Genomic DNA, 283071 nt, shown 5'->3' on the forward strand with positions numbered 1-283071 from the left:
CTGGTGACTGTACCCAGTGGAATCTCGGAAGAAAGTACTGGTGACTTTACAAAGAGTTACCTCAGAAGGAAAGCCTAGTGACTGTACCCTGAGGTACCTCGGAAGGAAGGCCTGGTAAGTGTACCCAGATGTACCTCGGAAGGAATGGCTGGTGACAGTACCCAGAAGCAGCTCAGAAGGAAGGCCTGGTGACTGTACACAGAGGTACCGCCGAAGAAAGGGTAGGTGACTGTACCCAGATGTAACCCGGAAGGAAGGCCTGGTGACTGTTCCCAGAGTTATCTCGGAAGCAAGGCCTGGTGGCTTGACCTAGACGTACCTTGGAAAGAAGGCCCGGTTACTGTACTCAGAGGTACCTCGGAAGGAAGTCCTGGTGACTGTACCCAGAAGAACCTTAGAAGGAAGGTCTGGTGTCTCTAACCAGAGGTACCTCGAGAGGACAGTCTGGTGACTGTACCCAGAGTACTTCGGAAGGAAGGCATGGTGACTATACCCAGAGGTATCTAGGAAGGAAGGCCTGGTGACTGTACCCAGAGGTACCTCAAAAGAAAGGCCCGGTGACTGTACCCAGTGTTACCTCAGAAGGAAGGTCCGGTGAATGTAACCAGAGATACCTCTTAAGGAAGGCCTTGTACCTGTACCCAGTGGTACCTCGGAAGGAAGGACTGCTGAATGTCCCCAGAGGTACCTCGGAAGAAAGGCACGGTGACTGCACCCAGAGGTGCTTCGGAAGGAAGGCCTGGTGGCTGTTCACAGAGTTACTTTGGAAGAAAATCCTGTTGAGTGTACCCAGAGGTAACTTGGAAGGAATGGCTGGTGATTGTATCCAGAGATACCTCGGAACGAAGGCCTGGTGACGGCACACAGACGTACCTCAGAAGGAAGGCCTGCTGACTGTACCCAGAAGTAGCTTGGAAGGAAGACCTGGTGACTGTACCCAGAGGTACCTTGGAAGGAAGGCCTGTGATTTTACACAGAGTTACCTCGGAAGGAATTTCTGGTGACTGTACAGTAGGGTCCTCGGAAGGAAGGCCTGGTGACTTTACCCAGAGTGACCTCGGAAGGAATTTCTGGTGACTGTACCCACGGGTACCTCGGAAGGGAGGCCGGGTGACTGTACCCAGAGGTAGCTCGGAAGGAAGGCCTGGTGACTGTACCCAGAGGTACCTCGGAAGGAATGGCTGGTGGCAGTACCCAGAAGCATCTCGGAAGGAAGGCCTGGTGACTGTTCCCAGAGTTGCCTCAGAAGACAGGCCTGGTAACTGTACCCAGAGGTTCCTCGGAAGAAAGGCCTCGTGACTGTACCCAGAGGTACCTCAGAAGGAATGCCTGGTGACTGTACCCAGAGCTATATCAGAAGGAAGGAGTAGAGACAGTACCCAGAGGTACCTCGGAAGGAAGGCCCGGCAAGTGTACCCAGAGGTATCTCGTAAGGAATTCCGGGTGACTGTTCTCAGAGGCACCTCAGAAGGAAGTCCTGGTGCCTGTACCCAGAGGTACCTCGGAAGGAAGGCCTGGTGACTCTACCCAGAGGTACCTAGGAAGGAAGGCCTAGTGACTGTACCCAGAGGTAACTCAAAATTAAATCCTGGTGACTATACCCAGAGGTACCTCAGAAGGAAGGCCTGGTAAGTATAACCAGAGGTACCTCGGAAGGAAGGACTGGTGACTATACCCAGAGGTTCCTTGGAGGAAGGCCTGGTGACTGTACCCAGAGTTATCTCGGAAGGAAGGCTTGTTGGCTTTACCTAGAAGTACCTCCAAATGAAGGCCTGGTGACTCAACGCAGAGTTTCCTCGTAAGGAAGGCCCGGTGAGTGTTCTAAGAGGAACCTCAGAAGGAAGGCCTGGTGACTGTACCCAGAGGTACCTCGGAAGGATGGCTCGGTGACTATTCGCAGAGGTACCTGAGAAAAAAGGCCTGGTGACTGTACCCAGTGGAATCTCGGAAGAAAGTACTGGTGACTTTACAAAGAGTTACCTCAGAAGGAAAGCCTAGTGACTGTACCCTGAGGTACCTCGGAAGGAAGGCCTGGTAAGTGTACCCAGATGTACCTCGGAAGGAATGGCTGGTGACAGTACCCAGAAGCAGCTCAGAAGGAAGGCCTGGTGACTGTACCCAGAGGTACCGCTGAAGAAAGGGTAGGTGACTGTACCCAGATGTAACCCGGAAGGAAGGCCTGGTGACTGTTCCCAGAGTTGCCTCGGAAGACAGGCCGTGTAACTGTACCCAGAGGTTTCTCGGAAGGAAGGTCTCGTGACTGTACCCAGAGGTACCTCAGAAGGAAGGCCTGGTGACTGTACCCAGAGTTATCTCGGAAGCAAGGCCTGGTGGCTTGACCTAGACGTACCTTGGAAAGAAGGCCCGGTTACTGTACTCAGAGGTACCTCGGAAGGAAGTCCTGGTGACTGTACCCAGAAGAAACTTAGAAGGAAGGCCTGGTGTCTCTAACCAGAGGTACCTCGAGAGGACAGTCTGGTGACTGTACCCAGAGTACTTCGGAAGGAAGGCCTGGTGACTCTACCCAGAGGTACCTAGGAAGGAATGCCTAGTGACTGTACCCAGAGGTAACTCAAAATTAAATCCTGGTGACTATACCCAGAGGTACCTCAGAAGGAAGGCCTGGTAAGTATAACCAGAGGTACCTCGGAAGGAAGGACTGGTGACTATACCCAGAGGTTCCTTGGAGGAAGGCCTGGTGACTGTACCCAGAGTTATCTCGGAAGGAAGGCTTGTTGGCTTTACCTAGAAGTACCTCCAAATGAAGGCCTGGTGACTCAACGCAGAGTTTACTCGTAGGGAAGCCCCGGTGAGTGTTCTAAGAGGAACCTCAGAAGGAAGGTCTGGTGACTGTACCCAGAGGTACCTCGGAAGGATGGCTCGGTGACTATTCGCAGAGGTACCTGAGAAGAAAGGCCTGGTGACTGTACCCAGTGGAATCTCGGAAGAAAGTACTGGTGACTTTACAAAGAGCTACCTCAGAAGGAAGGCCTAGTGACTGTACCCTGAGGTACCTCGGAAGGAAGGCCTGCTGACTGTAGCCAGAGGTACCTTGGAAGGAAGGCCTGTGACTTTACCCAGAGTTACCTCGGAAGGAATTTCTGGTGACTGTACCCTAGGGACCTCGGAAGGAAGGCCTGGTGACTTTACCCAGAGTTAACTCGGAAGGCATTTCTGATGAGTGTACCCAGATTTACCTCGGAAGGAAGGCCTGGTGACTGTACCCACGGGTACCTCGGAAGGAAGGCCTGGTGACTGTACCCAGAGGTACCTCGGAAGGAAGGCCTGGTGACTATACCCAGAGGAACCTCGGAAGGAATGGCTGGTGACAGTACCCAGAAGCATCTCGGAAGGAAGGCCTGGTGACTGTTCCCAGAGATGCCTCAGAAGACAGGCCTGGTAACTGTACCCAGAGGTTCCTCGGAAGAAAGGCCTCGTGACTGTACCCAGAGGTACCTCAGAAGGAATGCCTGGTGACTGTACCCAGAGCTATATCAGAAGGAAGGAGTAGAGACAGTACCCAGAGGTACCTCGGAAGGAAGGCCCGGCAAGTGTACCCAGAGGTATCTCGTAAGGAATTCCGGGTGACTGTTCTCAGAGACACCTCAGAAGGAAGTCCTGGTGCCTGTACCCAGAGGTACCTCGGAAGGAAGGCCTGGTGACTCTACCCAGAGGTACCTAGGAAGGAAGGCCTAGTGACTGTACCCAGAGGTAACTCGAAATTAAATCCTGGTTACTATACCCAGAGGTACCTCAGAAGGAAGGCCTGGTAAGTATAACCAGAGGTACCTCGGAAGGAAGGACTGGTGACTATACCCAGAGGTTCCTTAGAGGAAGGCTGGTGACTGTACCCAGAGGTTTCTCGGAAGGAAGATCTCGTGACTGTACCCAGAGGTACCTCAGAAGGAAGGCCTGGTGACTGTACCCAGAGTTATCTCGGAAGCAAGGCCTGGTGGCTTGACCTAGACGTACCTTGGAAAGAAGGCCCGGTTACTGTACTCAGAGGTACCTCGGAAGGATGTCCTGGTGACTGTACCCAGAAGAAACTTAGAAGGAAGGCCTGGTGTCTCTAACCAGAGGTACCTCGAGAGGACAGTCTGGTGACTGTACCCAGAGTACTTCGGAAGGAAGGCATGGTGACTATACCCAGAGGTATCTAGGAAGGAAGGCCTGGTGACTGTACCCAGAGGTACCTCAAAAGAAAGGCCCGGTGACTGTACCCAGTGTTACCTCGGAAGGAAGGTCCGGTGAATGTAACCAGAGATACCTCTTAAGGAAGGCCTTGTACCTGTACCCAGTGGTACCTCGGAAGGAAGGACTGGTGAATGTCCCCAGAGGTACCTCGGAAGAAAGGCACGGTGACTGCACCCAGAGGTGCTTCGGAAGGAAGGCCTGGTGGCTGTTCACAGAGTTACTTTGGAAGAAAATCCTGTTGAGTGTACCCAGAGGTAACTTGGAAGGAATGGCTGGTGATTGTATCCAGAGATACCTCGGAACGAAGGCCTGGTGACGGCACAAAGACGTACCTCAGAAGGAAGGCCTGCTGACTGTACCGAGAAGTAGCTTGGAAGGTAGACCTGATGACTGTACCCAGAGGTACCTTGGAAGGAAGGCCTGTGACTTTACCCAGAGTTACCTCGGAAGGAATTTCTGGTGACTGTACCCACGGGTACCTCGGAAGGAAGGCCTGGTGACTGTACCCAGAAGTACCTCGGAAGGAAGGCCTGGTGACTGTACCCAGAGGTACCTCGGAAAGAATGGCTGGTGGCAGTACCCAGAAGCATCTCGGAAGGAAGGCCTGGTGACTGTTCCCAGAGTTGTCTCAGAAGACAGGCCTGGTAACTGTACCCAGAGGTTCCTCGGAAGAAAGGCCTCGTGACTGTACCGAGAGGTACCTCAGAAGGAATGCCTGGTGACTGTACCCAGAGCTATATCAGAAGGAAGGAGTAGAGACAGTACCCAGAGGTACCTCGGAAGGAAGGCCCGGCAAGTGTACCCAGAGGTATCTCGTAAGGAATTCCGGGTGACTGTTCTCAGAGGCACCTCAGAAGGAAGTCCTGGTGCCTGTACCCAGAGGTACCTCGGAAGGAAGGCCTGGTGACTCTACCCAGAGGTACCTAGGAAGGAAGGCCTAGTGACTGTACCCAGAGGTAACTCGAAATTAAATCCTGGTGACTATACCCAGAGGTACCTCAGAAGGAAGGCCTGGTAAGTATAACCAGAGGTACCTCGGAAGGAAGGACTGGTGACTATACCCAGAGGTTCCTTGGAGGAAGGCCTGGTGACTGTACCCAGAGTTATCTCGGAAGGAAGGCTTGTTGGCTTTACCTAGAAGTACCTCCAAATGAAGGCCTGGTGACTCAACGCAGAGTTTCCTCGTAAGGAAGGCCCGGTGAGTGTTCTAAGAGGAACCTCAGAAGGAAGGCCTGGTGACTGTACCCAGAGGTACCTCGGAAGGATGGCTCGGTGACTATTCGCAGAGGTACCTGAGAAAAAAGGCCTGGTGACTGTACCCAGTGGAATCTCGGAAGAAAGTACTGGTGACTTTACAAAGAGGTACCTCAGAAGGAAAGCCTAGTGACTGTACCCTGAGGTACCTCGGAAGGAAGGCCTGGTAAGTGTACCCAGATGTACCTCGGAAGGAATGGCTGGTGACAGTACCCAGAAGCAGCTCAGAAGGAAGGCCTGGTGACTGTACCCAGAGGTACCGCTGAAGAAAGGGTAGGTGACTGTACCCAGATGTAACCCGGAAGGAAGGCCTGGTGACTGTTCCCAGAGTTGCCTCGGAAGACAGGCCGTGTAACTGTACCCAGAGGTTTCTCGGAAGGAAGGTCTCGTGACTGTACCCAGAGGTACCTCAGAAGGAAGGCCTGGTGACTGTACCCAGAGTTATCTCGGAAGCAAGGCCTGGTGGCTTGACCTAGACGTACCTTGGAAAGAAGGCCCGGTTACTGTACTCAGAGGTACCTCGGAAGGAAGTCCTGGTGACTGTACCCAGAAGAAACTTAGAAGGAAGGCCTGGTGTCTCTAACCAGAGGTACCTCGAGAGGACAGTCTGGTGACTGTACCCAGAGTACTTCGGAAGGAAGGCCTGGTGACTCTACCCAGAGGTACCTAGGAAGGAAGGCCTAGTGACTGTACCCAGAGGTAACTCAAAATTAAATCCTGGTGACTATACCCAGAGGTACCTCAGAAGGAAGGCCTGGTAAGTATAACCAGAGGTACCTCGGAAGGAAGGACTGGTGACTATACCCAGAGGTTCCTTGGAGGAAGGCCTGGTGACTGTACCCAGAGTTATCTCGGAAGGAAGGCTTGTTGGCTTTACCTAGAAGTACCTCCAAATGAAGGCCTGGTGACTCAACGCAGAGTTTACTCGTAGGGAAGCCCCGGTGAGTGTTCTAAGAGGAACCTCAGAAGGAAGGCCTGGTGACTGTACCCAGAGGTACCTCGGAAGGATGGGTCGGTGACTATTCGCAGAGGTACCTGAGAAGAAAGGCCTGGTGACTGTACCCAGTGGAATCTCGGAAGAAAGTACTGGTGACTTTACAAAGAGCTACCTCAGAAGGAAGGCCTAGTGACTGTACCCTGAGGTACCTCGGAAGGAAGGCCTGCTGACTGTAGCCAGAGGTACCTTGGAAGGAAGGCCTGTGACTTTACCCAGAGTTACCTCGGAAGGAATTTCTGCTGACTGTACCCTAGGGACCTCGGAAGGAAGGCCTGGTGACTTTACCCAGAGTTAACTCGGAAGGCATTTCTGATGAGTGTACCCAGATTTACCTCGGAAGGAAGGCCTGGTGACTGTACCCACGGGTACCTCGGAAGGAAGGCCTGGTGACTGTACCCAGAGGTACCTCGGAAGGAAGGCCTGGTGACTGTACCCAGAGGTACCTCGGAAGGAATGGCTGGTGACAGTACCCAGAAGCATCTCGGAAGGAAGGCCTGGTGACTGTTCCCAGAGATGCCTCAGAAGACAGGCCTGGTAACTGTACCCAGAGGTTCCTCGGAAGAAAGGCCTCGTGACTGTACCCAGAGGTACCTCAGAAGGAATGCCTGGTGACTGTACCCAGAGCTATATCAGAAGGAAGGAGTAGAGACAGTACCCAGAGGTACCTCGGAAGGAAGGCCCGGCAAGTGTACCCAGAGGTATCTCGTAAGGAATTCCGGGTGACTGTTCTCAGAGACACCTCAGAAGGAAGTCCTGGTGCCTGTACCCAGAGGTACCTCGGAAGGAAGGCCTGGTGACTGTACCCAGAGGTACCTAGGAAGGAAGGCCTAGTGACTGTACCCAGAGGTAACTCGAAATTAAATCCTGGTTACTATACCCAGAGGTACCTCAGAAGGAAGGCCTGGTAAGTATAACCAGAGGTACCTCGGAAGGAAGGACTGGTGACTATACCCAGAGGTTCCTTAGAGGAAGGCTGGTGACTGTACCCAGAGGTTTCTCGGAAGGAAGGTCTCGTGACTGTACCCAGAGGTACCTCAGAAGGAAGGCCTGGTGACTGTACCCAGAGTTATCTCGGAAGCAAGGCCTGGTGGCTTGACCTAGACGTACCTTGGAAAGAAGGCCCGGTTACTGTACTCAGAGGTACCTCGGAAGGATGTCCTGGTGACTGTACCCAGAAGAAACTTAGAAGGAAGGCCTGGTGTCTCTAACCAGAGGTACCTCGAGAGGACAGCCTGGTGACTGTACCCAGAGTACTTCGGAAGGAAGGCATGGTACTATACCCAGAGGTACCTAGGAAGGAAGGCCTAGTGACTGTACCCAGAGGTACCTCAAAAGAAAGGCCCGGTGACTGTACCCAGTGTTACCTCGGAAGGAAGGTCCGGTGAATGTAACCAGAGATACGTCTTAAGGAAGGCCTTGTACCTGTACCCAGTGGTACCTCGGAAGGAAGGACTGGTGAATGTCCCCAGACGTACCTCGGAAGAAAGGCACGGTGACTGCACCCAGAGGTGCTTCGGAAGGAAGGCCTGGTGGCTGTTCACAGAGTTACTTTGGAAGAAAATCCTGTTGAGTGTACCCAGAGGTAACTTGGAAGGAATGGCTGGTGATTGTATCCAGAGATACCTCGGAACGAAGGCCTGGTGACGGCACACAGACGTACCTCAGAAGGAAGGCCTGCTGACTGTACCGAGAAGTAGCTTGGAAGGAAGACCTGATGACTGTACCCAGAGGTACCTTGGAAGGAAGGCCTGTGACTTTACCCAGAGTTACCTCGGAAGGAATTTCTGGTGACTGTACCCTAGGGTCCTCGGAAGGAAGGCCCGGTGACATTACCCAGAGTTACCTCGGAAGGAATTTCTGGTGACTGTACCCACGGGTACCTCGGAAGGAAGGCCTGGTGACTGTACCCAGAAGTACCTCGGAAGGAAGGCCTGGTGACTGTACCCAGAGGTACCTCGGAAAGAATGGCTGGTGGCAGTACCCAGAAGCATCTCGGAAGGAAGGCCTGGTGACTGTTCCCAGAGTTGCCTCAGAAGACAGGCCTGGTAACTGTACCCAGAGGTTCCTCGGAAGAAAGGCCTCGTGACTGTACCGAGAGGTACCTCAAAAGGAATGCCTGGTGACTGTACCCAGAGCTATATCAGAAGGAAGGAGTAGAGACAGTACCCAGAGGTACCTCGGAAGGAAGGCCCGGCAAGTGTACCCAGAGGTATCTCGTAAGGAATTCCGGGTGACTGTTCTCAGAGGCACCTCAGAAGGAAGTCCTGGTGCCTGTACCCAGAGGTACCTCGGAAGGAAGGCCTGGTGACTGTACCCAGAGGTACCTAGGAAGGAAGGCCTAGTGACTGTACCCAGAGGTAACTCGAAATTAAATCCTGGTGACTATACCCAGAGGTACCTCAGAAGGAAGGCCTGGTAAGTATAACCAGAGGTACCTCGGAAGAAAGGACTGGTGACTATACCCAGAGGTTCCTTGGAGGAAGGCCTGGTGACTGTACCCAGAGTTATCTCGGAAGGAAGGCTTGTTGGCTTTACCTAGAAGTACCTCCAAATGAAGGCCTGGTGACTCAACGCAGAGTTTCCTCGTAAGGAAGGCCCGGTGAGTGTTCTAAGAGGAACCTCAGAAGGAAGGCCTGGTGACTGTACCCAGAGGTACCTCGGAAGGATGGCTCGGTGACTATTCGCAGAGCTACCTGAGAAGAAAGGCCTGGTGACTGTACCCAGTGGAATCTCGGAAGAAAGTACTGGTGACTTTACAAAGAGGTACCTCAGCAGGAAGCCTAGTGACTGTACCCTGAGGTACCTCGGAAGGAAGGCCTGGTGAGTGTACCCAGATGTACCTCGGAAGGAATGGCTGGTGACAGTACCCAGAAGCAGCTCAGAAGGAAGGCCTGGTGACTGTACACAGAGGTACCGCCGAAGAAAGGGTAGGTGACTGTACCCAGATGTAACCCGGAAGGAAGGCCTGGTGACTGTTCCCAGAGTTGCCTCGGAAGACAGGCCGTGTAACTGTACCCAGAGGTTTCTCGGAAGGAAGGTCTCGTGACTGTACCCAGAGGTACCTCAGAAGGAAGGCCTGGTGACTGTACCCAGAGTTATCTCGGAAGCAAGGCCTGGTGGCTTGACCTAGACGTACCTTGGAAAGAAGGCCCGGTTACTGTACTCCGAGGTACCTCGGAAGGAAGTCCTGGTGACTGTACCCAGAAGAACCTTAGAAGGAAGGCCTGGTGTCTCTAACCAGAGGTACCTCGAGAGGACAGTCTGGTGACTGTACCCAGAGTACTTCGGAAGGAAGGCATGGTGACTATACCCAGAGGTATCTAGGAAGGAAGGCCTGGTGACTGTACCCAGAGGTACCTCAAAAGAAAGGCCCGGTGACTGTACCCAGTGTTACCTCGGAAGGAAGGTCCGGTGAATGTAACCAGAGATACCTCTTAAGGAAGGCCTTGTACCTGTACCCAGTGGTACCTCGGAAGGAAGGACTGGTGAATGTCCCCAGAGGTACCTCGGAAGAAAGGCACGGTGACTGCACCCAGAGGTGCTTCGGAAGGAAGGCCTGGTGGCTGTTCACAGAGTTACTTTGGAAGAAAATCCTGTTGAGTGTACCCAGAGGTACCTCGGAAGGAATGGCTGGTGGCAGTACCCAGAAGCATCTCGGAAGGAAGGCCTGGTGACTGTTCCCAGAGTTGCCTCAGAAGACAGGCCTGGTAACTGTACCCAGAGGTTCCTCGGAAGGAAGGCCTGGTGACTGTACCCAGAGGTACCTCGGAAGGAATGGCTGGTGACAGTACCCAGAAGCATCTCGGAAGGAAGGCCTGGTGGCTGTTCACAGAGTTACTTTGGAAGAAAATCCTGTTGAGAGTACCCAGAGGTAACTTGGAAGGAATGGCTGGTGATTGTATCCAGAGATACCTCGGAACGAAGGCCTGCTGACGGCACACAGACGTACCTCAGAAGGAAGGCCTGCTGACTGTACCCAGAAGTAGCTTGGAAGGAAGGCCCGGTGACTGTACCCAGAGGTACCTTGGAAGGAAGGCCTGTGACTTTACCCAGAGTTACCTCGGAAGGAATTTCTGGTGACTGTACCCTAGGGACCTCGGAAGGAAGGCCTAGTGACTGTACCCTGAGGTACCTCGGAAGGAAGGCCTGGTGAGTGTACCCAGATGTACCTCGGAAGGAATGGCTGGTGGCAGTACCCAGAAGCATCTCGGAAGGAAGACCTGGTGACTTTTCCCAGAGTTGCCTCAGAAGACAGGCCTGGTAACTGTACCCAGAGGTTCCTCGGAAGAAAGGCCTCGTGACTGTACCCAGAGGTACCTCAGAAGGAATGCCTGGTGACTGTACCCAGAGCTATATCAGAAGGAAGGAGTAGAGACAGTACCCAGAGGTACCTCGGAAGGAAGGCCCGGCAAGTGTACCCAGAGGTATCTCGTAAGGAATTCCGGGTGACTGTTCTCAGAGGCACCTCAGAAGGAAGTCCTGGTGCCTGTACCCAGAGGTACCTCGGAAGGAAGGCCTGGTGACTGTACCCAGAGGTACCTAGGAAGGAAGGCCTAGTGACTGTACCCAGAGGTAACTCGAAATTAAATCCTGGTGACTATACCCAGAGGTACCTCAGAAGGAAGGCCTGGTAAGTATAACCAGAGGTACCTCGGAAGAAAGGACTGGTGACTATACCCAGAGGTTCCTTGGAGGAAGGCCTGGTGACTGTACCCAGAGTTATCTCGGAAGGAAGGCTTGTTGGCTTTACCTAGAAGTACCTCCAAATGAAGGCCTGGTGACTCAACGCAGAGTTTCCTCGTAAGGAAGGCCCGGTGAGTGTTCTAAGAGGAACCTCAGAAGGAAGGCCTGGTGACTGTACCCAGAGGTACCTCGGAAGGATGGCTCGGTGACTATTCGCAGAGCTACCTGAGAAGAAAGGCCTGGTGACTGTACCCAGTGGAATCTCGGAAGAAAGTACTGGTGACTTTACAAAGAGGTACCTCAGCAGGAAGCCTAGTGACTGTACCCTGAGGTACCTCGGAAGGAAGGCCTGGTGAGTGTACCCAGATGTACCTCGGAAGGAATGGCTGGTGACAGTACCCAGAAGCAGCTCAGAAGGAAGGCCTGGTGACTGTACACAGAGGTACCGCCGAAGAAAGGGTAGGTGACTGTACCCAGATGTAACCCGGAAGGAAGGCCTGGTGACTGTTCCCAGAGTTGCCTCGGAAGACAGGCCGTGTAACTGTACCCAGAGGTTTCTCGGAAGGAAGGTCTCGTGACTGTACCCAGAGGTACCTCAGAAGGAAGGCCTGGTGACTGTACCCAGAGTTATCTCGGAAGCAAGGCCTGGTGGCTTGACCTAGACGTACCTTGGAAAGAAGGCCCGGTTACTGTACTCCGAGGTACCTCGGAAGGAAGTCCTGGTGACTGTACCCAGAAGAACCTTAGAAGGAAGGCCTGGTGTCTCTAACCAGAGGTACCTCGAGAGGACAGTCTGGTGACTGTACCCAGAGTACTTCGGAAGGAAGGCATGGTGACTATACCCAGAGGTATCTAGGAAGGAAGGCCTGGTGACTGTACCCAGAGGTACCTCAAAAGAAAGGCCCGGTGACTGTACCCAGTGTTACCTCGGAAGGAAGGTCCGGTGAATGTAACCAGAGATACCTCTTAAGGAAGGCCTTGTACCTGTACCCAGTGGTACCTCGGAAGGAAGGACTGGTGAATGTCCCCAGAGGTACCTCGGAAGAAAGGCACGGTGACTGCACCCAGAGGTGCTTCGGAAGGAAGGCCTGGTGGCTGTTCACAGAGTTACTTTGGAAGAAAATCCTGTTGAGTGTACCCAGAGGTACCTCGGAAGGAATGGCTGGTGGCAGTACCCAGAAGCATCTCGGAAGGAAGGCCTGGTGACTGTTCCCAGAGTTGCCTCAGAAGACAGGCCTGGTAACTGTACCCAGAGGTTCCTCGGAAGGAAGGCCTGGTGACTGTACCCAGAGGTACCTCGGAAGGAATGGCTGGTGACAGTACCCAGAAGCATCTCGGAAGGAAGGCCTGGTGGCTGTTCACAGAGTTACTTTGGAAGAAAATCCTGTTGAGAGTACCCAGAGGTAACTTGGAAGGAATGGCTGGTGATTGTATCCAGAGATACCTCGGAACGAAGGCCTGCTGACGGCACACAGACGTACCTCAGAAGGAAGGCCTGCTGACTGTACCCAGAAGTAGCTTGGAAGGAAGGCCCGGTGACTGTACCCAGAGGTACCTTGGAAGGAAGGCCTGTGACTTTACCCAGAGTTACCTCGGAAGGAATTTCTGGTGACTGTACCCTAGGGACCTCGGAAGGAAGGCCTAGTGACTGTACCCTGAGGTACCTCGGAAGGAAGGCCTGGTGAGTGTACCCAGATGTACCTCGGAAGGAATGGCTGGTGGCAGTACCCAGAAGCATCTCGGAAGGAAGACCTGGTGACTTTTCCCAGAGTTGCCTCAGAAGACAGGCCTGGTAACTGTACCCAGAGGTTCCTCGGAAGAAAGGCCTCGTGACTGTACCCAGAGGTACCTCAGAAGGAATGCCTGGTGACTGTACCCAGAGCTATATCAGAAGGAAGGAGTAGAGACAGTACCCAGAGGTACCTCGGAAGGAAGGCCCGGCAAGTGTACCCAGAGGTATCTCGTAAGGAATTCCGGGTGACTGTTCTCAGAGGCACCTCAGAAGGAAGTCCTGGTGCCTGTACCCAGAGGTACCTCGGAAGGAAGGCCTGGTGACTGTACCCAGAGGTACCTAGGAAGGAAGGCCTAGTGACTGTACCCAGAGGTAACTCGAAATTAAATCCTGGTGACTATACCCAGAGGTACCTCAGAAGGAAGGCCTGGTAAGTATAACCAGAGGTACCTCGGAAGGAAGGACTGGTGACTATACCCAGAGGTTCCTTGGAGGAAGGCCTGGTGACTGTACCCAGAGTTATTTCGGAAGGAAGGCTTGTTGGCTTTACCTAGAAGTACCTCCAAATGAAGGCCTGGTGACTCAACGCAGAGTTTCCTCGTAAGGAAGGCCCGGTGAGTGTTCTAAGAGGAACCTCAGAAGGAAGGCCTGGTGACTGTACCCAGAGGTACCTCGGAAGGATGGCTCGGTGACTATTCGCAGAGGCACCTGAGAAGAAAGGCCTGGTGAGTGTACCCAGTGGAATCTCGGAAGAAAGTACTGGTGACTTTACAAAGAGGTACCTCAGAAGGAAGGCCTAGTGACTGTACCCTGAGGTACCTCGGAAGGAAGGCCTGGTGAGTGTACCCAGATGTACCTCGGAAGGAATGGCTGGTGACAGTACCCAGAAGCAGCTCAGAAGGAAGGCCTGGTGACTGTACACAGAGGTACCGCCGAAGAAAGGGTAGGTGACTGTACCCAGATGTAACCCGGAAGGAAGGCCTGGTGACTGTTCCCAGAGTTGCCTCGGAAGACAGGCCGTGTAACTGTACCCAGAGGTTTCTCGGAAGGAAGGTCTCGTGACTGTACCCAGAGGTACCTCAGAAGGAAGGCCTGGTGACTGTACCCAGAGTTATCACGGAAGCAATGCCTGGTGGCTTGACCTAGACGTACCTTGGAAAGAAGGCCCGGTTACTGTACTCAGAGGTACCTCGGAAGGAAGTCCTGGTGTCTGTACCCAGAAGAAACTTAGAAGGAAGGCCTGGTGTCTCTAACCAGAGGTACCTCGAGAGGACAGTCTGGTGACTGTACCCAGAGTACTTCGGAAGGAAGGCCTGGTGACTCTACCCAGAGGTACCTCGGAAGGAAGGCCTGGTGACTCTACCCAGAGGTACCTAGGAAGGAAGGCCTAGTGACTGTCCCCAGAGGTAACTCGAAATTAAATCCTGGTGACTATACCCAGAGGTACCTCAGAAGGAAGGCCTGGTAAGTATAACCAGAGGTACCTCGGAAGGAAGGACTGGTGACTATACCCAGAGGTTCCTTGGAGGAAGGCTGGTGACTGTACCCAGAGTTATCTCGGAAGGAAGGCTTGTTGGCTTTACCTAGAAGTACCTCCAAATGAAGGCCTGGTGACTCAACGCAGAGTTTCCTCGTAAGGAAGGCCCGGTGAGTGTTCTAAGAGGAACCTCAGAAGGAAGGCCTGGTGACTGTACCCAGAGGTACCTCGGAAGGATGGCTCGGTGACTATTCGCAGAGGTACCTGAGAAGAAAGGCCTGGTGACTGTACCCAGTGGAATCTCGGAAGAAAGTACTGGTGACTTTACAAAGAGCTACCTCAGAAGGAAGGCCTAGTGACTGTACCCTGAGGTACCTCGGAAGGAAGGCCTGCTGACCGTACCCAGAGGTACCTTGGAAGGAAGGCCTGTGACTTTACCCAGAGTTACCTCGGAAGGAATTTCTGGTGACTGTACCCTAGGGACCTCGGAAGGAAGGCCTGGTGACTTTACCCAGAGTTACCTCGGAAGGTATTTCTGATGAGTGTACCCAGATTTACCTCGGAAGGAAGGCCTGGTGACTGTACCCAGAGGTACCTCGGAAGGAAGGCCTGGTGACTGTACCCAGAGGTACCTCGGAAGGAAGGCCTGGTGACTGTACCCAGAGGTACCTCGGAAGGAATGGCTGGTGACAGTACCCAGAAGCATCTCGGAAGGAAGGTCTGGTGACTGTTCCCAGAGATGCCTCAGAAGACAGGCCTGGTAACTGTACCCAGAGGTTCCTCGGAAGAAAAGCCTCGTGACTGTACCCAGAGGTACCTCAGAAGGAATGCCTGGTGACTGTACCCAGAGCTATATCAGAAGGAAGGAGTAGAGACAGTACCCAGAGGTACCTCGGAAGGAAGGCCCGGCAAGTGTACCCAGAGGTATCTCGTAAGGAATTCCGGGTGACTGTTCTCAGAGGCACCTCAGAAGGAAGTCCTGGTGCCTGTACCCAGAGGTACCTCGGAAGGAAGGCCTGGTGACTGTACCCAGAGGTACCTAGGAAGGAAGGCCTAGTGACTGTACCCAGAGGTAACTCGAAATTAAATCCTGGTGACTATACCCAGAGGTACCTCAGAAGGAAGGCCTGGTAAGTATAACCAGAGGTACCTCGGAAGGAAGGACTGGTGACTATACCCAGAGGTTCCTTGGAGGAAGGATGGTGACTGTACCCAGAGTTATCTCGGAAGGAAGGCTTGTTGGCTTTACCTAGAAGTACCTCCAAATGAAGGCCTGGTGACTCAACGCAGAGTTTCCTCGTAAGGAAGGCCCGGTGAGTGTTCTAAGAGGAACCTCAGAAGGAAGGCCTGGTGACTGTACCCAGAGGTACCTCGGAAGGATGGCTCGGTGACTATTCGCAGAGGTACCTGAGAAGAAAGGCCTGGTGACTGTACCCAGTGGAATCTCGGAAGAAAGTACTGGTGACTTTACAAAGAGGTACCTCAGAAGGAAGGCCTAGTGACTGTACCCTGAGGTACCTCGGAAGGAAGGCCTGGTGAGTGTACCCAGAGGTACCTCGGAAGGAATGGCTGGTGACAGTACCCAGAAGCAGCTCAGAAGGAAGGCCTGGTGACTGTTCCCAGAGTTGCCTCAGAAGACAGGCCTGGTAACTGTACCCAGTGGTTCCTCGGAAGAAAGGCCTCGTGACTGTACCCAGAGGTACCTCAGAAGGAATGCCTGGTGATTGTACCCAGAGATATATCAGAAGGAAGGAGTAGAGACAGTACCCAGAGGTACCTCGGAAGGAAGGCCCGGCAAGTGTACCCAGAGGTATCTCGTAAGGAATTCCGGGTGACTGTTCTCAGAGGCACCTCAGAAGGAAGTCCTGGTGCCTGTACCCAGAGTTACTTCGGAAGGAAGGCCTGGTGACTGTACCCAGAGGTAACTCGAAATTAAATCCTGGTGACTATACCCCGAGGTACCTCAGAAGGAAGGCCTGGTAAGTATAACCAGAGGTACCTCGGAAGGAAGGACTGGTGACTATACCCAGAGGTTCCTTGGAGGAAGGCCTGGTGACTGTACCCAGAGTTATCTCGGAAGGAAGGCTTGTTGGCTTTACCTAGAAGTACCTCCAAATGAAGGCCTGGTGACTCAACGCAGAGTTTCCTCGTAAGGAAGGCCCGGTGAGTGTTCTAAGAGGAACCTCAGAAGGAAGGCCTGGTGACTGTACCCAGAGGTACCTCGGAAGGATGGCTCGGTGACTATTCGCAGAGGTACCTGAGAAGAAAGGCCTGGTGACTGTACCCAGTGGAATCTCGGAAGAAAGTACTGGTGACTTTACAAAGAGCTACCTCAGAAGGAAGGCCTAGTGACTGTACCCTGAGGTAGCTCGGAAGGAAGGCCTGGTGAGTGTACCCAGATGTACCTCGGAAGGAATGGCTGGTGACAGTACCCAGAAGCAGCTCAGAAGGAAGGCCTGGTGACTGTTCCCAGAGTTGTCTCAGAAGACAGGCCTGGTAACTGTACCCAGTGTTTCCTCGGAAGAAAGGCCTCGTGACTGTACCCAGAGGTACCTCAGAAGGAATTCCTGGTGACTGTACCCAGAGCTATATCAGAAGGAAGGAGTAGAGACAGTACCCAGAGGTACCTCGGAAGGAAGGCCCGGCAAGTGTACCCAGAGGTATCTCGTAAGGAATTCCGGGTGACTGTTCTCAGAGGCACCTCAGAAGGAAGTCCTGGTGCCTGTACCCAGAGGTACTTCGGAAGGAAGGCCTGGTGACTGTACCCAGAGATAACTCGAAATTAAATCTTGGTGACTATACCCAGAGGTACCTCAGAAGGAAGGCCTGGTAAGTATAACCAGAGGTACCTCGGAAGGAAGGACTGGTGACTATACCCAGAGGTTCCTTGGAGGAAGGCCTGGTGACTGTACCCAGAGTTATCTCGGAAGGAAGGCTTGTTGGCTTTACCTAGAAGTACCTCCAAATGAAGGCCTGGTGACTCAACGCAGAGTTTCCTCGTAAGGAAGGCCCGGTGAATGTTCTAAGAGGAACCTCAGAAGGAAGGCCTGGTGACTGTACCCAGAGGTACCTCGGAAGGATGGCTCGGTGACTATTCGCAGAGGTACCTGAGAAGAAAGGCCTGGTGACTGTACCCAGTGGAATCTCGGAAGAAAGTACTGGTGACTTTACAAAGAGGTACCTCAGAAGGAAGGCCTAGTGACTGTACCCTGAGGTAGCTCGGAAGGAAGGCCTGGTGAGTGTACCCAGATGTACCTCGGAAGGAATGGCTGGTGACAGTACCCAGAAGCAGCTCAGAAGGAAGGCCTGGTGACTGTACACAGAGGTACCGCCGAAGAAAGGGTAGGTGACTGTACCCAGATGTAACCCGGAAGGAAGGCCTGGTGACTGTTCTCAGAGTTGACTCGGAAGACAGGCCGTGTAACTGTACCCAGAGGTTTCTCGGAAGGAAGGTCTCGTGACTGTACCCAGAGGTACCTCAGAAGGAAGGCCTGGTGACTGTACCCAGAGTTATCTCGGAAGCAAGGCCTGGTGGCTTGACCTAGACGTACCTTGGAAAGAAGGCCCGGTTACTGTACTCAGAGGTACCTCGGAAGGAAGTCCTGGTGACTGTACCCAGAAGAACCTTAGAAGGAAGGTCTGGTGTCTCTAACCAGAGGTACCTCGAGAGGACAGTCTGGTGACTGTACCCAGAGTACTTCGGAAGGAAGGCATGGTGACTATACCCAGAGGTATCTAGGAAGGAAGGCCTGGTGACTGTACCCAGAGGTACCTCAAAAGAAAGGCCCGGTGACTGTACCCAGTGTTACCTCAGAAGGAAGGTCCGGTGAATGTAACCAGAGATACCTCTTAAGGAAGGCCTTGTACCTGTACCCAGTGGTACCTCGTAAGGAAGGACTGGTGAATGTCCCCAGAGGTACCTCGGAAGAAAGGCACGGTGACTGCACCCAGAGGTGCTTCGGAAGGAAGGCCTGGTGGCTGTTCACAGAGTTACTTTGGAAGAAAATCCTGTTGAGTGTACCCAGAGGTAACTTGGAAGGAATGGCTGGTGATTGTATCCAGAGATACCTCGGAACGAAGGCCTGGTGACGGCACACAGACGTACCTCAGAAGGAAGGCCTGCTGACTGTACCCAGAAGTAGCTTGGAAGGAAGACCTGGTGACTGTACCCAGAGGTACCTTGGAAGGAAGGCCTGTGATTTTACACAGAGTTACCTCGGAAGGAATTTCTGGTGACTGTACAGTAGGGTCCTCGGAAGGAAGGCCTGGTGACTTTACCCAGAGTGACCTCGGAAGGAATTTCTGGTGACTGTACCCACGGGTACCTCGGAAGGGAGGCCGGGTGACTGTACCCAGAGGTAGCTCGGAAGGAAGGCCTGGTGACTGTACCCAGAGGTACCTCGGAAGGAATGGCTGGTGGCAGTACCCAGAAGCATCTCGGAAGGAAGGCCTGGTGACTGTTCCCAGAGTTGCCTCAGAAGACAGGCCTGGTAACTGTACCCAGAGGTTCCTCGGAAGAAAGGCCTCGTGACTGTACCCAGAGGTACCTCAGAAGGAATGCCTGGTGACTGTACCCAGAGCTATATCAGAAGGAAGGAGTAGAGACAGTACCCAGAGGTACCTCGGAAGGAAGGCCCGGCAAGTGTACCCAGAGGTATCTCGTAAGGAATTCCGGGTGACTGTTCTCAGAGGCACCTCAGAAGGAAGTCCTGGTGCCTGTACCCAGAGGTACCTCGGAAGGAAGGCCTGGTGACTCTACCCAGAGGTACCTAGGAAGGAAGGCCTAGTGACTGTACCCAGAGGTAACTCAAAATTAAATCCTGGTGACTATACCCAGAGGTACCTCAGAAGGAAGGCCTGGTAAGTATAACCAGAGGTACCTCGGAAGGAAGGACTGGTGACTATACCCAGAGGTTCCTTGGAGGAAGGCCTGGTGACTGTACCCAGAGTTATCTCGGAAGGAAGGCTTGTTGGCTTTACCTAGAAGTACCTCCAAATGAAGGCCTGGTGACTCAACGCAGAGTTTCCTCGTAAGGAAGGCCCGGTGAGTGTTCTAAGAGGAACCTCAGAAGGAAGGCCTGGTGACTGTACCCAGAGGTACCTCGGAAGGATGGCTCGGTGACTATTCGCAGAGGTACCTGAGAAAAAAGGCCTGGTGACTGTACCCAGTGGAATCTCGGAAGAAAGTACTGGTGACTTTACAAAGAGTTACCTCAGAAGGAAAGCCTAGTGACTGTACCCTGAGGTACCTCGGAAGGAAGGCCTGGTAAGTGTACCCAGATGTACCTCGGAAGGAATGGCTGGTGACAGTACCCAGAAGCAGCTCAGAAGGAAGGCCTGGTGACTGTACCCAGAGGTACCGCTGAAGAAAGGGTAGGTGACTGTACCCAGATGTAACCCGGAAGGAAGGCCTGGTGACTGTTCCCAGAGTTGCCTCGGAAGACAGGCCGTGTAACTGTACCCAGAGGTTTCTCGGAAGGAAGGTCTCGTGACTGTACCCAGAGGTACCTCAGAAGGAAGGCCTGGTGACTGTACCCAGAGTTATCTCGGAAGCAAGGCCTGGTGGCTTGACCTAGACGTACCTTGGAAAGAAGGCCCGGTTACTGTACTCAGAGGTACCTCGGAAGGAAGTCCTGGTGACTGTACCCAGAAGAAACTTAGAAGGAAGGCCTGGTGTCTCTAACCAGAGGTACCTCGAGAGGACAGTCTGGTGACTGTACCCAGAGTACTTCGGAAGGAAGACCTGGTGACTCTACCCAGAGGTACCTAGGAAGGAATGCCTAGTGACTGTACCCAGAGGTAACTCAAAATTAAATCCTGGTGACTATACCCAGAGGTACCTCAGAAGGAAGGCCTGGTAAGTATAACCAGAGGTACCTCGGAAGGAAGGACTGGTGACTATACCCAGAGGTTCCTTGGAGGAAGGCCTGGTGACTGTACCCAGAGTTATCTCGGAAGGAAGGCTTGTTGGCTTTACCTAGAAGTACCTCCAAATGAAGGCCTGGTGACTCAACGCAGAGTTTACTCGTAGGGAAGCCCCGGTGAGTGTTCTAAGAGGAACCTCAGAAGGAAGGTCTGGTGACTGTACCCAGAGGTACCTCGGAAGGATGGCTCGGTGACTATTCGCAGAGGTACCTGAGAAGAAAGGCCTGGTGACTGTACCCAGTGGAATCTCGGAAGAAAGTACTGGTGACTTTACAAAGAGCTACCTCAGAAGGAAGGCCTAGTGACTGTACCCTGAGGTACCTCGGAAGGAAGGCCTGCTGACTGTAGCCAGAGGTACCTTGGAAGGAAGGCCTGTGACTTTACCCAGAGTTACCTCGGAAGGAATTTCTGGTGACTGTACCCTAGGGACCTCGGAAGGAAGGCCTGGTGACTTTACCCAGAGTTAACTCGGAAGGCATTTCTGATGAGTGTACCCAGATTTACCTCGGAAGGAAGGCCTGGTGACTGTACCCACGGGTACCTCGGAAGGAAGGCCTGGTGACTGTACCCAGAGGTACCTCGGAAGGAAGGCCTGGTGACTATACCCAGAGGAACCTCGGAAGGAATGGCTGGTGACAGTACCCAGAAGCATCTCGGAAGGAAGGCCTGGTGACTGTTCCCAGAGATGCCTCAGAAGACAGGCCTGGTAACTGTACCCAGAGGTTCCTCGGAAGAAAGGCCTCGTGACTGTACCCAGAGGTACCTCAGAAGGAATGCCTGGTGACTGTACCCAGAGCTATATCAGAAGGAAGGAGTAGAGACAGTACCCAGAGGTACCTCGGAAGGAAGGCCCGGCAAGTGTACCCAGAGGTATCTCGTAAGGAATTCCGGGTGACTGTTCTCAGAGACACCTCAGAAGGAAGTCCTGGTGCCTGTACCCAGAGGTACCTCGGAAGGAAGGCCTGGTGACTCTACCCAGAGGTACCTAGGAAGGAAGGCCTAGTGACTGTACCCAGAGGTAACTCGAAATTAAATCCTGGTTACTATACCCAGAGGTACCTCAGAAGGAAGGCCTGGTAAGTATAACCAGAGGTACCTCGGAAGGAAGGACTGGTGACTATACCCAGAGGTTCCTTAGAGGAAGGCTGGTGACTGTACCCAGAGGTTTCTCGGAAGGAAGATCTCGTGACTGTACCCAGAGGTACCTCAGAAGGAAGGCCTGGTGACTGTACCCAGAGTTATCTCGGAAGCAAGGCCTGGTGGCTTGACCTAGACGTACCTTGGAAAGAAGGCCCGGTTACTGTACTCAGAGGTACCTCGGAAGGATGTCCTGGTGACTGTACCCAGAAGAAACTTAGAAGGAAGGCCTGGTGTCTCTAACCAGAGGTACCTCGAGAGGACAGTCTGGTGACTGTACCCAGAGTACTTCGGAAGGAAGGCATGGTGACTATACCCAGAGGTATCTAGGAAGGAAGGCCTGGTGACTGTACCCAGAGGTACCTCAAAAGAAAGGCCCGGTGACTGTACCCAGTGTTACCTCGGAAGGAAGGTCCGGTGAATGTAACCAGAGATACCTCTTAAGGAAGGCCTTGTACCTGTACCCAGTGGTACCTCGGAAGGAAGGACTGGTGAATGTCCCCAGAGGTACCTCGGAAGAAAGGCACGGTGACTGCACCCAGAGGTGCTTCGGAAGGAAGGCCTGGTGGCTGTTCACAGAGTTACTTTGGAAGAAAATCCTGTTGAGTGTACCCAGAGGTAACTTGGAAGGAATGGCTGGTGATTGTATCCAGAGATACCTCGGAACGAAGGCCTGGTGACGGCACAAAGACGTACCTCAGAAGGAAGGCCTGCTGACTGTACCGAGAAGTAGCTTGGAAGGTAGACCTGATGACTGTACCCAGAGGTACCTTGGAAGGAAGGCCTGTGACTTTACCCAGAGTTACCTCGGAAGGAATTTCTGGTGACTGTACCCACGGGTACCTCGGAAGGAAGGCCTGGTGACTGTACCCAGAAGTACCTCGGAAGGAAGGCCTGGTGACTGTACCCAGAGGTACCTCGGAAAGAATGGCTGGTGGCAGTACCCAGAAGCATCTCGGAAGGAAGGCCTGGTGACTGTTCCCAGAGTTGTCTCAGAAGACAGGCCTGGTAACTGTACCCAGAGGTTCCTCGGAAGAAAGGCCTCGTGACTGTACCGAGAGGTACCTCAGAAGGAATGCCTGGTGACTGTACCCAGAGCTATATCAGAAGGAAGGAGTAGAGACAGTACCCAGAGGTACCTCGGAAGGAAGGCCCGGCAAGTGTACCCAGAGGTATCTCGTAAGGAATTCCGGGTGACTGTTCTCAGAGGCACCTCAGAAGGAAGTCCTGGTGCCTGTACCCAGAGGTACCTCGGAAGGAAGGCCTGGTGACTCTACCCAGAGGTACCTAGGAAGGAAGGCCTAGTGACTGTACCCAGAGGTAACTCGAAATTAAATCCTGGTGACTATACCCAGAGGTACCTCAGAAGGAAGGCCTGGTAAGTATAACCAGAGGTACCTCGGAAGGAAGGACTGGTGACTATACCCAGAGGTTCCTTGGAGGAAGGCCTGGTGACTGTACCCAGAGTTATCTCGGAAGGAAGGCTTGTTGGCTTTACCTAGAAGTACCTCCAAATGAAGGCCTGGTGACTCAACGCAGAGTTTCCTCGTAAGGAAGGCCCGGTGAGTGTTCTAAGAGGAACCTCAGAAGGAAGGCCTGGTGACTGTACCCAGAGGTACCTCGGAAGGATGGCTCGGTGACTATTCGCAGAGGTACCTGAGAAAAAAGGCCTGGTGACTGTACCCAGTGGAATCTCGGAAGAAAGTACTGGTGACTTTACAAAGAGTTACCTCAGAAGGAAAGCCTAGTGACTGTACCCTGAGGTACCTCGGAAGGAAGGCCTGGTAAGTGTACCCAGATGTACCTCGGAAGGAATGGCTGGTGACAGTACCCAGAAGCAGCTCAGAAGGAAGGCCTGGTGACTGTACCCAGAGGTACCGCTGAAGAAAGGGTAGGTGACTGTACCCAGATGTAACCCGGAAGGAAGGCCTGGTGACTGTTCCCAGAGTTGCCTCGGAAGACAGGCCGTGTAACTGTACCCAGAGGTTTCTCGGAAGGAAGGTCTCGTGACTGTACCCAGAGGTACCTCAGAAGGAAGGCCTGGTGACTGTACCCAGAGTTATCTCGGAAGCAAGGCCTGGTGGCTTGACCTAGACGTACCTTGGAAAGAAGGCCCGGTTACTGTACTCAGAGGTACCTCGGAAGGAAGTCCTGGTGACTGTACCGAGAAGAACCTTAGAAGGAAGGCCTGGTGTCTCTAACCAGAGGTACCTCGAGAGGACAGTCTGGTGACTGTACCCAGAGTACTTCGGAAGGAAGGCCTGGTGACTCTACCCAGAGGTACCTAGGAAGGAAGGCCTAGTGACTGTACCCAGAGGTAACTCAAAATTAAATCCTGGTGACTATACCCAGAGGTACCTCAGAAGGAAGGCCTGGTAAGTATAACCAGAGGTACCTCGGAAGGAAGGACTGGTGACTATACCCAGAGGTTCCTTGGAGGAAGGCCTGGTGACTGTACCCAGAGTTATCTCGGAAGGAAGGCTTGTTGGCTTTACCTAGAAGTACCTCCAAATGAAGGCCTGGTGACTCAACGCAGAGTTTACTCGTAAGGAAGCCCCGGTGAGTGTTCTAAGAGGAACCTCAGAAGGAAGGCCTGGTGACTGTACCCAGAGGTACCTCGGAAGGATGGCTCGGTGACTATTCGCAGAGGTACCTGAGAAGAAAGGCCTGGTGACTGTACCCAGTGGAATCTCGGAAGAAAGTACTGGTGACTTTACAAAGAGCTACCTCAGAAGGAAGGCCTAGTGACTGTACCCTGAGGTACCTCGGAAGGAAGGCCTGCTGACTGTAGCCAGAGGTACCTTGGAAGGAAGGCCTGTGACTTTACCCAGAGTTACCTCGGAAGGAATTTCTGCTGACTGTACCCTAGGGACCTCGGAAGGAAGGCCTGGTGACTTTACCCAGAGTTAACTCGGAAGGCATTTCTGATGAGTGTACCCAGATTTACCTCGGAAGGAAGGCCTGGTGACTGTACCCACGGGTACCTCGGAAGGAAGGCCTGGTGACTGTACCCAGAGGTACCTCGGAAGGAAGGCCTGGTGACTGTACCCAGAGGTACCTCGGAAGGAATGGCTGGTGACAGTACCCAGAAGCATCTCGGAAGGAAGGCCTGGTGACTGTTCCCAGAGATGCCTCAGAAGACAGGCCTGGTAACTGTACCCAGAGGTTCCTCGGAAGAAAGGCCTCGTGACTGTACCCAGAGGTACCTCAGAAGGAATGCCTGGTGACTGTACCCAGAGCTATATCAGAAGGAAGGAGTAGAGACAGTACCCAGAGGTACCTCGGAAGGAAGGCCCGGCAAGTGTACCCAGAGGTATCTCGTAAGGAATTCCGGGTGACTGTTCTCAGAGACACCTCAGAAGGAAGTCCTGGTGCCTGTACCCAGAGGTACCTCGGAAGGAAGGCCTGGTGACTGTACCCAGAGGTACCTAGGAAGGAAGGCCTAGTGACTGTACCCAGAGGTAACTCGAAATTAAATCCTGGTTACTATACCCAGAGGTACCTCAGAAGGAAGGCATGGTAAGTATAACCAGAGGTACCTCGGAAGGAAGGACTGGTGACTATACCCAGAGGTTCCTTAGAGGAAGGCTGGTGACTGTACCCAGAGTTATCTCGGAAGGAAGGCTTGTTGGCTTTACCTAGAAGTACCTCCAAATGAAGGCCTGGTGACTCAACGCAGAGTTTCCTCGTAAGGAAGGCCCGGTGAGTGTTCTAAGAGGAACCTCAGAAGGAAGGCCTGGTGACTGTACCCAGAGGTACCTCGGAAGGATGGCTCGGTGACTATTCGCAGAGGTACCTGAGAAAAAAGGCCTGGTGACTGTACCCAGTGGAATCTCGGAAGAAAGTACTGGTGACTTTACAAAGAGTTACCTCAGAAGGAAAGCCTAGTGACTGTACCCTGAGGTACCTCGGAAGGAAGGCCTGGTAAGTGTACCCAGATGTACCTCGGAAGGAATGGCTGGTGACAGTACCCAGAAGCAGCTCAGAAGGAAGGCCTGGTGACTGTACCCAGAGGTACCGCTGAAGAAAGGGTAGGTGACTGTACCCAGATGTAACCCGGAAGGAAGGCCTGGTGACTGTTCCCAGAGTTGCCTCGGAAGACAGGCCGTGTAACTGTACCCAGAGGTTTCTCGGAAGGAAGGTCTCGTGACTGTACCCAGAGGTACCTCAGAAGGAAGGCCTGGTGACTGTACCCAGAGTTATCTCGGAAGCAAGGCCTGGTGGCTTGACCTAGACGTACCTTGGAAAGAAGGCCCGGTTACTGTACTCAGAGGTACCTCGGAAGGAAGTCCTGGTGACTGTACCCAGAAGAAACTTAGAAGGAAGGCCTGGTGTCTCTAACCAGAGGTACCTCGAGAGGACAGTCTGGTGACTGTACCCAGAGTACTTCGGAAGGAAGGCCTGGTGACTCTACCCAGAGGTACCTAGGAAGGAATGCCTAGTGACTGTACCCAGAGGTAACTCAAAATTAAATCCTGGTGACTATACCCAGAGGTACCTCAGAAGGAAGGCCTGGTAAGTATAACCAGAGGTACCTCGGAAGGAAGGACTGGTGACTATACCCAGAGGTTCCTTGGAGGAAGGCCTGGTGACTGTACCCAGAGTTATCTCGGAAGGAAGGCTTGTTGGCTTTACCTAGAAGTACCTCCAAATGAAGGCCTGGTGACTCAACGCAGAGTTTACTCGTAGGGAAGCCCCGGTGAGTGTTCTAAGAGGAACCTCAGAAGGAAGGTCTGGTGACTGTACCCAGAGGTACCTCGGAAGGATGGCTCGGTGACTATTCGCAGAGGTACCTGAGAAGAAAGGCCTGGTGACTGTACCCAGTGGAATCTCGGAAGAAAGTACTGGTGACTTTACAAAGAGCTACCTCAGAAGGAAGGCCTAGTGACTGTACCCTGAGGTACCTCGGAAGGAAGGCCTGCTGACTGTAGCCAGAGGTACCTTGGAAGGAAGGCCTGTGACTTTACCCAGAGTTACCTCGGAAGGAATTTCTGGTGACTGTACCCTAGGGACCTCGGAAGGAAGGCCTGGTGACTTTACCCAGAGTTAACTCGGAAGGCATTTCTGATGAGTGTACCCAGATTTACCTCGGAAGGAAGGCCTGGTGACTGTACCCACGGGTACCTCGGAAGGAAGGCCTGGTGACTGTACCCAGAGGTACCTCGGAAGGAAGGCCTGGTGACTATACCCAGAGGAACCTCGGAAGGAATGGCTGGTGACAGTACCCAGAAGCATCTCGGAAGGAAGGCCTGGTGACTGTTCCCAGAGATGCCTCAGAAGACAGGCCTGGTAACTGTACCCAGAGGTTCCTCGGAAGAAAGGCCTCGTGACTGTACCCAGAGGTACCTCAGAAGGAATGCCTGGTGACTGTACCCAGAGCTATATCAGAAGGAAGGAGTAGAGACAGTACCCAGAGGTACCTCGGAAGGAAGGCCCGGCAAGTGTACCCAGAGGTATCTCGTAAGGAATTCCGGGTGACTGTTCTCAGAGACACCTCAGAAGGAAGTCCTGGTGCCTGTACCCAGAGGTACCTCGGAAGGAAGGCCTGGTGACTCTACCCAGAGGTACCTAGGAAGGAAGGCCTAGTGACTGTACCCAGAGGTAACTCGAAATTAAATCCTGGTTACTATACCCAGAGGTACCTCAGAAGGAAGGCCTGGTAAGTATAACCAGAGGTACCTCGGAAGGAAGGACTGGTGACTATACCCAGAGGTTCCTTAGAGGAAGGCTGGTGACTGTACCCAGAGGTTTCTCGGAAGGAAGATCTCGTGACTGTACCCAGAGGTACCTCAGAAGGAAGGCCTGGTGACTGTACCCAGAGTTATCTCGGAAGCAAGGCCTGGTGGCTTGACCTAGACGTACCTTGGAAAGAAGGCCCGGTTACTGTACTCAGAGGTACCTCGGAAGGATGTCCTGGTGACTGTACCCAGAAGAAACTTAGAAGGAAGGCCTGGTGTCTCTAACCAGAGGTACCTCGAGAGGACAGTCTGGTGACTGTACCCAGAGTACTTCGGAAGGAAGGCATGGTGACTATACCCAGAGGTATCTAGGAAGGAAGGCCTGGTGACTGTACCCAGAGGTACCTCAAAAGAAAGGCCCGGTGACTGTACCCAGTGTTACCTCGGAAGGAAGGTCCGGTGAATGTAACCAGAGATACCTCTTAAGGAAGGCCTTGTACCTGTACCCAGTGGTACCTCGGAAGGAAGGACTGGTGAATGTCCCCAGAGGTACCTCGGAAGAAAGGCACGGTGACTGCACCCAGAGGTGCTTCGGAAGGAAGGCCTGGTGGCTGTTCACAGAGTTACTTTGGAAGAAAATCCTGTTGAGTGTACCCAGAGGTAACTTGGAAGGAATGGCTGGTGATTGTATCCAGAGATACCTCGGAACGAAGGCCTGGTGACGGCACAAAGACGTACCTCAGAAGGAAGGCCTGCTGACTGTACCGAGAAGTAGCTTGGAAGGTAGACCTGATGACTGTACCCAGAGGTACCTTGGAAGGAAGGCCTGTGACTTTACCCAGAGTTACCTCGGAAGGAATTTCTGGTGACTGTACCCACGGGTACCTCGGAAGGAAGGCCTGGTGACTGTACCCAGAAGTACCTCGGAAGGAAGGCCTGGTGACTGTACCCAGAGGTACCTCGGAAAGAATGGCTGGTGGCAGTACCCAGAAGCATCTCGGAAGGAAGGCCTGGTGACTGTTCCCAGAGTTGTCTCAGAAGACAGGCCTGGTAACTGTACCCAGAGGTTCCTCGGAAGAAAGGCCTCGTGACTGTACCGAGAGGTACCTCAGAAGGAATGCCTGGTGACTGTACCCAGAGCTATATCAGAAGGAAGGAGTAGAGACAGTACCCAGAGGTACCTCGGAAGGAAGGCCCGGCAAGTGTACCCAGAGGTATCTCGGAAGGAATTCCGGGTGACTGTTCTCAGAGGCACCTCAGAAGGAAGTCCTGGTGCCTGTACCCAGAGGTACCTCGGAAGGAAGGCCTGGTGACTCTACCCAGAGGTACCTAGGAAGGAAGGCCTAGTGACTGTACCCAGAGGTAACTCGAAATTAAATCCTGGTGACTATACCCAGAGGTACCTCAGAAGGAAGGCCTGGTAAGTATAACCAGAGGTACCTCGGAAGGAAGGACTGGTGACTATACCCAGAGGTTCCTTGGAGGAAGGCCTGGTGACTGTACCCAGAGTTATCTCGGAAGGAAGGCTTGTTGGCTTTACCTAGAAGTACCTCCAAATGAAGGCCTGGTGACTCAACGCAGAGTTTCCTCGTAAGGAAGGCCCGGTGAGTGTTCTAAGAGGAACCTCAGAAGGAAGGCCTGGTGACTGTACCCAGAGGTACCTCGGAAGGATGGCTCGGTGACTATTCGCAGAGGTACCTGAGAAAAAAGGCCTGGTGACTGTACCCAGTGGAATCTCGGAAGAAAGTACTGGTGACTTTACAAAGAGTTACCTCAGAAGGAAAGCCTAGTGACTGTACCCTGAGGTACCTCGGAAGGAAGGCCTGGTAAGTGTACCCAGATGTACCTCGGAAGGAATGGCTGGTGACAGTACCCAGAAGCAGCTCAGAAGGAAGGCCTGGTGACTGTACCCAGAGGTACCGCTGAAGAAAGGGTAGGTGACTGTACCCAGATGTAACCCGGAAGGAAGGCCTGGTGACTGTTCCCAGAGTTGCCTCGGAAGACAGGCCGTGTAACTGTACCCAGAGGTTTCTCGGAAGGAAGGTCTCGTGACTGTACCCAGAGGTACCTCAGAAGGAAGGCCTGGTGACTGTACCCAGAGTTATCTCGGAAGCAAGGCCTGGTGGCTTGACCTAGACGTACCTTGGAAAGAAGGCCCGGTTACTGTACTCAGAGGTACCTCGGAAGGAAGTCCTGGTGACTGTACCGAGAAGAACCTTAGAAGGAAGGCCTGGTGTCTCTAACCAGAGGTACCTCGAGAGGACAGTCTGGTGACTGTACCCAGAGTACTTCGGAAGGAAGGCCTGGTGACTCTACCCAGAGGTACCTAGGAAGGAAGGCCTAGTGACTGTACCCAGAGGTAACTCAAAATTAAATCCTGGTGACTATACCCAGAGGTACCTCAGAAGGAAGGCCTGGTAAGTATAACCAGAGGTACCTCGGAAGGAAGGACTGGTGACTATACCCAGAGGTTCCTTGGAGGAAGGCCTGGTGACTGTACCCAGAGTTATCTCGGAAGGAAGGCTTGTTGGCTTTACCTAGAAGTACCTCCAAATGAAGGCCTGGTGACTCAACGCAGAGTTTACTCGTAAGGAAGCCCCGGTGAGTGTTCTAAGAGGAACCTCAGAAGGAAGGCCTGGTGACTGTACCCAGAGGTACCTCGGAAGGATGGCTCGGTGACTATTCGCAGAGGTACCTGAGAAGAAAGGCCTGGTGACTGTACCCAGTGGAATCTCGGAAGAAAGTACTGGTGACTTTACAAAGAGCTACCTCAGAAGGAAGGCCTAGTGACTGTACCCTGAGGTACCTCGGAAGGAAGGCCTGCTGACTGTAGCCAGAGGTACCTTGGAAGGAAGGCCTGTGACTTTACCCAGAGTTACCTCGGAAGGAATTTCTGCTGACTGTACCCTAGGGACCTCGGAAGGAAGGCCTGGTGACTTTACCCAGAGTTAACTCGGAAGGCATTTCTGATGAGTGTACCCAGATTTACCTCGGAAGGAAGGCCTGGTGACTGTACCCACGGGTACCTCGGAAGGAAGGCCTGGTGACTGTACCCAGAAGTACCTCGGAAGGAAGGCCTGGTGACTGTACCCAGAGGTACCTCGGAAGGAATGGCTGGTGACAGTACCCAGAAGCATCTCGGAAGGAAGGCCTGGTGACTGTTCCCAGAGATGCCTCAGAAGACAGGCCTGGTAACTGTACCCAGAGGTTCCTCGGAAGAAAGGCCTCGTGACTGTACCCAGAGGTACCTCAGAAGGAATGCCTGGTGACTGTACCCAGAGCTATATCAGAAGGAAGGAGTAGAGACAGTACCCAGAGGTACCTCGGAAGGAAGGCCCGGCAAGTGTACCCAGAGGTATCTCGTAAGGAATTCCGGGTGACTGTTCTCAGAGACACCTCAGAAGGAAGTCCTGGTGCCTGTACCCAGAGGTACCTCGGAAGGAAGGCCTGGTGACTGTACCCAGAGGTACCTAGGAAGGAAGGCCTAGTGACTGTACCCAGAGGTAACTCGAAATTAAATCCTGGTTACTATACCCAGAAGTACCTCAGAAGGAAGGCCTGGTAAGTATAACCAGAGGTACCTCGGAAGGAAGGACTGGTGACTATACCCAGAGGTTCCTTAGAGGAAGGCTGGTGACTGTACCCAGAGGTTTCTCGGAAGGAAGGTCTCGTGACTGTACCCAGAGGTACCTCAGAAGGAAGGCCTGGTGACTGTACCCAGAGTTATCTCGGAAGCAAGGCCTGGTGGCTTGACCTAGACGTACCTTGGAAAGAAGGCCCGGTTACTGTACTCAGAGGTACCTCGGAAGGATGTCCTGGTGACTGTACCCAGAAGAAACTTAGAAGGAAGGCCTGGTGTCTCTAACCAGAGGTACCTCGAGAGGACAGCCTGGTGACTGTACCCAGAGTACTTCGGAAGGAAGGCATGGTACTATACCCAGAGGTATCTAGGAAGGAAGGCCTAGTGAGTGTACCCAGAGGTACCTCAAAAGAAAGGCCCGGTGACTGTACCCAGTGTTACCTCGGAAGGAAGGTCCGGTGAATGTAACCAGAGATACGTCTTAAGGAAGGCCTTGTACCTGTACCCAGTGGTACCTCGGAAGGAAGGACTGGTGAATGTCCCCAGACGTACCTCGGAAGAAAGGCACGGTGACTGCACCCAGAGGTGCTTCGGAAGGAAGGCCTGGTGGCTGTTCACAGAGTTACTTTGGAAGAAAATCCTGTTGAGTGTACCCAGAGGTAACTTGGAAGGAATGGCTGGTGATTGTATCCAGAGATACCTCGGAACGAAGGCCTGGTGACGGCACACAGACGTACCTCAGAAGGAAGGCCTGCTGACTGTACCGAGAAGTAGCTTGGAAGGAAGACCTGATGACTGTACCCAGAGGTACCTTGGAAGGAAGGCCTGTGACTTTACCCAGAGTTACCTCGGAAGGAATTTCTGGTGACTGTACCCTAGGGTCCTCGGAAGGAAGGCCCGGTGACATTACCCAGAGTTACCTCGGAAGGAATTTCTGGTGACTGTACCCACGGGTACCTCGGAAGGAAGGCCTGGTGACTGTACCCAGAAGTACCTCGGAAGGAAGGCCTGGTGACTGTACCCAGAGGTACCTCGGAAAGAATGGCTGGTGGCAGTACCCAGAAGCATCTCGGAAGGAAGGCCTGGTGACTGTTCCCAGAGTTGCCTCAGAAGACAGGCCTGGTAACTGTACCCAGAGGTTCCTCGGAAGAAAGGCCTCGTGACTGTACCGAGAGGTACCTCAAAAGGAATGCCTGGTGACTGTACCCAGAGCTATATCAGAAGGAAGGAGTAGAGACAGTACCCAGAGGTACCTCGGAAGGAAGGCCCGGCAAGTGTACCCAGAGGTATCTCGTAAGGAATTCCGGGTGACTGTTCTCAGAGGCACCTCAGAAGGAAGTCCTGGTGCCTGTACCCAGAGGTACCTCGGAAGGAAGGCCTGGTGACTGTACCCAGAGGTACCTAGGAAGGAAGGCCTAGTGACTGTACCCAGAGGTAACTCGAAATTAAATCCTGGTGACTATACCCAGAGGTACCTCAGAAGGAAGGCCTGGTAAGTATAACCAGAGGTACCTCGGAAGAAAGGACTGGTGACTATACCCAGAGGTTCCTTGGAGGAAGGCCTGGTGACTGTACCCAGAGTTATCTCGGAAGGAAGGCTTGTTGGCTTTACCTAGAAGTACCTCCAAATGAAGGCCTGGTGACTCAAGGCAGAGTTTCCTCGTAAGGAAGGCCCGGTGAGTGTTCTAAGAGGAACCTCAGAAGGAAGGCCTGGTGACTGTACCCAGAGGTACCTCGGAAGGATGGCTCGGTGACTATTCGCAGAGCTACCTGAGAAGAAAGGCCTGGTGACTGTACCCAGTGGAATCTCGGAAGAAAGTACTGGTGACTTTACAAAGAGGTACCTCAGCAGGAAGCCTAGTGACTGTACCCTGAGGTACCTCGGAAGGAAGGCCTGGTGAGTGTACCCAGATGTACCTCGGAAGGAATGGCTGGTGACAGTACCCAGAAGCAGCTCAGAAGGAAGGCCTGGTGACTGTACACAGAGGTACCGCCGAAGAAAGGGTAGGTGACTGTACCCAGATGTAACCCGGAAGGAAGGCCTGGTGACTGTTCCCAGAGTTGCCTCGGAAGACAGGCCGTGTAACTGTACCCAGAGGTTTCTCGGAAGGAAGGTCTCGTGACTGTACCCAGAGGTACCTCAGAAGGAAGGCCTGGTGACTGTACCCAGAGTTATCTCGGAAGCAAGGCCTGGTGGCTTGACCTAGACGTACCTTGGAAAGAAGGCCCGGTTACTGTACTCCGAGGTACCTCGGAAGGAAGTCCTGGTGACTGTACCCAGAAGAACCTTAGAAGGAAGGCCTGGTGTCTCTAACCAGAGGTACCTCGAGAGGACAGTCTGGTGACTGTACCCAGAGTACTTCGGAAGGAAGGCATGGTGACTATACCCAGAGGTATCTAGGAAGGAAGGCCTGGTGACTGTACCCAGAGGTACCTCAAAAGAAAGGCCCGGTGACTGTACCCAGTGTTACCTCGGAAGGAAGGTCCGGTGAATGTAACCAGAGATACCTCTTAAGGAAGGCCTTGTACCTGTACCCAGTGGTACCTCGGAAGGAAGGACTGGTGAATGTCCCCAGAGGTACCTCGGAAGAAAGGCACGGTGACTGCACCCAGAGGTGCTTCGGAAGGAAGGCCTGGTGGCTGTTCACAGAGTTACTTTGGAAGAAAATCCTGTTGAGTGTACCCAGAGGTACCTCGGAAGGAATGGCTGGTGGCAGTACCCAGAAGCATCTCGGAAGGAAGGCCTGGTGACTGTTCCCAGAGTTGCCTCAGAAGACAGGCCTGGTAACTGTACCCAGAGGTTCCTCGGAAGGAAGGCCTGGTGACTGTACCCAGAGGTACCTCGGAAGGAATGGCTGGTGACAGTACCCAGAAGCATCTCGGAAGGAAGGCCTGGTGGCTGTTCACAGAGTTACTTTGGAAGAAAATCCTGTTGAGAGTACCCAGAGGTAACTTGGAAGGAATGGCTGGTGATTGTATCCAGAGATACCTCGGAACGAAGGCCTGCTGACGGCACACAGACGTACCTCAGAAGGAAGGCCTGCTGACTGTACCCAGAAGTAGCTTGGAAGGAAGGCCCGGTGACTGTACCCAGAGGTACCTTGGAAGGAAGGCCTGTGACTTTACCCAGAGTTACCTCGGAAGGAATTTCTGGTGACTGTACCCTAGGGACCTCGGAAGGAAGGCCTAGTGACTGTACCCTGAGGTACCTCGGAAGGAAGGCCTGGTGAGTGTACCCAGATGTACCTCGGAAGGAATGGCTGGTGGCAGTACCCAGAAGCATCTCGGAAGGAAGACCTGGTGACTTTTCCCAGAGTTGCCTCAGAAGACAGGCCTGGTAACTGTACCCAGAGGTTCCTCGGAAGAAAGGCCTCGTGACTGTACCCAGAGGTACCTCAGAAGGAATGCCTGGTGACTGTACCCAGAGCTATATCAGAAGGAAGGAGTAGAGACAGTACCCAGAGGTACCTCGGAAGGAAGGCCCGGCAAGTGTACCCAGAGGTATCTCGTAAGGAATTCCGGGTGACTGTTCTCAGAGGCACCTCAGAAGGAAGTCCTGGTGCCTGTACCCAGAGGTACCTCGGAAGGAAGGCCTGGTGACTGTACCCAGAGGTACCTAGGAAGGAAGGCCTAGTGACTGTACCCAGAGGTAACTCGAAATTAAATCCTGGTGACTATACCCAGAGGTACCTCAGAAGGAAGGCCTGGTAAGTATAACCAGAGGTACCTCGGAAGGAAGGACTGGTGACTATACCCAGAGGTTCCTTGGAGGAAGGCCTGGTGACTGTACCCAGAGTTATTTCGGAAGGAAGGCTTGTTGGCTTTACCTAGAAGTACCTCCAAATGAAGGCCTGGTGACTAAACGCAGAGTTTCCTCGTAAGGAAGGCCCGGTGAGTGTTCTAAGAGGAACCTCAGAAGGAAGGCCTGGTGACTGTACCCAGAGGTACCTCGGAAGGATGGCTCGGTGACTATTCGCAGAGGCACCTGAGAAGAAAGGCCTGGTGAGTGTACCCAGTGGAATCTCGGAAGAAAGTACTGGTGACTTTACAAAGAGGTACCTCAGAAGGAAGGCCTAGTGACTGTACCCTGAGGTACCTCGGAAGGAAGGCCTGGTGAGTGTACCCAGATGTACCTCGGAAGGAATGGCTGGTGACAGTACCCAGAAGCAGCTCAGAAGGAAGGCCTGGTGACTGTACACAGAGGTACCGCCGAAGAAAGGGTAGGTGACTGTACCCAGATGTAACCCGGAAGGAAGGCCTGGTGACTGTTCCCAGAGTTGCCTCGGAAGACAGGCCGTGTAACTGTACCCAGAGGTTTCTCGGAAGGAAGGTCTCGTGACTGTACCCAGAGGTACCTCAGAAGGAAGGCCTGGTGACTGTACCCAGAGTTATCACGGAAGCAATGCCTGGTGGCTTGACCTAGACGTACCTTGGAAAGAAGGCCCGGTTACTGTACTCAGAGGTACCTCGGAAGGAAGTCCTGGTGTCTGTACCCAGAAGAAACTTAGAAGGAAGGCCTGGTGTCTCTAACCAGAGGTACCTCGAGAGGACAGTCTGGTGACTGTACCCAGAGTACTTCGGAAGGAAGGCCTGGTGACTCTACCCAGAGGTACCTCGGAAGGAAGGCCTGGTGACTCTACCCAGAGGTACCTAGGAAGGAAGGCCTAGTGACTGTCCCCAGAGGTAACTCGAAATTAAATCCTGGTGACTATACCCAGAGGTACCTCAGAAGGAAGGCCTGGTAAGTATAACCAGAGGTACCTCGGAAGGAAGGACTGGTGACTATACCCAGAGGTTCCTTGGAGGAAGGCTGGTGACTGTACCCAGAGTTATCTCGGAAGGAAGGCTTGTTGGCTTTACCTAGAAGTACCTCCAAATGAAGGCCTGGTGACTCAACGCAGAGTTTCCTCGTAAGGAAGGCCCGGTGAGTGTTCTAAGAGGAACCTCAGAAGGAAGGCCTGGTGACTGTACCCAGAGGTACCTCGGAAGGATGGCTCGGTGACTATTCGCAGAGGTACCTGAGAAGAAAGACCTGGTGACTGTACCCAGTGGAATCTCGGAAGAAAGTACTGGTGACTTTACAAAGAGGTACCTCAGAAGGAAGGCCTAGTGACTGTACCCTGAGGTAGCTCGGAAGGAAGGCCTGGTGAGTGTACCCAGATGTACCTCGGAAGGAATGGCTGGTGACAGTACCCAGAAGCAGCTCAGAAGGAAGGCCTGGTGACTGTTCCCAGAGTTGTCTCAGAAGACAGGCCTGGTAACTGTACCCAGTGTTTCCTCGGAAGAAAGGCCTCGTGACTGTACCCAGAGGTACCTCAGAAGGAATTCCTGGTGACTGTACCCAGAGCTATATCAGAAGGAAGGAGTAGAGACAGTACCCAGAGGTACCTCGGAAGGAAGGCCCGGCAAGTGTACCCAGAGGTATCTCGTAAGGAATTCCGGGTGACTGTTCTCAGAGGCACCTCAGAAGGAAGTCCTGGTGCCTGTACCCAGAGGTACCTCGGAAGGAATGGCTGGTGACAGTACCCAGAAGCATCTCGGAAGGAAGGTCTGGTGACTGTTCCCAGAGATGCCTCAGAAGACAGGCCTGGTAACTGTACCCAGAGGTTCCTCGGAAGAAAAGCCTCGTGACTGTACCCAGAGGTACCTCAGAAGGAATGCCTGGTGACTGTACCCAGAGCTATATCAGAAGGAAGGAGTAGAGACAGTACCCAGAGGTACCTCGGAAGGAAGGCCCGGCAAGTGTACCCAGAGGTATCTCGTAAGGAATTCCGGGTGACTGTTCTCAGAGGCACCTCAGAAGGAAGTCCTGGTGCCTGTACCCAGAGGTACCTCGGAAGGAAGGCCTGGTGACTGTACCCAGAGGTACCTAGGAAGGAAGGCCTAGTGACTGTACCCAGAGGTAACTCGAAATTAAATCCTGGTGACTATACCCAGAGGTACCTCAGAAGGAAGGCCTGGTAAGTATAACCAGAGGTACCTCGGAAGGAAGGACTGGTGACTATACCCAGAGGTTCCTTGGAGGAAGGATGGTGACTGTACCCAGAGTTATCTCGGAAGGAAGGCTTGTTGGCTTTACCTAGAAGTACCTCCAAATGAAGGCCTGGTGACTCAACGCAGAGTTTCCTCGTAAGGAAGGCCCGGTGAGTGTTCTAAGAGGAACCTCAGAAGGAAGGCCTGGTGACTGTACCCAGAGGTACCTCGGAAGGATGGCTCGGTGACTATTCGCAGAGGTACCTGAGAAGAAAGGCCTGGTGACTGTACCCAGTGGAATCTCGGAAGAAAGTACTGGTGACTTTACAAAGAGGTACCTCAGAAGGAAGGCCTAGTGACTGTACCCTGAGGTACCTCGGAAGGAAGGCCTGGTGAGTGTACCCAGAGGTACCTCGGAAGGAATGGCTGGTGACAGTACCCAGAAGCAGCTCAGAAGGAAGGCCTGGTGACTGTTCCCAGAGTTGCCTCAGAAGACAGGCCTGGTAACTGTACCCAGTGGTTCCTCGGAATAAAGGCCTCGTGACTGTACCCAGAGGTACCTCAGAAGGAATGCCTGGTGATTGTACCCAGAGATATATCAGAAGGAAGGAGTAGAGACAGTACCCAGAGGTACCTCGGAAGGAAGGCCCGGCAAGTGTACCCAGAGGTATCTCGTAAGGAATTCCGGGTGACTGTTCTCAGAGGCACCTCAGAAGGAAGTCCTGGTGCCTGTACCTAGAGTTACTTCGGAAGGAAGGCCTGGTGACTGTACCCAGAGGTAACTCGAAATTAAATCCTGGTGACTATACCCCGAGGTACCTCAGAAGGAAGGCCTGGTAAGTATAACCAGAGGTACCTCGGAAGGAAGGACTGGTGACTATACCCAGAGGTTCCTTGGAGGAAGGCCTGGTGACTGTACCCAGAGTTATCTCGGAAGGAAGGCTTGTTGGCTTTACCTAGAAGTACCTCCAAATGAAGGCCTGGTGACTCAACGCAGAGTTTCCTCGTAAGGAAGGCCCGGTGAGTGTTCTAAGAGGAACCTCAGAAGGAAGGCCTGGTGACTGTACCCAGAGGTACCTCGGAAGGATGGCTCGGTGACTATTCGCAGAGGTACCTGAGAAGAAAGACCTGGTGACTGTACCCAGTGGAATCTCGGAAGAAAGTACTGGTGACTTTACAAAGAGGTACCTCAGAAGGAAGGCCTAGTGACTGTACCCTGAGGTAGCTCGGAAGGAAGGCCTGGTGAGTGTACCCAGATGTACCTCGGAAGGAATGGCTGGTGACAGTACCCAGAAGCAGCTCAGAAGGAAGGCCTGGTGACTGTTCCCAGAGTTGTCTCAGAAGACAGGCCTGGTAACTGTACCCAGTGTTTCCTCGGAAGAAAGGCCTCGTGACTGTACCCAGAGGTACCTCAGAAGGAATTCCTGGTGACTGTACCCAGAGCTATATCAGAAGGAAGGAGTAGAGACAGTACCCAGAGGTACCTCGGAAGGAAGGCCCGGCAAGTGTACCCAGAGGTATCTCGTAAGGAATTCCGGGTGACTGTTCTCAGAGGCACCTCAGAAGGAAGTCCTGGTGCCTGTACCCAGAGGTACTTCGGAAGGAAGGCCTGGTGACTGTACCCAGAGATAACTCGAAATTAAATCTTGGTGACTATACCCAGAGGTACCTCAGAAGGAAGGCCTGGTAAGTATAACCAGAGGTACCTCGGAAGGAAGGACTGGTGACTATACCCAGAGGTTCCTTGGAGGAAGGCCTGGTGACTGTACCCAGAGTTATCTCGGAAGGAAGGCTTGTTGGCTTTACCTAGAAGTACCTCCAAATGAAGGCCTGGTGACTCAACGCAGAGTTTCCTCGTAAGGAAGGCCCGGTGAATGTTCTAAGAGGAACCTCAGAAGGAAGGCCTGGTGACTGTACCCAGAGGTACCTCGGAAGGATGGCTCGGTGACTATTCGCAGAGGTACCTGAGAAGAAAGGCCTGGTGACTGTACCCAGTGGAATCTCGGAAGAAAGTACTGGTGACTTTACAAAGAGGTACCTCAGAAGGAAGGCCTAGTGACTGTACCCTGAGGTAGTTCGGAAGGAAGGCCTGGTGAGTGTACCCAGATGTACCTCGGAAGGAATGGCTGGTGACAGTACCCAGAAGCAGCTCAGAAGGAAGGCCTGGTGACTGTACACAGAGGTACCGCCGAAGAAAGGGTAGGTGACTGTACCCAGATGTAACCCGGAAGGAAGGCCTGGTGACTGTTCTCAGTGTTGACTCGGAAGACAGGCCGTGTAACTGTACCCAGAGGTTTCTCGGAAGGAAGGTCTCGTGACTGTACCCAGAGGTACCTCAGAAGGAAGGCCTGGTGACTGTACCCAGAGTTATCTCGGAAGCAAGGCCTGGTGGCTTGACCTAGACGTACCTTGGAAAGAAGGCCCGGTTACTGTACTCAGAGGTACCTCGGAAGGAAGTCCTGGTGACTGTACCCAGAAGAACCTTAGAAGGAAGGTCTGGTGTCTCTAACCAGAGGTACCTCGAGAGGACAGTCTGGTGACTGTACCCAGAGTACTTCGGAAGGAAGGCATGGTGACTATACCCAGAGGTATCTAGGAAGGAAGGCCTGGTGACTGTACCCAGAGGTACCTCAAAAGAAAGGCCCGGTGACTGTACCCAGTGTTACCTCAGAAGGAAGGTCCGGTGAATGTAACCAGAGATACCTCTTAAGGAAGGCCTTGTACCTGTACCCAGTGGTACCTCGTAAGGAAGGACTGGTGAATGTCCCCAGAGGTACCTCGGAAGAAAGGCACGGTGACTGCACCCAGAGGTGCTTCGGAAGGAAGGCCTGGTGGCTGTTCACAGAGTTACTTTGGAAGAAAATCCTGTTGAGTGTACCCAGAGGTAACTTGGAAGGAATGGCTGGTGATTGTATCCAGAGATACCTCGGAACGAAGGCCTGGTGACGGCACACAGACGTACCTCAGAAGGAAGGCCTGCTGACTGTACCCAGAAGTAGCTTGGAAGGAAGACCTGGTGACTGTACCCAGAGGTACCTTGGAAGGAAGGCCTGTGATTTTACACAGAGTTACCTCGGAAGGAATTTCTGGTGACTGTACAGTAGGGTCCTCGGAAGGAAGGCCTGGTGACTTTACCCAGAGTGACCTCGGAAGGAATTTCTGGTGACTGTACCCACGGGTACCTCGGAAGGGAGGCCGGGTGACTGTACCCAGAGGTAGCTCGGAAGGAAGGCCTGGTGACTGTACCCAGAGGTACCTCGGAAGGAATGGCTGGTGGCAGTACCCAGAAGCATCTCGGAAGGAAGGCCTGGTGACTGTTCCCAGAGTTGCCTCAGAAGACAGGCCTGGTAACTGTACCCAGAGGTTCCTCGGAAGAAAGGCCTCGTGACTGTACCCAGAGGTACCTCAGAAGGAATGCCTGGTGACTGTACCCAGAGCTATATCAGAAGGAAGGAGTAGAGACAGTACCCAGAGGTACCTCGGAAGGAAGGCCCGGCAAGTGTACCCAGAGGTATCTCGTAAGGAATTCCGGGTGACTGTTCTCAGAGGCACCTCAGAAGGAAGTCCTGGTGCCTGTACCCAGAGGTACCTCGGAAGGAAGGCCTGGTGACTCTACCCAGAGGTACCTAGGAAGGAAGGCCTAGTGACTGTACCCAGAGGTAACTCGAAATTAAATCCTGGTGACTATACCCAGAGGTACCTCAGAAGGAAGGCCTGGTAAGTATAACCAGAGGTACCTCGGAAGGAAGGACTGGTGACTATACCCAGAGGTTCCTTGGAGGAAGGCCTGGTGACTGTACCCAGAGTTATCTCGGAAGGAAGGCTTGTTGGCTTTACCTAGAAGTACCTCCAAATGAAGGCCTGGTGACTCAACGCAGAGTTTCCTCGTAAGGAAGGCCCGGTGAGTGTTCTAAGAGGAACCTCAGAAGGAAGGCCTGGTGACTGTACCCAGAGGTACCTCGGAAGGATGGCTCGGTGACTATTCGCAGAGGTACCTGAGAAAAAAGGCCTGGTGACTGTACCCAGTGGAATCTCGGAAGAAAGTACTGGTGACTTTACAAAGAGTTACCTCAGAAGGAAAGCCTAGTGACTGTACCCTGAGGTACCTCGGAAGGAAGGCCTGGTAAGTGTACCCAGATGTACCTCGGAAGGAATGGCTGGTGACAGTACCCAGAAGCAGCTCAGAAGGAAGGCCTGGTGACTGTACCCAGAGGTACCGCTGAAGAAAGGGTAGGTGACTGTACCCAGATGTAACCCGGAAGGAAGGCCTGGTGACTCTTCCCAGAGTTGCCTCGGAAGACAGGCCGTGTAACTGTACCCAGAGGTTTCTCGGAAGGAAGGTCTCGTGACTGTACCCAGAGGTACCTCAGAAGGAAGGCCTGGTGACTGTACCCAGAGTTATCTCGGAAGCAAGGCCTGGTGGCTTGACCTAGACGTACCTTGGAAAGAAGGCCCGGTTACTGTACTCAGAGGTACCTCGGAAGGAAGTCCTGGTGACTGTACCCAGAAGAAACTTAGAAGGAAGGCCTGGTGTCTCTAACCAGAGGTACCTCGAGAGGACAGTCTGGTGACTGTACCCAGAGTACTTCGGAAGGAAGTCCTGGTGACTCTACCCAGAGGTACCTAGGAAGGAAGGCCTTGTGACTGTACCCAGAGGTAACTCAAAATTAAATCCTGGTGACTATACCCAGAGGTACCTCAGAAGGAAGGCCTGGTAAGTATAACCAGAGGTACCTCGGAAGGAAGGACTGGTGACTATACCCAGAGGTTCCTTGGAGGAAGGCCTGGTGACTGTACCCAGAGTTATCTCGGAAGGAAGGCTTGTTGGCTTTACCTAGAAGTACCTCCAAATGAAGGCCTGGTGACTCAACGCAGAGTTTACTCGTAGGGAAGCCCCGATGAGTGTTCTAAGTGGAACCTCAGAAGGAAGGCCTGGTGACTGTACACAGAGGTACCTCGGAAGGAAGGCCTGGTGACTGTTCTCAGAGACACCTCAGAAGGAAGTCCTGGTGCCTGTACCCAGAGGTACCTCGGAAGGAAGGCCTGGTGACTGTACCCAGAGGTACCTAGGAAGGAAGGCCTAGTGACTGTACCCAGAGGTAACTCGAAATTAAATCCTGGTTACTATACCCAGAGGTACCTCAGAAGGAAGGCCTGGTAAGTATAACCAGAGGTACCTCGTAAGGAAGGACTGGTGACTATACCCAGAGGTTCCTTAGAGGAAGGCTGGTGACTGTACCCAGAGGTTTCTCGGAAGGAAGGTCTCGTGACTGTACCCAGAGGTACCTCAGAAGGAAGGCCTGGTGACTGTACCCGGAGTTATCTCGGAAGCAAGGCCTGGTGGCTTGACCTAGACGTACCTTGGAAAGAAGGCCCGGTTACTGTACTCAGAGGTACCTCGGAAGGATGTCCTGGTGACTGTACCCAGAAGAAACTTAGAAGGAAGGCCTGGTGTCTCTAACCAGAGGTACCTCGAGAGGACAGTCTGGTGACTGTACCCAGAGTACTTCGGAAGGAAGGCATGGTGACTATACCCAGAGGTATCTAGGAAGGAAGGCCTGGTGACTGTACCCAGAGGTACCTCAAAAGAAAGGCCCGGTGACTGTACCCAGTGTTACCTCGGAAGGAAGGTCCGGTGAATGTAACCAGAGATACCTCTTAAGGAAGGCCTTGTACCTGTACCCAGTGGTACCTCGGAAGGAAGGACTGGTGAATGTCCCCAGAGGTACCTCGGAAGAAAGGCACGGTGACTGCACCCAGAGGTGCTTCGGAAGGAAGGCCTGGTGGCTGTTCACAGAGTTACTTTGGAAGAAAATCCTGTTGAGTGTACCCAGAGGTAACTTGGAAGGAATGGCTGGTGATTGTATCCAGAGATACCTCGGAACGAAGGCCTGGTGACGGCACAAAGACGTACCTCAGAAGGAAGGCCTGCTGACTGTACCGAGAAGTAGCTTGGAAGGTAGACCTGATGACTGTACCCAGAGGTACCTTGGAAGGAAGGCCTGTGACTTTACCCAGAGTTACCTCGGAAGGAATTTCTGGTGACTGTACCCTAGGGTCCTCGGAAGGAAGGCCCGGTGACATTACCCAGAGTTACCTCGGAAGGAATTTCTGGTGACTGTACCCACGGGTACCTCGGAAGGAAGGCCTGGTGACTGTACCCAGAGGTAGCTCGGAAGGAAGGCCTGGTGACTGTACCCAGAGGTACCTCGGAAGGAATGGCTGGTGGCAGTACCCAGAAGCATCTCGGAAGGAAGGCCTGGTGACTGTTCCCAGAGTTGCCTCAGAAGACAGGCCTGGTAACTGTACCCAGAGGTTCCTCGGAAGAAAGGCCTCGTGACTGTACCGAGAGGTACCTCAGAAGGAATGCCTGGTGACTGTACCCAGAGCTATATCAGAAGGAAGGAGTAGAGACAGTACCCAGAGGTACCTCGGAAGGAAGGCCCGGCAAGTGTACCCAGAGGTATCTCGTAAGGAATTCCGGGTGACTGTTCTCAGAGGCACCTCAGAAGGAAGTCCTGGTGCCTGTACCCAGAGGTACCTCGGAAGGAAGGCCTGGTGACTCTACCCAGAGGTACCTAGGAAGGAAGGCCTAGTGACTGTACCCAGAGGTAACTCGAAATTAAATCCTGGTGACTATACCCAGAGGTACCTCAGAAGGAAGGCCTGGTAAGTATAACCAGAGGTACCTCGGAAGGAAGGACTGGTGACTATACCCAGAGGTTCCTTGGAGGAAGGCCTGGTGACTGTACCCAGAGTTATCTCGGAAGGAAGGCTTGTTGGCTTTACCTAGAAGTACCTCCAAATGAAGGCCTGGTGACTCAACGCAGAGTTTCCTCGTAAGGAAGGCCCGGTGAGTGTTCTAAGAGGAACCTCAGAAGGAAGGCCTGGTGACTGTACCCAGAGGTACCTCGGAAGGATGGCTCGGTGACTATTCGCAGAGGTACCTGAGAAAAAAGGCCTGGTGACTGTACCCAGTGGAATCTCGGAAGAAAGTACTGGTGACTTTACAAAGAGGTACCTCAGAAGGAAGGCCTAGTGACTGTACCCTGAGGTACCTCGGAAGGAAGGCGTGGTGAGTGTACCCAGATGTACCTCGGAAGGAATGGCTGGTGACAGTACCCAGAAGCAGCTCAGAAGGAAGGCCTGGTGACTGTACCCAGAGGTACCGCTGAAGAAAGGGTAGGTGACTGTACCCAGATGTAACCCGGAAGGAAGGCCTGGTGACTGTTCCCAGAGTTGCCTCGGAAGACAGGCCGTGTAACTGTACCCAGAGGTTTCTCGGAAGGAAGGTCTCGTGACTGTACCCAGAGGTACCTCAGAAGGAAGGCCTGGTGACTGTACCCAGAGTTATCTCGGAAGCAAGGCCTGGTGGCTTGACCTAGACGTACCTTGGAAAGAAGGCCCGGTTACTGTACTCAGAGGTACCTCGGAAGGAAGTCCTGGTGACTGTACCCAGAAGAAACTTAGAAGGAAGGCCTGGTGTCTCTAACCAGAGGTACCTCGAGAGGACAGTCTGGTGACTGTACCCAGAGTACTTCGGAAGGAAGGCCTGGTGACTCTACCCAGAGGTACCTAGGAAGGAAGGCCTAGTGACTGTACCCAGAGGTAATTCAAAATTAAATCCTGGTGACTATACCCAGAGGTACCTCAGAAGGAAGGCCTGGTAAGTATAACCAGAGGTACCTCGGAAGGAAGGACTGGTGACTATACCCAGAGGTTCCTTAGAGGAAGGCTGGTGACTGTACCCAGAGGTTTCTCGGAAGGAAGTTCTCGTGACTGTACCCAGAGGTACCTCAGAAGGAAGGCCTGGTGACTGTACCCAGAGTTATCTCGGAAGCAAGGCCTGGTGGCTTGACCTAGACGTACCTTGGAAAGAAGGCCCGGTTACTGTACTCAGAGGTACCTCGGAAGGATGTCCTGGTGACTGTACCCAGAAGAAACTTAGAAGGAAGGCCTGGTGTCTCTAACCAGAGGTACCTCGAGAGGACAGTCTGGTGACTGTACCCAGAGTACTTCGGAAGGAAGGCATGGTGACTATACCCAGAGGTATCTAGGAAGGAAGGCCTGGTGACTGTACCCAGAGGTACCTCAAAAGAAAGGCCCGGTGACTGTACCCAGTGTTACCTCAGAAGGAAGGTCCGGTGAATGTAACCAGAGATACCTCTTAAGGAAGGCCTTGTACCTGTACCCAGTGGTACCTCGGAAGGAAGGACTGGTGAATGTCCCCAGAGGTACCTCGGAAGAAAGGCACGGTGACTGCACCCAGAGGTGCTTCGGAAGGAAGGCCTGGTGGCTGTTCACAGAGTTACTTTGGAAGAAAATCCTGTTGAGTGTACCCAGAGGTAACTTGGAAGGAATGGCTGGTGATTGTATCCAGAGATACCTCGGAACGAAGGCCTGGTGACGGCACACAGACGTACCTCAGAAGGAAGGCCTGCTGACTGTACCGAGAAGTAGCTTGGAAGGAAGACCTGATGACTGTACCCAGAGGTACCTTGGAAGGAAGGCCTGTGACTTTACCCAGAGTTACCTCGGAAGGAATTTCTGGTGACTGTACCCTAGGGTCCTCGGAAGGAAGGCCCGGTGACATTACCCAGAGTTACCTCGGAAGGAATTTCTGGTGACTGTACCCACGGGTACCTCGGAAGGAAGGCCTGGTGACTGTACCCAGAAGTACCTCGGAAGGAAGGCCTGGTGACTGTACCCAGAGGTACCTCGGAAAGAATGGCTGGTGGCAGTACCCAGAAGCATCTCGGAAGGAAGGCCTGGTGACTGTTCCCAGAGTTGCCTCAGAAGACAGGCCTGGTAACTGTACCCAGAGGTTCCTCGGAAGAAAGGCCTCGTGACTGTACCGAGAGGTACCTCAAAAGGAATGCCTGGTGACTGTACCCAGAGCTATATCAGAAGGAAGGAGTAGAGACAGTACCCAGAGGTACCTCGGAAGGAAGGCCCGGCAAGTGTACCCAGAGGTATCTCGTAAGGAATTCCGGGTGACTGTTCTCAGAGGCACCTCAGAAGGAAGTCCTGGTGCCTGTACCCAGAGGTACCTCGGAAGGAAGGCCTGGTGACTCTACCCAGAGGTACCTAGGAAGGAAGGCCTAGTGACTGTACCCAGAGGTAACTCGAAATTAAATCCTGGTGACTATACCCAGAGGTACCTCAGAAGGAAGGCCTGGTAAGTATAACCAGAGGTACCTCGGAAGGAAGGACTGGTGACTATACCCAGAGGTTCCTTGGAGGAAGGCCTGGTGACTGTACCCAGAGTTATCTCGGAAGGAAGGCTTGTTGGCTTTACCTAGAAGTACCTCCAAATGAAGGCCTGGTGACTCAACGCAGAGTTTCCTCGTAAGGAAGGCCCGGTGAGTGTTCTAAGAGGAACCTCAGAAGGAAGGCCTGGTGACTGTACCCAGAGGTACCTCGGAAGGATGGGTCGGTGACTATTCGCAGAGCTACCTGAGAAGAAAGGCCTGGTGACTGTACCCAGTGGAATCTCGGAAGAAAGTACTGGTGACTTTACAAAGAGGTACCTCAGAAGGAAGCCTAGTGACTGTACCCTGAGGTACCTCGGAAGGAAGGCCTGGTGAGTGTACCCAGATGTACCTCGGAAGGAATGGCTGGTGACAGTACCCAGAAGCAGCTCAGAAGGAAGGCCTGGTGACTGTACACAGAGGTACCGCCGAAGAAAGGGTAGGTGACTGTACCCAGATGTAACCCGGAAGGAAGGCCTGGTGACTGTTCCCAGAGTTGCCTCGGAAGACAGGCCGTGTAACTGTACCCAGAGGTTTCTCGGAAGGAAGGTCTCGTGACTGTACCCAGAGGTACCTCAGAAGGAAGGCCTGGTGACTGTACCCAGAGTTATCTCGGAAGCAAGGCCTGGTGGCTTGACCTAGACGTACCTTGGAAAGAAGGCCCGGTTACTGTACTCAGAGGTACCTCGGAAGGAAGTCCTGGTGACTGTACCCAGAAGAACCTTAGAAGGAAGGCCTGGTGTCTCTAACCAGAGGTACCTCGAGAGGACAGTCTGGTGACTGTACCCAGAGTACTTCGGAAAGAAGGCATGGTGACTATACCCAGAGGTATCTAGGAAGGAAGGCCTGGTGACTGTACCCAGAGGTACCTCAAAAGAAAGGCCCGGTGACTGTACCCAGTGTTACCTCGGAAGGAAGGTCCGGTGAATGTAACCAGAGATACCTCTTAAGGAAGGCCTTGTACCTGTACCCAGTGGTACCTCGGAAGGAAGGACTGGTGAATGTCCCCAGAGGTACCTCGGAAGAAAGGCACGGTGACTGCACCCAGAGGTGCTTCGGAAGGAAGGCCTGGTGGCTGTTCACAGAGTTACTTTGGAAGAAAATCCTGTTGAGTGTACCCAGAGGTAACTTGGAAGGAATGGCTGGTGATTGTATCCAGAGATACCTCGGAACGAAGGCCTGGTGACGGCACACAGACGTACCTCAGAAGGAAGGCCTGCTGACTGTACCCAGAAGTAGCTTGGAAGGAAGGCCCGGTGACTGTACCCAGAGGTACCTTGGAAGGAAGGCCTGTGACTTTACCCAGAGTTACCTCGGAAGGAATTTCTGGTGACTGTACCCTAGGGACCTCGGAAGGAAGGCCTGGTGACTGTACCCAGTGGAATCTCGGAAGAAAGTACTGGTGACTTTACAAAGAGGTACCTCAGAAGGAAGGCCTAGTGACTGTACCCTGAGGTACCTCGGAAGGAAGGCCTGGTGAGTGTACCCAGATGTACCTCGGAAGGAATGGCTGGTGACAGTACCCAGAAGCAGCTCAGAAGGAAGGCCTGGTGACTGTACACAGAGGTACCGCCGAAGAAAGGGTAGGTGACTGTACCCAGATGTAACCCGGAAGGAAGGCCTGGTGACTGTTCCCAGAGTTGCCTCAGAAGACAGGCCATGTAACTGTACCCAGAGGTACTCGGAAGGAAGGTCTCGTGACTGTACCCAGAGGTACCTCAGAAGGAAGGCCTGGTGACTGTACCCAGAGTTATTTCGAAAGCAAGGCCTGGTGGCTTGACCTAGACGTACCTTGGAAAGAAGGCCCGGTTACTGTACTCAGAGGTAACTCGGAACGAAGTCCTGGTGACTGTACCCAGAAGAAACTTAGAAGGAAGGCCTGGTGTCTCTAACCAGAGGTACCTCGAGAGGACAGTCTGGTGACTGTACCCAGAGTACTTCGGAAGGAAGGCCTGGTGACTCTACCCAGAGGTACCTAGGAAGGAAGGCCTAGTGACTGTACCCAGAGGTAACTCGAAATTAAATCCTGGTGACTATACCCAGAGGTACCTCAGAAGGAAGGCCTGGTAAGTATAACCAGAGGTACCTCGGAAGGAAGGACTGGTGACTATACCCAGAGGTTCCTTGGAGGAAGGCTGGTGACTGTACCCAGAGTTATCTCGGAAGGAAGGCTTGTTGGCTTTACCTAGAAGTACCTCCAAATGAAGGCCTGGTGACTCAACGCAGAGTTTCCTCGTAAGGAAGGCCCGGTGAGTGTTCTAAGAGGAACCTCAGAAGGAAGGCCTGGTGACTGTACCCAGAGGTACCTCGGAAGGATGGGTCGGTGACTATTCGCAGAGGTACCTGAGAAGAAAGGCCTGGTGACTGTACCCAGTGGAATCTCGGAAGAAAGTACTGGTGACTTTACAAAGAGGTACCTCAGAAGGAAGGCCTAGTGACTGTACCCTGAGGTACCTCGGAAGGAAGACCTGCTGACTGTACCCAGAGGTACCTTGGAAGGAAGGCCTGTGACTTTACCCAGAGTGACCTCGGAAGGAATTTCTGGTGACTGTACCCTAGGGACCTCGGAAGGAAGGCCTGGTGAATTTACCCAGAGTTACCTCGGAAGGCATTTCTGATGAGTGTACCCAGATTTACCTCGGAAGGAAGGCCTGGTGACTGTACCCACGGGTACCTCGGAAGGAAGGCCTGGTGACTGTACCCAGAGGTACCTCGGAAGGAAGGCCTGGTGACTGTACCCAGAGGTACCTCGGAAGGAATGGCTGATGACAGTACCCAGAAGCATCTCGGAAGGAAGACCTGGTGACTGTTCCCAGAGATACCTCAGAAGACAGGCCTGGTAACTGTACCCAGAGGTTCCTCGGAAGAAAGGCCTCGTGACTGTACCCAGAGGTACCTCAGAAGGAATGCCTGGTGACTGTACCCAGAGCTATATCAGAAGGAAGGAGTAGAGACAGTACCCAGAGGTACCTCGGAAGGAAGGCCCGGCAAGTGTACCCAGAGGTATCTCGTAAGGAATTCCGGGTGACTGTTCTCAGAGGCACCTCAGAAGGAAGTCCTGGTGCCTGTACCCAGAGGTACCTCGGAAGGAAGGCCTGGTGACTGTACCCAGAGGTACCTAGGAAGGAAGGCCTAGTGACTGTACCCAGAGGTAACTCGAAATTAAATCCTGGTGACTATACCCAGAGGTACCTCAGAAGGAAGGCCTGGTAAGTATAACCAGAGGTACCTCGGAAGGAAGGACTGGTGACTATACCCAGAGGTTCCTTGGAGGAAGGCCTGGTGACTGTACCCAGAGTTATCTCGGAAGGAAGGCTTGTTGGCTTTACCTAGAAGTACCTCCAAATGAAGGCCTGGTGACTCAACGCAGAGTTTCCTCGTAAGGAAGGCCCGGTGAGTGTTCTAAGAGGAACCTCAGAAGGAAGGCCTGGTGACTGTACCCAGAGGTACCTCGGAAGGATGGCTCGGTGACTATTCGCAGAGGTACCTGAGAAGAAAGGCCTGGTGACTGTACCCAGTGGAATCTCGGAAGAAAGTACTGGTGACCTTACAAAGAGGTACCTCAGAAGGAAAGCCTAGTGACTGTACCCTGAGGTACCTCGGAAGGAAGGCCTGGTGAGTGTACCCAGATGTACCTCGGAAGGAATGGCTGGTGACAGTACCCAGAAGCAGCTCAGAAGGAAGGCCTGGTGACTGTACACAGAGGTACCGCCGAAGAAAGGGTAGGTGACTGTACCCAGATGTAACCCGGAAGGAAGGCCTGGTGACTGTTCCCAGAGTTGCCTCGGAAGACAGGCCGTGTAACTGTACCCAGAGGTTTCTCGGAAGGAAGGTCTCGTGACTGTACCCAGAGGTACCTCAGAAGGAAGGCCTGGTGACTGTACCCAGAGTTATCTCGGAAGCAAGGCCTGGTGGCTTGACCTAGACGTACCTTGGAAAGAAGGCCCGGTTAGTGTACTCAGAGGTACCTCGGAAGGAAGTCCTGGTGACTGTACCCAGAAGAACCTTAGAAGGAAGGCCTGGTGTCTCTAACCAGAGGTACCTCGAGAGGACAGTCTGGTGACTGTACCCAGAGTACTTCGGAAGGAAGGCATGGTGACTATACCCAGAGGTATCTAGGAAGGAAGGCCTGGTGACTGTACCCAGAGGTACCTCAAAAGAAAGGCCCGGTAACTGTACCCAGTGTTACCTCGGAAGGAAGGTCCGGTGAATGTAACCAGAGATACCTCTTAAGGAAGGCCTTGTACCTGTACCCAGTGGTACCTCGGAAGGAAGGACTGGTGAATGTCCCCAGAGGTACCTTGGAAGAAAGGCACGGTGACTGCACCCAGAGGTGCTTCGGAAGGAAGGCCTGGTGACTGTTCACAGAGTTACTTTGGAAGAAAATCCTGTTGAGAGTACCCAGAGGTAACTTGGGAGGAATGGCTGGTGATTGTATCCAGAGATACCTCGGAACGAAGGCCTGCTGACGGCACACAGACGTACCTCAGAAGGAAGGCCTGCTGACTGTACCCAGAAGCAGCTTGGAAGGAAGGCCCGGTGACTGTACCCAGAGGTACCTTGGAAGGAAGGCCTGTGACTTTACCCAGAGTTACCTCGGAAGGAATTTCTGGTGACTGTACCCTAGGGACCTCGGAAGGAAGGCCTAGTGACTGTAACCTGAGGTACCTCGGAAGGAAGGCCTGGTGAGTGTACCCAGATGTACCTCGGAAGGAATGGCTGGTGGCAGTACCCAGAAGCATCTCGGAAGGAAGACCTGGTGACTGTTCCCAGAGTTGCCTCAGAAGACAGGCCTGGTAACTGTACCCAGAGGTTCCTCGGAAGAAAGGCCTCGTGACTGTACCCAGAGGTACCTCAGAAGGAATGCCTGGTGACTGTACCCAGAGCTATATCAGAAGGAAGGAGTAGAGACAGTACCCAGAGGTACCTCGGAAGGAAGGCCCGGCAAGTGTACCCAGAGGTATCTCGTAAGGAATTCCGGGTGACTGTTCTCAGAGGCACCTCAGAAGGAAGTCCTGGTGCCTGTACCCAGAGGTACCTCGGAAGGAAGGCCTGGTGACTGTACCCAGAGGTACCTAGGAAGGAAGGCCTAGTGACTGTACCCAGAGGTCACTCGAAATTAAATCCTGGTGACTATACCCAGAGGTACCTCAGAAGGAAGGCCTGGTAAGTATAACCAGAGGTACCTCGGAAGGAAGGACTGGTGACTATACCCAGAGGCTCCTTGGAGGAAGGCCTGGTGACTGTACCCAGAGTTATCTCGGAAGGAAGGCTTGTTGGCTTTACCTAGAAGTACCTCCAAATGAAGGCCTGGTGACTCAACGCAGAGTTTCCTCGTAAGGAAGGCCCGGTGAGTGTTCTAAGAGGAACCTGAGAAGGAAGGCCTGGTGACTGTACCCAGAGGTACCTCAGAAGGATGGCTCGGTGACTATTCGCAGAGACACCTGAGAAGAAAGGCCTGGTGACTGTACCCAGTGGAATCTCGGAAGAAAGTACTGGTGACTTTACAAAGAGGTACCTCAGAAGGAAGGCCTAGTGACTGTACCCTGAGGTACCTCGGAAGGAGGGCGTGGTGAGTGTACCCAGATGTACCTCGGAAGGAATGGCTGGTGACAGTACCCAGAAGCAGCTCAGAAGGAAGGCCTGGTGACTGTACACAGAAGAACCTTAGAAGGAAGGCCTGGTGTCTCTAACCAGAGGTACCTCGAGAGGACAGTCTGGTGACTGTACCCAGAGTACTTCGGAAGGAAGGCATGGTGACTATACCCAGAGGTATCTAGGAAGGAAGGCCTGGTGACTGTACCCAGAGGTACCTCAAAAGAAAGGCCCGGTGACTGTACCCAGTGTTACCTCGGAAGGAAGGTCCGGTGAATGTAACCAGAGATACCTCTTAAGGAAGGCCTTGTACCTGTACCCAGTGGTACCTCGGAAGGAAGGACTGGTGAATGTCCCCAGAGGTACCTCGGAAGAAAGGCACGGTGACTGCACCCAGAGGTGCTTCGGAAGGAAGGCCTGGTGGCTGTTCACAGAGTTACTTTGGAAGAAAATCCTGTTGAGTGTACCCAGAGGTAACTTGGAAGGAATGGCTGGTGATTGTATCCAGAGATACCTCGGAACGAAGGCCTGGTGAGGGCACACAGACGTACCTCAGAAGGAAGGCCTGCTGACTGTCCCCAGAAGTAGCTTGGAAGGAAGGCCTGGTGACTGTACCCAGAGGTACCTTGGAAGGAAGGCCTGTGACTTTACCCAGAGTTACCTCGGAAGGAATTTCTGGTGACTGTACCCTAGGGACCTCGGAAGGAAGGCCTGGTGAATTTACCCAGAGTTACCTCGGAAGGCATTTCTGATGAGTGTACCCAGATTTACCTCGGAAGGAAGGCCTGGTGACTGTACCCACGGGTACCTCGGAAGGAAGGCCTGGTGACTGTACCCAGAGGTACCTCGGAAGGAATGGCTGGTGACAGTACCCAGAAGCATCTCGGAAGGAAGGCCTGGTGACTGTTCCCAGAGTTGCCTCAGAAGACAGGCCTGGTAACTGTACCCAGAGGTTCCTCGGAAGAAAAGCCTCGTGACTGTACCCAGAGGTACCTCAGAAGGAAAGAGCAGAGACAGTACCCAGAGGTACCTCGGAAGGAAGGCCCGGCAAGTGTACCCAGAGGTATCTCGTAAGGAATTCCGGGTGACTGTTCTCAGAGGCACCTCAGAAGGAAGTCCTGGTGCCTGTACCCAGAGGTACCTCGGAAGGAAGGCCTGGTGACTCTACCCAGAGGTACCTAGGAAGGAAGGCCTAGTGACTGTACCCAGAGGTCACTCGAAATTAAATCCTGGTGACTATACCCAGAGGTACCTCAGAAGGAAGGCCTGGTAAGTATAACCAGAGGTACCTCGGAAGGAAGGACTGGTGACTATACCCAGAGGTTCCTTGGAGGAAGGCCTGGTGACTGTACCCAGAGTTATCTCGGAAGGAAGGCTTGTTGGCTTTACCTAGAAGTACCTCCAAATGAAGGCCTGGTGACTCAACGCAGAGTTTCCTCGTAAGGAAGGCCCGGTGAGTGTTCTAAGAGGAACCTCAGAAGGAAGGCCTGGTGACTGTACCCAGAGGTACCTCGGAAGGATGGCTCGGTGACTATTCGCAGAGGTACCTGAGAAGAAAGGCCTGGTGACTGTACCTAGTGGAATCTCGGAAGAAAGTACTGGTGACTTTACAAAGAGGTACCTCAGAAGGAAGGCCTAGTGACTGTACCCTGAGGTAGCTCGGAAGGAAGGCCTGGTGAGTGTACCCAGATGTACCTCGGAAGGAATGGCTGGTGACAGTACCCAGAAGCAGCTCATTAGGAAGGCCTGGTGACTGTACACAGAGGTACCGCCGAAGAAAGGGTAGGTGACTGTACCCAGATGTAACCCGGAAGGAAGGCCTGGTGACTGTTCCCAGAGTTGCCTCGGAAGACAGGCCGTGTAACTGTACCCAGAGGTTTCTCGGAAGGAAGGTCTCGTGACTGTACCCAGAGGTACCTCAGAAGGAAGGCCTGGTGACTGTACCCAGAGTTATCTCGGAAGCAAGGCCTGGTGGCTTGACCTAGACGTACCTTGGAAAGAAGGCCCGGTTACTGTACTCAGAGGTACCTCGGAAGGAAGTCCTGGTGACTGTACCCAGAAGAACCTTAGAAGGAAGGCCTGGTGTCTCTAACCAGAGGTACCTCGAGAGGACAGTCTGGTGACTGTACCCAGAGTACTTCGGAAGGAAGGCATGGTGACTATACCCAGAGGTATCTAGGAAGGAAGGCCTGGTGACTGTACCCAGAGGTACCTCAAAAGAAAGGCCCGGTGACTGTACCCAGTGTTACCTCGGAAGGAAGGTCCGGTGAATGTAACCAGAGATACCTCTTAAGGAAGGCCTTGTACCTGTACCCAGTGGTACCTCGGAAGGAAGGACTGGTGAATGTCCCCAGAGGTACCTCGGAAGAAAGGCACGGTGACTGCACCCAGAGGTGCTTCGGAAGGAAGGCCTGGTGGCTGTTCACAGAGTTACTTTGGAAGAAAATCCTGTTGAGTGTACCCAGAGGTAACTTGGAAGAAATGGCTGGTGATTGTATCCAGAGATACCTCGGAACGAAGGCCTGGTGACGGCACACAGACGTACCTCAGAAGGAAGGCCTGCTGACTGTACCCAGAAGTAGCTTGGAAGGAAGGCCCGGTGACTGTACCCAGAGGTACCTTGGAAGGAAGGCCTGTGACTTTTCCCAGAGTTACCTCGGAAGGAATTTCTGGTGACTGTACCCTAGCACCTCGGAAGGAAGGCCTGGTGACTGTACCCAGAGGTTCCTCGGAAGGATGGCTCGGTGACTATTCGCAGAGGTACCTCAGAAGAAAGGCCTGGTGACTGTACCCAGTGGAATCTCGGAAGAAAGTACTGGTGACTTTACAAAGAGGTACCTCAGAAGGAAGGCCTAGTGACTGTACCCTGAGGTACCTCGGAAGGAAGGCCTGGTGAGTGTACCCAGATGTACCTCGGAAGGAATGGCTGGTGGCAGTACCCAGAAGCATCTCGGAAGGAAGGCCTGGTGACTGTTCCCAGAGATGCCTCAGAAGACAGGCCTGGTAACTGTACCCAGAGGTTCCTCGGAAGAAAGGCCTCGTGACTGTACCCAGAGGTACCTCAGAAGGAATGCCTGGTGACTGTACCCAGAGCTATATCAGAAGGAAGGAGTAGAGACAGTACCCAGAGGTACCTCGGAAGGAAGGCCCGGCAAGTGTACCCAGAGGTATCTCGTAAGGAATTCCGGGTGACTGTTCTCAGAGGCACCTCAGAAGGAAGTCCTGGTGCCTGTACCCAGAGGTACCTCGGAAGGAAGGCCTGTTGACTCTACCCAGAGGTACCTAGGAAGGAAGGCCTAGTGACTGTACCCAGAGGTCACTCGAAATTAAATCCTGGTGACTATGCCCAGAGGTACCTCAGAAGGAAGGCCTGGTAAGTATAACCAGAGGTACCTCGGAAGGAAGGACTGGTGACTATACCCAGAGGTTCCTTGGAGGAAGGCCTGGTGACTGTACCCAGAGTTATCTCGGAAGGAAGGCTTGTTGGCTTTACCTAGAAGTACCTCCAAATGAAGGCCTGGTGACTCAACGCAGAGTTTCCTCGTAAGGAAGGCCCGGTGAGTGTTCTAAGAGGAACCTCAGAAGGAAGGCCTGGTGACTGTACCCAGAGGTACCTCGGAAGGATGGCTCGGTGACTATTCGCAGAGGTACCTGAGAAGAAATGCCTGGTGACTGTACCCAGTGGAATCTCGGAAGAAAGTACTGGTGACTTTACAAAGAGGTACCTCAGAAGGAAGGCCTAGTGACTGTACCCTGAGGTACCTCGGAAGGAAGACCTGCTGACTGTACCCAGAGGTACCTTGGAAGGAAGGCCTGTGACTTTACCCAGAGTTACCCCGGAAGGAATTTCTGGTGACTGTACCCTAGGGACCTCGGAAGGAAGGCCTGGTGAATTTACCCAGAGTTACCTCGGAAGGCATTTCTGATGAGTGTACCCAGATTTACCTCGGAAGGAAGGCCTGGTGACTGTACCCACGGGGACCTCGGAAGGAACGCCTGGTGACTGTACCCAGAGGTACCTCGGAAGGAAGGCCTGGTGACTGTACCCAGAGGTACCTCGGAAGGAATGGCTGGTGACAGTACCCAGAAGCATCTCGGAAGGAAGACCTGGTGACTGTTCCCAGAGATGCCTCAGAAGACAGGCCTGGTAACTGTACCCAGAGGTTCCTCGGAAGAAAGGCCTCGTGACTGTACCCAGAGGTACCTCAGAAGGAATGCCTGGTGACTGTACTCAGAGGTATATCAGAAGGAAGGAGTAGAGACAGTACCCAGAGGTACCTCGGAAGGAAGGCCCGGCAAGTGTACCCAGAGGTATCTCGTAAGGAATTCCGGGTGACTGTTCTCAGAGGCACCTCAGAAGGAAGTCCTGGTGCCTGTACCCAGAGGTACCTCGGAAGGAAGGCCTGGTGACTGTACCCAGAGGTACCTAGGAAGGAAGGCCTAGTGACTGTACCCAGAGGTAACTCGAAATTAAATCCTGGTGACTATACCCAGAGGTACCTCAGAAGGAAGGCCTGGTAAGTATAACCAGAGGTACCTCGGAAGGAAGGACTGGTGACTATACCCAGAGGTTCCTTGGAGGAAGGCCTGGTGACTGTACCCAGAGTTATCTCGGAAGGAAGGCTTGTTGGCTTTACCTAGAAGTACCTCCAAATGAAGGCCTGGTGACTCAACGCAGAGTTTCCTCGTAAGGAAGGCCCCGTGAGTGTTCTAAGAGGAACCTCAGAAGGAAGGCCTGGTGACTGTACCCAGAGGTACCTCGGAAGGATGGCTCGGTGACTATTCGCAGAGGTACCTGAGAAGAAAGGCCTGGTGACTGTACCCAGTGGAATCTCGGAAGAAAGTACTGGTGACCTTACAAAGAGGTACCTCAGAAGGAAAGCCTAGTGACTGTACCCTGAGGTACCTCGGAAGGAAGGCCTGGTGAGTGTACCCAGATGTACCTCGGAAGGAATGGCTGGTGACAGTACCCAGAAGCAGCTCAGAAGGAAGGCCTGGTGACTGTACACAGAGGTACCGCCGAAGAAAGGGTAGGTGACTGTACCCAGATGTAACCCGGAAGGAAGGCCTGGTGACTGTTCCCAGAGTTGCCTCGGAAGACAGGCCGTGTAACTGTACCCAGAGGTTTCTCGGAAGGAAGGTCTCGTGACTGTACCCAGAGGTACCTCAGAAGGAAGGCCTGGTGACTGTACCCAGAGTTATCTCGGAAGCAAGGCCTGGTGGCTTGACCTAGACGTACCTTGGAAAGAAGGCCCGGTTAGTGTACTCAGAGGTACCTCGGAAGGAAGTCCTGGTGACTGTACCCAGAAGAACCTTAGAAGGAAGGCCTGGTGTCTCTAACCAGAGGTACCTCGAGAGGACAGTCTGGTGACTGTACCCAGAGTACTTCGGAAGGAAGGCATGGTGACTATACCCAGAGGTATCTAAGAAGGAAGGCCTGGTGACTGTACCCAGAGGTACCTCAAAAGAAAGGCCCGGTAACTGTACCCAGTGTTACCTCGGAAGGAAGGTCCGGTGAATGTAACCAGAGATACCTCTTAAGGAAGGCCTTGTACCTGTACCCAGTGGTACCTCGGAAGGAAGGACTGGTGAATGTCCCCAGAGGTACCTTGGAAGAAAGGCACGGTGACTGCACCCAGAGGTGCTTCGGAAGGAAGGCCTGGTGACTGTTCACAGAGTTACTTTGGAAGAAAATCCTGTTGAGAGTACCCAGAGGTAACTTGGGAGGAATGGCTGGTGATTGTATCCAGAGATACCTCGGAACGAAGGCCTGCTGACGGCACACAGACGTACCTCAGAAGGAAGGCCTGCTGACTGTACCCAGAAGTAGCTTGGAAGGAAGGCCCGGTGACTGTACCCAGAGGTACCTTGGAAGGAAGGCCTGTGACTTTACCCAGAGTTACCTCGGAAGGAATTTCTGGTGACTGTACCCTAGGGACCTCGGAAGGAAGGCCTAGTGACTGTACCCTGAGGTACCTCGGAAGGAAGGCCTGGTGAGTGTACCCAGATGTACCTCGGAAGGAATGGCTGGTGGCAGTACCCAGAAGCATCTCGGAAGGAAGACCTGGTGACTGTTCCCAGAGTTGCCTCAGAAGACAGGCCTGGTAACTGTACCCAGAGGTTCCTCGGAAGAAAGGCCTCGTGACTGTACCCAGAGGTACCTCAGAAGGAATGCCTGGAGACTGTACCCAGAGCTATATCAGAAGGAAGGAGTAGAGACAGTACCCAGAGGTACCTCGGAAGGAAGGCCCGGCAAGTGTACCCAGAGGTATCTCGTAAGGAATTCCGGGTGACTGTTCTCAGAGGCACCTCAGAAGGAAGTCCTGGTGCCTGTAACCAGAGGTACCTCGGAAGGAAGGCCTGGTGACTCTACCCAGAGGTACCTAGGAAGGAAGGCCTAGTGACTGTACCCAGAGGTCACTCGAAATTAAATCCTGGTGACTATACCCAGAGGTACCTCAGAAGGAAGGCCTGGTAAGTATAACCAGAGGTACCTCGGAAGGAAGGACTGGTGACTATACCCAGAGGCTCCTTGGAGGAAGGCCTGGTGACTGTACCCAGAGTTATCTCGGAAGGAAGGCTTGTTGGCTTTACCTAGAAGTACCTCCAAATGAAGGCCTGGTGACTCAACGCAGAGTTTCCTCGTAAGGAAGGCCCGGTGAGTGTTCTAAGAGGAACCTCAGAAGGAAGGCCTGGTGACTGTACCCAGAGGTACCTTGGAAGGATGGCTCGGTGACTATTCGCAGAGGCACCTGAGAAGAAAGGCCTGGTGACTGTACCCAGTGGAATCTCGGAAGAAAGTACTGGTGACTTTACAAAGAGGTACCTCAGAAGGAAGGCCTAGTGACTGTACCCTGAGGTAGCTCGGAAGGAAGGCCTGGTGAGTGTACCCAGATGTACCTCGGAAGGAATGGCTGGTGACAGTACCCAGAAGCAGCTCAGAAGGAAGGCCTGGTGACTGTACACAGAGGTACCGCCGAAGAAAGGGTAGGTGACTGTACCCAGATGTAACCCGGAAGGAAGGCCTGGTGACTGTTCTCAGAGTTGCCTCGGAAGACAGGCCGTGTAACTGTACCCAGAGGTTTCTCGGAAGGAAGGTCTCGTGACTGTACCCAGAGGTACCTCAGAAGGAAGGCCTGGTGACTGTACCCAGAGTTATCTCGGAAGCAAGGCCTGGTGGCTTGACCTAGACGTACCTTGGAAAGAAGGCCCGGTTACTGTACTCAGAGGTACCTCGGAAGGAAGTCCTGGTGACTGTACCCAGAAGAACCTTAGAAGGAAGGTCTGGTGTCTCTAACCAGAGGTACCTCGAGAGGACAGTCTGGTGACTGTACCCAGAGTACTTCGGAAGGAAGGCATGGTGACTATACCCAGAGGTATCTAGGAAGGAAGGCCTGGTGACTGTACCCAGAGGTACCTCAAAAGAAAGGCCCGGTGACTGTACCCAGTGTTACCTCAGAAGGAAGGTCCGGTGAATGTAACCAGAGATACCTCTTAAGGAAGGCCTTGTACCTGTACCCAGTGGTACCTCGGGAGGAAGGACTGGTGAATGTCCCCAGAGGTACCTCGGAAGAAAGGCACGGTGACTGCACCCAGAGGTGCTTCGGAAGGAAGGCCTGGTGGCTGTTCACAGAGTTACTTTGGAAGAAAATCCTGTTGAGTGTACCCAGAGGTAACTTGGAAGGAATGGCTGGTGATTGTATCCAGAGATACCTCGGAACGAAGGCCTGGTGACGGCACACAGACGTACCTCAGAAGGAAGGCCAGCTGACTGTCCCCAGAAGTAGCTTGGAAGGAAGGCCTTGTGACTGTACCCAGAGGTACCTTGGAAGGAAGGCCTGTGACTTTACCCAGAGTTACCTCGGAAGGAATTTCTGGTGACTGTACCCTAGGGACCTCGGAAGGAAGGCCTGGTGACTGTACCCAGAGGTTCCTCGGAAGGATGGCTCGGTGACTATTCGCAGAGGTACCTCAGAAGAAAGGCCTGGTGACTGTACCCAGTGGAATCTCGGAAGAAAGTACTGGTGACTTTACAAAGAGGTACCTCAGAAGGAAGGCCTAGTGACTGTACCCTGAGGTACCTCGGAAGGAAGGCCTGGTGAGTGTACCCAGATGTACCTCGGAAGGAATGGCTGGTGGCAGTACCCAGAAGCATCTCGGAAGGAAGGCCTGGTGACTGTTCCCAGAGATGCCTCAGAAGACAGGCCTGGTAACTGTACCCAGAGGTTCCTCGGAAGAAAGGCCTCGTGACTGTACCCAGAGGTACCTCAGAAGGAATGCCTGGTGACTGTACCCAGAGCTATATCAGAAGGAAGGAGTAGAGACAGTACCCAGAGGTACCTCGGAAGGAAGGCCCGGCAAGTGTACCCAGAGGTATCTCGTAAGGAATTCCGGGTGACTGTTCTCAGAGGCACCTCAGAAGGAAGTCCTGGTGCCTGTACCCAGAGGTACCTCGGAAGGAAGGCCTGGTGACTGTACCCAGAGGTACCTAGGAAGGAAGGCCTAGTGACTGTACCCAGAGGTCACTCGAAATTAAATCCTGGTGACTATACCCAGAGGTACCTCAGAAGGAAGGCCTGGTAAGTATAACCAGAGGTACCTCGGAAGGAAGGACTGGTGACTATACCCAGAGGTTCCTTGGAGGAAGGCCTGGTGACTGTACCCAGAGTTATCTCGGAAGGAAGGCTTGTTGGCTTTACCTAGAAGTACCTCCAAATGAAGGCCTGGTGACTCAACGCAGAGTTTCCTCGTAAGGAAGGCCCGGTGAGTGTTCTAAGAGGAACCTCAGAAGGAAGGCCTGGTGACTGTACCCAGAGGTACCTCGGAAGGATGGCTCGGTGACTATTCGCAGAGGTACCTGAGAAGAAAGGCCTGGTGACTGTACCCAGTGGAATCTCGGAAGAAAGTACTGGTGACTTTACAAAGAGGTACCTCAGAAGGAAGACCTAGTGACTGTACCCTGAGGTACCTCGGAAGGAAGGCCTGGTGAGTGTACCCAGATGTACCTCGGAAGGAATGGCTGGTGACAGTACCCAGAAGCAGCTCAGAAGGAAGGCCTGGTGACTGTACACAGCGGTACCGCCGAAGAAAGGGTAGGTGACTGTACCCAGATGTAACCCGGAAGGAAGGCCTGGTGACTGTTCCCAGAGTTGCCTCGGAAGACAGGCCGTGTAACTGTACCCAGAGGTTTCTCGGAAGGAAGGTCTCGTGACTGTACCCAGAGGTACCTCAGAAGGAAGGCCTGGTGACTGTACCCAGAGTTATCTCGGAAGCAAGGCCTGGTGGCTTGACCTAGACGTACCTTGGAAAGAAGGCCCGGTTACTGTACTCAGAGGTACCTCGGAAGGAAGTCCTGGTGACTGTACCGAGAAGAACCTTAGAAGGAAGGCCTGGTGTCTCTAACCAGAGGTACCTCGAGAGGACAGTCTGGTGACTGTACCCAGAGTACTTGGAAGGAAGGCATGGTGACTATACCCAGAGGTATCTAGGAAGGAAGGCCTGGTGACTGTACCCAGAGGTACCTCAAAAGAAAGGCCCGGTGACTGTACCCAGTGTTACCTCGGAAGGAAGGTCCGGTGAATGTAACCAGAGATACCTCTTAAGGAAGGCCTTGTACCTGTACCCAGTGGTACCTCGGAAGGAAGGACTGGTGAATGTCCCCAGAGGTACCTCGGAAGAAAGGCACGGTGACTGCACCCAGAGGTGCTTCGGAAGGAAGGCCTGGTGGCTGTTCACAGAGTTACTTTGGAAGAAAATCCTGTTGAGTGTACCCAGAGGTAACTTGGAAGGAATGGCTGGTGATTGTATCCAGAGATACCTCGGAACGAAGGCCTGGTGACGGCACACAGACGTACCTCAGAAGGAAGGCCTGCTGACTGTACCCAGAAGTAGCTTGGAAGGAAGGCCCGGTGACTGTACCCAGAGGTACCTTGGAAGGAAGGCCTGTGACTTTACCCAGAGTTACCTCGGAAGGAATTTCTGGTGACTGTACCCTAGGGACCTCGGAAGGAAGGCCTGGTGACTGTACCCAGAGGTTCCTCGGAAGCATGGCTCGGTGACTATTCGCAGAGGTACCTCAGAAGAAAGGCCTGGTGACTGTACCCAGTGGAATCTCGGAAGAAAGTACTGGTGACTTTACAAAGAGGTACCTCAGAAGGAAGGCCTAGTGACTGTACCCTGAGGTACCTCGGAAGGAAGGCCTGGTGAGTGTACCCAGATGTACCTCGGAAGGAATGGCTGGTGGCAGTACCCAGAAGCATCTCGGAAGGAAGGCCTGGTGACTGTTCCCAGAGATGCCTCAGAAGACAGGCCTGGTAACTGTACCCAGAGGTTCCTCGGAAGAAAGGCCTCGTGACTGTACCCAGAGGTACCTCAGAAGGAATGCCTGGTGACTGTACCCAGAGCTATATCAGAAGGAAGGAGTAGAGACAGTACCCAGAGGTACCTCGGAAGGAAGGCCCGGCAAGTGTACCCAGAGGTATCTCGTAAGGAATTCCGGGTGACTGTTCTCAGAGGCACCTCAGAAGGAAGTCCTGGTGCCTGTACCCAGAGGTACCTCGGAAGGAAGGCCTGGTGACTCTACCCAGAGGTACCTAGGAAGGAAGGCCTAGTGACTGTACCCAGAGGTCACTCGAAATTAAATCCTGGTGACTATACCCAGAGGTACCTCAGAAGGAAGGCCTGGTAAGTATAACCAGAGGTACCTCGGAAGGAAGGACTGGTGACTATACCCAGAGGTTCCTTGGAGGAAGGCCTGGTGACTGTACCCAGAGTTATCTCGGAAGGAAGGCTTGTTGGCTTTACCCAGAAGTACCTCCAAATGAAGGCCTGGTGACTCAACGCAGAGTTTCCTCGTAAGAAAGGCCCGGTGAGTGTTCTAAGAGGAACCTCAGAAGGAAGGCCTGGTGACTGTACCCAGAGGTACCTCGGAAGGATGGCTCGGTGACTATTCGCAGAGGTACCTCAGAAGAAAGGCCTGGTGACTGTACCCAGTGGAATCTCGGAAGAAAGTACTGGTGACTTTACAAAGAGGTACCTCAGAAGGAAGGCCTAGTGACTGTACCCTGAGGTACCTCGGAAGGAAGGCCTGGTGAGTGTACCCAGATGTACCTCGGAAGGAATGGCTGGTGACAGTACCCAGAAGCAGCTCAGAAGGAAGGCCTGGTGACTGTACACAGAGGTACCGCCGAAGAAAGGGTAGGTGACTGTACCCAGATGTAACCCGGAAGGAAGGCCTGGTGACTGTTCCCAGAGTTGCCTCAGAAGACAGGCCGTGTAACTGTACCCAGAGGTACTCGGAAGGAAGGTCTCGTGACTGTACCCAGAGGTACCTCAGAAGGAAGGCCTGGTGACTGTACCCAGAGTTATCTCGAAAGCAAGGCCTGGTGGCTTGACCTAGACGTACCTTGGAAAGAAGGCCCGGTTACTGTACTCAGAGGTACCTCGGAAGGAAGTCCTGGTGACTGTACCCAGAAGAACCTTAGAAGGAAGACCTGGTGTCTCTAACCAGAGGTACCTCGAGAGGACAGTCTGGTGACTGTACCCAGAGTACTTCGGAAGGAAGGCATGGTGACTATACCCAGAGGTATCTAAGAAGGAAGGCCTGGTGACTGTACCCAGAGGTACCTCAAAAGAAAGGCCCGGTAACTGTACCCAGTGTTACCTCGGAAGGAAGGTCCGGTGAATGTAACCAGAGATACCTCTTAAGGAAGGCCTTGTACCTGTACCCAGTGGTACCTCGGAAGGAAGGACTGGTGAATGTCCCCAGAGGTACCTTGGAAGAAAGGCACGGTGACTGCACCCAGAGGTGCTTCGGAAGGAAGGCCTGGTGACTGTTCACAGAGTTACTTTGGAAGAAAATCCTGTTGAGAGTACCCAGAGGTAACTTGGGAGGAATGGCTGGTGATTGTATCCAGAGATACCTCGGAACGAAGGCCTGCTGACGGCACACAGACGTACCTCAGAAGGAAGGCCTGCTGACTGTACCCAGAAGTAGCTTGGAAGGAAGGCCCGGTGACTGTACCCAGAGGTACCTTGGAAGGAAGGCCTGTGACTTTACCCAGAGTTACCTCGGAAGGAATTTCTGGTGACTGTACCCTAGGGACCTCGGAAGGAAGGCCTAGTGACTGTACCCTGAGGTACCTCGGAAGGAAGGCCTGGTGAGTGTACCCAGATGTACCTCGGAAGGAATGGCTGGTGGCAGTACCCAGAAGCATCTCGGAAGGAAGACCTGGTGACTGTTCCCAGAGTTGCCTCAGAAGACAGGCCTGGTAACTGTACCCAGAGGTTCCTCGGAAGAAAGGCCTCGTGACTGTACCCAGAGGTACCTCAGAAGGAATGCCTGGAGACTGTACCCAGAGCTATATCAGAAGGAAGGAGTAGAGACAGTACCCAGAGGTACCTCGGAAGGAAGGCCCGGCAAGTGTACCCAGAGGTATCTCGTAAGGAATTCCGGGTGACTGTTCTCAGAGGCACCTCAGAAGGAAGTCCTGGTGCCTGTAACCAGAGGTACCTCGGAAGGAAGGCCTGGTGACTCTACCCAGAGGTACCTAGGAAGGAAGGCCTAGTGACTGTACCCAGAGGTCACTCGAAATTAAATCCTGGTGACTATACCCAGAGGTACCTCAGAAGGAAGGCCTGGTAAGTATAACCAGAGGTACCTCGGAAGGAAGGACTGGTGACTATACCCAGAGGCTCCTTGGAGGAAGGCCTGGTGACTGTACCCAGAGTTATCTCGGAAGGAAGGCTTGTTGGCTTTACCTAGAAGTACCTCCAAATGAAGGCCTGGTGACTCAACGCAGAGTTTCCTCGTAAGGAAGGCCCGGTGAGTGTTCTAAGAGGAACCTCAGAAGGAAGGCCTGGTGACTGTACCCAGAGGTACCTTGGAAGGATGGCTCGGTGACTATTCGCAGAGGCACCTGAGAAGAAAGGCCTGGTGACTGTACCCAGTGGAATCTCGGAAGAAAGTACTGGTGACTTTACAAAGAGGTACCTCAGAAGGAAGGCCTAGTGACTGTACCCTGAGGTAGCTCGGAAGGAAGGCCTGGTGAGTGTACCCAGATGTACCTCGGAAGGAATGGCTGGTGACAGTACCCAGAAGCAGCTCAGAAGGAAGGCCTGGTGACTGTACACAGAGGTACCGCCGAAGAAAGGGTAGGTGACTGTACCCAGATGTAACCCGGAAGGAAGGCCTGGTGACTGTTCTCAGAGTTGCCTCGGAAGACAGGCCGTGTAACTGTACCCAGAGGTTTCTCGGAAGGAAGGTCTCGTGACTGTACCCAGAGGTACCTCAGAAGGAAGGCCTGGTGACTGTACCCGGAGTTATCTCGGAAGCAAGGCCTGGTGGCTTGACCTAGACGTACCTTGGAAAGAAGGCCCGGTTACTGTACTCAGAGGTACCTCGGAAGGAAGTCCTGGTGACTGTACCCAGAAGAACCTTAGAAGGAAGGTCTGGTGTCTCTAACCAGAGGTACCTCGAGAGGACAGTCTGGTGACTGTACCCAGAGTACTTCGGAAGGAAGGCATGGTGACTATACCCAGAGGTATCTAGGAAGGAAGGCCTGGTGACTGTACCCAGAGGTACCTCAAAAGAAAGGCCCGGTGACTGTACCCAGTGTTACCTCAGAAGGAAGGTCCGGTGAATGTAACCAGAGATACCTCTTAAGGAAGGCCTTGTACCTGTACCCAGTGGTACCTCGGGAGGAAGGACTGGTGAATGTCCCCAGAGGTACCTCGGAAGAAAGGCACGGTGACTGCACCCAGAGGTGCTTCGGAAGGAAGGCCTGGTGGCTGTTCACAGAGTTACTTTGGAAGAAAATCCTGTTGAGTGTACCCAGAGGTAACTTGGAAGGAATGGCTGGTGATTGTATCCAGAGATACCTCGGAACGAAGGCCTGGTGACGGCACACAGACGTACCTCAGAAGGAAGGCCAGCTGACTGTCCCCAGAAGTAGCTTGGAAGGAAGGCCTTGTGACTGTACCCAGAGGTACCTTGGAAGGAAGGCCTGTGACTTTACCCAGAGTTACCTCGGAAGGAATTTCTGGTGACTGTACCCTAGGGACCTCGGAAGGAAGGCCTGGTGACTTTACCCAGAGTTACCTCGGAAGGCATTTCTGATGAGTGTACCCAGATTTACCTCGGAAGGAAGGCCTGGTGACTGTACCCACGGGTACCTCGGAAGGAAGGCCTGGTGACTGTTCCCAGAGTTGCCTCAGAAGACAGGCCTGGTAACTGTACCCAGAGGTTCCTCGGAAGGAATGCCTGGTGACTGTACCCAGAGCTATATCAGAAGGAAGGAGCAGAGACAGTACCCAGAGGTACCTCGGAAGGAAGGCCCGGCAAGTGTACCCAGAGGTATCTCGTAAGGAATTCCGGGTGACTGTTCTCAGAGGCACCTCAGAAGGAAGTCCTGGTGCCTGTACCCAGAGGTACCTCGGAAGGAAGGCCTGGTGACTGTACCCAGAGGTACCTAGGAAGGAAGGCCTAGTGACTGTACCCAGAGGTCACTCGAAATTAAATCCTGGTGACTATACCCAGAGGTACCTCAGAAGGAAGGCCTGGTAAGTATAACCAGAGGTACCTCGGAAGGAAGGACTGGTGACTATACCCAGAGGTTCCTTGGAGGAAGGCCTGGTGACTGTACCCAGAGTTATCTCGGAAGGAAGGCTTGTTGGCTTTACCTAGAAGTACCTCCAAATGAAGGCCTGGTGACTCAACGCAGAGTTTCCTCGTAAGGAAGGCCCGGTGAGTGTTCTAAGAGGAACCTCAGAAGGAAGGCCTGGTGACTGTACCCAGAGGTACCTCGGAAGGATGGCTCGGTGACTATTCGCAGAGGTACCTGAGAAGAAAGGCCTGGTGACTGTACCCAGTGGAATCTCGGAAGAAAGTACTGGTGACTTTACAAAGAGGTACCTCAGAAGGAAGGCCTAGTGACTGTACCCTGAGGTACCTCGGAAGGAAGGCGTGGTGAGTGTACCCAGATGTACCTCGGAAGGAATGGCTGGTGACAGTACCCAGAAGCAGCTCAGAAGGAAGGCCTGGTGACTGTACACAGAGGTACCGCCGAAGAAAGGGTAGGTGACTGTACCCAGATGTAACCCGGAAGGAAGGCCTGGTGACTGTTCCCAGAGTTGCCTCGGAAGACAGGCCGTGTAACTGTACCCAGAGGTTTCTCGGAAGGAAGGTCTCGTGACTGTACCCAGAGGTACCTCAGAAGGAAGGCCTAGTGACTGTACCCAGAGTTATCTCGGAAGCAAGGCCTGGTGGCTTGACCTAGACGTACCTTGGAAAGAAGGCCCGGTTAGTGTACTCAGAGGTACCTCGGAAGGAAGTCCTGGTGACTGTACCCAGAAGAACCTTAGAAGGAAGGCCTGGTGTCTCTAACCAGAGGTACCTCGAGAGGACAGTCTGGTGACTGTACCCAGAGTACTTCGGAAGGAAGGCATGGTGACTATACCCAGAGGTATCTAGGAAGGAAGGCCTGGTGACTGTACCCAGAGGTACCTCAAAAGAAAGGCCCGGTGACTGTACCCAGTGTTACCTCGGAAGGAAGGTCCGGTGAATGTAACCAGAGATACCTCTTAAGGAAGGCCTTTTACCTGTACCCAGTGGTACCTCGGAAGGAAGGACTGGTGAATGTCCCCAGAGGTACCTCGGAAGAAAGGCACGGTGACTGCACCCAGAGGTGCTTCGGAAGGAAGGCCTGGTGGCTGTTCACAGAGTTACTTTGGAAGAAAATCCTGTTGAGTGTACCCAGAGGTAACTTGGAAGGAATGGCTGGTGATTGTATCCAGAGATACCTCGGAACGAAGGCCTGGTGACGGCACACAGACGTACCTCAGAAGGAAGGCCTGCTGACTGTCCCCAGAAGTAGCTTGGAAGGAAGGCCCGGTGACTGTACCCAGAGGTACCTTGGAAGGAAGGCCTGTGACTTTACCCAGAGTTACCTCGGAAGGAATTTCTGGTGACTGTACCCTAGGGACCTCGGAAGGAAGGCCTGGTGACTGTACCCAGAGGTTCCTCGGAAGGATGGCTCGGTGACTATTCGCAGAGGTACCTCAGAAGAAAGGCCTGGTGACTGTACCCAGTGGAATCTCGGAAGAAAGTACTGGTGACTTTACAAAGAGGTACCTCAGAAGGAAGGCCTAGTGACTGTACCCTGAGGTACCTCGGAAGGAAGGCCTGGTGAGTGTACCCAGATGTACCTCGGAAGGAATGGCTGGTGGCAGTACCCAGAAGCATCTCGGAAGGAAGGCCTGGTGACTGTTCCCAGAGATGCCTCAGAAGACAGGCCTGGTAACTGTACCCAGAGGTTCCTCGGAAGAAAGGCCTCGTGACTGTACCCAGAGGTACCTCAGAAGGAATGCCTGGTGACTGTACCCAGAGCTATATCAGAAGGAAGGAGTAGAGACAGTACCCAGAGGTACCTCGGAAGGAAGGCCCGGCAAGTGTACCCAGAGGTATCTCGTAAGGAATTCCGGGTGACTGTTCTCAGAGGCACCTCAGAAGGAAGTCCTGGTGCCTGTACCCAGAGGTACCTCGGAAGGAAGGCCTGGTGACTGTACCCAGAGGTACCTAGGAAGGAAGGCCTAGTGACTGTACCCAGAGGTCACTCGAAATTAAATCCTGGTGACTATACCCAGAGGTACCTCAGAAGGAAGGCCTGGTAAGTATAACCAGAGGTACCTCGGAAGGAAGGACTGGTGACTATACCCAGAGGTTCCTTGGAGGAAGGCCTGGTGACTGTACCCAGAGTTATCTCGGAAGGAAGGCTTGTTGGCTTTACCTAGAAGTACCTCCAAATGAAGGCCTGGTGACTCAACGCAGAGTTTCCTCGTAAGGAAGGCCCGGTGAGTGTTCTAAGAGGAACCTCAGAAGGAAGGCCTGGTGACTGTACCCAGAGGTACCTCGGAAGGATGGCTCGGTGACTATTCGCAGAGGTACCTGAGAAGAAAGGCCTGGTGACTGTACCCAGTGGAATCTCGGAAGAAAGTACTGGTGACTTTACAAAGAGGTACCTCAGAAGGAAGACCTAGTGACTGTACCCTGAGGTACCTCGGAAGGAAGGCCTGGTGAGTGTACCCAGATGTACCTCGGAAGGAATGGCTGGTGACAGTACCCAGAAGCAGCTCAGAAGGAAGGCCTGGTGACTGTACACAGCGGTACCGCCGAAGAAAGGGTAGGTGACTGTACCCAGATGTAACCCGGAAGGAAGGCCTGGTGACTGTTCCCAGAGTTGCCTCGGAAGACAGGCCGTGTAACTGTACCCAGAGGTTTCTCGGAAGGAAGGTCTCGTGACTGTACCCAGAGGTACCTCAGAAGGAAGGCCTGGTGACTGTACCCAGAGTTATCTCGGAAGCAAGGCCTGGTGGCTTGACCTAGACGTACCTTGGAAAGAAGGCCCGGTTACTGTACTCAGAGGTACCTCGGAAGGAAGTCCTGGTGACTGTACCGAGAAGAACCTTAGAAGGAAGGCCTGGTGTCTCTAACCAGAGGTACCTCGAGAGGACAGTCTGGTGACTGTACCCAGAGTACTTGGAAGGAAGGCATGGTGACTATACCCAGAGGTATCTAGGAAGGAAGGCCTGGTGACTGTACCCAGAGGTACCTCAAAAGAAAGGCCCGGTGACTGTACCCAGTGTTACCTCGGAAGGAAGGTCCGGTGAATGTAACCAGAGATACCTCTTAAGGAAGGCCTTGTACCTGTACCCAGTGGTACCTCGGAAGGAAGGACTGGTGAATGTCCCCAGAGGTACCTCGGAAGAAAGGCACGGTGACTGCACCCAGAGGTGCTTCGGAAGGAAGGCCTGGTGGCTGTTCACAGAGTTACTTTGGAAGAAAATCCTGTTGAGTGTACCCAGAGGTAACTTGGAAGGAATGGCTGGTGATTGTATCCAGAGATACCTCGGAACGAAGGCCTGGTGACGGCACACAGACGTACCTCAGAAGGAAGGCCTGCTGACTGTACCCAGAAGTAGCTTGGAAGGAAGGCCCGGTGACTGTACCCAGAGGTACCTTGGAAGGAAGGCCTGTGACTTTACCCAGAGTTACCTCGGAAGGAATTTCTGGTGACTGTACCCTAGGGACCTCGGAAGGAAGGCCTGGTGACTGTACCCAGAGGTTCCTCGGAAGCATGGCTCGGTGACTATTCGCAGAGGTACCTCAGAAGAAAGGCCTGGTGACTGTACCCAGTGGAATCTCGGAAGAAAGTACTGGTGACTTTACAAAGAGGTACCTCAGAAGGAAGGCCTAGTGACTGTACCCTGAGGTACCTCGGAAGGAAGGCCTGGTGAGTGTACCCAGATGTACCTCGGAAGGAATGGCTGGTGCCAGTACCCAGAAGCATCTCGGAAGGAAGGCCTGGTGACTGTTCCCAGAGATGCCTCAGAAGACAGGCCTGGTAACTGTACCCAGAGGTTCCTCGGAAGAAAGGCCTCGTGACTGTACCCAGAGGTACCTCAGAAGGAATGCCTGGTGACTGTACCCAGAGCTATATCAGAAGGAAGGAGTAGAGACAGTACCCAGAGGTACCTCGGAAGGAAGGCCCGGCAAGTGTACCCAGAGGTATCTCGTAAGGAATTCCGGGTGACTGTTCTCAGAGGCACCTCAGAAGGAAGTCCTGGTGCCTGTACCCAGAGGTACCTCGGAAGGAAGGCCTGGTGACTCTACCCAGAGGTACCTAGGAAGGAAGGCCTAGTGACTGTACCCAGAGGTCACTCGAAATTAAATCCTGGTGACTATACCCAGAGGTACCTCAGAAGGAAGGCCTGGTAAGTATAACCAGAGGTACCTCGGAAGGAAGGACTGGTGACTATACCCAGAGGTTCCTTGGAGGAAGGCCTGGTGACTGTACCCAGAGTTATCTCGGAAGGAAGGCTTGTTGGCTTTACCCAGAAGTACCTCCAAATGAAGGCCTGGTGACTCAACGCAGAGTTTCCTCGTAAGAAAGGCCCGGTGAGTGTTCTAAGAGGAACCTCAGAAGGAAGGCCTGGTGACTGTACCCAGAGGTACCTCGGAAGGATGGCTCGGTGACTATTCGCAGAGGTACCTCAGAAGAAAGGCCTGGTGACTGTACCCAGTGGAATCTCGGAAGAAAGTACTGGTGACTTTACAAAGAGGTACCTCAGAAGGAAGGCCTAGTGACTGTACCCTGAGGTACCTCGGAAGGAAGGCCTGGTGAGTGTACCCAGATGTACCTCGGAAGGAATGGCTGGTGACAGTACCCAGAAGCAGCTCAGAAGGAAGGCCTGGTGACTGTACACAGAGGTACCGCCGAAGAAAGGGTAGGTGACTGTACCCAGATGTAACCCGGAAGGAAGGCCTGGTGACTGTTCCCAGAGTTGCCTCAGAAGACAGGCCGTGTAACTGTACCCAGAGGTACTCGGAAGGAAGGTCTCGTGACTGTACCCAGAGGTACCTCAGAAGGAAGGCCTGGTGACTGTACCCAGAGTTATCTCGAAAGCAAGGCCTGGTGGCTTGACCTAGACGTACCTTGGAAAGAAGGCCCGGTTACTGTACTCAGAGGTAACTCGGAAGGAAGTCCTGGTGACTGTACCCAGAAGAAACTTAGAAGGAAGGCCTGGTGTCTCTAACCAGAGGTACCTCGAGAGGACAGTCTGGTGACTGTACCCAGAGTACTTCGGAAGGAAGGCCTGGTGACTCTACCCAGAGGTACCTAGGAAGGAAGGCCTAGTGACTGTCCCCAGAGGTAACTCGAAATTAAATCCTGGTGACTATACCCAGAGGTACCTCAGAAGGAAGGCCTGGTAAGTATAACCAGAGGTACCTCGGAAGGAAGGACTGGTGACTATACCCAGAGGTTCCTTGGAGGAAGGCTGGTGACTGTACCCAGAGTTATCTCGGAAGGAAGGCTTGTTGGCTTTACCTAGAAGTACCTCCAAATGAAGGCCTGGTGACTCAACGCAGAGTTTCCTCGTAAGGAAGGCCCGGTGAGTGTTCTAAGAGGAACCTCAGAAGGAAGGCCTGGTGACTGTACCCAGAGGTACCTCGGAAGGATGGCTCGGTGACTATTCGCAGAGGTACCTAAGAAGAAAGGCCTGGTGACTGTACCCAGTGGAATCTCGGAAGAAAGTACTGGTGACTTTACAAAGAGCTACCTCAGAAGGAAGGCCTAGTGACTGTACCCTGAGGTACCTCGGAAGGAAGACCTGCTGGCTGTACCCAGAGGTACCTTGGAAGGAAGGCCTGTGACTTTACCCAGAGTTACCTCGGAAGGAATTTCTGGTGACTGTACCCTAGGGACCTCGGAAGGAAGGCCTGGTGAATTTACCCAGAGTTACCTCGGAAGGCATTTCTGATGAGTGTACCCAGATTTACCTCGGAAGGAAGGCCTGGTGACTGTACCCACGGGTACCTCGGAAGGAAGGCCTGGTGACTGTACACAGAGGTACCTCGGAAGGAAGGCCTGGTGACTGTACCCAGAGGTACCTCGGAAGGAATGGCTGGTGACAGTACCCAGAAGCATCTCGGAAGGAAGACCTGGTGACTGTTCCCAGAGTTGCCTCAGAAGACAGGCCTGGTAACTGTACCCAGAGGTTCCTCGGAAGAAAGGCCTCGTGACTGTACCCAGAGGTACCTCAGAAGGAATGCCTGGTGACTGTACCCAGAGCTATATCAGAAGGAAGGAGTAGAGACAGTACCCAGAGGTACCTCGGAAGGAAGGCCCGGCAAGTGTACCCAGAGGTATCTCGTAAGGAATTCCGGGTGACTGTTCTCAGAGGCACCTCAGAAGGAAGTCCTGGTGCCTGTACCCAGAGGTACATCGGAAGGAAGGCCTGGTGACTGTACCCAGAGGTACCTAGGAAGGAAGGCCTAGTGACTGTACCCAGAGGTAACTCGAAATTAAATCCTGGTGACTATACCCAGAGGTACCTCAGAAGGAAGGCCTGGTAAGTATAACCAGAGGTACCTCGGAAGGAAGGACTGGTGACTATACCCAGAGGTTCCTTGGAGGAAGGCCTGGTGACTGTACCCAGAGTTATCTCGGAAGGAAGGCTTGTTGGCTTTACCTAGAAGTACCTCCAAATGAAGGCCTGGTGACTCAACGCAGAGTTTCCTCGTAAGGAAGGCCCCGTGAGTGTTCTAAGAGGAACCTCAGAAGGAAGGCCTGGTGACTGTACCCAGAGGTACCTCGGAAGGATGGCTCGGTGACTATTCGCAGAGGTACCTGAGAAGAAAGGCCTGGTGACTGTACCCAGTGGAATCTCGGAAGAAAGTACTGGTGACCTTACAAAGAGGTACCTTAGAAGGAAAGCCTAGTGACTGTACACTGAGGTACCTCGGAAGGAAGGCCTGGTGAGTGTACCCAGATGTACCTCGGAAGGAATGGCTGGTGACAGTACCCAGAAGCAGCTCAGAAGGAAGGCCTGGTGACTGTACACAGAGGTACCGCCGAAGAAAGGGTAGGTGACTGTACCCAGATGTAACCCGGAAGGAAGGCCTGGTGACTGTTCCCAGAGTTGCCTCGGAAGACAGGCCGTGTAACTGTACCCAGAGGTTTCTCGGAAGGAAGGTCTCGTGACTGTACCCAGAGGTACCTCAGAAGGAAGGCCTGGTGACTGTACCCAGAGTTATCTCGGAAGCAAGGCCTGGTGGCTTGACCTAGACGTACCTTGGAAAGAAGGCCCGGTTAGTGTACTCAGAGGTACCTCGGAAGGAAGTCCTGGTGACTGTACCCAGAAGAACCTTAGAAGGAAGGCCTGGTGTCTCTAACCAGAGGTACCTCGAGAGGACAGTCTGGTGACTGTACCCAGAGTACTTCGGAAGGAAGGCATGGTGACTATACCCAGAGGTATCTAAGAAGGAAGGCCTGGTGACTGTACCCAGAGGTACCTCAAAAGAAAGGCCCGGAAACTGTACCCAGTGTTACCTCGGAAGGAAGGTCCGGTGAATGTAACCAGAGATACCTCTTAAGGAAGGCCTTGTACCTGTACCCAGTGGTACCTCGGAAGGAAGGACTGGTGAATGTCCCCAGAGGTACCTTGGAAGAAAGGCACGGTGACTGCACCCAGAGGTGCTTCGGAAGGAAGGCCTGGTGGCTGTTCACAGAGTTACTTTGGAAGAAAATCCTGTTGAGAGTACCCAGAGGTAACTTGGAAGGAATGGCTGGTGATTGTATCCAGAGATACCTCGGAACGAAGGCCTGCTGACGGCACACAGACGTACCTCAGAAGGAAGGCCTGCTGACTGTACCCAGAATTAGCTTGGAAGGAAGGCCCGGTGACTGTACCCAGAGGTACCTTGGAAGGAAGGCCTGTGACTTTACCCAGAGTGACCTCGGAAGGAATTTCTGGTGACTGTACCCTAGGGACCTCGGAAGGAAGGCCTAGTGACTGTACCCTGAGGTACCTCGGAAGGAAGGCCTGGTGAGTGTACCCAGATGTACCTCGGAAGGAATGGCTGGTGGCAGTACCCAGAAGCATCTCGGAAGGAAGACCTGGTGACTGTTCCCAGAGTTGCCTCAGAAGACAGGCCTGGTAACTGTACCCAGAGGTTCCTCGGAAGAAAGGCCTCGTGACTGTACCCAGAGGTACCTCAGAAGGAATGCCTGGTGACTGTACCCAGAGCTATATCAGAAGGAAGGAGTAGAGACAGTACCCAGAGGTACCTCGGAAGGAAGGCCCGGCAAGTGTACCCAGAGGTATCTCGTAAGGAATTCCGGGTGACTGTTCTCAGAGGCACCTCAGAAGGAAGTCCTGGTGCCTGTACCCAGAGGTACCTCGGAAGGAAGGCCTGGTGACTGTACCCAGAGGTACCTAGGAAGGAAGGCCTAGTGACTGTACCCAGAGGTCACTCGAAATTAAATCCTGGTGACTATACCCAGAGGTACCTCAGAAGGAAGGCCTGGTAAGTATAACCAGAGGTACCTCGGAAGGAAGGACTGGTGACTATACCCAGAGGTTCCTTGGAGGAAGGCCTGGTGACTGTACCCAGAGTTATCTCGGAAGGAAGGCTTGTTGGCTTTACCTAGAAGTACCTCCAAATGAAGGCCTGGTGACTCAACGCAGAGTTTCCTCGTAAGGAAGGCCCGGTGAGTGTTCTAAGAGGAACCTCAGAAGGAAGGCCTGGTGACTGTACCCAGAGGTACCCCGGAAGGATGGCTCGGTGACTATTCGCAGAGGCACCTGAGAAGAAAGGCCTGGTGACTGTACCCAGTGGAATCTCGGAAGAAAGTACTGGTGACTTTACAAAGAGGTACCTCAGAAGGAAGGCCTAGTGACTGTACCCTGAGGTACCTCGGAAGGAAGGCCTGGTGAGTGTACCCAGATGTACCTCGGAAGGAATGGCTGGTGACAGTACCCAGAAGCAGCTCAGAAGGAAGGCCTGGTGACTGTACACAGAAGAACCTTAGAAGGAAGGCCTGGTGTCTCTAACCAGAGGTACCTCGAGAGGACAGTCTGGTGACTGTACCCAGAGTACTTCGGAAGGAAGGCATGGTGACTATACCCAGAGGTATCTAGGAAGGAAGGCCTGGTGACTGTACCCAGAGGTACCTCAAAAGAAAGGCCCGGTGACTGTACCCAGTGTTACCTCGGAAGGAAGGTCCGGTGAATGTAACCAGAGATACCTCTTAAGGAAGGCCTTGTACCTGTACCCAGTGGTACCTCGGAAGGAAGGACTGGTGAATGTCCCCAGAGGTACCTCGGAAGAAAGGCACGGTGACTGCACCCAGAGGTGCTTCGGAAGGAAGGCCTGGTGGCTGTTCACAGAGTTACTTTGGAAGAAAATCCTGTTGAGTGTACCCAGAGGTAACTTGGAAGGAATGGCTGGTGATTGTATCCAGAGATACCTCGGAACGAAGGCCTGGTGACGGCACACAGACGTACCTCAGAAGGAAGGCCTGCTGACTGTCCCCAGAAGTAGCTTGGAAGGAAGGCCTGGTGACTGTACCCAGAGGTACCTTGGAAGGAAGGCCTGTGACTTTACCCAGAGTTACCTCGGAAGGAATTTCTGGTGACTGTACCCTAGGGACCTCGGAAGGAAGGCCTGGTGACTTTACCCAGAGTTACCTCGGAAGGCATTTCTGATGAGTGTACCCAGATTTACCTCGGAAGGAAGGCCTGGTGACTGTACCCACGGGTACCTCGGAAGGAAGGCCTGGTGACTGTACCCATAGGTACCTCGGAAGGAATGGCTGGTGACAGTACCCAGAAGCATCTCGGAAGGAAGGCCTGGTGACTGTTCCCAGAGTTGCCTCAGAAGACAGGCCTGGTAACTGTACCCAGAGGTTCCTCGGAAGGAATGCCTGGTGACTGTACCCAGAGCTATATCAGAAGGAAGGAGCAGAGACAGTACCCAGAGGTACCTCGGAAGGAAGGCCCGGCAAGTGTACCCAGAGGTATCTCGTAAGGAATTCCGGGTGACTGTTCTCAGAGGCACCTCAGAAGGAAGTCCTGGTGCCTGTACCCAGAGGTACCTCGGAAGGAAGGCCTGGTGACTGTACCCAGAGGTACCTAGGAAGGAAGGCCTAGTGACTGTACCCAGAGGTCACTCGAAATTAAATCCTGGTGACTATACCCAGAGGTACCTCAGAAGGAAGGCCTGGTAAGTATAACCAGAGGTACCTCGGAAGGAAGGACTGGTGACTATACCCAGAGGTTCCTTGGAGGAAGGCCTGGTGACTGTACCCAGAGTTATCTCGGAAGGAAGGCTTGTTGGCTTTACCTAGAGTACCTCAAAATGAAGGCCTGGTGACTCAACGCAGAGTTTCCTCGTAAGGAAGGCCCCGTGAGTGTTCTAAGAGGAACCTCAGAAGGAAGGCCTGGTGACTGTACCCAGAGGTACCTCGGAAGGATGGCTCGGTGACTATTCGCAGAGGTACCTGAGAAGAAAGGCCTGGTGACTGTACCCAGTGGAATCTCGGAAGAAAGTACTGGTGACCTTACAAAGAGGTACCTTAGAAGGAAAGCCTAGTGACTGTACCCTGAGGTACCTCGGAAGGAAGGCCTGGTGAGTGTACCCAGATGTACCTCGGAAGGAATGGCTGGTGACAGTACCCAGAAGCAGCTCAGAAGGAAGGCCTGGTGACTGTACACAGAGGTACCGCCGAAGAAAGGGTAGGTGACTGTACCCAGATGTAACCCGGAAGGAAGGCCTGGTGACTGTTCCCAGAGTTGCCTCGGAAGACAGGCCGTGTAACTGTACCCAGAGGTTTCTCGGAAGGAAGGTCTCGTGACTGTACCCAGAGGTACCTCAGAAGGAAGGCCTGGTGACTGTACCCAGAGTTATCTCGGAAGCAAGGCCTGGTGGCTTGACCTAGACGTACCTTGGAAAGAAGGCCCGGTTAGTGTACTCAGAGGTACCTCGGAAGGAAGTCCTGGTGACTGTACCCAGAAGAACCTTAGAAGGAAGGCCTGGTGTCTCTAACCAGAGGTACCTCGAGAGGACAGTCTGGTGACTGTACCCAGAGTACTTCGGAAGGAAGGCATGGTGACTATACCCAGAGGTATCTAAGAAGGAAGGCCTGGTGACTGTACCCAGAGGTACCTCAAAAGAAAGGCCCGGAAACTGTACCCAGTGTTACCTCGGAAGGAAGGTCCGGTGAATGTAACCAGAGATACCTCTTAAGGAAGGCCTTGTACCTGTACCCAGTGGTACCTCGGAAGGAAGGACTGGTGAATGTCCCCAGAGGTACCTTGGAAGAAAGGCACGGTGACTGCACCCAGAGGTGCTTCGGAAGGAAGGCCTGGTGGCTGTTCACAGAGTTACTTTGGAAGAAAATCCTGTTGAGAGTACCCAGAGGTAACTTGGAAGGAATGGCTGGTGATTGTATCCAGAGATACCTCGGAACGAAGGCCTGCTGACGGCACACAGACGTACCTCAGAAGGAAGGCCTGCTGACTGTACCCAGAAGTAGCTTGGAAGGAAGGCCCGGTGACTGTACCCAGAGGTACCTTGGAAGGAAGGCCTGTGACTTTACCCAGAGTTACCTCGGAAGGAATTTCTGGTGACTGTACCCTAGGGACCTCGGAAGGAAGGCCTAGTGACTGTACCCTGAGGTACCTCGGAAGGAAGGCCTGGTGAGTGTACCCAGATATACCTCGGAAGGAATGGCTGGTGGCAGTACCCAGAAGCATCTCGGAAGGAAGACCTGGTGACTGTTCCCAGAGTTGCCTCAGAAGACAGGCCTGGTAACTGTACCCAGAGGTTCCTCGGAAGAAAGGCCTCGTGACTGTACCCAGAGGTACCTCAGAAGGAATGCCTGGTGACTGTACCCAGAGCTATATCAGAAGGAAGGAGTAGAGACAGTACCCAGAGGTACCTCGGAAGGAAGGCCCGGCAAGTGTACCCAGAGGTATCTCGTAAGGAATTCCGGGTGACTGTTCTCAGAGGCACCTCAGAAGGAAGTCCTGGTGCCTGTACCCAGAGGTACCTCGGAAGGAAGGCCTGGTGACTGTACCCAGAGGTACCTAGGAAGGAAGGCCTAGTGACTGTACCCAGAGGTCACTCGAAATTAAATCCTGGTGACTATACCCAGAGGTACCTCAGAAGGAAGGCCTGGTAAGTATAACCAGAGGTACCTCGGAAGGAAGGACTGGTGACTATACCCAGAGGTTCCTTGGAGGAAGGCCTGGTGACTGTACCCAGAGTTATCTCGGAAGGAAGGCTTGTTGGCTTTACCTAGAAGTACCTCCAAATGAAGGCCTGGTGACTCAACGCAGAGTTTCCTCGTAAGGAAGGCCCGGTGAGTGTTCTAAGAGGAACCTCAGAAGGAAGGCCTGGTGACTGTACCCAGAGGTACCCCGGAAGGATGGCTCGGTGACTATTCGCAGAGGCACCTGAGAAGAAAGGCCTGGTGACTGTACCCAGTGGAATCTCGGAAGAAAGTACTGGTGACTTTACAAAGAGGTACCTCAGAAGGAAGGCCTAGTGACTGTACCCTGAGGTACCTCGGAAGGAAGGCCTGGTGAGTGTACCCAGATGTACCTCGGAAGGAATGGCTGGTGACAGTACCCAGAAGCAGCTCAGAAGGAAGGCCTGGTGACTGTACACAGAAGAACCTTAGAAGGAAGGCCTGGTGTCTCTAACCAGAGGTACCTCGAGAGGACAGTCTGGTGACTGTACCCAGAGTACTTCGGAAGGAAGGCATGGTGACTATACCCAGAGGTATCTAGGAAGGAAGGCCTGGTGACTGTACCCAGAGGTACCTCAAAAGAAAGGCCCGGTGACTGTACCCAGTGTTACCTCGGAAGGAAGGTCCGGTGAATGTAACCAGAGATACCTCTTAAGGAAGGCCTTGTACCTGTACCCAGTGGTACCTCGGAAGGAAGGACTGGTGAATGTCCCCAGAGGTACCTCGGAAGAAAGGCACGGTGACTGCACCCAGAGGTGCTTCGGAAGGAAGGCCTGGTGGCTGTTCACAGAGTTACTTTGGAAGAAAATCCTGTTGAGTGTACCCAGAGGTAACTTGGAAGGAATGGCTGGTGATTGTATCCAGAGATACCTCGGAACGAAGGCCTGGTGACGGCACACAGACGTACCTCAGAAGGAAGGCCTGCTGACTGTCCCCAGAAGTAGCTTGGAAGGAAGGCCTGGTGACTGTACCCAGAGGTACCTTGGAAGGAAGGCCTGTGACTTTACCCAGAGTTACCTCGGAAGGAATTTCTGGTGACTGTACCCTAGGGACCTCGGAAGGAAGGCCTGGTGACTTTACCCAGAGTTACCTCGGAAGGCATTTCTGATGAGTGTACCCAGATTTACCTCGGAAGGAAGGCCTGGTGACTGTACCCACGGGTACCTCGGAAGGAAGGCCTGGTGACTGTACCCATAGGTACCTCGGAAGGAATGGCTGGTGACAGTACCCAGAAGCATCTCGGAAGGAAGGCCTGGTGACTGTTCCCAGAGTTGCCTCAGAAGACAGGCCTGGTAACTGTACCCAGAGGTTCCTCGGAAGGAATGCCTGGTGACTGTACCCAGAGCTATATCAGAAGGAAGGAGCAGAGACAGTACCCAGAGGTACCTCGGAAGGAAGGCCCGGCAAGTGTACCCAGAGGTATCTCGTAAGGAATTCCGGGTGACTGTTCTCAGAGGCACCTCAGAAGGAAGTCCTGGTGCCTGTACCCAGAGGTACCTCGGAAGGAAGGCCTGGTGACTCTACCCAGAGGTACCTAGGAAGGAAGGCCTAGTGACTGTACCCAGAGGTCACTCGAAATTAAATCCTGGTGACTATACCCAGAGGTACCTCAGAAGGAAGGCCTGGTAAGTATAACCAGAGGTACCTCGGAAGGAAGGACTGGTGACTATACCCAGAGGTTCCTTGGAGGAAGGCCTGGTGACTGTACCCAGAGTTATCTCGGAAGGAAGGCTTGTTGGCTTTACCTAGAAGTACCTCCAAATGAAGGCCTGGTGACTCAAGGCAGAGTTTCCTCGTAAGGAAGGCCCGGTGAGTGTTCTAAGAGGAACCTCAGAAGGAAGGCCTGGTGACTGTACCCAGAGGTACCTCGGAAGGATGGCTCGGTGACTATTCGCAGAGGTACCTGAGAAAAAAGGCCTGGTGACTGTACCCAGTGGAATCTCGGAAGAAAGTACTGGTGACTTTACAAAGAGGTACCTCAGAAGGAAGGCCTAGTGACTGTACCCTGAGGTACCTCGGAAGGAAGGCCTGGTGAGTGTACCCAGATGTACCTCGGAAGGAATGGCTGGTGACAGTACCCAGAAGCAGCTCAGAAGGAAGGCCTGGTGACTGTACACAGAGGTACCGCCGAAGAAAGGGTAGGTGACTGTACCCAGATGTAACCCGGAAGGAAGGCCTGGTGACTGTTCCCAGAGTTGCCTCGGAAGACAGGCCGTGTAACTGTACCCAGAGGTTTCTCGGAAGGAAGGTCTCGTGACTGTACCCAGAGGTACCTCAGAAGGAAGGCCTGGTGACTGTACCCAGAGTTATCTCGGAAGCAAGGCCTGGTGGCTTGACCTAGACGTACCTTGGAAAGAAGGCCCGGTTACTGTACTCAGAGGTACCTCGGAAGGAAGTCCTGGTGACTGTACCCAGAAGAACCTTAGAAGGAAGGCCTGGTGTCTCTAACCAGAGGTACCTCGAGAGGACAGTCTGGTGACTGTACCCAGAGTACTTCGGAAGGAAGGCATGGTGACTATACCCAGAGGTATCTAGGAAGGAAGGCCTGGTGACTGTACCCAGAGGTACCTCAAAAGAAAGGCCCGGTGACTGTACCCAGTGTTACCTCGGAAGGAAGGTCCGGTGAATGTAACCAGAGATACCTCTTAAGGAAGGCCTTGTACCTGTACCCAGTGGTACCTCGGAAGGAAGGACTGGTGAATGTCCCCAGAGGTACCTCGGAAGAAAGGCACGGTGACTGCACCCAGAGGTGCTTCGGAAGGAAGGCCTGGTGGCTGTTCACAGAGTTACTTTGGAAGAAAATCCTGTTGAGTGTACCCAGAGGTAACTTGGAAGGAATGGCTGGTGATTGTATCCAGAGATACCTCGGAACGAAGGCCTGGTGACGGCACACAGACGTACCTCAGAAGGAAGGCCTGCTGACTGTACCCAGAAGTAGCTTGGAAGGAAGGCCCGGTGACTGTACCCAGAGGTACCTTGGAAGGAAGGCCTGTGACTTTACCCAGAGTTACCTCGGAAGGAATTTCTGGTGACTGTACCCTAGGTACCTCGGAAGGAAGGCCTGGTGACTGTACCCAGAGGTTCCTCGGAAGGATGGCTCGGTGACTATTCGCAGAGGTACCTCAGAAGAAAGGCCTGGTGACTGTACCCAGTGGAATCTCGGAAGAAAGTACTGGTGACTTTACAAAGAGGTACCTCTGAAGGAAGGCCTAGTGACTGTACCCTGAGGTACCTCAGAAGGAAGGCCTGGTGAGTGTACCCAGATGTACCTCGGAAGGAATGGCTGGTGGCAGTACCCAGAAGCATCTCGGAAGGAAGGCCTGGTGACTGTTCCCAGAGATGCCTCAGAAGACAGGCCTGGTAACTGTACCCAGAGGTTCCTCGGAAGAAAGGCCTCGTGACTGTACCCAGAGGTACCTCAGAAGGAATGCCTGGTGACTGTACCCAGAGCTATATCAGAAGGAAGGAGTAGAGACAGTACCCAGAGGTACCTCGGAAGGAAGGCCCGGCAAGTGTACCCAGAGGTATCTCGTAAGGAATTCCGGGTGACTGTTCTCAGAGGCACCTCAGAAGGAAGTCCTGGTGCCTGTACCCAGAGGTACCTCGGAAGGAAGGCCTGGTGACTCTACCCAGAGGTACCTAGGAAGGAAGGCCTAGTGACTGTACCCAGAGGTCACTCGAAATTAAATCCTGGTGACTATACCCAGAGGTACCTCAGAAGGAAGGCCTGGTAAGTATAACCAGAGGTACCTCGGAAGGAAGGACTGGTGACTATACCCAGAGGTTCCTTGGAGGAAGGCCTGGTGACTGTACCCAGAGTTATCTCGGAAGGAAGGCTTGTTGGCTTTACCTAGAAGTACCTCCAAATGAAGGCCTGGTGACTCAAGGCAGAGTTTCCTCGTAAGGAAGGCCCGGTGAGTGTTCTAAGAGGAACCTCAGAAGGAAGGCCTGGTGACTGTACCCAGAGGTACCTCGGAAGGATGGCTCGGTGACTATTCGCAGAGGTACCTGAGAAGAAAGGCCTGGTGACTGTACCCAGTGGAATCTCGGAAGAAAGTACTGGTGACTTTACAAAGAGGTACCTCAGAAGGAAGGCCTAGTGACTGTACCCTGAGGTACCTCGGAAGGAAGGCCTGGTGAGTGTACCCAGATGTACCTCGGAAGGAATGGCTGGTGACAGTACCCAGAAGCAGCTCAGAAGGAAGGCCTGGTGACTGTACACAGAGGTACCGCCGAAGAAAGGGTAGGTGACTGTACCCAGATGTAACCCGGAAGGAAGGCCTGGTGACTGTTCCCAGAGTTGCCTCGGAAGACAGGCCGTGTAACTGTACCCAGAGGTTTCTCGGAAGGAAGGTCTCGTGACTGTACCCAGAGGTACCTCAGAAGGAAGGCCTGGTGACTGTACCCAGAGTTATCTCGGAAGCAAGGCCTGGTGGCTTGACCTAGACGTACCTTGGAAAGAAGGCCCGGTTACTGTACTCAGAGGTACCTCGGAAGGAAGTCCTGGTGACTGTACCCAGAAGAACCTTAGAAGGAAGACCTGGTGTCTCTAACCAGAGGTACCTCGAGAGGACAGTCTGGTGACTGTACCCAGAGTACTTCGGAAGGAAGGCATGGTGACTATACCCAGAGGTATCTAAGAAGGAAGGCCTGGTGACTGTACCCAGAGGTACCTCAAAAGAAAGGCCCGGTAACTGTACCCAGTGTTACCTCGGAAGGAAGGTCCGGTGAATGTAACCAGAGATACCTCTTAAGGAAGGCCTTGTACCTGTACCCAGTGGTACCTCGGAAGGAAGGACTGGTGAATGTCCCCAGAGGTACCTTGGAAGAAAGGCACGGTGACTGCACCCAGAGGTGCTTCGGAAGGAAGGCCTGGTGGCTGTTCACAGAGTTACTTTGGAAGAAAATCCTGTTGAGAGTACCCAGAGGTAACTTGGAAGGAATGGCTGGTGATTGTATCCAGAGATACCTCGGAACGAAGGCCTGCTGACGGCACACAGACGTACCTCAGAAGGAAGGCCTGCTGACTGTACCCAGAAGTAGCTTGGAAGGAAGGCCCGGTGACTGTACCCAGAGGTACCTTGGAAGGAAGGCCTGTGACTTTACCCAGAGTGACCTCGGAAGGAATTTCTGGTGACTGTACCCTAGGGACCTCGGAAGGAAGGCCTAGTGACTGTACCCTGAGGTACCTCGGAAGGAAGGCCTGGTGAGTGTACCCAGATGTACCTCGGAAGGAATGGCTGGTGGCAGTACCCAGAAGCATCTCGGAAGGAAGACCTGGTGACTGTTCCCAGAGTTGCCTCAGAAGACAGGCCTGGTAACTGTACCCAGAGGTTCCTCGGAAGAAAGGCCTCGTGACTGTACCCAGAGGTACCTCAGAAGGAATGCCTGGTGACTGTACCCAGAGCTATATCAGAAGGGAGGAGTAGAGACAGTACCCAGAGGTACCTCGGAAGGAAGGCCCGGCAAGTGTACCCAGAGGTATCTCGTAAGGAATTCCGGGTGACTGTTCTCAGAGGCACCTCAGAAGGAAGGCCTGGTGACTGTACCCAGAGGTACCTAGGAAGGAAGGCCTAGTGACTGTACCCAGAGGTCACTCGAAATTAAATCCTGGTGACTATACCCAGAGGTACCTCAGAAGGAAGGCCTGGTAAGTATAACCAGAGGTACCTCGGAAGGAAGGACTGGTGACTATACCCAGAGGTTCCTTGGAGGAAGGCCTGGTGACTGTACCCAGAGTTATTTCGGAAGGAAGGCTTGTTGGCTTTACCTAGAAGTACCTCCAAATGAAGGCCTGGTGACTCAACGCAGAGTTTCCTCGTAAGGAAGGCCCGGTGAGTGTTCTAAGAGGAACCTCAGAAGGAAGGCCTGGTGACTGTACCCAGAGGTACCTCGGAAGGATGGCTCGGTGACTATTCGCAGAGGCACCTGAGAAGAAAGGCCTGGTGACTGTACCCAGTGGAATCTCGGAAGAAAGTACTGGTGACTTTATAAAGAGGTACCTCAGAAGGAAGGCCTAGTGACTGTACCCTTAGGTACCTCGGAAGGAAGGCCTGGTGAGTGTACCCAGATGTACCTCGGAAGGAATGGCTGGTGACAGTACCCAGAAGCAGCTCAGAAGGAAGGCCTGGTGACTGTACACAGAAGAACCTTAGAAGGAAGGCCTGGTGTCTCTAACCAGAGGTACCTCGAGAGGACAGTCTGGTGACTGTACCCAGAGTACTTCGGAAGGAAGGCATGGTGACTATACCCAGAGGTATCTAGGAAGGAAGGCCTGGTGACTGTACCCAGAGGTACCTCAAAAGAAAGGCCCGGTGACTGTACCCAGTGTTACCTCGGAAGGAAGGTCCGGTGAATGTAACCAGAGATACCTCTTAAGGAAGGCCTTGTACCTGTACCCAGTGGTACCTCGGAAGGAAGGACTGGTGAATGTCCCCAGAGGTACCTCGGAAGAAAGGCACGGTGACTGCACCCAGAGGTGCTTCGGAAGGAAGGCCTGGTGGCTGTTCACAGAGTTACTTTGGAAGAAAATCCTGTTGAGCGTACCCAGAGGTAACTTGGAAGGAATGGCTGCTGATTGTATCCAGAGATACCTCGGAACGAAGGCCTGGTGACGGCACACAGACGTACCTCAGAAGGAAGGCCTGCTGACTGTCCCCAGAAGTAGCTTGGAAGGAAGGCCTGGTGACTGTACCCAGTGGAATCTCGGACGAAAGTACTGGTGACTTTACAAAGAGCTACCTCAGAAGGAAGGCCTAGTGACTGTACCCTGAGGTACCTCGGAAGGAAGACCTGCTGACTGTACCCAGAGGTACCTTGGAAGGAAGGCCTGTGACTTTACCCAGAGTTACCTCGGAAGGAATTTCTGGTGACTGTACCCTAGGGACCTCGGAAGGAAGGCCTGGTGAATTTACCCAGAGTTACCTCGGAAGGCATTTCTGATGAGTGTACCCAGATTTACCTCGGAAGGAAGGCCTGGTGACTGTACCCACGGGTACCTCGGAAGGAAGGCCTGGTGACTGTACCCAGAGGTACCTCGGAAGGAAGGCCTGGTGACTGTACCCAGAGGTACCTCGGAAGGAATGGCTGGTGACAGTACCCAGAAGCATCTCGAAAGGAAGACCTGGTGACTGTTCCCAGAGATGCCTCAGAAGACAGGCCTGGTAACTGTACCCAGAGGTTCCTCGGAAGAAAGGCCTCGTGACTGTACCCAGAGGTACCTCAGAAGGAATGCCTGGTGACTGTACCCAGAGCTATATCAGAAGGAAGGAGTAGAGACAGTACCCAGAGGTACCTCGGAAGGAAGGCCCGGCAAGTGTACCCAGAGGTATCTCGTAAGGAATTCCGGGTGACTGTTCTCAGAGGCACCTCAGAAGGAAGTCCTGGTGCCTGTACCCAGAGGTACCTCGGAAGGAAGGCCTGGTGACTCTACACAGAGGTACCTAGGAAGGAAGGCCTAGTGACTGTACCCAGAGCTCACTCGAAATTAAATCCTGGTGACTATACCCAGAGGTACCTCAGAAGGAAGGCCTGGTAAGTATAACCAGAGGTACCTCGGAAGGAAGGACTGGTGACTATACCCAGAGGTTCCTTGGAGGAAGGCCTGGTGACTGTACCCAGAGTTATCTCGGAAGGAAGGCTTGTTGGCTTTACCTAGAAGTACCTCCAAATGAAGGCCTGGTGACTCAACGCAGAGTTTCCTCGTAAGGAAGGCCCGGTGAATGTTCTAAGAGGAACCTCAGAAGGAAGGCCTGGTGACTGTACCCAGAGGTACCTCGGAAGGATGGGTCGGTGACTATTCGCAGAGGTACCTGAGAAGAAAGGCCTGGTGACTGTACCCAGTGGAATCTCGGAAGAAAGTACTGGTGACTTTACAAAGAGGTACCTCAGAAGGAAGGCCTAGTGACTGTACCCTGAGGTACCTCGGAAGGAAGGCCTGGTAAGTGTACCCAGATGTACCTCGGAAGGAATGGCTGGTGACAGTACCCAGAAGCAGCTCAGAAGGAAGGCCTGGTGACTGTACACAGAGGTACCGCCGAAGAAAGGGTAGGTGACTGTACCCAGATGTAACCCGGAAGGAAGGCCTGGTGACTGTTCTCAGAGTTGCCTCGGAAGACAGGCCGTGTAACTGTACCCAGAGGTTTCTCGGAAGGAAGGTCTCGTGACTGTACCCAGAGGTACCTCAGAAGGAAGGCCTGGTGACTGTACCCAGAGTTATCTCGGAAGCAAGGCCTGGTGGCTTGACCTAGACGTACCTTGGAAAGAAGGCCCGGTTACTGTACTCAGAGGTACCTCGGAAGGAAGTCCTGGTGACTGTACCCAGAAGAACCTTAGAAGGAAGGTCTGGTGTCTCTAATCAGAGGTACCTCGAGAGGACAGTCTGGTGACTGTACCCAGAGTACTTCGGAAGGAAGGCATGGTGACTATACCCAGAGGTATCTAGGAAGGAAGGCCTGGTGACTGTACCCAGAGGTACCTCAAAAGAAAGGCCCGGTGACTGTACCCAGTGTTACCTCAGAAGGAAGGTCCGGTGAATGTAACCAGAGATACCTCTTAAGGAAGGCCTTGTACCTGTACCCAGTGGTACCTCGTAAGGAAGGACTGGTGAATGTCCCCAGAGGTACCTCGGAAGAAAGGCACGGTGACTGCACCCAGAGGTGCTTCGGAAGGAAGGCCTGGTGGCTGTTCACAGAGTTACTTTGGAAGAAAATCCTGTTGAGTGTACCCAGAGGTAACTTGGAAGGAATGGCTGGTGATTGTATCCAGAGATACCTCGGAACGAAGGACTGGTGACGGCACACAGACGTACCTCAGAAGGAAGGCCTGCTGACTGTACCCAGAAGTAGCTTGGAAGGAAGACCTGGTGACTGTACCCAGAGGTACCTTGGAAGGAAGGCCTGTGATTTTACACAGAGTTACCTCGGAAGGAATTTCTGGTGACTGTACAGTAGGGTCCTCGGAAGGAAGGCCTGGTGACTTTACCCAGAGTGACCTCGGAAGGAATTTCTGGTGACTGTACCCACGGGTACCTCGGAAGGGAGGCCGGGTGACTGTACCCAGAGGTAGCTCGGAAGGAAGGCCTGGTGACTGTACCCAGAGGTACCTCGGAAGGAATGGCTGGTGGCAGTACCCAGAAGCATCTCGGAAGGAAGGCCTGGTGACTGTTCCCAGAGTTGCCTCAGAAGACAGGCCTGGTAACTGTACCCAGAGGTTCCTCGGAAGAAAGGCCTCGTGACTGTACCGAGAGGTACCTCAGAAGGAATGCCTGGTGACTGTACCCAGAGCTATATCAGAAGGAAGGAGTAGAGACAGTACCCAGAGGTACCTCGGAAGGAAGGCCCGGCAAGTGTACCCAGAGGTATCTCGTAAGGAATTCCGGGTGACTGTTCTCAGAGGCACCTCAGAAGGAAGTCCTGGTGCCTGTACCCAGAGGTACCTCGGAAGGAAGGCCTGGTGACTGTACCCAGAGGTACCTAGGAAGGAAGGCCTAGTGACTGTACCCAGAGGTAACTCGAAATTAAATCCTGGTGACTATACCCAGAGGTACCTCAGAAGGAAGGCCTGGTAAGTATAACCAGAGGTACCTCGGAAGGAAGGACTGGTGACTATACCCAGAGGTTCCCTGGAGGAAGGCCTGGTGACTGTACCCAGAGTTATCTCGGAAGGAAGGCTTGTTGGCTTTACCTAGAAGTACCTCCAAATGAAGGCCTGGTGACTCAACGCAGAGTTTCCTCGTAAGGAAGGCCCGGTGAGTGTTCTAAGAGGAACCTCAGAAGGAAGGCCTGGTGACTGTACCCAGAGGTACCTCGGAAGGATGGCTCGGTGACTATTCGCAGAGGTACCTGAGAAAAAAGGCCTGGTGACTGTACCCAGTGGAATCTCGGAAGAAAGTACTGGTGACTTTACAAAGAGTTACCTCAGAAGGAAAGCCTAGTGACTGTACCCTGAGGTACCTCGGAAGGAAGGCCTGGTAAGTGTACCCAGATGTACCTCGGAAGGAATGGCTGGTGACAGTACCCAGAAGCAGCTCAGAAGGAAGGCCTGGTGACTGTACCCAGAGGTACCGCTGAAGAAAGGGTAGGTGACTGTACCCAGATGTAACCCGGAAGGAAGGCCTGGTGACTGTTCCCAGAGTTGCCTCGGAAGACAGGCCGTGTAACTGTACCCAGAGGTTTCTCGGAAGGAAGGTCTCGTGACTGTACCCAGAGGTACCTCAGAAGGAAGGCCTGGTGACTGTACCCAGAGTTATCTCGGAAGCAAGGCCTGGTGGCTTGACCTAGACGTACCTTGGAAAGAAGGCCCGGTTAGTGTACTCAGAGGTACCTCGGAAGGAAGTCCTGGTGACTGTACCCAGAAGAACCTTAGAAGGAAGGCCTGGTGTCTCTAACCAGAGGTACCTCGAGAGGACAGTCTGGTGACTGTACCCAGAGTACTTCGGAAGGAAGGCATGGTGACTATACCCAGAGGTATCTAGGAAGGAAGGCCTGGTGACTGTACCCAGAGGTACCTCAAAAGAAAGGCCCGGTGACTGTACCCAGTGTTACCTCGGAAGGAAGGTCCGGTGAATGTAACCAAAGATACCTCTTAAGGAAGGCCTTGTACCTGTACCCAGTGGTACCTCGGAAGGAAGGACTGGTGAATGTCCCCAGAGGTACCTCGGAAGAAAGGCACGGTGACTGCACCCAGAGGTGCTTCGGAAGGAAGGCCTGGTGGCTGTTCACAGAGTTACTTTGGAAGAAAATCCTGTTGAGTGTACCCAGAGGTAACTTGGAAGGAATGGCTGGTGATTGTATCCAGAGATACCTCGGAACGAAGGCCTGGTGACGGCACACAGACGTACCTCAGAAGGAAGGCCTGCTGACTGTACCCAGAAGTAGCTTGGAAGGAAGGCCCGGTGACTGTACCCAGAGGTACCTTGGAAGGAAGGCCTGTGACTTTACCCAGAGTTACCTCGGAAGGAATTTCTGGTGACTGTACCCTAGGGACCTCGGAAGGAAGGCCTGGTGACTGTACCCAGAGGTTCCTCGGAAGGATGGCTCGGTGACTATTCGCAGAGGTACCTCAGAAGAAAGGCCTGGTGACTGTACCCAGTGGAATCTCGGAAGAAAGTACTGGTGACTTTACAAAGAGGTACCTCAGAAGGAAGGCCTAGTGACTGTACCCTGAGGTACCTCGGAAGGAAGGCCTGGTGAGTGTACCCAGATGTACCTCGGAAGGAATGGCTGGTGGCAGTACCCAGAAGCATCTCGGAAGGAAGACCTGGTGACTGTTCCCAGAGTTGCCTCAGAAGACAGGCCTGGTAACTGTACCCAGAGGTTCCTCGGAAGAAAGGCCTCGTGACTGTACCCAGAGGTACCTCAGAAGGAATGCCTGCTGACTGTACCCAGAGCTATATCAGAAGGAAGGAGTAGAGACAGTACCCAGAGGTACCTCGGAAGGAAGGCCCGGCAAGTGTACCCAGAGGTATCTCGTAAGGAATTCCGGGTGACTGTTCTCAGAGGCACCTCAGAAGGAAGTCCTGGTGCCTGTACCCAGAGGTACCTCGGAAGGAAGGCCTGGTGACTCTACCCAGAGGTACCTAGGAAGGAAGGCCTAGTGACTGTACCCAGAGGTCACTCGAAATTAAATCCTGGTGACTATACCCAGAGGTACCTCAGAAGGAAGGCCTGGTAAGTATAACCAGAGGTACCTCGGAAGGAAGGACTGGTGACTATACCCAGAGGTTCCTTGGAGGAAGGCCTGGTGACTGTACCCAGAGTTATCTCGGAAGGAAGGCTTGTTGGCTTTACCTAGAAGTACCTCCAAATGAAGGCCTGGTGACTCAACGCAGAGTTTCCTCGTAAGGAAGGCCCGGTGAGTGTTCTAAGAGGAACCTCAGAAGGAAGGCCTGGTGACTGTACCCAGAGGTACCTCGGAAGGATGGGTCGGTGACTATTCGCAGAGGTACCTGAGAAGAAAGGCCTGGTGACTGTACCCAGTGGAATCTCGGAAGAAAGTACTGGTGACTTTACAAAGAGGTACCTCAGAAGGAAGGCCTAGTGACTGTACCCTGAGGTACCTCGGAAGGAAGGCGTGGTGAGTGTACCCAGATGTACCTCGGAAGGAATGGCTGGTGACAGTACCCAGAAGCAGCTCAGAAGGAAGGCCTGGTGACTGTACACAGAGGTACCGCCGAAGAAAGGGTAGGTGACTGTACCCAGATGTAACCCGGAAGGAAGGCCTGGTGACTGTTCCCAGAGTTGCCTCGGAAGACAGGCCGTGTAACTGTACCCAGAGGTTTCTCGGAAGGAAGGTCTCGTGACTGTACCCAGAGGTACCTCAGAAGGAAGGCCTGGTGACTGTACCCAGAGTTATCTCGGAAGCAAGGCCTGGTGGCTTGACCTAGACGTACCTTGGAAAGAAGGCCCGGTTACTGTACTCAGAGGTACCTCGGAAGGAAGTCCTGGTGACTGTACCCAGAAGAACCTTAGAAGGAAGACCTGGTGTCTCTAACCAGAGGTACCTCGAGAGGACAGTCTGGTGACTGTACCCAGAGTACTTCGGAAGGAAGGCATGGTGACTATACCCAGAGGTATCTAAGAAGGAAGGCCTGGTGACTGTACCCAGAGGTACCTCAAAAGAAAGGCCCGGTAACTGTACCCAGTGTTACCTCGGAAGGAAGGTCCGGTGAATGTAACCAGAGATACCTCTTAAGGAAGGCCTTGTACCTGTACCCAGTGGTACCTCGGAAGGAAGGACTGGTGAATGTCCCCAGAGGTACCTTGGAAGAAAGGCACGGTGACTGCACCCAGAGGTGCTTCGGAAGGAAGGCCTGGTGGCTGTTCACAGAGTTACTTTGGAAGAAAATCCTGTTGAGAGTACCCAGAGGTAACTTGGAAGGAATGGCTGGTGATTGTATCCAGAGATACCTCGGAACGAAGGCCTGCTGACGGCACACAGACGTACCTCAGAAGGAAGGCCTGCTGACTGTACCCAAAAGTAGCTTGGAAGGAAGGCCCGGTGACTGTACCCAGAGGTACCTTGGAAGGAAGGCCTGTGACTTTACCCAGAGTGACCTCGGAAGGAATTTCTGGTGACTGTACCCTAGGGACCTCGGAAGGAAGGCCTAGTGACTGTACCCTGAGGTACCTCGGAAGGAAGGCCTGGTGAGTGTACCCAGATGTACCTCGGAAGGAATGGCTGGTGGCAGTACCCAGAAGCATCTCGGAAGGAAGACCTGGTGACTGTTCCCAGAGTTGCCTCAGAAGACAGGCCTGGTAACTGTACCCAGAGGTTCCTCGGAAGAAAGGCCTCGTGACTGTACCCAGAGGTACCTCAGAAGGAATGCCTGGTGACTGTACCCAGAGCTATATCAGAAGGGAGGAGTAGAGACAGTACCCAGAGGTACCTCGGAAGGAAGGCCCGGCAAGTGTACCCAGAGGTATCTCGTAAGGAATTCCGGGTGACTGTTCTCAGAGGCACCTCAGAAGGAAGTCCTGGTGCCTGTACCCAGAGGTACCTCGGAAGGAAGGCCTGGTGACTCTACCCAGAGGTACCTAGGAAGGAAGGCCTAGTGACTGTACCCAGAGGTCACTCGAAATTAAATCCTGGTGACTATACCCAGAGGTACCCCAGAAGGAAGGCCTGGTAAGTATAACCAGAGGTACCTCGGAAGGAAGGACTGGTGACTATACCCAGAGGTTCCTTGGAGGAAGGCCTGGTGACTGTACCCAGAGTTATTTCGGAAGGAAGGCTTGTTTGCTTTACCTAGAAGTACCTCCAAATGAAGGCCTGGTGACTCAACGCAGAGTTTCCTCGTAAGGAAGGCCCGGTGAGTGTTCTAAGAGGAACCTCAGAAGGAAGGCCTGGTGACTGTACCCAGAGGTACCTCGGAAGGATGGCTCGGTGACTATTCGCAGAGGTACCTGAGAAGAAAGGCCTGGTGACTGTACCCAGTGGAATCTCGGAAGAAAGTACTGGTGACTTTATAAAGAGGTACCTCAGAAGGAAGGCCTAGTGACTGTACCCTTAGGTACCTCGGAAGGAAGGCGTGGTGAGTGTACCCAGATGTACCTCGGAAGGAATGGCTGGTGACAGTACCCAGAAGCAGCTCAGAAGGAAGGCCTGGTGACTGTACTCAGAAGAACCTTAGAAGGAAGGCCTGGTGTCTCTAACCAGAGGTACCTCGAGAGGACAGTCTGGTGACTGTACCCAGAGTACTTCGGAAGGAAGGCATGGTGACTATACCCAGAGGTATCTAGGATAGAAGGCCTGGTGACTGTACCCAGAGGTACCTCAAAAGAAAGGCCCGGTGACTGTACCCAGTGTTACCTCGGAAGGAAGGTCCGGTGAATGTAACCAGAGATACCTCTTAAGGAAGGCCTTGTACCTGTACCCAGTGGTACCTCGGAAGGAAGGACTGGTGAATGTCCCCAGAGGTACCTCGGAAGAAAGGCACGGTGACTGCACCCAGAGGTGCTTCGGAAGGAAGGCCTGGTGGCTGTTCACAGAGTTACTTTGGAAGAAAATCCTGTTGAGCGTACCCAGAGGTAACTTGGAAGGAATGGCTGCTGATTGTATCCAGAGATACCTCGGAACGAAGGCCTGGTGACGGCACACAGACGTACCTCAGAAGGAAGGCCTGCTGACTGTCCCCAGAAGTAGCTTGGAAGGAAGGCCTGGTGACTGTACCCAGTGGAATCTCGGACGAAAGTACTGGTGACTTTACAAAGAGCTACCTCAGAAGGAAGGCCTAGTGACTGTACCCTGAGGTACCTCGGAAGGAAGACCTGCTGACTGTACCCAGAGGTACCTTGGAAGGAAGGCCTGTGACTTTACCCAGAGTTACCTCGGAAGGAATTTCTGGTGACTGTACCCTAGGGACCTCGGAAGGAAGGCCTGGTGAATTTACCCAGAGTTAACTCGGAAGGCATTTCTGATGAGTGTACCCAGATTTACCTCGGAAGGAAGGCCTGGTGACTGTACCCACGGGTACCTCGGAAGGAAGGCCTGGTGACTGTACCCAGAGGTACCTCGGAAGGAAGGCCTGGTGACTGTACCCAGAGGTACCTCGTAAGGAATGGCTGGTGACAGTACCCAGAAGCATCTCGGAAGGAAGACCTGGTGACTGTTCCCAGAGATGCCTCAGAAGACAGGCCTGGTAACTGTACCCAGAGGTTCCTCGGAAGAAAGGCCTCGTGACTGTACCCAGAGGTACCTCAGAAGGAATGCCTGGTGACTGTACCCAGAGCTATATCAGAAGGAAGGAGTAGAGACAGTACCCAGAGGTACCTCGGAAGGAAGGCCCGGCAAGTGTACCCAGAGGTATCTCGTAAGGAATTCCGGGTGACTGTTCTCAGAGGCACCTCAGAAGGAAGTCCTGGTGCCTGTACCCAGAGGTACCTCGGAAGGAAGGCCTGGTGACTCTACCCAGAGGTACCTAGGAAGGAAGGCCTAGTGACTGTAGCCAGAGGTCACTCGAAATTAAATCCTGGTGACTATACCCAGAGGTACCTCAGAAGGAAGGCCTGGTAAGTATAACCAGAGGTACCTCGGAAGGAAGGACTGGTGACTATACCCAGAGGTTCCTTGGAGGAAGGCCTGGTGACTGTACCCAGAGTTATCTCGGAAGGAAGGCTTGTTGGCTTTACCTAGAAGTACCTCCAAATGAAGGCCTGGTGACTCAACGCAGAGTTTCCTCGTAAGGAAGGCCCGGTGAGTGTTCTAAGAGGAACCTCAGAAGGAAGGCCTGGTGACTGTACCCAGAGGTACCTCGGAAGGATGGGTCGGTGACTATTCGCAGAGGTACCTGAGAAGAAAGGCCTGGTGACTGTACCCAGTGGAATCTCGGAAGAAAGTACTGGTGACTTTACAAAGAGGTACCTCAGAAGGAAGGCCTAGTGACTGTACCCTGAGGTACCTCGGAAGGAAGGCGTGGTGAGTGTACCCAGATGTACCTCGGAAGGAATGGCTGGTGACAGTACCCAGAAGCAGCTCAGAAGGAAGGCCTGGTGACTGTACACAGAGGTACCGCCGAAGAAAGGGTAGGTGACTGTACCCAGATGTAACCCGGAAGGAAGGCCTGGTGACTGTTCCCAGAGTTGCCTCAGAAGACAGGCCGTGTAACTGTACCCAGAGGTTTCTCGGAAGGAAGGTCTCGTGACTGTACCCAGAGGTACCTCAGAAGGAAGGCCTGGTGACTGTACCCAGAGTTATCTCGGAAGCAAGGCCTGGTGGCTTGACCTAGACGTACCTTGGAAAGAAGGCCCGGTTACTGTACTCAGAGGTACCTCGGAAGGAAGTCCTGGTGACTGTACCCAGAAGAACCTTAGAAGGAAGACCTGGTGTCTCTAACCAGAGGTACCTCGAGAAGACAGTCTGGTGACTGTACCCAGAGTACTTCGGAAGGAAGGCATGGTGACTATACCCAGAGGTATCTAAGAAGGAAGGCCTGGTGACTGTACCCAGAGGTACCTCAAAAGAAAGGCCCGGTAACTGTACCCAGTGTTACCTCGGAAGGAAGGTCCGGTGAATGTAACCAGAGATACCTCTTAAGGAAGGCCTTGTACCTGTACCCAGTGGTACCTCGGAAGGAAGGACTGGTGAATGTCCCCAGAGGTACCTTGGAAGAAAGGCACGGTGACTGCACCCAGAGGTGCTTCGGAAGGAAGGCCTGGTGGCTGTTCACAGAGTTACTTTGGAAGAAAATCCTGTTGAGAGTACCCAGAGGTAACTTGGAAGGAATGGCTGGTGATTGTATCCAGAGATACCTCGGAACGAAGGCCTGCTGACGGCACACAGACGTACCTCAGAAGGAAGGCCTGCTGACTGTACCCAGAAGTAGCTTGGAAGGAAGGCCCGGTGAATGTACCCAGAGGTACCTTGGAAGGAAGGCCTGTGACTTTACCCAGAGTTACCTCGGAAGGAATTTCTGGTGACTGTACCCTAGGGACCTCGGAAGGAAGGCCTAGTGACTGTACCCTGAGGTACCTCGGAAGGAAGGCCTGGTGAGTGTACCCAGATGTACCTCGGAAGGAATGGCTGGTGGCAGTACCCAGAAGCATCTCGGAAGGAAGACCTGGTGACTGTTCCCAGAGTTGCCTCAGAAGACAGGCCTGGTAACTGTACCCAGAGGTTCCTCGGAAGAAAGGCCTCGTGACTGTACCCAGAGGTACCTCAGAAGGAATGCCTGGTGACTGTACCCAGAGCTATATCAGAAGGAAGGAGTAGAGACAGTACCCAGAGGTACCTCGGAAGGAAGGCCCGGCAAGTGTACCCAGAGGTATCTCGTAAGGAATTCCGGGTGACTGTTCTCAGAGGCACCTCAGAAGGAAGTCCTGGTGCCTGTACCCAGAGGTACCTCGGAAGGAAGGCCTGGTGACTCTACCCAGAGGTACCTAGGAAGGAAGGCCTAGTGACTGTACCCAGAGGTCACTCGAAATTAAATCCTGGTGACTATACCCAGAGGTACCTCAGAAGGAAGGCCTGGTAAGTATAACCAGAGGTACCTCGGAAGGAAGGACTGGTGACTATACCCAGAGGTTCCTTGGAGGAAGGCCTGGTGACTGTACCCAGCGTTATCTCGGAAGGAAGGCTTGTTGGCTTTACCTAGAAGTACCTCCAAATGAAGGCCTGGTGACTCAACGCAGAGTTTCCTCGTAAGGAAGGCCCGGTGAGTGTTCTAAGAGGAACCTCAGAAGGAAGGCCTGGTGACTGTACCCAGAGGTACCTCGGAAGGATGGCTCGGTGACTATTCGCAGAGGTACCTGAGAAGAAAGGCCTGGTGACTGTACCCAGTGGAATCTCGGAAGAAAGTACTGGTGACTTTACAAAGAGGTACCTCAGAAGGAAGGCCTAGTGACTGTACCCTGAGGTACCTCGGAAGGAAGGCGTGGTGAGTGTACCCAGATGTACCTCGGAAGGAATGGCTGGTGACAGTACCCAGAAGCAGCTCAGAAGGAAGGCCTGGTGACTGTACACAGAGGTACCGCCGAAGAAAGGGTAGGTGACTGTACCCAGATGTAACCCGGAAGGAAGGCCTGGTGACTGTTCCCAGAGTTGCCTCGGAAGACAGGCCGTGTAACTGTACCCAGAGGTTTCTCGGAAGGAAGGTCTCGTGACTGTACCCAGAGGTACCTCAGAAGGAAGGCCTGGTGACTGTACCCAGAGTTATCTCGGAAGCAAGGCCTGGTGGCTTGACCTAGACGTACCTTGGAAAGAAGGCCCGGTTACTGTACTCAGAGGTACCTCGGAAGGAAGTCCTGGTGACTGTACCCAGAAGAACCTTAGAAGGAAGACCTGGTGTCTCTAACCAGAGGTACCTCGAGAAGACAGTCTGGTGACTGTACCCAGAGTACTTCGGAAGGAAGGCATGGTGACTATACCCAGAGGTATCTAAGAAGGAAGGCCTGGTGACTGTACCCAGAGGTACCTCAAAAGAAAGGCCCGGTAACTGTACCCAGTGTTACCTCGGAAGGAAGGTCCGGTGAATGTAACCAGAGATACCTCTTAAGGAAGGCCTTGTACCTGTACCCAGTGGTACCTCGGAAGGAAGGACTGGTGAATGTCCCCAGAGGTACCTTGGAAGAAAGGCACGGTGACTGCACCCAGAGGTGCTTCGGAAGGAAGGCCTGGTGGCTGTTCACAGAGTTACTTTGGAAGAAAATCCTGTTGAGAGTACCCAGAGGTAACTTGGAAGGAATGGCTGGTGATTGTATCCAGAGATACCTCGGAACGAAGGCCTGCTGACGGCACACAGACGTACCTCAGAAGGAAGGCCTGCTGACTGTACCCAGAAGTAGCTTGGAAGGAAGGCCCGGTGAATGTACCCAGAGGTACCTTGGAAGGAAGGCCTGTGACTTTACCCAGAGTTACCTCGGAAGGAATTTCTGGTGACTGTACCCTAGGGACCTCGGAAGGAAGGCCTAGTGACTGTACCCTGAGGTACCTCGGAAGGAAGGCCTGGTGAGTGTACCCAGATGTACCTCGGAAGGAATGGCTGGTGGCAGTACCCAGAAGCATCTCGGAAGGAAGACCTGGTGACTGTTCCCAGAGTTGCCTCAGAAGACAGGCCTGGTAACTGTACCCAGAGGTTCCTCGGAAGAAAGGCCTCGTGACTGTACCCAGAGGTACCTCAGAAGGAATGCCTGGTGACTGTACCCAGAGCTATATCAGAAGGAAGGAGTAGAGACAGTACCCAGAGGTACCTCGGAAGGAAGGCCCGGCAAGTGTACCCAGAGGTATCTCGTAAGGAATTCCGGGTGACTGTTCTCAGAGGCACCTCAGAAGGAAGTCCTGGTGCCTGTACCCAGAGGTACCTCGGAAGGAAGGCCTGGTGACTCTACCCAGAGGTACCTAGGAAGGAAGGCCTAGTGACTGTACCCAGAGGTCACTCGAAATTAAATCCTGGTGACTATACCCAGAGGTACCTCAGAAGGAAGGCCTGGTAAGTATAACCAGAGGTACCTCGGAAGGAAGGACTGGTGACTATACCCAGAGGTTCCTTGGAGGAAGGCCTGGTGACTGTACCCAGAGTTATCTCGGAAGGAAGGCTTGTTGGCTTTACCTAGAAGTACCTCCAAATGAAGGCCTGGTGACTCAACGCAGAGTTTCCTCGTAAGGAAGGCCCGGTGAGTGTTCTAAGAGGAACCTCAGAAGGAAGGCCTGGTGACTGTACCCAGAGGTACCTCGGAAGGATGGGTCGGTGACTATTCGCAGAGGTACCTGAGAAGAAAGGCCTGGTGACTGTACCCAGTGGAATCTCGGAAGAAAGTACTGGTGACTTTACAAAGAGGTACCTCAGAAGGAAGGCCTAGTGACTGTACCCTGAGGTACCTCGGAAGGAAGGCGTGGTGAGTGTACCCAGATGTACCTCGGAAGGAATGGCTGGTGACAGTACCCAGAAGCAGCTCAGAAGGAAGGCCTGGTGACTGTACACAGAGGTACCGCCGAAGAAAGGGTAGGTGACTGTACCCAGATGTAACCCGGAAGGAAGGCCTGGTGACTGTTCCCAGAGTTGCCTCGGAAGACAGGCCGTGTAACTGTACCCAGAGGTTTCTCGGAAGGAAGGTCTCGTGACTGTACCCAGAGGTACCTCAGAAGGAAGGCCTGGTGACTGTACCCAGAGGTACCTCAAAAGAAAGGCCCGGTGACTGTACCCAGTGTTACCTCGGAAGGAAGGTCCGGTGAATGTAACCAGAGATACCTCTTAAGGAAGGCCTTGTACCTGTACCCAGTGGTACCTCGGAAGGAAGGACTGGTGAATGTCCCCAGAGGTACCTCGGAAGAAAGGCACGGTGACTGCACCCAGAGGTGCTTCGGAAGGAAGGCCTGGTGGCTGTTCACAGAGTTACTTTGGAAGAAAATCCTGTTGAGCGTACCCAGAGGTAACTTGGAAGGAATGGCTGCTGATTGTATCCAGAGATACCTCGGAACGAAGGCCTGGTGACGGCACACAGACGTACCTCAGAAGGAAGGCCTGCTGACTGTCCCCAGAAGTAGCTTGGAAGGAAGGCCTGGTGACTGTACCCAGTGGAATCTCGGACGAAAGTACTGGTGACTTTACAAAGAGCTACCTCAGAAGGAAGGCCTAGTGACTGTACCCTGAGGTACCTCGGAAGGAAGACCTGCTGACTGTACCCAGAGGTACCTTGGAAGGAAGGCCTGTGACTTTACCCAGAGTTACCTCGGAAGGAATTTCTGGTGACTGTACCCTAGGGACCTCGGAAGGAAGGCCTGGTGAATTTACCCAGAGTTAACTCGGAAGGCATTTCTGATGAGTGTACCCAGATTTACCTCGGAAGGAAGGCCTGGTGACTGTACCCACGGGTACCTCGGAAGGAAGGCCTGGTGACTGTACCCAGAGGTACCTCGGAAGGAAGGCCTGGTGACTGTACCCAGAGGTACCTCGTAAGGAATGGCTGGTGACAGTACCCAGAAGCATCTCGGAAGGAAGACCTGGTGACTGTTCCCAGAGATGCCTCAGAAGACAGGCCTGGTAACTGTACCCAGAGGTTCCTCGGAAGAAAGGCCTCGTGACTGTACCCAGAGGTACCTCAGAAGGAATGCCTGGTGACTGTACCCAGAGCTATATCAGAAGGAAGGAGTAGAGACAGTACCCAGAGGTACCTCGGAAGGAAGGCCCGGCAAGTGTACCCAGAGGTATCTCGTAAGGAATTCCGGGTGACTGTTCTCAGAGGCACCTCAGAAGGAAGTCCTGGTGCCTGTACCCAGAGGTACCTCGGAAGGAAGGCCTGGTGACTCTACCCAGAGGTACCTAGGAAGGAAGGCCTAGTGACTGTACCCAGAGGTCACTCGAAATTAAATCCTGGTGACTATACCCAGAGGTACCTCAGAAGGAAGGCCTGGTAAGTATAACCAGAGGTACCTCGGAAGGAAGGACTGGTGACTATACCCAGAGGTTCCTTGGAGGAAGGCCTGGTGACTGTACCCAGAGTTATCTCGGAAGGAAGGCTTGTTGGCTTTACCTAGAAGTACCTCCAAATGAAGGCCTGGTGACTCAACGCAGAGTTTCCTCGTAAGGAAGGCCCGGTGAGTGTTCTAAGAGGAACCTCAGAAGGAAGGCCTGGTGACTGTACCCAGAGGTACCTCGGAAGGATGGCTCGGTGACTATTCGCAGAGGTACCTGAGAAGAAAGGCCTGGTGACTGTACCCAGTGGAATCTCGGAAGAAAGTACTGGTGACTTTACAAAGAGGTACCTCAGAAGGAAGGCCTAGTGACTGTACCCTGAGGTACCTCGGAAGGAAGGCGTGGTGAGTGTACCCAGATGTACCTCGGAAGGAATGGCTGGTGACAGTACCCAGAAGCAGCTCAGAAGGAAGGCCTGGTGACTGTACACAGAGGTACCGCCGAAGAAAGGGTAGGTGACTGTACCCAGATGTAACCCGGAAGGAAGGCCTGGTGACTGTTCCCAGAGTTGCCTCAGAAGACAGGCCGTGTAACTGTACCCAGAGGTTTCTCGGAAGGAAGGTCTCGTGACTGTACCCAGAGGTACCTCAGAAGGAAGGCCTGGTGACTGTACCCAGAGTTATCTCGGAAGCAAGGCCTGGTGGCTTGACCTAGACGTACCTTGGAAAGAAGGCCCGGTTACTGTACTCAGAGGTACCTCGGAAGGAAGTCCTGGTGACTGTACCCAGAAGAACCTTAGAAGGAAGACCTGGTGTCTCTAACCAGAGGTACCTCGAGAAGACAGTCTGGTGACTGTACCCAGAGTACTTCGGAAGGAAGGCATGGTGACTATACCCAGAGGTATCTAAGAAGGAAGGCCTGGTGACTGTACCCAGAGGTACCTCAAAAGAAAGGCCCGGTAACTGTACCCAGTGTTACCTCGGAAGGAAGGTCCGGTGAATGTAACCAGAGATACCTCTTAAGGAAGGCCTTGTACCTGTACCCAGTGGTACCTCGGAAGGAAGGACTGGTGAATGTCCCCAGAGGTACCTTGGAAGAAAGGCACGGTGACTGCACCCAGAGGTGCTTCGGAAGGAAGGCCTGGTGGCTGTTCACAGAGTTACTTTGGAAGAAAATCCTGTTGAGAGTACCCAGAGGTAACTTGGAAGGAATGGCTGGTGATTGTATCCAGAGATACCTCGGAACGAAGGCCTGCTGACGGCACACAGACGTACCTCAGAAGGAAGGCCTGCTGACTGTACCCAGAAGTAGCTTGGAAGGAAGGCCCGGTGAATGTACCCAGAGGTACCTTGGAAGGAAGGCCTGTGACTTTACCCAGAGTTACCTCGGAAGGAATTTCTGGTGACTGTACCCTAGGGACCTCGGAAGGAAGGCCTAGTGACTGTACCCTGAGGTACCTCGGAAGGAAGGCCTGGTGAGTGTACCCAGATGTACCTCGGAAGGAATGGCTGGTGGCAGTACCCAGAAGCATCTCGGAAGGAAGACCTGGTGACTGTTCCCAGAGTTGCCTCAGAAGACAGGCCTGGTAACTGTACCCAGAGGTTCCTCGGAAGAAAGGCCTCGTGACTGTACCCAGAGGTACCTCAGAAGGAATGCCTGGTGACTGTACCCAGAGCTATATCAGAAGGAAGGAGTAGAGACAGTACCCAGAGGTACCTCGGAAGGAAGGCCCGGCAAGTGTACCCAGAGGTATCTCGTAAGGAATTCCGGGTGACTGTTCTCAGAGGCACCTCAGAAGGAAGTCCTGGTGCCTGTACCCAGAGGTACCTCGGAAGGAAGGCCTGGTGACTCTACCCAGAGGTACCTAGGAAGGAAGGCCTAGTGACTGTACCCAGAGGTCACTCGAAATTAAATCCTGGTGACTATACCCAGAGGTACCTCAGAAGGAAGGCCTGGTAAGTATAACCAGAGGTACCTCGGAAGGAAGGACTGGTGACTATACCCAGAGGTTCCTTGGAGGAAGGCCTGGTGACTGTACCCAGCGTTATCTCGGAAGGAAGGCTTGTTGGCTTTACCTAGAAGTACCTCCAAATGAAGGCCTGGTGACTCAACGCAGAGTTTCCTCGTAAGGAAGGCCCGGTGAGTGTTCTAAGAGGAACCTCAGAAGGAAGGCCTGGTGACTGTACCCAGAGGTACCTCGGAAGGATGGCTCGGTGACTATTCGCAGAGGTACCTGAGAAGAAAGGCCTGGTGACTGTACCCAGTGGAATCTCGGAAGAAAGTACTGGTGACTTTACAAAGAGGTACCTCAGAAGGAAGGCCTAGTGACTGTACCCTGAGGTACCTCGGAAGGAAGGCGTGGTGAGTGTACCCAGATGTACCTCGGAAGGAATGGCTGGTGACAGTACCCAGAAGCAGCTCAGAAGGAAGGCCTGGTGACTGTACACAGAGGTACCGCCGAAGAAAGGGTAGGTGACTGTACCCAGATGTAACCCGGAAGGAAGGCCTGGTGACTGTTCCCAGAGTTGCCTCGGAAGACAGGCCGTGTAACTGTACCCAGAGGTTTCTCGGAAGGAAGGTCTCGTGACTGTACCCAGAGGTACCTCAGAAGGAAGGCCTGGTGACTGTACCCAGAGTTATCTCGGAAGCAAGGCCTGGTGGCTTGACCTAGACGTACCTTGGAAAGAAGGCCCGGTTACTGTACTCAGAGGTACCTCGGAAGGAAGTCCTGGTGACTGTACCCAGAAGAACCTTAGAAGGAAGACCTGGTGTCTCTAACCAGAGGTACCTCGAGAAGACAGTCTGGTGACTGTACCCAGAGTACTTCGGAAGGAAGGCATGGTGACTATACCCAGAGGTATCTAAGAAGGAAGGCCTGGTGACTGTACCCAGAGGTACCTCAAAAGAAAGGCCCGGTAACTGTACCCAGTGTTACCTCGGAAGGAAGGTCCGGTGAATGTAACCAGAGATACCTCTTAAGGAAGGCCTTGTACCTGTACCCAGTGGTACCTCGGAAGGAAGGACTGGTGAATGTCCCCAGAGGTACCTTGGAAGAAAGGCACGGTGACTGCACCCAGAGGTGCTTCGGAAGGAAGGCCTGGTGGCTGTTCACAGAGTTACTTTGGAAGAAAATCCTGTTGAGAGTACCCAGAGGTAACTTGGAAGGAATGGCTGGTGATTGTATCCAGAGATACCTCGGAACGAAGGCCTGCTGACGGCACACAGACGTACCTCAGAAGGAAGGCCTGCTGACTGTACCCAGAAGTAGCTTGGAAGGAAGGCCCGGTGAATGTACCCAGAGGTACCTTGGAAGGAAGGCCTGTGACTTTACCCAGAGTTACCTCGGAAGGAATTTCTGGTGACTGTACCCTAGGGACCTCGGAAGGAAGGCCTAGTGACTGTACCCTGAGGTACCTCGGAAGGAAGGCCTGGTGAGTGTACCCAGATGTACCTCGGAAGGAATGGCTGGTGGCAGTACCCAGAAGCATCTCGGAAGGAAGACCTGGTGACTGTTCCCAGAGTTGCCTCAGAAGACAGGCCTGGTAACTGTACCCAGAGGTTCCTCGGAAGAAAGGCCTCGTGACTGTACCCAGAGGTACCTCAGAAGGAATGCCTGGTGACTGTACCCAGAGCTATATCAGAAGGAAGGAGTAGAGACAGTACCCAGAGGTACCTCGGAAGGAAGGCCCGGCAAGTGTACCCAGAGGTATCTCGTAAGGAATTCCGGGTGACTGTTCTCAGAGGCACCTCAGAAGGAAGTCCTGGTGCCTGTACCCAGAGGTACCTCGGAAGGAAGGCCTGGTGACTCTACCCAGAGGTACCTAGGAAGGAAGGCCTAGTGACTGTACCCAGAGGTCACTCGAAATTAAATCCTGGTGACTATACCCAGAGGTACCTCAGAAGGAAGGCCTGGTAAGTATAACCAGAGGTACCTCGGAAGGAAGGACTGGTGACTATACCCAGAGGTTCCTTGGAGGAAGGCCTGGTGACTGTACCCAGAGTTATCTCGGAAGGAAGGCTTGTTGGCTTTACCTAGAAGTACCTCCAAATGAAGGCCTGGTGACTCAACGCAGAGTTTCCTCGTAAGGAAGGCCCGGTGAGTGTTCTAAGAGGAACCTCAGAAGGAAGGCCTGGTGACTGTACCCAGAGGTACCTCGGAAGGATGGCTCGGTGACTATTCGCAGAGGTACCTGAGAAGAAAGGCCTGGTGACTGTACCCAGTGGAATCTCGGAAGAAAGTACTGGTGACTTTACAAAGAGGTACCTCAGAAGGAAGGCCTAGTGACTGTACCCTGAGGTACCTCGGAAGGAAGGCGTGGTGAGTGTACCCAGATGTACCTCGGAAGGAATGGCTGGTGACAGTACCCAGAAGCAGCTCAGAAGGAAGGCCTGGTGACTGTACACAGAGGTACCGCCGAAGAAAGGGTAGGTGACTGTACCCAGATGTAACCCGGAAGGAAGGCCTGGTGACTGTTCCCAGAGTTGCCTCGGAAGACAGGCCGTGTAACTGTACCCAGAGGTTTCTCGGAAGGAAGGTCTCGTGACTGTACCCAGAGGTACCTCAGAAGGAAGGCCTGGTGACTGTACCCAGAGTTATCTCGGAAGCAAGGCCTGGTGGCTTGACCTAGACGTACCTTGGAAAGAAGGCCCGGTTACTGTACTCAGAGGTACCTCGGAAGGAAGTCCTGGTGACTGTACCCAGAAGAACCTTAGAAGGAAGACCTGGTGTCTCTAACCAGAGGTACCTCGAGAGGACAGTCTGGTGACTGTACCCAGAGTACTTCGGAAGGAAGGCATGGTGACTATACCCAGAGGTATCTAAGAAGGAAGGCCTGGTGACTGTACCCAGAGGTACCTCAAAAGAAAGGCCCGGTAACTGTACCCAGTGTTACCTCGGAAGGAAGGTCCGGTGAATGTAACCAGAGATACCTCTTAAGGAAGGCCTTGTACCTGTACCCAGTGGTACCTCGGAAGGAAGGACTGGTGAATGTCCCCAGAGGTACCTTGGAAGAAAGGCACGGTGACTGCACCCAGAGGTGCTTCGGAAGGAAGGCCTGGTGGCTGTTCACAGAGTTACTTTGGAAGAAAATCCTGTTGAGAGTACCCAGAGGTAACTTGGAAGGAATGGCTGGTGATTGTATCCAGAGATACCTCGGAACGAAGGCCTGCTGACGGCACACAGACGTACCTCAGAAGGAAGGCCTGCTGACTGTACCCAGAAGTAGCTTGGAAGGAAGGCCCGGTGACTGTACCCAGAGGTACCTTGGAAGGAAGGCCTGTGACTTTACCCAGAGTGACCTCGGAAGGAATTTCTGGTGACTGTACCCTAGGGACCTCGGAAGGAAGGCCTAGTGACTGTACCCTGAGGTACCTCGGAAGGAAGGCCTGGTGAGTGTACCCAGATGTACCTCGGAAGGAATGGCTGGTGGCAGTACCCAGAAGCATCTCGGAAGGAAGACCTGGTGACTGTTCCCAGAGTTGCCTCAGAAGACAGGCCTGGTAACTGTACCCAGAGGTTCCTCGGAAGAAAGGCCTCGTGACTGTACCCAGAGGTACCTCAGAAGGAATGCCTGGTGACTGTACCCAGAGCTATATCAGAAGGGAGGAGTAGAGACAGTACCCAGAGGTACCTCGGAAGGAAGGCCCGGCAAGTGTACCCAGAGGTATCTCGTAAGGAATTCCGGGTGACTGTTCTCAGAGGCACCTCAGAAGGAAGTCCTGGTGCCTGTACCCAGAGGTACCTCGGAAGGAAGGCCTGGTGACTCTACCCAGAGGTACCTAGGAAGGAAGGCCTAGTGACTGTACCCAGAGGTCACTCGAAATTAAATCCTGGTGACTATACCCAGAGGTACCCCAGAAGGAAGGCCTGGTAAGTATAACCAGAGGTACCTCGGAAGGAAGGACTGGTGACTATACCCAGAGGTTCCTTGGAGGAAGGCCTGGTGACTGTACCCAGAGTTATTTCGGAAGGAAGGCTTGTTTGCTTTACCTAGAAGTACCTCCAAATGAAGGCCTGGTGACTCAACGCAGAGTTTCCTCGTAAGGAAGGCCCGGTGAGTGTTCTAAGAGGAACCTCAGAAGGAAGGCCTGGTGACTGTACCCAGAGGTACCTCGGAAGGATGGCTCGGTGACTATTCGCAGAGGTACCTGAGAAGAAAGGCCTGGTGACTGTACCCAGTGGAATCTCGGAAGAAAGTACTGGTGACTTTATAAAGAGGTACCTCAGAAGGAAGGCCTAGTGACTGTACCCTTAGGTACCTCGGAAGGAAGGCCTGGTGAGTGTACCCAGATGTACCTCGGAAGGAATGGCTGGTGACAGTACCCAGAAGCAGCTCAGAAGGAAGGCCTGGTGACTGTACTCAGAAGAACCTTAGAAGGAAGGCCTGGTGTCTCTAACCAGAGGTACCTCGAGAGGACAGTCTGGTGACTGTACCCAGAGTACTTCGGAAGGAAGGCATGGTGACTATACCCAGAGGTATCTAGGATAGAAGGCCTGGTGACTGTACCCAGAGGTACCTCAAAAGAAAGGCCCGGTGACTGTACCCAGTGTTACCTCGGAAGGAAGGTCCGGTGAATGTAACCAGAGATACCTCTTAAGGAAGGCCTTGTACCTGTACCCAGTGGTACCTCGGAAGGAAGGACTGGTGAATGTCCCCAGAGGTACCTCGGAAGAAAGGCACGGTGACTGCACCCAGAGGTGCTTCGGAAGGAAGGCCTGGTGGCTGTTCACAGAGTTACTTTGGAAGAAAATCCTGTTGAGCGTACCCAGAGGTAACTTGGAAGGAATGGCTGCTGATTGTATCCAGAGATACCTCGGAACGAAGGCCTGGTGACGGCACACAGACGTACCTCAGAAGGAAGGCCTGCTGACTGTCCCCAGAAGTAGCTTGGAAGGAAGGCCTGGTGACTGTACCCAGTGGAATCTCGGACGAAAGTACTGGTGACTTTACAAAGAGCTACCTCAGAAGGAAGGCCTAGTGACTGTACCCTGAGGTACCTCGGAAGGAAGACCTGCTGACTGTACCCAGAGGTACCTTGGAAGGAAGGCCTGTGACTTTACCCAGAGTTACCTCGGAAGGAATTTCTGGTGACTGTACCCTAGGGACCTCGGAAGGAAGGCCTGGTGAATTTACCCAGAGTTAACTCGGAAGGCATTTCTGATGAGTGTACCCAGATTTACCTCGGAAGGAAGGCCTGGTGACTGTACCCACGGGTACCTCGGAAGGAAGGCCTGGTGACTGTACCCAGAGGTACCTCGGAAGGAAGGCCTGGTGACTGTACCCAGAGGTACCTCGGAAGGAATGGCTGGTGACAGTACCCAGAAGCATCTCGGAAGGAAGACCTGGTGACTGTTCCCAGAGATGCCTCAGAAGACAGGCCTGGTAACTGTACCCAGAGGTTCCTCGGAAGAAAGGCCTCGTGACTGTACCCAGAGGTACCTCAGAAGGAATGCCTGGTGACTGTACCCAGAGCTATATCAGAAGGAAGGAGTAGAGACAGTACCCAGAGGTACCTCGGAAGGAAGGCCCGGCAAGTGTACCCAGAGGTATCTCGTAAGGAATTCCGGGTGACTGTTCTCAGAGGCACCTCAGAAGGAAGTCCTGGTGCCTGTACCCAGAGGTACCTCGGAAGGAAGGCCTGGTGACTCTACCCAGAGGTACCTAGGAAGGAAGGCCTAGTGACTGTAGCCAGAGGTCACTCGAAATTAAATCCTGGTGACTATACCCAGAGGTACCTCAGAAGGAAGGCCTGGTAAGTATAACCAGAGGTACCTCGGAAGGAAGGACTGGTGACTATACCCAGAGGTTCCTTGGAGGAAGGCCTGGTGACTGTACCCAGAGTTATCTCGGAAGGAAGGCTTGTTGGCTTTACCTAGAAGTACCTCCAAATGAAGGCCTGGTGACTCAACGCAGAGTTTCCTCGTAAGGAAGGCCCGGTGAGTGTTCTAAGAGGAACCTCAGAAGGAAGGCCTGGTGACTGTACCCAGAGGTACCTCGGAAGGATGGCTCGGTGACTATTCGCAGAGGTACCTGAGAAGAAAGGCCTGGTGACTGTACCCAGTGGAATCTCGGAAGAAAGTACTGGTGACTTTACAAAGAGGTACCTCAGAAGGAAGGCCTAGTGACTGTACCCTGAGGTACCTCGGAAGGAAGGCGTGGTGAGTGTACCCAGATGTACCTCGGAAGGAATGGCTGGTGACAGTACCCAGAAGCAGCTCAGAAGGAAGGCCTGGTGACTGTACACAGAGGTACCGCCGAAGAAAGGGTAGGTGACTGTACCCAGATGTAACCCGGAAGGAAGGCCTGGTGACTGTTCCCAGAGTTGCCTCGGAAGACAGGCCGTGTAACTGTACCCAGAGGTTTCTCGGAAGGAAGGTCTCGTGACTGTACCCAGAGGTACCTCAGAAGGAAGGCCTGGTGACTGTACCCAGAGTTATCTCGGAAGCAAGGCCTGGTGGCTTGACCTAGACGTACCTTGGAAAGAAGGCCCGGTTACTGTACTCAGAGGTACCTCGGAAGGAAGTCCTGGTGACTGTACCCAGAAGAACCTTAGAAGGAAGACCTGGTGTCTCTAACCAGAGGTACCTCGAGAAGACAGTCTGGTGACTGTACCCAGAGTACTTCGGAAGGAAGGCATGGTGACTATACCCAGAGGTATCTAAGAAGGAAGGCCTGGTGACTGTACCCAGAGGTACCTCAAAAGAAAGGCCCGGTAACTGTACCCAGTGTTACCTCGGAAGGAAGGTCCGGTGAATGTAACCAGAGATACCTCTTAAGGAAGGCCTTGTACCTGTACCCAGTGGTACCTCGGAAGGAAGGACTGGTGAATGTCCCCAGAGGTACCTTGGAAGAAAGGCACGGTGACTGCACCCAGAGGTGCTTCGGAAGGAAGGCCTGGTGGCTGTTCACAGAGTTACTTTGGAAGAAAATCCTGTTGAGAGTACCCAGAGGTAACTTGGAAGGAATGGCTGGTGATTGTATCCAGAGATACCTCGGAACGAAGGCCTGCTGACGGCACACAGACGTACCTCAGAAGGAAGGCCTGCTGACTGTACCCAGAAGTAGCTTGGAAGGAAGGCCCGGTGAATGTACCCAGAGGTACCTTGGAAGGAAGGCCTGTGACTTTACCCAGAGTTACCTCGGAAGGAATTTCTGGTGACTGTACCCTAGGGACCTCGGAAGGAAGGCCTAGTGACTGTACCCTGAGGTACCTCGGAAGGAAGGCCTGGTGAGTGTACCCAGATGTACCTCGGAAGGAATGGCTGGTGGCAGTACCCAGAAGCATCTCGGAAGGAAGACCTGGTGACTGTTCCCAGAGTTGCCTCAGAAGACAGGCCTGGTAACTGTACCCAGAGGTTCCTCGGAAGAAAGGCCTCGTGACTGTACCCAGAGGTACCTCAGAAGGAATGCCTGGTGACTGTACCCAGAGCTATATCAGAAGGAAGGAGTAGAGACAGTACCCAGAGGTACCTCGGAAGGAAGGCCCGGCAAGTGTACCCAGAGGTATCTCGTAAGGAATTCCGGGTGACTGTTCTCAGAGGCACCTCAGAAGGAAGTCCTGGTGCCTGTACCCAGAGGTACCTCGGAAGGAAGGCCTGGTGACTGTACCCAGAGGTACCTAGGAAGGAAGGCCTAGTGACTGTACCCAGAGGTCACTCGAAATTAAATCCTGGTGACTATACCCAGAGGTACCTCAGAAGGAAGGCCTGGTAAGTATAACCAGAGGTACCTCGGAAGGAAGGACTGGTGACTATACCCAGAGGTTCCTTGGAGGAAGGCCTGGTGACTGTACCCAGAGTTATTTCGGAAGGAAGGCTTGTTTGCTTTACCTAGAAGTACCTCCAAATGAAGGCCTGGTGACTCAACGCAGAGTTTCCTCGTAAGGAAGGCCCGGTGAGTGTTCTAAGAGGAACCTCAGAAGGAAGGCCTGGTGACTGTACCCAGAGGTTCCTCGGAAGGATGGCTCGGTGACTATTCGCAGAGGTACCTGAGAAGAAAGGCCTGGTGACTGTACCCAGTGGAATCTCGGAAGAAAGTACTGGTGACTTTATAAAGAGGTACCTCAGAAGGAAGGCCTAGTGACTGTACCCTTAGGTACCTCGGAAGGAAGGCCTGGTGAGTGTACCCAGATGTACCTCGGAAGGAATGGCTGGTGACAGTACCCAGAAGCAGCTCAGAAGGAAGGCCTGGTGACTGTACTCAGAAGAACCTTAGAAGGAAGGCCTGGTGTCTCTAACCTGAGGTACCTCGAGAGGACAGTCTGGTGACTGTACCCAGAGTACTTCGGAAGGAAGGCATGGTGACTATACCCAGAGGTATCTAGGATAGAAGGCCTGGTGACTGTACCCAGAGGTACCTCAAAAGAAAGGCCCGGTGACTGTACCCAGTGTTACCTCGGAAGGAAGGTCCGGTGAATGTAACCAGAGATACCTCTTAAGGAAGGCCTTGTACCTGTACCCAGTGGTACCTCGGAAGGAAGGACTGGTGAATGTCCCCAGAGGTACCTCGGAAGAAAGGCACGGTGACTGCACCCAGAGGTGCTTCGGAAGGAAGGCCTGGTGGCTGTTCACAGAGTTACTTTGGAAGAAAATCCTGTTGAGCGTACCCAGAGGTAACTTGGAAGGAATGGCTGGTGATTGTATCCAGAGATACCTCGGAACGAAGGCCTGGTGACGGCACACAGACGTACCTCAGAAGGAAGGCCTGCTGACTGTCCCCAGAAGTAGCTTGGAAGGAAGGCCTGGTGACTGTACCCAGTGGAATCTCGGACGAAAGTACTGGTGACTTTACAAAGAGCTACCTCAGAAGGAAGGCCTAGTGACTGTACCCTGAGGTACCTCGGAAGGAAGACCTGCTGACTGTACCCAGAGGTACCTTGGAAGGAAGGCCTGTGACTTTACCCAGAGTTACCTCGGAAGGAATTTCTGGTGACTGTACCCTAGGGACCTCGGAAGGAAGGCCTGGTGAATTTACCCAGAGTTACCTCGGAAGGCATTTCTGATGAGTGTACCCAGATTTACCTCGGAAGGAAGGCCTGGTGACTGTACCCACGGGTACCTCGGAAGGAAGGCCTGGTGACTGTACCCAGAGGTACCTCGGAAGGAAGGCCTGGTGACTGTACCCAGAGGTACCTCGGAAGGAATGGCTGGTGACAGTACCCAGAAGCATCTCGGAAGGAAGACCTGGTGACTGTTCCCAGAGATGCCTCAGAAGACAGGCCTGGTAACTGTACCCAGAGGTTCCTCGGAAGAAAGGCCTCGTGACTGTACCCAGAGGTACCTCAGAAGGAATGCCTGGTGACTGTACCCAGAGCTATATCAGAAGGAAGGAGTAGAGACAGTACCCAGAGGTACCTCGGAAGGAAGGCCCGGCAAGTGTACCCAGAGGTATCTCGTAAGGAATTCCGGGTGACTGTTCTCAGAGGCACCTCAGAAGGAAGTCCTGGTGCCTGTACCCAGAGGTACCTCGGAAGGAAGGCCTGGTGACTCTACCCAGAGGTACCTAGGAAGGAAGGCCTAGTGACTGTAGCCAGAGGTCACTCGAAATTAAATCCTGGTGACTATACCCAGAGGTACCTCAGAAGGAAGGCCTGGTAAGTATAACCAGAGGTACCTCGGAAGGAAGGACTGGTGACTATACCCAGAGGTTCCTTGGAGGAAGGCTGGTGACTGTACAAAGAGTAATCTCGGAAGGAAGGCTTGTTGGCTTTACCTAGAAGTACCTCCAAATGAAGGCCTGGTGACTCAACGCAGAGTTTACTCGTAAGGAAGGCCCGGTGAGTGCTCTAAGAGGAACCTCAGAAGGAAGGCCTGGTGACTGTACCCAGAGGTACCTCGGAAGGATGGCTCGGTGACTATTCGCAGAGGTACCTCAGAAGAAAGGCCTGGTGACTGTACCCAGTGGAATCTCGGAAGAAAGTACTGGTGACTTTACAAAGAGCTACCTCAGAAGGAAGGCCTAGTGACTGTACCCTGAGGTACCTCGGAAGGAAGGCCTGCTGACTGTACCCAGAGGTACCTTGGAAGGAAGGCCTGTGACTTTACCCAGAGTTACCTCGGAAGGAATTTCTGGTGACTGTACCCTAGGGACCTCGGAAGGAAGGCCTGGTGACTTTACCCAGAGTTAACTCGGAAGGCATTTCTGATGAGTGTACCCAGATTTACCTCGGAAGGAAGGCCTGGTGACTGTACCCACGGGTACCTCGGAAGGAAGGTCTGGTGACTGTACCCAGAGGTACCTCGGAAGGAAGGCCTGGTGACTGTACCCAGAGGTTCCTCGGAAGGATGGCTCGGTGACTATTCGCAGAGGTACCTCAGAAGAAAGGCCTGGTGACTGTACCCAGTGGAATCTCGGAAGAAAGTACTGGTGACTTTACAAAGAGTTACCTCAGAAGGAAGTCCTAGTGACTGTACCCTGAGGTACCTCGGAAGGAAGGCCTGGTGAGTGTACCCAGATGTACCTCGGAAGGAATGGCTGGTGGCAGTACCCAGAAGCATCTCGGAAGGAAGGCCTGGTGACTGTTCCCAGAGTTGCCTCAGAAGACAGGCCTGGTAACTGTACCCAGAGGTTACTCGGAAGAAAGGCCTCGTGACTGTACCCAGAGGTACCTCAGAAGGAATGCCTGGTGACTGTACCCAGAGCTATATCAGAAGGAAGGAGTAGAGACAGTACCCAGAGGTACCTCGGAAGGAAGGCCCGGCAAGTGTACCCAGAGGTATCTCGTAAGGAATTCCGGGTGACTGTTCTCAGAGGCACCTCAGAAGGAAGTCCTGGTGCCTGTACCCAGAGGTACCTCGGAAGGAAGGCCTGGTGAGTGTACCCAGAGGTACCTCGGAAGGAATGGCTGGTGGCAGTACCCAGAAGCATCTCGGAAGGAAGGCCTGGTGACTGTTCCCAGAGTTGCCTCAGAAGACAGGCCTGGTAACTGTACCCAGAGGTTCCTCGGAAGAAAGGCCTCGTGACTGTACCCAGAGGTACCTCAGAAGGAATGCCTGGTGACTGTACCCAGAGCTATATCAGAAGGAAGGAGTAGAGACAGTACCCAGAGGTACCTCGGAAGGAAGGCCCGGCAAGTGTACCCAGAGGTATCTCGTAAGGAATTCCGGGTGACTGTTCTCAGAGGCACCTCAGAAGGAAGTCCTGGTGCCTGTACCCAGAGTACATCGGAAGGAAGGCCTGGTGACTCTACCCAGAGGTACCTAGGAAGGAAGGCCTAGTGACTGTACCCAGAGGTCACTCGAAATTAAATCCTGGTGACTATACCCAGAGTTACCTCAGAAGGAAGGCCTGGTAAGTATAACCAGAGGTACCTCGGAAGGAAGGACTGGTGACTATACCCAGAGGTTCCTTGGAGGAAGGCCTGGTGACTGTACCCAGAGTTATCTCGGAAGGAAGGCTTGTTGGCTTTACCTAGAAGTACCTCCAAATGAAGGCCTGGTGACTCAACGCAGAGTTTCCTCGTAAGGAAGGCCCGGTGAGTGTTCTAAGAGGAACCTCAGAAGGAAGGCCTGGTGACTGTACCCAGAGGTACCTCGGAAGGATGGGTCGGTGACTATTCGCAGAGGTACCTGAGAAGAAAGGCCTGGTGACTGTACCCAGTGGAATCTCGGAAGAAAGTACTGGTGACTTTACAAAGAGGTACCTCAGAAGGAAGGCCTAGTGACTGTACCCTGAGGTACCTCAGAAGGAAGGCCTGGTGAGTGTACCCAGATGTACCTCGGAAGGAATGGCTGGTGACAGTACCCAGAAGCAGCTCAGAAGGAAGGCCTGGTGACTGTACACAGAGGTACTGCCGAAGAAAGGGTAGGTGACTGTACCCAGATGTAACCCGGAAGGAAGGCCTGGTGACTGTTCCCAGAGTTGCCTCGGAAGACAGGCCGTGTAACTGTACCCAGAGGTTTCTCGGAAGGAAGGTCTCGTGACTGTACCCAGAGGTACCTCAGAAGGAAGGCCTGGTGACTGTACCCAGAGTTATCTCGGAAGCAAGGCCTGGTGGCTTGACCTAGACGTACCTTGGAAAGAAGGCCCGGTTACTGTACTCAGAGGTACCTCGGAAGGAAGTCCTGGTGACTGTACCCAGAAGAACCTTAGAAGGAAGGCCTGGTGTCTCTAACCAGAGGTACCTCGAGAGGACAGTCTGGTGACTGTACCCAGAGTACTTCGGAAGGAAGGCATGGTGACTATACCCAGAGGTATCTAGGAAGGAAGGCCTGGTGACTGTACCCAGAGGTACCTCAAAAGAAAGGCCCGGTGACTGTACCCAGTGTTACCTCGGAAGGAAGGTCCGGTGAATGTAACCAGAGATACCTCTTAAGGAAGGCCTTGTACCTGAACAAAGTGGTACCTCGGAAGGAAGGACTGGTGAATGTCCCCAGAGGTACCTCGGAAGAAAGGCACGGTGACTGCACCCAGAGGTGCTTCGGAAGGAAGGCCTGGTGGCTGTTCACAGAGTTACTTTGGAAGAAAATCCTGTTGAGTGTACCCAGAGGTAACTTGGAAGGAATGGCTGGTGATTGTATCGAGAGATACCTCGGAACGAAGGCCTGGTGACGGCACACAGACGTACCTCAGAAGGAAGGCCTGCTGACTGTACCCAGAAGTAGCTTGGAAGGAAGGCCCGGTGACTGTACCCAGAGGTACCTTGGAAGAAAGGCCTGTGACTTTACCCAGAGTTACCTCGGAAGGAATTTCTGGTGACTGTACCCTAGGGACCTCGGAAGGAAGGCCTGGTGACTGTACCCAGAGGTTCCTCGGAAGGATGGCTCGGTGACTATTCGCAGAGGTACCTCAGAAGAAAGGCCTGGTGACTGTACCCAGTGGAATCTCAGAAGAAAGTACTGGTGACTTTACAAAGAGGTACCTCAGAAGGAAGGCCTAGTGACTGTACCCTGAGGTACCTCGGAAGGAAGGCCTGGTGAGTGTACCCAGATGTACCTCGGAAGGAATGGCTGGTGGCAGTACCCAGAAGCAACTCGGAAGGAAGGCCTGGTGACTGTTTCCAGAGTTGCCTCAGAAGACAGGCCTAGTAACTGTACCCAGAGGTTCCTCGGAAGAAAGGCCTCGTGACTGTACCCAGATGTACCTCAGAAGGAATGCCTGGTGACTGTACCCAGAGCTATATCAGAAGGAAGGAGTAGAGACAGTACCCAGAGGTACCTCGGAAGGAAGGCCCGGCAAGTGTACCCAGAGGTATCTAGTAAGGAATTCCGGGTGACTGTTCTCAGAGGCACCTCAGAAGGAAGTCCTGGTGCCTGTACCCAGAGGTACCTCGGAAGGAAGGCCTGGTGACTGTACCCAGAGGTACCTAGGAAGGAAGGCCTAGTGACTGTACCCAGAGGTCACTCGAAATTAAATCCTGGTGACTATACCCAGAGGTACCTCAGAAGGAAGGCCTGGTAAGTATAACCAGAGGTACCTCGGAAGGAAGGACTGGTGACTATACCCAGAGGTTCCTTGGAGGAAGGCCTGGTGACTGTACCCAGAGTTATCTCGGAAGGAAGGCTTGTTGGCTTTACCTAGAAGTACCTCCAAATGAAGGCCTGGTGACTCAAGGCAGAGTTTCCTCGTAAGGAAGGCCCGGTGAGTGTTCTAAGAGGAACCTCAGAAGGAAGGCCTGGTGACTGTACCCAGAGGTACCTCGGAAGGATGGCTCGGTGACTATTCGCAGAGGTACCTCAGAAGAAAGGCCTGGTGACTGTACCCAGTGGAATCTCGGAAGAAAGTACTGGTGACTTTACAAAGAGGTACCTCAGAAGGAAGGCCTAGTGACTGTACCCTGAGGTACCTCGGAAGGAAGGCCTGGTGAGTGTACCCAGATGTACCTCGGAAGGAATGGCTGGTGACAGTACCCAGAAGCAGCTCAGAAGGAAGGCCTGGTGACTGTACACAGAGGTACCGCCGAAGAAAGGGTAGGTGACTGTACCCAGATGTAACCCGGAAGGAAGCCCTGGTGACTGTTCCCAGAGTTGCCTCGGAAGACAGGCCGTGTAACTGTACCCAGAGGTTTCTCGGAAGGAAGGTCTCGTGACTGTACCCAGAGGTACCTCAGAAGGAAGGCCTGGTGACTGTACCCAGAGTTATCTCGGAAGCAAGGCCTGGTGGCTTGACCGAGACGTACCTTGGAAAGAAGGCCCGGTTACTGTACTCAGAGGTACCTCGGAAGGCAGTCCTGGTGACTGTACCCAGAAGAACCTTAGAAGGAACGCCTGGTGTCTCTAACCAGAGGTACCTCGAGAGGACAGTCTGGTGACTGTACCCAGAGTACTTCGGAAGGAAGGCCTGGTGACTCTACCCAGAGGTACCTAGGAAGGAAGGCCTAGTGACTGTACCCAGAGGTAACTCGAAATTAAATCCTGGTGACTATACCCAGAGGTACCACAGAAGGAAGGCCTGGTAAGTATAACCAGAGGTACCTCGGAAGGAAGGACTGGTGACTATACCCAGAGGTTCCTTGGAGGAAGGCTGGTGACTGTACAAAGAGTAATCTCGGAAGGAAGGCTTGTTGGCTTTACCTAGAAGTACCTCCAAATGAAGGCCTGGTGACTCAACGCAGAGTTTACTCGTAAGGAAGGCCCGGTGAGTGTTCTAAGAGGAACCTCAGAAGGAAGGCCTGGTGACTTTACCCAGAGGTACCTCGGAAGGATGGCTCGGTGACTATTCGCAGAGGTACCTCAGAAGAAAGGCCTGGTGACTGTACCCAGTGGAATCTCGGAAGAAAGTACTGGTGACTTTACAAAGAGCTACCTCAGAAGGAAGGCCTAGTGACTGTACCCTGAGGTACCTCGGAAGGAAGGCCTGCTGACTGTACCCAGAGGTACCTTGGAAGGAAGGCCTGTGACTTTACCCAGAGTTACCTCGGAAGGAATTTCTGGTGACTGTACCCTAGGGACCTCGGAAGGAAGGCCTGGTGACTTTACCCAGAGTTAACTCGGAAGGCATTTCTGATGAGTGTACCCAGATTTACCTCGGAAGGAAGGCCTGGTGACTGTACCCACGGGTACCTCGGAAGGAAGGCCTGGTGACTGTACCCAGAGGTACCTCGGAAGGAAGGCCTGGTGACTGTACCCAGAGGTTCCTCGGAAGGATGGCTCGGTGACTATTCGCAGAGGTACCTCAGAAGAAAGGCCTGGTGACTGTACCCAGTGGAATCTCGGAAGAAAGTACTGGTGACTTTACAAAGAGTTACCTCAGAAGGAAGTCCTAGTGACTGTACCCTGAGGTACCTCGGAAGGAAGGCCTGGTGAGTGTACCCAGATGTACCTCGGAAGGAATGGCTGGTGGCAGTACCCAGAAGCATCTCGGAAGGAAGGCCTGGTGACTGTTCCCAGAGATGCCTCAGAAGACAGGCCTGGTAACTGTACCCAGAGGTTACTCGGAAGAAAGGCCTCGTGACTGTACCCAGAGGTACCTCAGAAGGAATGCCTGGTGACTGTACCCAGAGCTATATCAGAAGGAAGGAGTAGAGACAGTACCCAGAGGTACCTCGGAAGGAAGGCCCGGCAAGTGTACCCAGAGGTATCTCGTAAGGAATTCCGGGTGACTGTTCTCAGAGGCACCTCAGAAGGAAGTCCTGGTGCCTGTACCCAGAGGTACCTCGGAAGGAAGGCCTGGTGACTGTACCCAGAGGTACCTAGGAAGGAAGGCCTAGTGACTGTACCCAGAGGTCACTCGAAATTAAATCCTGGTGACTATACCCAGAGGTACCTCAGAAGGAAGGCCTGGTAAGTATAACCAGAGGTACCTCGGAAGGAAGGACTGGTGACTATACCCAGAGGTTCCTTGGAGGAAGGCCTGGTGACTGTACCCAGAGTTATCTCGGAAGGAAGGCTTGTTGGCTTTACCTAGAAGTACCTCCAAATGAAGGCCTGGTGACTCAACGCAGAGTTTCCTCGTAAGGAAGGCCCGGTGAGTGTTCTAAGAGGAACCTCAGAAGGAAGGCCTGGTGACTGTACCCAGAGGTACCTCGGAAGGATGGCTCGGTGACTATTCGCAGAGGTACCTGAGAAGAAAGGCCTGGTGACTGTACCCAGTGGAATCTCGGAAGAAAGTACTGGTGACTTTACAAAGAGGTACCTCAGAAGGAAGGCCTAGTGACTGTACCCTGAGGTACCTCGGAAGGAAGGCCTGGTGAGTGTACCCAGATGTACCTCGGAAGGAATGGCTGGTGACAGTACCCAGAAGCAGCTCAGAAGGAAGGCCTGGTGACTGTACACAGAGGTACCGCCGAAGAAAGGGTAGGTGACTGTACCCAGATGTAACCCGGAAGGAAGGCCTGGTGACTGTTCCCAGAGTTGCCTCGGAAGACAGGCCGTGTAACTGTACCCAGAGGTTTCTCGGAAGGAAGGTCTCGTGACTGTACCCAGAGGTACCTCAGAAGGAAGGCCTGGTGACTGTACCCAGAGTTATCTCGGAAGCAAGGCCTGGTGGCTTGACCTAGACGTACCTTGGAAAGAAGGCCCGGTTACTGTACTCAGAGGTACCTCGGAAGGAAGTCCTGGTGACTGTACCCAGAAGAACCTTAGAAGGAAGGCCTGCTGTCTCTAACCAGAGGTACCTCGAGAGGACAGTCTGGTGACTGTACCCAGAGTACTTCGGAAGGAAGGCATGGTGACTATACCCAGAGGTATCTAGGAAGGAAGGCCTGGTGACTGTACCCAGAGGTACCTCAAAAGAAAGGCCCGGTGACTGTACCCAGTGTTACCTCGGAAGGAAGGTCCGGTGAATGTAACCAGAGATACCTCTTAAGGAAGGCCTTGTACCTGTACCCAGTGGTACCTCGGAAGGAAGGACTGGTGAATGTCCCCAGAGGTGCCTCGGAAGAAAGGCACGGTGACTGCACCCAGAGGTGCTTCGGAAGGAAGGCCTGGTGGCTGTTCACAGAGTTACTTTGGAAGAAAATCCTGTTGAGCGTACCCAGAGGTAACTTGGAAGGAATGGCTGGTGATTGTATCCAGAGATACCTCGGAACGAAGGCCTGGTGACGGCACACAGACGTACCTCAGAAGGAAGGCCTGCTGACTGTACCCAGAAGTAGCTTGGAAGGAAGGCCCGGTGACTGGACCCAGAGGTACCTTGGAAGGAAGGCCTGTGACTTTACCCAGAGTTACCTCGGAAGGAATTTCTGGTGACTGTACCCTAGGGACCTCGGAAGGAAGGCCTGGTGACTGTACCCAGAGGTTCCTCGGAAGGATGGATCGGTGACTATTCGCAGAGGTACCTCAGAAGAAAGGCCTGGTGACTGTACCCAGTGGAATCTCGGAAGAAAGTACTGGTGACTGTACAAAGAGGTACCTCAGAAGGAAGGCCTAGTGACTGTACCCTGAGGTACCTCGGAAGGAAGGCCTGGTGAGTGTACCCAGATGTACCTCGGAAGGAATGGCTGGTGGCAGTACCCAGAAGCATCTCGGAAGGAAGGCCTGGTGACTGTTCCCAGAGTTGCCTCAGAGGACAGGCCTGGTAACTGTACCCAGAGGTTCCTCGGAAGAAAGGCCTCGTGACTGTACCCAGAGGTACCTCAGAAGGAATGCCTGGTGACTGTACCCAGAGGTATATCAGAAGGAAGGAGTAGAGACAGTACCCAGAGGTACCTCGGAAGGAAGGCCCGGCAAGTGTACCCAGAGGTATCTCGTAAGGAATTCCGGGTGACTGTTCTCAGAGGCACCTCAGAAGGAAGTCCTGGTGCCTGTACCCAGAGGTACCTCGGAAGGAAGGCCTGGTGAGTGTACCCAGATGTACCTCGGAAGGAATGGCTGGTGGCAGTACCCAGAAGCATCTCGGAGGGAAGGCCTGGTGACTGTTCCCAGAGTTGCCTCAGAAGACAGGCCTGGTAACTGTACCCAGAGGTTCCTCGGAAGAAAGGCCTCGTGACTGTACCCAGAGGTACCTCAGAAGGAATGCCTGGTGACTGTACCCAGAGCTATATCAGAAGGAAGGAGTAGAGACAGTACCCAGAGGTACCTCGGAAGGAAGGCCCGGCAAGTGTACCCAGAGGTATCTCGTAAGGAATTCCGGGTGACTGTTCTCAGAGGCACCTCAGAAGGAAGTCCTGGTGCCTGTACCCAGAGGTACCTCGGAAGGAAGGCCTGGTGAGTGTACCCAGATGTACCTCGGAAGGAATGGCTGGTGGCAGTACCCAGAAGCATCTCGGAGGGAAGGCCTGGTGACTGTTCCCAGAGTTGCCTCAGAAGACAGGCCTGGTAACTGTACCCAGAGGTTCCTCGGAAGAAAGGCCTCGTGACTGTACCCAGAGGTACCTCAGAAGGAATGCCTGGTGACTGTACCCAGAGCTATATCAGAAGGAAGGAGTAGAGACAGTACCCAGAGGTACCTCGGAAGGAAGGCCCGGCAAGTGTACCCAGAGGTATCTCGTAAGGAATTCCGGGTGACTGTTCTCAGAGGCACCTCAGAAGGAAGTCCTGGTGCCTGTACCCAGAGGTACCTCGGAAGGAAGGCCTGGTGACTGTACCCAGAGGTACCTAGGAAGGAAGGCCTAGTGACTGTACCCAGAGGTCACTCGAAATTAAATCCTGGTGACTATACCCAGAGGTACCTCAGAAGGAAGGCCTGGTAAGTATAACCAGAGGTACCTCGGAAGGAAGGACTGGTGACTATACCCAGAGGTTCCTTGGAGGAAGGCCTGGTGACTGTACCCAGAGTTATCTCGGAAGGAAGGCTTGTTGGCTTTACCTAGAAGTACCTCCAAATGAAGGCCTGGTGACTCAACGCAGAGTTTCCTCGTAAGGAAGGCCCGGTGAGTGTTCTAAGAGGAACCTCAGAAGGAAGGCCTGGTGACTGTACCCAGAGGTACCTCGGAAGGATGGCTCGGTGACTATTCGCAGAGGTACCTGAGAAGAAAGGCCTGGTGACTGTACCCAGTGGAATCTCGGAAGAAAGTACTGGTGACTTTACAAAGAGGTACCTCAGAAGGAAGGCCTAGTGACTGTACCCTGAGGTACCTCGGAAGGAAGGCCTGGTGAGTGTACCCAGATGTACCTCGGAAGGAATGGCTGGTGACAGTACCCAGAAGCAGCTCAGAAGGAAGGCCTGGTGACTGTACACAGAGGTACCGCCGAAGAAAGGGTAGGTGACTGTACCCAGATGTAACCCGGAAGGAAGGCCTGGTGACTGTTCCCAGAGTTGCCTCGGAAGACAGGCCGTGTAACTGTACCCAGAGGTTTCTCGGAAGGAAGGTCTCGTGACTGTACCCAGAGGTACCTCAGAAGGAAGGCCTGGTGACTGTACCCAGAGTTATCTCGGAAGCAAGGCCTGGTGGCTTGACCTAGACGTACCTTGGAAAGAAGGCCCGGTTACTGTACTCAGAGGTACCTCGGAAGGAAGTCCTGGTGACTGTACCCAGAAGAACCTTAGAAGGAAGGCCTGCTGTCTCTAACCAGAGGTACCTCGAGAGGACAGTCTGGTGACTGTACCCAGAGTACTTCGGAAGGAAGGCATGGTGACTATACCCAGAGGTATCTAGGAAGGAAGGCCTGGTGACTGTACCCAGAGGTACCTCAAAAGAAAGGCCCGGTGACTGTACCCAGTGTTACCTCGGAAGGAAGGTCCGGTGAATGTAACCAGAGATACCTCTTAAGGAAGGCCTTGTACCTGTACCCAGTGGTACCTCGGAAGGAAGGACTGGTGAATGTCCCCAGAGGTACCTCGGAAGAAAGGCACGGTGACTGCACCCAGAGGTGCTTCGGAAGGAAGGCCTGGTGGCTGTTCACAGAGTTACTTTGGAAGAAAATCCTGTTGAGTGTACCCAGAGGTAACTTGGAAGGAATGGCTGGTGATTGTATCCAGAGATACCTCGGAACGAAGGCCTGGTGACGGCACACAGACGTACCTCAGAAGGAAGGCCTGCTGAGTGTACCCAGAAGTAGCTTGGAAGGAAGGCCCGGTGACTGTACCCACAGGTACCTTGGAAGGAAGGCCTGTGACTTTACCCAGAGTTACCTCGGAAGGAATTTCTGGTGACTGTACCCTAGGGACCTTGGAAGGAAGGCCTGGTGACTGTACCCAGAGGTTCCTCGGAAGGATGGCTCGGTGACTATTCGCAGAGGTACCTCAGAAGAAAGGCCTGGTGACTGTACCCAGTGGAATCTCGGAAGAAAGTACTGGTGACTTTACAAAGAGGTACCTCAGAAGGAAGGCCTAGTGACTGTACCCTGAGGTACCTCGGAAGGAAGGCCTGGTGAGTGTACCCAGATGTACCTCGGAAGGAATGGCTGGTGGCAGTACCCAGAAGCATCTCGGAGGGAAGGCCTGGTGACTGTTCCCAGAGTTGCCTCAGAAGACAGGCCTGGTAACTGTACCCAGAGGTTCCTCGGAAGAAAGGCCTCGTGACTGTACCCAGAGGTACCTCAGAAGGAATGCCTGGTGACTGTACCCAGAGCTATATCAGAAGGAAGGAGTAGAGACAGTACCCAGAGGTACCTCGGAAGGAAGGCCCGGCAAGTGTACCCAGAGGTATCTCGTAAGGAATTCCGGGTGACTGTTCTCAGAGGCACCTCAGAAGGAAGTCCTGGTGCCTGTACCCAGAGGTACCTCGGAAGGAAGGCCTGGTGACTGTACCCAGAGGTACCTAGGAAGGAAGGCCTAGTGACTGTACCCAGAGGTCACTCGAAATTAAATCCTGGTGACTATACCCAGAGGTACCTCAGAAGGAAGGCCTGGTAAGTATAACCAGAGGTACCTCGGAAGGAAGGACTGGTGACTATACCCAGAGGTTCCTTGGAGGAAGGCCTGGTGACTGTACCCAGAGTTATCTCGGAAGGAAGGCTTGTTGGCTTTACCTAGAAGTACCTCCAAATGAAGGCCTGGTGACTCAACGCAGAGTTTCCTCGTAAGGAAGGCCCGGTGAGTGTTCTAAGAGGAACCTCAGAAGGAAGGCCTGGTGACTGTACCCAGAGGTACCTCGGAAGGATGGCTCGGTGACTATTCGCAGAGGTACCTGAGAAGAAAGGCCTGGTGACTGTACCCAGTGGAATCTCGGAAGAAAGTACTGGTGACTTTACAAAGAGGTACCTCAGAAGGAAGGCCTAGTGACTGTACCCTGAGGTACCTCGGAAGGAAGGCCTGGTGAGTGTACCCAGATGTACCTCGGAAGGAATGGCTGGTGACAGTACCCAGAAGCAGCTCAGAAGGAAGGCCTGGTGACTGTACACAGAGGTACCGCCGAAGAAAGGGTAGGTGACTGTACCCAGATGTAACCCGGAAGGAAGGCCTGGTGACTGTTCCCAGAGTTGCCTCGGAAGACAGGCCGTGTAACTGTACCCAGAGGTTTCTCGGAAGGAAGGTCTCGTGACTGTACCCAGAGGTACCTCAGAAGGAAGGCCTGGTGACTGTACCCAGAGTTATCTCGGAAGCAAGGCCTGGTGGCTTGACCTAGACGTACCTTGGAAAGAAGGCCCGGTTACTGTACTCAGAGGTACCTCGGAAGGAAGTCCTGGTGACTGTACCCAGAAGAACCTTAGAAGGAAGGCCTGCTGTCTCTAACCAGAGGTACCTCGAGAGGACAGTCTGGTGACTGTACCCAGAGTACTTCGGAAGGAAGGCATGGTGACTATACCCAGAGGTATCTAGGAAGGAAGGCCTGGTGACTGTACCCAGAGGTACCTCAAAAGAAAGGCCCGGTGACTGTACCCAGTGTTACCTCGGAAGGAAGGTCCGGTGAATGTAACCAGAGATACCTCTTAAGGAAGGCCTTGTACCTGTACCCAGTGGTACCTCGGAAGGAAGGACTGGTGAATGTCCCCAGAGGTACCTCGGAAGAAAGGCACGGTGACTGCACCCAGAGGTGCTTCGGAAGGAAGGCCTGGTGGCTGTTCACAGAGTTACTTTGGAAGAAAATCCTGTTGAGTGTACCCAGAGGTAACTTGGAAGGAATGGCTGGTGATTGTATCCAGAGATACCTCGGAACGAAGGCCTGGTGACGGCACACAGACGTACCTCAGAAGGAAGGCCTGCTGAGTGTACCCAGAAGTAGCTTGGAAGGAAGGCCCGGTGACTGTACCCACAGGTACCTTGGAAGGAAGGCCTGTGACTTTACCCAGAGTTACCTCGGAAGGAATTTCTGGTCACTGTACCCTAGGGACCTTGGAAGGAAGGCCTGGTGACTGTACCCAGAGGTTCCTCGGAAGGATGGCTCGGTGACTATTCGCAGAGGTACCTCAGAAGAAAGGCCTGGTGACTGTACCCAGTGGAATCTCGGAAGAAAGTACTGGTGACTTTACAAAGAGGTACCTCAGAAGGAAGGCCTAGTGACTGTACCCTGAGGTACCTCGGAAGGAAGGCCTGGTGAGTGTACCCAGATGTACCTCGGAAGGAATGGCTGGTGGCAGTACCCAGAAGCATCTCGGAGGGAAGGCCTGGTGACTGTTCCCAGAGTTGCCTCAGAAGACAGGCCTGGTAACTGTACCCAGAGGTTCCTCGGAAGAAAGGCCTCGTGACTGTACCCAGAGGTACCTCAGAAGGAATGCCTGGTGACTGTACCCAGAGCTATATCAGAAGGAAGGAGTAGAGACAGTACCCAGAGGTACCTCGGAAGGAAGGCCCGGCAAGTGTACCCAGAGGTATCTCGTAAGGAATTCCGGGTGACTGTTCTCAGAGGCACCTCAGAAGGAAGTCCTGGTGCCTGTACCCAGAGGTACCTCGGAAGGAAGGCCTGGTGACTGTACCCAGAGGTACCTAGGAAGGAAGGCCTAGTGACTGCACCCAGAGGTCACTCGAAATTAAATCCTGGTGACTATACCCAGAGGTACCTCAGAAGGAAGGCCTGGTAAGTATAACCAGAGGTACCTCGGAAGGAAGGACTGGTGACTATACCCAGAGGTTCCTTGGAGGAAGGCCTGGTGACTGTACCCAGAGTTATCTCGGAAGGAAGGCTTGTTGGCTTTACCTAGAAGTACCTCCAAATGAAGGCCTGGTGACTCAACGCAGAGTTTCCTCGTAAGGAAGGCCCGGTGAGTGTTCTAAGAGGAACCTCAGAAGGAAGGCCTGGTGACTGTACCCAGAGGTACCTCGGAAGGATGGCTCGGTGACTATTCGCAGAGGTACCTGAGAAGAAAGGCCTGGTGACTGTACCCAGTGGAATCTCGGAAGAAAGTACTGGTGACTTTACAAAGAGGTACCTCAGAAGGAAGGCCTAGTGACTGTACCCTGAGGTACCTCGGAAGGAAGGCCTGGTGAGTGTACCCAGATGTACCTCGGAAGGAATGGCTGGTGACAGTACCCAGAAGCAGCTCAGAAGGAAGGCCTGGTGACTGTACACAGAGGTACCGCTGAAGAAAGGGTAGGTGACTGTACCCAGATGTAACCCGGAAGGAAGGCCTGGTGACTGTTCCCAGAGTTGCCTCGGAAGACAGGCCGTGTAACTGTACCCAGAGGTTTCTCGGAAGGAAGGTCTCGTGACTGTACCCAGAGGTACCTCAGAAGGAAGGCCTGGTGACTGTACCCAGAGTTATCTCGGAAGCAAGGCCTGGTGGCTTGACCTAGACGTACCTTGGAAAGAAGGCCCGGTTACTGTACTCAGAGGTACCTCGGAAGGAAGTCCTGGTGACTGTACCCAGAAGAACCTTAGAAGGAAGGCCTGCTGTCTCTAACCAGAGGTACCTCGAGAGGACAGTCTGGTGACTGTACCCAGAGTACTTCGGAAGGAAGGCATGGTGACTATACCCAGAGGTATCTAGGAAGGAAGGCCTGGTGACTGTACCCAGAGGTACCTCAAAAGAAAGGCCCGGTGACTGTACCCAGTGTTACCTCGGAAGGAAGGTCCGGTGAATGTAACCAGAGATACCTCTTAAGGAAGGCCTTGTACCTGTACCCAGTGGTACCTCGGAAGGAAGGACTGGTGAATGTCCCCAGAGGTGCCTCGGAAGAAAGGCACGGTGACTGCACCCAGAGGTGCTTCGGAAGGAAGGCCTGGTGGCTGTTCACAGAGTTACTTTGGAAGAAAATCCTGTTGAGCGTACCCAGAGGTAACTTGGAAGGAATGGCTGGTGATTGTATCCAGAGATACCTCGGAACGAAGGCCTGGTGACGGCACACAGACGTACCTCAGAAGGAAGGCCTGCTGACTGTACCCAGAAGTAGCTTGGAAGGAAGGCCCGGTGACTGGACCCAGAGGTACCTTGGAAGGAAGGCCTGTGACTTTACCCAGAGTTACCTCGGAAGGAATTTCTGGTGACTGTACCCTAGGGACCTCGGAAGGAAGGCCTGATGACTGTACCCAGAGGTTCCTCGGAAGGATGGATCGGTGACTATTCGCAGAGGTACCTCAGAAGAAAGGCCTGGTGACTGTACCCAGTGGAATCTCGGAAGAAAGTACTGGTGACTGTACAAAGAGGTACCTCAGAAGGAAGGCCTAGTGACTGTACCCTGAGGTACCTCGGAAGGAAGGCCTGGTGAGTGTACCCAGATGTACCTCGGAAGGAATGGCTGGTGGCAGTACCCAGAAGCATCTCGGAAGGAAGGCCTGGTGACTGTTCCCAGAGTTGCCTCAGAGGACAGGCCTGGTAACTGTACCCAGAGGTTCCTCGGAAGAAAGGCCTCGTGACTGTACCCAGAGGTACCTCAGAAGGAATGCCTGGTGACTGTACCCAGAGCTATATCAGAAGGAAGGAGTAGAGACAGTACCCAGAGGTACCTCGGAAGGAAGGCCCGGCAAGTGTACCCAGAGGTATCTCGTAAGGAATTCCGGGTGACTGTTCTCAGAGGCACCTCAGAAGGAAGTCCTGGTGCCTGTACCCAGAGGTACCTCGGAAGGAAGGCCTGGTGAGTGTACCCAGATGTACCTCGGAAGGAATGGCTGGTGGCAGTACCCAGAAGCATCTCGGAGGGAAGGCCTGGTGACTGTTCCCAGAGTTGCCTCAGAAGACAGGCCTGGTAACTGTACCCAGAGGTTCCTCGGAAGAAAGGCCTCGTGACTGTACCCAGAGGTACCTCAGAAGGAATGCCTGGTGACTGTACCCAGAGCTATATCAGAAGGAAGGAGTAGAGACAGTACCCAGAGGTACCTCGGAAGGAAGGCCCGGCAAGTGTACCCAGAGGTATCTCGTAAGGAATTCCGGGTGACTGTTCTCAGAGGCACCTCAGAAGGAAGTCCTGGTGCCTGTACCCAGAGGTACCTCGGAAGGAAGGCCTGGTGAGTGTACCCAGATGTACCTCGGAAGGAATGGCTGGTGGCAGTACCCAGAAGCATCTCGGAGGGAAGGCCTGGTGACTGTTCCCAGAGTTGCCTCAGAAGACAGGCCTGGTAACTGTACCCAGAGGTTCCTCGGAAGAAAGGCCTCGTGACTGTACCCAGAGGTACCTCAGAAGGAATGCCTGGTGACTGTACCCAGAGCTATATCAGAAGGAAGGAGTAGAGACAGTACCCAGAGGTACCTCGGAAGGAAGGCCCGGCAAGTGTACCCAGAGGTATCTCGTAAGGAATTCCGGGTGACTGTTCTCAGAGGCACCTCAGAAGGAAGTCCTGGTGCCTGTACCCAGAGGTACCTCGGAAGGAAGGCCTGGTGACTGTACCCAGAGGTACCTAGGAAGGAAGGCCTAGTGACTGTACCCAGAGGTCACTCGAAATTAAATCCTGGTGACTATACCCAGAGGTACCTCAGAAGGAAGGCCTGGTAAGTATAACCAGAGGTACCTCGGAAGGAAGGACTGGTGACTATACCCAGAGGTTCCTTGGAGGAAGGCCTGGTGACTGTACCCAGAGTTATCTCGGAAGGAAGGCTTGTTGGCTTTACCTAGAAGTACCTCCAAATGAAGGCCTGGTGACTCAACGCAGAGTTTCCTCGTAAGGAAGGCCCGGTGAGTGTTCTAAGAGGAACCTCAGAAGGAAGGCCTGGTGACTGTACCCAGAGGTACCTCGGAAGGATGGCTCGGTGACTATTCGCAGAGGTACCTGAGAAGAAAGGCCTGGTGACTGTACCCAGTGGAATCTCGGAAGAAAGTACTGGTGACTTTACAAAGAGGTACCTCAGAAGGAAGGCCTAGTGACTGTACCCTGAGGTACCTCGGAAGGAAGGCCTGGTGAGTGTACCCAGATGTACCTCGGAAGGAATGGCTGGTGACAGTACCCAGAAGCAGCTCAGAAGGAAGGCCTGGTGACTGTACACAGAGGTACCGCCGAAGAAAGGGTAGGTGACTGTACCCAGATGTAACCCGGAAGGAAGGCCTGGTGACTGTTCCCAGAGTTGCCTCGGAAGACAGGCCGTGTAACTGTACCCAGAGGTTTCTCGGAAGGAAGGTCTCGTGACTGTACCCAGAGGTACCTCAGAAGGAAGGCCTGGTGACTGTACCCAGAGTTATCTCGGAAGCAAGGCCTGGTGGCTTGACCTAGACGTACCTTGGAAAGAAGGCCCGGTTACTGTACTCAGAGGTACCTCGGAAGGAAGTCCTGGTGACTGTACCCAGAAGAACCTTAGAAGGAAGGCCTGCTGTCTCTAACCAGAGGTACCTCGAGAGGACAGTCTGGTGACTGTACCCAGAGTACTTCGGAAGGAAGGCATGGTGACTATACCCAGAGGTATCTAGGAAGGAAGGCCTGGTGACTGTACCCAGAGGTACCTCAAAAGAAAGGCCCGGTGACTGTACCCAGTGTTACCTCGGAAGGAAGGTCCGGTGAATGTAACCAGAGATACCTCTTAAGGAAGGCCTTGTACCTGTACCCAGTGGTACCTCGGAAGGAAGGACTGGTGAATGTCCCCAGAGGTACCTCGGAAGAAAGGCACGGTGACTGCACCCAGAGGTGCTTCGGAAGGAAGGCCTGGTGGCTGTTCACAGAGTTACTTTGGAAGAAAATCCTGTTGAGTGTACCCAGAGGTAACTTGGAAGGAATGGCTGGTGATTGTATCCAGAGATACCTCGGAACGAAGGCCTGGTGACGGCACACAGACGTACCTCAGAAGGAAGGCCTGCTGAGTGTACCCAGAAGTAGCTTGGAAGGAAGGCCCGGTGACTGTACCCACAGGTACCTTGGAAGGAAGGCCTGTGACTTTACCCAGAGTTACCTCGGAAGGAATTTCTGGTGACTGTACCCTAGGGACCTTGGAAGGAAGGCCTGGTGACTGTACCCAGAGGTTCCTCGGAAGGATGGCTCGGTGACTATTCGCAGAGGTACCTCAGAAGAAAGGCCTGGTGACTGTACCCAGTGGAATCTCGGAAGAAAGTACTGGTGACTTTACAAAGAGGTACCTCAGAAGGAAGGCCTAGTGACTGTACCCTGAGGTACCTCGGAAGGAAGGCCTGGTGAGTGTACCCAGATGTACCTCGGAAGGAATGGCTGGTGGCAGTACCCAGAAGCATCTCGGAGGGAAGGCCTGGTGACTGTTCCCAGAGTTGCCTCAGAAGACAGGCCTGGTAACTGTACCCAGAGGTTCCTCGGAAGAAAGGCCTCGTGACTGTACCCAGAGGTACCTCAGAAGGAATGCCTGGTGACTGTACCCAGAGCTATATCAGAAGGAAGGAGTAGAGACAGTACCCAGAGGTACCTCGGAAGGAAGGCCCGGCAAGTGTACCCAGAGGTATCTCGTAAGGAATTCCGGGTGACTGTTCTCAGAGGCACCTCAGAAGGAAGTCCTGGTGCCTGTACCCAGAGGTACCTCGGAAGGAAGGCCTGGTGACTGTACCCAGAGGTACCTAGGAAGGAAGGCCTAGTGACTGTACCCAGAGGTAACTCGAAATTAAATCCTGGTGACTATACCCAGAGGTACCTCAGAAGGAAGGCCTGGTAAGTATAACCAGAGGTACCTCGGAAGGAAGGACTGGTGACTATACCCAGAGGTTCCTTGGAGGAAGGCCTGGTGACTGTACCCAGAGTTATCTCGGAAGGAAGGCTTGTTGGCTTTACCTAGAAGTACCTCCAAATGAAGGCCTGGTGACTCAACGCAGAGTTTCCTCGTAAGGAAGGCCCGGTGAGTGTTCTAAGAGGAACCTCAGAAGGAAGGCCTGGTGACTGTACCCAGAGGTACCTCGGAAGGATGGCTCGGTGACTATTCGCAGAGGTACCTGAGAAGAAAGGCCTGGTGACTGTACCCAGTGGAATCTCGGAAGAAAGTACTGGTGACTTTACAAAGAGGTACCTCAGAAGGAAGGCCTAGTGACTGTACCCTGAGGTACCTCGGAAGGAAGGCCTGGTGAGTGTACCCAGATGTACCTCGGAAGGAATGGCTGGTGACAGTACCCAGAAGCAGCTCAGAAGGAAGGCCTGGTGACTGTACACAGAGGTACCGCTGAAGAAAGGGTAGGTGACTGTACCCAGATGTAACCCGGAAGGAAGGCCTGGTGACTGTTCCCAGAGTTGCCTCGGAAGACAGGCCGTGTAACTGTACCCAGAGGTTTCTCGGAAGGAAGGTCTCGTGACTGTACCCAGAGGTACCTCAGAAGGAAGGCCTGGTGACTGTACCCAGAGTTATCTCGGAAGCAAGGCCTGGTGGCTTGACCTAGACGTACCTTGGAAAGAAGGCCCGGTTACTGTACTCAGAGGTACCTCGGAAGGAAGTCCTGGTGACTGTACCCAGAAGAACCTTAGAAGGAAGGCCTGCTGTCTCTAACCAGAGGTACCTCGAGAGGACAGTCTGGTGACTGTACCCAGAGTACTTCGGAAGGAAGGCATGGTGACTATACCCAGAGGTATCTAGGAAGGAAGGCCTGGTGACTGTACCCAGAGGTACCTCAAAAGAAAGGCCCGGTGACTGTACCCAGTGTTACCTCGGAAGGAAGGTCCGGTGAATGTAACCAGAGATACCTCTTAAGGAAGGCCTTGTACCTGTACCCAGTGGTACCTCGGAAGGAAGGACTGGTGAATGTCCCCAGAGGTGCCTCGGAAGAAAGGCACGGTGACTGCACCCAGAGGTGCTTCGGAAGGAAGGCCTGGTGGCTGTTCACAGAGTTACTTTGGAAGAAAATCCTGTTGAGCGTACCCAGAGGTAACTTGGAAGGAATGGCTGGTGATTGTATCCAGAGATACCTCGGAACGAAGGCCTGGTGACGGCACACAGACGTACCTCAGAAGGAAGGCCTGCTGACTGTACCCAGAAGTAGCTTGGAAGGAAGGCCCGGTGACTGGACCCAGAGGTACCTTGGAAGGAAGGCCTGTGACTTTACCCAGAGTTACCTCGGAAGGAATTTCTGGTGACTGTACCCTAGGGACCTCGGAAGGAAGGCCTGGTGACTGTACCCAGAGGTTCCTCGGAAGGATGGCTCGGTGACTATTCGCAGAGGTACCTCAGAAGAAAGGCCTGGTGACTGTACCCAGTGGAATCTCGGAAGAAAGTACTGGTGACTGTACAAAGAGGTACCTCAGAAGGAAGGCCTAGTGACTGTACCCTGAGGTACCTCGGAAGGAAGGCCTGGTGAGTGTACCCAGATGTACCTCGGAAGGAATGGCTGGTGGCAGTACCCAGAAGCATCTCGGAGGGAAGGCCTGGTGACTGTTCCCAGAGTTGCCTCAGAAGACAGGCCTGGTAACTGTACCCAGAGGTTCCTCGGAAGAAAGGCCTCGTGACTGTACCCAGAGGTACCTCAGAAGGAATGCCTGGTGACTGTACCCAGAGCTATATCAGAAGGAAGGAGTAGAGACAGTACCCAGAGGTACCTCGGAAGGAAGGCCCGGCAAGTGTACCCAGAGGTATCTCGTAAGGAATTCCGGGTGACTGTTCTCAGAGGCACCTCAGAAGGAAGTCCTGGTGCCTGTACCCAGAGGTACCTCGGAAGGAAGGCCTGGTGAGTGTACCCAGATGTACCTCGGAAGGAATGGCTGGTGGCAGTACCCAGAAGCATCTCGGAGGGAAGGCCTGGTGACTGTTCCCAGAGTTGCCTCAGAAGACAGGCCTGGTAACTGTACCCAGAGGTTCCTCGGAAGAAAGGCCTCGTGACTGTACCCAGAGGTACCTCAGAAGGAATGCCTGGTGACTGTACCCAGAGCTATATCAGAAGGAAGGAGTAGAGACAGTACCCAGAGGTACCTCGGAAGGAAGGCCCGGCAAGTGTACCCAGAGGTATCTCGTAAGGAATTCCGGGTGACTGTTCTCAGAGGCACCTCAGAAGGAAGTCCTGGTGCCTGTACCCAGAGGTACCTCGGAAGGAAGGCCTGGTGACTGTACCCAGAGGTACCTAGGAAGGAAGGCCTAGTGACTGTACCCAGAGGTCACTCGAAATTAAATCCTGGTGACTATACCCAGAGGTACCTCAGAAGGAAGGCCTGGTAAGTATAACCAGAGGTACCTCGGAAGGAAGGACTGGTGACTATACCCAGAGGTTCCTTGGAGGAAGGCTGGTGACTGTACCCAGAGTTATCTCGGAAGGAAGGCTTGTTGGCTTTACCTAGAAGTACCTCCAAATGAAGGCCTGGTGACTCAACGCAGAGTTTTCTCGTAAGGAAGGCCCGGTGAGTGTTCTAAGAGGAACCTCAGAAGGAAGGCCTGGTGACTGTACCCAGAGGTACCTCGGAAGGATGGCTCGGTGACTATTCGCAGAGGTACCTGAGAAGAAAGGCCTGGTGACTGTACCCAGTGGAATCTCGGAAGAAAGTACTGGTGACTTTACAAAGAGGTACCTCAGAAGGAAGGCCTAGTGACTGTACCCTGAGGTACCTCGGAAGGAAGGCCTGGTGAGTGTACCCAGATGTACCTCGGAAGGAATGGCTGGTGACAGTACCCAGAAGCAGCTCAGAAGGAAGGCCTGGTGACTGTACACAGAGGTACCGCCGAAGAAAGGGTAGGTGACTGTACCCAGATGTAACCCGGAAGGAAGGCCTGGTGACTGTTCCCAGAGTTGCCTCGGAAGACAGGCCGTGTAACTGTACCCAGAGGTTTCTCGGAAGGAAGGTCTCGTGACTGTACCCAGAGGTACCTCAGAAGGAAGGCCTGGTGACTGTACCCAGAGTTATCTCGGAAGCAAGGCCTGGTGGCTTGACCTAGACGTACCTTGGAAAGAAGGCCCGGTTACTGTACTCAGAGGTACCTCGGAAGGAAGTCCTGGTGACTGTACCCAGAAGAACCTTAGAAGGAAGGCCTGCTGTCTCTAACCAGAGGTACCTCGAGAGGACAGTCTGGTGACTGTACCCAGAGTACTTCGGAAGGAAGGCATGGTGACTATACCCAGAGGTATCTAGGAAGGAAGGCCTGGTGACTGTACCCAGAGGTACCTCAAAAGAAAGGCCCGGTGACTGTACCCAGTGTTACCTCGGAAGGAAGGTCCGGTGAATGTAACCAGAGATACCTCTTAAGGAAGGCCTTGTACCTGTACCCAGTGGTACCTCGGAAGGAAGGACTGGTGAATGTCCCCAGAGGTGCCTCGGAAGAAAGGCACGGTGACTGCACCCAGAGGTGCTTCGGAAGGAAGGCCTGGTGGCTGTTCACAGAGTTACTTTGGAAGAAAATCCTGTTGAGCGTACCCAGAGGTAACTTGGAAGGAATGGCTGGTGATTGTATCCAGAGATACCTCGGAACGAAGGCCTGGTGACGGCACACAGACGTACCTCAGAAGGAAGGCCTGCTGAGTGTACCCAGAAGTAGCTTGGAAGGAAGGCCCGGTGACTGTACCCAGAGGTACCTTGGAAGGAAGGCCTGTGACTTTACCCAGAGTTACCTCGGAAGGAATTTCTGGTGACTGTACCCTAGGGACCTCGGAAGGAAGGCCTGGTGACTGTACCCAGAGGTTCCTCGGAAGGATGGCTCGGTGACTATTCGCAGAGGTACCTCAGAAGAAAGGCCTGGTGACTGTACCCAGTGGAATCTCGGAAGAAAGTACTGGTGACTTTACAAAGAGGTACCTCAGAAGGAAGGCCTAGTGACTGTACCCTGAGGTACCTCGGAAGGAAGGCCTGGTGAGTGTACCCAGATGTACCTCGGAAGGAATGGCTGGTGGCAGTACCCAGAAGCATCTCGGAGGGAAGGCCTGGTGACTGTTCCCAGAGTTGCCTCAGAAGACAGGCCTGGTAACTGTACCCAGAGGTTCCTCGGAAGAAAGGCCTCGTGACTGTACCCAGAGGTACCTCAGAAGGAATGCCTGGTGACTGTACCCAGAGCTATATCAGAAGGAAGGAGTAGAGACAGTACCCAGAGGTACCTCGGAAGGAAGGCCCGGCAAGTGTACCCAGAGGTATCTCGTAAGGAATTCCGGGTGACTGTTCTCAGAGGCACCTCAGAAGGAAGTCCTGGTGCCTGTACCCAGAGGTACCTCGGAAGGAAGGCCTGGTGACTGTACCCAGAGGTACCTAGGAAGGAAGGCCTAGTGACTGTACCCAGAGGTAACTCGAAATTAAATCCTGGTGACTATACCCAGAGGTACCTCAGAAGGAAGGCCTGGTAAGTATAACCAGAGGTACCTCGGAAGGAAGGACTGGTGACTATACCCAGAGGTTCCTTGGAGGAAGGCCTGGTGACTGTACCCAGAGTTATCTCGGAAGGAAGGCTTGTTGGCTTTACCTAGAAGTACCTCCAAATGAAGGCCTGGTGACTCAACGCAGAGTTTCCTCGTAAGGAAGGCCCGGTGAGTGTTCTAAGAGGAACCTCAGAAGGAAGGCCTGGTGACTGTACCCAGAGGTACCTCGGAAGGATGGCTCGGTGACTATTCGCAGAGGTACCTGAGAAGAAAGGCCTGGTGACTGTACCCAGTGGAATCTCGGAAGAAAGTACTGGTGACTTTACAAAGAGGTACCTCAGAAGGAAGGCCTAGTGACTGTACCCTGAGGTACCTCGGAAGGAAGGCCTGGTGAGTGTACCCAGATGTACCTCGGAAGGAATGGCTGGTGACAGTACCCAGAAGCAGCTCAGAAGGAAGGCCTGGTGACTGTACACAGAGGTACCGCCGAAGAAAGGGTAGGTGACTGTACCCAGATGTAACCCGGAAGGAAGGCCTGGTGACTGTTCCCAGAGTTGCCTCGGAAGACAGGCCGTGTAACTGTACCCAGAGGTTTCTCGGAAGGAAGGTCTCGTGACTGTACCCAGAGGTACCTCAGAAGGAAGGCCTGGTGACTGTACCCAGAGTTATCTCGGAAGCAAGGCCTGGTGGCTTGACCTAGACGTACCTTGGAAAGAAGGCCCGGTTACTGTACTCAGAGGTACCTCGGAAGGAAGTCCTGGTGACTGTACCCAGAAGAACCTTAGAAGGAAGGCCTGCTGTCTCTAACCAGAGGTACCTCGAGAGGACAGTCTGGTGACTGTACCCAGAGTACTTCGGAAGGAAGGCATGGTGACTATACCCAGAGGTATATAGGAAGGAAGGCCTGGTGACTGTACCCAGAGGTACCTCAAAAGAAAGGCCCGGTGACTGTACCCAGTGTTACCTCGGAAGGAAGGTCCGGTGAATGTAACCAGAGATACCTCTTAAGGAAGGCCTTGTACCTGTACCCAGTGGTACCTCGGAAGGAAGGACTGGTGAATGTCCCCAGAGGTACCTCGGAAGAAAGGCACGGTGACTGCACCCAGAGGTGCTTCGGAAGGAAGGCCTGGTGGCTGTTCACAGAGTTACTTTGGAAGAAAATCCTGTTGAGTGTACCCAGAGGTAACTTGGAAGGAATGGCTGGTGATTGTATCCAGAGATACCTCGGAACGAAGGCCTGGTGACGGCACACAGACGTACCTCAGAAGGAAGGCCTGCTGAGTGTACCCAGAAGTAGCTTGGAAGGAAGGCCCGGTGACTGTACCCACAGGTACCTTGGAAGGAAGGCCTGTGACTTTACCCAGAGTTACCTCGGAAGGAATTTCTGGTGACTGTACCCTAGGGACCTTGGAAGGAAGGCCTGGTGACTGTACCCAGAGGTTCCTCGGAAGGATGGCTCGGTGACTATTCGCAGAGGTACCTCAGAAGAAAGGCCTGGTGACTGTACCCAGTGGAATCTCGGAAGAAAGTACTGGTGACTTTACAAAGAGGTACCTCAGAAGGAAGGCCTAGTGACTGTACCCTGAGGTACCTCGGAAGGAAGGCCTGGTGAGTGTACCCAGATGTACCTCGGAAGGAATGGCTGGTGGCAGTACCCAGAAGCATCTCGGAGGGAAGGCCTGGTGACTGTTCCCAGAGTTGCCTCAGAAGACAGGCCTGGTAACTGTACCCAGAGGTTCCTCGGAAGAAAGGCCTCGTGACTGTACCCAGAGGTACCTCAGAAGGAATGCCTGGTGACTGTACCCAGAGCTATATCAGAAGGAAGGAGTAGAGACAGTACCCAGAGGTACCTCGGAAGGAAGGCCCGGCAAGTGTACCCAGAGGTATCTCGTAAGGAATTCCGGGTGACTGTTCTCAGAGGCACCTCAGAAGGAAGTCCTGGTGCCTGTACCCAGAGGTACCTCGGAAGGAAGGCCTGGTGACTGTACCCAGAGGTACCTAGGAAGGAAGGCCTAGTGACTGCACCCAGAGGTCACTCGAAATTAAATCCTGGTGACTATACCCAGAGGTACCTCAGAAGGAAGGCCTGGTAAGTATAACCAGAGGTACCTCGGAAGGAAGGACTGGTGACTATACCCAGAGGTTCCTTGGAGGAAGGCCTGGTGACTGTACCCAGAGTTATCTCGGAAGGAAGGCTTGTTGGCTTTACCTAGAAGTACCTCCAAATGAAGGCCTGGTGACTCAACGCAGAGTTTCCTCGTAAGGAAGGCCCGGTGAGTGTTCTAAGAGGAACCTCAGAAGGAAGGCCTGGTGACTGTACCCAGAGGTACCTCGGAAGGATGGCTCGGTGACTATTCGCAGAGGTACCTGAGAAGAAAGGCCTGGTGACTGTACCCAGTGGAATCTCGGAAGAAAGTACTGGTGACTTTACAAAGAGGTACCTCAGAAGGAAGGCCTAGTGACTGTACCCTGAGGTACCTCGGAAGGAAGGCCTGGTGAGTGTACCCAGATGTACCTCGGAAGGAATGGCTGGTGACAGTACCCAGAAGCAGCTCAGAAGGAAGGCCTGGTGACTGTACACAGAGGTACCGCTGAAGAAAGGGTAGGTGACTGTACCCAGATGTAACCCGGAAGGAAGGCCTGGTGACTGTTCCCAGAGTTGCCTCGGAAGACAGGCCGTGTAACTGTACCCAGAGGTTTCTCGGAAGGAAGGTCTCGTGACTGTACCCAGAGGTACCTCAGAAGGAAGGCCTGGTGACTGTACCCAGAGTTATCTCGGAAGCAAGGCCTGGTGGCTTGACCTAGACGTACCTTGGAAAGAAGGCCCGGTTACTGTACTCAGAGGTACCTCGGAAGGAAGTCCTGGTGACTGTACCCAGAAGAACCTTAGAAGGAAGGCCTGCTGTCTCTAACCAGAGGTACCTCGAGAGGACAGTCTGGTGACTGTACCCAGAGTACTTCGGAAGGAAGGCATGGTGACTATACCCAGAGGTATCTAGGAAGGAAGGCCTGGTGACTGTACCCAGAGGTACCTCAAAAGAAAGGCCCGGTGACTGTACCCAGTGTTACCTCGGAAGGAAGGTCCGGTGAATGTAACCAGAGATACCTCTTAAGGAAGGCCTTGTACCTGTACCCAGTGGTACCTCGGAAGGAAGGACTGGTGAATGTCCCCAGAGGTGCCTCGGAAGAAAGGCACGGTGACTGCACCCAGAGGTGCTTCGGAAGGAAGGCCTGGTGGCTGTTCACAGAGTTACTTTGGAAGAAAATCCTGTTGAGCGTACCCAGAGGTAACTTGGAAGGAATGGCTGGTGATTGTATCCAGAGATACCTCGGAACGAAGGCCTGGTGACGGCACACAGACGTACCTCAGAAGGAAGGCCTGCTGACTGTACCCAGAAGTAGCTTGGAAGGAAGGCCCGGTGACTGGACCCAGAGGTACCTTGGAAGGAAGGCCTGTGACTTTACCCAGAGTTACCTCGGAAGGAATTTCTGGTGACTGTACCCTAGGGACCTCGGAAGGAAGGCCTGATGACTGTACCCAGAGGTTCCTCGGAAGGATGGATCGGTGACTATTCGCAGAGGTACCTCAGAAGAAAGGCCTGGTGACTGTACCCAGTGGAATCTCGGAAGAAAGTACTGGTGACTGTACAAAGAGGTACCTCAGAAGGAAGGCCTAGTGACTGTACCCTGAGGTACCTCGGAAGGAAGGCCTGGTGAGTGTACCCAGATGTACCTCGGAAGGAATGGCTGGTGGCAGTACCCAGAAGCATCTCGGAAGGAAGGCCTGGTGACTGTTCCCAGAGTTGCCTCAGAGGACAGGCCTGGTAACTGTACCCAGAGGTTCCTCGGAAGAAAGGCCTCGTGACTGTACCCAGAGGTACCTCAGAAGGAATGCCTGGTGACTGTACCCAGAGCTATATCAGAAGGAAGGAGTAGAGACAGTACCCAGAGGTACCTCGGAAGGAAGGCCCGGCAAGTGTACCCAGAGGTATCTCGTAAGGAATTCCGGGTGACTGTTCTCAGAGGCACCTCAGAAGGAAGTCCTGGTGCCTGTACCCAGAGGTACCTCGGAAGGAAGGCCTGGTGAGTGTACCCAGATGTACCTCGGAAGGAATGGCTGGTGGCAGTACCCAGAAGCATCTCGGAGGGAAGGCCTGGTGACTGTTCCCAGAGTTGCCTCAGAAGACAGGCCTGGTAACTGTACCCAGAGGTTCCTCGGAAGAAAGGCCTCGTGACTGTACCCAGAGGTACCTCAGAAGGAATGCCTGGTGACTGTACCCAGAGCTATATCAGAAGGAAGGAGTAGAGACAGTACCCAGAGGTACCTCGGAAGGAAGGCCCGGCAAGTGTACCCAGAGGTATCTCGTAAGGAATTCCGGGTGACTGTTCTCAGAGGCACCTCAGAAGGAAGTCCTGGTGCCTGTACCCAGAGGTACCTCGGAAGGAAGGCCTGGTGAGTGTACCCAGATGTACCTCGGAAGGAATGGCTGGTGGCAGTACCCAGAAGCATCTCGGAGGGAAGGCCTGGTGACTGTTCCCAGAGTTGCCTCAGAAGACAGGCCTGGTAACTGTACCCAGAGGTTCCTCGGAAGAAAGGCCTCGTGACTGTACCCAGAGGTACCTCAGAAGGAATGCCTGGTGACTGTACCCAGAGCTATATCAGAAGGAAGGAGTAGAGACAGTACCCAGAGGTACCTCGGAAGGAAGGCCCGGCAAGTGTACCCAGAGGTATCTCGTAAGGAATTCCGGGTGACTGTTCTCAGAGGCACCTCAGAAGGAAGTCCTGGTGCCTGTACCCAGAGGTACCTCGGAAGGAAGGCCTGGTGACTGTACCCAGAGGTACCTAGGAAGGAAGGCCTAGTGACTGTACCCAGAGGTCACTCGAAATTAAATCCTGGTGACTATACCCAGAGGTACCTCAGAAGGAAGGCCTGGTAAGTATAACCAGAGGTACCTCGGAAGGAAGGACTGGTGACTATACCCAGAGGTTCCTTGGAGGAAGGCCTGGTGACTGTACCCAGAGTTATCTCGGAAGGAAGGCTTGTTGGCTTTACCTAGAAGTACCTCCAAATGAAGGCCTGGTGACTCAACGCAGAGTTTCCTCGTAAGGAAGGCCCGGTGAGTGTTCTAAGAGGAACCTCAGAAGGAAGGCCTGGTGACTGTACCCAGAGGTACCTCGGAAGGATGGCTCGGTGACTATTCGCAGAGGTACCTGAGAAGAAAGGCCTGGTGACTGTACCCAGTGGAATCTCGGAAGAAAGTACTGGTGACTTTACAAAGAGGTACCTCAGAAGGAAGGCCTAGTGACTGTACCCTGAGGTACCTCGGAAGGAAGGCCTGGTGAGTGTACCCAGATGTACCTCGGAAGGAATGGCTGGTGACAGTACCCAGAAGCAGCTCAGAAGGAAGGCCTGGTGACTGTACACAGAGGTACCGCCGAAGAAAGGGTAGGTGACTGTACCCAGATGTAACCCGGAAGGAAGGCCTGGTGACTGTTCCCAGAGTTGCCTCGGAAGACAGGCCGTGTAACTGTACCCAGAGGTTTCTCGGAAGGAAGGTCTCGTGACTGTACCCAGAGGTACCTCAGAAGGAAGGCCTGGTGACTGTACCCAGAGTTATCTCGGAAGCAAGGCCTGGTGGCTTGACCTAGACGTACCTTGGAAAGAAGGCCCGGTTACTGTACTCAGAGGTACCTCGGAAGGAAGTCCTGGTGACTGTACCCAGAAGAACCTTAGAAGGAAGGCCTGCTGTCTCTAACCAGAGGTACCTCGAGAGGACAGTCTGGTGACTGTACCCAGAGTACTTCGGAAGGAAGGCATGGTGACTATACCCAGAGGTATCTAGGAAGGAAGGCCTGGTGACTGTACCCAGAGGTACCTCAAAAGAAAGGCCCGGTGACTGTACCCAGTGTTACCTCGGAAGGAAGGTCCGGTGAATGTAACCAGAGATACCTCTTAAGGAAGGCCTTGTACCTGTACCCAGTGGTACCTCGGAAGGAAGGACTGGTGAATGTCCCCAGAGGTACCTCGGAAGAAAGGCACGGTGACTGCACCCAGAGGTGCTTCGGAAGGAAGGCCTGGTGGCTGTTCACAGAGTTACTTTGGAAGAAAATCCTGTTGAGTGTACCCAGAGGTAACTTGGAAGGAATGGCTGGTGATTGTATCCAGAGATACCTCGGAACGAAGGCCTGGTGACGGCACACAGACGTACCTCAGAAGGAAGGCCTGCTGAGTGTACCCAGAAGTAGCTTGGAAGGAAGGCCCGGTGACTGTACCCACAGGTACCTTGGAAGGAAGGCCTGTGACTTTACCCAGAGTTACCTCGGAAGGAATTTCTGGTGACTGTACCCTAGGGACCTTGGAAGGAAGGCCTGGTGACTGTACCCAGAGGTTCCTCGGAAGGATGGCTCGGTGACTATTCGCAGAGGTACCTCAGAAGAAAGGCCTGGTGACTGTACCCAGTGGAATCTCGGAAGAAAGTACTGGTGACTTTACAAAGAGGTACCTCAGAAGGAAGGCCTAGTGACTGTACCCTGAGGTACCTCGGAAGGAAGGCCTGGTGAGTGTACCCAGATGTACCTCGGAAGGAATGGCTGGTGGCAGTACCCAGAAGCATCTCGGAGGGAAGGCCTGGTGACTGTTCCCAGAGTTGCCTCAGAAGACAGGCCTGGTAACTGTACCCAGAGGTTCCTCGGAAGAAAGGCCTCGTGACTGTACCCAGAGGTACCTCAGAAGGAATGCCTGGTGACTGTACCCAGAGCTATATCAGAAGGAAGGAGTAGAGACAGTACCCAGAGGTACCTCGGAAGGAAGGCCCGGCAAGTGTACCCAGAGGTATCTCGTAAGGAATTCCGGGTGACTGTTCTCAGAGGCACCTCAGAAGGAAGTCCTGGTGCCTGTACCCAGAGGTACCTCGGAAGGAAGGCCTGGTGACTGTACCCAGAGGTACCTAGGAAGGAAGGCCTAGTGACTGTACCCAGAGGTAACTCGAAATTAAATCCTGGTGACTATACCCAGAGGTACCTCAGAAGGAAGGCCTGGTAAGTATAACCAGAGGTACCTCGGAAGGAAGGACTGGTGACTATACCCAGAGGTTCCTTGGAGGAAGGCCTGGTGACTGTACCCAGAGTTATCTCGGAAGGAAGGCTTGTTGGCTTTACCTAGAAGTACCTCCAAATGAAGGCCTGGTGACTCAACGCAGAGTTTCCTCGTAAGGAAGGCCCGGTGAGTGTTCTAAGAGGAACCTCAGAAGGAAGGCCTGGTGACTGTACCCAGAGGTACCTCGGAAGGATGGCTCGGTGACTATTCGCAGAGGTACCTGAGAAGAAAGGCCTGGTGACTGTACCCAGTGGAATCTCGGAAGAAAGTACTGGTGACTTTACAAAGAGGTACCTCAGAAGGAAGGCCTAGTGACTGTACCCTGAGGTACCTCGGAAGGAAGGCCTGGTGAGTGTACCCAGATGTACCTCGGAAGGAATGGCTGGTGACAGTACCCAGAAGCAGCTCAGAAGGAAGGCCTGGTGACTGTACACAGAGGTACCGCTGAAGAAAGGGTAGGTGACTGTACCCAGATGTAACCCGGAAGGAAGGCCTGGTGACTGTTCCCAGAGTTGCCTCGGAAGACAGGCCGTGTAACTGTACCCAGAGGTTTCTCGGAAGGAAGGTCTCGTGACTGTACCCAGAGGTACCTCAGAAGGAAGGCCTGGTGACTGTACCCAGAGTTATCTCGGAAGCAAGGCCTGGTGGCTTGACCTAGACGTACCTTGGAAAGAAGGCCCGGTTACTGTACTCAGAGGTACCTCGGAAGGAAGTCCTGGTGACTGTACCCAGAAGAACCTTAGAAGGAAGGCCTGCTGTCTCTAACCAGAGGTACCTCGAGAGGACAGTCTGGTGACTGTACCCAGAGTACTTCGGAAGGAAGGCATGGTGACTATACCCAGAGGTATCTAGGAAGGAAGGCCTGGTGACTGTACCCAGAGGTACCTCAAAAGAAAGGCCCGGTGACTGTACCCAGTGTTACCTCGGAAGGAAGGTCCGGTGAATGTAACCAGAGATACCTCTTAAGGAAGGCCTTGTACCTGTACCCAGTGGTACCTCGGAAGGAAGGACTGGTGAATGTCCCCAGAGGTGCCTCGGAAGAAAGGCACGGTGACTGCACCCAGAGGTGCTTCGGAAGGAAGGCCTGGTGGCTGTTCACAGAGTTACTTTGGAAGAAAATCCTGTTGAGCGTACCCAGAGGTAACTTGGAAGGAATGGCTGGTGATTGTATCCAGAGATACCTCGGAACGAAGGCCTGGTGACGGCACACAGACGTACCTCAGAAGGAAGGCCTGCTGACTGTACCCAGAAGTAGCTTGGAAGGAAGGCCCGGTGACTGGACCCAGAGGTACCTTGGAAGGAAGGCCTGTGACTTTACCCAGAGTTACCTCGGAAGGAATTTCTGGTGACTGTACCCTAGGGACCTCGGAAGGAAGGCCTGGTGACTGTACCCAGAGGTTCCTCGGAAGGATGGCTCGGTGACTATTCGCAGAGGTACCTCAGAAGAAAGGCCTGGTGACTGTACCCAGTGGAATCTCGGAAGAAAGTACTGGTGACTGTACAAAGAGGTACCTCAGAAGGAAGGCCTAGTGACTGTACCCTGAGGTACCTCGGAAGGAAGGCCTGGTGAGTGTACCCAGATGTACCTCGGAAGGAATGGCTGGTGGCAGTACCCAGAAGCATCTCGGAAGGAAGGCCTGGTGACTGTTCCCAGAGTTGCCTCAGAGGACAGGCCTGGTAACTGTACCCAGAGGTTCCTCGGAAGAAATGCCTCGTGACTGTACCCAGAGGTACCTCAGAAGGAATGCCTGGTGACTGTACCCAGAGCTATATCAGAAGGAAGGAGTAGAGACAGTACCCAGAGGTACCTCGGAAGGAAGGCCCGGCAAGTGTACCCAGAGGTATCTCGTAAGGAATTCCGGGTGACTGTTCTCAGAGGCACCTCAGAAGGAAGTCCTGGTGCCTGTACCCAGAGGTACCTCGGAAGGAAGGCCTGGTGAGTGTACCCAGATGTACCTCGGAAGGAATGGCTGGTGGCAGTACCCAGAAGCATCTCGGAGGGAAGGCCTGGTGACTGTTCCCAGAGTTGCCTCAGAAGACAGGCCTGGTAACTGTACCCAGAGGTTCCTCGGAAGAAAGGCCTCGTGACTGTACCCAGAGGTACCTCAGAAGGAATGCCTGGTGACTGTACCCAGAGCTATATCAGAAGGAAGGAGTAGAGACAGTACCCAGAGGTACCTCGGAAGGAAGGCCCGGCAAGTGTACCCAGAGGTATCTCGTAAGGAATTCCGGGTGACTGTTCTCAGAGGCACCTCAGAAGGAAGTCCTGGTGCCTGTACCCAGAGGTACCTCGGAAGGAAGGCCTGGTGAGTGTACCCAGATGTACCTCGGAAGGAATGGCTGGTGGCAGTACCCAGAAGCATCTCGGAGGGAAGGCCTGGTGACTGTTCCCAGAGTTGCCTCAGAAGACAGGCCTGGTAACTGTACCCAGAGGTTCCTCGGAAGAAAGGCCTCGTGACTGTACCCAGAGGTACCTCAGAAGGAATGCCTGGTGACTGTACCCAGAGCTATATCAGAAGGAAGGAGTAGAGACAGTACCCAGAGGTACCTCGGAAGGAAGGCCCGGCAAGTGTACCCAGAGGTATCTCGTAAGGAATTCCGGGTGACTGTTCTCAGAGGCACCTCAGAAGGAAGTCCTGGTGCCTGTACCCAGAGGTACCTCGGAAGGAAGGCCTGGTGACTGTACCCAGAGGTACCTAGGAAGGAAGGCCTAGTGACTGTACCCAGAGGTCACTCGAAATTAAATCCTGGTGACTATACCCAGAGGTACCTCAGAAGGAAGGCCTGGTAAGTATAACCAGAGGTACCTCGGAAGGAAGGACTGGTGACTATACCCAGAGGTTCCTTGGAGGAAGGCCTGGTGACTGTACCCAGAGTTATCTCGGAAGGAAGGCTTGTTGGCTTTACCTAGAAGTACCTCCAAATGAAGGCCTGGTGACTCAACGCAGAGTTTTCTCGTAAGGAAGGCCCGGTGAGTGTTCTAAGAGGAACCTCAGAAGGAAGGCCTGGTGACTGTACCCAGAGGTACCTCGGAAGGATGGCTCGGTGACTATTCGCAGAGGTACCTGAGAAGAAAGGCCTGGTGACTGTACCCAGTGGAATCTCGGAAGAAAGTACTGGTGACTTTACAAAGAGGTACCTCAGAAGGAAGGCCTAGTGACTGTACCCTGAGGTACCTCGGAAGGAAGGCCTGGTGAGTGTACCCAGATGTACCTCGGAAGGAATGGCTGGTGACAGTACCCAGAAGCAGCTCAGAAGGAAGGCCTGGTGACTGTACACAGAGGTACCGCCGAAGAAAGGGTAGGTGACTGTACCCAGATGTAACCCGGAAGGAAGGCCTGGTGACTGTTCCCAGAGTTGCCTCGGAAGACAGGCCGTGTAACTGTACCCAGAGGTTTCTCGGAAGGAAGGTCTCGTGACTGTACCCAGAGGTACCTCAGAAGGAAGGCCTGGTGACTGTACCCAGAGTTATCTCGGAAGCAAGGCCTGGTGGCTTGACCTAGACGTACCTTGGAAAGAAGGCCCGGTTACTGTACTCAGAGGTACCTCGGAAGGAAGTCCTGGTGACTGTACCCAGAAGAACCTTAGAAGGAAGGCCTGCTGTCTCTAACCAGAGGTACCTCGAGAGGACAGTCTGGTGACTGTACCCAGAGTACTTCGGAAGGAAGGCATGGTGACTATACCCAGAGGTATCTAGGAAGGAAGGCCTGGTGACTGTACCCAGAGGTACCTCAAAAGAAAGGCCCGGTGACTGTACCCAGTGTTACCTCGGAAGGAAGGTCCGGTGAATGTAACCAGAGATACCTCTTAAGGAAGGCCTTGTACCTGTACCCAGTGGTACCTCGGAAGGAAGGACTGGTGAATGTCCCCAGAGGTGCCTCGGAAGAAAGGCACGGTGACTGCACCCAGAGGTGCTTCGGAAGGAAGGCCTGGTGGCTGTTCACAGAGTTACTTTGGAAGAAAATCCTGTTGAGCGTACCCAGAGGTAACTTGGAAGGAATGGCTGGTGATTGTATCCAGAGATACCTCGGAACGAAGGCCTGGTGACGGCACACAGACGTACCTCAGAAGGAAGGCCTGCTGAGTGTACCCAGAAGTAGCTTGGAAGGAAGGCCCGGTGACTGTACCCAGAGGTACCTTGGAAGGAAGGCCTGTGACTTTACCCAGAGTTACCTCGGAAGGAATTTCTGGTGACTGTACCCTAGGGACCTCGGAAGGAAGGCCTGGTGACTGTACCCAGAGGCTCCTCGGAAGGATGGCTCGGTGACTATTCGCAGAGGTACCTCAGAAGAAAGGCCTGGTGACTGTACCCAGTGGAATCTCGGAAGAAAGTACTGGTGACTTTACAAAGAGGTACCTCAGAAGGAAGGCCTAGTGACTGTACCCTGAGGTACCTCGGAAGGAAGGCCTGGTGAGTGTACCCAGATGTACCTCGGAAGGAATGGCTGGTGGCAGTACCCAGAAGCATCTCGGAGGGAAGGCCTGGTGACTGTTCCCAGAGTTGCCTCAGAAGACAGGCCTGGTAACTGTACCCAGAGGTTCCTCGGAAGAAAGGCCTCGTGACTGTACCCAGAGGTACCTCAGAAGGAATGCCTGGTGACTGTACCCAGAGCTATATCAGAAGGAAGGAGTAGAGACAGTACCCAGAGGTACCTCGGAAGGAAGGCCCGGCAAGTGTACCCAGAGGTATCTCGTAAGGAATTCCGGGTGACTGTTCTCAGAGGCACCTCAGAAGGAAGTCCTGGTGCCTGTACCCAGAGGTACCTCGGAAGGAAGGCCTGGTGACTGTACCCAGAGGTACCTAGGAAGGAAGGCCTAGTGACTGTACCCAGAGGTCACTCGAAATTAAATCCTGGTGACTATACCCAGAGGTACCTCAGAAGGAAGGCCTGGTAAGTATAACCAGAGGTACCTCGGAAGGAAGGACTGGTGACTATACCCAGAGGTTCCTTGGAGGAAGGCCTGGTGACTGTACCCAGAGTTATCTCGGAAGGAAGGCTTGTTGGCTTTACCTAGAAGTACCTCCAAATGAAGGCCTGGTGACTCAACGCAGAGTTTCCTCGTAAGGAAGGCCCGGTGAGTGTTCTAAGAGGAACCTCAGAAGGAAGGCCTGGTGACTGTACCCAGAGGTACCTCGGAAGGATGGCTCGGTGACTATTCGCAGAGGTACCTGAGAAGAAAGGCCTGGTGACTGTACCCAGTGGAATCTCGGAAGAAAGTACTGGTGACTTTACAAAGAGGTACCTCAGAAGGAAGGCCTAGTGACTGTACCCTGAGGTACCTCGGAAGGAAGGCCTGGTGAGTGTACCCAGATGTACCTCGGAAGGAATGGCTGGTGACAGTACCCAGAAGCAGCTCAGAAGGAAGGCCTGGTGACTGTACACAGAGGTACCGCCGAAGAAAGGGTAGGTGACTGTACCCAGATGTAACCCGGAAGGAAGGCCTGGTGACTGTTCCCAGAGTTGCCTCGGAAGACAGGCCGTGTAACTGTACCCAGAGGTTTCTCGGAAGGAAGGTCTCGTGACTGTACCCAGAGGTACCTCAGAAGGAAGGCCTGGTGACTGTACCCAGAGTTATCTCGGAAGCAAGGCCTGGTGGCTTGACCGAGACGTACCTTGGAAAGAAGGCCCGGTTACTGTACTCAGAGGTACCTCGGAAGGAAGTCCTGGTGACTGTACCCAGAAGAACCTTAGAAGGAAGGCCTGGTGTCTCTAACCAGAGGTACCTCGAGAGGACAGTCTGGTGACTGTACCCAGAGTACTTCGGAAGGAAGGCCTGGTGACTCTACCCAGAGGTACCTAGGAAGGAAGGCGTAGTGACTGTACCCAGAGGTAACTCGAAATTAAATCCTGGTGACTATACCCAGAGGTACCACAGAAGGAAGGCCTGGTAAGTATAACCAGAGTTACCTCGGAAGGAAGGACTGGTGACTATACCCAGAGGTTCCTTGGAGGAAGGCTGGTGACTGTACCCAGAGTTATCTCGGAAGGAAGGCTTGTTGGCTTTACCTAGAAGTACCTCCAAATGAAGGCCTGGTGACTCAACGCAGAGTTTACTCGTAAGGAAGGCCCGGTGAGTGCTCTAAGAGGAACCTCAGAAGGAAGGCCTGGTGACTGTACCCAGAGGTACCTCGGAAGGATGGCTCGGTGACTATTCGCAGAGGTACCTGAGAAGAAAGGCCTGGTGACTGTACCCAGTGGAATCTCGGAAGAAAGTACTGGTGACTTTACAAAGAGCTACCTCAGAAGGAAGGCCTAGTGACTGTACCCTGAGGTACCTCGGAAGGAAGGCCTGCTGACTGTACCCAGAGGTACCTTGGAAGGAAGGCCTGTGACTTTACCCAGAGTTACCTCGGAAGGAATTTCTGGTGACTGTACCCTAGGGACCTCGGAAGGAAGGCCTGGTGACTTTACCCAGAGTTAACTCGGAAGGCATTTCTGATGAGTGTACCCAGATTTACCTCGGAAGGAAGGCCTGGTGACTGTACCCACGGGTACCTCGGAAGGAAGGCCTGGTGACTGTACCCAGAGGTACCTCGGAAGGAAGGCCTGGTGACTGTACCCAGAGGTTCCTCGGAAGGATGGCTCGGTGACTATTCGCAGAGGTACCTCAGAAGAAAGGCCTGGTGACTGTACCCAGTGGAATCTCGGAAGAAAGTACGGGTGACTTTACAAAGAGTTATCTCAGAAGGAAGGCCTAGTGACTGTACCCTGAGGTACCTCGGAAGGAAGGCCTGGTGAGTGTACCCAGATGTACCTCGGAAGGAATGGCTGGTGACAGTACCCAGAAGCAGCTCAGAAGGAAGGCCTGGTGACTGTACACAGAGGTACCACCGAAGAAAGGGTAGGTGACTGTACCCAGATGTAACCCGGAAGGAAGGCCTGGTGACTGTTCCCAGAGTTGCCTCGGAAGACAGGCCGTGTAACTGTACCCAGAGGTTTCTCGGAAGGAAGGTCTCGTGACTGTACCCAGAGGTACCTCAGAAGGAAGGCCTGGTGACTGTACCCAGAGTTATCTCGGAAGCAAGGCCTGGTGGCTTGACCTAGACGTACCTTGGAAAGAAGGCCCGGTTACTGTACTCAGAGGTACCTCGGAAGGAAGTCCTGGTGACTGTACCCAGAAGAACCTTAGAAGGAAGGCCTGCTGTCTCTAACCAGAGGTACCTCGAGAGGACAGTCTGGTGACTGTACCCAGAGTACTTCGGAAGGAAGGCATGGTGACTATACCCAGAGGTATCTAGGAAGGAAGGCCTGGTGACTGTACCCAGAGGTACCTCAAAAGAAAGGCCCGGTGACTGTACCCAGTGTTACCTCGGAAGGAAGGTCCGGTGAATGTAACCAGAGATACCTCTTAAGGAAGGCCTTGTACCTGTACCCAGTGGTACCTCGGAAGGAAGGAGTGGTGAATCTCCCCAGAGGTGCCTCGGAAGAAAGGCACGGTGACTGCACCCAGAGGTGCTTCGGAAGGAAGGCCTGGTGGCTGTTCACAGAGTTACTTTGGAAGAAAATCCTGTTGAGCGTACCCAGAGGTAACTTGGAAGGAATGGCTGGTGATTGTATCCAGAGATACCTCGGAACGAAGGCCTGGTGACGGCACACAGACGTACCTCAGAAGGAAGGCCTGCTGACTGTACCCAGAAGTAGCTTGGAAGGAAGACCCGGTGACTGGACCCAGAGGTACCTTGGAAGGAAGGCCTGTGACTTTACCCAGAGTTACCTCGGAAGGAATTTCTGGTGACTGTACCCTAGGGACCTCGGAAGGAAGGCCTGGTGACTGTACCCAGAGGTTCCTCGGAAGGATGGCTCGGTGACTATTCGCAGAGGTACCTCAGAAGAAAGGCCTGGTGACTGTACCCAGTGGAATCTCGGAAGAAAGTACTGGTGACTGTACAAAGAGGTACCTCAGAAGGAAGGCCTAGTGACTGTACCCTGAGGTACCTCGGAAGGAAGGCCTGGTGAGTGTACCCAGATGTACCTCGGAAGGAATGGCTGGTGGCAGTACCCAGAAGCATCTCGGAAGGAAGGCCTGGTGACTGTTCCCAGAGTTGCCTCAGAGGACAGGCCTGGTAACTGTACCCAGAGGTTCCTCGGAAGAAAGGCCTCGTGACTGTACCCAGAGGTACCTCAGAAGGAATGCCTGGTGACTGTACCCAGAGCTATATCAGAAGGAAGGAGTAGAGACAGTACCCAGAGGTACCTCGGAAGGAAGGCCCGGCAAGTGTACCCAGAGGTATCTCGTAAGGAATTCCGGGTGACTGTTCTCAGAGGCACCTCAGAAGGAAGTCCTGGTGCCTGTACCCAGAGGTACCTCGGAAGGAAGGCCTGGTGAGTGTACCCAGATGTACCTCGGAAGGAATGGCTGGTGGCAGTACCCAGAAGCATCTCGGAGGGAAGGCCTGGTGACTGTTCCCAGAGTTGCCTCAGAAGACAGGCCTGGTAACTGTACCCAGAGGTTCCTCGGAAGAAAGGCCTCGTGACTGTACCCAGAGGTACCTCAGAAGGAATGCCTGGTGACTGTACCCAGAGCTATATCAGAAGGAAGGAGTAGAGACAGTACCCAGAGGTACCTCGGAAGGAAGGCCCGGCAAGTGTACCCAGAGGTATCTCGTAAGGAATTCCGGGTGACTGTTCTCAGAGGCACCTCAGAAGGAAGTCCTGGTGCCTGTACCCAGAGGTACCTCGGAAGGAAGGCCTGGTGACTGTACCCAGAGGTACCTAGGAAGGAAGGCCTAGTGACTGTACCCAGAGGTAACTCGAAATTAAATCCTGGTGACTATACCCAGAGGTACCTCAGAAGGAAGGCCTGGTAAGTATAACCAGAGGTACCTCGGAAGGAAGGACTGGTGACTATACCCAGAGGTTCCTTGGAGGAAGGCCTGGTGACTGTACCCAGAGTTATCTCGGAAGGAAGGCTTGTTGGCTTTACCTAGAAGTACCTCCAAATGAAGGCCTGGTGACTCAACGCAGAGTTTCCTCGTAAGGAAGGCCCGGTGAGTGTTCTAAGAGGAACCTCAGAAGGAAGGCCTGGTGACTGTACCCAGAGGTACCTCGGAAGGATGGCTCGGTGACTATTCGCAGAGGTACCTGAGAAGAAAGGCCTGGTGACTGTACCCAGTGGATTCTCGGAAGAAAGTACTGGTGACTTTACAAAGAGCTACCTCAGAAGGAAGGCCTAGTGACTGTACCCTGAGGTACCTCGGAAGGAAGGCCTGCTGACTGTACCCAGAGGTACCTTGGAAGGAAGGCCTGTGACTTTACCCAGAGTTACCTCGGAAGGAATTTCTGGTGACTGTACCCTAGGGACCTCGGAAGGAAGGCCTGGTGACTTTACCCAGAGTTAACTCGGAAGGCATTTCTGATGAGTGTACCCAGATTTACCTCGGAAGGAAGGCCTGGTGACTGTACCCACGGGTACCTTGGAAGGAAGGCCTGGTGACTGTACCCAGAGGTACCTCGGAAGGAAGGCCTGGTGACTGTACCCAGAGGTTCCTCGGAAGGATGGCTCGGTGACTATTCGCAGAGGTACCTCAGAAGAAAGGCCTGGTGACTGTACCCAGTGGAATCTCGGAAGAAAGTACGGGTGACTTTACAAAGAGTTATCTCAGAAGGAAGGCCTAGTGACTGTACCCTGAGGTACCTCGGAAGGAAGGCCTGGTGAGTGTACCCAGATGTACCTCGGAAGGAATGGCTGGTGACAGTACCCAGAAGCAGCTCAGAAGGAAGGCCTGGTGACTGTACACAGAGGTACCGCCGAAGAAAGGGTAGGTGACTGTACCCAGATGTAACCCGGAAGGAAGGCCTGGTGACTGTTCCCAGAGTTGCCTCGGAAGACAGGCCGTGTAACTGTACCCAGAGGTTTCTCGGAAGGAAGGTCTCGTGACTGTACCCAGAGGTACCTCAGAAGGAAGGCCTGGTGACTGTACCCAGAGTTATCTCGGAAGCAAGGCCTGGTGGCTTGACCTAGACGTACCTTGGAAAGAAGGCCCGGTTACTGTACTCAGAGGTACCTCGGAAGGAAGTCCTGGTGACTGTACCCAGAAGAACCTTAGAAGGAAGGCCTGCTGTCTCTAACCAGAGGTACCTCGAGAGGACAGTCTGGTGACTGTACCCAGAGTACTTCGGAAGGAAGGCATGGTGACTATACCCAGAGGTATCTAGGAAGGAAGGCCTGGTGACTGTACCCAGAGGTACCTCAAAAGAAAGGCCCGGTGACTGTACCCAGTGTTACCTCGGAAGGAAGGTCCGGTGAATGTAACCAGAGATACCTCTTAAGGAAGGCCTTGTACCTGTACCCAGTGGTACCTCGGAAGGAAGGACTGGTGAATGTCCCCAGAGGTGCCTCGGAAGAAAGGCACGGTGACTGCACCCAGAGGTGCTTCGGAAGGAAGGCCTGGTGGCTGTTCACAGAGTTACTTTGGAAGAAAATCCTGTTGAGCGTACCCAGAGGTAACTTGGAAGGAATGGCTGGTGATTGTATCCAGAGATACCTCGGAACGAAGGCCTGGTGACGGCACACAGACGTACCTCAGAAGGAAGGCCTGCTGACTGTACCCAGAAGTAGCTTGGAAGGAAGGCCCGGTGACTGGACCCAGAGGTACCTTGGAAGGAAGGCCTGTGACTTTACCCAGAGTTACCTCGGAAGGAATTTCTGGTGACTGTACCCTAGGGACCTCGGAAGGAAGGCCTGGTGACTGTACCCAGAGGTTCCTCGGAAGGATGGCTCGGTGACTATTCGCAGAGGTACCTCAGAAGAAAGGCCTGGTGACTGTACCCAGTGGAATCTCGGAAGAAAGTACTGGTGACTGTACAAAGAGGTACCTCAGAAGGAAGGCCTAGTGACTGTACCCTGAGGTACCTCGGAAGGAAGGCCTGGTGAGTGTACCCAGATGTACCTCGGAAGGAATGGCTGGTGGCAGTACCCAGAAGCATCTCGGAAGGAAGGCCTGGTGACTGTTCCCAGAGTTGCCTCAGAGGACAGGCCTGGTAACTGTACCCAGAGGTTCCTCGGAAGAAAGGCCTCGTGACTGTACCCAGAGGTACCTCAGAAGGAATGCCTGGTGACTGTACCCAGAGCTATATCAGAAGGAAGGAGTAGAGACAGTACCCAGAGGTACCTCGGAAGGAAGGCCCGGCAAGTGTACCCAGAGGTATCTCGTAAGGAATTCCGGGTGACTGTTCTCAGAGGCACCTCAGAAGGAAGTCCTGGTGCCTGTACCCAGAGGTACCTCGGAAGGAAGGCCTGGTGAGTGTACCCAGATGTACCTCGGAAGGAATGGCTGGTGGCAGTACCCAGAAGCATCTCGGAGGGAAGGCCTGGTGACTGTTCCCAGAGTTGCCTCAGAAGACAGGCCTGGTAACTGTACCCAGAGGTTCCTCGGAAGAAAGGCCTCGTGACTGTACCCAGAGGTACCTCAGAAGGAATGCCTGGTGACTGTACCCAGAGCTATATCAGAAGGAAGGAGTAGAGACAGTACCCAGAGGTACCTCGGAAGGAAGGCCCGGCAAGTGTACCCAGAGGTATCTCGTAAGGAATTCCGGGTGACTGTTCTCAGAGGCACCTCAGAAGGAAGTCCTGGTGCCTGTACCCAGAGGTACCTCGGAAGGAAGGCCTGGTGAGTGTACCCAGATGTACCTCGGAAGGAATGGCTGGTGGCAGTACCCAGAAGCATCTCGGAGGGAAGGCCTGGTGACTGTTCCCAGAGTTGCCTCAGAAGACAGGCCTGGTAACTGTACCCAGAGGTTCCTCGGAAGAAAGGCCTCGTGACTGTACCCAGAGGTACCTCAGAAGGAATGCCTGGTGACTGTACCCAGAGCTATATCAGAAGGAAGGAGTAGAGACAGTACCCAGAGGTACCTCGGAAGGAAGGCCCGGCAAGTGTACCCAGAGGTATCTCGTAAGGAATTCCGGGTGACTGTTCTCAGAGGCACCTCAGAAGGAAGTCCTGGTGCCTGTACCCAGAGGTACCTCGGAAGGAAGGCCTGGTGACTGTACCCAGAGGTACCTAGGAAGGAAGGCCTAGTGACTGTACCCAGAGGTAACTCGAAATTAAATCCTGGTGACTATACCCAGAGGTACCTCAGAAGGAAGGCCTGGTAAGTATAACCAGAGGTACCTCGGAAGGAAGGACTGGTGACTATACCCAGAGGTTCCTTGGAGGAAGGCCTGGTGACTGTACCCAGAGTTATCTCGGAAGGAAGGCTTGTTGGCTTTACCTAGAAGTACCTCCAAATGAAGGCCTGGTGACTCAACGCAGAGTTTCCTCGTAAGGAAGGCCCGGTGAGTGTTCTAAGAGGAACCTCAGAAGGAAGGCCTGGTGACTGTACCCAGAGGTACCTCGGAAGGATGGCTCGGTGACTATTCGCAGAGGTACCTGAGAAGAAAGGCCTGGTGACTGTACCCAGTGGATTCTCGGAAGAAAGTACTGGTGACTTTACAAAGAGGTACCTCAGAAGGAAGGCCTAGTGACTGTACCCTGAGGTACCTCGGAAGGAAGGCCTGGTGAGTGTACCCAGATGTACCTCGGAAGGAATGGCTGGTGACAGTACCCAGAAGCAGCTCAGAAGGAAGGCCTGGTGACTGTACACAGAGGTACCGCCGAAGAAAGGGTAGGTGACTGTACCCAGATGTAACCCGGAAGGAAGGCCTGGTGACTGTTCCCAGAGTTGCCTCAGAAGACAGGCCGTGTAACTGTACCCAGAGGTTTCTCAGAAGGAAGGTCTCGTGACTGTACCCAGAGGTACCTCAGAAGGAAGGCCTGGTGACTGTACCCAGAGTTATCTCGGAAGCAAGGCCTGGTGGCTTGACCTAGACGTACCTTGGAAAGAAGGCCCGGTTACTGTACTCAGAGGTACCTCGGAAGGAAGTCCTGGTGACTGTACCCAGAAGAACCTTAGAAGGAAGGCCTGGTGTCTCTAACCAGAGGTACCTCGAGAGGACAGTCTGGTGACTGTACCCAGAGTACTTCGGAAGGAAGGCATGGTGACTATACCCAGAGGTATCTAGGAAGGAAGGCCTGGTGACTGTACCCAGAGGTACCTCAAAAGAAAGGCCCGGTGACTGTACCCAGTGTTACCTCGGAAGGAAGGTCCGGTGAATGTAACCAGAGACACCTCTTAAGGAAGGCCTTGTACCTGTACCCAGTGGTACCTCGGAAGGAAGGACTGGTGAATGTCCCCAGAGGTACCTCGGAAGAAAGGCACGGTGACTGCACCCAGAGGTGCTTCGGAAGGAAGGCCTGGTGGCTGTTCACAGAGTTACTTTGGAAGAAAATCCTGTTGAGTGTACCCAGAGGTAACTTGGAAGGAATGGCTGGTGATTGTATCCAGAGATACCTCGGAACGAAGGCCTGGTGACGGCACACAGACGTACCTCAGAAGGAAGGCCTGCTGAGTGTACCCAGAAGTAGCTTGGAAGGAAGGCCCGGTGACTGGACCCAGAGGTACCTTGGAAGGAAGGCCTGTGACTTTACCCAGAGTTACCTCGGAAGGAATTTCTGGTGACTGTACCCTAGGGACCTCGGAAGGAAGGCCTGGTGACTGTACCCAGAGGTTCCTCGGAAGGATGGCTCGGTGACTATTCGCAGAGGTACCTCAGAAGAAAGGCCTGGTGACTGTACCCAGTGGAATCTCGGAAGAAAGTACTGGTGACTGTACAAAGAGGTACCTCAGAAGGAAGGCCTAGTGACTGTACCCTGAGGTACCTCGGAAGGAAGGCCTGGTGAGTGTACCCAGATGTACCTCGGAAGGAATGGCTGGTGGCAGTACCCAGAAGCATCTCGGAAGGAAGGCCTGGTGACTGTTCCCAGAGTTGCCTCAGAGGACAGGCCTGGTAACTGTACCCAGAGGTTCCTCGGAAGAAAGGCCTCGTGACTGTACCCAGAGGTACCTCAGAAGGAATGCCTGGTGACTGTACCCAGAGCTATATCAGAAGGAAGGAGTAGAGACAGTACCCAGAGGTACCTCGGAAGGAAGGCCCGGCAAGTGTACCCAGAGGTATCTCGTAAGGAATTCCGGGTGACTGTTCTCAGAGGCACCTCAGAAGGAAGTCCTGGTGCCTGTACCCAGAGGTACCTCGGAAGGAAGGCCTGGTGAGTGTACCCAGATGTACCTCGGAAGGAATGGCTGGTGGCAGTACCCAGAAGCATCTCGGAGGGAAGGCCTGGTGACTGTTCCCAGAGTTGCCTCAGAAGACAGGCCTGGTAACTGTACCCAGAGGTTCCTCGGAAGAAAGGCCTCGTGACTGTACCCAGAGGTACCTCAGAAGGAATGCCTGGTGACTGTACCCAGAGCTATATCAGAAGGAAGGAGTAGAGACAGTACCCAGAGGTACCTCGGAAGGAAGGCCCGGCAAGTGTACCCAGAGGTATCTCGTAAGGAATTCCGGGTGACTGTTCTCAGAGGCACCTCAGAAGGAAGTCCTGGTGCCTGTACCCAGAGGTACCTCGGAAGGAAGGCCTGGTGACTCTACCCAGAGGTACCTAGGAAGGAAGGCCTAGTGACTGTACCCAGAGGTAACTCGAAATTAAATCCTGGTGACTATACCCAGAGGTACCTCAGAAGGAAGGCCTGGTAAGTATAACCAGAGGTACCTCGGAAGGAAGGACTGGTGACTATACCCAGAGGTTCCTTGGAGGAAGGCCTGGTGACTGTACCCAGAGTTATCTCGGAAGGAAGGCTTGTTGGCTTTACCTAGAAGTACCTCCAAATGAAGGCCTGGTGACTCAACGCAGAGTTTCCTCGTAAGGAAGGCCCGGTGAGTGTTCTAAGAGGAACCTCAGAAGGAAGGCCTGGTGACTGTACCCAGAGGTACCTCGGAAGGATGGCTCGGTGACTATTCGCAGAGGTACCTGAGAAGAAAGGCCTGGTGACTGTACCCAGTGGAATCTCGGAAGAAAGTACTGGTGACTTTACAAAGAGGTACCTCAGAAGGAAGGCCTAGTGACTGTACCCTGAGGTACCTCGGAAGGAAGGCCTGGTGAGTGTACCCAGATGTACCTCGGAAGGAATGGCTGGTGACAGTACCCAGAAGCAGCTCAGAAGGAAGGCCTGGTGACTGTACACAGAGGTACCGCCGAAGAAAGGGTAGGTGACTGTACCCAGATGTAACCCGGAAGGAAGGCCTGGTGACTGTTCCCAGAGTTGCCTCGGAAGACAGGCCGTGTAACTGTACCCAGAGGTTTCTCGGAAGGAAGGTCTCGTGACTGTACCCAGAGGTACCTCAGAAGGAAGGCCTGGTGACTGTACCCAGAGTTATCTCGGAAGCAAGGCCTGGTGGCTTGACCTAGACGTACCTTGGAAAGAAGGCCCGGTTACTGTACTCAGAGGTACCTCGGAAGGAAGTCCTGGTGACTGTACCCAGAAGAACCTTAGAAGGAAGGCCTGCTGTCTCTAACCAGAGGTACCTCGAGAGGACAGTCTGGTGACTGTACCCAGAGTACTTCGGAAGGAAGGCATGGTGACTATACCCAGAGGTATCTAGGAAGGAAGGCCTGGTGACTGTACCCAGAGGTACCTCAAAAGAAAGGCCCGGTGACTGTACCCAGTGTTACCTCGGAAGGAAGGTCCGGTGAATGTAACCAGAGATACCTCTTAAGGAAGGCCTTGTACCTGTACCCAGTGGTACCTCGGAAGGAAGGACTGGTGAATGTCCCCAGAGGTGCCTCGGAAGAAAGGCACGGTGACTGCACCCAGAGGTGCTTCGGAAGGAAGGCCTGGTGGCTGTTCACAGAGTTACTTTGGAAGAAAATCCTGTTGAGCGTACCCAGAGGTAACTTGGAAGGAAAGGCTGGTGATTGTATCCAGAGATACCTCGGAACGAAGGCCTGGTGACGGCACACAGACGTACCTCAGAAGGAAGGCCTGCTGAGTGTACCCAGAAGTAGCTTGGAAGGAAGGCCCGGTGACTGGACCCAGAGGTACCTTGGAAGGAAGGCCTGTGACTTTACCCAGAGTTACCTCGGAAGGAATTTCTGGTGACTGTACCCTAGGGACCTCGGAAGGAAGGCCTGGTGACTGTACCCAGAGGTTCCTCGGAAGGATGGCTCGGTGACTATTCGCAGAGGTACCTCAGAAGAAAGGCCTGGTGACTGTACCCAGTGGAATCTCGGAAGAAAGTACTGGTGACTGTACAAAGAGGTACCTCAGAAGGAAGGCCTAGTGACTGTACCCTGAGGTACCTCGGAAGGAAGGCCTGGTGAGTGTACCGAGATGTACCTCGGAAGGAATGGCTGGTGGCAGTACCCAGAAGCATCTCGGAAGGAAGGCCTGGTGACTGTTCCCAGAGTTGCCTCAGAAGACAGGCCTGGTAACTGTACCCAGAGGTTCCTCGGAAGAAAGGCCTCGTGACTGTACCCAGAGGTACCTCAGAAGGAATGCCTGGTGACTGTACCCAGAGCTATATCAGAAGGAAGGAGTAGAGACAGTACCCAGAGGTACCTCGGAAGGAAGGCCCGGCAACTGTACCCAGAGGTATCTCGTAAGGAATTCCGGGTGACTGTTCTCAGAGGCACCTCAGAAGGAAGTCCTGGTGCCTGTACCCAGAGGTACCTCGGAAGGAAGGCCTGGTGAGTGTACCCAGAGGTACCTCGGAAGGAATGGCTGGTGGCAGTACCCAGAAGCATCTCGGAGGGAAGGCCTGGTGACTGTTCCCAGAGTTGCCTCAGAAGACAGGCCTGGTAACTGTACCCAGAGGTTCCTCGGAAGAAAGGCCTCGTGACTGTACCCAGAGGTACCTCAGAAGGAATGCCTGGTGACTGTACCCAGAGCTATATCAGAAGGAAGGAGTAGAGACAGTACCCAGAGGTACCTCGGAAGGAAGGCCCGGCAAGTGTACCCAGAGGTATCTCGTAAGGAATTCCGGGTGACTGTTCTCAGAGGCACCTCAGAAGGAAGTCCTGGTGCCTGTACCCAGAGGTACCTCGGAAGGAAGGCCTGGTGAGTGTACCCAGATGTACCTCGGAAGGAATGGCTGGTGGCAGTACCCAGAAGCATCTCGGAGAGAAGGCCTGGTGACTGTTCCCAGAGTTGCCTCAGAAGACAGGCCTGGTAACTGTACCCAGAGGTTCCTCGGAAGAAAGGCCTCGTGACTGTACCCAGAGGTACCTCAGAAGGAATGCCTGGTGACTGTACCCAGAGCTATATCAGAAGGAAGGAGTAGAGACAGTACCCAGAGGTACCTCGGAAGGAAGGCCCGGCAAGTGTACCCAGAGGTATCTCGTAAGGAATTCCGGGTGACTGTTCTCAGAGGCACCTCAGAAGGAAGTCCTGGTGCCTGTACCCAGAGGTACCTCGGAAGGAAGGCCTGGTGACTGTACCCAGAGGTACCTAGGAAGGAAGGCCTAGTGACTGTACCCAGAGGTAACTCGAAATTAAATCCTGGTGACTATACCCAGAGGTACCTCAGAAGGAAGGCCTGGTAAGTATAACCAGAGGTACCTCGGAAGGAAGGACTGGTGACTATACCCAGAGGTTCCTTGGAGGAAGGCCTGGTGACTGTACCCAGAGTTATCTCGGAAGGAAGGCTTGTTGGCTTTACCTAGAAGTACCTCCAAATGAAGGCCTGGTGACTCAACGCAGAGTTTCCTCGTAAGGAAGGCCCGGTGAGTGTTCTAAGAGGAACCTCAGAAGGAAGGCCTGGTGACTGTACCCAGAGGTACCTCGGAAGGATGGCTCGGTGACTATTCGCAGAGGTACCTGAGAAGAAAGGCCTGGTGACTGTACCCAGTGGATTCTCGGAAGAAAGTACTGGTGACTTTACAAAGAGGTACCTCAGAAGGAAGGCCTAGTGACTGTACCCTGAGGTACCTCGGAAGGAAGGCCTGGTGAGTGTACCCAGATGTACCTCGGAAGGAATGGCTGGTGACAGTACCCAGAAGCAGCTCAGAAGGAAGGCCTGGTGACTGTACACAGAGGTACCGCCGAAGAAAGGGTAGGTGACTGTACCCAGATGTAACCCGGAAGGAAGTCCTGGTGACTGTTCCCAGAGTTGCCTCAGAAGACAGGCCGTGTAACTGTACCCAGAGGTTTCTCGGAAGGAAGGTCTCGTGACTGTACCCAGAGGTACCTCAGAAGGAAGGCCTGGTGACTGTACCCAGAGTTATCTCGGAAGCAAGGCCTGGTGGCTTGACCTAGACGTACCTTGGAAAGAAGGCCCGGTTACTGTACTCAGAGGTACCTCGGAAGGAAGTCCTGGTGACTGTACCCAGAAGAACCTTAGAAGGAAGGCCTGGTGTCTCTAACCAGAGGTACCTCGAGAGGACAGTCTGGTGACTGTACCCAGAGTACTTCGGAAGGAAGGCATGGTGACTATACCCAGAGGTATCTAGGAAGGAAGGCCTGGTGACTGTACCCAGAGGTACCTCAAAAGAAAGGCCCGGTGACTGTACCCAGTGTTACCTCGGAAGGAAGGTCCGGTGAATGTAACCAGAGATACCTCTTAAGGAAGGCCTTGTACCTGTACCCAGTCGTACCTCGGAAGGAAGGACTGGTGAATGTCCCCAGAGGTACCTCGGAAGAAAGGCACGGTGACTGCACCCAGAGGTGCTTCGGAAGGAAGGCCTGGTGGCTGTTCACAGAGTTACTTTGGAAGAAAATCCTGTTGAGTGTACCCAGAGGTAACTTGGAAGGAATGGCTGGTGATTGTATCCAGAGATACCTCGGAACGAAGGCCTGGTGACGGCACACAGACGTACCTCAGAAGGAAGGCCTGCTGAGTGTACCCAGAAGTAGCTTGGAAGGAAGGCCCGGTGACTGGACCCAGAGGTACCTTGGAAGGAAGGCCTGTGACTTTACCCAGAGTTACCTCGGAAGGAATTTCTGGTGACTGTACCCTAGGGACCTCGGAAGGAAGGCCTGGTGACTGTACCCAGAGGTTCCTCGGAAGGATGGCTCGGTGACTATTCGCAGAGGTACCTCAGAAGAAAGGCCTGGTGACTGTACCCAGTGGAATCTCGGAAGAAAGTACTGGTGACTTTACAAAGAGGTACCTCAGAAGGAAGGCCTAGTGACTGTACCCTGAGGTACCTCGGAAGGAAGGCCTGGTGAGTGTACCCAGATGTACCTCGGAAGGAATGGCTGGTGGCAGTACCCAGAAGCATCTCGGAAGGAAGGCCTGGTGACTGTTCCCAGAGTTGCCTCAGAAGACAGGCCTGGTAACTGTACCCAGAGGTTCCTCGGAAGAAAGGCCTCGTGACTGTACCCAGAGGTACCTCAGAAGGAATGCCTGGTGACTGTACCCAGAGCTATATCAGAAGGAAGGAGTAGAGACAGTACCCAGAGGTACCTCGGAAGGAAGGCCCGGCAAGTGTACCCAGAGGTATCTCGTAAGGAATTCCGGGTGACTGTTCTCAGAGGCACCTCAGAAGGAAGTCCTGGTGCCTGTACCCAGAGGTACCTCGGAAGGAAGGCCTGGTGAGTGTACCCAGATGTACCTCGGAAGGAATGGCTGGTGGCAGTACCCAGAAGCATCTCGGAGGGAAGGCCTGGTGACTGTTCCCAGAGTTGCCTCAGAAGACAGGCCTGGTAACTGTACCCAGAGGTTCCTCGGAAGAAAGGTCTCGTGACTGTACCCAGAGGTACCTCAGAAGGAATGCCTGGTGACTGTACCCAGAGCTATATCAGAATTAAGGAGTAGAGACAGTACCCAGAGGTACCTCGGAAGGAAGGCCCGGCAAGTGTACCCAGAGGTATCTCGTAAGGAATTCCGGGTGACTGTTCTCAGAGGCACCTCAGAAGGAAGTCCTGGTGCCTGTACCCAGAGGTACCTCGGAAGGAAGGCCTGGTGAGTGTACCCAGATGTACCTCGGAAGGAATGGCTGGTGGCAGTACCCAGAAGCATCTCGGAGGGAAGGCCTGGTGACTGTTCCCAGAGTTGCCTCAGAAGACAGGCCTGGTAACTGTACCCAGAGGTTCCTCGGAAGAAAGGCCTCGTGACTGTACCCAGAGGTACCTCAGAAGGAATGCCTGGTGACTGTACCCAGAGCTATATCAGAAGGAAGGAGTAGAGACAGTACCCAGAGGTACCTCGGAAGGAAGGCCCGGCAAGTGTACCCAGAGGTATCTCGTAAGGAATTCCGGGTGACTGTTCTCAGAGGCACCTCAGAAGGAAGTCCTGGTGCCTGTACCCAGAGGTACCTCGGAAGGAAGGCCTGGTGACTCTACCCAGAGGTACCTCGAAATTAAATCCTGGTGACTATACCCAGAGGTACCTCAGAAGGAAGGCCTGGTAAGTATAACCAGAGGTACCTCGGAAGGAAGGACTGGTGACTATACCCAGAGGTTCCTTGGAGGAAGGCCTGGTGACTGTACCCAGAGTTATCTCGGAAGGAAGGCTTGTTGGCTTTACCTAGAAGTACCTCCAAATGAAGGCCTGGTGACTCAACGCAGAGTTTCCTCGTAAGGAAGGCCCGGTGAGTGTTCTAAGAGGAACCTCAGAAGGAAGGCCTGGTGACTGTACCCAGAGGTACCTCGGAAGGATGGCTCGGTGACTATTCGCAGAGGTACCTGAGAAGAAAGGCCTGGTGACTGTACCCAGTGGAATCTCGGAAGAAAGTACTTGTGACTTTACAAAGAGGTACCTCAGAAGGAAAGCCTAGTGACTGTACCCTGAGGTACCTCGGAAGGAAGGCCTGGTGAGTGTACCCAGATGTACCTCGGAATTAATGCCTCGTGGCAGTACCCAGAAGCATCTCGGAAGAAAGGCCTGGTGACTGTTCCCAGAGTTGCCTCAGAAGACAGGCCTGGTAACTGTACCCAGAGGTTCCTCGGAAGAAAGGCCTCGTGACTGTACCCAGAGGTACCTCAGAAGGAATGCCTGGTGACTGTACCCAGAGCTATATCAGAAGGAAGGAGTAGAGACAGTACCCAGAGGTACCTCGGAAGGAAGGCCCGGCAAGTGTACCCAGAGGTATCTCGTAAGGAATTCCGGGTGACTGTTCTCAGAGGCACCTCAGAAGGAAGTCCTGGTGCCTGTACCCAGAGGTACCTCGGAAGGAAGGCCTGGTGACTGTACCCAGAGGTACCTAGGAAGGAAGGCCTAGTGACTGTACCCAGAGGTAACTCGAAATTAAATCCTGGTGACTATACCCAGAGGTACCTCAGTAGGAAGGCCTGGTAAGTATAACCAGAGGTACCTCGGAAGGAAGGACTGGTGACTATACCCAGAGGTTCCTTGGAGGAAGGCCTGGTGACTGTACCCAGAGTTATCTCGGAAGGAAGGCTTGTTGGCTTTACCTAGAAGTACCTCCAAATGAAGGCCTGGTGACTCAAGGCAGAGTTTCCTCGTAAGGAAGGCCCGGTGAGTGTTCTAAGAGGAACCTCAGAAGGAAGGCCTGGTGACTGTACCAGAGGTACCTCGGAAGGATGGCTCGGTGACTATTCGCAGAGATATCTGAGAAGAAAGGCCTGGTGACTGTACCCAGTGGAATCTCGGAAGAAAGTACTGGTGACTTTACAAAGAGGTACCTCAGAAGGAAGGCCTAGTGACTGTACCCTGAGGTAGCTCGGAAGGAAGGCCTGGTGAGTGTACCCAGATGTACCTCGGAAGGAATGGCTGGTGACAGTACCCAGAAGCAGCTCAGAAGGAAGGCCTGGTGACTGTACACAGAGGTACCGCCGAAGAAAGGGTAGGTGACTGTACCCAGATGTAACCCGGAAGGAAGGCCTGGTGACTGTTCCCAGAGTTGCCTCGGAAGACAGGCCGTGTAACTGTACCCAGAGGGTTCTCGGAAGGAAGGTCTCGTGACTGTACCCAGAGGTACCTCAGAAGGAAGGCCTGGTGACTGTACCCAGAGTTATCTCGGAAGCAAGGCCTGGTGGCTTGACCTAGACGTACCTTGGAAAGAAGGCCCGGTTACTGTACTCAGAGGTACCTCGGAAGGAAGTCCTGGTGACTGTACCCAGAAGAACCTTAGAAGGAAGGCCTGCTGTCTCTAACCAGAGGTACCTCGAGAGGACAGTCTGGTGACTGTACCCAGAGTACTTCGGAAGGAAGGCATGGTGACTATACCCAGAGGTATCTAGGAAGGAAGGCCTGGTGACTGTACCCAGAGGGACCTCAAAAGAAAGGCCCGGTGACTGTACCCAGTGTTACCTCGGAAGGAAGGTCCGGTGAATGTAACCAGAGATACCTCTTAAGGAAGGGCTTGTACCTGAACCCAGAGGTACCTCGGAAGGAAGGACTGGTGAATGTCCCATGAGGTAACTCGGAAGAAAGGCACGGTGACTGCACCCAGAGGTGCTTCGGAAGGAAGGCCTGGTGGCTGTTCACAGAGTTACTTTGGAAGAAAATCCTGTTGAGTGTACCCAGAGGTAACTTGGAAGGAATGGCTGGTGATTGTATCCAGAGATACCTCGGAACGAAGGCCTGGTGACGGCACTCAGACGTACCTCAGGTGGAAGGCCAGCTGACTGTACCCAGAAGTAGCTTGGAAGGAAGGCCTGGTGACTGTACCCAGAGGTACCTTGGAAGGAACGCCTGTGACTTTACCCAGAGTTACCTCGGAAGGAATTTCTGGTGACTGTACCCTAGGGACCTCGGAAGGAAGGCCTGGTGACTTTACCAAGAGTTACCTCGGAAGGCATTTCTGATGAGTGTACCCAGATTTACCTCGCAAGGAAGGCCTGGTGACTGTACCCACGGGTACCTCGGAAGGAAGGCCTGGTGACTGTACCCAGAGGTACCTCGGAAGGAAGGCCTGGTGACTGTACCCAGAGGTTCCTCGGAAGGATGGCTCGGTGACTATTCGCAGAGGTACCTCAGAAGAAAGGCCTGGTGACTGTACCCAGTGGAATCTCGGAAGAAAGTACTGGTGACATTACAAAGAGGTACCTCAGAAGGAAGGCCTAGTGACTGTACCCAGAGGTACCTCGGAAGGAAGGCCTGGTGAGTGTACCCAGATGTACCTCGGAAGGAATGGCTGGTGGCAGTACCCAGAAGCATCTCGGAAGGAAGGCCTGGTGACTGTTCCCAGAGTTGCCTCAGAAGACAGGCCTGGTAACTGTACCCAGAGGTTCCTCGGAAGAAAGGCCTCTTGACTGTACCCAGAGGTACCTCAGAAGGAATGCCTGGTGACTGTACCCAGAGCTATATCAGAAGGAAGGAGTAGAGACAGTACCCAGAGGTACCTCGGAAGGAAGGCCCGGCAAGTGTACCCAGAGGTATCTCGTAAGGAATTCCGGGTGACTGTTCTCAGAGGCACCTCAGAAGGAAGTCCTGGTGCCTGTACCCAGAGGTACCTCGGAAGGAAGGCCTGGTGACTGTACCCAGAGGTACCTAGGAAGGAAGGCCTAGTGACTGTACCCAGAGGTAACTCGAAATTAAATCCTGGTGACTATACCCAGAGGTACCTCAGAAGGAAGGCCTGGTAAGTATAACCAGAGGTACCTCGGAAGGAAGGACTGGTGACTATACCCAGAGGTTCCTTGGAGGAAGGCCTGGTGACTGTACCCAGAGTTATCTCGGAAGGAAGGCTTGTTGGCTTTACCTAGAAGTACCTCCAAATGAAGGCCTGGTGACTCAAGGCAGAGTTTCCTCGTAAGGAAGGCCCGGTGAGTGTTCTAAGAGGAACCTCAGAAGGAAGGCCTGGTGACTGTACCAGAGGTACCTCGGAAGGATGGCTCGGTGACTATTCGCAGAGGTATCTGAGAAGAAAGGCCTGGTGACTGTACCCAGTGGAATCTCGGAAGAAAGTACTGGTGACTTTACAAAGAGGTACCTCAGAAGGAAGGCCTAGTGACTGTACCCTGAGGTACCTCGGAAGGAAGGCCTGGTGAGTGTACCCAGATGTACCTCGGAAGGAATGGCTGGTGACAGTACCCAGAAGCAGCTCAGAAGGAAGGCCTGGTGACTGTACACAGAGGTACCGCCGAAGAAAGGGTAGGTGACTGTACCCAGATGTAACCCGGAAGGAAGGCCTGGTGACTGTTCCCAGAGTTGCCTCGGAAGACAGGCCGTGTAACTGTACCCAGAGGTTTCTCGGAAGGAAGGTCTCGTGACTGTACCCAGAGGTACCTCAGAAGGAAGGCCTGGTGACTGTACCCAGAGTTATCTCGGAAGCAAGGCCTGGTGGCTTGACCTAGACGTACCTTGGAAAGAAGGCCCGGTTACTGTACTCAGAGGTACCTCGGAAGGAAGTCCTGGTGACTGTACCCAGAAGAACCTTAGAAGGAAGGCCTGGTGTCTCTAACCAGAGGTACCTCGAGAGGACAGTCTGGTGACTGTACCCAGAGTACTTCGGAAGGAAGGCATGGTGACTATACCCAGAGGTATCTAGGAAGGAAGGCCTGGTGACTGTACCCAGAGGTACCTCAAAAGAAAGGCCCGGTGACTGTACCCAGTGTTACCTCGGAAGGAAGGTCCGGTGAATGTAACCAGAGATACCTCTTAAGGAAGGCCTTGTACCTGAACCCAGAGGTACCTCGGAAGGAAGGACTGGTGAATGTCCCATGAGGTACCTCGGAAGAAAGGCACGGTGACTGCACCCAGAGGTGCTTCGGAAGGAAGGCCTGGTGGCTGTTCACAGAGTTACTTTGGAAGAAAATCCTGTTGAGTGTACCCAGAGGTAACTTGGAAGGAATGGCTGGTGATTGTATCCAGAGATACCTCGGAACGAAGGCCTGGTGACGGCACACAGACGTACCTCAGAAGGAAGGCCAGCTGACTGTACCCAGAAGTAGCTTGGAAGGAAGGCCTGGTGACTGTACCCAGAGGTACCTTGGAAGGAACGCCTGTGACTTTACCCAGAGTTACCTCGGAAGGAATTTCTGGTGACTGTACCCTAGGGACCTCGGAAGGAAGGCCTGGTGACTTTACCAAGAGTTACCTCGGAAGGCATTTCTGATGAGTGTACCCAGATTTACCTCGCAAGGAAGGCCTGGTGACTGTACCCACGGGTACCTCGGAAGGAAGGCCTGGTGACTGTACCCAGAGGTACCTCGGAAGGAAGGCCTGGTGACTGTACCCAGAGGTTCCTCGGAAGGATGGCTCGGTGACTATTCGCAGAGGTACCTCAGAAGAAAGGCCTGGTGACTGTACCCAGTGGAATCTCGGAAGAAAGTACTGGTGACATTACAAAGAGGTACCTCAGAAGGAAGGCCTAGTGACTGTACCCAGAGGTACCTCGGAAGGAAGGCCTGGTGAGTGTACCCAGATGTATCTCGGAAGGAATGGCTGGTGGCAGTACCCAGAAGCATCTCGGAAGGAAGGCCTGGTGACTGTTCCCAGAGTTGCCTCAGAAGACAGGCCTGGTAACTGTACCCAGAGGTTCCTCGGAAGAAAGGCCTCGTGACTGTACCCAGAGGTACCTCAGAAGGAATGCCTGGTGACTGTACCCAGAGCTATATCAGAAGGAAGGAGTAGAGACAGTACCCAGAGGTACCTCGGAAGGAAGGCCCGGCAAGTGTACCCAGAGGTATCTCGTAAGGAATTCCGGGTGACTGTTCTCAGAGGCACCTCAGAAGGAAGTCCTGGTGCCTGTACCCAGAGGTACCTCGGAAGGAAGGCCTGGTGACTGTACCCAGAGGTACCTAGGAAGGAAGGCCTAGTGACTGTACCCTGAGGTAACTCGAAATTAAATCCTGGTGACTATACCCAGAGGTACCTCAGAAGGAAGGCCTGGTAAGTATAACCAGAGGTACCTCGGAAGGAAGGACTGGTGGCTATACCCAGAGGTTCCTTGGAGGAAGGCCTGGTGACTGTACCCAGAGTTATCTCGGAAGGAAGGCTTGTTGGCTTTACCTAGAAGTACCTCCAAATGAAGGCCTGGTGACTCAACGCAGAGTTTCCTCGTAAGGAAGGCCCGGTGAGTGTTCTAAGAGGAACCTCAGAAGGAAGGCCTGGTGACTGTACCCAGAGGTACCTCGGAAGGATGGCTCGGTGACTATTCGCAGAGGTACCTGAGAAGAAAGGCCTGGTGACTGTACCCAGTGGAATCTCGGAAGAAAGTACTGGTGACTTTACAAAGAGGTACCTCAGAAGGAAGGCCTAGTGACTGTACCCTGAGGTACCTCGGAAGGAAGGCCTGGTGAGTGTACCCAGATGTACCTCGGAAGGAATGGCTGGTGACAGTACCCAGAAGCAGCTCAGAAGGAAGGCCTGGTGACTGTACACAGAGGTACCGCCGAAGAAAGGGTAGGTGACTGTACCCAGATGTAACCCGGAAGGAAGGCCTGGTGACTGTTCCCAGAGTTGCCTCGGAAGACAGGCCGTGTAACTGTACCCAGAGGTTTCTCGGAAGGAAGGTCTCGTGACTGTACCCAGAGGTACCTCAGAAGGAAGGCCTGGTGACTGTACCCAGAGTTATCTCGGAAGCAAGGCCTGGTGGCTTGACCTAGACGTACCTTGGAAAGAAGGCCCGGTTACTGTACTCAGAGGTACCTCGGAAGGAAGTCCTGGTGACTGTACCCAGAAGAACCTTAGAAGGAAGGCCTGGTGTCTCTAACCAGAGGTACCTCGAGAGGACAGTCTGGTGACTGTACCCAGAGTACTTCGGAAGGAAGGCATGGTGACTATACCCAGAGGTATCTAGGAAGGAAGGCCTGGTGACTGTACCCAGAGGTACCTCAAAAGAAAGGCCCGGTGACTGTACCCAGTGTTACCTCGGAAGGAAGGTCCGGTGAATGTAACCAGAGATACCTCTTAAGGAAGGCCTTGTACCTGAACCCAGAGGTACCTCGGAAGGAAGGACTGGTGAATGTCCCATGAGGTACCTCGGAAGAAAGGCACGGTGACTGCACCCAGAGGTGCTTCGGAAGGAAGGCCTGGTGGCTGTTCACAGAGTTACTTTGGAAGAAAATCCTGTTGAGTGTACCCAGAGGTAACTTGGAAGGAATGGCTGGTGATTGTATCCAGAGATACCTCGGAACGAAGGCCTGGTGACGGCACTCAGACGTACCTCAGAAGGAAGGCCAGCTGACTGTACCCAGAAGTAGCTTGGAAGGAAGGCCTGGTGACTGTACCCAGAGGTACCTTGGAAGGAACGCCTGTGACTTTACCCAGAGTTACCTCGGAAGGAATTTCTGGTGACTGTACCCTAGGGACCTCGGAAGGAAGGCCTGGTGACTTTACCCAGAGTTACCTCGGAAGGCATTTCTGATGAGTGTACCCAGATTTACCTCGCAAGGAAGGCCTGGTGACTGTACCCACGGGTACCTCGGAAGGAAGGCCTGGTGACTGTACCCAGAGGTACCTCGGAAGGAAGGCCTGGTGACTGTACCCAGAGGTTCCTCGGAAGGATGGCTCGGTGACTATTCGCAGAGGTACCTCAGAAGAAAGGCCTGGTGACTGTACCCAGTGGAATCTCGGAAGAAAGTACTGGTGACATTACAAAGAGGTACCTCAGAAGGAAGGCCTAGTGACTGTACCCAGAGGTACCTCGGAAGGAAGGCCTGGTGAGTGTACCCAGATGTACCTCGGAAGGAATGTCTGGTGGCAGTACCCAGAAGCATCTCGGAAGGAAGGCCTGGTGACTGTTCCCAGAGTTGCCTCAGAAGACAGGCCTGGTAACTGTACCCAGAGGTTCCTCGGAAGAAAGGCCTCGTGACTGTACCCAGAGGTACCTCAGAAGGAATGCCTGGTGACTGTACCCAGAGCTATATCAGAAGGAAGGAGTAGAGACAGTACCCAGAGGTACCTCGGAAGGAAGGCCCGGCAAGTGTACCCAGAGGTATCTCGTAAGGAATTCCGGGTGACTGTTCTCAGAGGCACCTCAGAAGGAAGTCCTGGTGCCTGTACCCAGAGGTACCTCGGAAGGAAGGCCTGGTGACTCTACCCAGAGGTACCTAGGAAGGAAGGCCTAGTGACTGTACCCAGAGGTAACTCGAAATTAAATCCTGGTGACTATACCCAGAGGTACCTCAGAAGGAAGGCCTGGTAAGTATAACCAGAGGTACCTCGGAAGGAAGGACTGGTGACTATACCCAGAGGTTCCTTGGAGGAAGGCCTGGTGACTGTACCCAGAGTTATCTCGGAAGGAAGGCTTGTTGGCTTTACCTAGAAGTACCTCCAAATGAAGGCCTGGTGACTCAACGCAGAGTTTCCTCGTAAGGAAGGCCCGGTGAGTGTTCTAAGAGGAACCTCAGAAGGAAGGCCTGGTGACTGTACCAGAGGTACCTCGGAAGGATGGCTCGGTGACTATTCGCAGAGGTACTTCAGAAGAAAGGCCTGGTGACTGTACCCAGTGGAATCTCGGAAGAAAGTACTGGTGACTTTACAAAGAGGTACCTCAGAAGGAAGGCCTAGTGACTGTACCCTGAGGTAGCTCGGAAGGAAGGCCTGGTGAGTGTACCCAGATGTACCTCGGAAGGAATGGCTGGTGACAGTACCCAGAAGCAGCTCAGAAGGAAGGCCTGGTGACTGTACACAGAGGTACCGCCGAAGAAAGGGTAGGTGACTGTACCCAGATGTAACCCGGAAGGAAGGCCTGGTGACTGTTCCCAGAGTTGCCTCGGAAGACAGGCCGTGTAACTGTACCCAGAGGTTTCTCGGAAGGAAGGTCTCGTGACTGTACCCAGAGGTACCTCAGAAGGAAGGCCTGGTGACTGTACCCAGAGTTATCTCGGAAGCAAGGCCTGGTGGCTTGACCTAGACGTACCTTGGAAAGAAGGCCCGGTTACTGTACTCAGAGGTACCTCGGAAGGAAGTCCTGGTGACTGTACCCAGAAGAACCTTAGAAGGAAGGCCTGGTGTCTCTAACCAGAGGTACCTCGAGAGGACAGTCTGGTGACTGTACCCAGAGTACTTCGGAAGGAAGGCATGGTGACTACACCCAGAGGTATCTAGGAAGGAAGGCCTGGTGACTGTACCCAGAGGTACCTCAAAAGAAAGGCCCGGTGACTGTACCCAGTGTTACCTCGGAAGGAAGGTCCGGTGAATGTAACCAGAGATACCTCTTAAGGAAGGCCTTGTACCTGTACCCAGTGGTACCTCGGAAGGAAGGACTGGTGAATGTCCCCAGAGGTACCTCGGAAGAAAGGCACGGTGACTGCACCCAGAGGTGCTTCGGAAGGAAGGCCTGGTGGCTGTTCACAGAGTTACTTTGGAAGAAAATCCTGTTGAGTGTACCCAGAGGTAACTTGGAAGGAATGGCTGGTGATTGTAACCAGGGATATCTCGGAACGAAGGCCTGGTGACGGCACACAGACGTACCTCAGAAGGAAGGCCTGCTGACTGTACCCAGAAGTAGCTTGGAAGGAAGGCCTGGTGACTGTACCCAGAGGTACCTTGGAAGGAAGGCCTGTGACTTTACCCAGAGTTACCTCGGAAGGAATTTCTGGTGACTGTACCCTAGGGACCTCGGAAGGAAGGCCTGGTGACTTTACCCAGAGTTACCTCGGAAGGCATTTCTGATGAGTGTACCCAGATTTACCTCGGAAGGAAGGCCTGGTGACTGTACCCACGGGTACCTCGGAAGGAAGGCCTGGTGACTGTAGCCAGAGGTACCTCGGTAGGAAGGCCTGGTGACTGTACCCAGAGGTACCTCGGAAGGAATGGCTGGTGACAGTACCCAGAAGCATCTCGGAAGGAAGGCCTGGTGACTGTTCCCAGAGTTGCCTCAGAAGACAGGCCTGGTAACTGTACCCAGAGGTTCCTCGGAAGAAAGGCCTCGTGACTGTACCCAGAGGTACCTCAGAAGGAATGCCTGGTGACTGTACCCAGAGCTATATCAGAAGGAAGGAGTAGAGACAGTACCCAGAGGTACCTCGGAAGGAAGGCCCGGCAAGTGTACCCAGAGGAATCTCGTAAGGAATTCCGGGTGACTGTTCTCAGAGGCACCTCAGAAGGAAGTCCTGGTGCCTGTACCCAGAGGTACCTCGGAAGGAAGGCCTGGTGACTGTACCCAGAGGTACCTAGGAAGGAAGGCCTAGTGACTGTACCCAGAGGTAACTCGAAATTAAATCCTGGTGACTATACCCAGAGGTACCTCAGAAGAAAGGCCTGGTAAGTATAACCAGAGGTACCTCGGAAGGAAGGACTGGTGACTATACCCAGAGGTTCCTTGGAGGAAGGCCTGGTGACTGTACCCAGAGTTATCTCGGAAGGAAGGCTTGTTGGCTTTACCTAGAAGTACCTCCAAATGAAGGCCTGGTGACTCAAGGCGGAGTTTCCTCGTAAGGAAGGCCCGGTGAGTGTTCTAAGAGGAACCTCAGAAGGAAGGCCTGGTGACTGTACCCAGAGGTACCTCGGAAGGATGGCTCGGTGACTATTCGCAGAGGTACCTGAGAAGAAAGGCCTGGTGACTGTACCCAGTGGAATCTCGGAAGAAAGTACTGGTGACTTTACAAAGAGGTACCTCAGAAGGAAGGCCTAGTGACTGTACCCTGAGGTACCTCGGAAGGAAGGCCTGGTGAGTGTACCCAGATGTACCTCGGAAGGAATGGCTGGTGACAGTACCCAGAAGCAGCTCAGAAGGAAGGCCTGGTGACTGTACACAGAGGTACCGCCGAAGAAAGGGTAGGTGACTGTACCCAGATGTAACCCGGAAGGAAGGCCTGGTGACTGTTCCCAGAGTTGCCTCGGAAGACAGGCCGTGTTACTGTACCCAGAGGTTTCTCGGAAGGAAGGTCTCGTGACTGTACCCAGAGGTACCTCGGAAGGAAGGCCTGGTGACTGTACCCAGAGGTTCCTCGGAAGGATGGCTCGGTGACTATTCGCAGAGGTACCTCAGAAGAAAGGCCTGGTGACTGTACCCAGTGGAATCTCGGAAGAAAGTACTGGTGACATTACAAAGAGGTACCTCAGAAGGAAGGCCTAGTGACTGTACCCAGAGGTACCTCGGAAGGAAGGCCTGGTGAGTGTACCCAGATGTATCTCGGAAGGAATGGCTGGTGGCAGTACCCAGAAGCATCTCGGAAGGAAGGCCTGGTGACTGTTCCCAGAGTTGCCTCAGAAGACAGGCCTGGTAACTGTACCCAGAGGTTCCTCGGAAGAAAGGCCTCGTGACTGTACCCAGAGGTACCTCAGAAGGAATGCCTGGTGACTGTACCCAGAGCTATATCAGAAGGAAGGAGTAGAGACAGTACCCAGAGGTACCTCGGAAGGAAGGCCCGGCAAGTGTACCCAGAGGTATCTCGTAAGGAATTCCGGGTGACTGTTCTCAGAGGCACCTCAGAAGGAAGTCCTGGTGCCTGTACCCAGAGGTACCTCGGAAGGAAGGCCTGGTGACTGTACCCAGAGGTACCTAGGAAGGAAGGCCTAGTGACTGTACCCTGAGGTAACTCGAAATTAAATCCTGGTGACTATACCCAGAGGTACCTCAGAAGGAAGGCCTGGTAAGTATAACCAGAGGTACCTCGGAAGGAAGGACTGGTGGCTATACCCAGAGGTTCCTTGGAGGAAGGCCTGGTGACTGTACCCAGAGTTATCTCGGAAGGAAGGCTTGTTGGCTTTACCTAGAAGTACCTCCAAATGAAGGCCTGGTGACTCAACGCAGAGTTTCCTCGTAAGGAAGGCCCGGTGAGTGTTCTAAGAGGAACCTCAGAAGGAAGGCCTGGTGACTGTACCCAGAGGTACCTCGGAAGGATGGCTCGGTGACTATTCGCAGAGGTACCTGAGAAGAAAGGCCTGGTGACTGTACCCAGTGGAATCTCGGAAGAAAGTACTGGTGACTTTACAAAGAGGTACCTCAGAAGGAAGGCCTAGTGACTGTACCCTGAGGTAGCTCGGAAGGAAGGCCTGGTGAGTGTACCCAGATGTACCTCGGAAGGAATGGCTGGTGACAGTACCCAGAAGCAGCTCAGAAGGAAGGCCTGGTGACTGTACACAGAGGTACCGCCGAAGAAAGGGTAGGTGACTGTACCCAGATGTAACCCGGAAGGAAGGCCTGGTGACTGTTCCCAGAGTTGCCTCGGAAGACAGGCCGTGTAACTGTACCCAGAGGTTTCTCGGAAGGAAGGTCTCGTGACTGTACCCAGAGGTACCTCAGAAGGAAGGCCTGGTGACTGTACCCAGAGTTATCTCGGAAGCAAGGCCTGGTGGCTTGACCTAGACGTACCTTGGAAAGAAGGCCCGGTTACTGTACTCAGAGGTACCTCGGAAGGAAGTCCTGGTGACTGTACCCAGAAGAACCTTAGAAGGAAGGCCTGGTGTCTCTAACCAGAGGTACCTCGAGAGGACAGTCTGGTGACTGTACCCAGAGTACTTCGGAAGGAAGGCATGGTGACTATACCCAGAGGTACTTAGGAAGGAAGGCCTGGTGACTGTACCCAGAGGTACCTCAAAAGAAAGGCCCGGTGACTGTACCCAGTGTTACCTCGGAAGGAAGGTCCAGTGAATGCAACCAGAGATACCTCTTAAGGAAGGCCTTGTACCTGTACCCAGTGGTACCTCGGAAGGAAGGACTGGTGAATGTCCCCAGAGGTACCTCGGAAGAAAGGCACGGTGACTGCACCCAGAGGTGCTTCGGAAGGAAGGCCTGGTGGCTGTTCACAGAGTTACTTTGGAAGAAAATCCTGTTGAGTGTACCCAGAGGTAACTTGGAAGGAATGGCTGGTGATTGTATCCAGAGATACCTCGGAACGAAGGCCTGGTGACGGCACACAGACGTACCTCAGAAGGAAGGCCAGCTGACTGTCCCCAGAAGTAGCTTGGAAGGAAGGCCTGGTGACTGTACCCAGAGGTACCTTGGAAGGAAGGCCTGTGACTTTACCCAGAGTTACCTCGGAAGGACTTTCTGGTGACTGTACCCTAGGGACCTCGGAAGGAAGGCCTGGTGACTTTACCAAGAGTTACCTCGGAAGGCATTTCTGATGAGTGTACCCAGATTTACCTCGGAAGGAAGGCCTGGTGACTGTACCCACGGGTACCTCGGAAGGAAGGCCTGGTGACTGTACCCAGAGGTACCTCGGAAGGAAGGCCTGGTTACTGTACCCAGAGGTTCCTCGGAAGGATGGCTCGGTGACTATTCGCAGAGGTACCTCAGAAGAAAGGCCTGGTGACTGTACCCAGTGGAATCTCGGAAGAAAGTACTGGTGACATTACAAAGAGGTACCTCAGAAGGAAGGCCTAGTGACTGTACCCAGAGGTACCTCGGAAGGAAGGCCTGGTGAGTGTACCCAGATGTACCTCGGAAGGAATGTCTGGTGGCAGTACCCAGAAGCATCTCGGAAGGAAGGCCTGGTGACTGTTCCCAGAGTTGCCTCAGAAGACAGGCCTGGTAACTGTACCCAGAGGTTCCTCGGAAGAAAGGCCTCGTGACTGTACCCAGAGGTACCTCAGAAGGAATGCCTGGTGACTGTACCCAGAGCTATATCAGAAGGAAGGAGTAGAGACAGTACCCAGAGGTACCTCGGAAGGAAGGCCCGGCAAGTGTACCCAGAGGTATCTCGTAAGGAATTCCGGGTGACTGTTCTCAGAGGCACCTCAGAAGGAAGTCCTGGTGCCTGTACCCAGAGGTACCTCGGAAGGAAGGCCTGGTGACTGTACCCAGAGGTACCTAGGAAGGAAGGCCTAGTGACTGTACCCTGAGGTAACTCGAAATTAAATCCTGGTGACTATACCCAGAGGTACCTCAGAAGGAAGGCCTGGTAAGTATAACCAGAGGTACCTCGGAAGGAAGGACTGGTGGCTATACCCAGAGGTTCCTTGGAGGAAGGCCTGGTGACTGTACCCAGAGTTATCTCGGAAGGAAGGCTTGTTGGCTTTACCTAGAAGTACCTCCAAATGAAGGCCTGGTGACTCAACGCAGAGTTTCCTCGTAAGGAAGGCCCGGTGAGTGTTCTAAGAGGAACCTCAGAAGGAAGGCCTGGTGACTGTACCCAGAGGTACCTCGGAAGGATGGCTCGGTGACTATTCGCAGAGGTACCTGAGAAGAAAGGCCTGGTGACTGTACCCAGTGGAATCTCGGAAGAAAGTACTGGTGACTTTACAAAGAGGTACCTCAGAAGGAAGGCCTAGTGACTGTACCCTGAGGTAGCTCGGAAGGAAGGCCTGGTGAGTGTACCCAGATGTACCTCGGAAGGAATGGCTGGTGACAGTACCCAGAAGCAGCTCAGAAGGAAGGCCTGGTGACTGTACACAGAGGTACCGCCGAAGAAAGGGTAGGTGACTGTACCCAGATGTAACCCGGAAGGAAGGCCTGGTGACTGTTCCCAGAGTTGCCTCGGAAGACAGGCCGTGTAACTGTACCCAGAGGTTTCTCGGAAGGAAGGTCTCGTGACTGTACCCAGAGGTACCTCAGAAGGAAGGCCTGGTGACTGTACCCAGAGTTATCTCGGAAGCAAGGCCTGGTGGCTTGACCTAGACGTACCTTGGAAAGAAGGCCCGGTTACTGTACTCAGAGGTACCTCGGAAGGAAGTCCTGGTGACTGTACCCAGAAGAACCTTAGAAGGAAGGCCTGGTGTCTCTAACCAGAGGTACCTCGAGAGGACAGTCTGGTGACTGTACCCAGAGTACTTCGGAAGGAAGGCATGGTGACTATACCCAGAGGTACTTAGGAAGGAAGGCCTGGTGACTGTACCCAGAGGTACCTCAAAAGAAAGGCCCGGTGACTGTACCCAGTGTTACCTCGGAAGGAAGGTCCAGTGAATGCAACCAGAGATACCTCTTAAGGAAGGCCTTGTACCTGTACCCAGTGGTACCTCGGAAGGAAGGACTGGTGAATGTCCCCAGAGGTACCTCGGAAGAAAGGCACGGTGACTGCACCCAGAGGTGCTTCGGAAGGAAGGCCTGGTGGCTGTTCACAGAGTTACTTTGGAAGAAAATCCTGTTGAGTGTACCCAGAGGTAACTTGGAAGGAATGGCTGGTGATTGTATCCAGAGATACCTCGGAACGAAGGCCTGGTGACGGCACACAGACGTACCTCAGAAGGAAGGCCAGCTGACTGTCCCCAGAAGTAGCTTGGAAGGAAGGCCTGGTGACTGTACCCAGAGGTACCTTGGAAGGAAGGCCTGTGACTTTACCCAGAGTTACCTCGGAAGGACTTTCTGGTGACTGTACCCTAGGGACCTCGGAAGGAAGGCCTGGTGACTTTACCAAGAGTTACCTCGGAAGGCATTTCTGATGAGTGTACCCAGATTTACCTCGGAAGGAAGGCCTGGTGACTGTACCCACGGGTACCTCGGAAGGAAGGCCTGGTGACTGTACCCAGAGGTACCTCGGAAGGAAGGCCTGGTTACTGTACCCAGAGGTTCCTCGGAAGGATGGCTCGGTGACTATTCGCAGAGGTACCTCAGAAGAAAGGCCTGGTGACTGTACCCAGTGGAATCTCGGAAGAAAGTACTGGTGACATTACAAAGAGGTACCTCAGAAGGAAGGCCTAGTGACTGTACCCAGAGGTACCTCGGAAGGAAGGCCTGGTGAGTGTACCCAGATGTACCTCGGAAGGAATGTCTGGTGGCAGTACCCAGAAGCATCTCGGAAGGAAGGCCTGGTGACTGTTCCCAGAGTTGCCTCAGAAGACAGGCCTGGTAACTGTACCCAGAGGTTCCTCGGAAGAAAGGCCTCGTGACTGTACCCAGAGGTACCTCAGAAGGAATGCCTGGTGACTGTACCCAGAGCTATATCAGAAGGAAGGAGTAGAGACAGTACCCAGAGGTACCTCGGAAGGGAGGCCCGGCAAGTGTACCCAGAGGTATCTCGTAAGGAATTCCGGGTGACTGTTCTCAGAGGCACCTCAGAAGGAAGTCCTGGTGCCTGTACCCAGAGGTACCTCGGAAGGAAGGCCTGGTGACTCTACCCAGAGGTACCTAGGAAGGAAGGCCTAGTGACTGTACCCAGAGGTAACTCGAAATTAAATCCTGGTGACTATACCCAGAGGTACCTCAGAAGGAAGGCCTCGTAAGTATAACCAGAGGTACCTCGGAAGGAAGGACTGGTGACTATACCCAGAGGTTCCTTGGAGGAAGGCCTGGTGACTGTACCCAGAGTTATCTCGGAAGGAAGGCTTGTTGGCTTTACCTAGAAGTACCTCCAAATGAAGGCCTGGTGACTCAACGCAGAGTTTCCTCGTAAGGAAGGCCCGGTGAGTGTTCTAAGAGGAACCTCAGAAGGAAGGCCTGGTGACTGTACCAGAGGTACCTCGGAAGGATGGCTCGGTGACTATTCGCAGAGGTACCTGAGAAGAAAGGCCTGGTGACTGTACCCAGTGGAATCTCGGAAGAAAGTACTGGTGACTTTACAAAGAGGTACCTCAGAAGGAAGGCCTAGTGACTGTACCCTGAGGTAGCTCGGAAGGAAGGCCTGGTGAGTGTACCCAGATGTACCTCGGAAGGAATGGCTGGTGACAGTACCCAGAAGCAGCTCAGAAGGAAGGCCTGGTGACTGTACACAGAGGTACCGCCGAAGAAAGGGTAGGTGACTGTACCCAGATGTAACCCGGAAGGAAGGCCTGGTGACTGTTCCCAGAGTTGCCTCGGAAGACAGGCCGTGTAACTGTACCCAGAGGTTTCTCGGAAGGAAGGTCTCGTGACTGTACCCAGAGGTACCTCAGAAGGAAGGCCTGGTGACTGTACCCAGAGTTATCGCGGAAGCAAGGCCTGGTGGCTTGACCTAGACGTACCTTGGAAAGAAGGCCCGGTTACTGTACTCAGAGGTACCTCGGAAGGAAGTCCTGGTGACTGTACCCAGAAGAACCTTAGAAGGAAGGCCTGGTGTCTCTAACCAGAGGTACCTCGAGAGGACAGTCTGGTGACTGTACCCAGAGTACTTCGGAAGGAAGGCATGGTGACTATACCCAGAGGTATCTAGGAAGGAAGGCCTGGTGACTGTACCCAGAGGTACCTCAAAAGAAAGGCCCGGTGACTGTACCCAGTGTTACCTCGGAAGGAAGGTCCGGTGAATGTAACCAGAGATACCTCTTAAGGAAGGCCTTGTACCTGTACCCAGTGGTACCTCGGAAGGAAGGACTGGTGAATGTCCCCAGAGGTACCTCGGAAGAAAGGCACGGTGACTGCACCCAGAGGTGCTTCGGAAGGAAGGCCTGGTGGCTGTTCACAGAGTTACTTTGGAAGAAAACCCTGTTGAGTGTACCCAGAGGTAACTTGGAAGGAATGGCTGGTGATTGTATCCAGAGATACCTCGGAACGAAGGCCTGGTGACGGCACACAGACGTACCTCAGAAGGAAGGCCTGCTGACTGTCCCCAGAAGTAGCTTGGAAGGAAGGCCTGGTGACTGTACCCAGAGGTACCTTGGAAGGAAGGCCTGTGACTTTCCGCAGAGTTACCTCGGAAGGATTTCTGGTGACTGTACCCTAGGGACCTCGGAAGGAAGGCCTGGTGACTTTACCCAGAGTTACCTCGGAAGGCATTTCTGATGAGTCTACCCAGATTTACCTCGGAAGGAAGGCCTGGTGACTGTACCCACGGGTACCTCGGAAGGAAGGCCTGGTGACTGTACCCAGAGGTACCTCGGAAGGAAGGCCTGGTGACTGTACCCAGAGGTACCTCGGAAGGAATGGCTGGTGACAGTACCCAGAAGCATCTCGGAAAGAAGGCCTGGTGAATGTTCCCAGAGTTGCCTCAGAAGACAGGCCTGGTAACTGTACCCAGAGGTTCCTCAGAAGAAAGGCCTCGTGACTGTACCCAGAGGTACCTCAGAAGGAATGCCTGGTGACTGTACCCAGAGCTATATCAGAAGGAAGGAGTAGAGACAGTACCCAGAGGTACCTCGGAAGGAAGGCCCGGCAAGTGTACCCAGAGGTATCTCGTAAGGAATTCCGGGTGACTGTTCTCAGAGGCACCTCAGAAGGAAGTCCTGGTGCCTGTACCCAGAGGTACCTCGGAAGGAAGGCCTGGTGACTGTACCCAGAGGTACCTAGGAAGGAAGGCCTAGTGACTGTACCCAGAGGTAACTCGAAATTAAATCCTGGTGACTATACCCAGAGGTACCTCAGAAGGAAGGCCTGGTAAGTATAACCAGAGGTACCTCGGAAGGAGGGACTGGTGACTATACCCAGAGGTTCCTTGGAGGAAGGCCTGGTGACTGTACCCAGAGTTATCTCGGAAGGAAGGCTTTTTGGCTTTACCTAGAAGTACCTCCAAATGAAGGCCTGGTGACTCAAGGCGGAGTTTCCTCGTAAGGAAGGCCCGGTGAGTGTTCTAAGAGGAACCTCAGAAGGAAGGCCTGGTGACTGTACCCAGAGGTACCTCGGAAGGATGGCTCGGTGACTATTCGCAGAGGTACCTGAGAAGAAAGGCCTGGTGACTGTACCCAGTGGAATCTCGGAAGAAAGTACTGGTGACTTTACAAAGAGGTACCTCAGAAGGAAGGCCTAGTGACTGTACCCTGAGGTACCTCGGAAGGAAGGCCTGGTGAGTGTACCCAGATGTACCTCGGAAGGAATGGCTGGTGACAGTACCCAGAAGCAGCTCAGAAGGAAGGCCTGGTGACTGTACACAGAGGTACCGCCGAAGAAAGGGCAGGTGACTGTACCCAGATGTAACCCGGAAGGAAGACCTGGTGACTGTTCCCAGAGTTGCCTCGGACGACAGGCCGTGTAACTGTACCCAGAGGGTTCTCGGAAGGAAGGTCTCGTGACTGTACCCAGAGGTACCTCAGAAGGAAGGCCTGGTGACTGTACCCAGAGTTATCTCGGAAGCAAGGCCTGGTGGCTTGACCTAGACGTACCTTGGAAAGAAGGCCCGGTTACTGTACTCAGAGGTACCTCGGAAGGAAGTCCTGGTGACTGTACCCAGAAGAACCTTAGAAGGAAGGCCTGGTGTCTCTAACCAGAGGTACCTCGAGAGGACAGTCTGGTGACTGTACCCAGAGTACTTCGGAAGGAAGGCATGGTGACTATACCCAGAGGTATCTAGGAAGGAAGGCCTGGTGACTGTACCCAGAGGTACCTCAAAAGAAAGGCCCGGTGACTGTACCCAGTGTTACCTCGGAAGGAAGGTCCGGTGAATGTAACCAGAGATACCTCTTAAGGAAGGCCTTGTACCTGTACCCAGTGGTACCTCGGAAGGAAGGACTGGTGAATGTCCCCAGAGGTACCTCGGAAGAAAGGCACGGTGACTGCACCCAGAGGTGCTTCGGAAGGAAGGCCTGGTGGCTGTTCACAGAGTTACTTTGGAAGAAAATCCTGTTGAGTGTACCCAGAGGTAACTTGGAAGGAATGGCTGGTGATTGTATCCAGAGATACCTCGGAACGAAGGCCTGGTGACGGCACACAGACGTACCTCAGAAGGAAGGCCAGCTGACTGTACCCAGAAGTAGCTTGGAAGGAAGGCCTGGTGACTGTACCCAGAGGTACCTTGGAAGGAAGGCCTGTGACTTTCCCCAGAGTTACCTCGGAAGGACTTTCTGGTGACTGTACCCTAGGGACCTCGGAAGGAAGGCCTGGTGATTTTACCAAGAGTTACCTCGGAAGGCATTTCTGATGAGTGTACCCAGATTTACCTCGGAAGGAAGGCCTGGTGACTGTACCCACGGGTACCTCGGAAGGAAGGCCTGGTGACTGTACCCAGAGGTACCTCGGAAGGAAGGCCTGGTGACTGTACCCAGAGGTTCCTCGGAAGGATGGCTCGGTGACTATTCGCAGAGGTACCTCAGAAGAAAGGCCTGGTGACTGTATGCAGTGGAATCTCGGAACAAAGTACTGGTGACATTACAAAGAGGTACCTCAGAAGGAAGGCCTAGTGACTGTACCCAGAGGTACCTCGGAAGGAAGGCCTGGTGAGTGTACCCAGATGTACCTCGGAAGGAATGTCTGGTGGCAGTACCCAGAAGCATCTCGGAAGGAAGGCCTGGTGACTGTTCCCAGAGTTGCCTCAGAAGACAGGCCTGGTAACTGTACCCAGAGGTTCCTCGGAAGAAAGGCCTCGTGACTGTACCCAGAGGTACCTCAGAAGGAATGCCTGGTGACTGTACCCAGAGCTATATCAGAAGGAAGGAGTAGAGACAGTACCCAGAGGTACCTCGGAAGGAAGGCCCGGCAAGTGTACCCAGAGGTATCTCGTAAGGAATTCCGGGTGACTGTTCTCAGAGGCACCTCAGAAGGAAGTCCTGGTGCCTGTACCCAGAGGTACCTCGGAAGGAAGGCCTGGTGACTGTACCCAGAGGTACCTAGGAAGGAAGGCCTAGTGACTGTACCCAGAGGTAACTCGAAATTAAATCCTGGTGACTATACCCAGAGGTACCTCAGAAGCAAGGCCTGGTAAGTATAACCAGAGGTACCTCGGAAGGAAGGACTGGTGACTATACCCAGAGGTTCCTTGGAGGAAGGCCTGGTGACTGTACCCAGAGTTATCTCGGAAGGAAGGCTTGTTGGCTTTACCTAGAAGTACCTCCAAATGAAGGCCTGGTGACTCAACGCAGAGTTTCCTCGTAAGGAAGGCCCGGTGAGTGTTCTAAGAGGAACCTCAGAAGGAAGGCCTGGTGACTGTACCAGAGGTACCTCGGAAGGATGGCTCGGTGACTATTCGCAGAGGTACCTGAGAAGAAAGGCCTGGTGACTGTACCCAGTGGAATCTCGGAAGAAAGTACTGGTGACTTTACAAAGAGGTACCTCAGAAGGAAGGCCTAGTGACTGTACCCTGAGGTAGCTCGGAAGGAAGGCCTGGTGAGTGTACCCAGATGTACCTCGGAAGGAATGGCTGGTGACAGTACCCAGAAGCAGCTCAGAAGGAAGGCCTGGTGACTGTACACAGAGGTACCGCCGAAGAAAGGGTAGGTGACTGTACCCAGATGTAACCCGGAAGGAAGGCCTGGTGACTGTTCCCAGAGTTGCCTCGGAAGACAGGCCGTGTAACTGTACCCAGAGGGTTCTCGGAAGGAAGGTCTCGTGACTGTACCCAGAGGTACCTCAGAAGGAAGGCCTGGTGACTGTACCCAGAGTTATCTCGGAAGCAAGGCCTGGTGGCTTGACCTAGACGTACCTTGGAAAGAAGGCCCGGTTACTGTACTCAGAGGTACCTCGGAAGGAAGTCCTGGTGACTGTACCCAGAAGAACCTTAGAAGGAAGGCCTGGTGTCTCTAACCAGAGGTACCTCGAGAGGACAGTCTGGTGACTGTACCCAGAGTACTTCGGAAGGAAGGCATGGTGACTATACCCAGAGGTATCTAGGAAGGAAGGCCTGGTGACTGTACCCAGAGGTACCTCAAAAGAAAGGCCCGGTGACTGTACCCAGTGTTACCTCGGAAGGAAGGTCCGGTGAATGTAACCAGAGATACCTCTTAAGGAAGGCCTTGTACCTGTACCCAGTGGTACCTCGGAAGGAAGGACTGGTGAATGTCCCCAGAGGTACCTCGGAAGAAAGGCACGGTGACTGCACCCAGAGGTGCTTCGGAAGGAAGGCCTGGTGGCTGTTCACAGAGTTACTTTGGAAGAAAATCCTGTTGAGTGTACCCAGAGGTAACTTGGAAGGAATGGCTGGTGATTGTATCCAGAGATACCTCGGAACGAAGGCCTGGTGACGGCACACAGACGTACCTCAGAAGGAAGGCCTGCTGACTGTCCCCAGAAGTAGCTTGGAAGGAAGGCCTGGTGACTGTACCCAGAGGTACCTTGGAAGGAAGGCCTGTGACTTTACCCAGAGTTACCTCGGAAGGAATTTCTGGTGACTGTACCCTAGGGACCTCGGAAGGAAGGCCTGGTGACTTTACCCAGAGTTACCTCGGAAGGCATTTCTGATGAGTCTACCCAGATTTACCTCGGAAGGAAGGCCTGGTGACTGTACCCACGGGTACCTCGGAAGGAAGGCCTGGTGACGGTACCCAGAGGTACCTCGGAAGGAAGGCCTGGTGACTGTACCCAGAGGTACCTCGGAAGGAATGGCTGGTGGCAGTACCCAGAAGCATCTCGGAAGGAAGGCCTGGTGACTGTTCCCAGAGTTGCCTCAGAAGACAGGCCTGGTAACTGTACCCAGAGGTTCCTCGGAAGAAAGGCCTCGTGACTGTACCCAGAGGTACCTCAGAAGGAATGCCTGGTGACTGTACCCAGAGCTATATCAGAAGGAAGGAGTAGAGACAGTACCCAGAGGTACCTCGGAAGGAAGGCCCGGCAAGTGTACCCAGAGGTATCTCGTAAGGAATTCCGGGTGACTGTTCTCAGAGGCACCTCAGAAGGAAGTCCTGGTGCCTGTACCCAGAGGTACCTCGGAAGGAAGGCCTGGTGACTCTACCCAGAGGTTACTCGAAATTAAATCCTGGTGACTATACCCAGAGGTACCTCAAAAGGAAGGCCTGGTAAGTATAACCAGAGGTACCTCGGAAGGAGGGACTGGTGACTATACCCAGAGGTTCCTTGGAGGAAGGCCTGGTGACTGTACCCAGAGTTATCTCAGAAGGAAGGCTTGTTGGCTTTACCTAGAAGTACCTCAAAATGAAGGCCTGGTGACTCAACGCAGAGTTTCCTCGTAAGGAAGGCCCGGTGAGTGTTCTAAGAGGAACCTCAGGAGGAAGGCCTGGTGACTGTACCCAGAGGTACCTCGGAAGGATGGCTCGGTGACTATTCGCAGAGGTACCTGAGAAGAAAGGCCTGGTGACTGTACCCAGTGGAATCTCGGAAGAAAGTACTGGTGACTTTACAAAGAGGTACCTCAGAAGGAAGGCCTAGTGACTGTACCCTGAGGTACCTCGGAAGGAAGGCCTGGTGAGTGTACCCAGATGTACCTCGGAAGGAATGGCTGGTGACAGTACCCAGAAGCAGCTCAGAAGGAAGGCCTGGTGACTGTACACAGAGGTACCGCCGAAGAAAGGGTAGGTGACTGTACCCAGATGTAACCCGGAAGGAAGGCCTGGTGACTGTTCCCAGAGTTGCCTCGGAAGACAGGCCGTGTAACTGTACCCAGAGGGTTCTCGGAAGGAAGGTCTCGTGACTGTACCCAGAGGTACCTCAGAAGGAAGGCCTGGTGACTGTACCCAGAGTTATCTCGGAAGCAAGGCCTGGTGGCTTGACCTAGACGTACCTTGGAAAGAAGGCCCGGTTACTGTACTCAGAGGTACCTCGGAAGGAAGTCCTGGTGACTGTACCCAGAAGAACCTTAGAAGGAAGGCCTGGTGTCTCTAACCAGAGGTACCTCGAGAGGACAGTCTGGTGACTGTACCCAGAGTACTTCGGAAGGAAGGCATGGTGACTATACCCAGAGGTATCTAGGAAGGAAGGCCTGGTGACTGTACCCAGAGGTACCTCAAAAGAAAGGCCCGGTGACTGTACCCAGTGTTACCTCAGAAGGAAGGTCCGGTGAATGTAAACAGAGATACCTCTTAAGGAAGGCCTTGTACCTGTACCCAGTGGTACCTCGGAAGGAAGGACTGGTGAATGTCCCCAGAGGTACCTCGGAAGAAAGGCACGGTGACTGCACCCAGAGGTGCTTCGGAAGGAAGGCCTGGTGGCTGTTCACAGAGTTACTTTGGAAGAAAATCCTGTTGAGTGTACCCAGAGGTAACTTGGAAGGAATGGCTGGTGATTGTATCCAGAGATACCTCGGAACGAAGGCCTGGTGACGGCACACAGACGTACCTCAGAAGGAAGGCCTGCTGACTGTCCCCAGAAGTAGCTTGGAAGGAAGGCCTGGTGACTGTACCCAGAGGTACCTTGGAAGGAAGGCCTGTGACTTTACCCAGAGTTACCTCGGAAGGAATTTCTGGTGACTGTACCCTAGGGACCTCGGAAGGAAGGACTGGTGACTTTACCCAGAGTTACCTCAGAAGGCATTTCTGATGAGTGTACCCAGATTTACCTCGGAAGGAAGGCCTGGTGACTGTACCCACGGGTACCTCGGAAGGAAGGCCTGGTGACTGTACCCAGAGGTACCTCGGAAGGAATGGCTGGTGACAGTACCCAGAAGCATCTCGGAAGGAAGGCCTGGTGACTGTTCCCAGAGTTGCCTCAGAAGACAGGCCTGGTAACTGTACCCAGAGGTTCCTCGGAAGGAATGCCTGGTGACTGTACCCAGAGGTACCTCGGAAGGAAGGCCTGGTGACTGTACCCTGAGGTACCTCGGAAGGAAGGTCCGACAAGTGTACCCAGAGGTATCTCGTAAGGAATTCCGGATGACTGTTCTCAGAGGCACCTCAGAAGGAAGTCCTGGTGCCTGTACCCAGAGGTACCTCGGAAGGAAGGCCTGGTGACTGTACCCTGAGGTACCTCGGAAGGAAGGCCTGGTGAGTGTACCGAGATGTACCTCGGAAGGAATGGCTGGTGGCAGTACCCAGAAGCATCTCGGAAGGAAGGCCTGGTGACTGTTCCCAGAGTTGCCCCAGAAGACAGGCCTGGTAACTGTACCCAGAGGTTCCTCGGAAGAAAGGCCTCGTGACTGTACCCAGAGGTACCTCAGAAGGAATGCCTGGTGACTGCACCCAGAGCTATATCAGAAGGAAGGAGTAGAGACAGTACCCAGAGGTACCTCGGAAGGAAGGCCCGGCAAGTGTACCCAGAGGTATCTCGTAAGGAATTGCGGGTGACTGTTCTCAGAGGCACCTCAGAAGGAAGTCCAGGTGCCTGTACCCAGAGGTACCTCGGAAGGAAGGCCTGGTGAGTGTACCCAGAGGTACCTCGGAAGGAATGGCTGGTGGCAGTACCCAGAAGCATCTCGGAGGGAAGGCCTGGTGACTGTTCCCAGAGTTGCCTCAGAAGACAGGCCTGGTAACTGTACCCAGAGGTTCCTCGGAAGAAAGGCCTCGTGACTGTACCCAGAGGTACCTCAGAAGGAATGCCTGGTGACTGTACCCAGAGCTATATCAGAAGGAAGGAGTAGAGACAGTACCCAGAGGTACCTCGGAAGGAAGGCCCGGCAAGTGTACCCAGAGGTATCTCGTAAGGAATTCCGGGTGACTGTTCTCAGAGGCACCTCAGAAGGAAGTCCTGGTGCCTGTACCCAGAGGTACCTCGGAAGGAAGGCCTGGTGAGTGTACCCAGATGTACCTCGGAAGGAATGGCTGGTGGCAGTACCCAGAAGCATCTCGGAGGGAAGGCCTGGTGACTGTTCCCAGAGTTGCCTCAGAAGACAGGCCTGGTAACTGTACCCAGAGGTTCCTCGGAAGAAAGGCCTCGTGACTGTACCCAGAGGTACCTCAGAAGGAATGCCTGGTGACTGTACCCAGAGCTATATCAGAAGGAAGGAGTAGAGACAGTACCCAGAGGTACCTCGGAAGGAAGGCCCGGCAAGTGTACCCAGAGGTATCTCGTAAGGAATTCCGGGTGACTGTTCTCAGAGGCACCTCAGAAGGAAGTCCTGGTGCCTGTACCCAGAGGTACCTCGGAAGGAAGGCCTGGTGACTGTACCCAGAGGTACCTAGGAAGGAAGGCCTAGTGACTGTACCCAGAGGTCACTCGAAATTAAATCCTGGTGACTATACCCAGAGGTACCTCAGAAGGAAGGCCTGGTAAGTATAACCAGAGGTACCACGGAAGGAAGGACTGGTGACTATACCCAGAGGTTCCTTGGAGGAAGGCCTGGTGACTGTACCCAGAGTTATCTCGGAAGGAAGGCTTGTTGGCTTTACCTAGAAGTACCTCCAAATGAAGGCCTGGTGACTCAACGCAGAGTTTCCTCGTAAGGAAGGCCCGGTGAGTGTTCTAAGAGGAACCTCAGAAGGAAGGCCTGGTGACTGTACCCAGAGGTACCTCGGAAGGATGGCTCGGTGACTATTCGCAGAGGTACCTGAGAAGAAAGGCCTGGTGACTGTACCCAGTGGAATCTCGGAAGAAAGTACTGGTGACTTTACAAAGAGGTACCTCAGAAGGAAGGCCTAGTGACTGTACCCTGAGGTACCTCGGAAGGAAGGCCTGGTGAGTGTACCCAGATGTACCTCGGAAGGAATGGCTGGTGACAGTACCCAGAAGCAGCTCAGAAGGAAGGCCTGGTGACTGTACACAGAGGTACCGCCGAAGAAAGGGTAGGTGACTGTACCCAGATGTAACCCGGAAGGAAGGCCTGGTGACTGTTCCCAGAGTTGCCTCGGAAGACAGGCCGTGTAACTGTACCCAGAGGTTTCTCGGAAGGAAGGTCTCGTGACTGTACCCAGAGGTACCTCAGAAGGAAGGCCTGGTGACTGTACCCAGAGTTATCTCGGAAGCAAGGCCTGGTGGCTTGACCTAGACGTACCTTGGAAAGAAGGCCCGGTTACTGTACTCAGAGGTACCTCGGAAGGAAGTCCTGGTGACTGTACCCAGAAGAACCTTAGAAGGAAGGCCTGCTGTCTCTAACCAGAGGTACCTCGAGAGGACAGTCTGGTGACTGTACCCAGAGTACTTCGGAAGGAAGGCATGGTGACTATACCCAGAGGTATCTAGGAAGGAAGGCCTGGTGACTGTACCCAGAGGTACCTCAAAAGAAAGGCCCGGTGACTGTACCCAGTGTTACCTCGGAAGGAAGGTCCGGTGAATGTAACCAGAGATACCTCTTAAGGAAGGCCTTGTACCTGTACCCAGTGGTACCTCGGAAGGAAGGACTGGTGAATGTCCCCAGAGGTGCCTCGGAAGAAAGGCACGGTGACTGCACCCAGAGGTGCTTCGGAAGGAAGGCCTGGTGGCTGTTCACAGAGTTACTTTGGAAGAAAATCCTGTTGAGCGTACCCAGAGGTAACTTGGAAGGAATGGCTGGTGATTGTATCCAGAGATACCTCGGAACGAAGGCCTGGTGACGGCACACAGACGTACCTCAGAAGGAAGGCCTGCTGACTGTACCCAGAAGTAGCTTGGAAGGAAGGCCCGGTGACTGGACCCAGAGGTACCTTGGAAGGAAGGCCTGTGACTTTACCCAGAGTTACCTCAGAAGGAATTTCTGGTGACTGTACCCTAGGGACCTCGGAAGGAAGGCCTGGTGACTGTACCCAGAGGTTCCTCGGAAGGATGGCTCGGTGACTATTCGCAGAGGTACCTCAGAAGAAAGGCCTGGTGACTGTACCCAGTGGAATCTCGGAAGAAAGTACTGGTGACTGTACAAAGAGGTACCTCAGAAGGAAGGCCTAGTGACTGTACCCTGAGGTACCTCGGAAGGAAGGCCTGGTGAGTGTACCCAGATGTACCTCGGAAGGAATGGCTGGTGGCAGTACCCAGAAGCATCTCGGAAGGAAGGCCTGGTGACTGTTCCCAGAGTTGCCTCAGAAGACAGGCCTGGTAACTGTACCCAGAGGTTCCTCGGAAGAAAGGCCTCGTGACTGTACCCAGAGGTACCTCAGAAGGAATGCCTGGTGACTGTACCCAGAGCTATATCAGAAGGAAGGAGTAGAGACAGTACCCAGAGGTACCTCGGAAGGAAGGCCCGGCAAGTGTACCCAGAGGTATCTCGTAAGGAATTCCGGGTGACTGTTCTCAGAGGCACCTCAGAAGGAAGTCCTGGTGCCTGTACCCAGAGGTACCTCGGAAGGAAGGCCTGGTGAGTGTACCCAGATGTACCTCGGAAGGAATGGCTGGTGGCAGTACCCAGAAGCATCTCGGAGGGAAGGCCTGGTGACTGTTCCCAGAGTTGCCTCAGAAGACAGGCCTGGTAACTGTACCCAGAGGTTCCTCGGAAGAAAGGCCTCGTGACTGTACCCAGAGGTACCTCAGAAGGAATGCCTGGTGACTGTACCCAGAGCTATATCAGAAGGAAGGAGTAGAGACAGTACCCAGAGGTACCTCGGAAGGAAGGCCCGGCAAGTGTACCCAGAGGTATCTCGTAAGGAATTCCGGGTGACTGTTCTCAGAGGCACCTCAGAAGGAAGTCCTGGTGCCTGTACCCAGAGGTACCTCGGAAGGAAGGCCTGGTGAGTGTACCCAGATGTACCTCGGAAGGAATGGCTGGTGGCAGTACCCAGAAGCATCTCGGAGGGAAGGCCTGGTGACTGTTCCCAGAGTTGCCTCAGAAGACAGGCCTGGTAACTGTACCCAGAGGTTCCTCGGAAGAAAGGCCTCGTGACTGTACCCAGAGGTACCTCAGAAGGAATGCCTGGTGACTGTACCCAGAGCTATATCAGAAGGAAGGAGTAGAGACAGTACCCAGAGGTACCTCGGAAGGAAGGCCCGGCAAGTGTACCCAGAGGTATCTCGTAAGGAATTCCGGGTGACTGTTCTCAGAGGCACCTCAGAAGGAAGTCCTGGTGCCTGTACCCAGAGGTACCTCGGAAGGAAGGCCTGGTGACTGTACCCAGAGGTACCTAGGAAGGAAGGCCTAGTGACTGTACCCAGACGTAACTCGAAATTAAATCCTGGTGACTATACCCAGAGGTACCTCAGAAGGAAGGCCTGGTAAGTATAACCAGAGGTACCTCGGAAGGAAGGACTGGTGACTATACCCAGAGGTTCCTTGGAGGAAGGCCTGGTGACTGTACCCAGAGTTATCTCGGAAGGAAGGCTTGTTGGCTTTACCTAGAAGTACCTCCAAATGAAGGCCTGGTGACTCAACGCAGAGTTTCCTCGTAAGGAAGGCCCGGTGAGTGTTCTAAGAGGAACCTCAGAAGGAAGGCCTGGTGACTGTACCCAGAGGTACCTCGGAAGGATGGCTCGGTGACTATTCGCAGAGGTACCTGAGAAGAAAGGCCTGGTGACTGTACCCAGTGGATTCTCGGAAGAAAGTACTGGTGACTTTACAAAGAGGTACCTCAGAAGGAAGGCCTAGTGACTGTACCCTGAGGTACCTCGGAAGGAAGGCCTGGTGAGTGTACCCAGATGTACCTCGGAAGGAATGGCTGGTGACAGTACCCAGAAGCAGCTCAGAAGGAAGGCCTGGTGACTGTACACAGAGGTACCGCCGAAGAAAGGGTAGGTGACTGTACCCAGATGTAACCCGGAAGGAAGGCCTGGTGACTGTTCCCAGAGTTGCCTCAGAAGACAGGCCGTGTAACTGTACCCAGAGGTTTCTCGGAAGGAAGGTCTCGTGACTGTACCCAGAGGTACCTCAGAAGGAAGGCCTGGTGACTGTACCCAGAGTTATCTCGGAAGCAAGGCCTGGTGGCTTGACCTAGACGTACCTTGGAAAGAAGGCCCGGTTACTGTACTCAGAGGTACCTCGGAAGGAAGTCCTGGTGACTGTACCCAGAAGAACCTTAGAAGGAAGGCCTGGTGTCTCTAACCAGAGGTACCTCGAGAGGACAGTCTGGTGACTGTACCCAGAGTACTTCGGAAGGAAGGCATGGTGACTATACCCAGAGGTATCTAGGAAGGAAGGCCTGGTGACTGTACCCAGAGGTACCTCAAAAGAAAGGCCCGGTGACTGTACCCAGTGTTACCTCGGAAGGAAGGTCCGGTGAATGTAACCAGAGATACCTCTTAAGGAAGGCCTTGTACCTGTACCCAGTGGTACCTCGGAAGGAAGGACTGGTGAATGTCCCCAGAGGTACCTCGGAAGAAAGGCACGGTGACTGCACCCAGAGGTGCTTCGGAAGGAAGGCCTGGTGGCTGTTCACAGAGTTACTTTGGAAGAAAATCCTGTTGAGTGTACCCAGAGGTAACTTGGAAGGAATGGCTGGTGATTGTATCCAGAGATACCTCGGAACGAAGGCCTGGTGACGGCACACAGACGTACCTCAGAAGGAAGGCCTGCTGAGTGTACCCAGAAGTAGCTTGGAAGGAAGGCCCGGTGACTGTACCCAGAGGTACCTTGGAAGGAAGGCCTGTGACTTTACCCAGAGTTACCTCGGAAGGAATTTCTGGTGACTGTACCCTAGGGACCTCGGAAGGAAGGCCTGGTGACTGTACCCAGAGGTTCCTCGGAAGGATGGCTCGGTGACTATTCGCAGAGGTACCTCAGAAGAAAGGCCTGGTGACTGTACCCAGTGGAATCTCGGAAGAAAGTACTGGTGACTTTACAAAGAGGTACCTCAGAAGGAAGGCCTAGTGACTGTACCCTGAGGTACCTCGGAAGGAAGGCCTGGTGAGTGTACCCAGATGTACCTCGGAAGGAATGGCTGGTGGCAGTACCCAGAAGCATCTCGGAAGGAAGGCCTGGTGACTGTTCCCAGAGTTGCCTCAGAAGACAGGCCTGGTAACTGTACCCAGAGGTTCCTCGGAAGAAAGGCCTCGTGACTGTACCCAGAGGTACCTCAGAAGGAATGCCTGGTGACTGTACCCAGAGCTATATCAGAAGGAAGGAGTAGAGACAGTACCCAGAGGTACCTCGGAAGGAAGGCCCGGCAAGTGTACCCAGAGGTATCTCGTAAGGAATTCCGGGTGACTGTTCTCAGAGGCACCTCAGAAGGAAGTCCTGGTGCCTGTACCCAGAGGTACCTCGGAAGGAAGGCCTGGTGAGTGTACCCAGATGTACCTCGGAAGGAATGGCTGGTGGCAGTACCCAGAAGCATCTCGGAGGGAAGGCCTGGTGACTGTTCCCAGAGTTGCCTCAGAAGACAGGCCTGGTAACTGTACCCAGAGGTTCCTCGGAAGAAAGGCCTCGTGACTGTACCCAGAGGTACCTCAGAAGGAATGCCTGGTGACTGTACCCAGAGCTATATCAGAAGGAAGGAGTAGAGACAGTACCCAGAGGTACCTCGGAAGGAAGGCCCGGCAAGTGTACCCAGAGGTATCTCGTAAGGAATTCCGGGTGACTGTTCTCAGAGGCACCTCAGAAGGAAGTCCTGGTGCCTGTACCCAGAGGTACCTCGGAAGGAAGGCCTGGTGACTGTACCCAGAGGTACCTAGGAAGGAAGGCCTAGTGACTGTACCCAGAGGTAACTCGAAATTAAATCCTGGTGACTATACCCAGAGGTACCTCAGAAGGAAGGCCTGGTAAGTATAACCAGAGGTACCTCGGAAGGAAGGACTGGTGACTATACCCAGAGGTTCCTTGGAGGAAGGCCTGGTGACTGTACCCAGAGTTATCTCGGAAGGAAGGCTTGTTGGCTTTACCTAGAAGTACCTCCAAATGAAGGCCTGGTGACTCAACGCAGAGTTTCCTCGTAAGGAAGGCCCGGTGAGTGTTCTAAGAGGAACCTCAGAAGGAAGGCCTGGTGACTGTACCCAGAGGTACCTCGGAAGGATGGCTCGGTGACTATTCGCAGAGGTACCTGAGAAGAAAGGCCTGGTGACTGTACCCAGTGGATTCTCGGAAGAAAGTACTGGTGACTTTACAAAGAGGTACCTCAGAAGGAAGGCCTAGTGACTGTACCCTGAGGTACCTCGGAAGGAAGGCCTGGTGAGTGTACCCAGATGTACCTCGGAAGGAATGGCTGGTGACAGTACCCAGAAGCAGCTCAGAAGGAAGGCCTGGTGACTGTACACAGAGGTACCGCCGAAGAAAGGGTAGGTGACTGTACCCAGATGTAACCCGGAAGGAAGGCCTGGTGACTGTTCCCAGAGTTGCCTCGGAAGACAGGCCGTGTAACTGTACCCAGAGGTTTCTGGGAAGGAAGGTCTCGTGACTGTACCCAGAGGTACCTCAGAAGGAAGGCCTGGTGACTGTACCCAGAGTTATCTCGGAAGCAAGGCCTGGTGGCTTGACCTAGACGTACCTTGGAAAGAAGGCCCGGTTACTGTACTCAGAGGTACCTCGGAAGGAAGTCCTGGTGACTGTACCCAGAAGAACCTTAGAAGGAAGGCCTGGTGTCTCTAACCAGAGGTACCTCGAGAGGACAGTCTGGTGACTGTACCCAGAGTACTTCGGAAGGAAGGCATGGTGACTATACCCAGAGGTATCTAGGAAGGAAGGCCTGGTGACTGTACCCAGAGGTACCTCAAAAGAAAGGCCCGGTGACTGTACCCAGTGTTACCTCGGAAGGAAGGTCCGGTGAATGTAACCAGAGATACCTCTTAAGGAAGGCCTTGTACCTGTACCCAGTGGAACCTCGGAAGGAAGGACTGGTGAATGTCCCCAGAGGTACCTCGGAAGAAAGGCACGGTGACTGCACCCAGAGGTGCTTCGGAAGGAAGGCCTGGTGGCTGTTCACAGAGTTACTTTGGAAGAAAATCCTGGTGAGTGTACCCAGAGGTAACTTGGAAGGAATGGCTGGTGATTGTATCCAGAGATACCTCGGAACGAAGGCCTGGTGACGGCACACAGACGTACCTCAGAAGGAAGGCCTGCTGAGTGTACCCAGAAGTAGCTTGGAAGGAAGGCCCGGTGACTGTACCCAGAGGTACCTTGGAAGGAAGGCCTGTGACTTTACCCAGAGTTACCTCGGAAGGAATTTCTGGTGACTGTACCCTAGGGACCTCGGAAGGAAGGCCTGGTGACTGTACCCAGAGGTTCCTCGGAAGGATGGCTCGGTGACTATTCTCAGAGGTACCTCAGAAGAAAGGCCTGGTGACTGTACCCAGTGGAATCTCGGAAGAAAGTACTGCTGACTTTTCAAGGAGGTACCTCAGAAGGAAGGCCTAGTGACTGTACCCTGAGTTACCTCGGAAGGAAGGCCTGGTGAGTGTACCCAGATATACCTCGGAAGGAATGGCTGGTGGCAGTACCCAGAAGCATCTCGGAAGGAAGGCCTGGTGACTGTTCCCAGAGTTGCCTCAGAAGACAGGCCTGGTAACTGTACCCAGAGGTTCCTCGGAAGAAAGGCCTCGTGACTGTACCCAGAGGTACCTCAGAAGGAATGCCTGGTGACTGTACCCAGAGCTATATCAGAAGGAAGGAGTAGAGACAGTACCCAGAGGTACCTCGGAAGGAAGGCCCGGCAAGTGTACCCAGAGGTATCTCGTAAGGAATTCCGGGTGACTGTTCTCAGAGGCACCTCAGAAGGAAGTCCTGGTGCCTGTACCCAGAGGTACCTCGGAAGGAAGGCCTGGTGAGTGTACCCAGATGTACCTCGGAAGGAATGGCTGGTGGCAGTACCCAGAAGCATCTCGGAGGGAAGGCCTGGTGACTGTTCCCAGAGTTGCCTCAGAAGACAGGCCTGGTAACTGTACCCAGAGGTTCCTCGGAAGAAAGGCCTCGTGACTGTACCCAGAGGTACCTCAGAAGGAATGCCTGGTGACTGTACCCAGAGCTATATCAGAATTAAGGAGTAGAGACAGTACCCAGAGGTACCTCGGAAGGAAGGCCCGGCAAGTGTACCCAGAGGTATCTCGTAAGGAATTCCGGGTGACTGTTCTCAGAGGCACCTCAGAAGGAAGTCCTGGTGCCTGTACCCAGAGGTACCTCGGAAGGAAGGCCTGGTGAGTGTACCCAGATATACCTCGGAAGGAATGGCTGGTGGCAGTACCCAGAAGCATCTCGGAGGGAAGGCCTGGTGACTGTTCCCAGAGTTGCCTCAGAAGACAGGCCTGGTAACTGTACCCAGAGGTTCCTCGGAAGAAAGGCCTCGTGACTGTACCCAGAGGTACCTCAGAAGGAATGCCTGGTGACTGTACCCAGAGCTATATCAGAAGGAAGGAGTAGAGACAGTACCCAGAGGTACCTCGGAAGGAAGGCCCGGCAAGTGTACCCAGAGGTATCTCGTAAGGAATTCCGGGTGACTGTTCTCAGAGGCACCTCAGAAGGAAGTCCTGGTGCCTGTACCCAGAGGTACCTCGGAAGGAAGGCCTGGTGACTCTACCCAGAGGTACCTCGAAATTAAATCCTGGTGACTATACCCAGAGGTACCTCAGAAGGAAGGCCTGGTAAGTATAACCAGAGGTACCTCGGAAGGAAGGACTGGTGACTATACCCAGAGGTTCCTTGGAGGAAGGCCTGGTGACTGTACCCAGAGTTATCTCGGAAGGAAGGCTTGCTGGCTTTACCTAGAAGTACCTCCAAATGAAGGCCTGGTGACTCAACGCAGAGTTTCCTCGTAAGGAAGGCCCGGTGAGTGTTCTAAGAGGAACCTCAGAAGGAAGGCCTGGTGACTGTACCCAGAGGTACCTCGGAAGGATGGCTCGGTGACTATTCGCAGAGGTACCTGAGAAGAAAGGCCTGGTGACTGTACCCAGTGGAATCTCGGAAGAAAGTACTGGTGACTTTACAAAGAGGTACCTCAGAAGGAAGGCCTAGTGACTGTACCCTGAGGTACCTCGGAAGGAAGGCCTGGTGAGTGTACCCAGATGTACCTCGGAAGGAATGGCTGGTGACAGTACCCAGAAGCAGCTCAGAAGGAAGGCCTGGTGACTGTACACAGAGGTACCGCCGAAGAAAGGGTAGGTGACTGTACCCAGATGTAACCCGGAAGGAAGGCCTGGTGACTGTTCCCAGAGTTGCCTCGGAAGACAGGCCGTGTAACTGTACCCAGAGGGTTCTCGGAAGGAAGGTCTCGTGACTGTACCCAGAGGTACCTCAGAAGGAAGGCCTGGTGACTGTACCCAGAGTTATCTCGGAAGCAAGGCCTGGTGGCTTGACCTAGACGTACCTTGGAAAGAAGGCCCGGTTACTGTACTCAGAGGTACCTCGGAAGGAAGTCCTGGTGACTGTACCCAGAAGAACCTTAGAAGGAAGGCCTGGTGTCTCTAACCAGAGGTACCTCGAGAGGACAGTCTGGTGACTGTACCCAGAGTACTTCGGAAGGAAGGCATGGTGACTATACCCAGAGGTATCTAGGAAGGAAGGCCTGGTGACTGTACCCAGAGGTACCTCAAAAGAAAGGCCCGGTGACTGTACCCAGTGTTACCTCGGAAGGAAGGTCCGGTGAATGTAACCAGAGATACCTCTTAAGGAAGGCCTTGTACCTGTACCCAGTGGTACCTCGGAAGGAAGGACTGGTGAATGTCCCCAGAGGTACCTCGGAAGAAAGGCACGGTGACTGCACCCAGAGGTGCTTCGGAAGGAAGGCCTGGTGGCTGTTCACAGAGTTACTTTGGAAGAAAATCCTGTTGAGTGTACCCAGAGGTAACTTGGAGGAATGGCTGGTGATTGTATCCAGAGATACCTCGGAACGAAGGCCTGGTGACGGCACACAGACGTACCTCAGAAGGAAGGCCTGCTGAGTGTACCCAGAAGTAGCTTGGAAGGAAGGCCTGGTGACTGTACCCAGAGGTACCTTGGAAGGAAGGCCTGTGACTTTACCCAGAGTTACCTCGGAAGGAATTTCTGGTGACTGTACCCTAGGGACCTCGGAAGGAAGGCCTGGTGACTTTACCCAGAGTTACCTCGAAAGGCATTTCTGATGAGTGTACCCAGATTTACCTCGGAAGGAAGGCCTGGTGACTGTACCCACGGGTACCTCGGAAGGAAGGCCTGGTGACTGTACCCAGAGGTACCTCGGAAGGAAGGCCTGGTGACTGTACCCAGAGGTTCCTCGGAAGGATTGCTCGGTGACTATTCACAGAGGTACCTCAGAAGAAAGGCCTGGTGACTGTACCCAGTGGAATCTCGGAAGAAAGTACTGGTGACTTTACAAAGAGGTACCTCAGAAGGAAGGCCTAGTGACTGTACCCTGAGGTACCTCGGAAGGAAGGCCTGGTGAGTGTACCCAGATGTACCTCGGAAGGAATGTCTGGTGGCAGTACCCAGAAGCATCTCGGAAGGAAGGCCTGGTGACTGTTCCCAGAGTTGCCTCAGAAGACAGGCCTGGTAACTGTACCCAGAGGTTCCTCGGAAGAAAGGCCTCGTGACTGTACCCAGAGGTACCTCAGAAGGAATGCCTGGTGACTGTACCCAGAGCTATATCAGAAGGAAGGAGTAGAGACAGTACCCAGAGGTACCTCGGAAGGAAGGCCCGGCAAGTGTACCCAGAGGTATCTCGTAAGGAATTCCGGGTGACTGTTCTCAGAGGCACCTCAGAAGGAAGTCCTGGTGCCTGTACCCAGAGGTACCTCGGAAGGAAGGCCTGGTGAGTGTACCCAGATGTACCTCGGAAGGAATGGCTGGTGGCAGTACCCAGAAGCATCTCGGAGGGAAGGCCTGGTGACTGTTCCCAGAGTTGCCTCAGAAGACAGGCCTGGTAACTGTACCCAGAGGTTCCTCGGAAGAAAGGCCTCGTGACTGTACCCAGAGGTACCTCAGAAGGAATGCCTGGTGACTGTACCCAGAGCTATATCAGAAGGAAGGAGTAGAGACAGTACCCAGAGGTACCTCGGAAGGAAGGCCCGGCAAGTGTACCCAGAGGTATCTCGTAAGGAATTCCGGGTGACTGTTCTCAGAGGCACCTCAGAAGGAAGTCCTGGTGCCTGTACCCAGAGGTACCTCGGAAGGAAGGCCTGGTGACTGTACCCAGAGGTACCTAGGAAGGAAGGCCTAGTGACTGTACCCAGAGGTAACTCGAAATTAAATCCTGGTGACTATACCCAGAGGTACCTCAGAAGGAAGGCCTGGTAAGTATAACCAGAGGTACCTCGGAAGGAAGGACTGGTGACTATACCCAGAGGTTCCTTGGAGGAAGGCCTGGTGACTGTACCCAGAGTTATCTCGGAAGGAAGGCTTGTTGGCTTTACCTAGAAGTACCTCCAAATGAAGGCCTGGTGACTCAACGCAGAGTTTCCTCGTAAGGAAGGCCCGGTGAGTGTTCTAAGAGGAACCTCAGAAGGAAGGCCTGGTGACTGTACCAGAGGTACCTCGGAAGGATGGCTCGGTGACTATTCGCAGAGGTACCTGAGAAGAAAGGCCTGGTGACTGTACCCAGTGGAATCTCGGAAGAAAGTACTGGTGACTTTACAAAGAGGTACCTCAGAAGGAAGGCCTAGTGACTGTACCCTGAGGTACCTCGGAAGGAAGGCCTGGTGAGTGTACCCAGATGTACCTCGGAAGGAATGGCTGGTGACAGTACCCAGAAGCAGCTCAGAAGGAAGGCCTGGTGACTGTACACAGAGGTACCGCCGAAGAAAGGGTAGGTGACTGTACCCAGATGTAACCCGGAAGGAAGGCCTGGTGACTGTTCCCAGAGTTGCCTCGGAAGACAGGCCGTGTAACTGTACCCAGAGGTTTCTCGGAAGGAAGGTCTCGTGACTGTACCCAGAGGTACCTCAGAAGGAAGGCCTGGTGACTGTACCCAGAGTTATCTCGGAAGCAAGGCCTGGTGGCTTGACCTAGACGTACCTTGGAAAGAAGGCCCGGTTACTGTACTCAGAGGTACCTCGGAAGGAAGTCCTGGTGACTGTACCCAGAAGAACCTTAGAAGGAAGGCCTGGTGTCTCTAAACAGAGGTACCTCGAGAGGACAGTCTGGTGACTGTACCCAGAGTACTTCGGAAGGAAGGCATGGTGACTATACCCAGAGGTACTTAGGAAGGAAGGCCTGGTGACTGTACCCAGAGGTACCTCAAAAGAAAGGCCCGGTGACTGTACCCAGTGTTACCTCGGAAGGAAGGTCCAGTGAATGTAACCAGAGATACCTCTTAAGGAAGGCCTTGTACCTGTACCCAGTGGTACCTCGGAAGGAAGGACTGGTGAATGTCCCCAGAGGTACCTCGGAAGAAAGGCACGGTGACTGCACCCAGAGGTGCTTCGGAAGGAAGGCCTGGTGGCTGTTCACAGAGTTACTTTGGAAGAAAATCCTGTTGAGTGTACCCAGAGGTAACTTGGAAGGAATGGCTGGTGATTGTATCCAGAGATACCTCGGAACGAAGGCCTGGTGACGGCACACAGACGTACCTCAGAAGGAAGGCCTGCTGACTGTCCCCAGAAGTAGCTTGGAAGGAAGGCCTGGTGACTGTACCCAGAGGTACCTTGGAAGGAAGGCCTGTGACTTTCCCCAGAGTTACCTCGGAAGGACTTACTGGTGACTGTACCCTAGGGACCTCGGAAGGAAGGCCTGGTGACTTTACCAAGAGTTACCTCGGAAGGCATTTCTGATGAGTGTACCCAGATTTACCTCGGAAGGAAGGCCTGGTGACTGTACCCACGGGTACCTCGGAAGGAAGGCCTGGTGACTGTACCCAGAGGTACCTCGGAAGGAAGGCCTGGTGACTGTACCCAGAGGTTCCTCGGAAGGATGGCTCGGTGACTATTCGCAGAGGTACCTCAGAAGAAAGGCCTGGTGACTGTACCCAGTGGAATCTCGGAAGAAAGTACTGGTGACATTACAAAGAGGTACCTCAGAAGGAAGGCCTAGTGACTGTACCCAGAGGTACCTCGGAAGGAAGGCCTGGTGAGTGTACCCAGATGTACCTCGGAAGGAATGTCTGGTGGCAGTACCCAGAAGCATCTCGGAAGGAAGGCCTGGTGACTGTTCCCAGAGTTGCCTCAGAAGACAGGCCTGGTAACTGTACCCAGAGGTTCCTCGGAAGAAAGGCCTCGTGACTGTACCCAGAGGTACCTCAGAAGGAATGCCTGGTGAGTGTACCCAGAGCTATATCAGAAGGAAGGAGTAGAGACAGTACCCAGAGGTACCTCGGAAGGAAGGCCCGGCAAGTGTACCCAGAGGTATCTCGTAAGGAATTCCGGGTGACTGTTCTCAGAGGCACCTCAGAAGGAAGTCCTGGTGCCTGTACCCAGAGGTACCTCGGAAGGAAGGCCTAGTGACTGTACCCAGAGGTAACTCGAAATTAAATCCTGGTGACTATACCCAGAGGTACCTCAGAAGGAAGGCCTGGTAAGTATAACCAGAGGTACCTCGGAAGGAAGGACTGGTGACTATACCCAGAGGTTCCTTGGAGGAAGGCCTGGTGACTGTACCCAGAGTTATCTCGGAAGGAAGGCTTGTTGGCTTTACCTAGAAGTACCTCCAAATGAAGGCCTGGTGACTCAACGCAGAGTTTCCTCGTAAGGAAGGCCCGGTGAGTGTTCTAAGAGGAACCTCAGAAGGAAGGCCTGGTGACTGTACCAGAGGTACCTCAGAAGGATGGCTCGGTGACTATTTGCAGAGGTACCTCAGAAGAAAGGCCTGGTGACTGTACCCAGTGGAATCTCGGAAGAAAGTACTGGTGACTTTACAAAGAGGTACCTCAGAAGGAAGGCCTAGTGACTGTACCCTGAGGTAGCTCGGAAGGAAGGCCTGGTGAGTGTACCCAGATGTACCTCGGAAGGAATGGCTGGTGACAGTACCCAGAAGCAGCTCAGAAGGAAGGCCTGGTGACTGTACACAGAGGTACCGCCGAAGAAAGGGTAGGTGACTGTACCCAGATGTAACCCGGAAGGAAGGCCTGGTGACTGTTCCCAGAGTTGCCTCGGAAGACAGGCCGTGTAACTGTACCCAGAGGTTTCTCGGAAGGAAGGTCTCGTGACTGTACCCAGAGGTACCTCAGAAGGAAGGCCTGGTGACTGTACCCAGAGTTATCTCGGAAGCAAGGCCTGGTGGCTTGACCTAGACGTACCTTGGAAAGAAGGCCCGGTTACTGTACTCAGAGGTACCTCGGAAGGAAGTCCTGGTGACTGTACCCAGAAGAACCTTAGAAGGAAGGCCTGGTGTCTCTAACCAGAGGTACCTCGAGAGGACAGTCTGGTGACTGTACCCAGAGTACTTCGGAAGGAAGGCATGGTGACTATACCCAGAGGTATCTAGGAAGGAAGGCCTGGTGACTGTACCCAGAGGTACCTCAAAAGAAAGGCCCGGTGACTGCACCCAGTGTTACCTCGGAAGGAAGGTCTGGTGAATGTAACCAGAGATACCTCTTAAGGAAGGCCTTGTACCTGTACCCAGTGGTACCTCGGAAGGAAGGACTGGTGAATGTCCCCAGAGGTACCTCGGAAGAAAGGCACGGTGACTGCACCCAGAGGTGCTTCGGAAGGAAGGCCTGGTGGCTGTTCACAGAGTTACTTTGGAAGAAAATCCTGTTGAGTGTACCCAGAGGTAACTTGGAAGGAATGGCTGGTGATTGTAACCAGGGATATCTCGGAACGAAGGCCTGGTGACGGCACACAGACGTACCTCAGAAGGAAGGCCTGCTGACTGTACCCAGAAGTAGCTTGGAAGGAAGGCCTGGTGACTGTACCCAGAGGTACCTTGGAAGGAAGGCCTGTGACTTTACCCAGAGTTACCTCGGAAGGAATTTCTGGTGACTGTACCCTAGGGACCTCGGAAGGAAGGCCTGGTGACTTTACCCAGAGTTACCTCGGAAGGCATTTCTGATGAGTGTACCCAGATTTACCTCGGAAGGAAGGCCTGGTGACTGTACCCACGGGTACCTCGGAAGGAAGGCCTGGTGACTGTAGCCAGAGGTACCTCGGTAGGAAGGCCTGGTGACTGTACCCAGAGGTACCTCGGAAGGAATGGCTGGTGACAGTACCCAGAAGCATCTCGGAAGGAAGGCCTGGTGACTGTTCCCAGAGTTGCCTCAGAAGACAGGCCTGGTAACTGTACCCAGAGGTTCCTCGGAAGAAAGGCCTCGTGACTGTACCCAGAGGTACCTCAGAAGGAATGCCTGGTGACTGTACCCAGAGCTATATCAGAAGGAAGGAGTAGAGACAGTACCCAGAGGTACCTCGGAAGGAAGGCCCGGCAAGTGTACCCAGAGGTATCTCGTAAGGAATTCCGGGTGACTGTTCTCAGAGGCACCTCAGAAGGAAGTCCTGGTGCCTGTACCCAGAGGTACCTCGGAAGGAAGGCCTGGTGACTCTACCCAGAGGTACCTAGGAAGGAAGGCCTAGTGACTGTACCCAGAGGTAACTCGAAATTAAATCCTGGTGACTATACCCAGAGGTACCTCAGAAGGAAGGCCTGGTAAGTATAACCAGAGGTACCTCGGAAGGAGGGACTGGTGACTATACCCAGAGGTTCCTTGGAGGAAGGCCTGGTGACTGTACCCAGAGTTATCTCGGAAGGAAGGCTTGTTGGCTTTACCTAGAAGTACCTCCAAATGAAGGCCTGGTGACTCAAGGCGGAGTTTCCTCGTAAGGAAGGCCCGGTGAGTGTTCTAAGAGGAACCTCAGAAGGAAGGCCTGGTGACTGTACCCAGAGGTACCTCGGAAGGATGGCTCGGTGACTATTCGCAGAGGTACCTGAGAAGAAAGGCCTGGTGACTGTACCCAGTGGAATCTCGGAAGAAAGTACTGGTGACTTTACAAAGAGGTACCTCAGAAGGAAGGCCTAGTGACTGTACCCTGAGGTACCTCGGAAGGAAGGCCTGGTGAGTGTACCCAGATGTACCTCGGAAGGAATGGCTGGTGACAGTACCCAGAAGCAGCTCAGAAGGAAGGCCTGGTGACTGTACACAGAGGTACCGCCGAAGAAAGGGTAGGTGACTGTACCCAGATGTAACCCGGAAGGAAGGCCTGGTGACTGTTCCCAGAGTTGCCTCGGAAGACAGGCCGTGTAACTGTACCCAGAGGGTTCTCGGAAGGAAGGTCTCGTGACTGTACCCAGAGGTACCTCGGAAGGAAGGCCTGGTGACTGTACCCAGAGGTTCCTCGGAAGGATGGCTCGGTGACTATTCGCAGAGGTACCTCAGAAGAAAGGCCTGGTGACTGTACCCAGTGGAATCTCGGAAGAAAGTACTGGTGACATTACAAAGACGTACCTCAGAAGGAAGGCCTAGTGACTGTACCCAGAGGTACCTCGGAAGGAAGGAGTAGAGACAGTACCCAGAGGTACCTCGGAAGGAAGGCCCGGCAAGTGTACCCAGAGGTATCTCGTAAGGAATTCCGGGTGACTGTTCTCAGAGGCACCTCAGAAGGAAGTCCTGGTGCCTGTACCCAGAGGTACCTCGGAAGGAAGGCCTGGTGACTGTACCCAGAGGTACCTAGGAAGGAAGGCCTAGTGACTGTACCCTGAGGTAACTCGAAATTAAATCCTGGTGACGATACCCAGAGGTACCTCAGAAGGAAGGCCTGGTAAGTATAACCAGAGGTACCTCGGAAGGAAGGACTGGTGGCTATACCCAGAGGTTCCTTGGAGGAAGGCCTGGTGACTGTACCCAGAGTTATCTCGGAAGGAAGGCTTGTTGGCTTTACCTAGAAGTACCTCCAAATGAAGGCCTGGTGACTCAAGGCAGAGTTTCCTCGTAAGGAAGGCCCGGTGAGTGTTCTAAGAGGAACCTCAGAAGGAAGGCCTGGTGACTGTACCCAGAGGTACCTCGGAAGGATGGCTCGGTGACTATTCGCAGAGGTACCTGAGAAGAAAGGCCTGGTGACTGTACCCAGTGGAATCTCGGAAGAAAGTACTGGTGACTTTACAAAGAGGTACCTCAGAAGGAAGGCCTAGTGACTGTACCCTGAGGTAGCTCGGAAGGAAGGTCTGGTGAGTGTACCCAGATGTACCTCGGAAGGAATGGCTGGTGACAGTACCCAGAAGCAGCTCAGAAGGAAGGCCTGGTGACTGTACACAGAGGTACCGCCGAAGAAAGGGTAGGTGACTGTACCCAGATGTAACCCGGAAGGAAGGCCTGGTGACTGTTCCCAGAGTTGCCTCGGAAGACAGGCCGTGTAACTGTACCCAGAGGTTTCTCGGAAGGAAGGTCTCGTGACTGTACCCAGAGGTACCTCAGAAGGAAGGCCTGGTGACTGTACCCAGAGTTATCTCGGAAGCAAGGCCTGGTGGCTTGACCTAGACGTACCTTGGAAAGAAGGCCCGGTTACTGTACTCAGAGGTACCTCGGAAGGAAGTCCTGGTGACTGTACCCAGAAGAACCTTAGAAGGAAGGCCTGGTGTCTCTAACCAGAGGTACCTCGAGAGGACAGTCTGGTGACTGTACCCAGAGTACTTCGGAAGGAAGGCATGGTGACTATACCCAGAGGTACTTAGGAAGGAAGGCCTGGTGACTGTACCCAGAGGTACCTCAAAAGAAAGGCCCGGTGACTGTACCCAGTGTTACCTCGAAAGGAAGGTCCAGTGAATGTAACCAGAGATACCTCTTAAGGAAGGCCTTGTACCTGTACCCAGTGGTACCTCGGAAGGAAGGACTGGTGAATGTCCCCAGTGGTACCTCGGAAGAAAGGCACGGTGACTGCACCCAGAGGTGCTTCGGAAGGAAGGCCTGGTGGCTGTTCACAGAGTTACTTTGGAAGAAAATCCTGTTGAGTGTACCCAGAGGTAACTTGGAAGGAATGGCTGGTGATTGTATCCAGAGATACCTCGGAACGAAGGCCTGGTGACGGCACACAGACGTACCTCAGAAGGAAGGCCTGCTGACTGTCCCCAGAAGTAGCTTGGAAGGAAGGCCTGGTGACTGTACCCAGAGGTACCTTGGAAGGAAGGCCTGTGACTTTCCCCAGAGTTACCTCGGAAGGACTTTCTGGTGACTGTACCCTAGGGACCTCGGAAGGAAGGCCTGGTGACTTTACCAAGAGTTACCTCGGAAGGCATTTCTGATGAGTGTACCCAGATTTACCTCGGAAGGAAGGCCTGGTGACTGTACCCACGGGTACCTCGGAAGGAAGGCCTGGTGACTGTACCCAGAGGTACCTCGGAAGGAAGGCCTGGTGACTGTACCCAGAGGTTCCTCGGAAGGATGGCTCGGTGACTATTCGCAGAGGTACCTCAGAAGAAAGGCCTGGTGACTGTACCCAGTGGAATCTCGGAAGAAAGTACTGGTGACATTACAAAGAGGTACCTCAGAAGGAAGGCCTAGTGACTGTACCCAGAGGTACCTCGGAAGGAAGGCCTGGTGAGTGTACCCAGATGTATCTCGGAAGGAATGGCTGGTGGCAGTACCCAGAAGCATCTCGGAAGGAAGGCCTGGTGACTGTTCCCAGAGTTGCCTCAGAAGACAGGCCTGGTAACTGTACCCAGAGGTTCCTCGGAAGAAAGGCCTCGTGACTGTACCCAGAGGTACCTCAGAAGGAATGCCTGGTGACTGTACCCAGAGCTATATCAGAAGGAAGGAGTAGAGACAGTACCCAGAGGTACCTCGGAAGGGAGGCCCGGCAAGTGTACCCAGAGGTATCTCGTAAGGAATTCCGGGTGACTGTTCTCAGAGGCACCTCAGAAGGAAGTCCTGGTGCCTGTACCCAGAGGTACCTCGGAAGGAAGGCCTGGTGACTCTACCCAGAGGTACCTAGGAAGGAAGGCCTAGTGACTGTACCCAGAGGTAACTCGAAATTAAATCCTGGTGACTATACCCAGAGGTACCTCAGAAGGAAGGCCTGGTAAGTATAACCAGAGGTACCTCGGAAGGAAGGACTGGTGACTATACCCAGAGGTTCCTTGGAGGAAGGCCTGGTCACTGTACCCAGAGTTATCTCGGAAGGAAGGCTTGTTGGCTTTACCTAGAAGTACCTCAAAATGAAGGCCTGGTGACTCAACGCAGAGTTTCCTCGTAAGGAAGGCCCGGTGAGTGTTCTAAGAGGAACCTCAGAAGGAAGGCCTGGTGACTGTACCAGAGGTACCTCGGAAGGATGGCTCGGTGACTATTCGCAGAGGTACCTGAGAAGAAAGGCCTGGTGACTGTACCCAGTGGAATCTCGGAAGAAAGTACTGGTGACTTTACAAAGAGGTACCTCAGAAGGAAGGCCTAGTGACTGTACCCTGAGGTAGCTCGGAAGGAAGGCCTGGTGAGTGTACCCAGATGTACCTCGGAAGGAATGGCTGGTGACAGTACCCAGAAGCAGCTCAGAAGGAAGGCCTGGTGACTGTACACAGAGGTACCGCCGAAGAAAGGGTAGGTGACTGTACCCAGATGTAACCCGGAAGGAAGGCCTGGTGACTGTTCCCAGAGTTGCCTCGGAAGACAGGCCGTGTAACTGTACCCAGAGGTTTCTCGGAAGGAAGGTCTCGTGACTGTACCCAGAGGTACCTCAGAAGGAAGGCCTGGTGACTGTACCCAGAGTTATCGCGGAAGCAAGGCCTGGTGGCTTGACCTAGACGTACCTTGGAAAGAAGGCCCGGTTACTGTACTCAGAGGTAGCTCGGAAGGAAGTCCTGGTGACTGTACCCAGAAGAACCTTAGAAGGAAGGCCTGCTGTCTCTAACCAGAGGTACCTCGAGAGGACAGTCTGGTGACTGTACCCAGAGTACTTCGGAAGGAAGGCATGGTGACTATACCCAGAGGTATCTAGGAAGGAAGGCCTGGTGACTGTACCCAGAGGTACCTCAAAAGAAAGGCCCGGTGACTGTACCCAGTGTTACCTCGGAAGGAAGGTCCGGTGAATGTAACCAGAGATACCTCTTAAGGAAGGCCTTGTACCTGTACCCAGTGGTACCTCGGAAGGAAGGACTGGTGAATGTCCCCAGAGGTACCTCGGAAGAAAGGCACGGTGACTGCACCCAGAGGTGCTTCGGAAGGAAGGCCTGGTGGCTGTTCACAGAGTTACTTTGGAAGAAAATCCTGTTGAGTGTACCCAGAGGTAACTTGGAAGGAATGGCTGGTGATTGTATCCAGAGATACCTCGGAACGAAGGCCTGGTGACGGCACACAGACGTACCTCAGAAGGAAGGCCTGCTGACTGTCCCCAGAAGTAGCTTGGAAGGAAGGCCTGGTGACTGTACCCAGAGGTACCTTGGAAGGAAGGCCTGTGACTTTCCCCAGAGTTACCTCGGAAGGACTTTCTGGTGACTGTACCCTAGGGACCTCGGAAGGAAGGCCTGGTGACTTTACCCAGAGTTACCTCGGAAGGCATTTCTGATGAGTGTACCCAGATTTACCTCGCAAGGAAGGCCTGGTGACTGTACCCACGGGTATCTCGGAAGGAAGGCCTGTTGACTATACCCAGAGGTACCTCGGAAGGAAGGCCTGGTGACTGTACCCAGAGGTACCTCGGAAGGAATGGCTGGTGACAGTACCCAGAAGCATCTCGGAAGGAAGGCCTGGTGAATGTTCCCAGAGTTGCCTCAGAAGACAGGCCTGGTAACTGTACCCAGAGGTTCCTCGGAAGAAAGGCCTCGTGACTGTACCCAGAGGTACCTCAGAAGGAATGCCTGGTGACTGTACCCAGAGCTATATCAGAAGGAAGGAGTAGAGACAGTACCCAGAGGTACCTCGGAAGGAAGGCCCGGCAAGTGTACCCAGAGGTATCTCGTAAGGAATTCCGGGTGACTGTTCTCAGAGGCACCTCAGAAGGAAGTCCTGGTGCCTGTACCCAGAGGTACCTCGGAAGGAAGGCCTGGTGACTGTACCCAGAGGTACCTAGGAAGGAAGGCCTAGTGACTGTACCCAGAGGTAACTCGAAATTAAATCCTGGTGACTATACCCAGAGGTACCTCAGAAGGAAGGCCTGGTAAGTATAACCAGAGGTACCTCGGAAGGAGGGACTGGTGACTATACCCAGAGGTTCCTTGGAGGAAGGCCTGGTGACTGTACCCAGAGTTATCTCGGAAGGAAGGCTTGTTGGCTTTACCTAGAAGTACCTCCAAATGAAGGCCTGGTGACTCAAGGCGGAGTTTCCTCGTAAGGAAGGCCCGGTGAGTGTTCTAAGAGGAACCTCAGAAGGAAGGCCTGGTGACTGTACCCAGAGGTACCTCGGAAGGATGGCTCGGTGACTATTCGCAGAGGTACCTGAGAAGAAAGGCCTGGTGACTGTACCCAGTGGAATCTCGGAAGAAAGTACTGGTGACTTTACAAAGAGGTACCTCAGAAGGAAGGCCTAGTGACTGTACCCTGAGGTAGCTCGGAAGGAAGGCCTGGTGAGTGTACCCAGATGTACCTCGGAAGGAATGGCTGGTGACAGTACCCAGAAGCAGCTCAGAAGGAAGGCCTGGTGACTGTACACAGAGGTACCGCCGAAGAAAGGGCAGGTGACTGTACCCAGATGTAACCCGGAAGGAAGGCCTGGTGACTGTTCCCAGAGTTGCCTCGGAAGACAGGCCGTGTAACTGTACCCAGAGGTTTCTCGGAAGGAAGGTCTCGTGACTGTACCCAGAGGTACCTCAGAAGGAAGGCCTGGTGACTGTACCCAGAGTTATCTCGGAAGCAAGGCCTGGTGGCTTGACCTAGACGTACCTTGGAAAGAAGGCCCGGTTACTGTACTCAGAGGTACCTCGGAAGGAAGTCCTGGTGACTGTACCCAGAAGAACCTTAGAAGGAAGGCCTGGTGTCTCTAACCAGAGGTACCTCGAGAGGACAGTCTGGTGACTGTACCCAGAGTACTTCGGAAGGAAGGCATGGTGACTATACCCAGAGGTATCTAGGAAGGAAGGCCTGGTGACTGTACCCAGAGGTACCTCAAAAGAAAGGCCCGGTGACTGTACCCAGTGTTACCTCGGAAGGAAGGTCCAGTGAATGTAACCAGAGATACCTCTTAAGGAAGGCCTTGTACCTGTACCCAGTGGTACCTCGGAAGGAAGGACTGGTGAATGTCCCCAGAGGTACCTCGGAAGAAAGGCACGGTGACTGCACCCAGAGGTGCTTCGGAAGGAAGGCCTGGTGGCTGTTCACAGAGTTACTTTGGAAGAAAATCCTGTTGAGTGTACCCAGAGGTAACTTGGAAGGAATGGCTGGTGATTGTATCCAGAGATACCTCGGAACGAAGGCCTGGTGACGGCACACAGACGTACCTCAGAAGGAAGGCCTGCTGACTGTCCCCAGAAGTAGCTTGGAAGGAAGGCCTGGTGACTGTACCCAGAGGTACCTTGGAAGGAAGGCCTGTGACTTTCCCCAGAGTTACCTCGGAAGGACTTTCTGGTGACTGTACCCTAGGGACCTCGGAAGGAAGGCCTGGTGACTTTACCAAGAGTTACCTCGGAAGGCATTTCTGATGAGTGTACCCAGATTTACCTCGGAAGGAAGGCCTGGTGACTGTACCCACGGGTACCTCGGAAGGAAGGCCTGGTGACTGTACCCAGAGGTACCTCGGAAGGAAGGCCTGGTGACTGTACCCAGAGGATCCTCGGAAGGATGGCTCGGTGACTATTCGCAGAGGTACCTCAGAAGAAAGGCCTGGTGACTGTACCCAGTGGAATCTCGGAAGAAAGTACTGGTGACATTACAAAGACGTACCTCAGAAGGAAGGCCTAGTGACTGTACCCAGAGGTACCTCGGAAGGAAGGCCTGGTGAGTGTACCCAGATGTACCTCGGAAGGAATGTCTGGTGGCAGTACCCAGAAGCATCTCGGAAGGAAGGCCTGGTGACTGTTCCCAGAGTTGCCTCAGAAGACAGGCCTGGTAACTGTACCCAGAGGTTCCTCGGAAGAAAGGCCTCGTGACTGTACCCAGAGGTACCTCAGAAGGAATGCCTGGTGACTGTACCCAGAGCTATATCAGAAGGAAGGAGTAGAGACAGTACCCAGAGGTACCTCGGAAGGGAGGCCCGGCAAGTGTACCCAGAGGTATCTCGTAAGGAATTCCGGGTGACTGTTCTCAGAGGCACCTCAGAAGGAAGTCCTGGTGCCTGTACCCAGAGTTACCTCGTAAGGAAGGCCTGGTGACTCTACCCAGAGGTACCTAGGAAGGAAGGCCTAGTGACTGTACCCAGAGGTAACTCGAAATTAAATCCTGGTGACGATACCCAGAGGTACCTCAGAAGGAAGGCCTGGTAAGTATAACCAGAGGTACCTCGGAAGGAAGGACTGGTGGCTATACCCAGAGGTTCCTTGGAGGAAGGCCTGGTGACTGTACCCAGAGTTATCTCGGAAGGAAGGCTTGTTGGCTTTACCTAGAAGTACCTCCAAATGAAGGCCTGGTGACTCAAGGCAGAGTTTCCTCGTAAGGAAGGCCCGGTGAGTGTTCTAAGAGGAACCTCAGAAGGAAGGCCTGGTGACTGTACCCAGAGGTACCTCGGAAGGATGGCTCGGTGACTATTCGCAGAGGTACCTGAGAAGAAAGGCCTGGTGACTGTACCCAGTGGAATCTCGGAAGAAAGTACTGGTGACTTTACAAAGAGGTACCTCAGAAGGAAGGCCTAGTGACTGTACCCTGAGGTAGCTCGGAAGGAAGGTCTGGTGAGTGTACCCAGATGTACCTCGGAAGGAATGGCTGGTGACAGTACCCAGAAGCAGCTCAGAAGGAAGGCCTGGTGACTGTACACAGAGGTACCGCCGAAGAAAGGGTAGGTGACTGTACCCAGATGTAACCCGGAAGGAAGGCCTGGTGACTGTTCCCAGAGTTGCCTCGGAAGACAGGCCGTGTAACTGTACCCAGAGGTTTCTCGGAAGGAAGGTCTCGTGACTGTACCCAGAGGTACCTCAGAAGGAAGGCCTGGTGACTGTACCCAGAGTTATCTCGGAAGCAAGGCCTGGTGGCTTGACCTAGACGTACCTTGGAAAGAAGGCCCGGTTACTGTACTCAGAGGTACCTCGGAAGGAAGTCCTGGTGACTGTACCCAGAAGAACCTTAGAAGGAAGGCCTGGTGTCTCTAACCAGAGGTACCTCGAGAGGACAGTCTGGTGACTGTACCCAGAGTACTTCGGAAGGAAGGCATGGTGACTATACCCAGAGGTACTTAGGAAGGAAGGCCTGGTGACTGTACCCAGAGGTACCTCAAAAGAAAGGCCCGGTGACTGTACCCAGTGTTACCTCGGAAGGAAGGTCCAGTGAATGTAACCAGAGATACCTCTTAAGGAAGGCCTTGTACCTGTACCCAGTGGTACCTCGGAAGGAAGGACTGGTGAATGTCCCCAGTGGTACCTCGGAAGAAAGGCACGGTGACTGCACCCAGAGGTGCTTCGGAAGGAAGGCCTGGTGGCTGTTCACAGAGTTACTTTGGAAGAAAATCCTGTTGAGTGTACCCAGAGGTAACTTGGAAGGAATGGCTGGTGATTGTATCCAGAGATACCTCGGAACGAAGGCCTGGTGACGGCACACAGACGTACCTCAGAAGGAAGGCCTGCTGACTGTCCCCAGAAGTAGCTTGGAAGGAAGGCCTGGTGACTGTACCCAGAGGTACCTTGGAAGGAAGGCCTGTGACTTTCCCCAGAGTTACCTCGGAAGGACTTTCTGGTGACTGTACCCTAGGGACCTCGGAAGGAAGGCCTGGTGACTTTACCAAGAGTTACCTCGGAAGGCATTTCTGATGAGTGTACCCAGATTTACCTCGGAAGGAAGGCCTGGTGACTGTACCCACGGGTACCTCGGAAGGAAGGCCTGGTGACTGTACCCAGAGGTACCTCGGAAGGAAGGCCTGGTGACTGTACCCAGAGGTTCCTCGGAAGGATGGCTCGGTGACTATTCGCAGAGGTACCTCAGAAGAAAGGCCTGGTGACTGTACCCAGTGGAATCTCGGAAGAAAGTACTGGTGACATTACAAAGAGGTACCTCAGAAGGAAGGCCTAGTGACTGTACCCAGAGGTACCTCGGAAGGAAGGCCTGGTGAGTGTACCCAGATGTATCTCGGAAGGAATGGCTGGTGGCAGTACCCAGAAGCATCTCGGAAGGAAGGCCTGGTGACTGTTCCCAGAGTTGCCTCAGAAGACAGGCCTGGTAACTGTACCCAGAGGTTCCTCGGAAGAAAGGCCTCGTGACTGTACCCAGAGGTACCTCAGAAGGAATGCCTGGTGACTGTACCCAGAGCTATATCAGAAGGAAGGAGTAGAGACAGTACCCAGAGGTACCTCGGAAGGGAGGCCCGGCAAGTGTACCCAGAGGTATCTCGTAAGGAATTCCGGGTGACTGTTCTCAGAGGCACCTCAGAAGGAAGTCCTGGTGCCTGTACCCAGAGGTACCTCGGAAGGAAGGCCTGGTGACTCTACCCAGAGGTACCTAGGAAGGAAGGCCTAGTGACTGTACCCAGAGGTAACTCGAAATTAAATCCTGGTGACTATACCCAGAGGTACCTCAGAAGGAAGGCCTGGTAAGTATAACCAGAGGTACCTCGGAAGGAAGGACTGGTGACTATACCCAGAGGTTCCTTGGAGGAAGGCCTGGTCACTGTACCCAGAGTTATCTCGGAAGGAAGGCTTGTTGGCTTTACCTAGAAGTACCTCAAAATGAAGGCCTGGTGACTCAACGCAGAGTTTCCTCGTAAGGAAGGCCCGGTGAGTGTTCTAAGAGGAACCTCAGAAGGAAGGCCTGGTGACTGTACCAGAGGTACCTCGGAAGGATGGCTCGGTGACTATTCGCAGAGGTACCTGAGAAGAAAGGCCTGGTGACTGTACCCAGTGGAATCTCGGAAGAAAGTACTGGTGACTTTACAAAGAGGTACCTCAGAAGGAAGGCCTAGTGACTGTACCCTGAGGTAGCTCGGAAGGAAGGCCTGGTGAGTGTACCCAGATGTACCTCGGAAGGAATGGCTGGTGACAGTACCCAGAAGCAGCTCAGAAGGAAGGCCTGGTGACTGTACACAGAGGTACCGCCGAAGAAAGGGCAGGTGACTGTACCCAGATGTAACCCGGAAGGAAGGCCTGGTGACTGTTCCCAGAGTTGCCTCGGAAGACAGGCCGTGTAACTGTACCCAGAGGTTTCTCGGAAGGAAGGTCTCGTGACTGTACCCAGAGGTACCTCAGAAGGAAGGCCTGGTGACTGTACCCAGAGTTATCGCGGAAGCAAGGCCTGGTGGCTTGACCTAGACGTACCTTGGAAAGAAGGCCCGGTTACTGTACTCAGAGGTAGCTCGGAAGGAAGTCCTGGTGACTGTACCCAGAAGAACCTTAGAAGGAAGGCCTGCTGTCTCTAACCAGAGGTACCTCGAGAGGACAGTCTGGTGACTGTACCCAGAGTACTTCGGAAGGAAGGCATGGTGACTATACCCAGAGGTATCTAGGAAGGAAGGCCTGGTGACTGTACCCAGAGGTACCTCAAAAGAAAGGCCCGGTGACTGTACCCAGTGTTACCTCGGAAGGAAGGTCCGGTGAATGTAACCAGAGATACCTCTTAAGGAAGGCCTTGTACCTGTACCCAGTGGTACCTCGGAAGGAAGGACTGGTGAATGTCCCCAGAGGTACCTCGGAAGAAAGGCACGGTGACTGCACCCAGAGGTGCTTCGGAAGGAAGGCCTGGTGGCTGTTCACAGAGTTACTTTGGAAGAAAATCCTGTTGAGTGTACCCAGAGGTAACTTGGAAGGAATGGCTGGTGATTGTATCCAGAGATACCTCGGAACGAAGGCCTGGTGACGGCACACAGACGTACCTCAGAAGGAAGGCCTGCTGACTGTCCCCAGAAGTAGCTTGGAAGGAAGGCCTGGTGACTGTACCCAGAGGTACCTTGGAAGGAAGGCCTGTGACTTTCCCCAGAGTTACCTCGGAAGGACTTTCTGGTGACTGTACCCTAGGGACCTCGGAAGGAAGGCCTGGTGACTTTACCCAGAGTTACCTCGGAAGGCATTTCTGATGAGTGTACCCAGATTTACCTCGCAAGGAAGGCCTGGTGACTGTACCCACGGGTATCTCGGAAGGAAGGCCTGTTGACTATACCCAGAGGTACCTCGGAAGGAAGGCCTGGTGACTGTACCCAGAGGTACCTCGGAAGGAATGGCTGGTGACAGTACCCAGAAGCATCTCGGAAGGAAGGCCTGGTGAATGTTCCCAGAGTTGCCTCAGAAGACAGGCCTGGTAACTGTACCCAGAGGTTCCTCGGAAGAAAGGCCTCGTGACTGTACCCAGAGGTACCTCAGAAGGAATGCCTGGTGACTGTACCCAGAGCTATATCAGAAGGAAGGAGTAGAGACAGTACCCAGAGGTACCTCGGAAGGAAGGCCCGGCAAGTGTACCCAGAGGTATCTCGTAAGGAATTCCGGGTGACTGTTCTCAGAGGCACCTCAGAAGGAAGTCCTGGTGCCTGTACCCAGAGGTACCTCGGAAGGAAGGCCTGGTGACTGTACCCAGAGGTACCTAGGAAGGAAGGCCTAGTGACTGTACCCAGAGGTAACTCGAAATTAAATCCTGGTGACTATACCCAGAGGTACCTCAGAAGGAAGGCCTGGTAAGTATAACCAGAGGTACCTCGGAAGGAGGGACTGGTGACTATACCCAGAGGTTCCTTGGAGGAAGGCCTGGTGACTGTACCCAGAGTTATCTCGGAAGGAAGGCTTGTTGGCTTTACCTAGAAGTACCTCCAAATGAAGGCCTGGTGACTCAAGGCGGAGTTTCCTCGTAAGGAAGGCCCGGTGAGTGTTCTAAGAGGAACCTCAGAAGGAAGGCCTGGTGACTGTACCCAGAGGTACCTCGGAAGGATGGCTCGGTGACTATTCGCAGAGGTACCTGAGAAGAAAGGCCTGGTGACTGTACCCAGTGGAATCTCGGAAGAAAGTACTGGTGACTTTACAAAGAGGTACCTCAGAAGGAAGGCCTAGTGACTGTACCCTGAGGTAGCTCGGAAGGAAGGCCTGGTGAGTGTACCCAGATGTACCTCGGAAGGAATGGCTGGTGACAGTACCCAGAAGCAGCTCAGAAGGAAGGCCTGGTGACTGTACACAGAGGTACCGCCGAAGAAAGGGCAGGTGACTGTACCCAGATGTAACCCGGAAGGAAGGCCTGGTGACTGTTCCCAGAGTTGCCTCGGAAGACAGGCCGTGTAACTGTACCCAGAGGTTTCTCGGAAGGAAGGTCTCGTGACTGTACCCAGAGGTACCTCAGAAGGAAGGCCTGGTGACTGTACCCAGAGTTATCTCGGAAGCAAGGCCTGGTGGCTTGACCTAGACGTACCTTGGAAAGAAGGCCCGGTTACTGTACTCAGAGGTACCTCGGAAGGAAGTCCTGGTGACTGTACCCAGAAGAACCTTAGAAGGAAGGCCTGGTGTCTCTAACCAGAGGTACCTCGAGAGGACAGTCTGGTGACTGTACCCAGAGTACTTCGGAAGGAAGGCATGGTGACTATACCCAGAGGTATCTAGGAAGGAAGGCCTGGTGACTGTACCCAGAGGTACCTCAAAAGAAAGGCCCGGTGACTGTACCCAGTGTTACCTCGGAAGGAAGGTCCAGTGAATGTAACCAGAGATACCTCTTAAGGAAGGCCTTGTACCTGTACCCAGTGGTACCTCGGAAGGAAGGACTGGTGAATGTCCCCAGAGGTACCTCGGAAGAAAGGCACGGTGACTGCACCCAGAGGTGCTTCGGAAGGAAGGCCTGGTGGCTGTTCACAGAGTTACTTTGGAAGAAAATCCTGTTGAGTGTACCCAGAGGTAACTTGGAAGGAATGGCTGGTGATTGTATCCAGAGATACCTCGGAACGAAGGCCTGGTGACGGCACACAGACGTACCTCAGAAGGAAGGCCTGCTGACTGTCCCCAGAAGTAGCTTGGAAGGAAGGCCTGGTGACTGTACCCAGAGGTACCTTGGAAGGAAGGCCTGTGACTTTCCCCAGAGTTACCTCGGAAGGACTTTCTGGTGACTGTACCCTAGGGACCTCGGAAGGAAGGCCTGGTGACTTTACCAAGAGTTACCTCGGAAGGCATTTCTGATGAGTGTACCCAGATTTACCTCGGAAGGAAGGCCTGGTGACTGTACCCACGGGTACCTCGGAAGGAAGGCCTGGTGACTGTACCCAGAGGTACCTCGGAAGGAAGGCCTGGTGACTGTACCCAGAGGTTCCTCGGAAGGATGGCTCGGTGACTATTCGCAGAGGTACCTCAGAAGAAAGGCCTGGTGACTGTACCCAGTGGAATCTCGGAAGAAAGTACTGGTGACATTACAAAGAGGTACCTCAGAAGGAAGGCCTAGTGACTGTACCCAGAGGTACCTCGGAAGGAAGGCCTGGTGAGTGTACCCAGATGTATCTCGGAAGGAATGTCTGGTGGCAGTACCCAGAAGCATCTCGGAAGGAAGGCCTGGTGACTGTTCCCAGAGTTGCCTCAGAAGACAGGCCTGGTAACTGTACCCAGAGGTTCCTCGGAAGAAAGGCCTCGTGACTGTACCCAGAGGTACCTCAGAAGGAATGCCTGGTGACTGTACCCAGAGCTATATCAGAAGGAAGGAGTAGAGACAGTACCCAGAGGTACCTCGGAAGGGAGGCCCGGCAAGTGTACCCAGAGGTATCTCGTAAGGAATTCCGGGTGACTGTTCTCAGAGGCACCTCAGAAGGAAGTCCTGGTGCCTGTACCCAGAGGTACCTCGGAAGGAAGGCCTGGTGACTCTACCCAGAGGTACCTAGGAAGGAAGGCCTAGTGACTGTACCCAGAGGTAACTCGAAATTAAATCCTGGTGACGATACCCAGAGGTACCTCAGAAGGAAGGCCTGGTAAGTATAACCAGAGGTACCTCGGAAGGAAGGACTGGTGACTATACCCAGAGGTTCCTTGGAGGAAGGCCTGGTGACTGTACCCAGAGTTATCTCAGAAGGAAGGCTTGTTGGCTTTACCTAGAAGTACCTCAAAATGAAGGCCTGGTGACTCAACGCAGAGTTTCCTCGTAAGGAAGGCCCGGTGAGTGTTCTAAGAGGAACCTCAGAAGGAAGGCCTGGTGACTGTACCAGAGGTACCTCGGAAGGATGGCTCGGTGACTATTCGCAGAGGTACCTGAGAAGAAAGGCCTGGTGACTGTACCCAGTGGAATCTCGGAAGAAAGTACTGGTGACTTTACAAAGAGGTACCTCAGAAGGAAGGCCTAGTGACTGTACCCTGAGGTAGCTCGGAAGGAAGGCCTGGTGAGTGTACCCAGATGTACCTCGGAAGGAATGGCTGGTGACAGTACCCAGAAGCAGCTCAGAAGGAAGGCCTGGTGACTGTACACAGAGGTACCGCCGAAGAAAGGGTAGGTGACTGTACCCAGATGTAACCCGGAAGGAAGGCCTGGTGACTGTTCCCAGAGTTGCCTCGGAAGACAGGCCGTGTAACTGTACCCAGAGGTTTCTCGGAAGGAAGGTCTCGTGACTGTACCCAGAGGTACCTCAGAAGGAAGGCCTGGTGACTGTACCCAGAGTTATCGCGGAAGCAAGGCCTGGTGGCTTGACCTAGACGTACCTTGGAAAGAAGGCCCGGTTACTGTACTCAGAGGTACCTCGGAAGGAAGTCCTGGTGACTGTACCCAGAAGAACCTTAGAAGGAAGGCCTGCTGTCTCTAACCAGAGGTACCTCGAGAGGACAGTCTGGTGACTGTACCCAGAGTACTTCGGAAGGAAGGCATGGTGACTATACCCAGAGGTATCTAGGAAGGAAGGCCTGGTGACTGTACCCAGAGGTACCTCAAAAGAAAGGCCCGGTGACTGTACCCAGTGTTACCTCGGAAGGAAGGTCCGGTGAATGTAACCAGAGATACCTCTTAAGGAAGGCCTTGTACCTGTACCCAGTGGTACCTCGGAAGGAAGGACTGGTGAATGTCCCCAGAGGTACCTCGGAAGAAAGGCACGGTGACTGCACCCAGAGGTGCTTCGGAAGGAAGGCCTGGTGGCTGTTCACAGAGTTACTTTGGAAGAAAATCCTGTTGAGTGTACCCAGAGGTAACTTGGAAGGAATGGCTGGTGATTGTATCCAGAGATACCTCGGAACGAAGGCCTGGTGACGGCACACAGACGTACCTCAGAAGGAAGGCCTGCTGACTGTCCCCAGAAGTAGCTTGGAAGGAAGGCCTGGTGACTGTACCCAGAGGTACCTTGGAAGGAAGGCCTGTGACTTTCCCCAGAGTTACCTCGGAAGGACTTTCTGGTGACTGTACCCTAGGGACCTCGGAAGGAAGGCCTGGTGACTTTACCCAGAGTTACCTCGGAAGGCATTTCTGATGAGTGTACCCAGATTTACCTCGTTAGGAAGGCCTGGTGACTGTACCCACGGGTACCTCGGAAGGAAGGCCTGGTGACTGTACCCAGAGGTACCTCGGAAGGAAGGCCTGGTGACTGTACCCAGAGGTTCCTCGGAAGGATGGCTCGGTGACTATTCGCAGAGGTACCTCAGAAGAAAGGCCTGGTGACTGTACGCAGTGGAATCTCGGAACAAAGTACTGGTGACATTACAAAGAGGTACCTCAGAAGGAAGGCCTAGTGACTGTACCTAGAGGTACCTCGGAAGGAAGGCCTGGTGAGTGTACCCAGACGTACCTCGGAAGGAATGGCTGGTGGCAGTACCCAGAAGCATCTCGGAAGGAAGGCCTGGTGACTGTTCCCAGAGTTGCCTCAGAAGACAGGCCTGGTAACTGTACCCAGAGGTTCCTCGGAAGAAAGGCCTCGTGACTGTACCCAGAGGTACCTCAGAAGGAATGCCTGGTGACTGTACCCAGAGCTATATCAGAAGGAAGGAGTAGAGACAGTACCCAGAGGTACCTCGGAAGGAAGGCCCGGCAAGTGTACCCAGAGGTATATCGTAAGGAATTCCGGGTGACTGTTCTCAGAGGCACCTCAGAAGGAAGTCCTGGTGCCTGTACCCAGAGGTACCTCGGAAGGAAGGCCTGGTGACTGTACCCAGAGGTACCTAGGAAGGAAGGCCTAGTGACTGTACCCAGAGGTAACTCGAAATTAAATCCTGGTGACGATACCCAGAGGTACCTCAGAAGCAAGGCCTGGTAAGTATAACCAGAGGTACCTCGGAAGGAAGGACTGGTGACTATACCCAGAGGTTCCTTGGAGGAAGGCCTGGTGACTGTACCCAGAGTTATCTCGGAAGGAAGGCTTGTTGGCTTTACCTAGAAGTACCTCCAAATGAAGGCCTGGTGACTCAAGGCAGAGTTTCCTCGTAAGGAAGGCCCGGTGAGTGTTCTAAGAGGAACCTCAGAAGGAAGGCCTGGTGACTGTACCAGAGGTACCTCGGAAGGATGGCTCGGTGACTATTCGCAGAGGTACCTGAGAAGAAAGGCCTGGTGACTGTACCCAGTGGAATCTCAGAAGAAAGTACTGGTGACTTTACAAAGAGGTACCTCAGAAGGAAGGCCTAGTGACTGTACCCTGAGGTAGCTCGGAAGGAAGGCCTGGTGAGTGTACCCAGATGTACCTCGGAAGGAATGGCTGGTGACAGTACCCAGAAGCAGCTCAGAAGGAAGGCCTGGTGACTGTACACAGAGGTACCGCCGAAGAAAGGGTAGGTGACTGTACCCAGATGTAACCCGGAAGGAAGGCCTGGTGACTGTTCCCAGAGTTGCCTCGGAAGACAGGCCGTGTAACTGTACCCAGAGGGTTCTCGGAAGGAAGGTCTCGTGACTGTACCCAGAGGTACCTCAGAAGGAAGGCCTGGTGACTGTACCCAGAGTTATCTCGGAAGCAAGGCCTGGTGGCTTGACCTAGACGTACCTTGGAAAGAAGGCCCGGTTACTGTACTCAGAGGTACCTCGGAAGGAAGTCCTGGTGACTGTACCCAGAAGAACCTTAGAAGGAAGGCCTGCTGTCTCTAACCAGAGGTACCTCGAGAGGACAGTCTGGTGACTGTACCCAGAGTACTTCGGAAGGAAGGCATGGTGACTATACCCAGAGGTATCTAGGAAGGAAGGCCTGGTGACTGTACCCAGAGGTACCTCAAAAGAAAGGCTGGTGACTGTACCCAGTGTTACCTCGGAAGGAAGGTCCGGTGAATGTAACCAGAGATACCTCTTAAGGAAGGCCTTGTACCTGTACCCAGTGGTACCTCGGAAGGAAGGACTGGTGAATGTCCCCAGAGGTACCTCGGAAGAAAGGCACGGTGACTGCACCCAGAGGTGCTTCGGAAGGAAGGCCTGGTGGCTGTTCACAGAGTTACTTTGGAAGAAAATCCTGTTGAGTGTACCCAGAGGTAACTTGGAAGGAATGGCTGGTGATTGTATCCAGAGATACCTCGGAACGAAGGCCTGGTGACGGCACACAGACGTACCTCAGAAGGAAGGCCTGCTGACTGTCCCCAGAAGTAGCTTGGAAGGAAGGCCTGGTGACTGTACCCAGAGGTACCTTGGAAGGAAGGCCTGTGACTTTCCCCAGAGTTACCTCGGAAGGACTTTCTGGTGACTGTACCCTAGGGACCTCGGAAGGAAGGCCTGGTGACTTTACCCAGAGTTACCTCGGAAGGCATTTCTGATGAGTGTACCCAGATTTACCTCGCAAGGAAGGCCTGGTGACTGTACCCACGGGTATCTCGGAAGGAAGGCCTGGTGACGGTACCCAGAGGTACCTCGGAAGGAAGGCCTGGTGACTGTACCCAGAGGTACCTCGGAAGGAATGGCTGGTGACAGTACCCAGAAGCATCTCGGAAGGAAGGCCTGGTGAATGTTCCCAGAGTTGCCTCAGAAGACAGGCCTGGTAACTGTACCCAGAGGTTCCTCGGAAGAAAGGCCTCGTGACTGTACCCAGAGGTACCTCAGAAGGAATGCCTGGTGACTGTACCCAGAGCTATATCAGAAGGAAGGAGTAGAGACAGTACCCAGAGGTACCTCGGAAGGAAGGCCCGGCAAGTGTACCCAGAGGTATCTCGTAAGGAATTCCGGGTGACTGTTCTCAGAGGCACCTCAGAAGGAAGTCCTGGTGCCTGTACCCAGAGGTACCTCGGAAGGAAGGCCTGGTGACTGTACCCAGAGGTACCTAGGAAGGAAGGCCTAGTGACTGTACCCAGAGGTAACTCGAAATTAAATCCTGGTGACTATACCCAGAGGTACCTCAGAAGGAAGGCCTGGTAAGTATAACCAGAGGTACCTCGGAAGGAGGGACTGGTGACTATACCCAGAGGTTCCTTGGAGGAAGGCCTGGTGACTGTACCCAGAGTTATCTCGGAAGGAAGGCTTGTTGGCTTTACCTAGAAGTACCTCCAAATGAAGGCCTGGTGACTCAAGGCGGAGTTTCCTCGTAAGGAAGGCCCGGTGAGTGTTCTAAGAGGAACCTCAGAAGGAAGGCCTGGTGACTGTACCCAGAGGTACCTCGGAAGGATGGCTCGGTGACTATTCGCAGAGGTACCTGAGAAGAAAGGCCTGGTGACTGTACCCAGTGGAATCTCGGAAGAAAGTACTGGTGACTTTACAAAGAGGTACCTCAGAAGGAAGGCCTAGTGACTGTACCCTGAGGTAGCTCGGAAGGAAGGCCTGGTGAGTGTACCCAGATGTACCTCGGAAGGAATGGCTGGTGACAGTACCCAGAAGCAGCTCAGAAGGAAGGCCTGGTGACTGTACACAGAGGTACCGCCGAAGAAAGGGCAGGTGACTGTACCCAGATGTAACCCGGAAGGAAGGCCTGGTGACTGTTCCCAGAGTTGCCTCGGAAGACAGGCCGTGTAACTGTACCCAGAGGTTTCTCGGAAGGAAGGTCTCGTGACTGTACCCAGAGGTACCTCAGAAGGAAGGCCTGGTGACTGTACCCAGAGTTATCTCGGAAGCAAGGCCTGGTGGCTTGACCTAGACGTACCTTGGAAAGAAGGCCCGGTTACTGTACTCAGAGGTACCTCGGAAGGAAGTCCTGGTGACTGTACCCAGAAGAACCTTAGAAGGAAGGCCTGGTGTCTCTAACCAGAGGTACCTCGAGAGGACAGTCTGGTGACTGTACCCAGAGTACTTCGGAAGGAAGGCATGGTGACTATACCCAGAGGTATCTAGGAAGGAAGGCCTGGTGACTGTACCCAGAGGTACCTCAAAAGAAAGGCCCGGTGACTGTACCCAGTGTTACCTCGGAAGGAAGGTCCAGTGAATGTAACCAGAGATACCTCTTAAGGAAGGCCTTGTACCTGTACCCAGTGGTACCTCGGAAGGAAGGACTGGTGAATGTCCCCAGAGGTACCTCGGAAGAAAGGCACGGTGACTGCACCCAGAGGTGCTTCGGAAGGAAGGCCTGGTGGCTGTTCACAGAGTTACTTTGGAAGAAAATCCTGTTGAGTGTACCCAGAGGTAACTTGGAAGGAATGGCTGGTGATTGTATCCAGAGATACCTCGGAACGAAGGCCTGGTGACGGCACACAGACGTACCTCAGAAGGAAGGCCTGCTGACTGTCCCCAGAAGTAGCTTGGAAGGAAGGCCTGGTGACTGTACCCAGAGGTACCTTGGAAGGAAGGCCTGTGACTTTCCCCAGAGTTACCTCGGAAGGACTTTCTGGTGACTGTACCCTAGGGACCTCGGAAGGAAGGCCTGGTGACTTTACCCAGAGTTACCTCGGAAGGCATTTCTGATGAGTGTACCCAGATTTACCTCGGAAGGAAGGCCTGGTGACTGTACCCACGGGTACCTCGGAAGGAAGGCCTGGTGACTGTACCCAGAGGTACCTCGGAAGGAAGGCCTGGTGACTGTACCCAGAGGTTCCTCGGAAGGATGGCTCGGTGACTATTCGCAGAGGTACCTCAGAAGAAAGGCCTGGTGACTGTACCCAGTGGAATCTCGGAAGAAAGTACTGGTGACATTACAAAGAGGTACCTCAGAAGGAAGGCCTAGTGACTGTACCCAGAGGTACCTCGGAAGGAAGGCCTGGTGAGTGTACCCAGATGTATCTCGGAAGGAATGTCTGGTGGCAGTACCCAGAAGCATCTCGGAAGGAAGGCCTGGTGACTGTTCCCAGAGTTGCCTCAGAAGACAGGCCTGGTAACTGTACCCAGAGGTTCCTCGGAAGAAAGGCCTCGTGACTGTACCCAGAGGTACCTCAGAAGGAATGCCTGGTGACTGTACCCAGAGCTATATCAGAAGGAAGGAGCAGAGACAGTACCCAGAGGTACCTCGGAAGGGAGGCCCGGCAAGTGTACCCAGAGGTATCTCGTAAGGAATTCCGGGTGACTGTTCTCAGAGGCACCTCAGAAGGAAGTCCTGGTGCCTGTACCCAGAGGTACCTCGGAAGGAAGGCCTGGTGACTCTACCCAGAGGTACCTAGGAAGGAAGGCCTAGTGACTGTACCCAGAGGTAACTCGAAATTAAATCCTGGTGACTATACCCAGAGGTACCTCAGAAGGAAGGCCTGGTAAGTATAACCAGAGGTACCTCGGAAGGAAGGACTGGTGACTATACCCAGAGGTTCCTTGGAGGAAGGCCTGGTGACTGTACCCAGAGTTATCTCGGAAGGAAGGCTTGTTGGCTTTACCTAGAAGTACCTCAAAATGAAGGCCTGGTGACTCAACGCAGAGTTTCCTCGTAAGGAAGGCCCGGTGAGTGTTCTAAGAGGAACCTCAGAAGGAAGGCCTGGTGACTGTACCAGAGGTACCTCGGAAGGATGGCTCGGTGACTATTCGCAGAGGTACCTGAGAAGAAAGGCCTGGTGACTGTACCCAGTGGAATCTCGGAAGAAAGTACTGGTGACTTTACAAAGAGGTACCTCAGAAGGAAGGCCTAGTGACTGTACCCTGAGGTAGCTCGGAAGGAAGGCCTGGTGAGTGTACCCAGATGTACCTCGGAAGGAATGGCTGGTGACAGTACCCAGAAGCAGCTCAGAAGGAAGGCCTGGTGACTGTACACAGAGGTACCGCCGAAGAAAGGGTAGGTGACTGTACCCAGATGTAACCCGGAAGGAAGGCCTGGTGACTGTTCCCAGAGTTGCCTCGGAAGACAGGCCGTCTAACTGTACCCAGAGGATTCTCGGAAGGAAGGTCTCGTGACTGTACCCAGAGGTACCTCAGAAGGAAGGCCTGGTGACTGTACCCAGAGTTATCTCGGAAGCAAGGCCTGGTGGCTTGACCTAGACGTACCTTGGAAAGAAGGCCCGGTTACTGTACTCAGAGGTACCTCGGAAGGAAGTCCTGGTGACTGTACCCAGAAGAACCTTAGAAGGAAGGCCTGGTGTCTCTAACAAGAGGTACCTCGAGAGGACAGTCTGGTGACTGTACCCAGAGTACTTCGGAAGGAAGGCATGGTGACTATACCCAGAGGTATCTAGGAAGGAAGGCCTGGTGACTGTACCCAGAGGTACCTCAAAAGAAAGGCCCGGTGACTGTACCCAGTGTTACCTCAGAAGGAAGGTCCGGTGAATGTAAACAGAGATACCTCTTAAGGAAGGCCTTGTACCTGTACCCAGTGGTACCTCGGAAGGAAGGACTGGTGAATGTCCCCAGAGGTACCTCGGAAGAAAGGCACGGTGACTGCACCCAGAGGTGCTTCGGAAGGAAGGCCTGGTGGCTGTTCACAGAGTTACTTTGGAAGAAAATCCTGTTGAGTGTACCCAGAGGTAACTTGGAAGGAATGGCTAGTGATTGTATCCAGAGATACCTCGGAACGAAGGCCTGGTGACGGCACACAGACGTACCTCAGAAGGAAGGCCTGCTGACTGTCCCCAGAAGTAGCTTGGAAGGAAGGCCTGGTGACTGTACCCAGAGGTACCTTGGAAGGAAGGCCTGTGACTTTCCCCAGAGTTACCTCGGAAGGACTTTCTGGTGACTGTACCCTAGGGACCTCGGAAGGAAGGCCTGGTGACTTTACCCAGAGTTACCTCGGAAGGCATTTCTGATGAGTGTACCCAGATTTACCTCGTTAGGAAGGCCTGGTGACTGTACCCACGGGTACCTCGGAAGGAAGGCCTGGTGACTGTACCCAGAGGTACCTCGGAAGGAAGGCCTGGTGACTGTACCCAGAGGTTCCTCGGAAGGATGGCTCGGTGACTATTCGCAGAGGTACCTCAGAAGAAAGGCCTGGTGACTGTACCCAGTGGAATCTCGGAACAAAGTACTGGTGACATTACAAAGAGGTACCTCAGAAGGAAGGCCTAGTGACTGTACCTAGAGGTACCTCGGAAGGAAGGCCTGGTGAGTGTACCCAGACGTACCTCGGAAGGAATGGCTGGTGGCAGTACCCAGAAGCATCTCGGAAGGAAGGCCTGGTGACTGTTCCCAGAGTTGCCTCAGAAGACAGGCCTGGTAACTGTACCCAGAGGTTCCTCGGAAGAAAGGCCTCGTGACTGTACCCAGAGGTACCTCAGAAGGAATGCCTGGTGACTGTACCCAGAGCTATATCAGAAGGAAGGAGTAGAGACAGTACCCAGAGGTACCTCGGAAGGAAGGCCCGGCAAGTGTACCCAGAGGTATCTCGTAAGGAATTCCGGGTGACTGTTCTCAGAGGCACCTCAGAAGGAAGTCCTGGTGCCTGTACCCAGAGGTACCTCGGAAGGAAGGCCTGGTGACTGTACCCAGAGGTACCTAGGAAGGAAGGCCTAGTGACTGTACCCAGAGGTAACTCGAAATTAAATCCTGGTGACGATACCCAGAGGTACCTCAGAAGCAAGGCCTGGTAAGTATAACCAGAGGTACCTCGGAAGGAAGGACTGGTGACTATACCCAGAGGTTCCTTGGAGGAAGGCCTGGTGACTGTACCCAGAGTTATCTCGGAAGGAAGGCTTGTTGGCTTTACCTAGAAGTACCTCCAAATGAAGGCCTGGTGACTCAAGGCAGAGTTTCCTCGTAAGGAAGGCCCGGTGAGTGTTCTAAGAGGAACCTCAGAAGGAAGGCCTGGTGACTGTACCAGAGGTACCTCGGAAGGATGGCTCGGTGACTATTCGCAGAGGTACCTGAGAAGAAAGGCCTGGTGACTGTACCCAGTGGAATCTCAGAAGAAAGTACTGGTGACTTTACAAAGAGGTACCTCAGAAGGAAGGCCTAGTGACTGTACCCTGAGGTAGCTCGGAAGGAAGGCCTGGTGAGTGTACCCAGATGTACCTCGGAAGGAATGGCTGGTGACAGTACCCAGAAGCAGCTCAGAAGGAAGGCCTGGTGACTGTACACAGAGGTACCGCCGAAGAAAGGGTAGGTGACTGTACCCAGATGTAACCCGGAAGGAAGGCCTGGTGACTGTTCCCAGAGTTGCCTCGGAAGACAGGCCGTGTAACTGTACCCAGAGGGTTCTCGGAAGGAAGGTCTCGTGACTGTACCCAGAGGTACCTCAGAAGGAAGGCCTGGTGACTGTACCCAGAGTTATCTCGGAAGCAAGGCCTGGTGGCTTGACCTAGACGTACCTTGGAAAGAAGGCCCGGTTACTGTACTCAGAGGTACCTCGGAAGGAAGTCCTGGTGACTGTACCCAGAAGAACCTTAGAAGGAAGGCCTGCTGTCTCTAACCAGAGGTACCTCGAGAGGACAGTCTGGTGACTGTACCCAGAGTACTTCGGAAGGAAGGCATGGTGACTATACCCAGAGGTATCTAGGAAGGAAGGCCTGGTGACTGTACCCAGAGGTACCTCAAAAGAAAGGCTGGTGACTGTACCCAGTGTTACCTCGGAAGGAAGGTCCGGTGAATGTAACCAGAGATACCTCTTAAGGAAGGCCTTGTACCTGTACCCAGTGGTACCTCGGAAGGAAGGACTGGTGAATGTCCCCAGAGGTACCTCGGAAGAAAGGCACGGTGACTGCACCCAGAGGTGCTTCGGAAGGAAGGCCTGGTGGCTGTTCACAGAGTTACTTTGGAAGAAAATCCTGTTGAGTGTACCCAGAGGTAACTTGGAAGGAATGGCTGGTGATTGTATCCAGAGATACCTCGGAACGAAGGCCTGGTGACGGCACACAGACGTACCTCAGAAGGAAGGCCTGCTGACTGTCCCCAGAAGTAGCTTGGAAGGAAGGCCTGGTGACTGTACCCAGAGGTACCTTGGAAGGAAGGCCTGTGACTTTACCCAGAGTTACCTCGGAAGGACTTTCTGGTGACTGTACCCTAGGGACCTCGGAAGGAAGGCCTGGTGACTTTACCCAGAGTTACCTCGGAAGGCATTTCTGATGAGTGTACCCAGATTTACCTCGCAAGGAAGGCCTGGTGACTGTACCCACGGGTACCTCGGAAGGAAGGCCTGGTGACGGTACCCAGAGGTACCTCGGAAGGAAGGCCTGGTGACTGTACCCAGAGGTACCTCGGAAGGAATGGCTGGTGACAGTACCCAGAAGCATCTCGGAAGGAAGGCCTGGTGACTGTTCCCAGAGTTGCCTCAGAAGACAGGCCTGGTAACTGTACCCAGAGGTTCCTCGGAAGAAAGGCCTCGTGACTGTACCCAGAGGTACCTCAGAAGGAATGCCTGGTGACTGTACCCAGAGCTATATCAGAAGGAAGGAGTAGAGACAGTACCCAGAGGTACCTCGGAAGGAAGGCCCGGCAAGTGTACCCAGAGGTATCTCGTAAGGAATTCCGGGTGACTGTTCTCAGAGGCACCTCAGAAGGAAGTCCTGGTGCCTGTACCCAGAGGTACCTCGGAAGGAAGGCCTGGTGACTCTACCCAGAGGTAACTCGAAATTAAATCCTGGTGACTATACCCAGAGGTACCTCAGAAGGAAGGCCTGGTAAGTATAACCAGAGGTACCTCGGAAGGAGGGACTGGTGACTATACCCAGAGGTTCCTTGGAGGAAGGCCTGGTGACTGTACCCAGAGTTATCTCAGAAGGAAGGCTTGTTGGCTTTACCTAGAAGTACCTCAAAATGAAGGCCTGGTGACTCAACGCAGAGTTTCCTCGTAAGGAAGGCCCGGTGAGTGTTCTAAGAGGAACCTCAGGAGGAAGGCCTGGTGACTGTACCCAGAGGTACCTCGGAAGGATGGCTCGGTGACTATTCGCAGAGGTACCTGAGAAGAAAGGCCTGGTGACTGTACCCAGTGGAATCTCGGAAGAAAGTACTGGTGACTTTACAAAGAGGTACCTCAGAAGGAAGGCCTAGTGACTGTACCCTGAGGTACCTCGGAAGGAAGGCCTGGTGAGTGTACCCAGATGTACCTCGGAAGGAATGGCTGGTGACAGTACCCAGAAGCAGCTCAGAAGGAAGGCCTGGTGACTGTACACAGAGGTACCGCCGAAGAAAGGGTAGGTGACTGTACCCAGATGTAACCCGGAAGGAAGGCCTGGTGACTGTTCCCAGAGTTGCCTCGGAAGACAGGCCGTCTAACTGTACCCAGAGGATTCTCGGAAGGAAGGTCTCGTGACTGTACCCAGAGGTACCTCAGAAGGAAGGCCTGGTGACTGTACCCAGAGTTATCTCGGAAGCAAGGCCTGGTGGCTTGACCTAGACGTACCTTGGAAAGAAGGCCCGGTTACTGTACTCAGAGGTACCTCGGAAGGAAGTCCTGGTGACTGTACCCAGAAGAACCTTAGAAGGAAGGCCTGGTGTCTCTAACAAGAGGTACCTCGAGAGGACAGTCTGGTGACTGTACCCAGAGTACTTCGGAAGGAAGGCATGGTGACTATACCCAGAGGTATCTAGGAAGGAAGGCCTGGTGACTGTACCCAGAGGTACCTCAAAAGAAAGGCCCGGTGACTGTACCCAGTGTTACCTCAGAAGGAAGGTCCGGTGAATGTAAACAGAGATACCTCTTAAGGAAGGCCTTGTACCTGTACCCAGTGGTACCTCGGAAGGAAGGACTGGTGAATGTCCCCAGAGGTACCTCGGAAGAAAGGCACGGTGACTGCACCCAGAGGTGCTTCGGAAGGAAGGCCTGGTGGCTGTTCACAGAGTTACTTTGGAAGAAAATCCTGTTGAGTGTACCCAGAGGTAACTTGGAAGGAATGGCTGGTGATTGTATCCAGAGATACCTCGGAACGAAGGCCTGGTGACGGCACACAGACGTACCTCAGAAGGAAGGCCTGCTGACTGTACCCAGAAGTAGCTTGGAAGGAAGGCCTGGTGACTGTACCCAGAGGTACCTTGGAAGGAAGGCCTGTGACTTTACCCAGAGTTACCTCGGAAGGAATTTCTGGTGACTGTACCCTAGGGACCTCGGAAGGAAGGACTGGTGACTTTACCCAGAGTTACCTCAGAAGGCATTTCTGATGAGTGTACCCAGATTTACCTCGGAAGGAAGGCCTGGTGACTGTACCCACGGGTACCTCGGAAGGAAGGCCTGGTGACTGTACCCAGAGGTACCTCGGAAGGAATGGCTGGTGACAGTACCCAGAAGCATCTCGGAAGGAAGGCCTGGTGACTGTTCCCAGAGTTGCCTCAGAAGACAGGCCTGGTAACTGTACCCAGAGGTTCCTCGGAAGGAATGCCTGGTGACTGTACCCAGAGCTATATCAGAAGGAAGGAGTAGAGACAGTACCCAGAGGTACCTCGGAAGGAAGGTCCGGCAAGTGTACCCAGAGGTATCTCGTAAGGAATTCCGGGTGACTGTTCTCAGAGGCACCTCAGAAGGAAGTCCTGGTGCCTGTACCCAGAGGTACCTCGGAAGGAAGGCCTGGTGACTGTACCCAGAGGTACCTAGGAAGGAAGGCCTAGTGACTGTACCCAGAGGTAACTCGAAATTAAATCCTGGTGACTATACCCAGAGGTACCTCAGAAGGAAGGCCTGGTAAGTATAACCAGAGGTACCTCGGAAGGAAGGACTGGTGACTATACCCAGAGGCTCCTTGGAGGAAGGCCTGGTGACTGTACCCAGAGTTATCTCGGAAGGAAGGCTTGTTGGCTTTACGTAGAAGTACCTCAAAATGAAGGCCTGGTGACTCAACGCAGAGTTTCCTCGTAAGGAAGGCCCGGTGAGTGTTCTAAGAGGAACCTCAGAAGGAAGGCCTGGTGACTGTACCCAGAGGTACCTCGGAAGGATGGTCGGTGACTATTCGCAGAGGTACCTCAGAAGAAAGGCCTGGTGACTGTACCCAGTGGAATCTCGGAAGAAAGTACTGGTGACTTTACAAAGAGGTACCTCAGAAGGAAGGCCTAGTGACTGTACCCTGAGGTAGCTCGGAAGGAAGGCCTGGTGAGTGTACCCAGATGTACCTCGGAAGGAATGGCTGGTGACAGTACCCAGAAGCAGCTCAGAAGGAAGGCCTGGTGACTGTACACAGAGGTACCGCCGAAGAAAGGGTAGGTGACTGTACCCAGATGTAACCCGGAAGGAAGGCCTGGTGACTGTTCCCAGAGTTGCCTCGGAAGACAGGCCGTGTAACTGTGCCCAGAGGTTTCTCGGAAGGAAGGTCTCGTGACTGTACCCAGAGGTACCTCAAAAGGAAGGCCTGGTGACTGTACCCAGAGTTATCTCGGAAGCAAGGCCTGGTGGCTTGACCTAGACGTACCTTGGAAAGAAGGCCCGGTTACTGTACTCAGAGGTACCTCGGAAGGAAGTCCTGGTGACTGTACCCAGAAGAACCTTAGAAGGAAGGCCTGGTGTCTCTAACCAGAGGTACCTCGAGAGGACAGTCTGGTGACTGTACCCAGAGTACTTCGGAAGAAAGGCATGGTGACTATACCCAGAGGTATCTAGGAAGGAAGGCCTGGTGACTGTACCCAGAGGTACCTCAAAAGAAAGGCCCGGTGACTGTACCCAGTGTTACCTCGGAAGGAAGGTCCGGTGAATGTAACCAGAGATACCTCTTAAGGAGGGCCTTGTACCTGTACCCAGTGGTACCTCGGAAGGAAGGACTGGTGAATGTCCCCAGAGGTACCTCGGAAGAAAGGCACGGTGACTGCACCCAGAGGTGCTTCGGAAGGAAGGCCTGGTGGCTGTTCACAGAGTTACTTTGGAAGAAAATCCTGTTGAGTGTACCCAGAGGTAACTTGGAAGGAATGGCTGGTGATTGTATCCAGAGATACCTCGGAACGAAGGCCTGGTGACGGCACACAGACGTACCTCAGAAGGAAGGCCTGCTGACTGTCCCCAGAAGTAGCTTGGAAGGAAGGCCTGGTGACTGTACCCAGAGGTACCTTGGAAGGAAGGCCTGTGACTTTACCCAGAGTTACCTCGGAAGGAATTTCTGGTGACTGTACCCTAGGGACCTCGGAAGGAAGGCCTGGTGACTTTACCCAGAGTTACCTCGGAAGGCATTTCTGATGAGTGTACCCAGATTTACCTCGGAAGGAAGGCCTGGTGACTGTACCCACGGGTACCTCGGAAGGAAGGCCTGGTGACTGTACCCAGAGGTACCTCGGAAGGAATGGCTGGTGACAGTACCCAGAAGCATCTCGGAAGGAAGGCCTGGTGACTGTTCCCAGAGTTGCCTCAGAAGACAGGCCTGGTAACTGTACCCAGAGGTTCCTCGGAAGGAAAGCCTGGTGACTGTACCCAGAGCTATATCAGAAGGAAGGAGTAGAGACAGTACCCAGAGGTACCTCGGAAGGAAGGCCCGGCAAGTGTACCCAGAGGTATCTCGTAAGGAATTCCGGGTGACTGTTCTCAGAGGCACCTCAGAAGGAAGTCCTGGTGCCTGTACCCAGAGGTACCTCGGAAGGAAGGCCTAGTGACTGTACCCAGAGGTAACTCGAAATTAAATCCTGGTGACTATACCCAGAGGTACCTCAGAAGGAAGGCCTGGTAAGTATAACCAGAGGTACCTCGGAAGGAAGGACTGGTGACTATACCCAGAGGTTCCTTGGAGGAAGGCCTGGTGACTGTACCCAGAGTTATCTCGGAAGGAAGGCTTGTTGGCTTTACGTAGAAGTACCTCCAAATGAAGGCCTGGTGACTCAACGCAGAGTTTCCTCGTAAGGAAGGCCCGGTGAGTGTTCTAAGAGGAACCTCAGAAGGAAGGCCTGGTGACTGTACCCAGAGGTACCTCGGAAGGATGGCTCGGTGACTATTCGCAGAGGTACCTGAGAAGAAAGGCCTGGTGACTGTACCCAGTGGAATCTCGGAAGAAAGTACTGGTGACTTTACAAAGAGGTACCTCAGAAGGAAGGCCTAGTGACTGTACCCTGAGGTAGCTCGGAAGGAAGGCCTGGTGAGTGTACCCAGATGTACCTCGGAAGGAATGGCTGGTGACAGTACCCAGAAGCAGCTCAGAGGGAAGGCCTGGTGACTGTACACAGAGGTACCGCCGAAGAAAGGGTAGGTGACTGTACCCAGATGTAACCCGGAAGGAAGGCCTGGTGACTGTTCCCAGAGTTGCCTCGGAAGACAGGCCGTGTAACTGTACCCAGAGGTTTCTCGGAAGGAAGGTCTCGTGACTGTACCCAGAGGTACCTCAGAAGGAAGGCCTGGTGACTGTACCCAGAGTTATCTCGGAAGCAAGGCCTGGTGGCTTGACCTAGACGTACCTTGGAAAGAAGGCCCGGTTACTGTACTCAGAGGTACCTCGGAAGGAAGTCCTGGTGACTGTACCCAGAAGAACCTTAGAAGGAAGGCCTGGTGTCTCTAACCAGAGGTACCTCGAGAGGACAGTCTGGTGACTGTACCCAGAGTACTTCGGAAGGAAGGCATGGTGACTATACCCAGAGGTATCTAGGAAGGAAGGCCTGGTGACTGTACCCAGAGGTACCTCAAAAGAAAGGCCCGGTGACTGTACCCAGTGTTACCTCGGAAGGAAGGTCCGGTGAATGTAACCAGAGATACCTCTTAAGGAAGGCCTTGTACCTGTACCCAGTGGTACCTCGGAAGGAAGGACTGGTGAATGTCCCCAGAGGTACCTCGGAAGAAAGGCACGGTGACTGCACCCAGAGGTGCTTCGGAAGGAAGGCCTGGTGGCTGTTCACAGAGTTACTTTGGAAGAAAATCCTGTTGAGTGTACCCAGAGGTAACTTGGAAGGAATGGCTGGTGATTGTATCCAGAGATACCTCGGAACGAAGGCCTGGTGACGGCACACAGACGTACCTCAGAAGGAAGGCCTGCTGAGTGTACCCAGAAGTAGCTTGGAAGGAAGGCCCGGTGACTGTACCCAGAGGTACCTTGGAAGGAAGGCCTGTGACTTTACCCAGAGTTACCTCGGAAGGAATTTCTGGTGACTGTACCCTAGGGACCTCGGAAGGAAGGCCTGGTGACTGTACCCAGAGGTTCCTCGGAAGGATGGCTCGGGGACTATTCGCAGAGGTACCTCAGAAGAAAGGCCTGGTGACTGTACCCAGTGGAATCTCGGAAGAAAGTACTGGTGACTTTACAAAGAGGTACCTCAGAAGGAAGGCCTAGTGACTGTACCCTGAGGTACCTCGGAAGGAAGGCCTGGTGAGTGTACCCAGATGTACCTCGGAAGGAATGGCTGGTGGCAGTACCCAGAAGCATCTCGGAAGGAAGGCCTGGTGACTGTTCCCAGAGTTGCCTCAGAAGACAGGCCTGGTAACTGTACCCAGAGGTTCCTCGGAAGAAAGGCCTCGTGACTGTACTCAGAGGTACCTCAGAAGGAATGCCTGGTGACTGTACCCAGAGGTACCTCAGATGGAAGGCCTGGTGACTTTACCCAGAGTTACCTCGGAATGAAGGCCTGGTTACAGTACCGTGATTGACCTCGGAAGGAAGGCCTCTTGACTCTACCCAGAGGTACCTCGGAAGGAAGGCCTTGTGCCTGTACCCAGTGGTACCTCGGAAGGAAGGTCCGGTGAATGTCCCCAAAGGTACCTCGGAAGAAAGGCACGGTGAATGCACCCAGAGGTGCTTCGGAAGGAAAGCCTGGTGGCTGTACCCAGAGGTACGTTGGAAGGAAGGCCTGGTGACTGTTCCCAGAGGTACCCTGGAAGTAAGGCCTGGTGACTGTTCCCAGAGGTACCTCAGAAGGAAGGCCTGGTGACTGTCCCCAGAGTTACCTCAGAGTGAAGGCCTGGTTACAGTTACCACAGGTACCTCGGAAGGAAGGCCTGATGACTACACCCAGAGGTGCCTCGGAAGGAAGGCCTGGTGTCTGTACCCAGAGGTGCCTCGGAAGGAAGGCCTGGTGTCTGTACCCAGAGGTATCTTGGAAGGAAGGCCTGGTGAGTGTACCCAGAGGTATCTCGGAAGGAAGGCATGGTGACTGTTCCCGGAGGTACCTCATAAAGAAGGCCTGGTGACTCTGCCCAGAGGTATCTCGGAATGAAGGCCTTGTGAGTGTACCCACAGATACCTCGAAAGGAAGGCCCGGTGACTGTTCTCAGAGGTACCTCAGAAGGAAGGCCTGGTGAGTGTTCCCAGAGATACATCGGAAGGAAGGGTCGGTGACTGTTCTCAGAGGTACCTCAGAAGGAAGGCCTGGTGAGTGTATCTATAGGTACCTCGGAAGGAAGGCCTGGTGACAGTACCCAGACATACCTCGGAAGGAAGGCCTGGTGACTGTGCTCAGAGGTACCTCAGAAGGAAGGCCTGGTGACTGTACCCAGAGGTACCTCGAAAGGAAGGCCTGGTGACTGCTCCCAGAGGTACCTCGGAAGCAAGGCCTGCTGACTGTACCCAGAGGTACCTCGGAAGGAAGGCCTGGTGACTGTACCCAGAGGTACCTCGAAAGGAAGTCCTGGTGACTGTACCCAGAGGTAGCTAAGAAGGAAGGCCTGGTGACTGTGCCCAGTGGAACCTCGGAAGGAAGTATTGTTGACTTTACAAAGAGGTACCTCAGAAGGAAGGCCTGGTGACTATACCCAGAGGTACCTGGGAAGGAAGGCCTGGTGACTTTACCCCGAGGTACCTTGGAAGGAAGGCACGGTGACTGCACCCAGAGGTTCTTCGGAAGGAAGGCCTGATGGCTGTACCCAGAGGTACGTTGGAAGGAAGGCCTGGTGACTGTACCCAGAGTTATCTCGGAAGGAAGGCCTGGTGACTGTACCCAGAGGTACCTTTGAAGGAAGTCTTGGTGACTGTACTCAGAGATACCTCAGAAGAAAGGCCTGGTGACTGTACCCAGAGGTACCTCAGATGGAAGGCCTGGTGACTTTACCCAGAGTTACCTCGGAATGAAGGCCTGGTTACAGTACCGTGATTGACCTCGGAAGGTAGGCCTCGTGACTCTACCCAGAGGTACCTCGGAAGGAAAGCCTTGTGCCTGTACCCAGTGGTACCTCGGAAGGAAGGTCCGGTGAATGTCCCCAGAGGTACCTCGGAAGAAAGGCACGGTGAATGCACCCAGAGGTGCTTCGGAAGGAAAGCCTGGTGGCTGTACCCAGAGGTACGTTGGAAGGAAGGCCTGGTGAGTGTACCCAGAGTTACTTTGGAAGAAAGTCCTGTTGAGTGTACCCAGAGGTAACTTGGAAGGAATGGCAGGTGACTGTATCCAGAGATACCTCGGAACGAAGGCCTGGAGACTGCACACAGCGGTACCTAAGAAGGAAGGCCTGCTGACTGTACCCAGAGGTAGGTAGGAAGAAAGGCCTGGTGACTGTACCCAGAGGACCTGGGAAGGAAGTCCTTGTGACTTTACCCAGAGTTACCTCGGAAGGCATTGCTGGTGAGTGTACCCATATTCACCTCGGAAGGAAGGCCTGGTGACTGTACCCACGGGTACCTCGGAAGGAAGGCCTGGTGACTGTACCCAGAGTACCTCGAAAGGAAGACCTGGTGACAGTATCCAGAGGTACCTCGGAAGGAATGTCCAGTGAGTATACCCAGAGGTACCTCAGAAGGAAAGCCTGGTGACAGTACCCAGAGGCAGCTCAGAAGGAAGGCCTGGTGAGTGTACCCACAGGTGCTTCGGAAGGAAGGCCCGGTGGTTGCACCCAGAGGTACGTTGAAGGAAGGCCTGGTGAATGTACCCAGAGTTACTTCGGAAGGAAAGCCTGGTGATTTTACCCAGAGGCACCTCAGAAGGAAGGCCTGGTGACTGTACCCAGAGGTACCTCGGAAGGAATGGCTGGTGACTGTACCCAGAGGTAGCTCGGAAGGAAGGCCTGGTGACTGTTCCCAGAGTTGCCTCGGAAGGAAGGCCTGGTAACTGTACTCAGAGGTACCTCGGAAGCAGGGCCCAGTGACTGTACCCAGAGGTACCTCAGAAGGAATGCCTGGTGACTGTACCCAGAGCTACAGCAGAAGGAAGGATTGGAGACAGTACCCAGAGGTAGCTCGGAAGAAAGTTCCGGTGACTCTACCCAGGGGTACCTCGGAAGGAAAGCCTGGTGACTGTACCCAGAGTTACCTCGGAACGAAGTCCTGTTGATCGTACCCAGAGGTACCTCGGAAAGAAGGCCTGGTGACTGTACCGAGAGGTACCTCGGAAGGAAGTCTGGTGACTGTACCGAGAAGTACCTCAGAAGGAAGGTCTGGAGACTGTACCCAGAGGTACCTCGGAAGGAAGGCCTGGTGACTGTACCCAGAGGTACCTCGGAAGGAAGGCCTGGTGACTGTACCCAGAGGTACCTGGGAAGGAACGCCTGGTGGCTGTACCCAGAGGTACCTTTGAAGGAAGTCCTGGTGACTGTATTCAGAGGAACCTCGGAAGGATGTCCTAGTGCCTGTATCTAGAGGTATCTCTGAAGGAAGGTGTGGTGACTTTACCCAGAGTTACGAAGGACGGAAGGCCTGGTTACTGTACCCACAGTTAACTCGGATTGAAGGCCTAGTGAATGTACCCAGAGATACCTCGGAAGGAAGGCCCGGTGACTGTTCTCAGAGGTACCTCAGAAGGATGGCCTGGTGAAAGTACCCAGAGATACCTTGGAAGGAAGTCCTGGTGACTGTACCCAGAAGCATCTCGGAAGGAAGGCCCAGTGACTGTTCCCAGAATTACCTCAGAAGACAGGCCTGGTGAGTGTACCCAGTGGTACCTCGGAAGGAAGTACTGGTGACTTTACAAAGAGGTATCTCAGAAGGAAGGCCTGGTGATCGTAGCAAGAGGTACCTACGAAGGAAGGCCAGGTGACTGTACCCAAAGGTACCTCGGAAGGAAGGCCTAGTGACTGCACCCAGAGGTACCTTGAAAGGAAGTCCTGGTGACTGTACCCAGAGGTACCTCAGAAGGAAGGCCTAGTGTCTATACCCAGAGGTACCTCGGAAGGAAGGCCTGATGACTTTACCCAGAGGTACCTTGGAAGGAAGGCACAGTGACTGCACCCAGAGGTGCTTCGGAAGGAAGGCCTGGTGGCTGTACCCACAGGTATGTTGTGAAGGAAGGCCTGGTGAGTGTACCCAGAGGTAAATCGGAAGGAATGACTGGTGACTGTACCGAGAGATACATTCGGAAGGAAGGCCTGGTAACTGTACCCAGAGGTACCTCAGAAGGAAGGCCTGGTGATTGTACCCAGAGGTACCTCGGAAGGAAGGCCTGGTGACTGTACCCAGAGGTACCTTTGAAGGAAGTCCTGGTGACTGTACTCAGAGGTACCTCGGAAGAAAGGCCTGGTGACTGTACCCAGTGGTACCTCAGAAGGAAGGCCTGGTGACTGTACCCAGAGTTACCTCAGAATGAAGGCCTGGGTACAGTATGCAGAGGTACCTCGGAATGAAGGCCTGGTGACTTTACCCCGAGGTACCTTGAAAGGAAGGCACGGTGACTGCACCCAGAGGTTCTTCGGAAGGAAGGTCTGATGGCTGTACCCAGAGGTACGTTGGAAGGAAGGCCTGGTGACTGTACCCAGAGTTATCTCGGAAGGAAGGCCTGGTGTCTGTACCCAGAGGTACCTCAGAAGGAAGGCCTGGTGACTTTACCCAGAGTTACCTCGGAATGAAGGCCTGGTTACAGTACCGTGATTGACCTCGGAAGCAAGGCCTGGTGACTCTACCCAGAGGTACCTAGGAAGGAAGGCCTGGTGACTGTTCCCAGAGTTACCTCAGAAGGAGGGCCTGGTGACTGTCCCCAGAGTTACCTCGGAATGAAGGCCTGGTTACAGTTACCAGAGGTACCTCGGAAGGAAGGCCTGGTGACTACACCCAGAGGTGCCTCGGAAGGAAGGCCTGGTGTCTGTACCCAGATGTACCTTGGAAGGAAGGTCTCTTGAGTGTACCAAGAGGTACCTCGGAAGGAAGGCCTGGTGACTGTTCCCGGAGGTACCTCATAAGGAAGGGGTGGTGACTCTTCCCAGAGGTACCTCGGAATGAAGGCCTGGTGACTGTTCCCAGAGGTACCTCGGAAGGAAGCCTAGTGCGTGTACCCAGAGGTACCTCAGAAGGAAAGCCTGGTGACTCTACCCAGAGTTATATCAGAAGGAAGGAGTGGAGACAGTACCCAGAGGTACCCCCGAAGGAAGGCCTGGGAAGTGTACCCAGAGGTATCTCGTAAGGAAGTCCGGGTGACTGTTCTCAGAGGCACCTCAGAAGGAAGGCCTGGTGACTGTACCCAGAGGTACGTCGGAAAGAAGGCCTAGTAACTGTATGCAGAGATACGTCAGAACCAAGGCCTGGTGACTGTTCCCAGAGGTACTTCGGAAGGAAGGCCTGGTGACTGTACCCAGAGGTACCTCAAAAGGAGAGTCTGGTGACTGTACCCAGAGGTACTTCGGAAGGAAGGCCAGGTGACTGTACCCAGAGGTACCTCGGAAGGATGGCCTGGTGACTGTACCCAGAGGTACCTCAAAAGAAATTCCCGGTGACTGTATCCAGTGTTTCCTCGGAAGGAAGGTCCGGTGAATGTCCCCAGAGATACCTCGGAAGGAAGGCCTTGTGCCTGTACCCAGTGGTACCTCGGAAGGAAGGTCCGGTGAATGTCCCCAGAGGTACCTCGGAAGAAAGGCACGGTGACTGCACCCAGAAGTGCTTCGGAAGGAAAGCCTGGTGGCTGTACCCAGAGGTACGTTGGAAGGAAGGCCTGGTGAGTGTACCCAGAGTTACTTTGGAAGAAAGTCCTGTTGAGTGTACCCAGAGGTAACTTGGAAGGAATGGCAGGTGACTGTATCCAGAGATACCTCGGAACGAAGGCCTGGAGACTGCACACAGCGGTACCTAAGAAGGAAGGCCTGCTGACTGTACCCAGAGGTAGGTAGGAAGAAAGGCCTGGTGACTGTACCCAGAGGACCTGGGAAGGAAGTCCTTGTGACTTGACCCAGAGTTACCTCGGAAGGCATTTCTGGTGAGTGTACCCATATTTACCTCGGAAGGAAGGCCTGGTGACTGTACCCACGGGTACCTCGGAAGGAAGGCCTGGTGACTGTACCCAGAGTACCTCGGAAGGAAGACCTGGTGACAGTATCCAGAGGCACCTCGGAAGGAATGCCCAGTGAGTATACCCAGAGGTACCTCGGAAGGAAAGCCTGGTGAGTGTACCCACAGGTGCTTCGGAAGGAAGGCCCGGTGGTTGCACCCAGAGGTACGTTGAAGGAAGGCCTGGTGAGTGTACCCAGAGTTACTTCGGAAGGAAAGTCTGGTGATTTTACCCAGAGGTACCTCAGAAGGAAGGCCTGGTGACTGTACCCAGAGGTACCTGGGAAGGAAAGGCTGGTGACTGTACCCAGATGTAGCTCGGAAGGAAGGCCTGGTGACTGTTCCCAGAGTTGCCTCGGAAGGAAGGCCTGGTAACTGTACTCAGAGGTACCTCGGAAGCAGGGCCCAGTGACTGTACCCAGACGTACCTCAGAAGGAATGCCTGGTGACTGTACCCAGAGCTACAGCAGAAGGAAGGACTGGAGACAGTACCCAGAGGTACCTCGGAAGAAAGGCCCGGTGACTCTACCCAGGGGTACCTCGGAAGAAAAGCCTGGTGACTGTACGCAGAGTTACCTCGGAAGGAAGTCCTGTTGATCGTACCCAGAGGTACCTCGGAAAGAAGGCCTGGTGACTGTACCGAGAGGTACCTCGGAAGGAAGGCTGGTGACTGTACCGAGAAGTACCTCAGAAGGAAGGCCTGGAGACTGTACCCAGAGGTACCTCGGAAGGAAGGCCTGATGACTGTACCCAGAGGTACCTCGGAAGGAAGGCCTGGTGACTGTACCCAGAGGTACCTGGGAAGGAAGGCCTGGTGACAGTACCTAGAGGTACCTTGAAAGGAATTCCTGGTGACTGTACCCAGAGGTACTTCGGAAGGAAGGCCTGGTAACTTTACCTAGAGTTACTTCAGAAGGAAGGCCTGTTGACTGTACCCACAGGTACCTCGGAAGGAAGGCCTGGAGACTGTACCCAGAGTTTCTTCAGAATAAAGGCATGTTGACTCTACCAGAGTTACCTCGGAAGGAAGGCCTGGAGAATGTACCAGAGGTACCTCGGAAGGAAGGCCTGGTGACTGTACCCAGAGTTACTTCAGAAGGAAGACCTGTTGATTGTACCCGGATATACTTCGGAAGGAAGACCTGGAGACTGTACCAGAGGTACGTCGGAAGGAAGACCTGTTGACTGTACCCAGAGTTACTTCAGAAGGAAGGCCTGTTGACTGTACCCAGAGGTACCTCGGGAGGAAGGCCTGGTGACTGCACCCAGAGATACCTTGGAGGGAAGTTCTGGTGACTGTACCCAGAAGTATCTCGGAAGGAAGTCCCGGTGACTGTTCCCAGAGTTACCTCAGAAGAAAGGCCTGGTGACTGTACCCAGAGTTACCTGGGAAGGAAGGCCTGGTGGCTGTACCCAGAGGTACCTTTGAAGGAAGTCCTGGTGACTGTATTCAGAGGAACCTCGGAAAGATGTCCTAGTGCCTGTACCTAGAGGTATCTCAGAAGGAAGGTGTGGTGACTTTACCCAGAGTTACGAAGGACGGAAGGCCTGGTTACTGTACCCACAGTTAACTCGGATTGAAGGCCTAGTGAATGTACCCAGAGATACCTCGGAAGGAAGGCCCGGTGACTGTTCTCAGAGGTACCTCAGAAGGATGGCCTGGTGAATGTACCCAGAGATACCTTGGAAGGAAGTCCTGGTGACTGTACCCAGAAGTATCTTGGAAGGAAGGCCCAGTGACTGTTCCCAGAATTACCTCAGAAGACAGGCCTGGTGAGTGTACCCAGTGGTACCTCGGAAGGAAGTACTGGTGACTTTACAAAGAGGTATCTCAGAAGGAAGGCCTGGTGATTGTAGACAGAGGTACCTAGGAAGGAAGGCCAGGTGTCTGTACCCAAAGGTACCTCGGAAGGAAGGCCTAGTGACTGCACCCAGAGTTACCTTGAAAGGAAGTCCTGGTGACTGTACCCAGAGGTACCTCAGAAGGAAGGCCTAGTGTCTATACCCAGAGGTACCTCGGAAGGAAGGCCTGATGACTTTACCCAGAGGTACCTTGGAAGGAAGGCACAGTGACTGCACCCAGAGGTGCTTCGGAAGGAAGACCTGGTGGCTGTACCCACAGGTATGTTGTGAAGGATGGCCTGGTGAGTGTACCCAGAGATAAATCGGAAGGAATGACTGGTGACTGTACCGAGAGATACATTCGGAAGGAAGACCTGGTAACTGTACCCAGAGGTACCTCAGAAGGAAGGCCTGGTGATTGTACCCAGAGTTACCTCGGAAGGAAGGCCTGGTGACTGTGCCCAGAGGTACCTTTGAAGGAAGTCCTGGTGACTGTACTCAGAGGTACCTCGGAAGAAAGGCCTGGTGACTGTACCCAGTGGTACCTGAGAAGGAAGACCTGGTGACTGTACCCAGAGTTACCTCAGAATGAAGGCCTGGGAACAGTACGCAGAGGTACCTCGGAAGGAAGGCCTGGTGACTGCACCCAGACGTGCCTCGGAAAGAAGGCCTGGTGACTGTACCCAGAGGTGCTTCGGAAGGAAGGCATGGTGACTGTACCCAGAGATACCTTGGAGGGAAGTTCTGGTGACTGTACCCAGAAGTATCTCGGAAGGAAGTCCCGGTGACTGTTCCCAGAGTTACCTCAGAAGAAAGGCCTGGTGACTGTACCCAGAGTTACCTCGGAAGGAAGGCCCGGTGACTGTACCGAGAGGTACCTTTGAAGGAAGTCCTGGTGACTGTATTCAGAGGAACCTCGGAAGGAAGGCCTAGTGCCTGTACCTAGAGGTATCTCAGAAGGAAGGTGTGGTGACTTTACCCAGAGTTACGAAGGAAGGAAGGCCTGGTTACTGTACCCACAGTTAATTCGGATTGAAGGCCTTGTGAATGTACCCAGAGATACCTCGGAAGGAAGGCCTGGTGACTGCTCCCAGAGGTACCTCGGAAGCAAGGCCTGCTGACTGTACCCAGAGATATCTCGGAAGGAAGGCCTGGTGACTGTACCCAGAGGTACCTCGAAAGGCAGTCCTGGTGACTGTACCCCGAGGTAGCTCAGAAGGAAGGGCTGGTGACTGTGCCCAGTGGAACCTCGGAAGGAATTATTGTTGACTTTACAAAGAGGTACCTCAGAAGGCAGGCCTGGTGACTATACCCAGAGGTACATCAGAAGGAAGGCCTGGTGACTTTACCCCGAGGTACATTGGAAGGAAGGCACGGTGACTGCACCCAGAGGTTCTTCGGAAGGAAGGCTGATGGCTGTACCCAGAGGTACGTTGGAAGGAAGGCCTGGTGACTGTACCCAGAGGTACCTCAGAAGGAAGGCCTGGTGACTTTACCCAGTGTTACCTCGGAATGAAGGCCTGGTTACAGTACCGTGATTGACCTCGGAAGGAAGGCCTGGTGACTGTACCCAGAGGTACCTTGAAAGGAAGGCCTGGTGACTGTTCCCAGAGTTACCTCAGAAGGAAGGCCTGGTGACTGTCCCCAGAGTTACCTCGGAATGAATGCCTGGTTACAGTTACCAGAGGTACCTCGGAAGGAAGGCCTGGTGACTACACCCAGAGGTGCCTCGGAAGGAAGGCCTGGTGTCTGTACCCAGATGTACCTCGGAAGGAAGGCCTGTTGAGTGTACCAAGAGTTACCTCGGAAGGAAGGCCTGGTGACTGTTCCCGGAGGTACCTCATAAGGAAGGCGTGGTGACTCTGCCCAGAGGTACCCCGGAATGAAGGCCTGGTGACTGTTCCCAGAGGTACCTCGGAAGGAAGGCCTAGTGCGTGTACCCAGAGTTACCTCGGAAGGAATGCCTGGTGACTCTACCCAGAGGTATATCAGAAGGAAGGAGTGGAGACAGTACCCAGAGGTACCCCGGAAGGAAGGCCTGGGAAGTGTACCCAGAGGTATCTCGTAAGGAAGTCCGGGTGACTGTTCTCAGAGGCACCTCAGAAGGAAGGCCTGGTGACTGTACCCAGAGGTACGTCGGAAAGAAGGCCTAGTAACTGTATGCAGAGATACGTCAGAACCAAGGCCTGGTGACTGTTCCCAGAGGTACTTCGGAAGGAAGGCCTGGTGACTGTACCCAGAGGTACCTCAAAAGGAGAGTCTGGTGACTGTACCGAGAGGTACTTCGGAAGGAAGGCCAGGTGACTGTACCCAGACATATCTCAAAGGATGGCCTGCTGACTGTACCCAGAGGTACCTCAAAAGAAATTCCCGGTGACTGTATCCAGTGTTTCCTCGGAAGGAAGGTCCGGTGAATGTCCCCAGAGATACCTCGGAAGGAAGGCCTTGTGCCTGTACCCAGTGGTACCTCGGAAGGAAGGTCCGGTGAATGTCCCCAGAGGTACCTCGGAAGAAAGGCACGGTGACTGCACCCAGAAGTGCTTCGGAAAGAAAGCCTGGTGGCTGTACCCAGAGGTACGTTGGAAGGAAGGCCTGGTGAGTGTACCCAGAGTTACTTTGGAAGAAAGTCCTGTTGAGTGTACCCAGAGGTAACTTGGAAGGAATGGCAGGTGACTGTATCCAGAGATACCTCGGAACGAAGGCCTGGAGACTGCACACAGCGGTACCTAAGAAGGAAGGCCTGCTGACTGTACCCAGAGGTAGGTAGGAAGAAAGGCCTGGTGACTGTACCCAGAGGACCTGGGAAGGAAGTCCTTGTGACTTGACCCAGAGTTACCTCGGAAGGCATTTGTGGTGAGTGTACCCATATTTACCTCGGAATGAAGGCCTGGTGACTGTACCCAGAGTACCTCGGAAGGAAGACCTGGTGACAGTATCCAGAGGTACCTCGGAAGGAATGCCCAGTGAGTATACCCAGAGGTACCTCGGAAGGAAAGCCTGGTGACTGTACCCAGAGGTACCTGGGAAGGAAGGCCTGGTGACAGTACCTAGAGGTACCTCGAAAGGAAATCCTGGTGACTGTACCCACAGGTACTTCGGAAGGAAGGCCTGGTAACTTTACCTAGAGTTACTTCAGAAGGAAGGCCTGTTGACTGTACCCAGAGGTACCTCGGAAGGAAGGCCTGGAGACTGTACCAGAGGTACCTCGGAAGGAAGGCCTGGTGACTGTACCCAGAGTTACTTCAGAAGGAAGGCATGTTGACTCTACCCAGAGTTACCTCAGAAGGAAGGCCTGGAGAATGTACCAGAGGTACCTCGGAAGGAAGGTCTGGTGACTGTACCCAGAGTTACTTCAGAAGGAAGACCGGTTGATTGTACCCAGAGATACCTTGGAAGGAAGGCCTGGAGACTGTACCCAGAGTTACTTCAGAAGGAAGGCCTGTTGACTGTACCCGGATGTACTTCGGAAGGAAGGTCTGGAGACTGTACCAGAGGTACTTCGGAAGGAAGATCTGTTGACTGTACCCAGAGTTGCTTCAGAAGGAAGGCCTGTTGACTGTACCCAGAGGTACCTCGGAAGGAAGGCCTGGTGACTGTACCCAGAGATACCTTGGAGGGAAGTTCTGGTGACTGTACCCAGAAGTATCTCGGAAGGAAGTCCCGGTGACTGTTCCCAGAGTTACCTCAGAAGAAAGGCCTGGTGACTGTACCCAGAGTTACCTGGGAAGGAAGGCCTGGTGGCTGTACCCAGAGGTACCTTTGAAGGAAGTCCTGGTTACTGTATTCAGAGGAACCTCGGAAAGATGTCCTAGTGCCTGTATCTAGAGATAACTCAGAAGGAAGGTGTGGTGACTTTACCGAGAGTTACGAAGGAAGGAAGGCCTGGTTACTGTACCCACAGTTAACTCGGATTGAAGGCCTTGTGAATGTACCCAGAGATACCTCGGAAGGAAGGCCCGGTGACTGTTCTCAGAGGTACCTCAGAAGGATGGCCTGGTGAATGTACCCAGAGATACCTTGGAAGGAAGTCCTGGTGACTGTACCCAGAAGTATCTTGGAAGGAAGGCCCAGTGACTGTTCCCAGAATTACCTCAGAAGACAGGCCTGGTGAGTGTACCCAGTGGTACCTCGGAAGGAAGTACTGGTGACTTTACAAAGAGGTATCTCAGAAGGAAGGCCTGGTGATTGTAGCCAGAGGTACCTAGGAAGGAAGGCTAGGTGACTGTACCCAAAGGTACCTCGGAAGGAAGGCCTAGTGACTGCACCCAGAGGTACCTTGAAAGGAAGTCCTGGTGACTGTACCCAGAGGTACCTCAGAAGGAAGGCCTAGTGTCTATACCCAGAGGTACCTCGGAAAGAAGGCCTGATGACTTTACCCAGAGGTACCTTGGAAGGAAGGCACAGTGACTGCACCCAGAGGTGCTTCAGAAGGAAGGCCTGGTGGCTGTACCCACAGGTATGTTGTGAAGGAAGACCTGGTGAGTGTACCCAGAGGTAAATCGGAAGGAATGACTGGTGACTGTACCGAGAGATACATTCGGAAGGAAGGCCTGGTAACTGTACCCAGAGGTACCTCAGAAGGAAGGCCTGGTGATTGTACCCAGAGTTACCTCTGAAGGAAGTCCTGGTGACTGTACTCAGAGGTACCTCGGAAGAAAGGCCTGGTGACTATACCCAGAGTTACCTCAGAATGAAGTCCTGGGTACAGTACGCAGAGGTACCTCGGAAGGAAGGCCTGGTGACTGCACCCAGACGTGCCTCGGAAAGAAGGCCTGGTGACTGTACCCAGAGGTGCTTCGGAAGCAAGGCATGGTGACTGTACCCAGAGATACCTTGGAGGGAAGTTCTGGTGACTGTACCCAGAAGTATCTCGGAAGGAAGTCCCGGTGACTGTTCCCAGAGTTACCTCAGAAGGAAGGCCTGGTGACTCTACCCAGAGTTACCTCGGAAGGAAGGCCTGGTGACTGTACCCAGAGGTACCTTTGAAGGAAGTCCTGGTGACTGCATTCAGAGAAACCTCGGAATGAAGGCCTAGTGCCTGTACCTAGAGGTATCTCAGAAGGAAGGTGTGATGACTTTACCCAGAGTTACGAAGGAAGGAAGGCCTGGTTACTGTACCCACAGTTAACTCGGATTGAAGGCCTTGTGAATGTATCCAGAGATACCTCGAAAGGAAGGCCTGGTGACTGCTCCCAGAGGTACCTCGGAAGCAAGGCCTGCTGACTGTACCCCGAGGTAGCTCAGAAAGAAGGGGTGGTGACTGTGCCCAGTGGAACCTCGGAAGGAAGTATTGTTGACTTTACAAAGAGGTACCTCAGAAGGAAGGCCTGGTGACTATACCCAGAGGTACCTCGGAAGGAAGGCCTGGTGACTTTACCCCGAGATACCTTGGAAGGAAGGCACGGTGACTGCACCCAGAGGTTCTTCGGAAGGAAGGCCTGATGGCTGTACCCAGAGTTATCTCGGAAGGAAGGCCTGGTGACTGTACCCAGAGGTACCTCAGAAGGAAGGCCTGGTGACTTTACCCAGAGTTACCTCGGAATGAAGGCCTGGTTACAGTACCGTGATTGACCTCGGAAGGAAGGCCTGGTGACTCTACCCAGAGGTACCTGGGAAGGAAGGCCTGGTGACTGTCCCCAGAGTTACCTCGGAATGAAGGCCTGGTTACGGTTACCAGAGGTACCTCGGAAGGAAGGCCTGGTGACTACACCCAGAGGTGCTTCGGAAGGAAGGCCTGGTGTCTGTACCCAGATGTACCTTGGAAGGAAGGCCTGTTGAGTGTACCAAGAGGTACCTCGGAAGGAAGGCCTGGTGACTATTCCCGGAGGTACCTCATAAGGAAGGCGTGGTGACTCTGCCCAGAGGTACCTCGGAATGAAGGCCTGGTGACTGTTCCCAGAGGTACCTCGGAAGGAAGGCCTAGTGCGTGTACCCAGAGTTACCTCTGAAGGAATGCCTGGTGACTCTACCCAGAGGTATATCAGAAGGAAGGAGTGGAGACAGTACCCAGAGGTACCCCGGAAGTAAGGCCTGGGAAGTGTACCCAGAGGTATCTCGTAAGGAAGTCCGGGTGACTGTTCTCAGAGGCACCTCAGAAGGAAGGCCTGGTGACTGTACCCAGAGGTACTTCGGAAGGAAGGCCTGGTGACTGTACCCAGAGGTACCTCAAAAGGAGATTGTGGTGACTGTACCCAGCGGTACTTCAGAAGGAAGGCCAGGTGACTGTACCCAGAGGTACCTCGGAAGCATGGCCTGGTGACTATACCCAGACGTACCTCAAAAGAAATTCCCGGTGACTGTATCCAGTGTTTCCTCGGAAGGAAGGTCCGGTGAATGTCCCCAGAGTTACCTCGGAAGGAAGGCCTTGTGCCTGTACCCAGTGGTACCTCGGAAGGAAGATCCGGTGAATGTCCCCAGAGGTACCTCGGAAGAAAGGCACGGTGACTGCACCCAGAAGTGCTTCGGAAGGAAAGCCTGGTGGCTGTACCCAGAGGTACGTTGGAAGGAAGGCCTGGTGATTTTACCCAGAGGTACCTCAGAAGGAAGGCCTGGTGACTGTACCCAGAGGTAATTCGGAAGGAATGGCTGGTGACTGTACCCAGAGGTAGCTCGAAAGGAAGGCCTGGTGACTGTTCCCAGAGTTGCCTCGGAAGGAAGGCCTGGTAACTGTACTCAGAGGAACCTCGAAGCAGGGCCCAGTGACTGTACCCAGAGGTACCTCAGAAGGAATGCCTGGTGACTGTACCCAGAGCTACAGCAGAAGGGAGGACTGGAGACAGTACCCAGAGGTACCTCGGAAGAAAGGCCCGGTGACTCTACCCAGGGCTACCTCGGAAGGAAAGCCTGGTGACTGTACCCAGCGTTACCTCGGAACGAAGTCCTGTTGATGGTACCCAGAGGTACCTCGGAAAGAAGGCCTGGTGACTGTACCGAGAGGTACCTCGGAAGGAAGGCTGGTGACTGTACCGAGAAGTACCTCAGAAGGAAGGCCTGGAGACTCTACCCAGAGGTACCTCGGAAGGAACGACTGGTGACTGTACCCAGAGGTAGCTCGGAAGGAAGGCCTGGTGACTGTACCCAGAGGTACGTGGGAAGGAAGGCCTGTTGAGTGTACCAAGAGGTACCTCGGAAGGAAGGCCTGGTGACTATTCCCGGAGGTACCTCATAAGGAAGGCGTGGTGACTCTGCCCAGAGGTACCTCGGAATGAAGGCCTGGTGACTGTTCCCAGAGGTACCTCGGAAGGAAGGCCTAGTGCGTGTACCCAGAGTTACCTCTGAAGGAATGCCTGGTGACTCTACCCAGAGGTATATCAGAAGGAAGGAGTGGAGACAGTACCCAGAGGTACCCCGGAAGGAAGGCCTGGGAAGTGTACCCAGAGGTATCTTGTAAGGAAGTCCGGGTGACTGTTCTCAGAGGCACCTCAGAAGGAAGGCCTGGTGACTGTACCCAGAGGTACTTCGGAAGGAAGGCCTGGTGACTGTACCCAGAGGTACCTCAAAAGGAGATTGTGGTGACTGTACCCAGCGGTACTTCAGAAGGAAGGCCTAGTGCGTGTACCCAGAGTTACCTCTGAAGGAATGCCTGGTGACTCTACCCAGAGGTATATCAGAAGGAAGGAGTGGAGACAGTACCCAGAGGTACCCCGGAAGGAAGGCCTGGGAAGTGTACCCAGAGGTATCTCGTAAGGAAGTCCGGGTGACTGTTCTCAGAGGCACCTCAGAAGGAAGGCCTGGTGACTGTACCCAGAGGTACTTCGGAAGGAAGGCCTGGTGACTGTACCCAGAGGTACCTCAAAAGGAGATTGTGGTGACTGTACCCAGCGGTACTTCAGAAGGAAGGCCAGGTGACTGTACCCAGAGGTACCTCGGAAGGATGGCCTGGTGACTATACCCAGACGTACCTCAAAAGAAATTCCCGGTGACTGTATCCAGTGTTTCCTCGGAAGGAAGGTCCGGTGAATGTCCCCAGAGTTACCTCGGAAGGAAGGCCTTGTGCCTGTACCCAGTGGTACCTCGGAAGGAAGGTCCGGTGAATGTCCCCAGAGGTACCTCGGAAGAAAGGCACGGTGGCTGCACCCAGAAGTGCTTCGGAAGGAAAGCCTGGTGGCTGTACCCAGAGGTACGTTGGAAGGAAGGCCTGGTGATTTTACCCAGAGGTACCTCAGAAGGAAGGCCTGGTGACTGTACCCAGAGGTAATTCGGAAGGAATGGCTGGTGACTGTACCCAGAGGTAGCTCGAAAGAAAGGCCTGGTGACTGTTCCCAGAGTTGCCTCGGAAGGAAGGCCTGGTAACTGTACTCAGAGGAACCTCGAAGCAGGGCCCAGTGACTGTACCGAGAGGTACCTCAGAAGGAATGCCTGGTGACTGTACCCAGAGCTACAGCAGAAGGGAGGACTGGAGACAGTACCCAGAGGTACCTCGGAAGAAAGGCCCGGTGACTCTACCCAGGGCTACCTCGGAAGGAAAGCCTGGTGACTGTACCCAGAGTTACCTCGGAACGAAGTCCTGTTGATCGTACCCAGAGGTACCTCGGAAAGAAGGCCTGGTGACTGTACCGAGAGGTACCTCGGAAGGAAGGCTGGTGACTGTACCGAGAAGTACCTCAGAAGGAAGGCCTGGAGACTCTACCCAGAGGTACCTCGGAAGGAACGACTGGTGACTGTACCCAGAGGTAGCTCGGAAGGAAGGCCTGGTGACTGTACACAGATGTACCGGGGAAGGAAGGACTGGTGACAGTACCTAGAGGTACCTCGAAAGGAAATCCTGGTGACTTTACCCAGAGGTACTTCGGAAGGAAGGCCTGGTAACTTTACCTACAGTTACTTCACAAGGAAGGCCTGTTGACTGTACCCAGAGTTACTTCAGAAGGAAGGCCTGTTGACTGTACCCAGAGGTACCTCGGAAGGAAGGCCTGGTGACTGTACCCAGAGATACCTTGGAGGGAAGTTCTGGTGACTGTACCCAGAAGTATCTCGGAAGGAAGTCCCGGTGACTGTTCCCAGAGTTACCTCAGAAGAAAGGCCTGGTGACTGTACCCAGAGTTACGTGGGAAGGAAGGCCTGGTGGCTGTACCCAGAGGTACCTTTGAAGGAAGTCCTGGTGACTGTATTCAGAGGAACCTCGGAAGGATGTCCTAGTGCCTGTACCTAGAGATATCTCAGAAGGAAGGTGTGGTGACTTTACCCAGAGTTACGAAGGAAGGAAGGCCTGGTTACTCTACCCACAGTTAATTCGGATTGAAGGCCTTGTGAATGTACCCAGAGATACCTCGGAAGGAAGGCCTGGTGACTGCTCCCAGAGGTACCTCGGAAGCAAGGCCTGCTGACTGTACCCAGAGATACCTCGGAAGGAAGGCCTGGTGACTGTACCCAGAGGTACCTCGAAAGGAAGTCCTGGTGACTGTACCCCGAGGTAGCTCAGAAGGAAGGGCTGGTGACTGTGCCCAGTGGAACCTCGGAAGGAAGTATTGTTGACTTTACAAAGAGGTACCTCAGAAGGCAGGCCTGGTGACTATACCCAGAGGTACCTCAGAAGGAAGACCTGGTGACTTTACCCCGAGGTACATTGGAAGGAAGGCACGGTGACTGCACCCAGAGGTTCTTCGGAAGGAAGGCTGATGGCTGTACCCAGAGGTACGTTGGAAGGAAGGCCTGGTGACTGTACCCAGAGGTACCTCAGAAGGAAGGCCTGGTGACTTTACCCAGTGTTACCTCGGAATGAAGGCCTGGTTACAGTACCATGATTGACCTCGGAAGGAAGGCCTGGTGACTGTACCCAGAGGTACCTTGAAAGGAAGGCCTGGTGACTGTTCCCAGAGTTACCTCAGAAGGAAGGCCTGGTGACTGTCCCCAGAGTTACCTCGGAATGAAGGCCTGGTTACAGTTACCAGAGGTACCTCGGAAGGAAGGCCTGGTGACTACACCCAGAGGTGCCTCGGAAGGAAGGCCAGGTGTCTGTACCCAGATGTACCTCGGAAGGAAGGCCTGTTGAGTGTACCAAGAGTTACCTCGGAAGGAAGGCCTGGTGACTGTTCCCGGAGGTACCTCATAAGGAAGGCGTGGTGACTCTGCCCAGAGGTACCTCGGAATGAAGGCCTGGTGACTGTTCCCAGAGGTACCTCGGAAGGAAGGCCTAGTGCGTGTACCCAGAGTTACCTCGGAAGGAATGCCTGGTGACTCTACCCAGAGGTATATCAGAAGGAAGGAGTGGAGACAGTACCCAGAGGTACCCCGGAAGGAAGGCCTGGGAAGTGTACCCAGAGGTATCTCGTAAGGAAGTCCGGGTGACTGTTCTCAGAGGCACCTCAGAAGGAAGGCCTGGTGACTGTACCCAGAGGTACGTCGGAAAGAAGGCCTAGTAACTGTATGCAGAGATACGTCAGAACCAAGGCCTGGTGACTCTTCCCAGAGGTACTTCGGAAGGAAGGCCTGGTGACTGTACCCAGAGGTACCTCAAAAGGAGAGTCTGGTGACTGTACCCAGAGGTACTTCGGAAGGAAGGCCAGGTGACTGTACCCAGAGATATCTCAAAGGATGGCCTGCTGACTGTACCCAGAGGTACCTCAAAAGAAATTCCCGGTGACTGTATCCAGTGTTTCCTCGGAAGGAAGGTCCGGTGAATGTCCCCAGAGATACCTCGGAAGGAAGGCCTTGTGCCTGTACCCAGTGGTACCTCGGAAGGAAGGTCCGGTGAATGTCCCCAGAGGTACCTCGGAAGAAAGGCACGGTGACTGCACCCAGAAGTGCTTCGGAAAGAAAGCCTGGTGGCTGTACCCAGAGGTACGTTGGAAGGAAGGCCTGGTGAGTGTACCCAGAGTTACTTTGGAAGAAAGTCCTGTTGAGTGTACCCAGAGGTAACTTGGAAGGAATGGCAGGTGACTGTATGCAGAGATACCTCGGAATGAAGGCCTGGAGACTGCACACAGCGGTACCTAAGAAGGAAGGCCTGCTGACTGTACCCACAGGTAGGTAGGAAGAAAGGCCTGGTGACTGTACCCAGAGGACCTGGGAAGGAAGTCCTTGTGACTTTACCCAGAGTTACCTCGGAAGGCATTTCTGGTGAGTGTACCCATATTTACCTCGGAAGGAAGGCCTGGTGACTGTACCCAGAGTACCTCGGAAGGAAGACCTGGTGACAGTATCCAGAGGTACCTCGGAAGGAATGCCCAGTGAGTATACCCAGAGGTACCTCGGAAGGAAAGCCTGGTGACTGTACCCAGAGGTACCTGGGAAGGAAGGCCTGGTGACAGTACCTAGAGATACCTCGAAAGGAAATCCTGGTGACTGTACCCAGAGGTACTTCGGAAGGAAGGCCTGGTAACTTTACCTAGAGTTACTTCAGAAGGAAGGCCTGTTGACTGTACCCAGAGGTACCTCGGAAGGAAGGCCTGGAGACTGTACCAGAGGTACCTCGGAAGGAAGGCCTGGTGACTGTACCCAGAGTTACTTCAGAAGGAAGGCATGTTGACTCTACCCAGAGTTACCTCAGAAGGAAGGCCTGGAGAATGTACCAGAGGTACCTCGGAAGGAAGGTCTGGTGACTGTACCCAGAGTTACTTCAGAAGGAAGACCGGTTGATTGTACCCAGAGTTACTTCAGAAGGAAGGCCTGTTGACTGTACCCGGATGTACTTCGGAAGGAAGGCCTGGAGACTGTACCAGAGGTACGTCGGAAGGAAGATCTGTTGACTGTACCCAGAGTTGCTTCAGAAGGAAGGCCTGTTGACTGTACCCAGAGGTACCTCGGAAGGAAGGCCTGGTGACTGTACCCAGAGATACCTTGGAGGGAAGTTCTGGTGACTGTACCCAGAAGTATCTCGGAAGGAAGTCCCGGTGACTGTTTCCAGAGTTACCTCAGAAGAAAAGCCTGGTGACTGTACCCAGAGTTACCTGGGAAGGAAGGCCTGGTGGCTGTACCCAGAGGTACCTTTGAAGGAAGTCCTGGTGACTGTATTCAGAGGAACCTCGGAAAGATGTCCTAGTGCCTGTACCTAGAGATAACTCAGAAGGAAGGTGTGGTGACTTTACCGAGAGTTACGAAGGAAGGAAGGCCTGGTTACTGTACCCACAGTTAACTCGGATTGAAGGCCTTGTGAATGTACCCAGAGATACCTCGGAAGGAAGGCCCGGTGACTGTTCTCAGAGGTACCTCAGAAGGATGGCCTGGTGAATGTACCCAGAGATACCTTGGAAGGAAGTCCTGGTGACTGTACCCAGAAGTATCTTGGAAGGAAGGCCCAGTGACTGTTCCCAGAATTACCTCAGAAGACAGGCCTGGTGAGTGTACCCAGTGGTACCTCGGAAGGAAGTACTGGTGACTTTACAAAGAGGTATCTCAGAAGGAAGGCCTGGTGATTGTAGCCAGAGGTACCTAGGAAGGAAGGCTAGGTGACTGTACCCAAAGGTACCTCGGAAGGAAGGCCTAGTGACTGCACCCAGAGGTACCTTGAAAGGAAGTCCTGGTGACTGTACCCAGAGGTACCTCAGAAGGAAGGCCTAGTGTCTATACCCAGAGGTACCTCGGAAAGAAGGCCTGATGACTTTACCCAGAGGTACCTTGGAAGGAAGGCACAGTGACTGCACCCAGAGGTGCTTCAGAAGGAAGGCCTGGTGGCTGTACCCACAGGTATGTTGTGAAGGAAGACCTGGTGAGTGTACCCAGAGGTAAATCGGAAGGAATGACTGGTGACTGTACCGAGAGATACATTCGGAAGGAAGGCCTGGTAACTGTACCCAGAGGTACCTCAGAAGGAAGGCCTGGTGATTGTACCCAGAGTTACCTCTGAAGGAAGTCCTGGTGACTGTACTCAGAGGTACCTCGGAAGAAAGGCCTGGTGACTATACCCAGAGTTACCTCAGAATGAAGTCCTGGGTACAGTACGCAGATGTACCTCGGAAGGAAGGCCTGGTGACTGCACCCAGACGTGCCCCGGAAAGAAGGCCTGGTGACTGTACCCAGAGGTGCTTCGGAAGGAAGGCATGGTGACTGTACCCAGAGATACCTTGGAGGGAAGTTCTGGTGACTGTACCCAGAAGTATCTCGGAAGGAAGTCCCGGTGACTGTTCCCAGAGTTACCTCAGAAGGAAGGCCTGGTGACTCTACCCAGAGTTACCTCGGAAGGAAGGCCTGGTGACTGTACCCAGAGGTACCTTTGAAGGAAGTCCTGGTGACTGCATTCAGAGGAACCTCGGAATGAAGGCCTAGTGCCTGTACCTAGAGGTATCTCAGAAGGAAGGTGTGATGACTTTACCCAGAGTTACGAAGGAAGGAAGGCCTGGTTACTGTACCCACAGTTAACTCGGATTGAAGGCCTTGTGAATTTACCCAGAGATACCTCGGAAGGAAGGCCTGGTGACTGCTCCCAGAGGTACCTCGGAAGCAAGGCCTGCTGACTGTACCCAGAGGTACCTCGGAAGGAAGGCCTGGTGACTGTTCCCAGAGGTACCTCGAAAGGAAGTCCTGGTGACTGTACCCCGAGGTAGCTCAGACAGAAGGGGTGGTGACTGTGCCCAGTGGAACCTCGGAAGGAAGTATTGTTGACTTTACAAAGAGGTACCTCAGAAGGAAGGCCTGGTGACTATACCCAGAGGTACCTCGGAAGGAAGGCCTGGTGACTTTACCCCGAGATACCTTGGAAGGAAGGCACGGTGACTGCACCCAGAGGTTCTTCGGAAGGAAGGCCTGATGGCTGTACCCAGAGTTATCTCGGAAGGAAGGCCTGGTGACTGTACCCAGAGGTACCTCAGAAGGAAGGCCTGGTGACTTTACCCAGAGTTACCTCGGAATGAAGGCCTGGTTACAGTACCGTGATTGACCTCGGAAGGAAGGCCTGGTGACTCTACCCAGAGGTACCTGGGAAGGAAGGCCTGGTGACTGTCCCCAGAGTTACCTCGGAATGAAGGCCTGGTTACAGTTACCAGAGGTACCTCGGAAGGAAGGCCTGGTGACTACACCCAGAGGTGCTTCGGAAGGAAGGCCTGGTGTCGGTACCCAGATGTACCTTGGAAGGAAGGCCTGTTGAGTGTACCAAGAGGTACGTCGGAAGGAAGGCCTGGTGACTATTCCCGGAGGTACCTCATAAGGAAGGCGTGGTGACTCTGCCCAGAGGTACCTCGGAATGAAGGCCTGGTGACTGTTCCCAGAGGTACCTCGGAAGGAAGGCCTAGTGCGTGTACCCAGAGTTACCTCTGAAGGAATGCCTGGTGACTCTACCCAGAGGTATATCAGAAGGAAGGAGTGGAGACAGTACCCAGAGGTACCCCGGAAGGAAGGCCTGGGAAGTGTACCCAGAGGTATCTCGTAAGGAAGTCCGGGTGACTGTTCTCAGAGGCACCTCAGAAGGAAGGCCTGGTGACTGTACCCAGAGGTACGTCGGAAAGAAGGCCTAGTAACTGTATGCAGAGATACGTCAGAACGAAGGCCTGGTGACTGTTCCCAGAGGTACTTCGGAAGGAAGGCCTGGTGACTGTACCCAGAGGTACCTCAAAAGGAGAGTCTGGTGACTGTACCCAGAGGTACTTCGGAAGGAAGGCCAAGTGACTGTACCCAGAGTTACGTGGGAAGGAAGGCCTGGTGGCTGTACCCAGAGGTACCTTTGAAGGAAGTCCTGGTGACTGTATTCAGAGGAACCTCGGAAGGATGTCCTAGTGCCTGTACCTAGAGATATCTCAGAAGGAAGGTGTGGTGACTTTACCCAGAGTTACGAAGGAAGGAAGGCCTGGTTACTGTACCCACAGTTAACTCGGATTGAAGGCCTAGTGAATGTACCCAGAGATACCTCGGAAGGAAGGCCCGGTGACTGTTCTCAGAGGTACCTCAGAAGGATGGCCTGGTGAATGTACCCAGAGATACCTTGGAAGGAAGTCCTGGTGACTGTACCCAGAAGTATCTTGGAAGGAAGGCCCAGTGACTGTTCCCAGAATTACCTCAGAAGACAGGCCTGGTGAGTGTACCCAGTGGTAACTTGGAAGGAAGTACTGGTGACTTTACAAAGAGGTATCTCAGAAGGAAGGCCTGGTGATTGTAGCCAGAGGTACCTAGGAAGGAAGGCCAGGTGACTGTACCCAAAGGTACCTCAGAAGGAAGGCCTAGTGACTATCCCCACAGGTACCCCGGAAGGAAGGCCTGATGACTTTACCCAGAGGAACCTTGGAAGGAAGGCACAGTGACTGCACCCAGAGGTGCTTCGGAAGGAGGCCTGGTGGCTGTACCCACAGGTATGTTGTGAAGGAAGACCTGGTGAGTGTACCCAGAGGTAAATCGGAAGGAATGACTGGTGACTGTACCGAGAGATACATTCGGAAGGAAGGCCTGGTAACTGTACCCAGAGGTACCTCAGAAGGAAGGCCTGGTGATTGTACCCAGAGTTACCTCGGAATGAAGGCCTGGTGACTGTACCCAGAGGTACCTCGGAAGAAAGGCCTGGTGACTGTACCAAGTGGTACCTCAGAAGGAAGGCCTGGTGACTGTACCCAGAGTTACCTCAGAATGAAGGCCTGGGTACAGTACGCAGAGGTACCTCGGAAGGAAGGCCTGGTGACTGCACCCAGACGTGCCTCGGAAAGAAGGCCTGGTGACTGTACCCAGAGGTGCTTCGGAAGGAAGGCATGGTGACTGTACCCAGAGATACCTTGGAGGGAAGTTCTGGTGACTGTACCCAGAAGTATCTCGGAAGGAAGTCCCGGTGACTGTACCCAGAGTTACCTCGGAAGGAAGGCCTGGTGACTGTACCCAGAGGTACCTTTGAAGGAAGTCCTGGGGACTGTATTCAGAGGAACCTCGGAAGGAAGGGCTAGTGCCTGTACCTAGAGGTATCTCAGAAGGAAGGTGTGGTGACTATACCCAGAGTTACGAAGGAAGGAAGGCCTGGTTACTGTACCCACAGTTAACTCGGATTGAAGGCCTTGTAAATGTACCCAGAGATACCTCGGAAGGAAGGCCCGGTGACTGTTCTCAGAGGTACCTCAGAAGGATGGCCTGGTGAATGTATCTAGAGGTACCTCGGAAGGAAGGCCTGGTGACAGTACCCAGACATACCTCGGAAGGAAGGCCCGGTGACTGTTCTCAGAGGTACCTCACAAGGAAGGCCTAGTGACTGTACCCAGAGGTATCTGAGAAGGAAGGCCTCGTGAGTATACCCGGAGGTACCTCGGAAGGAAGGCCTGGTGACTTTACACAGAGGTACCTTGGAAGGAAGACCTGCTGCTTGTACCCAGAGGTACCTCGGAAGGAAGGCCTGGTGACTGTACCCAGAGGTATCTCGGAAGGAAGCCCTGGTGTCTTTACATAGAGGTACCTCAGAATGAAGGCCTCGTGACTGTACCCAGAGGTACCTCGGAAGGAAGGCCTGGTGAGTGTACCCAGAGGTGCCTCGAAAGAAATGCATGGTGACAGCACCCAGAGATACCTTGGAAGGAAGTCCTGGTGACTGTACCCAGGGTTACCTCGGAATAGAGGCCGAGTGATTGTACCCAGAGGTACCTCGTAAGGAAGGTCCAGTGACAGTTCTCAGAGGTACCTCAGAAGGAACGCCTGGTGACTCTACCCAGAGGTACCTCAGCAGGAAGGCCTGGTGACTGTACCCAGAAGTATCTTGGAAGGAAGGTCCGGAGACTGTTCCCACAGTTACCTCAGAATAAAGGCCTGGTGACTGTACCCAGTGGTACCTCGGAAGGAAGTACTGGAGACTTTACAAAGAGAGACCTCAGAAGGAAGGCCTGGTGATTGTACCCAGGGGTACCTCGGAAGGAAGGCCTGGTGACTGTACCCAAAGGTACCTCGGAAGGAAGGCCTATTGACGGTAACCAGAGGTACCTCGGAAGGAAGTCCTGGTGACTGTACCGAGAGGTACCTCAGAAGGAAGGCCTGGTGAGTTTACCCCGAGGTACCTTGGAAGGAAGGCACGGTGACTGCACCCAGAGGTTCCTCGGAAGGAAGGCCTGATGGCTGTACCCAGAGGTATGTTGGAGGGAAGGCCTGGTTACTGTACCCAGAATTATCTCGGAAGGAAAGCCTGGTGACTGTACCCAGAGGTACCTTTGAAGGAATTCTTGGTGACTGTACTCAGAGATACCTCAGAAGAAAGGCCTGCTGACTTTACCCAGAGTTACCTCGGAATGAAGGCCTGGTTACAGTACCGTGATTGACCTCGGAAGGAACGCCTGGTGACTGTACCCAGAGGTACCCTGGAAGGAAGGCCTGGTGTCTGTACCCAGAGGTACCTTGGAAGGAAGGCCTGGTGAGTGTACCCAGAGGTACCTCGGAAGGAAGGCATGGTGACTGTTCCCGGAGGTACCTCATAACGAAGGCCTGGTGACTCTGCCCAGAGGTACCTCGGAATGAAGGCCTTGTGACTGTACCCAGAGATACCTCGGAAGGAAGGCCCGGTGACTGTTCTCAGAGGTACATCAGAAGGAAGGCGTGGTGAATGTTCCCAGAGATACATCGGAAGGAAGGGTCGGTGACTGTTCTCAGAGGTACCTCAGAAGGAAGGCCTGGTGAGTGTATCTATAGGTACCTCAGAAGGAAAGCCTGGTGTCAGTACCCAGACATAACTCGGAAGGAAGGCCCGGTGACTGTGCTCAGAGGTACCTCAGAAGGAAGGCCTGGTGACTGTACCCAGAGGTACCTCGGAAGCAAGGCCTGCTTACTGTACCCAGAGGTACCTCGGAAGGAAGGCCTGGTGACTGTACCCAGAGGTACCTCGAAAGGAAGTCCTGGTGACTGTACCCAGAGGTAGCTCAGAAGGAAGGCCTGGTGACTGTGCCCAGTGGAACCTCGGAAGGAGGTATTGTTGACTTTACAAAGAGGTACCTCAGAAGGAAGGCCTGGTGACTATACCCAGAGGTACGTTGGAAGGAAGGCCTGGTGACTGTACCCAGAGTTATCTCGGAAGGAAGGCCTGGTGACTGTACCCAGAGGTACCTTTGAAGGAAGTCTTGGTGACTGTACTCAGAGATACCCCAGAAGAAAGGTCTGGTGACTGTACCCAGAGGTACCTCACATGGAAGGTCTGGTGACTGTACCCAGAGGTACCTCGAAAGGAAGTCCTGGTGACTGTACCCAGAGGTAGCTCAGAAGGAAGGCCTGATGACTGTGCCCAGTGGAACCTCGGAAGGAAGTATTGTTGACTTTACAAAGAGGTACCTCAGAAGGAAGGAATGGTGACTATACCCAGAGGTACCTCGGAAGGAAGGCCTGGTGACTGTACCCAGAGGTACCTTTGAAGGAAGTCTTGGTGACTGTACTCAGAGATACCTCAGAAGAAAGGCCTGGTGACTGTACCCAGAGGTACCTCAGATAGAAGGCCTGGTGACTTTACCCAGAGTTACCTCGGAATGAAGGCCTGGTTACAGTACCGTGATTGACCTCGGAAGGAAGGCCTGGTGACTCTACCCAGAGGTACCTTGGAAGGAAGGCCTGGTGAGTGTACCCAGAGGTACCACAGAACGAAGGCATGGTGACTGTTCCCGGAGGTACCTCATAACGAAGGCCTTGTGACTCTGCCCAGAGGTACCTCGGAATGAAGGCCTTGTGACTGTACCCAGAGATACCTCGGAAGGAAGGCCCGGTGACTGTTCTCAGAGGTACCTCAGAAGGAAGGCCTGGTGAATGTTCCCAGAGATACATCGGAAGGAAGGCTCGGTGACTGTTCTCAGAGGTACCTCAGAAGGAAGGCCTGGTGAGTGTATCTATAGGTACCTCGGAAGGAAGGCCTGGTGACAGTACCCAGACATACCTCGGAAGGAAGGCCCGGTGACTGTTCTCAGAGGTACCTCAGAAGGAAGGCCTGGCTACTGTACCCAGCAGTATCTCGGAATGAAGGCCCGGTGACTGTTCCCAGAGTTACCTCAGAATAAAGGCCTGGAGACTGTACCCTGTGGTAACTCGGAAGGAAGTACTGGAGATATTACAAAGAGGGACCTCAGAAGGAAGGCCTGGTGACTGTACCCAGAGGTACGTCGGAAAGAAGGCCTAGTAACTGTATGGAGAGATACGTCAGAACGAAGGCCTGGTGACTGCTCCCAGAGGTACCTCGGAAGCAAGGCCTGCTGACTGTACCCAGAGGTACCTCGGAAGGAAGGCCTGGTGACTGTACCCAGAGGTACCTCGAAAGGAAATCCTGGTGACTGTACCCCGAGGTAGCTCAGAAGGAAGGCCTGGTGACTGTGCCCAGTGGAACCTCGGAAGGAAGTATTGTTGACTTTACAAAGAGGTACCTCAGAAGGAAGGCCTTGTGACTATACCCAGAGGTACCTCGGAAGGAAGGCCTGGTGACTGTAGCCAGAGTTATCTCGGAAGGAAGGCCTGGTGACTGTACCCAGAGGTACCTTTGAAGGAAGTCTTGGTGAGTGTACTCAGAGATACCTCAGAAGAAAGGCCAGGTGACTGTACCCAGAGGTACCTCGGAAGGATGGCCTGGTGACTGTACCCAGAGGTTCAAAAGAAATTCCCGGTGACTGTATCCAGTGTTTCCTCGGAAGGAAGGTCCGGTGAATGTCCCCAGAGATACCTCGGAAGGAAGGCCTTGTGCCTGTACCCAGAGGTACCTCAGAAGAAAGGCACGGTGACTGCACCCAGAGGTGCTTCGGAAGGAAAGCCTGGTGGCTGTATGCAGAGGTACGTTGGAAGGAAGGCCTGGTAAGTGTACCCAGAGTTACTTTGGAAGAAAGTCCTGTTGAGTGTACCCAGAGGTAACTTGGAAGGAATGGCAGGTGACTGTATCCAGAGATACCTTGGAACGAAGGCCTGGAGACTGCACACAGCGGTACCTAAGAAGGAAGGCCTGCTGAATGTACCCAGAGGTAGGTAGGAAGAAAGGCCTGGTGACTGTACCCAGAGTTATCTCGGAAGGAAAACCTGGTGACTGTACCCAGAGGTAACTTTGAGGATTTTTTGGTGACTGTACTCAGAGATACCTCAGAAGAAAGGCCTCGTGACTGTACCCAGAGGTACCTCAGATGGAAGGCCTGGTGACTTTACCCAGAGTTACCTCGGAATGAAGGCCTGGTTACAGTACCGTGATTGACCTCGGAAGGAAGGCCTTGTGACTGTACCCAGAGGTACCCTGGAAGGAAGGCCTGGTGACTGTTCCCAGAGGTGCTTCAGAAGGAAGGCCTGGTGACTGTCCCCAGAGTTACCTCGGAATGAAGGCCTGGTTACAGTTACCTTGGAAGGAAGGCCTGGTGTCTGTACCCAGAGGTACCTTGGAAGGAAGGCCTGTTGAGTGTACCCAGAGGTACCTCGGAAGGAAGGCATGGTGACTGTTCCCGGAGGTACCTCATAACGAAGGCCTGGTGACTCTGCCCAGAGGTACCTCGGAATGAAGGCCTTGTGACTGTACCCAGAGATACCTCGGAAGGAAGGCCCGGTGACTGTTCTCAGAGGTACCTCAGAAGGAAGGCCTGGTGAATGGTCCCAGAGATACATCGGAAGGAAGGCTCGGTGACTGTTCTCAGAGGTACCTCAGAAGGAAGGCCTGGTGACTGTACCCAGAGGTACCTCAGAAGGAAGGCGTGGTGACTGTACCCAGCAGTATCTCGGAAGGAAGGCCTGGTGACTGTTCCCAGACTTACCTCAGAATAAAGGCCTGGTGACTGTACACTGTGGTTCCTCGGAAGGAAGTACTTGAGATTTTACAAAGAAGGACCTCAGAAGGAAGGCCTGGTGACTGTACCCAGAGGTACCTCGGAAGCAAGGCCTGCTGACTGTACCCAGAGGCACCTCGGAAGGAAGGCCTGGTGACTGTACCCAGAGGTACCTCGAAAGGAAGTCCTGGTGACTTTACCCCGAGGTACCTTGGAAGGAAGGCACGGTGACTGCACAAAGAGGTTCTTCGGAAGGAAGGCCTGATGGCTGTACCCAGAGGTACGTTGGAGGGAAGGCCTGGTGACTGTACCCAGAGTTATCTCCTAAGGAAGGCCTGGTGAGTGTACCCAGAGATACCTCGGAATGAAGGCCTGGTTACAGTACCGTGATTGACCTCGGAAGGAAGGCCTGGTGACTCTACGCAGAGGTACCTTGGAAGGAAGGCCTGGTGACTGTTCCCAGAGGTACCTCAGAAGGAAGGCCTGATGACTGTCCCCAGAGTTACCTCGGAATGAATGCCTGGTGACAGTTACCAGAGGTACCTCGGAAGGAAGGCCTGGTGACTACACCCAGAGGTGCCTCGAAGGAAGGCCTGGTGTCTGTACCCAGAGGTACCTTGGAAGGAAGGCCTGTTGAGTGTACCAAGAGGTACCTCGGAAGGAAGGCCTGGTGACTGTTCCCAGAGGTACCTCGGAAGGAAGGCCTAGTGCGTGTACCCAGAGGTACCTCAGAAGGAATGCCTGGTGACTGTACCCAGAGGTATATCAGAAGGAAGGAGTGGAGACAGTACCCAGAGGTACCCCGGAAGGAAGGCCTGGGAAGTGTACCCAGAGGTATCTCGTAAGGAAGTCCGGGTGACTGTTCTCAGAGGCACCTCAGAAGGAAGGCCTGGTGACTGTACCCAGAGGTACGTCGGAAAGAAGGCCTAGTAACTGTATGCAGAGATACGTCAGAACGAAGGCCTGGTGACTGTTCCCAGAGGTACTTCGGAAGGAAGGCCTGGTGACTGTACCCAGAGGTACGTCAAAAGGAGAGTCTGGTGACTGTACCCAGAGGTACTTCGGAAGGAAGGCCAGGTGACTGTACCCAGAGGTACCTCGGAAGGATAGCCTGGTGACTGTACCCAGAGGTACCTCAAAAGAAATTCCCGGTGACTGTATCCAGTGTTTCCTCGGAAGGAAGGTCCGGTGAATGTCCCCAGAGATACCTCGGAAGGAAGGCCTTGTGCCTGTACCCAGAGGTACCTCGGAAGAAAGGCACGGTGACTGCACCCAGAGGTGCTTCGGAAGGAAAGCCTGGTGGCTGTACCCAGAGGTACGTTGGAAGGAAGGCCTGCTGAGTGTACCCAGAGTTACTTTGGAAGAAAGTCCTGTTGAGTGTACCCAGAGGTAACTTGGAAGGAATGGCAGGTGACTGTATCCAGAGATACCTCGGAACGAAGGCCTGGAGACTGCACACAGCGGTACCTAAGAAGGAAGGCCTGCTGACTGTACCCAGAGGTAGGTAGGAAGAAAGGCCTGGTGACTGTACCCAGAGGACCTGGGAAGGAAGTCCTTGTGACTTTACCCAGAGTTACCTCGGAAGGCATTTGTGGTGAGTGTACCCATATTTACCTCGTTAGGAAGGCCTGGTGACTGTACCCAGAGTAGCTCGGAAGGAAGGCCTGGTGACAGTATCCTGAGGTACCTCGGAAGGAATGCCCAGTGAGTATACCCAGAGGTACCTCGGAAGGAAAGCCTGGTGACAGTACCCAGAGGCAGCTCAGAAGGTTGGCCTGGTGAGTGTACCCACAGGTGCTTCGGAAGGAAGGCCCGGTGGTTGCACCCAGAGGTACGTTGAAGGAAGGCCTGGTGAGTGTACCCAGAGTTACTTCGGAAGGAAAGCCTGGTGATTTTACCCAGAGGTACCTAGAAGGAAGGACTGGTGACTGCACCCAGAGGTACCTCGGAAGGAATGGCTGGTGACTGTACCCAGAGGTACCTCGGAAGGAAGGCCTGGGCAGTTCACCCAGATTTAGCTCGGAGGGAAGGCCTGGTGACTGTACACAGAGGTACCGCCCAAGAAAGGGCTGTTGAGTGTACCCAGAGGTACCTCGGAAGGAAGGCCTGGTGACTGTTCCCAGAGTTGCCTCGGAAGGAAGGCCTGGTAACTGTACTCAGAGGTACCTCGGAAGCAGGGCCCAGTGACTGTACCCAGCGGTACCTCTGAAGGAATGCCTGGTGACTGTACCCAGAGCTACAGCAGAAGGAAGGACTGGAGACAGTACCCAGAGGTACCTCGGAAGAAAGGCCCGGTGACTCTACCCAGGGGTACATCGGAAGGAAAGCCTGGTGACTGTACCCAGAGTTACCTCGGAAGGAAGTCCTGTTTATCGTACCCAGAGGTACCTCTGAATGAAGGCCTGGTGACTGTACCGAGAGGTACCTCAGAGGGAAGGATAGTGAGTGTACCGAGAAGTACCTCCGAAGGAAGGCCTGGAGACTGTACCCAGAGGTACCTAGGAAGGAACGCCTGGTGACTGTACCCAGAGGTACCTCGGAAGGAAGGCCTGGTGACTGTACCCAGAGGTACCTGGGAAGGAAGGCCTGGTGACAGTACCTAGAGGTACCTCGAAAGGAAATCCTGGTGACTCTACCCAGAGGTACTTCGGAAGGAAGGCCTGGTAACTTTACCCAGAGTTACTTCAGAAGGAAGGCCTGTTGACAGTACCCGGATATACTTCCGACGGATGGCCTGGAGACTGTACCAGAGGTACGTCGGAAGGAAGACCTGATGACTGTACCCAGAGTTACTTCAGAAGGAAGGCCTGTTGACTGTACCCAGAGGTACCACGGAAGGAAGGCCTGGTGACTGTACCCAGAGATACCTTGGAGGGAAGTTCTGGTGACTGTACCCAGAAGTATCTCGGAAGGAAGTCCCGGTGACTGTTCCCAGAGTTACCTCAGAAGAAAGGCCTGGTGACTGTACCCAGAGTTACCTGGGAAGGAAGGCCTGGTGGCTGTACCCAGAGGTACCTTTGAAGGAAGTCCTGGTGACTGTATTCAGAGGAACCTCGGAAGGATGTCCTAGTGCCTGTACCTAGAGGTATCTCAGAAGGAAGGTGTGGTGACTTTACCCAGAGTTACGAAGGACGGAAGGCCTGGTTACTGTACCCACAGTTAACTCGGATTGAAGGCCTAGTGAATGTACCCAGAGATACCTCGGAAGGAAGGCCCGGTGACTGTTCTCAGAGGTACCTCAGAAGGATGGCCTGGTGAATGTACCCAGAGATACCTTGGAAGGAAGTCCTGGTGACTGTCCCCAGAAGCATCTCGGAAGGAAGGCCCAGTGACTGTTCCCAGAATTACCTCAGAAGAAAGGCCTGGTGAGTGTACCCAGTGGTACCTCGGAAGGAAGTACTGGTGACTTTACAAAGAGGTATCTCAGAAGGAAGGCCTGGTGATCGTAGCCAGAGGTACCTAGGAAGGAAGGCCAGGTGACTGTACCCAAAGGTACCTCGGAAGGAAGGCCTAGTGACTGCACCCAGAGGTACCTTGAAAGGAAGGCCTGGTGACTGTACCCACAGGTATGTTGTGAAGGAAGGCCTGGTGAGTGTACCCAGAGGTAAATCGGAAGGAATGACTGGTGACTGTACCGAGAGATACATTCGGAAGGAACGCCTGGTAACTGTACCCAGAGGTACCTCAGAAGGAAGGCCTGGTGATTGTACCCAGAGTTACCTCGGAAGGAAGGCCTGGTGACTGTACCCAGAGGTACCTTTGAAGGAAGTCCTGGTGACTGTACTCAGAGGTACCTCAGAAGGAAGGCCTAGTGACTATCCCCACAGGTACCCCGGAAGGAAGGCCTGATGACTTTACCCAGAGGAACCTTGGAAGGAAGGCACAGTGACTGCACCCAGAGGTGCTTCGGAAGGAAGGCCTGGTGGCTGCACCCACAGGTATGTTGTGAAGGAAGGCCTGGTGAGTGTACCCAGAGGTAAATCGGAAGGAATGACTGGTGACTGTACCGAGAGATACATTCGGAAGGAAGGCCTGGTAACTGTACCCAGAGGTACCTCAGAAGGAAGGCCTGGTGATTGTACCCAGAGTTACCTCGGAATGAAGGCCTGGTGACTGTACCCAGAGGTACCTCGGAAGAAAGGCCTGGTGACTGTACCAAGTGGTACCTCAGAAGGAAGGCCTGGTGACTGTACCCAGAGTTACCTCAGAATGAAGGCCTGGGTACAGTACGCAGAGGTACCTCGGAAGGAAGGCCTGGTGACTGCACCCAGACGTGCCTCGGAAAGAAGGCCTGGTGACTGTACCCAGAGGTGCTTCGGAAGGAAGGCATGGTGACTGTACCCAGAGATACCTTGGAGGGAAGTTCTGGTGACTGTACCCAGAAGTATCTCGGAAGGAAGTCCCGGTGACTGTACCCAGAGTTACCTCGGAAGGAAGGCCTGGTGACTGTACCCAGAGGTACCTTTGAAGGAAGTCCTGGGGACTGTATTCAGAGGAACCTCGGAAGGAAGGCCTAGTGCCTGTACCTAGAGGTATCTCAGAAGGAAGGTGTGGTGACTATACCCAGAGTTACGAAGGAAGGAAGGCCTGGTTACTGTACCCACAGTTAACTCGGATTGAAGGCCTTGTAAATGTACCCAGAGATACCTCGGAAGGAAGGCCCGGTGACTGTTCTCAGAGGTACCTCAGAAGGATGGCCTGGTGAATGTATCTAGAGGTACCTCGGAAGGAAGGCCTGGTGACAGTACCCAGACATACCTCGGAAGGAAGTCCCGGTGACTGTTCTCAGAGGTACCTCACAAGGAAGGCCTAGTGACTGTACCCAGAGGTATCTGAGAAGGAAGGCCTCGTGAGTATACCCGGAGGTACCTCGGAAGGAAGGCCTGGTGACTTTACACAGAGGTACCTTGGAAGGAAGACCTGCTGCCTGTACCCAGAGGTACCTCGGAAGGAAGGCCTGGTGACTGTACCCAGATGTATCTCGGAAGGAAGCCCTGGTGTCTTTACATAGAGGTACCTCAGAATGAAGGCCTCGTGACTGTACCCAGAGGTACCTCGGAAGGAAGGCCTGGTGAGTGTACCCAGAGGTGCCTCGAAAGAAATGCATGGTGACAGCACCCAGAGATACCTTGGAAGGAAGTCCTGGTGACTGTACCCAGGGTTACCTCGGAATAGAGGCCGAGTGACTGTACCCAGAGGTACCTCGTAAGGAAGGTCCAGTGACAGTTCTCAGAGGTACCTCAGAAGGAACGCCTGGTGACTCTACCCAGAGGTACCTCAGAAGGAAGGCCTGGTGACTGTACCCAGAAGTATCTCGGAAGGAAGGTCCGGTGACTGTTCCCACAGTTACCTCAGAATAAAGGCCTGGTGACTGTACCCAGTGGTACCTCGGAAGGAAGTACTGGAGACTTTACAAAGAGAGACCTCAGAAGGAAGGCCTGGTGATTGTACCCAGAGGTACCTCGGAAGGAAGGCCTGGTGACTGTACCCAAAGGTACCTCGGAAGGAAGTCCTGGTGACTGTACCGAGGGGTACCTCAGAAGGAAGGCCTGGTGACTTTACCCCGAGGTACCTTGGAAGGAAGGCACGGTGACTGCACCCAGAGGTTCCTCGGAAGGAAGGCCTGATGGCTGTACCCAGAGGTACGTTAGAGGGAAGGCCTGGTTACTGTACCCAGAGTTATCTCGGAAGGAAAGCCTGGTGACTGTACCCAGAGGTACCTTTGAAGGAATTCTTGGTGACTGTACTCAGAGATACCTCAGAAGAAAGGCCTGGTGACTTTACCCAGAGTTACCTCGGAATGAAGGCCTGGTTACAGTACCGTGATTGACCTCGGAAGGAACGCCTGGTGACTGTACCCAGAGGTACCCTGGAAGGAAGGCCTGGTGTCTGTACCCAGAGGTACCTTGGAAGGAAGGCCTGGTGAGTGTACCCAGAGGTACCTCGGAAGGAAGGCATGGTGACTGTTCCCGGAGGTACCTCATAACGAAGGCCTGGTGACTCTGCCCAGAGGTACCTCGGAATGAAGGCCTTGTGACTGTACCCAGAGATACCTCGGAAGGAAGGCCCGGTGACTGTTCTCAGAGGTACATCAGAAGGAAGGCGTGGTGAATGTTCCCAGAGATACATCGGAAGGAAGGGTCGGTGACTGTTCTCAGAGGTACCTCAGAAGGAAGGCCTGGTGAGTGTATCTATAGGTACCTCAGAAGGAAGGCCTGGTGACAGTACCCAGACATAACTCGGAAGGAAGGCCCGGTGACTGTGCTCAGAGGTACCTCAGAAGGAAGGCCTGGTGACTGTACCCAGAGGTACCTCGGAAGCAAGGCCTGCTTACTGTACCCAGAGGTACCTCGGAAGGAAGGCCTGGTGACTGTACCCAGAGGTACCTCGAAAGGAAGTCCTGGTGACTGTACCCAGAGGTAGCTCAGAAGGAAGGCCTGGTGACTGTGCCCAGTGGAACCTCGGAAGGAGGTATTGTTGACTTTACAAAGAGGTACCTCAGAAGGAAGGCCTGGTGACTATACCCAGAGGTACGTTGGAAGGAAGGCCTGGTGACTGTAGCCAGAGTTATCTCGGAAGGAAGGCCTGGTGACTGTACCCAGAGGTACCTTTGAAGGAAGTCTTGGTGACTGTACTCAGAGATACCCCAGAAGAAAGGTCTGGTGACTGTACCCAGAGGTACCTCACATGGAAGGTCTGGTGACTGTACCCAGAGGTACCTCGAAAGGAAGTCCTGGTGACTGTACCCAGAGGTAGCTCAGAAGGAAGGCCTGATGACTGTGCCCAGTGGAACCTCGGAAGGAAGTATTGTTGACTTTACAAAGAGGTACCTCAGAAGGAAGGAATGGTGACTATACCCAGAGGTACCTCGGAAGGAAGGCCTGGTGACTGTACCCAGAGGTACCTTTGAAGGAAGTCTTGGTGACTGTACTCAGAGATACCTCAGAAGAAAGGCCTGGTGACTGTACCCAGAGGTACCTCAGATGGAAGGCCTGGTGACTTTACCCAGAGTTACCTCGGAATGAAGGCCTGGTTACAGTACCGTGATTGACCTCGGAAGGAAGGCCTCGTGACTCTACCCAGAGGTACCTCGGAAGGAAGGCCTTGTGCCTGTACCCAGTGGTACCTCGGAAGGAAGGTCCGGTGAATGTCCCCAGAGGTACCTCGGAAGAAAGGCACGGTGAATGCACCCAGAGGTGCTTCGGAAGGAAAGCCTGGTGGCTGTACCCAGAGGTACGTTGGAAGGAAGGCCTGGTGAGTGTACCCAGAGTTACTTTGGAAGAAAGTCCTGTTGAGTGTACCCAGAGGTAACTTGGAAGGAATGGCAGGTGACTGTATCCAGAGATACCTCGGAACGAAGGCCTGGAGACTGCACACAGCGGTACCTAAGAAGGAAGGCCTGCTGACTGTACCCAGAGGTAGGTAGGAAGAAAGGCCTGGTGACTGTACCCAGAGGACCTGGGAAGGAAGTCCTTGTGACTTTACCCAGAGTTACCTCGGAAGGCATTTGTGGTGAGTGTACCGATATTTACCTCGTTAGGAAGGCCTGGTGACTGTACCCAGAGTAGCTCGGAAGGAAGGCCTGGTGACAGTATCCAGAGGTACCTCGGAAGGAATGCCCAGTGAGTATACCCAGAGGTACCTCGGAAGGAAAGCCTGGTGACAGTACCCAGAGGCAGCTCAGAAGGTTGGCCTGGTGAGTGTACCCACAGGTGCTTCGGAAGGAAGGCCCGGTGGTTGCACCCAGAGGTACGTTGAAGGAAGGCCTGGTGACTGCTCCCAGAGGTACCTCGGAAGCAAGGCCTGCTGACTGTACCCAGAGGTACCTCGGAAGGAAGGCCTGGTGACTGTACCCAGAGGTACCTCGAAAGGAAGTCCTGGTGACTTTACCCCGAGGTACCTTGGAAGGAAGGCACGGTGACTGCACCCAGAGGTTCCTCGGAAGGAAGGCCTGATGGCTGTACCCAGAGGTACGTTGGAGGGAAGGCCTGGTTACTGTACCCAGAGTTATCTCGGAAGGAAAGCCTGGTGACTGTACCCAGAGGTACCTTTGAAGGAATTCTTGGTGACTGTACTCAGAGATACCTCAGAAGAAAGGCCTGGTGACTTTACCCAGAGTTACCTCGGAATGAAGGCCTGGTTACAGTACCGTGATTGACCTCGGAAGGAACGCCTGGTGACTGTACCCAGAGGTACCCTGGAAGGAAGGCCTGGTGTCTGTACCCAGAGGTACCTTGGAAGGAAGGCCTGGTGAGTGTACCCAGAGGTACCTCGGAAGGAAGGCATGGTGACTGTTCCCGGAGGTACCTCATAACGAAGGCCTGGTGACTCTGCCCAGAGGTACCTCGGAATGAAGGCCTTGTGACTGTACCCAGAGATACCTCGGATGCAAGGCCCGGTGACTGTTCTCAGAGGTACATCAGAAGGAAGGCGTGGTGAATGTTCCCAGAGATACATCGGAAGGAAGGGTCGGTGACTGTTCTCAGAGGCACATCAGAAGGAAGGCATGGTGAGTGTATCTATAGGTACCTCAGAAGGAAGGCCTGGTGACAGTACCCAGACATAACTCGGAAGGAAGGCCCGGTGACTGTGCTCAGAGGTACCTCAGAAGGAAGGCCTGGTGACTGTACCCAGAGGTACCTCGGAAGCAAGGCCTGCTTACTGTACCCAGAGGTACCTCGGAAGGAAGGCCTGGTGACTGTACCCAGAGGTAGCTCAGAAGGAAGGCCTGGTGACTGTGCCCAGTGGAACCTCGGAAGGAGGTATTGTTGACTTTACAAAGAGGTACCTCAGAAGGAAGGCCTGGTGACTATACCCAGAGGTACGTTGGAAGGAAGGCCTGGTGACTGTACCCAAAGTTATTTCGGAAGGAAGGCCTGGTGACTGTACCCAGAGGTACCTTTGAAGGAAGTCTTGGTGACTGTACTCAGAGATACCCCAGAAGAAAGGTCTGGTGACTGTACCCAGAGGTACCTCACATGGAAGGTCTGGTGACTGTACCCAGAGGTACCTCGAAAGGAAGTCCTGGTGACTGTACCCAGAGGTAGCTCAGAAGGAAGGCCTGATGACTGTGCCCAGTGGAACCTCGGAAGGAAGTATTGTTGACTTTACAAAGAGGTACCTCAGAAGGAAGGAATGGTGACTATACCCAGAGGTACCTCGCAAGGAAGGCCTGGTGACTGTACCCAGAGGTACCTTTGAAGGAAGTCTTCGTGACTGTACTCAGAGATACCTCAGAAGAAAGGCCTGGTGACTGTACCCAGAGGTACCTCAGATGGAAGGCCTGGTGACTTTACCCAGAGTTACCTCGGAATGAAGGCCTGGTTACAGTACCGTGATTGACCTCGGAAGGAAGGCCTCGTGACTCTACCCAGAGGTACCTCGGAAGGAAGGCCTTGTGCCTGTACCCAGTGGTACCTCGGAAGGAAGGTCCGGTGAATGTCCCCAGAGGTACCTCGGAAGAAAGGCACGGTGAATGCACCCAGAGGTGCTTCGGAAGGAAAGCCTGGTGGCTGTACCCAGAGGTACGTTGGAAGGAAGGCCTGGTGAGTGTACCCAGAGTTACTTTGGAAGAAAGTCCTGTTGAGTGTACCCAGAGGTAACTTGGAAGGAATGGCAGGTGACTGTATCCAGAGATACCTCGGAACGAAGGCCTGGAGACTGCACACAGCGGTACCTAAGAAGGAAGGCCTGCTGACTGTACCCAGAGGTAGGTAGGAAGAAAGGCCTGGTGACTGTACCCAGAGGACCTGGGAAGGAAGTCCTTGTGACTTTACCCAGAGTTACCTCGGAAGGCATTTCTGGTGAGTGTACCCATATTTACCTCGGAAGGAAGGCCTGGTGACTGTCTCCAGAGTTACCTCGGAATGAAGGCCCGGTTACAGTTACCAGAGGTACCTCGGAAGGAAGGCCTGGTGACTACACCCAGAGGTGCCTCGGAAGGAAGGCCTGGTGTCTGTACCCAGAGGTACCTTGGAAGGAAGGCCTGGTGAGTGTACCCAGAGGTACCTCAGAAGGAAGGCATGGTGACTGTTCCCGGAAGTACCTCATAACGAAGGCCTTGTGACTCTGCCCAGAGGTACCTCGGAATGAAGGCCTTGTGACTGTACCCAGAGATACCTCGGAAGGAAGGCCCGGTGACTGTTCTCAGAGGTACCTCAGAAGGAAGGCCTGGTGAATGTTCCCAGAGATACATCGGAAGGAAGGCTCGGTGACTGTTCTCAGAGGTACCTCAGAAGGAAGGCCTGGTGAGTGTATCTATAGGTACCTCGGAAGGAAGGCCTGGTGACAGTACCCAGACATACCTCGGAAGGAAGGCCCGGTGACTGTTCTCAGAGGTACCTCAGAAGGAAGGCCTGGCTACTGTACCCAGCAGTATCTCGGAAGGAAGGCCCGGTGACTGTTCCCAGAGTTACCTCAGAATAAAGGCCTGGTGACTGTACCCTGTGGTAACTCGGAAGGAAGTACTGGAGATATTACAAAGAGGGACCTCAGAAGGAAGGCCTGGTGACTGTACCCAGAGGTACGTCGGAAAGAAGGCCTAGTAACTGTATGGAGAGATACGTCAGAACGAAGGCCTGGTGACTGCTCCCAGCGGTACCTCGGAAGCAAGGCCTGCTGACTGTACCCAGAGGTACCTCGGAAGGAAGGCCTGGTGACTGTACCCAGAGGTACCTCGAAAGGAAATCCTGGTGACTGTACCCCGAGGTAGCTCAGAAGGAAGGCCTGGTGACTGTGCCCAGTGGAACCTCGGAAGGAAGTATTGTTGACTTTACAAAGAGGTACCTCAGAAGGAAGGCCTTGTGACTATACCCAGAGGTACCTCGGAAGGAAGGCCTGGTGACTGTACCCAGAGTTATCTCGGAAGGAAGGCCTGGTGACTGTACCCAGAGGTACCTTTGAAGGAAGTCTTGGTGACTGTACTCAGAGATACCTCAGAAGAAAGGCCAGGTGACTGTACCCAGAGGTACCTCGGAAGGATGGCCTGGTGACTGTACATAGAGATACCTCAAAAGAAATTCCCGGTGACTGTATCCAGTGTTTCCTCGGAAGGAAGGTCCGGTGAATGTCCCCAGAGATACCTCGGAAGGAAGGCCTTGTGCCTGTACCCAGAGGTACCTCAGAAGAAAGGCACGGTGACTGCACACAGAGGTGCTTCGGAAGGAAAGCCTGGTGGCTGTACCCAGAGGTACGTTGGAAGGAAGGCCTGGTGAGTGTACCCAGAGTTACTTTGGAAGAAAGTCCTGTTGAGTGTACCCAGAGGTAACTTGGAAGGAATGGCAGGTGACTGTATCCAGAGATACCTTGGAACGAAGGCCTGGAGACTGCACACAGCGGTACCTAAGAAGGAAGGCCTGCTGAATGTACCCAGAGGTAGGTAGGAAGAAAGGCCTGGTGACTGTACCCAGAGTTATCTCGGAAGGAAAACCTGGTGACTGTACCCAGAGGTACCTTTGAGGATTTTTTGGTGACTGTACTCAGAGATACCTCAGAAGAAAGGCCTCGTGACTGTACCCAGAGGTACCTCAGATGGAAGGCCTGGTGACTTTACCCAGAGTTACCTCGGAATGAAGGCCTGGTTACAGTACCGTGATTGACCTCGGAAGGAAGGCCTGGTGACTGTACCCAGAGGTACCCTGAAAGGAAGGCCTGGTGACTGTTCCCAGAGGTGCTTCAGAAGGAAGGCCTGGTGACTGTCCCCAGAGTTACCTCGGAATGAAGGCCTGGTTACAGTTACCACAGGTACCTTGGAAGGAAGCCTGGTGTCTGTACCCAGAGGTACCTTGGAAGGAAGGCCTGTTGAGTGTACCCAGAGGTACCTCGGAAGGAAGGCATAGTGACTGTTCCCGGAGGTACCTCATAAGGAAGGCCTGGTGACTCTGCCCAGAGGAACCTCGGAATGAAGGCCTTGTGACTGTACCCAGAGATACCTCGGAAGGAAGGCCCGGTGACTGTTCTCAGAGGTACCTCAGAAGGAAGGCCTGGTGAATGGTCCCAGAGATACATCGGAAGGAAGGCTCGGTGACTGTTCTCAGAGGTACCTCAGAAGGAAGGCCTGGTGACTGTACCCAGAGGTACCTCAGAAGGAAGGCGTGGTGACTGTACCCAGCAGTATCTCGGAAGGAAGGCCTGGTGACTGTTCCCAGAGTTACCTCAGAATAAAGGCCTGGTGACTGTACACTGTGGTTCCTCGGAAGGAAGTACTGGAGATTTTACAAAGAAGGACCTCAGAAGGAAGGCCTGGTGACTGTACCCAGAGGAACCTCGGAAGCAAGGCCTGCTGACTGTAAACAGAGGTACCTCGGAAGGAAGGCCTGGTGACTGTACCCAGAGGTACCTCGAAAGGAAGTCCTGGTGACTTTACCCCGAGGTACCTTGGAAGGAAGGCACGGTGAGTGCACCCAGAGGTTCTTCGGAAGGAAGGCCTGGTGACTGTACCCAGAGTTATCTCGGAAGGAAGGCCTGGTGAGTGTACCCAGAGATACCTCGGAATGAAGGCCTGGTTACAGTACCGTGATTGACCTCGGAAGGAAGGCCTGGTGACTCTACGCAGAGGTACCTTGGAAGGAAGGCCTGGTGACTGTTCCCAGAGGTACCTCAGAAGGAAGGCCTGATGACTGTCCCCAGAGTTACCTCGGAATGAAGGCCTGGTTACAGTTACCAGAGGTACCTCGGAAGGAAGGCCTGGTGACTACACCCAGAGGTGCCTCGGAAGGAAGGCCTGGTGTCTGTACCCAGAGGTACCTTGGAAGGAAGGCCTGTCGAGTGTGCCAAGAGGTACCTCGGAAGGAAGGCCTGGTGACTGTTCCCAGAGGTACCTCGGAAGGAAGGCCTAGTGCGTGTACCCAGAGGTACCTCAGAAGGAATGCCTGGTGACTGTACCCAGAGGTATATCAGAAGGAAGGAGTGGAGACAGTACCCAGAGGTACCCCGGAAGGAAGGCCTGGGAAGTGTACCCAGAGGTATCTCGTAAGGAAGTCCGGGTGACTGTTCTCAGAGGCACCTCAGAAGGAAGGCCTGGTGACTGTACCCAGAGGTACGTCGGAAAGAAGGCCTAGTAACTGTATGCAGAGATACGTCAGAACGAAGGCCTGGTGACTGTTCCCAGAGGTACTTCGGAAGGAAGGCCTGGTGACTGTACCCAGAGGTACGTCAAAAGGAGAGTCTGGTGACTGTACCCAGAGGTACTTCGGAAGGAAGGCCAGGTGACTGTACCCAGAGGTACCTCAAAAGAAATTCCCGGTGACTGTATCCAGTGTTTCCTCGGAAGGAAGGTCCGGTGAATGTCCCCAGAGATACCTCGGAAGAAAGGCCTTGTGCCTGTACCCAGAGGTACCTCGGAAGAAAGGCACGGTGACTGCACCCAGAGGTGCTTCGGAAGGAAAGCCTGGTGGCTGTACCCAGAGGTACGTTGGAAGGAAGGCATGGTGAGTGTACCCAGAGTTACTTTGGAAGAAAGTCCTGTTGAGTGTACCCAGAGGTAACTTGGAAGGAATGGCAGGTGACTGTATCCAGAGATACCTCGGAACGAAGGCCTGGAGACTGCACACAGCGGTACCTAAGAAGGAAGGCCTGCTGACTGTACCCAGAGGTAGGTAGGAAGAAAGGCCTGGTGACTGTACCCAGAGGACCTGGGAAGGAAGTCCTTGTGACTTTACCCAGAGTTACCTCGGAAGGCATTTGTGGTGAGTGTACCGATATTTACCTCGTTAGGAAGGCCTGGTGACTGTACCCAGAGTAGCTCGGAAGGAAGGCCTGGTGACAGTATCCAGAGGTACCTCGGAAGGAATGCCCAGTGAGTATACCCAGAGGTACCTCGGAAGGAAAGCCTGGTGACAGTACCCAGAGGCAGCTCAGAAGGTTGGCCTGGTGAGTGTACACACAGGTGCTTCGGAAGGAAGGCCCGGTGGTTGCACCCAGAGGTACGTTGAAGGAAGGCCTGGTGAGTGTACCCAGAGTTACTTCGGAAGGAAAGCCTGGTGATTTTACCCAGAGGTACCTAGAAGGAAGGACTGGTGACTGTACCCAGAGGTACCTCGGAAGGAATGGCTGGTGACTGTACCCAGAGGTACCTCGGAAGGAAGGCCTGGGCAGTTCACCCAGATTTAGCTCGGAGGGAAGGCCTGGTGACTGTACTCAGAGGTACCTCGGAAGCAGGGCCCAGTGACTGTACCCAGCGGTACCTCTGAAGGAATGCCTGCTGACTGTACCCAGAGCTACAGCAGAAGGAAGGACTGGAGACAGTACCCAGAGGTACCTCGGAAGAAAGGCCCGGTGACTCTACCCAGGGGTACCTCGGAAGGAAAGCCTGGTGACTGTACCCAGAGTTACCTCGGAAGGAAGTCCTGTTTATCGTACCCAGAGGTACCTCGGAATGAAGGCCTGGTGACTGTACCGAGAGGTACCTCGGAGGGAAGGCTAGTGAGTGTACCGAGAAGTACCTCAGAAGGAAGGCCTGGAGACTGTACCCAGAGGTACCTAGGAAGGAACGCCTGGTGACTGTACCCAGAGGTACCTCGGAAGGAAGGCCTGGTGACTGTACCCAGAGGTACCTGGGAAGGAAGGCCTGGTGACAGTACCTAGAGGTACCTCGAAAGGAAATCCTGGTGACTCTACCCAGAGGTACTTCGGAAGGAAGGCCTGGTAACTTTACCCAGAGTTACTTCAGAAGGAAGGCCTGTTGACAGTACCCGGATATACTTCCGAAGGATGGCCTGGAGACTGTACCAGAGGTACGTCGGAAGGAAGACCTGATGACTGTACCCAGAGTTACTTCAGAAGGAAGGCCTGTTGACTGTACCCAGAGGTACCACGGAAGGAAGGCCTGGTGACTGTACCCAGAAGTATCTCGGAAGGAAGTCCCGGTGACTGTTCCCAGAGTTACCTCAGAAGAAAGGCCTGGTGACTGTACCCAGAGGTACCTTTGAAGGAAGTCCTGGTGACTCTACTCAGAGGTACCTCGGAAGAAAGGACTGGTGACATTACCCCGAGGTACCTTGGAAGGAAGGCACGGTGACTGCACCCAGAGGTTCTTCGGAAGGAAGGCCTGATGGCTGTACCCAGAGGTACGTTGGAGGGAAGGCCTGGTGACTGTACCCAGAGTTATCTCGGAAGGAAGGCCTGGTGACTGTACCCAGAGGTACCTTTGAAGGAAGTCTTGGTGACTGTACTCAGAGATACCTCAGAAGAAAGGCCTGGTGACTGTACCCAGAGGTACCTCAGAAGGAAGGCCTGGTGACTTTACCCAGAGTTACTTCGGAATGAAGGCCTGGTTACAGTACCGTGATTGACCTCGGAAGGAAGGCCTGGTGACTCTACCCAGAGGTACCTTGGAAGGAAGGCCTGGTGACTGTCCCAGAGTTACCTCAGAAGGAAGGCCTGGTGACTGTCCCCAGAGTTACCTCGGAATTAAGGCCTGGTTACAGTTTCCAGAGGTACCTCGTAAGGAAGGCCTGGTTACTACACCCAGAGGTGCCTCGGAAGGAAGGCCTGGTGTCTGTACCCAGAGGTGCCTCGGAAGGAAGGCCTGGTGAGTGTACCCAGAGGTACCTCGGAAGGAAGGCATGGTGACTGTTCCCGGAGGTACCTCATAACGAAGGCCTGGTGACTATGCCCAGAGGTACCTCGGAATGAAGGCCTTGTGACTGTACCCAGAGATACCTCGGAAGGAAGGCCCGGTGACTGTTCTCAGAGGTACCTCAGAAGGAAGGCCTGGTGAATGTTCCCAGAGATATATCGGAAGGAAGGCTCGGTGACTGTTCTCAGAGGTTCCTCAGAAGGAAGGCCTGGTGACTGTACCCAGAGGTACCTCAGAAGGAAGGCGTGGTGACTGTACCCAGCAGTATCTCGGAAGGAAGGCCCGGTGACTGTTCCCAGAGTTACCTCAGAATAAAGGCCTGGTGACTGTACACTGTGGTTCCTCGGAAGGAAGTACTGGAGATTTTACAAAGAAGGACCTCAGAAGGAAGGCCTGGTGACTGTACCCAGAGGTACCTCGGAAGGAAGGCCTGGTGACTGCTCCCAGAGGTACCTCGGAAGCAAGGCCTGCTGACTGTACCCAAAGGTACCTCGGAAGGAAGGCCTGGTGACTGTACCCAGAGGTACCTCGAAAGGAAGTCCTGGTGACTTTACGCCGAGGTACCTTGGAAGGAAGGCACGGTGACTGCACCCAGAGGTTCTTCGGAAGGAAGGCCTGATGGCTGTACCCAGAGGTACGTTGGAAGGAAGGCCTGGTGACTGTACCCAGAGTTATCTCGGAAGGAAGGCCTGGTGAGTGTACCCAGAGATACCTCGGAATGAAGGCCTGGTTACACTACCGTGATTGACCTCGGAAGGAAGGCCTGGTGACTCTACACAGAGGTACCTTCGGAAGGAAGGCCTGTTGAGTGTACCAAGAGGTACCTCGGAAGGAAGGCCTGGTGACTGTTCCCAGAGGTACCTCGGAAGGAAGGCCTAGTGCGTGTACCCAGAGGTACCTCAGAAGGAATGCCTGGTGACTGTACCCAGAGGTATATCAGAAGGTAGGAGTGGAGACAGTACCCAGAGGTACCCCGGAAGGAAGGCCTGGGAAGTGTACCCAGAGGTATCTCGTAAGGAAGTCCGGGTGACTGTTCTCAGAGGCACCTAAGAAGGAAGGCCTGGTGACTGTACCCAGAGGTACCTCGGAAAGAAGGCCTAGTAACTGTATGCAGAGATACGTCAGAACGAAGGCCTGGTGACTGTTCCCAGAGGTACTTCGGAAGGAAGGCCTGGTGACTGTACCCAGAGGTACCTCAAAAGGAGAGTCTGGTGACTGTACCCAGAGGTACTTCGGAAGGAAGGCCAGGTGACTGTACCCAGAGGTACCTCGGAAGGATAGCCTGGTGACTGTACCCAGAGGTACCTCAAAAGAAATTCCCGGTGACTGTATCCAGTGTTTCCTCGGAAGGAAGGTCCGGTGAATGTCCCCAGAGATACCTCGGAAGAAAGGCCTTGTGCCTGTACCCAGAGGTACCTCGGAAGAAAGGCACGGTGACTGCACCCAGAGGTGCTTCGGAAGGAAAGCCTGGTGGCTGTACCCAGAGGTACGTTGGAAGGAAGGCCTGCTGAGTGTACCCAGAGTTACTTTGGAAGAAAGTCCTGTTGAGTGTACCCAGAGGTAACTTGGAAGGAATGGCAGGTGACTGTATCCAGAGATACCTCGGAACGAAGGCCTGGAGACTGCACACAGCGGTACCTAAGAAGGAAGGCCTGCTGACTGTACCCAGAGGTAGGTAGGAAGAAAGGCCTGGTGACTGTACCCAGAGGACCTGGGAAGGAAGTCCTTGTGACTTTACCCAGAGTTACCTCGGAAGGCATTTGTGGTGAGTGTACCGATATTTACCTCGTTAGGAAGGCCTGGTGACTGTACCCAGAGTAGCTCGGAAGGAAGGCCTGGTGACAGTATCCAGAGGTACCTCGGAAGGAATGCCCAGTGAGTATACCCAGAGATACCTCGGAAGGAAAGCCTGGTGACAGTACCCAGAGGCAGCTCAGAAGGTTGGCCTGGTGAGTGTACCCACAGGTGCTTCGGAAGGAAGGCCCGGTGGTTGCACCCAGAGGTACGTTGAAGGAAGGCCTGGTGAGTGTACCCAGAGTTACTTCGGAAGGAAAGCCTGGTGATTTTACCCAGAGGTACCTAGAAGGAAGGACTGGTGACTGTACCCAGAGGTACCTCGGAAGGAATGGCTGGTGACTGTACCCAGAGGTACCTCGGAAGGAAGGCCTGGGCAGTTCACCCAGATTTAGCTCGGAGGGAAGGCCTGGTGACTGTACTCAGAGGTACCTCGGAAGCAGGGCCCAGTGACTGTACCCAGCGGTACCTCTGAAGGAATGCCTGCTGACTGTACCCAGAGCTACAGCAGAAGGAAGGACTGGAGACAGTACCCAGAGGTACCTCGGAAGAAAGGCCCGGTGACTCTACCCAGGGGTACCTCGGAAGGAAAGCCTGGTGACTGTACCCAGAGTTACCTCGGAAGGAAGTCCTGTTTATCGTACCCAGAGGTACCTCGGAATGAAGGCCTGGTGACTGTACCGAGAGGTACCTCGGAGGGAAGGCTAGTGAGTGTACCGAGAAGTACCTCAGAAGGAAGGCCTGGAGACTGTACCCAGAGGTACCTAGAAAGGAACGCCTGGTGACTGTACCCAGAGGTACCTCGGAAGGAAGGCCTGGTGACTGTACCCAGAGGTACCTGGGAAGGAAGGCCTGGTAACAGTACCTAGAGGTACATCGAAAGGAAATCCTGGTGACTCTACCCAGAGGTACTTCGGAAGGAAGGCCTGGTAACTTTACCCAGAGTTACTTCAGAAGGAAGGCCTGTTGACAGTACCCGGATATACTTCCGAAGGATGGCCTGGAGACTGTACCAGAGGTACGTCGGAAGGAAGACCTGATGACTGTACCCAGAGTTACTTCAGAAGGAAGGCCTGTTGACTGTACCCAGAGGTACCACGGAAGGAAGGCCTGGTGACTGTACCCAGAAGTATCTCGGAAGGAAGTCCCGGTGACTGTTCCCAGAGTTACCTCAGAAGAAAGGCCTGGTGACTGTACCCAGAGGTACCTTTGAAGGAAGTCCTGGTGACTGTACTCAGAGGTACCTCGGAAGAAAGGCCTGGTGACTGTACCCAGTGGTACCTCGGAAGGAAGGCCTGGTGACTGTATCCAGAGTTACCTCAGAATGAAGGCCTGGGTACAGTACGCAGAGGTAACTCGGAAGGAAGGCCTAGTGACTGCACCCAGACGTGCCTCGGAAAGAAGGCCTGGTGACTGTACCCAGAGGTGCTTCGGAAGGAAGGCATGGTGACTGTACCCAGAGATACCTTGGAGGGAAGTTCTGGTGACTGTACCCAGAAGTATCTCGGAAGGAAGTCCCGGTGACTGTTCCCAGAGTTACCTCAGAAGAAAGGCCTGGTGACCGTACCCAGAGTTACCTCGGAAGGAAGGCCTGGTGACTGTACCCAGAGGTACCTTTGAAGGAAGTCCTGGTGACTGTATTCAGAGGAACCTTGGAAGGAAGGCCTAGTGCCTGTATCTAGAGGTATCTCTGAAGGAAGGTGTGGTGACTTTACCCAGAGTTACGAAGGAAGGAAGGCCTGGTTACTGTACCCACAGTTAACTCGGATTGAAGGCCTTGTGAATGTACCCAGAGATACCTCGGAAGGAAGGCCCGGTGACTGTTCTCAGAGGTACCTCAGAAGGAAGGCCTGGTGAATGTACCCAGAGATACCTCGGAAGGAAGGCCCGGTGACTATTCTCAGAGGTACCTCAGAAGGAAGGCCTGGTGAGTGTATCTAGAGGTACTTCGGAAGGAAGGCCTGGTGACAGTACCCAGACATACCTCGGAAGGAAGGCCCGGTGACTGTTCTCAGAGGTACCTCACAAGGAAGGCCTAGTGACTGTACCCAGAGGTACCTCAGAAGGAAGGCCTCGTGAGTATACCCGGAGGTACCTCGGAAGGAAGGCCTGGTGACTTTACCCAGAGGTACCTTGGAAGGAAGGCCTGCTGCATGTACCCAGAGGAACCTCAGAAGGAAGGCCTGGTGACTGTACCCAGAGGTATCTCGGAAGGAAGCCCTGGTGTCTTTACCTAGAGGTACCTCAGAATGAAGGCCTGGTGACTGTACCCAGAGGTACCTCGGAAAGAAGGCCTGGTGAGTGTACCCAGAGGTGCCTCAAAAGAAATGCATGGTGACTGCACCCAGAGATACCTTGGAAGGAAGTCCTGGTGACTGTACCCAGATTTACCTCGGAATAGAGGCCGAGTGACTGTACCCAGAGGTACCTCGTAAGGAAGGTCCAGTGACAGTTCTCAGAGGTACCTCAGAAGGAAGGCCTGGTGATTGTACCCAGAGGTACCTCAGAAGGAAGGCCTGGTGACCGTACCCAGAAGTATCTCAGAAGGAAGGTCCGGTGACTGTTCCCACAGTTACCTCAGAATAAAGGCCTGGTGACTGTACGCAGTGGTACATCGGAAGGAAGTACTGGAGACTTTACAAAGAGAGACCTCAGAAGGAAGGCCTGGTGATTGTACCCAGAGGTACCTCGGAAGGAAGGCCTGGTGACTGTACCCAAATGTAACTCGGAAGGAAGGCCTATTGACGATAACCAGAGGTACCTCGGAAGGAAGTCCTGGTGACTGTACCCAGAGGTAACTCAGTAGGAAGGTCTGGTGACTTTACCCCGAGGTACCTTGGAAGGAAGGCACAGTGACTGCACCCAGAGGTTCCTCGAAAGGAAGGCCTGATGGTTGTACCCAGAGGTACCTCGGAAGGAAGGCCTGGTGACTGTACCCAGAGTTATCTCGGAAGGAAACCCTGGTGACTGTACCCAGAGGTACCCTGGAAGGAAGGCGCGGTGACTGTTCCCAGAGGTGCCTCAGAAGGAAGGCCTGGTGACTGTCAAGAGAGTTACCTCGGAATGAAGGCCTGGTTACAGTTACCACAGGTACCTCAGAAGGAAGGCCTGGTGACTACACCCAGAGGTGCCTCGGAAGGAAGGCCTGGTGTCTATACCCAGAGGTACCTTGGAAGGAAGGCCTGTTTAGTGTACCCACAGGTACCTCGGAAGGAAGGCATGGTGACTGTTCCCGGAGGTACCTCATAACGAAGGCCTGGTGACTCGGCCCAGAGGTACCTCGGAATGAAGGCCTTGTGACTGTACCCAGAGATACCTCAGAAGGAAGGCCCGGTGACTGTTCTCAGAGGTACCTCAGAAGGAAGGCCTGGTGAGTGTATCTATAGCTACCTCGGAAGGAAGACCTGGTGACAGTACCCAGACATACCTCGGAAGGAAGGCCCGGTGACTGTTCTCAGAGGTACCTCAGAAGGAAGGCCCGGTGACTGTTCCCAGAGTTACCTCAGAATAAAGGCCTGGTGACTGTACCCTGTGGTACCTCGGAAGGAAGTACTGGAGATTTTACAAAGAGGGACCTCAGAAGGAAGGCCTGGTGACTGTACCCAGAGGTACCTCAGAAGGAAGGCCTGGTGACTGCTCCCAGAGGTACCTCGGAAGCAAGGCCTGCTGACTGTACCCAGAGGTACCTCGGAAGGAAGGCCTGGTGACTGTACCCAGAGGTACCTCGAAAGAAAGTCCTGGTGACTGTACCCCGAGGTAGCTCAGAAGGAAGGGCTGGTGACTGTGCCCAGTGGAACCTCGGAAGGAAGTATTGTTGACTTTACAAAGAGGTACCTCATAAGGAAGGCCTTGTGACTATACCCAGAGGTACCTCAGAAGGAAGGCCTGGTGACTGCTCCCAGAGGTACCTCGGAAGCAAGGCCTGGTGACTGTACCCCGAGGTAGCTCAGAAGGAAGGGCTGGTGACTGTGCCCAGTGGAAACTCGGAAGGAAGCATTGTTGACTTTACAAAGAGGTACCTCAGAAGGAAGGCCTGGTGACTATACCCAGAGGAACCTCACAAGGAAGGCCTGGTGACATTACCCCGAGGTACCTTGGAAGGAAGGCAGGGTGAATGCACCCAGAGGTTCTTCGGAAGGAAGGCCTGATGGCTGTACCCAGAGGTACGTTGGAAGGAAGGCCTGGTGACTGTACCCAGAGTTATCTCGGAAGGAAGGCCTGGTGACTGTACCCAGAGGTACCTTTGAAGGAAGTCTTGGTGACTGTACTCAGAGATACCTCAGAAGAAAGGCCTGGTGACTGTACCCAGAGGTACCTCAGAAGGAAGGCCTGGTGACTTTACCCAGAGTTACTTCGGAATGAAGGCCTGGTTACAGTACCGTGATTGACCTCGGAAGGAAGGCCTGGTGACTCTACCCAGAGGTACCTTGGAAGGAAGACCTGGTGACTGTCCCAGAGTTACCTCAGAAGGAAGGCCTGGTGACTGTCCCCAGAGTTACCTCGGAATTAAGGCCTGGTTACAGTTTCCAGAGGTACCTCGTAAGGAAGGCCTGGTGACTACACCCAGAGGTGCCTCGGAAGGAAGGCCTGGTGTCTGTACCCAGAGGTGCCTCGGAAGGAAGGCCTGGTGAGTGTATCCAGAGGTACCTCGGAAGGAAGGCATGGTGACTGTTCCCAGAGGTACCTCATAACGAAGGCCTGGTGACTCTGCCCAGAAGTACCTCGGAATGAAGGCCTTGTGACTGTACCCAGAGATACCTCGGAAGGAAGGCCCGGTGACTGTTCTCAGAGGTACCTCAGAAGGAAGGCCTGGTGAATGTTCCCAGAGATATATCGGAAAGAAGGCTCGGTGACTGTTCTCAGAGGTTCCTCAGAAGGAAGGCCTGGTGACTGTACCCAGAGGTACCTCAGAAGGAAGGCGTGGTGACTGTACCCAGCAGTATCTCGGAAGGAAGGCCCGGTGACTGTTCCCAGAGTTACCTCAGAATAAAGGCCTGGTGACTGTACACTGTGGTTCCTCGAAAGGAAGTACTGGAGATTTTACAAAGAAGGACCTCAGAAGGAAGGCCTGGTGACTGTACCCAGAGTTACCTCGGAAGGAAGGCCTGGTGACTGCTCCCAGAGGTACCTCGGAAGCAAGGCCTGCTGACTGTACCCAGAGGTACCTCGGAAGGAAGGCCTGGTGACTGTACCCAGAGGTACCTCGAAAGGAAGTCCTGGTGACTTTACGCCGAGGTACCTTGGAAGGAAGGCTCGGTGACTGCACCCAGAGGTTCTTCGGAAGGAAGGCCTGATGGCTGTACCCAGAGGTAAGTTGGAAGGAAGGCCTGGTGACTGTACCCAGAGTTATCTCGGAAGGAAGGCCTGGTGAGTGTACCCAGAGATACCTCTGAATGAAGGCCTGGTTACAGTACCGTGATTGACCTCGGAAGGAAAGCCTGGTGACTCTACGCAGAGGTACCTTGGAAGGAAGGCCTGGTGACTGTTCCCAGAGGTACCTCAGAAGGAAGGCCTGGTGACTGTCCCCAGAGTTACCTCGGAATGAAGGCCTGGTGACAGTTACCAGAGGTACCTCGGAAGGAAGGCCTGGTGACTACACCCAGAGGTGCCTTGGAAGGAAGGCCTGGTGTCTGTACCCAGAGGTACCTTGGAAGGAAGGCCTGTTGAGTGT

This window comes from Elephas maximus, chromosome Y (genome assembly GCF_024166365.1).
Source record: "Elephas maximus indicus isolate mEleMax1 chromosome Y, mEleMax1 primary haplotype, whole genome shotgun sequence".
In the NCBI taxonomy this organism is placed as follows: domain Eukaryota; kingdom Metazoa; phylum Chordata; class Mammalia; order Proboscidea; family Elephantidae; genus Elephas; species Elephas maximus.